We start from the raw sequence: 211,638 nt of genomic DNA, 5'->3' as shown, positions 1-211,638 counted from the left end.
TTTCCACACTCAAGTGACACAGGGCAGCTAAATATGTCAGGGATGTTTTGGCACAAACATTAAACAAAAGTAGTGAAAACGTTTGAAAGTGTTGCAGCCACCCACGTTTGCATTTATGTAATTTTATTATCGATATATTATTTTCAAAGTAATCGATACCAAATGAGAAGCTTGTGAGTATCGAAGCATCGATACCACAGTATCGATCCGCCCATCCCTAATCAACACAGCCAACAAAGATGCCGGAGCTACACCGAGTTGCACTAAATTGCAAGTTTGGTTTTGTGTGTTGGCTTTACAGCGACATGAATTAGTTGCATCATAGCAAAGGAGGTGAAATGATATGTAAAAAAACACATTAACCTAAATTTAATCCACAACTTGTCTAATCCTTAACATAGATTAAAGGCGTCAGTATGCTTCAAACAAACTAGTTGGTACCAAGTGTTGTCCGAACACGTCCGAAGGCCAAAATGTAAAAGGATAACAGTGCACACTTTCGAACAGTCTCCCCTCAAAGGTATTCACGGTGTTGCACCCGGTTGTACACATAAAAAGTGACAGAAGAATTTGTGTAAAGAATGAAAAAAGATGCAAAAAGTGTCATCCATATCCCCCCCAAAGTCAAACGCTTTTTCAGACACGTTTGACAATTTGACAAGCACTTCGTTTGAAGCATATCGACACCTCAATAATGCTGGTTAGGCCTGAAAATCTTCGAAGAGGAGAGTAATACATAATATTTTAAAATCTTACCTGTTTTACAAGGGAGATCAGGGCACACGGTGATAGGATCTAAAGCAGAGACAAAGACAGGATGTCAGAGAAAAACAGACAAAACCAAAACAGCTTCATGATCCACTAGATGAAAGTGCTGTAAATAAGGTGTGTTTCCGTATTGAGCGTACCTGGGCAGAGCACGTGTTCAATCTTGTCGATAAACTCATCTGCCACCAGGTCAGCAAAGCGCTTCATGCCCAGCACCCTTCCGTCCTTCTGGCAGGCGATGCTCTTCAGACTCTCATTCTCCTCGATCTGGTCGAACATGTCTCCGATACCGATGGCGCTCACGTCGACGCTGGGATCGCTGCTCACACAAATACAAGAAATGAGATAGAACAGTTGTCGTCTCCACAAATGCTAATTCTAAATCCTAATGTGCAGCCCCAGCACCCCAGGCACCTGCAGAGGTAGGTGAGCAGCGAGTCGTCGTCTCTAGGGTCGAAGCGTCCGTCTGTGATGACAACCACGGTGACGTTGGCTTTGGCCCTGCGGCTGTCCCTGATCAGGTTGTCGTAGGCGTACTTCAGAGCGGACGGAGTCCACGTTCCTCCAGCGATCCACTCCAAGCGCTTCATCGCATCCTGAATAGTGGAGAAGTCACAATGTGAGAGAAGTGTACGTACATGATGTGAGGTCAGAGTGTGTAGCCATTTTGAAGACTTGGGGCGGGTTCGTTGAAAAAAAAAGATCCCAATATAGAAGAGCATCAGCCTTATTCTTTAACGTGGGTCTACCAAACATCGCATCCCAGATTATATGTGTTAGTAAATGACAGAAATATAGTGAGAGGGACACAAATGTAACTGTGATGACTCCCATCTGCATTGTTTGCATGCAGACGGCACATCCGATCCGACAGCACATCAGCCCTGATTAATTAAGACACATCTGGAAAAAGAAGGCAAAAGAACAGTGTGTGCTACACCCCTACAAATACACTTCAAAGCAGTCTGCACATGTGTTTGTGTTTGAGACCTTGAAAGCAGACAGCGAATCAATCTTTGGGTCGTCGAGCTTGATGGCCTGGAAGGTTCCACTGTGACTGTACTGAACAACTCCCACTCTTGTGCCTGCATGGGAACACAAGCAACCGTTAGTGTGTTTACACCAAGTTGGCAGCCATCTATTTCTTTTATGACATACAGACTAATCCTGAAGTGACATAATGCATGTGTACCTGTGTCTGACTGGGGGTCTTTGGCCATGGATCCAAGTCTGTTGATGGTGTTGATGACAAAGTTCTTCTCCAGGGTGAAGTTAGTCAGACCCACTGACTCTGAGCTGTCAATCACAAACACAATGTCCAGGGGGCCGCAGCGTTTCTCACAGTCTGCAGGACGAAAAAACATAAAACTGAGAATCTGACAGCCCCCGATCAGAGCAACGATCAGATCAGGAATGGAAACACGGCGGTAAACAAACTCACCACAGCAGCCACACGTTTCCCTGATGTAGTTCATGACATCACATTCCTGCAGGGAGAAACATTATGTCATTATCTTCATCATGTTTCTGTTGATGTGCCGGTGATAAAAGAGTGGTTAGATGTTATAAATGTTCTTACAGTGAGGCCGGGGTCTCCCTCAGGGCCGGGATCTCCCTGTAGAGGAAAAGAACACACACAATCACATCCTGCCTTTCGGCTTTTGTCCGGTTTAGGATTGCTAGCAGATAATCGGTAACAAGTAAACATATGAAAGCATCCGCTTAGGTTGGCATTTTCTAGCTGGGGTAACACAATAACCATCATTTATAAATGGTAAATATACTCTATATATATATATAGTTAAATAAACTAATAGTTAATAGCTATTTTACTGCTAACAAACAATGAAATGCTAATTAATAATGTTTACTAATTACTAGTAATGCTATACTTTCTGTTATTTTATCATTAGTTTGTGAAAATATGAAATAAATAGTTTATATACTATATATCGTATAATAGCTTATAAGAGACGATATCAGTTACATTAGTAAAGTATTTAATAACAGTTTATATATTATATTAAGTATTCGTTAATGATTACGAAATGATTTGTAAACCTTTAAGAAATTGTTTGCAAAACATATATAAACATTATATATATATATATATATATATATATATATAAAATGTTAGAATGTGTGCAACAATAAACTGTTAAAATAACATCATTTATAGCATTACTAATGATTTGTAGACGGTATGACTTATAATTTCATGGTTTGTTAACAGTAAAATAACTACATTTTAATGAACTATCATTTTACCATTTATAAATGATGGTTATTATAAAGTGTTACCCTTTTAATGTATTTACCTTTCGGTACTTCTTCTCTAATTTGTCAAAAGACTCCGAGCACCAGAGCTCTCTATATCAGTGAGAAGGAAAAACACTTGATTTAGAGTGCGGTTTTTGTATACTTACATCACGCCCAAGCTCTCCTCTTGGCCCCCTCCGGCCAGGTTCACCAAAAGATCCTGGCTCGCCCTGTTGTAGGCAGAAAAAAACTTAGCATCGTGTACCTTCACTGTACGCCTTTTGCTCCAGTAACATCCAACTACAACGAGTTACTCACTGGCTCTCCCTCAGGTCCTTTTTCTCCTGGTCCTCCCTTTTGACCACAGTCTCCTCTGCCGCCGCGGGGTCCACGACCACCGTTCTCTCCTCTCCCGCCCTGCGGAGGAAAGGTTACGTCAGCCAAGCGTTGCCGCTCTACGGCTAGCAGATGTAAAGAGATGAAGTGTTACGTTACCGTTGATCCTCTTCCTCCGGGATAGCTGAAGCCAGGTCTTCCATGGTCTCCCTGAGTAAAGACAAAAAGAAACAGTCAAGACAAACTACAGCTGAAAACAGTCCAAGGAAGATGCTAACACAGAAACACATACCTTTGGTCCAACCAGTCCAGGTTCTCCTCTGGGTCCAGAATCACCAGGGTCACCGCTGCTACCCTGTAATACAAACAGTGTTAATGTAAACCAGATGAGGTAATGTATCTTTTTTCACACGATGCCCAAATAAGACCCTCAACCTACATTTCTCCCGTTCTCTCCTAGTATCCCCGGTGGTCCCCTGGGGCCTGGCAGGCCGTTGTCTCCCTGTTGAGAGGAGAGGAAGTTGACGACAGGTGCAACAGTAGTAGATTAAAGAGCTGTGTATGGTGTTCATATGAAGTGACGGACTTAGGCTGTCTGAGGGGCAGGGGCAAAAAAATTAAAAAGGGCATCAGCTGCGTGCAGAGGGGCACCAGCTTACACAAGTTTTCTAACGTGTAGGGTAACCTCGATGGAACTGCATGAGGTTTTCTCCATTTTAAGGCCACCCTAGAGGACATTTTAACACGTTTCCTCTATTTAAGGGCACCCATTAGTGCACTGCATCTTGTTTTCTCCACTGGAAGGGCACCCTAGATGGCACTTTATTATGTTTTCTCCACTGGAAGGGCACCCTAAAGGGCTCTTTATAATGTTTTCTCCACTGGAAGGGGCACCCTAGAGGGCACTTTATCATGTTTTCTCCACTGGAAGGGGCAACCTAGAGGGCACTTTATCATGTTTTCTCCACTGGAAGGGCACCCTAGATGCCACTTTATTATGTTTTCTCCACTGGAATGGCACCCTAGAGGGCACTTTATAATGTTTTCCCCACTGGAAGGGCACCCTAAAGGGCACTTTATAACATTTTCTCCACTGGAAGGGCACCCTAGATGGCACTTTATATTGTTTTCCCCACTGGAAGGGCACCCTAAAGGGCACTTTATAACATTTTCTCCACTGGAAGGGGCACCCTAGAGGGCACTTTATCATGTTTTCTCCACTGGAAGGGGCAACCTAGAGGGCACTTTATCATGTTTTCTCCACTGGAAGGGGCACCCTAGATGGCACTTTATCATGTTTTCTCCACTGGAAGGGCATCATAGAGGGCACTTTATCATGTTTTCTCCACTGGAAGGGCACCCATTAGTGCACTGCATCATGTTTTCTCCACTGGAAGGGCACCCTAGATGGCACTTTATCATGTTTTCTCCACTGGAAGGGCACCATAGAGGGCACTTTATCATGTTTTCTCCACTGGAAGGGCACCCATTAGTGCACTGCATCTTGTTTTCTCCACTGGAAGGGCACCCTAGATGCCACTTTATTATGTTTTCTCCACTGGAATGGCACCCTAAAGGGCACTTTATAATGTTTTCCCCACTGGAAGGGCACCCTAAAGGGACCTTTATAATGTTTTCTCCACTGAAAGGGCACCCTAAAGGGCACTTTATAACATTTTCTCCACTGGAAGGGCACCCTAGATGGCACTTTATATTGTTTTCTCCACTGGAAGGGCACCCTAAAGGGCACTTTATAACGTTTTCCCCACTGGAAGGGCACCCTAAAGGGCACTTTATCATGTTTTCTCCAATGGAAGGGCACCCTAAAGGGCACTTTATCATGTTTTCTCCACTGGAAGGGCACCCTAGATGGCACTTTATATTGTTTTCTCCACTGGAAGGGCACCCTAAAGGGCACTTTATAATGTTTTCCCCAGTGGAAGGGCACCCTAAAGGGCACTTTATCATGTTTTCTCCACTGGAAGGGCATCCTAGAGGGCACTTTATATTGTTTTCTCCCCCCCTGAGTCCACCAGTGTATGAACATATACAGATTATCAAGATAATACGGCTCTTTTCACCTTCGTTCCTTTGCTTCCTTCTTCACCTGCAAGTCCTCTCCCGCCCTCTGGTCCCATTTCACCCTGAAACAGAAAATCAGCGTTGATCCCCCTAGTGGTGGAGCGATGTATCTCAATGAAACAAGTCATTTGAGCCGCGGCAAGAAATGTTTCACATAAACTTGTACCTTGTCTCCCTTAACGCCATCTGACCCTTGAGCACCCTTTGGCCCAAAGTCTCCTCTTCTCCCCTGGAACACAAGAACAATTCGAAAATCAACACGAAGCCGATGCAGGCGAACGATGAAGGGGAACGATGAAGGGGAACGATGAAGGGGAACGATGAAGGGGAACGATGAAGGGGAACAATGAAGGGGAACAATGAAGGGGAACAATGGTTATGAGTGAATCAGACGTTCCTACCGGCTCTCCATTGCGTCCTTCTTGTCCAGGGGTTCCCTAAGAAAAATGACACACAGGTGAGCTACATGATGCATGTAATGAGTGTTTGCGTGTATATCTGTCTGTGGCGATGAGTCTCACTGGGTTTCCTTTCAGTCCAGGTTCGCCAGGTGATCCAGAACTTCCACTCTCTCCCTGTGGAAGAAGCACCAGAGGTTAGCCCTTTCACCTCCAACACTCCTCAAACCATTCAACATGACCTCAGACCATATATTTGTCCCAGCAAAGAGCAGCCATCCCCGTCCCCGTGTTCTGGTTTACCTTCGGTCCACCCTCTCCGGCCGGGCCAGAGGGACCAGGTCTTCCGGGGCGACCGGCATCACCCTGAAAACAGGACACAAGCACACAAACACACAGTCAATCAGGTTGAGTTTAACCACAGGTTGGATGGCTGATGGATTTTGTTTTAAGTGAAGACAGTGTACCTTGTCTCCTCCAGTTCCTCCGAAACCACGTTCACCGACGTCTCCGGGATGACCATCGGGACCCTGTACAAAGCATCAAACACACACCATAAATAGGCCATAACACAACCCGATATAGACGTACTGATCATTTTAAATCGTCATACTCTGTCGCCTGGGTCTCCTTTGCAGCCGGGAGCACCGATCCGTCCAAGTTTACCCTGGGAAGAAGAAGAAAAAAATTGCATTGCAAGACAAGAGCTTCACTTCAAATTCAGACATCCACTATTTGAAACTTTCAGCACGGAATCAGTTTCAGTAAGTCAGTAAAGATTTTAGGTGGCATTTTGTTCCCTAAAAGTTGCTCCTCAATTTCAGCCTTATAGAGCTCCTACCTTCTGTCCATCTGTCCCATTGCGTCCAAAGATGCCAAGCACTCCCTGACGACATAGAAAAGAGACAATTAGAAGAGAAAGAACCAATACCTCTACAAAATGAATGATAATTAATAGATTCGTTTAGGAAATAAATGGAAAAAAAATCCTACCTTTTTCCCCTGAGAGCCGTACTCTCCCTGTGGGCAGACAGAAGATCAGCAGTTATTTTACGTACGACCAATATGCGCTTATTCATTGACAGATTATGAACTCATCCATCTACAAACGCAGTAATTTATTCCAAGGCTTAAGTCATGCATTGATGAGCTTGATCTACACAAAAGGAAAGTGATGCCTCACCTTATCGCCTAGAAGACCTGGTTCTCCCTACAGAGAGGAAAAAGGGGAAAGAAAAATAGTTTATAACAATATAGACAAAAGCAAACTTTGTCATACTGTAGTGAATAGTGAACGATGGGTAGGTGGATGTTCAAACTTACTTTGGAACCGGGCTGACCGATGGGACCCTCGATACCAGGGTCTCCGGGTCGACCAAACTCTCCTTTCGGACCTGGGTCGCCGTTGTCTCCTTTAGATCCCTGCAAGTTAAAAGGAGAAAATGTGTGTGAGGATGAAAGTGATTAGTGTGCAAATTTGTGTGTGTATGTGCGTGTGTGAAGCTCACTTTTTGTCCTTTGTGGCCATGTGGACCGTGAACCCCTGGTGTCTCCAGACAGGACACTTTGTAACACTGTGTTATACAGGAAATGAAGACAGTCAGCTTTGATGCAGTCTGAAACATAAATCTTTATGATCGTTAGTTACTGTACGTGTGCATTCTCACCTCTGCGTACGCCATATGTTTCTGTGAAAACAAAAGGAACAAGGAGTGAGCATGGAAGAGGCATTGATGGTGTTTTATGTTGTGTCTCTGCGGGTGTGTTTGTGTGTTACCATGGTCTGGATGATGCGGTCGATGGTGTCCGTGTGTATGACGGCTCTGCCCTGGCTCAGATCCACAGCCATGAACTCCCTCCTGTAGACAGACGCTGGAGAGCTGGCGATCTCCTTCAGCGACGTCTCCTCCACGTTCTTCGACGCGGCCACGACAAACACGCGGATGTTTTCGTGCGCCTTATCCGCTGCTGATTTGACACCCGAGCACTTTTCTGCGGTGGAGTGGCCGTCAGTGATGACCACAGCGAAGCGGAGGCTGGGGGATGTGGTTGAGCTCATCATTTTACTGTTCATCTCGTTGAGGGCGCAGTCGATCCAGGTGCCCTTACCCAGGTATTTGATTCCCTTAACACCCTGGAAACAGATACAAGTGTGACCTGTTAAGGCTGGATTACCAGTCGGGAAAAGTCAGTCCAGGGACCCAAGGCCCTCAGGGGCCCTGAAGGTATCAGGTTCTCTCTGTGGTGATTAGTTATCTGTTGATTAATTGATTGATATACACTGAAATGGTACAAGACTAAAGACTTTTACACACGGGTGACGAATAAACAACACGAAAATGTGAAATACTCGCCTGCGAATGTCTACGGCTCTTATTGCGAAAGGTACGAACGGAAGTGGATCTGGTCTGCGCTGCCTTCGTCAAGGTTGAAAGGAGTAATAAAGTTTGCCGTCTTAGCTCGGACTACAGAGCCTCCGAGTTGTTGTTTCATAAATAAAGGCACAACTCAACCCGTTCCGCAAAACATGATTGGTTGATGCCTTTATTCGTGGTGCGAAAGGTCGGAAAATCGAGCTTGTTCCGGAAAAAAAAATAAGCCGCTTTTAGTGTAAGTGTGTAATGGCCTTGAAGGTGGCTTCTGCATTTTAACATAACCACCAGCTGCCGTGTCTAAATCTAGTTTTAAAGGAACAGTTTGACATTTTGCACCTTTATTTGAACCTTGCAACTGCATAGCACGCATCTCACACCATGAGGCCGCAAGGACGATACGTCTATCTTGCAGTTATCAGCAGGTTTTGCTCCGCAGTGCACACTGTGTGAAAAGCTTCTTTAATTCTTTTTTTTCACTAGTTTTTATACAGTCTAGGTTGTGGTGGCCCAAAGCTGATTTTTGTCCCACTGCCCCAAAACAGGTTTACCCAGACTTGATTGTCATTAATGTTAATAAGTGTGTGGTAGGCTAAAAACAAAAACACACTGAAGATGACAACTCTCTACAGATTTGCACTTTTTTCTCCGTATGAAACTCCCATTGGCAGAGGGTCACGGGTCAGAAATCTCCATCCATAGGAAGGAAGGATGTACGTTTAAACAAGATGCAGAACTCCTACAATTCCCTCCATTTAGCTGCCAACATGTGATGTTGCCTGGCGCAGCTTTAACCAGTATTTTACATCATTTGGAGGCTAAATGCCAATGTTTTCAAATTCCTCTAATTCAGCTTGGTTAGGTACATAAAACAAAATGAAATCTGACCAAACTATTTAATCTTTAACTTGATGTTATCTGGGATGTGTAAGCATATGTGTGTGTGTGTGTGTGTGTGTGTGTGTGTGTCACTCACAGTGATGAAAGCGTCCTTGGGTCCGATGGTACTGAACTCATTCTGTATCTGGGAGAAGTGCAGTCCACCGATGTTCCAGTTGACTCGCACGGCACCCCTGAGTTCAGCATCTTCCAAACGCATTGCAAACTGCTCAACGAATTGCTAAAACAACAAGACACAACACGTCATACAACATGGCTGATGCTGCTCACTTGGTCGACTGCCGTTTAGGGTTGATGACACTATGAAACAGGGATATTTTGCGTTGAGACTTAAGTGATAAAATTGCAGATAAACGACGAACCTTGATGCTCTCCACCAGCGCTCCGGGGGGCGGCTCCTGCAGGGCGATGGTCTCAGATGTGTCTATGGTGAAGTACACGTCGATGGGACACTCATTCTTCTCTGCGGGGGGGGACAAAAAAATAACACACATGTAAAGCCTCCATGGAAAATTGCATTTAAATCAGCAAGATGAAATGTCACAAAAAATGTGTTAACATATTAACGTGACATGTTACTATGGCTGCGAGGCAACAAGGGTTCAGTTTGGTGGCACTCACTGCTGCACTCTGATGGCTGGCCGTGCGTCAGGGCGCCAAAGAGAAGACAGAGCGCGATGACCTCTAACCCCAGCATCTTCCTCTTCTCCTGTCTGACACATAAAAGGCACAAAACACACAACTGAACCAACAACAAATTTGTTTATTTCTTTATCTCTCAAAATCAATAAAGTGAAAATAGAAGACAAAAAAACACACTAAAATGGAAAGCCATACATGTGACTGTTTGAAAGCCTAAATCAAGAAACAACGAGACTATGGGATTATTTTTTAAATAAAAAGCATTTAATTGTGTTGTAGTCTGATCATATTTAATTTTCTTATCATTGCACATGCTGTATGATTTTTGTCATGTAGCGTCAGTTGATTGCCAAATAAATCGTTTCTTCATCTAGATGCTGCATCTGGTTTCAGTTTACGCTGTGAGGAACGATCTGCAGACTGTTACCCAGGGAACAAAATGGCTGCCTCAGCGTTATGTAACAGGAGAAAGCATCACATGAGTTGAACATGGCTTTTCTTTCTCGTGTTTAACGGTGGAAATGGAAACCGGAGGAAGAGGTGGCTGATCTCAAGATCAACTGACATTTGCTCCGTTATAGATTATTCATGCAGAAACCTGGACACGTCTTAACATGCTGCCAAACTTCAGTTATAACCAATAAAGGTGAATCAGATCCACTAAATATACACAGTCAGGCCTGACAGGAAGGACTCGCTTTCACCAAATGAAACCTGTACAAGTCCAAGGCTATAAATGTGAACTAATCTTATCTTAACGTAGCACATCATCCTCTCAAGTCAAGACAAATATAGAAACACTTTGGGTGATGACACAGAATGAACAGACTCTGGGAGCAGTTGGCAGCAGACAGCAGGCCGCTGATTGAATACAGCAAGACGAACATTTTGGTTTTAAACCATCAGATTTCACAAGGCCTCAGTCTGCTGCCCTCCAGAGGCCGCCAACCTCTGTTCACTGGCTGTCATTAACCCGTAAGGGGGCCCTGGCACTTTCACCCTGATTTGGTTAAACACAAATTTATATATGCATCATGTAAATTCTGACAAGACATGTAATCATGCAGGACCTCTCGTAAGGCCCCTCGTTATCTCAAGTGTGCATATTCCAAACAAAATCCACAATTAATCAAATTACCACAAAACCAACTGGTTTACACACACTTGGTATGAGGCCTTCAGGGCAGTGCACACTTTGCCTGATTAATAATCCAGCCCTGCTGGCTGTGAGGGAGGGGAAGGCCTCCTGGTACACTCAGCACATACACTGGTAGCAACATGTCAACACAGCCTACTGGTCATCTGTCACTCTACATCAACTCCTAAGATCTCAACCCAGCACGTGTCCACCACTGACAGGACCATCTGCCAACTGAAAAACAAGAGAAACTTCTCTCTCTTGAGAAAACAACTCATAATATAAATGTCAATGTAAAGACATGATGCCATCCCACAAGCGGAGCTATTTGCCTTAAAACGTTTTGTTTTTAAGGAACAGTGTGCAGTATTTAGAGGAGGATCTATTGGCAGAATATGATATTAATAAGTATATTTTCACTATATAATCACCTGAAAATAAGAATTGTGTTTTTGTTACCTAAAGCTGGGGACACACCTAGCCCACAACGAAGAACTAGCGGCAACGAAAGGCCGACTGTTGAATAGCCTCACGTCGCCTTTGTTTTGGCCGACAAGTTGCACTCGAACACACCACAAAGACTACAGCCGACGGCCAGTTAGCATGTACGTTCCACGCCTGCGTGAGATGAAATAACTCTCCACACCAGCAGGCGGCAGTAGTCTGTATTCGTCATTCAAAAAGGGAAACCGGAAGACCAAAGATGGCGGATATACGAGCCGTTGTTACAATACATTCATGAAACAAAGCGGCGTTTGCCGACCATTTCCACACCACTCTCACTCACCACCTAGCTTCATTCCAGACGGCCATGTCATTGTGATAACAATATCCGTGTATTGGAATGATCAGATGAGATGAAGACGACAAATGAGAAGAGCTTTCTGTGTTTGTCTTGACTTTACTCGTTGGCTTGCTTTCCTCACTTACGTTTCTCTTCTCGAGCACTGATTCGTTTAAGCTGAACAGCCAATCAGAGCGATTCAACGCCGCCGATTCAACCTGCTGAATCGGCCGAAAAAACTCAGACACGGGCAGACTAGAACCGACGGTGCGGGACACACTGAAAAAACTAGGCTGACGGACGCTCACCAACGGCGCCAAACTATCCGACCGTCGGCTTGGTGTGTCGGCCTGTAGAATGAGCTGTTTATATCACGGAGCTGGCAGCCATGTTTCTACGGTAAAGTTATGACTTTATTCTGGTAATATTAAAACTTTTTTTCTTGTAAAGTTGTGACTTTATTCTCGTAATATCAGATTTTTTTCCCCTCTCAACGTGTGGCCCCTACCTCACTGCAAATGTTTTGCGGCTCCAGAAAGATTTTTTTTCTTTCTTTTATGCCTAAAATGGCTCTTTTGATAGTAAAGGTTGCCGGCCCCTGTCCTACACGCTTGGCACACGGGAGAAGTTTGAGTTGGTTGCAATCTGCAACCTCACCGCTAGATGCCACCAAATCCTACACACTGCACCTTTAAAACTATTTATTAAAATTTCATGTAATTTGAAGTAAAATAATCTCACATCTGCTGATTTATCCATTTCCACTAAGAGAAAACTATATTTTCAGACACATCATTTTAGGCCTTCTTTAAAACAAAGTGCAGCCCCGAGCTCTGCTGCTCTGCTGTGGCTCCCTCTGGCGGACTGACAGATGTGAGCTGCGGAGGAGTCGCTCCTGCAGATGTTCCCATTCCTCTCCCACTGCCCAGGCCAGGAGGGGAATGAGTGGGAGTCCCTGTAGCCTTTCACCACTGCACAGGTAAATAGCATGCAAAAAAAAAAGAAACATGCAGAGATACCAGCACGACTGATAGAGCCCATAAAACACACACACACACACACACACACACACACACACACACACACTTGTCTTTTTTTATATATTTACTGTATTGTTATTGTTATTATTATATGTATCTTGTACTAATTGTTTATCACTATTATGTATTCATATTATTTCTTTATATTAATCTTGTCTCTAGGTGGAGGCTTCAGAAAAGCCCAGTGTTTTCTTTTTGCCTCTTCCTGCACTGTAAATTATTCATTTCTTTTTTTTGTTATGTTGTATAGTCTTAATGTGCAAAACAAATAAACAAATAAATAAAAAACATCTTCTACTTATGTTTTTTTTTTTCTTGGGCAATTAGTTTGTGGGTTTTTGAAGGAGTTGCTTACTACAAAGTACTACAAAGTTTGGTTTGGCTGAGAAAAAAAACACTCATTTGTGTTGATGAAAGTAAGTTTGAAGACATGCAAAGAGACAGAGATTGAGGGAGACACACAGAAACACACTAAGGAAGAAAGAAGGAGACAGACAGAAAGAGAGACAGAGAGAGAGAGAAACTGGCACATTGTTGTGCGTAAAAGTGCTGCTTACCCAAACTCTCTCCAACAACTTGAAAACTTCGACTGACCCTCTGTAGGTTAACTCCTCATCTCATCAGGAGGGGAAAGAAAGAAAGAAAAAGGTAGACACTGGAGGTATGAAGCCCTGGGATGCAAGTTTCCTTCCCGCAGAAGAAGCTCCGTCCGTCCGTTCGCTCTCCTGTCCCGGTCCAGCCCCAGCAGCACCAGCTCTGGTCCCTCCTCCTGCAGCCTACAGGACGCACGACGCACCGCACAGTGTCCACCGCTGTCCGCTTGGAGGCGCCATGGCTCCGCGCGTAAACACCTGGGAGCGCGCTCCCGTGCGTGCGTGCATGGTGTGCGTGTGTCTCCCTCCCCAAGTCTCATGCTGGACATGAAACAGACATTTCAGGACTACTATTTGCACTGACACTTCTATTTATCTATTTATCTATTTATCTATTTATTTGGTATTTATAAAAGGAGAACTCCTGGAGAGTCATTGGGTTTTTATATATATAGCACTTTTAAAGACCTGATTGCTTTTATACTGCTTTTACTCTGTTAAAGGGACTATTTGTAACTTTCAGAAATGCTTGTTAACAGCGACACCTGTGGCCGTTAAGTCAACGAAAGTCAGCGTCGGGGTTCGCGCTTGTGCTCGCTCTACATAGACACGAACGAGCATCGCTCAAAACAGTGAGGCGACACACGTCAGCTAAAACCACAATATCACTCTATATTTCAGCTGCTTGGCAGTAATGTTAGCTGACCAGACGAAGGTCTCTCCATGAATCACTGCTGATCCTAGTGTTGGCTTTTCCTGCTTCAGCCCCGGAAGAGAAACGTTATTGTCTCCGACTGCGCCCGCAGGGAGACCCCGGCACCCGGTCGGAGACGATAACGTTTCTTGCTGCGGAGCTCCGTCACTTCACAAGACACGGGAAACCTCTGTTGGTCTGGAGGAGCTGCAGCATTTATATCTGCACAAACGTCCACTGTACATTCACTAGATATTCTCAGAGCTAAACTAACTCGTCTGCAGCGTGGAGTGAGCGCGCATGCACGTGAGGTGGAGCGAGACAGCGAGAACGCACGCTGTGTGAGTGAAGGCAAGCAGGCAGAGGAGCAGACTCCGGCCACACGCGAAGTTACAAACAGTCCCTTTAATATCCTGTCATCCACTTTTTATTGTGCTGCACCATCACACTTTGTTCACTGTGTTATGTTCTATGTTTGTGACTGTTTTTTGTATGTCTGTGTCTCCCCCTTTGGCCAATCACCGGTCATTTCATTGAGAGAGAGAGAGCGTTCCTATTGGCTGTGCTCCGGCTGGTGGGCGGTGCTTGGTATTTCCTCAACTGATCTCAACATGGCTGCCGGGTCACAAACTTTCTCATTTTACAGCTGTGGTGGCAGTTTCTGTTAAAACAAGACACAAACCAACGTAACAACTTGTCTTTCAGTGAATTTAATAAAAAGGCATACATTAATAACTAAAGCATCTGCAGATGGACTGCAGATGGACTCACGAGCACAGCCACCTGTTGTGGACTGTGGCAAGTGAGGCCCGAATACAAAGAGTAGTCAGTATTTATACATTTAAAGCATAACATGAAGATAAGTGCAAAGAAGAAAAGAAGAGAAGGATAGAAAGTGTATCAATGCGTCAGCACACAGCAGACAACAGAGCATCACAAGACATAACAAGTATTTCAGCAATCTGTTGTTTGCAGTTACAGAGATCTAAAATGTCAGGTCACTGTCCTATGGTGACAAAGTTGAACATGTGAGGCCCTGAGATTATCTAAAGGTACAGTGTTAAACTGCAGATATGAAAATTGCCATTACACAGCTAAACAGTACACTACAAGATGTTTCTGAAAACATTTGTCCTGCATGGTGTGCGTGTGCCTCCAGTATCACTGCCATGATGAACCAGTAAAAAAGAGCATGCCAAAGCGCAGCTGGAGTTTGGAACAGATCCCCCCCCCCTCGAAGACTCCTTAAACTGCTCAAACAGACTGTGTGATGTAGTAAGAATCAGAGGATGAACACATGGGGCACCCTGGGGACACTGAGCTTTCATGTCCCTGCAGATATAGAGCATTTAGGAGGTTTCTACAGTTAATCTCATACATGTGGTGAATCTGTTTGAAATAGAACAGGATAAAGAGTAGACTGCCCCCCCCTATTCACAAACACACGCACACAAATGGACCTCGCTTGTGTCTGCTGGTCTGGTTGCAATTAACAGGCCGAGTGAGCAGTGAGTTTATACTCAATATAAACACTAACAGGCTGTCCATGAGTCTGCTCACCATGTTTATACGCGTGTAGGTGCTTCGGCCGCCCGTTTGCCTATTTGTACGCCTATGTGTTGGTGGACATGGTGGGAGGTCTCCCCCTGTTACCGTGTATGTACACATCCATCTACACTGTGAATGTGTTCCCTGTCATTTCATTGTTGCTGATCATAAACACTTGTGCGTTATACCCAAGGGTGTCCAATTTGCTTGAATTCTCTGATGTTTGTCTGCAGAGCTGCCAATGCATTAACCAGTAACACTGCCACTAATGTGTTATCCAGACTGGGAGGCGATGTGGGGAACAGGCTTTAACATCCCAGTTCACATCCGTTACATGGGAGGCTATCAGTTCGGAGAGGAAGAGATGGAAAGGGTCATTCGGGGTCATCTGAGTGTCACAGGTGCTGGTGTGAATCCATATTTTTTAAGAATATCACACCAAATGTGGAGACTTTATTCAGACCGGTAGCATGGTGGGAAAAGTGGGGAGACTACTTGTAATATATTGTTAATGTGGACAGATCTTGAATACTTGCATATACGGCACACATGTACACTCTTTATGTGTCTGAACATAAATTGGCTGCTTGTAAATTAGATTAGAACATGGTGCAGATTAAAGCTTCAGTAGAGAACAAGTTTTTGGCATCACTGGGCAAATAATACATAATAACCTTTCAGCATATTGTAATTCAAGTGTTAATAGACTTCTGCACCTCCTCATGGCTCTGTTTTCAGGCTTAAAGATATAACCCCATAACGGGAGACTTTGACCAATCACAGGTCATTTCATTGAGAGAGAGCGTTCCTATTGGCTGCGCTAGCTGGTGGGCGGTGCTTGGTATTTCCTCAACTGATCTGGTCACAAACTTTCTCCTTTTACAGCTAAACAGTACACTACAAGATGTTTCTGAAAACATTTTACGGGAGAAATAGGCATTACAGTAACAGAACATTGATTCATATTTGGATCAGCGCTGCCTAGTTTGACCGTTTGATCGAAGTTCGTGAGTGATTGCAGCTGCTCATAGACGGCAAGGCTCCAGCACGCAGGCTCCAGATGCCATTAGGAGCACCGGAGGACGCAGAGGCACATGATTTTTAGTGATGATATAGTGACCGTTTTATAATCATATTTGCTCCATTTCTACCCACTGCAGCTCTAATGTAGGAACATGTTTTTGATTTGTGTTTATTTTTGTAATTTATTTGTATTTTATTATGATTTTGTAGATATTTTATTTTTATATTATTATTTTGCATATAGGAGTCATTTGATTTGTTGACCAAAATGTCATGTAAAAAATCAATAAAATACTAATTACAAAAAGAAAGGATATCACACCAAAGAGGCAGCCGTTAGACAATGCTGCTTTTGCACACACACGTAGACGTAGCGTAGTTATGCACACAAGTTTTGATGTTTTAATCCCTTCATTTATCTGAAGGTAGAGTGAGCTGTGATCAGTTGGCTGGGGGTGAGACAGCAGTACGCCAAGTGCAGAGAAAAGGAGAGTATAGTAGGAGTAGAAGGGCAGCTGCTGGCCAGAGTTATATTACTCTCTGAAGCTGTTCTCTCTCGTCTTGGCCCAGGAAGAGTTTTTCCTTAAAAAGAGAAGAAGAGAGGAGCGGTGTGTGTGTGTGTGTGTGTGTGTGTGTGTGTGTGTGTGTGCGTGTGCATGTGATGGAGATGGAGAGGGAGGGGGTTCTGGTCTCTCTTAAAAGTGTGACTCATAGAATAGGAATGGCCTCCCTCCCAAATGAGAGTAAACCAGTCTCTGCCTCTCTCTCTCTCTCTCCCCTCTTTCTCACACACACTCTTTCACTCTTTAATTCTTTTTTTTTTATTTTTTATTTCACATGAACTGAAAGAGCGTTTCAGTCTGGGGGGATTTCTGTAATCAGTTCCAGAATCATAAAAAAAGCTCAACTTTTGCCGCAACTTTTTTCCCTCGCTGTTCCGCGGAAAGCCAACACGAGGAACTGACGTGAACTCAAAAGACAAAGCATATGCATGTAATTGCACAAATCCACACAGTCAAACAGCAGATGCATGTTCGTGATATCTGCAGCCTGCACAGATAGGATGGGATGCAGACTGTTCTTCCAGATGTTTTCCAGTGCAGCTCCTGAATCTGAAATGCCATATTGAAGAACAAACAAACAGGATATTGCATTAAACTTATGATAAGCTAACATTTGCTCCTCTTTTCCCTTTGTTTCTTTTTGGAATCTTCTTCCCCCCCTTCCTTCTCCTCCAGATGTGCTTTCTGCTCAGACAAGGCAGCTGGGAGTCGTTATCCCAGTGCATCATGAACACGTACGGTAAAGTCCATGTGCGAGACTTATGTCAGTACCAGTGAATTTCGGTGGAAAAAGGGTTGCGCCGAGGTCTGGGAGTAAGATGGTAGTGAAAAGTCCGGTCGCCAGGGCTTCAGAAAACAAGGAGAGAGGAAATTTGGTCTCAGAAATACCTCCGGGGAGCCAAGGCAAATTTCCGAGGAACAGTCCCCCCTCGCACACCAACACATGGACACATATGCACAAATCACACGTGCACACGCATGCTGTAAAATCCCGCACATAAATATGCATCGCCATGCAAACGGGCACACCCATGCACATGCACGCAAACAAACAAACAAAAACAAACTCAGGGGCTCTGTGGAATGCTTTGATGAGTGCAGTTTTGGCTCCGGATCTTCAAAAATGACCGGAAGGGATGTATCAAACAGTGCAAACACGTACAGAACAGCGCATGTACATGCACACACAAGAATGCACGCTGCGAATACGAAAACAGTGGCTCATAATCAGGACCACAGGAAAAACAACTCAAACTGAGACAGTTCCACTGAAATTCTGCAGAAGTCTGAGTGTGAACAATAATATGAAACATGTGTTTCATTGAGACATAGTTTGGAAGAAGACATTTGGGACATTTGCGTGTCCACATGCGGTGTATTTTCTGCACAAAAAGATGTTTGTAATGATACACTGTTGACCCCTGAAACAGGAATTCTTTCTTCTCTTGCCCCTCTTCAACAGGGAGGTCAGAGGTCAGGCTCAGCTGCAACACAGCAGCCCTGGAAGTGGTAAAGGTGTGTTGCTCAGGGGCTCTTTAGCAGGTAGATACTTGCTGACACAGTGGGTTCGACTTGGGACTTGTATTTAGGGGAGTCTGCCTACTACTCTGTCACTCTGCTGCATCCAGTAGTACAGAATAAATCAGCTTCTTTTGACAACTTTGTTAGTGGTCATTATTACATTTCACTCTCAAAGTTAATTGCCGAGGTCAGCGGGCGTGACGACATCCCTAAAGAATAACAGAGTACAAGAATGAGCAGTCAGGTGTCGGCGGTGTACGACAGGTTGGAAACATACCCTCACTTTTGACGTATTATTTAAACCACTGAGGCTCTGGGTTACTTGGGCACAGAGGGGCTAGAGCAAAATGCTAGCGTCAGCATACTATGACAATGCTCACATGCTGATGTTTAGGAGTAGAGGCGATGGGTCATTTGAGGCAAGCAGAGTGGGGCTTTGCAACAAAGGTAAGTGTGGTTTTAATGGCACTGAGTCTGGATTAGTACATAACATAAAAAAAACTCAGTTGCTGCTGTTATTTGTCTGTCTGTGGCTGGATATAATAGTTTCAAAATGGTGTTTTGTTTTGGCAGCGAGTGTGGGAAAACAACATTGCACATGTCCAAAGCCTTTGGCAATGAAAGCAGATGTGCTTAGCGAAGGGTCAATTGCAGCGGGGCAACAGGTAATCAGCTGATTGTCCCGCCCCTCGAACGCAGAGTGGCCAATCATAGCGTAGCATCGGCCAGCTCCGACCATCTCTGCTTCATAGACGGGTTTCTGTGCAACGCCGTCATCACAGAGATGCGCGCACAGCGAGGGGGCAGAAAGTACGGCAAGTCTAGCGGAGCCAAGCTGCAAAGCAGAGATGACGAGTAGTTGTTGTGCAGTAAACTGCACCGACCACAGAAAAGAGGGATTGACAATGTTTAATAGTCCGAGGGGATCACATGCTACTTTGCTAAAAATAGAAGGAGATTATGGATCCAGACAAGCAATCTAATCACACAGCGCTAGCAAAGCAGCAGGTGATTATGGCGAGCTGTCATGCTCCACAGATCGATAAAAATGAACTGATCAACAACAGGGTGATCGACCCACACTCTAAGGAACTATTTATATATATTAAAGGGACTGTTTGTAAGAATCAGTGCATTTTAAATAGGTCTTTCAGTGACAGGCTGCTTCACCCGCGGTGTGTAAAAGAGAGATACCACAGGTCCTTCTGCTGCTGGAACACTTTATCAACATATAAAAAAGGATCATCTGACCTAACGTGCACAACCGGTGAAAAATATCACTTCATTACCAAGGTGGTAACTGAATTCAACAAAAGGAATATATGATAAATATCGAGTTAATTGTTCGAGTTATGGAGAAGGTGTAGGACCATATACTTCTTCCAACTTCTTTTCGGACATATATAACGTAATATATTTATTTATGTTGATTATTTTTTAATTGATTGTTTACTGTTCATTTTATTTGTTATTCTTATTTTGTTTTTTTACGTAGGTATTTGTTACATGTTCGAAATAAATAATTAATTAAAAATAAAGTGAAACTTGTCACTGTCCGCTCATATTAAACATGAATCCCAATTAGTGTATGAAAATAATATGCAAAATAAGCATATAGTTTGTTATCATGAACGGCCGAATGGTGCGTTGCTTTAAATGCTGCGGCCGCAAGGAATTGTGGGATGTTATTCTCTCGTTTCCTTTGGTAAAGGATGCTCCAGTGTATCCTATGCTGAAGGAGATAATAAAGGAAGCATTGAAGCTCCTTTCCTTAACTTTTGGTGAATTCGAACAGCTCTTATCACGGCTGCTACTGAGGTACTTCCGCGTCTTTTCACTCCGTTAGGAACCTTCCTAAGCAAAAAGGACTATTCGAACGCAACACAGGTGTAAATCTCCACTCTCCACTGAAACACTTGAACACAACAGAGCCATCGTTAGTGTTATTAGTAACACCTGTGCTTTGTCTACTAGGACAAGTCAAAATGTCTGCTGTGAAAAAGGATTGTTGTTTCAGATTTTCTTCATTTTCAGGGTTGGTTTAGTTAAAGTTAAAGTTGTGTAATAGTGACATTCATTACCAGGAAAGGTTGAGAAGGAGATATACATTTTCTAAAACGTTAAACGCCAAAAATACCCGGATGTTGTACTGATTTGGAAAAAATCTCCAGTAAGCATCGGACCAGTCTATCTCGCCTACTGTATCCCATAATGCAACGCGCTGGACCGCTACAGGCTACGGTTACAACAACAGCAGCAGCTAAATACGGCGCGTTTTTTAGATTTTTTGTAGCCATTTCATCACTAAATTCACTTCTGAAAGTTTTTGAGGCGAGAAATCAACTGTGTAGATTATTAATATCGGCAAATTTACGAAGTTAGATGGCCAATCGAACATTTGTTCCACCGTTGTCGGAGTTTAGAAGCTCCACACACTGCCGTGATGGCTAGCAAGCGCCTGCCGGGGTCGTTACCTCTCCAGCCGGGTAGTCACGCTCACAGACCGCTATGAGCTGCTGGAGCTCTTTCAAGAGACCGGTGTCGTAGACAAGAGGCTTTTATTTCCTTGTTGACAGATAGCTTGTTTACATTATAAATTAACAGGAACCTGGAACCACTGTTTAGTTGCTGAAACTGAAAAACCTTTTATGGATCAATATTTAATATTTCCCGTCTCTCCTCGTTGATGATCCTGTTTTTCTCACTTCATTATGAGCTGTTAGAATAAATAGTTTAAACCTGCCGTATCTTATAAAGTAAACAAGCAGAACATAAACAACTAAATCAAAGTTGTATTGTTCCATAATATTGCAGTAGTGATACGAGTTTGTTTTTTTGTCAAGCACTTTAAGAGCTGGTTTAAAGGCTGAAGCTTCATCTAGCATACTGCAAAATACATCACTTTAACCGTCACATACTGCATACTACTGAGGAACGCAGTATGCAGTATGTACTGTATACTGCATACTGCGTTCCTCAGTAGTATGCAGTATGCGGTTTCGAATACAGCCATGCTGCTTCTGCTTTGTAATGATTGTAACAGTGAATACAGACCTACCCTGCTTTACAGGAACAGTGTAGATCCTTCTGTCTGCTTCTCTCTGAAGTCGCTTTTTTCAAAACCTAGACATTTATTCAGGGAGTGCAGTTGAGGGCTCCATAGTACCTCCATGGTGGTAGCTCCATGTGGTGGCTCCATGGTAGCTCCATCGTGGTAGCTCCATGTGGTGGCATCGTGGTAGCTCCATGTGGTAGCGCCATGCATGGTAGCTCCATGGTGGTAGCTCCTCCGTGGTAGCTCCATGCATGGTAGCTCCATGGTGGTAGCTCCTCCGTGGTAGCTCCATGGTAGCTCCATCGATGGTAGCTCCATGTGGTAGCTCCATCATGGTAGCTCCATCCATGGTAGCTTCATGGTGGTAGCTCATCCGTGGTAGCTCCATGGTGGTAGCTCCATGTGGTAGCTCCATCGTGGTAGCTCCATGTGGTAGCTCCATGGTGGTAGCTCCATCGTGGTAGCTCCATGTGGTAGCTCCATCGTGGTAGCTCCATGTGGTAGCTCCATGCATGGTAGCTCCATCCATGGTAGCTCCATGGTGGTAGCTCATCCGTGGTAGCTCCATGGTGTAGCTCCATGGTAGCTCCCTGGTAGCTCTGACAGCATGACAGAGAAGCAGTGAGGGTCTGGGCTTAGTGAAGGCTGATTTTGATAGTATTTTTTTTAAAGGAGATAGTAACGATGTGGATTATCTGCTACAGCACAAATTTGAAAGCAATTCATCCAATAGTTAGGAAATATTAGGAGATATTTCACTTCATACAAAAGTGAAAAATCAACATTGCCATGGAGTCGCACCGCTAGCATAGCTCAAAACTGAGCCTGCAAAGTCTAGTGACCGTTTACAACTGAAAAACTGAATAGTAGTTTTAAAGTTTGCCACCATTTTTATCTTTTTTACGGCGGAGTATTAGGGCCACATTGAGGGGAAAAAAATAAATCTAAGATTTTGAGAATAAAGTCATAAGTTTACGAGAAAAAAGTCGTAGTATTATGAGAATAAAGTCATATAATTATAAAGTAGTAATTTTACGTGTTATTTTAGAAGGGAAATAGAGCAGCTTGCCGCCTGTGTAAAAATGAGGAACGTGGAGCATCTTGTGAAGTTATACTTTAGTTTAGGTTTCACAAATAATGAAATACTTCATCTTTTGGCACATCAGCACCACATCATCATCAGTATCAGGACCTTGAAAAGATTTTGCAAGAAACTGCGTTTATTCCGAAGAAAGAACCACACGGACCTCGATGGAAAGTCATCAAAGTCTGAGAGAGTAAGCGCCATGTCGCTATTGGGCTAAAATCACATTTGTCTTTTTAGGTAAGAGTTGTGGTTCATCATCCAGTGTTTAGATTTCACTGAGAGTGAATCTATGTCAAAGGAGGATCTTATATTTACGCATGCACATATGAAAATGCATCTTTGGAAGCCGCAGATTTGTGTGTTTGGACAAAAGTGAGCGTAGACACTTTGGTGTAGCAACCTTTATTGAAGGAGCTCTTACAACACTACTGAGGTTTGGTATCCTCAGGTAAAAATATCTTCTTGAACAACATGGGTAGAGGCTGATACACTGAGAATAATAGCACCACAGATAATAACAACAACAGTACAGTGACTCTGGGCCACTGATGACAACGAAACTTGAAGGTGTGGAACTTGAGGGGATCTAAAAAGGTACACACCGTTTCCTGTGTGTACGTGGGCGTGAGGAGCTCATAGTCCCACTAGGTTTCTTTTCCAGCCTTCAACCATGACAGATGTTTTCCTACCTCACTGATGAAGCACAGCGGTGTGTGTATGTGTGTGTGTGTGTTTGACAGAGGCCTCCCTGCTGCACAGACAACATAGAACAGGTTTCTGTCAATCTGTCGTTTGAACCAGTGACCCCAGCACAACTGTTTATAGAACAGTCGCCCAAGGCTACACGTAAAAAAATCACCTCCACACACATATTAGACAAGTAGTTGATGTAACCACAGAGATGCTCTCACACACACACACAGAGATACACACACTCGGGCAGAATCACACATGTTGAGTCCAGCTGTCGTGTCCTCATTAGTACCAGGTGAAGTGCTGATGGGTTTTGTTTGGGAGTCTGCCTGATGTCATGTCCTGTCTTCCCTGTTTTCGGCTTGGCGATCGAATAGAGCTTTCAAGTGATGTCGGGTGTGAGTTTTCACCAACTTACGAATAACTCAAGGCTTTTCCAAGTGACCTTTTCAAAACCTAAAAATAAAGTCGGCTGGACAATCGTGCGCCAGTCCTGGAGAGACAGGAGAGTGTAGCCTCGATGAGCCATTTTCAACCCACACTTAGTTAGTTGAAGTAAGGCAGAGCGTGCGTCCAGACTAGCTAAAAGTGATGCGGAATACCTGAGTAGAAATCAGCGCAATGCATTTTAAAAGCTATAAATTTAGTTTAGGCGTGGCCATTACTGATGGCTCTCCAGGACCGAAGCAACCCCCCCTTTGACTTGGGACATTCTTTACCCTGAAATTTGCCTTACAGGCAGCAATTTCTTCCAGTTGTGTACTGTCACAACAAGCTTGTTTAGGTTAGCACCATCATTTGGGTTATAGTCTAATGACCTCAGCATAGAAGGTGGAAATTGTACACGGCAGATAATCTGCCTTGGAGGCTAAACTCAGGGTAAAAAAGTCACAATTTTGTTTCATGAAGACATTTCCATTTGTCTGCCACACAATCATTTGTCATTTTGAGACATTTATTATTTAACCAACACAGTGTACGGTAAATGAGTGAGACTGAATATTCATATTGGGACTAAAAATCTATTGCATGTTGGAGACGGACACCCTGCGGGAGACGGTTTGGTGGAAGACCCCGCGGAGCAGAGAGGCGTAATCTGAGACGCGGAACAGGTGGCGCTGGGCGTAGGTGATGTCGTCCGGCCGCCCCCTGCTCACCAGCGTGCGCAGGTTGACCTCACTGACTTGGCTGCCAATGGCGATGACAAAGAGCTCAATTCCGGCGTCCGATACCTCGCGGACGCGCTTTTCCAGCTCGGCCTCGGTGATGGCCTGAGACCTGCCGTCAGAGAACATCACCAGCTTCTTCTTGCCTCCCGATGCGTCCCCGCGGCCGCGTAGATTCTTGATGGCGAAGTCCATGGCCCCTAGCACGTCGGTGCCGTCATTTTGGAAGGCCGCCTGTTCAATGTTCAAAGACAGCAAGGTCAAATTGGTAGTTGGCGCCTGCTCCATGCGGGTGCTTCGGCTGTACTGGCCCGCGCCCACTTTGACAGTGACACCCCTCTTCCTCTCGCCAGTCAGGAAACGCTCGGCCAAGCGGCGGACAAAGGTCTTGCTTGTTTCGAAGTTCTTCTGGCCCACACTGGCCGAGCTGTCCATCATCACCAAAATCTCGGCACTGTCAGCGAAAGAGACTGCAACAAACACACACAGACGCACAATACATCTGATCAATAGCTGTTTCCAGTGGTTCTGTAAATGTCAGACGTAGCGAGGCGCAAGACAGCCAAATAACATTTATAGACATTTTCAAACTCGGAACTATAAACATTCTAAATGGGTCCCTTTGTATTTCCTGTTTTCAGTGTTTGTGAATTCAGTAGGGTCGTGTCTAGAAGGTAACCTGTAAATTGCGAAATCTTATCTGAAATCTGAGTTTCCCCAACTCACGGGTTACCTTCTAGACAAGCAGTAGCTGAGAGGGGGTAAACTTGGACCAAAGCTGTTGCCCTAGCAACAGAATGGCAATGAAAAGGTCTGTACAATTCACTACATTTCATGGGTTTAAATTGTTTGTTGTTTTATTGGAGCCTTCAAATGGGGTTGTGTTTACCGTGTTCACGAGATGAGTCCATATGAACGCCCCCCTCATGTCGTATTCACGACCTCGTAAGTGGAAAGTTTCTGAAAGCTCAGAGTTCACGACTTGTGAAATGTTTGTTGACGTTGTCAGAAATGGCGGAGCCAATGCAAGTTCATTTTTCGGTGCATAGTAAGTTAATATATTGTAATTTTAGTCGTATATTGTTTTTCTTGATAATTTTATAATATGTCTGAAGAAAATGTTGATATTCCCAATGACCTCATCTTTTTCCTCTGTCATTACGCCTTTACATTTACTGCATTATGTTACCCACTTGCTAGCTTGCTAAATCGTTAGCCTCTGTGGCTTCTAGATGCCGACAGTAACGTTAATATTGCTGTTGCTTAGCAGCAGTGTTCACACGACTTAACCACTTGAACGCCAAGCATATCGTGTACATGACTTCCCGTGTTGTAAACACGAGCTCACGAGTTTCATTTCAACTCTCATTTACTGTGTGTCTTTGTTTTAACTTATTATTTAAATGTACTTTAAACTAATATAGACAAAATGTGAGAAAAGGAGGAAAATGTTACTAAAGATATAAATGGCAAACTGGGTCAACAGCAGTAAGATAAGACATTAAACATTAAAAACAGTTAACCAACCAGTGGTCAGACCTAAAACTTGTATTGTTGAAAAAGAAAAAGAAACTTACTGGGACATTTGTAGTCTGGGCACCTCTTTTCTGAATGAGAGAACAACAGGAGTTAATAAGTTTGTTTATTTGGAGTTGGTACAAAAGATTGACTTGATGGAAATTACCAATGATGTGTGTGTGTGTGTGTGTGTGTGTGTGTGTGTGTGTGTGTGTTTGCGTGCACTTATGTGTGTATGTTTACCTAGACAGATTTTGGCTGTGAGGTTCTGCAGGAAAGTGTCATCTAGCAACACAGCATAGTTGTCCAGGACAAAGGAAAAGCCTGGTTTGGGGTCAGTCTTACAAACCAATTCCCCAAGCTGCTCGATGTTGGGCTCACGGCCTGAGTAGTCCTTCACTCCTAAACCACCCACCTGCAGTGGAGGAAAGAGGTTTTTAGTTTTGCGGGATCTACGAGTGCGGCAAGGACGCTTATAGTGGAAATGAGTTAGCATCCGGTTCCCTCGTCTGGAAGTCAATGGGGTTTTTTTAAAGTTATTTTTTTGGGGGCATTTTTCCATTTTTATGACAGGACAGTGGATAGAGTCTTGAAAGGGGGGAGAGAGAGAGTGGATGCGGAAAGGGCCACAGGCCGGATTCGAACCCGGGCCGCCGCGGTCAGGACCAAGCCTTAATACATGGACGCCCGCTCTACCAACTGAGCTAACCCAGGCGCCGTCAATGGGGTTTTTGAATGGGTTTTTAGTTAGATGCCTGAATAAGGTCTGTGGTTAACACAAGCTTGAGAGATTTTAACGTTTTGTTCTACGATATAAAATACGTCAGTAAATATTCCACTCGTGAATTTTGAAGCTTTTATATGTCTTAAAAAAGGCGGTTTCTAACAAGTGGCTAAATGAGACTACTAAACGTCATCACGCCAACTCGTCCGCCTTTACAGCCTCGTTGCTTATACTCTCGCTCATGTGACCGTGGTGTAGCTCGTTTATAGCCCAACGTTAGCCTTTTACTTCTGCTGATTGCATTCACACTTCTAACATCATAGAAGTGGTGTTCATTTGTGTCGATTATTTTACGGAACAGAACATATCATAAAGGTTTGTTTGCCACAGAGCTTATTTTCTGCAATAACCCAAAACCCAATGGAGCAATCACATTGGCTTTTTGTCGAGGGAACCCAGGGCGATGCTAACTTCTGGTCGGCCTACAAAAATACGTCATCCCTGCAGCACTCTATACGGGCATTCACGACATTTTAGTATCGACTACTCCCAAAAAGTCGTTATAGTCGATAAATCGTGGGAGATGTATCTTTTTTTTTTCAACCAATAACAATGATTAATTCTCGTCAAAAAGGTCTCAAATACAACCAGTAAAGGGTTAACTAATGTAAGCAGAACCCAGCTAGGCTCTGATAGGCTGTTTACAAAATGAGCCACGATCTGATTGGACTAAACCCGGCAAGCTTTTCTGAGCTGGAGATACCTTTTAACTTGCAGTAACGACGCGACTGCAGAAATACCGTTTTCATTATTTATCAATACAAGTTTATCACATTTAATGTTTCTATAATATAATGAGTTTTAAGACTATTCTGTGTCTATCTAGGTGTATTGTACTCACCCGGAGATTTTTACCACAGAGTACGTTGAGGGGAACCTTGTCCCTGATAATATCAGAACGTCCATCAGTGAGAACGATGACGACTTTGTTCTCTTTCTTCATCTCGGCGATGGTGTTGGTCAGAGCATAATCAAGGGCCTCACCCGTGTACGTAGCCTCAGCCAGCCACTGCAATTCTCTCACTTTCCTGTACAAACACACAGACACACACACAGAAATGTTGTCAGTTCAATCACTGCCATTAAAAAAGTCATTGTAGTGCAGCTAGTTTATTGGGAGCAGGAGGAAACGGTTAGCCTCCGTCAAAATTGAGAAGAAATATGCCTACAGTTCGAAATTGTTTTTAACAGTAGCATGGTGTTAGCCAGCAAGCGAGTGTGAAGCAGTTGTTCAAGAAATAGAAAATACAACATTTCTGCTTGTGTACAGATTAAACAAACAAGACACAACGTGTTAGTTATTAATGTTTTAGAGGTGTAGCAGGCTAGCTAGTACACAACGAGACCAGGCTGCACCCGTCTGTACGCTAAGATATAAGCTAATTGCCCTCTGGCTCCAGATCCGTACTTCACATCACGTAGACATATGGTGACATGATTTTTTGATCTTCACGTCATTCTTGGAGAGACAGCCAATATGCGCATCACCCAAAATGTGAAACTATCTATTTAAACTAGCGCTGTCAAACTTAACGCGATAATAAGCCGTTAACGCAAATTCGCCACTAATTTCTTTAACACATTGACGCAACGTGCAATTTTTAAAGCCAAAGGGAAGTTACAGGCATCATCGACTAGAAAACCTAATGAATCCATTGGTACCAACCATGTCATACTAGGAGGTTAAATAACGCTACAAACTTTCGCTAAATTTTGGCGAGGAAAAACTGGCGTGGCCATTTTCAAAGGGGTCCCTTGACCTCTGACCTCAAGATATGTGAATGTAAATGGGTTCTCTGGGTACCCACGAGTCTTCCCTTTACAGACATGCCCACTTTATGATAATCACATGCAGTTTTGGGTAAAGTCATCGTCAAGTCAGCACACTGACACACTGACAGCTGTTGTTGCCTGTTGGGCTGCAGTTTGCCATGTTATGATTTGAGTATATTTTTGATGCTAAATGCAGTACCTGTGAGGGTTTCTGGACAATATTTGTCATTGTTTTGTGTTGTTAATTGATTTCCAATAATAAATATATACACACATTTGCATAAAGCAGCATATTTGCCCACTCCCATGTTGATAAGAGTATTAAATACTCCCTTTATTTTGAACTGATAAAAAATGTGATTAATTTGCAATTAATCGTGATTAAATATTTTAATCGATTGACAGCCTTAATTTAAACCAGAGGTTCACAAACTTTTTCAAATCAAGGACCCCTAAACTGACACAAATTAAACTGTCATCGTGTTACTTATAGATTTAATTATAGTGAAAATAAAGTATTCCCCTTTTTGCTGGGGGTCCCCTTGGAACCGCCTCAATGACCCCTGGGGGTCCCCGGACTTTGGGAACCACTGATTTAAACAACATTTCATTTTCTATTCACAATAAAGACAGTAAATACACAAATGTGTAAATAAGAGAACCGAGATGTAACAAAGTGCTTTTGATAGAGCTAACTATATTCCCTTGCTTACTGTCATTTGCTAAACTAGGCTGAACAGACAACACAACTGAATTGGGTGCAAAGAGATGATTTTATAATTAACCTCTCACTCTTAATATGACAGCACTGTTGAAAATATAAATAGCCAATCCAGAATTAGTAAATTAGAAACTGCATTGCTCGTTCTTGGAAAGGATTAGGGGCTTATTGCAATACTAAAACGCAAATACTGTCTGACTGATGTAAAGTTGTGGCCTGGAGAGGTAACACTGAACCAAGGAAATCAAACCTCGGCAGCAGCGTCGATGACATTGAATCATTTACCGAACCACCACTACAGTACACAGTCAAAGAGCAAGCCAGCAAGGCAGGCAGTGCTCTGGTCGCATGCATTTGAACTCACTGTTTAAATATGTTGAGGTTCCCGACATCGATCAGTCGGACTTTTTCCTGGGCTTGCGATCCACTGTACTGGACGACGCTCAACCCGGACTCATCAGGTGCAAACTGGAAAGAAAAGCAATGCATGGTGACCATGTGTTTTGGTCCGTGTGTGTTATGTCTACAAGCATGTGTTTTGCTCTGTCAACATTTCTGCGTCCCACCCATCCTGACTAATTATATCCAAACTGGAAGAGGAGAGTCACTGGAGAGACATTAAAGCAAGTTCCAAAACCCCAAGACAATTTCTTTCATTCACACTTTCTATTTTGAGGTCTGTTCTCAGGGCAACATCTCGGAAAACAGTTTTCGCAACGTTTTTTTGGTGTAATTTTGAATAAACAACACAATCCACAAAGGTCAAATGCCGGTTATCCTACAGAGGCTAGGCAAAAGATGGATGAATATGAAATATAGTGGAGTTAAACCGATTGTAGGCAGAATATTTTTGGCAACATTAGGCAGAAATTCCATATTAACCTTTTCAGCATATTATAATTCAAGTGTTCTGAGAGAAAACTAGACTTCTGCACCTCCTCTTGGCTCTGTTTTCAGGCTTTAAAACATCTAGCCCATGACGAGAAACTTTGGCCAATCACAGGTCATTTCAGAGAGAGAGCGTTCCTATTGGCTGTTCATTCAACGGAGGCAGCTGTCAATCACTCGTGAACTCCGATCAAACGGTCAAACTAGGCAGCGCTGATCAAATATGAATCAATATTCTGTTACTGTCTCATGCACTCCTGTCAGGATATAATGACCGTTTTATAAAAATAACTTTTTTAAAATCATATTTGCTCCATTTCTACCCACTGATGCTTTTAAACCAGAGATAAACAGCTCGGACATTACCTTGAGTTGCTGGTCTTTGCTCAGCCTGTCTATGACTGTGATGATAAAGTCTTTGGAGAGTTCAAAGTTTGAGGAGCCGATACTCTCTGAGCTGTCCACGATGAACGCCAGGTCCAAAGGTGCACACTTACACTCTGGAGACACACACATAAGCAAAACCAAAAAAGGATCAGGATAAGCCACGGAGCAAAAGAGAACATTCCAAATTATGACGGTGACTTTGTTTTAGATTGAGCACAAACTTACCACAACAAGCTGCGACGCGATTAGGAGAGGATGGGGGAAAGAAAAACACAAATCAAAGTTAATTAACTGGGCAGTAACAAAAAACATAACCTGCGTTACCCTCACATTCTTCAGGTTTCGATTGCTAATCAGGCCCAAAGTTGAAAAGGGCAAAGTGTTTAACGTGGAGTTCATGTGGCTTCATTTCAGTCGAGCGTTTCGACTTACAGCAGAGCTTCATGATGATGTCCAGAATTTCACATTCCTGAAGAGAGAGAGAGAGGGAGTACAATGTTACAGTACAGCAATGCACTGTTAAATCACATTACATAACTTTATGTAGACTAGACTGTTTCAAGCTGCTCCAGAATGAAAAATAAAACACTACAACGGTGATATTTTACTCAGAGGAGTCGTCGGTGCTCAGGAAATTGAATGTGTGGCTTTTGGACTGAACATACAGTATCAGTTTTAGAGTCAAAGCTAGCACAGCCTCGAGGGGGGACTTAAATCTGTGGTGCTTAGCCGACCTTTCCTGCGGGCGAAAAATGAGGGCGACGGTTCAGATTAAATGGACTGATAAGATTCTTTTTATACTCACATCAGTTCCTGGTGGTCCAGGAGGCCCAGAAGGTCCCTGAAGAGAGAGGAAGAACGAGGGAGAAGAGAAGATAGGGGGGGATTGAGTGATTCATAGATGTGTTTATCTGTTTCAAAAAGAACTGGCCAGACAAAAGTTAAGCTGGTCTGACTTCAAGATGACAGAATAAAAAAAATAAAAAGTGATTCTTTGGAAAAACCATTACTCCTTTGACTGCAAACCAGAATCCCTCAGTCATCGAAACCCACATCCACACCCACACATTTGGTATCTTTCTGCAAACAACATGTGAGAATCTTCCCAAAGTTCATTGCCACAGCGTTTTATTTTTATTTTTTCACTCGGCTGCAGGGAAACCATCTGTTTTGTTTTAACAGACATTGAACTCAGTTTAAGAGCATTCTTTTCGGTGACAAAGACGCCAGTGTAGCTTGCATGTGTGTGTGTGTGAGAGAGAGAGAGAGAGAGAGAGAGAGAGACTACCGTTAATTGCAGACGAGAGAAACTGTCTCGAGAATACATGACGCAAACTGTTCATACAGAAAAATATGCAGCAGAGACACAAGCCAGAGGAGAGGTGGAAAGAAGAGAGGAAAATAGGGAGAAGGAGGAGAGACAGAAAGTAGGGGAAAGTGTGAAAGGGTAGAGTTTAAGGAGAACATGTCTGCATGCACGATGTTATATTTAGATCCGATCTTTGTTCATCTTTTCACATGATCCAATACCACAAGATTTCACTTGCCAGTTGGTGAAAAGGAAAAGGAATTACACCATCTTTCCGACATACTGTAAGCCAAACTAAGGGATGCCATTTTCTTTTATGTCTTTGCATGCGGTTTGATGTTATGTTGAGTGGTGAGATTAGCTAACCTCAGCTCAGTTACTGGGATAAGTGTCAACCTCTGCCCACAGGTAGGGAAACACACAACCCTGGGTTACGAAAGGTCATGTGATATTCTGTATTTCTATATTCAATGTCAATGAATCCCATAAAAAGACCAAAACCAACAATTGATCCTACTAACAAGTAGCACCTGTGTTTTACAGCTTATTCCTCCTTGACACAGAGCTCCATTGTTGTCCAAAAACTATTAAAAACACATCAGTGAGCTATTATCATGAGCACAGGCACTGCAGTTTATTTTATTTACTGTTCTGGTGCTGTCAATACCTATTAGAGCACCAAATGTGTATTAATCCACAGCTGAAAATAGTTCCCAACAAATACAAATTTTCTCCTATTATTATTATTTCCACGAATACTTTTTTAAGTCTTTAGTGGGAGCAAAATGCTTGAGGCTGAGTAAGTCACACACACTAACACATTGTTGGTTTGGCTTTGTAAATATGTAAATTAAAATGTGACTAATCTATGCTAATCTAATATGGAGCTTTTTTCCTATCTTTAATCAAGAGCGTGGTCTTTCAATTTGAGAGCATGACTCATTGATTTCACGTTCAGATTTTGTAATGCTTTCCCTCAAAACCCTGTCCTCGCACTCAAGTAGCCTCTGCTTGCACTTGGATTTGCTCTGCTTCTGCTCAAACTGAATGCTCGTATGCACTCAAGATACGTTGTTGCTTACACAGATTTCCTGCGCTCCAGCATCAGCCCTTCTCCTCGCACTCGGGCTGCTGCTGTGCGCTTGTGAAGCTCTCAGATTTCTCCTCTGCTCTCGGATGTTTTGTGTGCAATAAGCCTGTCAAAATTCTCCAACCAATAGAATGCCAGGCGTAGCGTTGACCAATGAAATGATCCCTGCCTTGTTGCAGGTGTGTCCTCAAGGAAATGTAGCCTCTCTATGGCCTCTATCTACTTGGCATGGAGAGGAGGTTGTGTTGCTCTGGCTCTATCTATTTGGCGTGGAGAGGAGGTTGTGTCGCACTGGCCCTATCTAGCTGGCATGGAGAGGAGGTTGTGTTGCTCTGGCTCTATCTATTTGGTGTGGAGAGGAGGTTGTGTTGCTCTGGATCTATCTAGCTGGCATGGAGAGGAGGTCGTGTTGCTCTGGCTCTATCTACTTGGCATGGAGAGGAGGTCGTGTTGCTCTGGCTCTATCTACTTGGCATGGAGAGGAGGTCGTGTTGCTCTGGCTCTATCTACTTGGCGTGGAGAGGAGGTCGTGTTGCATTGGCTCTCACATATGTTCACATTACATGTATTCATTTTTGGTCATATGGATTTTCTATGTTGTATTTTCACTACGTTGTTACTCTGTGCACACGACATCTATTGCACATTTGTCCATCCTGGAAGGGGGATCCCTCCTCTGTTGCTCTTCCTGAGGTTTCGTACCTGATGGGCGGTTACTCTTTAACTGGGCGCATCCACTTCCGCCCTCCAAAGCTTTATTATATGTACTTCCCCTTGCTTTCTTTTCAACTTTTTGGAATAAGAGGACAGTTAATATATAAACCAGCACCTGTACTTTTGTTTTTTTTACTGCTCTCAAATTGAAAGATCACGTTCTTGAATAAAGATAAAAAAAAAACTCTACAATCTTTAACATAATGTTCTCTTGATGGTATTTACAACAGTAAAACAGTAAAATGACCCCAAAACTATGTTTGAATGTCAGAGTAGGTTAAGGGTTTAGAGGGAGGGGTCTGCTTTATATGTGTGGACAGCAGTCCCTCCAGAGTCTCAACTTGCACACACACACACACAGTCAGCTCATGCTGGGGCTCCATGGTATTCTTACCGGATTGCCCTCGGGTCCTCGGTGACCTTTGGCCCCTTTAGGTCCTCCAGGTCCTGGGTCGGTGTTCTGTGAAAAGAGAAAATTAAAGGAGATTGAGAGAGAGGCCCATACATGCAATGAGTTTCTTTCTCTTTGTTTTTACAAGAGTACAAGGTGCTACAAGGATGGAAACACTTTATAGTTATACTACAATGTTTTTATACGGTCTCTATGTTGAATGTGTACTGCTATAAAAATCAGTCACGGTCTGGGGCGTAATTTAATTCTTTTATGACATGATGACAGCTTTGTGTCCTATAGGTATGTTTTATAAATTAGGAAGTCTTCATATGGCTGCAGGCCAGCTATGTGCATGTGCTGCTTCTCTTCTCGTCTTTAGTAACACTCAAATCTTTTCACGGCATTACTGACAGTGTTAGCCATGATCAGCCTGCAGTACAACTGTACTGTTGTACTGTTCAATCCATTGCATTGAATAAGGCTTGGTGCTTAAAAAATTATATTAAAAAAATGTCTAATACTGGATTGACTATTGCTATAAATACTTAGTTCTGCCAAAAAAAGGTGGTACTAAACAGGCCTTTAGTTTTTTTTCTGACTGGGAAGTCATAGGAAGCCACTCAAGTGAAAACTGACTTGGTGTCTTTGATTTGTCTTTGATAAGAATTCTTGCTGCTGTATTTGGGGCTGCTACTGAATTTGTAATGCTGCAATTTGTAAGGTCTGAGAAGAAAACATCACGGTAGTCTAGTCTGGATAACAGACGCGTGAATGAAATTATGCACCTGACTACAAATGGACATAACAGAGAAGGTTGAAAGCTTGAGGACGTCATTCATGTGTTGAAAAAGAAGTTCTCCAACAGCTAAACGGTGGTTTAACAACACTCAGTTTGGAGAAATAATCTGGACCACCTGGTGGGATAGCAATGTAAATCCGGGTGTCATCAGCATAAAAACGGAAATTTACATGAAATTCATGGCGGATGTGACCAAATAGGGGCATAACACAGTGAGAAAAGTAATGGTCCTTAAATGGAGTCTTGAGATACTGCCACTGGAAAGAATGTGACAATGAGAGAAAGTGTTTTATAGATTACAGTGCGTGTTCAGGGGGTTGGATGATATAGTTAAATTATTCTATCACAGAAAATATAATTTTGTATCACGATAGCAATATATTGTGATATAGTACATGTTTTGGAATAGGGATGCTCATTTTGAAAGATTTTCTTAACCGATAACCGACCCTCATTAACCGATTATTAACCGTTAACTGACAAGATTTGTGCCTCGTACCAGCTGCAAGAGCACAACAGATATTCGTTGATGGTAGTCCCCAGTTCACCCGTCCAGGAACGTTAATTTAGCACTTTTGCATTTATCTGGTGGCTGCAGTTACAAAGTTACTTTGCAGATCAAAATTTTTGCTGAACATGTGAAAACCTTGTGGGTGTGCAGGGCCTTTAACTAAAAAGTTCAGCCAATATTTGACTGTATTTCATTTAGGCTTATCTGAAATGTCAAAAAGGGCTACAGTATATGTCACAAGACGTAGCGCTTTTTAGAAAATGGAATGAACACATCGGAACAGTTTCAAAGAGTAGAGTCAGTCTGAGAAAAGCCTCTGAATCCAGTTCAAATCTTAATTGAGGCCAGGTCTGGTCCTGTCTGGCTCACTTATCTGCCACACCAGCAAGGCTGCAGGGACAGAGAGAGTAGCCGAAGCCCCTGCAGCTGCTGCTCTCTGACCCACAGCTGATCGCTGTGAGATTACACTGATGTGTGGAGAATAAAGAGCTTAAACACTGAAAATCAAGTTCCATCTTCCTACAGACACTGTTACACACTATAAAGGTTCTCTATGCGATATCCAGAGCATTAATATAGTATATATATAATTGTCTATGTAAAGATATAGAGGAGTAATGTCTACCTGAGCAGAGGATGAAGCCGGGCCGACAGCACGTACCTTTTAGTGTATGTTCGTGCATGTGAGCGTGCCCTACTGGCGTCATCACGAAAGCGTAGCACCCACCCTCCAGCCCCCCAGGTTAACACTGTCAGCTCTGTCAGCATTGTTGCGGTTGTTAGCACCGTTAGCTGCGAGCCACTGGCTCAGCCGTCGCCATGTTGAGAGCCGTGCGGAGGCAATAGATATGCTCCAAATCTCGCATTTAGTAGCTTTAGAGAAATGTGGACATCGTGGTTTGAGGAAGTTGGCAGACAGCTGCAGAGAATTTCAAATTGATGCAAAATTGAGAGCGGATACCGCGCATAATGGAGTTATGAAACAGCTTTCAAAATGTCCTGCAAACACATGTGCAGATTCAAGGGTAGCAGATGTTTTAAAGAACGTATTTACTCACGTACAATATTGAACTCTTTAACAAGCTCATTTTTTAGAAAGAGCTGCATGTATTTCTCTTCAGCAAAAAAAAACTGAGAAGGTTTTGAAAAGTTTTGTCTACACAGTTTCTCTCCTCTCTGCTCCAAATACGTTTTGATTGATAGTCACATAAATATGTTATTTGTAACTCAACGTGCCGGACAGAAATGAAATGCAGCGAGAGATAGAGGGTCACAAATCATCACAATTAATTCATTTTACTTTTTGATCGGAGCTGCAAGCCGACTCAAACTAGCAGATATGCACTGCTGCTATACAACCACCGACCTACAGTGGACAGATATGAAAGAGAAAGAGAGACAGAGAGCGAAGGTAATGCCAACCACCTGGCTTTTAACTCACACACACACACACACACACACACACACACACACACACACACACACACACACACACGCATAGTTGCTGTCAGCCTTGAATAAGTACAGACACACACACACATGCACATACCTGTATATACACACACGTTTCCTATTACTACACGCTCTCAACTTCAAACACTCTGATGTAAAGAACATGGGCCATATCATCCACAGTTACACACACGTCCTGACCCCGACTCAGATTTGACGACACACAGCCAGATGTGACCGTTTGTCGTACCTTGACGAATATATCGTGTATATTATCATTCCACAGTGCGTTAGCTAACAAGTTAAAAAGGTGAACAAGTCAAAAGATCCGTCTCCACCTTTATTTTCTCTGACACACTTCTGTGTGTACCCCCCCGAGCCCTCTGACCAGGGAAAGTGCAGGCAACAAAGTACATGCCTGCACAGTGTGAAAATATTTAAACAATTTAAAGTCCTGTCGCTCAAAAATCACAATGAAACCAGCGGCATTAGGCTCTTTGGATATGTTGTTGGCCAGTTTGGTGTCTCATGATTTCAAGTCAAACTGGTAACTGTTTCTTCCATTGTACTGTCCAAAACAGCGAGTGTAAAACTCGTGGAAACAAACGAGTGATTGTTCAGAGAAACGGATATAACCGACTGTTAATAGAGAAAATAAGAGTTGGATGAATGCCTCTAGGGATAAGTGAAGTTTAATGGATTCAGGTTTTTTTTTTTCCAATGAGATGATCTTATTATGTATTTTTATAAAGGACATGGTCATGGACTGAACAATGGAACAGCAGCAGGGGGAAGATTAGAGATATTTTGTTAAAGGCAATAGTTTGACATTTTGGGATATGCGCTCGTTCGCTTTTATGCCAAGAGTTAGATGAGAAGATTGATACCAATCTCATGTATTGCCAAGTTAGCTTAGTTTAGCATAAAGCCTGGAAACAGGGGGAATCAGTTAGCCTGGCTCTAGGGGTCACTGCTTCAGGCAAAAATAAAAAGTCAGGCAGATAACCTCCCGTAAACTCTTCATTTGTTGTATGAATTAAACAAGATTATGTCTCAAAGTTACTACGAGGAACTTTACGAGGACCTACAAAAGTTAACAAGACCATCAGCGAAAAGATAGGCTATTTCTATTTAGTTATTCTTAATGCTGGTCATCGGTGCCACCGGGTCCGATTCTAGAGAATTCAGACAAAATCATGCAGGTTCACCAGAAACTCCTTCAGCTCAGACTCCAGCAACCAGCCCACCGCGGACAGACCCAAATCCGGCTTCTCTGCTGCCTTCGACCTGCAGTCGGATCTCCGGCGGGAGGGACTCTGGTGCTCGGAAACACTACCGCTTTTGTCCACAGGGACCGCCAAAATCAACACAAAATTAAAGTTCCTCGTAGTAACTTTAAAGGTGCAATTCATATCGTTGTATTTACGCAACGTTGTTTTTAAGCAACGTTGTTTTTAAGCAACGTTGTTTTTAAGCAACGTTGTTTTTAAGCAACGTTGTTTTTAAGCAACGTTGTTTTTACGCAATGTTGTTTTTACGCGACGTTGTTTCACGCGACGTTGTTTCACGCGACGTTGTTTCACGCGACGTTGTTTCACGCGACGTTGTTTCACGCGACGTTGTTTCACGCAACGTTGTTTCACGCAACGTTGTTTCACGCAACGTTGTTTTACGCAACGTTGTTTTACGCAATGTTGTTTTACGCAACGTTGTTTTTACGCAACGTTTTTTAACGCAACGTTGTTTTACGCAACGTTGTTTTACGCAACGTTGTTTTACGCAACGTTGTTTTACGCAACGTTGTTTTACGCAACGCTGTAACAACGCTGTAACAACGCTGTAACAACGTTTGTTACATTACGTAAGAAAGTCTGCTATGATCGGTTATTTATTTACAAGAGTTACGTTGTTACGGTTGCTGCAGTTGTTACAATTCGCGGTTACGTTATTACGTTAATTATTTTAACACAAACTATGTTTTTTTTTCTAAACTTAACCAAGTAGTTTTGTTGCCTAAACCTAACCAATCGTTTCACAACGTTAAACATGTGGCATTGTGTGTTTCTGCAAGCGTGATATGAGGCTAAAATGAAACATATTCATGAAATATATTTTTGTTTCAGACACCTCGACATTCAACGTATCCTGTGGTTTGCAGAATCGTACAAGGTCAACATTTTTTCTGACAACTGGGTTGATACAGTACAATAGTTCATAGATTACGTTCTAATCTAACAAATATCTTTATAATGCATTTCTCTTGTGTTGGTCTTTCACATTACTAAGACTGTAGAAGTGTAAAATATAATAGACTACGTCAAATTATACCAAGGGACATACATGAGGGGGTCCCATGTACATTTTCTATCTTGTAAGGGGTCCGTGGCTGAAAAAAGATTGAGAACCTCTGCATAAGAGGACCATATGGGTGATTGTGTATGTTTTTTCCCATCTACTTTACATTCCTGACAACCATTTTCCAAAGCTCACCACGAGTTTATAGACTAATTTGGGCGTGGTGTTGATTATTTATATTTCCGTAAGGGGAGCAGTCTAGATAAAGTCAATGGAGCAAAACAAACTTCAAGTCGCACTAGCAAGTTTGAAATCAAGAAGATTTTGGGAAATGTTTTAAGTTGGTGATATGGCACTTTACAATCAAGCTGAGGTTTACGGTCCTTTAAACATATCTGTAGAATCAGTTAGAGAGGTTATGAGATGTTTCCTGTATGCTGCTGTCACTACTCAAGGACAAGCACAATAAGGAAAAGGTAAACACTGGAAAGACTGGGTGAATTATACTCACATTGAGAGCACACATCTAATCCTGCTCTGTGCTACAGAACCACAAGTTCCTGATGAGTGGTAAACTGAACTGACACTGTAAATCCAAAGTTTACAACGTGTGACTCCTCTCGAAGAAAAGAGGGTCTGGGTGCGCTGATGTTCGGATGAGAGAAATTACAAACGTGTGTTTATGCCGTGAAACATGAACCTTGGAAATGCAATTATTTTAAAGTTAACGTGAACAACTTAAACTCGGGGTTAAAGTGTTAAAACGGGCACACTATATGGAAACGGGTGATCACACACATGTACGGTTGCTATGCACACTCGCTCACACACACACCAACAAAATGATGCTGTCCCTTCATCGTTTCTGCTCATTTCCTGGTATCCTTGACAACGACATATACACAGCTGCATCTGCTCAAAGCCCTCTTCCCCAAAGACACACACACACACACACACACACACACACACACACACACACACACACACACACACACACACACACACACACACACACACACACACACACACACACACACACACACACACAAAAAATGTGTTCAGATCTACTTAAGAAAGCATTTCCAGCTGCAGAACAGAAGGAGAGTGTAAGAGCGAGATGGCTGGACTTAGCAAAATAAGAGTAAAATATGTGAGGGGCTAAAGCAGAAAAACAAAATGAAAGACTTATTATGTATTATTCTAAGCGTTAAAAAAGACCAATAAAAAAGAAATATGTATTATGCGCCAATAAAACGAGACACGTGACTCACATCCTGTCAGCACTCTCTGCCAAGAAGGGATTTAGGAAAGATAGAAAATGAGATCAAGAGCGAGGAGCAACTGCAAAGAGGAGACAAGTCAGAAGCGGACACTCACATCTGTGCCTGGTTCTCCGGCGTCTCCATCGTCTCCTTTGGGTCCAGGGGTTCCCCTGCCACCCTGAAGGTAACGCAGCAAAATGTCAGAGGTCAAGTGAGCATGACAATTTCACACCGTTGGCAGTGAACTTCAAACATGGACGCTCATATTCAGTGTAGACATGTAAATGTAGAGCTTAGCTCATATTCCTAAAGAATATATCTGTTGTGAACACATGTCTGCCCAACAACTGAATTCTAATTAAAGTGAAAGTTAAAATAGAAATTTGAAAGACAACTTACCGGCTCACCAGCGTCTCCGCGGGGCCCGGGATAACCCTAACAAAAAAGACAAATGTTCAGAATCTACAAAATGTCCATGGAGGACAGTGTGTCACACGACATGCAGTAACTATTAACACTCACCTGGAAACCAGGACAACCTGCAGTGCCATTTCCTGGAGCACCATCTCCTCCCTGAAATTAAGAAAGAGATACTCTTACATACACACACACATACAGAAACCTCTTGGCAGCGAATATGATGGATGGCACACATCTGTCTCCCACACATCTGTCTCCCACACTCACCCTCTCCCCCATCTGGCCTCTGTCTCCCGGAGCTCCTTTGATTCCTCTCGGTCCTTTTTTTCCCTTGGTGATGAAAGGATTGATAAGATTAGAAACATGTGAAATGTGACGTGCCGTGTGTTTGTTGAAAACATTTGGATGTTGCCAAGACATTGTGTGTGTGTGAACAAAACAATCGACATGTACTGTAGCAGAATGGCTTGAAGGGTTTACGTAACAATCATTTAATGCAATCTGTTACAGGTTGTCGTTGGCCGATCGCCTGGATCGTGTAATAATGTGTGTAATATACATGATTTATGATAATAACAGGCTATTTTTTATTGCAGTTCATACAGTAAACTGCACATTTTTATGGATTTTGGATTTAAATCAATGGCGTTGGAGCTCCTCCGGTTTAGGATTTCAAATCTTAAAGCCCCTGAAAAAGCAGCTTCAAATCGTCAGTATTTCTCTATAACATTAATGACTTAATAAGCACTGTTTGAAAAACATCTTCTTCTATTACTTCTTATGAGTTAAACACTCAAAATCTCTTAAGCTGAGTTATCTGTAACATAAAAAATTCATTAGGGGCCTTGTTTGATCAGATTTAATTAACAGTGACCTCACAACCCACCAACTGTCATCAGATTCTGATTCAAACGTCGCTAAATCCTGATTGGTGCACAGACGTATGTGACATCACCTTTTTTCCAACTGAGCCACGCCCACTTGAAACGAGGAGAAGAGGTCAGATGACATCACTGTTCTAACATGTGTTCAAGTGGGATCGCGTCACTAACAGTAAGAAGCTGAATGAGTAAATGTGTTTTCAGTGCCTTTAAGCGTAATGTACGCTTATCAGTGATCCATGTGTGTGTGTGTGTGTGTGTGTACGTCCTGTTGGACTCACTTCAGGTCCAGGTGAGCCTTCATCTCCCCTGTAGCCAGGAGACCCGGCCTTGCCAGACTCGCCCTGGAAAACAACAACACCGTTAATGAGACACAGTTAAAACACTTTCTCCAACAAAAACAACCACATAAAGCACACTGAAAAAAACTGGCAACGTGCTTTGACACCATTTTGAACCAACACAACCTACAAACACAAAGTCCCACCGCATGTTCGGGACATCTTTTAAGACTTTTTCATTGATTGTATTCTGTTCATATTCTGAACTAACTTTTTAACACCATGTTTTAAAAAAAATAAAATAAAGATATGACAATGGTTATAGTTATCATTCACAACTACGGCTCCCATGAGTCTTTGGCATTGGCAAAGTATTACAATTTGACGGCAAGTGAAACAGAAGCTAGCCGGAACTGTCTCAAACTTACGAGTTACTTAAAGGGAAATACACCCATTTTCAAAATTCATACATGTTATTCCTATGGTCTAAGACAGCCCAAAAATATTAGTAAACATGAACAATGTTCTCCCAAATCCAAAAACCAGACTAAAATCAGTCTCCCATTCATTGTCTATGGAGCAGCTCCAGACTTTGTACCCGATGACATCACAAGTTTGAGTTTTAGCACTCTAGTTTTTGAGAATGTATGTTGTTGCATGTATGAATTTTGAAAATGGGTGTAGTTCCCCTTAAATACGAGGTTGGAAATCTGTTTTTTACTGCCCTCTCTGGTTGACAGTTGCAAGGCAACAGACCAGTAACCACACCCAGCAGTGATGTCACAGTGTCCTGGAGTACACCTGTACATCACTGCAGCAAGGTGAGGAGTTAAACCACTGGAGGTCAGCAAAAACAAGATTTACAGTCTCTGCTAGGTGATTCATTAAAGACACATTCTTTCAATTAAAATATCATAACTTCTCATTTCCATTTATTTGGCCATCATTTCTATTGATTATAATAGCATTGTACTAAGATCTGGCAACACGGCAGCATCCTTGCAACAGTAAATTGAAGCATTAGTTGCTAGCTGATTTGGTAATCTGTCAACTAGATTAATCTGAAATTCTACAGAAGTGATTATTTTTATGTATGGATTTTTTTTTTTAGCTCAAGTGTCACATCCTAATCAGAATAAGATCACAGCTTGTCAATTTGTGATCAATTCAATGAGTTAATTGTCCACAGATCTGCCGCTAGCATCGTTAGCCTCCCATTAGCCTGTTTTGAAGTTGAAGTTTCACATAGTTTTTAACATGTTGACGCAACATTGCAACATTTTAGGTGAAACACTTGTTTGGAATCAGGTAAGAAGATCGATGCTAAGGTCATCTCTGTGCATTCATGGTTGAGATTGAGACATGGTCAACCTAGCTTAGCACAAAGACAAGACTGGACGCATGGGGAAACAGTTACGTGTTAAAGTGAGCTCTGCCAAAAGTGAAAAAAGTACTCCTTCCAAACGTTCAAAGCTGCCTGATTTACACATTGTATCTTGTGCATTTGACGCATAATTTATAGAAATGCAAAACAAGGCGTTGTAGTTAATAAAAGGATTTAAGCTTTTTTGACTGGAGCTATTTCCTGGCGAACAACAGCTGGGTCCAGCTGCTGCATGCAGCGCCTCAGTCCTGTCCTAACAGTGAAGTCCCACTGTTGAAATGGAACAAATCACTTGAATATGTAAATAGGAAAGTTTTAGAGTTCCTGGAGGCCAATTTTTTAAACTTTTGTTCAAGGCTAACTGTTTGCCCGTTTCCAGTGTCTGCTAAGCTGGGCTGAATCAAAACCGGACCTATCTATGTACTGGATGCACAGAGTTGAATTCTCATCTGACTCATCTGAAATTAAAGAGGACCTATTGTGCTTTTATGCGTTTTCCCTTTCCTTTAGTGTGTTATATAGTGTTTTTGTGCACGTAAAAGGTCTGCAAAGTTACAAAGTCCAAAGTCCCCACAGTAACAATGCTCATGGACTGCCTGAAACGCCTCGCTTTAAGTCCCGCCTTTTCTTCCGTAACGTGGTGATGTCACCAAGTCACACATTTGCATAATACCTGCCTAGCAACTAGTTTGGCACGCCCTCAAACAAAGCTAGTTAGAGCGGAGCCGGAGCAGAGTCCGAAGAGTTTGGTTGGGTTGACCAATCACAACAGTGGGCCAGCTCACCAATAAGTCAGAATAAGCTATTTGCATAAATATCAGAGTGCTTCTTTAATTTCAAGTTTATTTCAATTAAGTGCTGTACACATTTAATACAGTGTACTATGGCTCATTTAATGAGTGCAAATGATGTCCAGCACATTACTGTATGTGAGGATACCGTTTTTTCCTGAGTGTTATGAGGTAGGCCCAACATGTCAGTTATTCCATGTTTTCTGTACTATTCAGTCCTTTGCTATTCATTCAGCTCTGATGAGGAGAGGAGGCCCAGCAGAAAGCACAAAAGAGCCATTGAAAGTTCTGACATCACGGAGGTTACCACAACTAATGCTTGTAACGTATTATTATTATTACACTGCCTGGTGCCTTATAAAGAAAACCATACTGAGGCTTTGGCTCGAGCCGACGGAGAGAAGAACTGAGTCAGAGGGGAAAGACTGAGTGTAGATGTTCCCAGGAGGAGTAGAAACTGAGAACGAGAGAGGGGAGAGGCAGCCAGGTTCGCCTCTGTTTAAGCTTCTGCCCAATCTACTCCCCCCCTCAACATGAAATATGAATGCACATGCACATGCACGCACGCTAGGAAGCATACGCGCACTCAGGCACAAGTTCCCCTCTCCGACTGGAAAAAAAGAGGATGCTGCCAGAGGGAAAAGTGGGTGGTTCGTACTTGGGACTGTGCCGCCTCCTGAACCTCTAAACAACAGGCTAATGAACAGTGGTACTGTAGCTCCTGTGTGTCTATGTAAATGTGTGTGTGATTATATTTGAGTGTGTCTTACAGGGTCTCCGTTGGGGCCAGCTGTGCCCTCCCTCCCCTGATCTCCACGGGGTCCTGGCTCCCCCTGGTAAGGAAAAGAACAAATGTAAAAAGCTATAGGCATTCAAGACAGTAATAATAGACAAGAGAAGCAGACAGAGCCAAGTTTTAAACAAAGTTAGATCAGTAGGAGTACATGGGGAATTACTTTATAAAAACACCATTCCATTAAGACCAGTGCGGTTAAAGTTGACTCAATACATCTGCCAAACAGCATTTCCCATGAATTTCTAAGGAGGAAGGTCTAATCTTCATCCCTACTCATCATCATCATCCTTATCATCACTTACCGCATCTCCTCTGGGACCCCTGTTCCCACGAGATCCTTGCTCTCCCTTCTCTCCAATTAGTCCCTACAAGAGATTTCAAAGATGTCAACTCATATTTTGGCGGCTGTCACGAACACAAACACACTCATTTAAAGTCAATATTAATCTTATATTTACTCCCTCGCCGCGTTTCCCATCCCCTCCAGGTGCGCCCTGAAACACACACACACATAACAGGATGTTAGACGAGCCATCAGAGATCACAAAGTTGATGTTTCTTGGCGTTGTCGGCAGCTTCATCGCTTACATCATCACCGCGCTCTCCTTTGTCCCCGTTGCTTCCGAGAGGGCCCTGATCACCCTGTCATGACACAGATATTCACACATGTATTATCATATTTCTTGCTTCGTACAGATCTGTCTCTTGTATTCATTCTCTTCGCACTGATTTACCGGAGGACCCAGCGGGCCATAGTTTCCAGGCCTTCCTGGTTCGCCGTCTCTTCCAGTATCTCCCTGAAACAAGCATACGATGTCTTATAACAGACCAACGAAAAGGCTTTTTGAAATCTTCAAGAGCACAGGTTTATATTTCTTTCATATATCTTACTTTTCCTCCTTTCAGTCCATAAGGACCAGGGTCTCCCTTTGGTCCAGGCTCTCCCTGCAGGCCCTGGAAGCAGAAAACACAGTCTCTCAGTACATGATCACAAGCAGCTGAAGCCACAACACTCAATCTCGGTGGCCCACCGTGCACGTACGCACACGTATGCGTGTGTGCTTGTTTACAGTATGACTATATGGCTTCATTTAAACAATCTGACAGCAGGGAATGTAAACGCGGCAGTGATTAAGAGCCAACGGCTTCAGTCCGCCTGCAGCAAGGCGCGATGCTGGTCAGGGCTGCACCGAGGGAGGTATTCCTAAACATGCAACTGTGGCTAATGGCTAATCTGTAAACAATGTGTCTGAGCCTCAGGCAGAAAGGGAAATGGCTGAGTGTGTGTGTCTGTTCAAGAGAGACACCAAACTAGAAAGACTCACAGAGTGTGTGTGCCCTAACACCTACACATCTGTGTATTTGCAGTCGTTAAACCTGATGTCAGTGTCTTGATTCAGTGTTTGGTTCCCATCTGGTTGGGATTCAAACGGTCTGCAATGTGTGACATTAGCGCAACTAGGCCGAAATGCAAGACCGTAACAGTGGGATTACGAGATGTACGACTCACGTCTGATCCAGGAGATCCTTTACAGCCGGAAAGACCAGAGAAACCAGCTTCACCCTAATGAGGAAAACCAGAGAAACATATCTTCAAACAACTTTATAAGATCAACAAAAGAAAGACAGCCAGATAACCAGAGCTTATATTGTTTGGATGTTCGGGTCTATAACTCACCTTGCGTCCATCGGTTCCATCATTTCCCCTTAGACCTTTGTCTCCCTGGGATGTAGCGAGAGATAAAGAAGATTTAGTGGAAGAGAATAAAAGTGATAGAAGAATAATTTAACCATTAACTTTCAGAGCAATCACAGACAGGAGAGCAACCCTATGGAGGAAGAGCTCACCTTGAAGCCTTTGTGTCCTCTTTCACCCTGCAGAATACACACACAACGTGAGTCAGCCATGGATTATACAGTACAGCAACCCTCGAACATCTTGTTTAAGTATACTTTTTGTGTTTTTGTGTTCTGATAGTACCTTTCCTCCTCTGCCACCACGGTCTCCCTGGAAACAGAAATACACACGTCAGAATAATCATCATCACACGCAGCAAAAAGAAATACATTATAAATACATTCAGGCTTACGTTTGCGAATGTTTCCTCCAACAAACTTCCTGTTTTTTTTCTGGGTAATAAACATTTCTTTGAAGCTTAAAAGGTGGATAAGGGCCATCACATGGAAATGGCTGCAGACAAAACCTCCAACAAAGGAGGACTGGACTGGCATGGAGAAACTGACCTTTATCTTTAGACTACAATATGAACATATGTAAAACACTGTAAAACAGTGGCCTATAATACGTGCCTATAATGGTGAGTTCACACCAAGAGCGAAGCAAACTTTTTGTGCTGCACGATTACATACAAAGTCAAGGCAAAGAGATGCAAATTTGCGCCGGGCGACTGTGAATGGCGCAACGCGAACACGTGTCATTTGTGTATTCACAGGAGCTGAAATATTTCAACTCGAGCGAGAAATTGACGCAACGCTGTGACGCGAAAGCTTATCAGCATTGAGATTCTCCTCCTGTCGTCGCTGACATCCTGACGTTGCTGAATCAGAAATAGAGGAAAAAAATATTGTATCTGTTTGTGGGCACCCAGAGCTACGATAGTACATCATATCTGTACAGAGACCGGTGACTCTGTGTATAAATGTATGTGTATAAACCACAGATTGACGTATTTATGCCTAAATGACTTAATCTTGAGAGTTTATGGAGCAGCTGCATAGCCTGGCACTGATTGATCTGAACTCCATTCAGAAAACAAGCAATTTAAAAGTTGTTTGCTTGACAAAGCATGAATTCAGACTTTTTACAAATCGGCATCATTATGGCATCATTATATTTCGGCATAGTTTTGATCCGTTTATTGCAATAAATCACAGCACAATCTGTTTATGTTGGCTTCGTACCGCAGTAGCGACGTGTGGCTTGCTAGATACAGTGAAATGGTACTGTATGTGAAACACAGCTCGTCGCCGGGTTATGTTATGAACCCACACGAGATGGCGTTTGGTTTTCTGACATATCTGGGAATTGCACAACATGTGCAAAGCAGCAACAGTGATTATTTCTTCCATGGTTGATGGCGGAAAGAAAAGTTGTTGGTAGCTATGGAGACAAGCTTCTTTTCTCCGGCATGTCGAGCGCTAATGAACACAAAAGTTACCGGCGGTCAAACTCACGCGAGTAAAGCGAGGCGAAAATTCGCTTCGCTCTTGGTCTGAACACAGCATAAGATGTAACCCATTACGTATGTCACTTAAAGACTCTGTTCCTGTTCCCAGCATTGTTTCACTCTACCTTCATTCCAGTGTAACCAACAGGACCAGGATCTCCAACGTTGCCCTGTAACATAGAGATAGAAATATTAGATCATCTGAATGACACGTCCATTAAGCCTGCATGACAAATCCAAATAGATGTGATGATTGTTTTGTCCTTTTGCATGCATGTTGGTATGTTGGGGATGGTGTTGGTGTTGGTGTTGGTGGTGATGGTGGAGGACAACGGTGAAAGACACCTACCACGGCACCAATATTTCCTTTCTCTCCTGGCATCCCTGGTCGTCCCGTTTCTCCCTGTAGAGAGGCAACAAAATAAAAGATGAGACGATGTAAAGTTCTCTACATTTGTGCATTTTCCTGACAACCATCTCTAGTGCAACTGAATGCATTGGGTGCATTGGTTGTTTTCATATTATATCATCACACCTTAAAGCCAGGGTCTCCTTTTGGTCCCTCAGGCCCTCCTGGAGCCTGCAGACAAAACAATAAAACACAAAAAGTGAAACAACCGTTCAAAAAAACACAGCCGGAGAAGAATTTATGTTGGCATTACAATAATAAATGGCATACTTACATTGCAGTCGAAAGAGCAACACTGTGGGGGAAAAAAAGAAAAGAGAGATTATGTGTCTCTATGTCTCCATATATGAAGAAGAGTTTGGGCTATTCTTGATAAATCTAAGAAGGAGACATGGCATGACACTGTGTTTTCTGGTCTGATCACAAGTGATACTTAGTTTAACTGTAAGATGACAGCATGGCTGGACAATATGTCCAATATTTAAGAAATAACTGCAGTGATTTTGTTGGAGATACAAAAGTAGGCAAGATTGTGAATATCACTGCAATCTCAGTTGGCTTTTTATGTACTCATTGCAGCTTCCTGTAGCGGTCCTGAGTGACCCCTCCTTGTTTCCTGAGTATGAGAGAGTTTAGGAGGCCAGCAATAACAAGACTTAATACTGAGAAAGAACAAGAAATCTAAGAAAAAGAAAGAAATCTAAATCTAAACATCCTAACTACATTTATTCCACTAAATTAACAACTCTAGTAGCCACAAAGTCATTTGGTTTGTAAACATTTTTAAGCCACGACGTTTAGCCAGTATACAACAATTTGTCTTAATTCAAGTTGCATGAGCAAAACTTGTCCCAAACAATTCTGCTGTTGGGAGGAAAAATATCACGATACCAACTGCCAAGAAAGTTATTGATGACCTTTTTTAGCCACGTTGCTCAGCCCTAAACGAGAACAAGATCTGCAGTAGAGCAGTGTAATGTGTTACCACATTAATTGTACAAAATTTATTAATATCCTTTCAAAAACGTCTTACCGTATCCTTTGTCTCATTTGTCTGGAAAAAAGGAAAAAAAAATAGACAGTTAGTTCAAAATCCAAATGTTGAATTCTGCTTATACCTAGGAGAGGAGAGGAGAGGAGAGGAGAGGAGAGGAGAGGAGAGGAGAGGAGAGGAGAGGAGATGGAGAGATGAGAGAAGAAGAGAGGAGAGGAGAGGGGAGGGGAGGGGAGGGGAGGGGAGAGGAGAGGAGAGGAGAGGAGAGGAGAGGAGAGGAGAGGAGAGGAGAGGAGATGAGATGAGATGAGATGAGATGAGATGAGATGAGATGAGATGAGATGGAGAGATGAGAGAAGAAGAGAAGAGAAGAGAGGAGAGGAGAGGAGAGGAGAGGAGAGGAGAGGAGAGGAGAGGAGAGGAGAGGAGAGGAGAGGAGATGAGATGAGATGGAGAGATGAGAGAAGAAGAGAAGAGAAGAGAGGAGAGGAGAGGAGAGGAGAGGAGAGGAGAGGAGAGGAGAGGAGAGGAGAGGAGAGAGGAGAGGAGAGGAGAGGAGAGAAGAGATGAGATGAGATGAGATGAGATGAGATGAGATGAGATGGAGGGAGATGAGAAGAGAAGAGAGGAGAGGAGAGGAGAGGAGAGGAGAGGAGAGGAGAGGAGAGGAGAGGAGAGGAGAGGAGAGGAGAGGAGAGGAGAGGAGGGATACATACGATCATGTCAACGATGGTTCGAATGGTTCCCATCTTGGTGCTTCTGGTATCGTCTGCAGCAGTGAAGTTCTGTCTGTAGCGCGGGTCTGTGGCGATGACTGACAACCTGGTGTCCTGATGAGAGACAAGATACAAACATCATCATCACAAGACCTGAAAGTAGCAGCTTACGATATGCGACAGCATGACTGAGCTCTAAAAGATTATTTCTGTGACATTGTTTTTGTTTTGTTTATAGTATCGTAATTAGCTTCTGTCAATGTTGTCGCTAGTCCTCCTGCTGTCTATCTGTCCTGTCTATCTTTGTGAGAACCACTTTTTAGTTTAGACCTTGAGAGAAATGACATTTAGGAAATGTTGGTAAATTTACTCTACCTTCACTTCACTTTACTTTCAACTCATTTTATTTTACTTTTCTTTACCTTTACTGTCAACTAACTTTATTTTACTTTACCTTCAAGTCATTTTAATTTACATTAGTTTGCCTTCAGTCAACTTCACTTTACTTTCAACCTACTTCACTTCACCTTACCTTCAACTCACTTTATTTTACTTTACTTCACTTTCAACCCACTTCAACTTACTTAACTTTCAACTCACTTCAACTTACTTAACTTTCAACTCACTTTACTTTACTTCACTTTCCAACCCACTTCACTTTCAACCCACTTCACTTTAAACTCACTTTACTTTATTTCACTTTCAACCCACTTCACTTTACTTTCAACTAACTTTACTTTACTTTCAACCCACTTCAACTTACTTAACTTTCAACTCACTTTACTTCACTTTCCAACCCACTTCACTTTACAACTTACTTTAATTTACTTCACTTTCAACCCACTTCACTTTCAACTCATTTTACTTTACTTCACTTAACTTTCAACTCACTTTACTTCACTTTCAACCCACTTCAATTTACTTAACTTTCAACTCACTTTACTTCACTTAACTTTTGACTCACTTTACTTCACTTTCAACCCACTTTAATTTACTTAACTTTCAACTCACTTTACTTTACTTCACTTTCAACCCACTTCAACTCACTTTACTTTACTTCACTTTCAACCCACTTCACTTTCAACTCATTTTACTTTACTTCACTTAACTTTCAACTCACTTTACTTCACTTTCAACCCACTTCAATTTACTTAACTTTCAACCCACTTCACTTTACTTAACTTTCAACTCACTTTACTTTACTTCACTTTCAACCCACTTCACTTTACTTAACTTTCAACTCACTTTACTTTACTTCAATTTCAACCCACTTCAACTTACTTAACTTTCAACCCACTTCACTTTCGACCCACTTCACAACTTACTTTAATTTACTTCACCTTCAACCCACTTCACCTTACTTCACTTTCAACTCACTTTACTTTACTTCACTTTCGACCCACTTCACAACTTACTTTAATTTACTTCACCTTCAACCCACTTCACTTTACTTAACTTTCAACTCACTTTACTTTACTTTCAACCCACTTCAACTTACTTAACTTTCAACCCACTTCACTTTACTTCACTTTCAACTCATTTTACTTTACTTCACCTTCAACCCACTTCACTTTACTTAACTTTCAACTCACTTTACTTCACTTCACTTTCAACCCACTTCACTTTCAACCCACTTCACTTTCAACTAATTTTACTTTACTTCACTTTACTTAACTTTCAACCCACTTCACTTTACTTCACTTTCAACTCATTTTACTTTACTTCACTTCACTTTCAACCTACTTCACTTTCAACTAATTTTACTTTACTTCACTTTACTTAACCTTCAACCCACTTAATTTTTTTTAATTTACTTAACTTTCAACTCACTTTACTTTACTTCACTTTCAACCCACTTCAACTCACTTTACTTCACTTTCAACCCACTTCAACTCGCTTTACTTTCAACTCACTTTACTTTACTTCACTTTCAACCCACTTCAATTTACTTAACTTTCAACTCACTTTACTTTACTTAACTTTCAACCCACTTCACTTTACTTAACTTTCAACTCACTTTACTTTACTTCACTTTCAACCCACTTCACTTTACTTAACTTTCAACTCACTTTACTTTACTTCAATTTCAACCCACTTCAACTTACTTAACTTTCAACCCACTTCACTTTCGACCCACTTCACAACTTACTTTAATTTACTTCACCTTCAACCCACTTCACTTTACTTCACTTTCAACTCACTTTACTTTACTTCACTTTCGACCCACTTCACGACTTACTTTAATTTACTTCACCTTCAACCCACTTCACTTTACTTAACTTTCAACTCACTTTACTTTACTTTCAACCCACTTCAACTTACTTAACTTTCAACCCACTTCACTTTATTTCACTTTCAACTCATTTTACTTTACTTCACCTTCAACCCACTTCACTTTACTTAACTTTCAACTCACTTTACTTCACTTCACTTTCAACCCACTTCACTTTCAACTAATTTTACTTTACTTCACTTTACTTAACTTTCAACCCACTTCACTTTACTTCACTTTCAACTCATTTTACTTTACTTCACTTCACTTTCAACCTACTTCACTTTCAACTAATTTTACTTTACTTCACTTTACTTAACCTTCAACCCACTTAATTTCACTTCATTTCCCTTTAACGACAACACGGCCGGTCTGTTTGAAGGTTAAGACTCGGTTTTAGGGTTAAGGTTGGATATAGTTTAAGGTTAAAGGTGTTCTGTGTGAAAGCAGTGTGTTCATGCAGGACACCATTACTCGTGTTAAGAAGCTGACTAGGAAAATGGATTTTCAGGGCTTTTTACCTTTATTTTGATATGTTTGGGGTTAAGGATTGGGGTTACGCATTTAGTTGCGGTGATTAAAGTTTGGGTTAGGGACTGGGGAATTATGCTGATGAGGATCCTCACCCGTATACAAGTACAAATGTGTGTGTGTGTTTACCTCCTGGTCAGGTGAGATGGCGACAGCGAACACTTTGACTCCATGTTGTTTGGCTTCATTAGCAGCCTCCTGCACGCCTCCACACGGCTCTTTGTAACCAGTAATAGGGTGGCCATCAGTCACTACCACGATGTACTTGTTATCATGGTAGTGGGAGCCCCTGCATTCAGGCAGACAAACACACACAATGACATCACTCTTCTTATTACTTAATCTTCTGAATTGCATGCGTGTTTGTGTGTGTGTTGTTATTACCCGATGAGCAGCTCAGCAAGGCCCTTCTTGATGGCACAGTCGGTGTATGTGCCCTTGCCGATGTATTCGATGCCCCTGATGTCATCCTTCAGGGCCTGGCGATCAGTCCTCAGGGCACTCAGCGGTCGTACGAGTTTGATATCGTCACTGTAGTGCAGCGCTCCTGAGTTCCACGTCAGGGTGCGATCACATCGGTGGCGCCTGGATAAAAACAGAGGTGACAACAAATCAAGTCAACTTCTCACTTAGCCACTTGTTAGCAACCAACTTTTTAAAGACACGTAAAGGCTTCAAACTTCACGAGTGGGATATATATTAATGTATTTTATATATAGTAGAACAAAACGTTAAAATCTCTTGAGCTTGTCTCAACCACAGACCTTATTTCAGGCATCCAACTAAAAACCCATTCATCGACTTCCAGATGAAGGAACCGGAAGTGTTAAAATGCTAACTCATCTCCGGATTTTAGGACTCATTCCTGTAGCTCTCTATATTACAGAGCTATCAGACGACTTCAGTTAATAGTCACTTTGCAGATTCCGAATTTACATACAAAACCTGTGATGACCGAATAAAATGTGATGCATCAGTATAGATTAAACTAACCATCAGTATATAAAGTAGTTAAATAATATATATGACACTGACGGGGGCAATTCTGCTGTATAGCAAAAACGATTTTACCTTTGATACTATAACAATTTTGCGCATAGTATTTCTGTGCTTTTACTTAAAGAGTAACGTAACACCAGGCTGAAAAACAGTGTTACACTGCCCTCTGTGGTTGAAGGTTTCAATCAGTGATGGGCGTGGTTGGGTGTGGTGATGTCACGGTGTCCCAGAGTACACCTGTGCATCACTGCAGCAAGGTGAGAAGTTAAACCACTGGGGGATGTTACGTTACTCTTCCAGATTTTGAATGCAGGACTTCTTTCTACCATGCTAATGCTACTTTTATAAGTAAAGGATTTGAATTCTTCTTCCATCGCTGCCGTGAGTGTGAGTGAGTGTGAGTGAGTGTGTGTGTGTGTGTGTGCGTGTGTGTGTGTGTGTGTGGCTTACATTTCCTTGAGTTCATCTATGAAGTTATAGGTGAAGGTTTTGATCTGGTCGATATAAAAGTTGGGAGGTTTCTTTCTGAGGGCGACACTCTCAGATGTATCCAGTACAAAGAAAAGGTCAACTGGACAATCTGCTCACAAAACAAACAAACAAACAAACAAACAAACAAACAAACAAAGATGGCGGTCAGCGAATATCATCCATTGAACAAGGTTGTGTCTGTCTGGATGGTAATGATTGAGGTAAGGATATGTCGTCGGGCAGCGAGTCTCGCGAGAGTTTTCGCCAAGTTTCCCCAAAATCTAGGGTTACCATCCAGACACGAGCATTCAACAACCATAAAACTAACAAAGTGTTTATGAACCGTTAAATCCAAAATGCATTAACGATCAATCAGCAACCCATCAATTCAAGTAATGTCAGCACAGGTATCACTACTGCAGCACTATAGAGGCCTACATTAAGCCATAGCATGATGCTGCTTGGAGGCGTCATGGGGGCCGATCTACCTGATCTGACCTGACCTTTATACAGGTAGACGGGCGCAGGCCTGTACTGACTGCATGCATCCATAACATGGCTGTCAGCATACACACCTGTACTGCAGGGTACACACCTGTACTGCAGGGGGAAGCAGGCCTGAGGTGACATCACCTTTGGTTCTTGTCCATATTTATCACTTTGGCATCCACAGCACTGCTAGATCTCAGTCTGCATTACACCCTAACTCTTACTATTCAAGCCCATTAAAACAACCGTGAGACCAAACAAGGGCCTGCCTATTAATGGTGGTATTAGGCTATACTCTGATCTTGCTTTCAGTCGTTAGTGCATCTGCTGATTTGTAAGGCTTCTCAGACTTGGGGGCAGTGTGTAACCCAAAGCCAATGAACATCTGGATTAGCTCTGGCAGCAAACATCACTTCAGCATATGACATTCAAACCTCTTTGCATACAACATAACGCAATAAACAACAGATACTAAGAGTATTTTTTTGGATAGCACATCATATTTGTCAGCAAAACTTACCCCCAAACTTGTTTTGTTGGTCCTGCGTTTGCGCTCCAGCCAGGAAAACGCACAGCAGTGCGAGGAGACCACGGAGAGTCTCCATGGTTAAACAGCAAAAAAACTACAAAAAACAACACAACACCTCAATCCCCAGAAAAACAAACAAACACCGAACCACTCCGGACCCCAAACCCGGTTCCCTCTAAACAGATTCGGCAAACTTTTGGTGATCCAGCGCTCCGCCGCAGTTTGTCCGAGGAGAAGACACAGAGCGCGCAGAGGAGGACCAGAGCGCACGGAGAGGAGGAGGAGGAGGAGGAGGAGGAGAGGAAGGAGGGGGATAAAAGAGTTCACGCGCTTTCTCTGGTAACGATGAGTGGGGGATAGACCAGAACGCGCACGGGGCCGAAAGTTTACACAAAATCCCAGATATGCCTGCTTCCTTAAAAGGGTCCACAGGGATGTGGATACATACACAGGAATAAACAATACAGACTGCGGACTGTGTAGGGAGGCTCCAATACGCACAGATTGTGATTTTTTTTTTCTTTTGCAGGAAAAGGGCGTGCATGTAGGAACTGATCTTGATAATGTTTTTAATGATTTCAGAACAAGTATAAGGAGGAAATCTTTGCAGCTTTCCTTTTGCACTCATATGAGATCTAATATATGACCATGTGCAAGAAATGCAACCATGAATAGATGCACACTGCAGTGATTTCATCAAAACTTAATGAAAAGCAGCTGACACATCTTAGAAGCATTTTGTATTCTCTTTCTGTAAAAAAAGACTTTTCTGTGGAAGAAGGGGGTGGGTGGGGTTTGACTACATCTGGTTCACTTCGGCGTCCAGACCTGACCTGAACATAAAAGTAAAAGGAGGAGGAGGAGGAGGAGTGGGTGTTTTTTTTTTTTTACTAATTTTTCCTGGGAAGCAGGAAGAGACACAGTGCCATCTAGTGCTCCTTTTGGGCACATCTTGGAGAGGACTCTGGAAAGAGTTTCGGGGCGCAGGGAGGCACTTTGTGGGCGTTGAGTGTCCATTTGGCAAGGTGTTGGTGGGGGTGGATGTTGCATGGTTGCTGTGGATGTACGAGTATGTGTGTGTGTGTGTGTGTGTGTGTATGTGTTCAAACTGTGGGACTGCAGGAAAGGTCTGGCCTGGACTCACTTTTTCCACTGAGATCACTGTTTCAGGGAGAAAAGGTTGTGTGGAGAAGTAGGGAGGGAAGGAAAGGAAAGAAGGAGGGATGAGGAGAGAGGGGGGGGACATCTGGTAATGATCTGTGTTTATTAGCAAGCTCTCATAGTAAATCTGTTGGATTTCTGGCAGCTGTTTGGAGGGGTTGGGGGGGGGTATGAATTGTGATGCATGCATTTAGAGATGTGTCAATACCAGCCTTCATCAGGAATACATTACCCTATAAAAATTCTTGAGGAATTCATTAGTCAAGCATTTATTGCAAAAGTGTTTTCAGTTTTCATTACACTGGAGATATTGTTCAAAGGGAGGCACATTTTTTTGGGGGCCTTTTTTTTTTTACAGTCCTGAAACTGGCAGGTGGGATTGAGATCACTGAACGACCTCATTAGGGAGCTATTATCTCTCACCCTGAGGAAACAAAAATGGAGTATGTCCTCAAAAAAGGTCAAGATAAAGCTCCACTACATGTAGAGAAAAGAACACACATACTTCCTAAAGCTGAGAGGCTCTGCATAATGTCTTCTTGGGTACAGGCCGGTTGGTTGACAGGATGTAGCTCGGAGTTTTCCGCAGGATCTCAATGTTCGGCGTAGAAGATTAGTAGCATTTCTGTTAGTCAAAGAGAAAGAAGGAACTGTGCTGAGTACAACCAGTGTCTCCAGCCTGACAACAATTTGTGGGTTTTTTTAACATCTTGCAACATTTAACATTCATCTTTGTGGTTGATCTCCATTGTGAATGGTGATGATTTTAGTTTGTTTTAGAGAATATGATTCAAAAACTACTATGCATAAGTGACCGCAGATGAGATGAAACATGAGCATGGAACAACGGGGAAATTGAGGATGCAAATTTTTTTTTTAAAAACAGCTTCCGTCTTCCAGCGAAAACATGAAAGTCAGAGCACAGATGGAAGAGATTAAGGTTACAAGGTACTGGGAACAGTGGTGGTCCAGATCAAGCTGTTCTGTTTGCTAAACTGGACTCAAGTGGCACCATGCAGACACAACATAGCGTGAGGAATTCTCTCTGTCATGGTTTAATCCACTTTAGATACTGCGAGGCGCCGGTCAAAACAAGAGGAAATTGCAGACTAATCAAGATTCCGAACCACGCCAAATGATGTTAATGACAGGAAATGGGCCAGACCAGCTTCCGCTGCATTAGTGCTCGTCAATCTCTAGTCTCCTCGGACATCTTTTGAATCGTCTCCAGTTGCACCAGTTGGCAGCAAAACAGATAATACCTGAGTAATTTTATTATTCATTTTAATACCTACAGTATGGTCATCAATGGCCACCACTGCCTGATAATGCATGAAGAGCAAATGGGGGGGAAATGGTTACTGGTCATCTACTGCCATCTAGTGAAACATTATATTATTCTAATAGCAAATGTAACTTCCAATACTGTTTTCTTACAGATGTTTTCCTCTGTTAGATAAATGAAATCAAAATGCACAAGGTATAACCAAGGTAATTTAATTTGAAATTCACAAAATTTGAAAACCATAATGGGGGATATAAAAGGCCTACAGGAATAAAGTTCATGTCATGTGGAAATAAATGGCGTCGTCATTTTAACTTTGCGCTCTCACAATATTTGTCTTTCAGCATATTTACAGAGAGCCAAAATTTCAATTTCTATCACCATTATTGAGGCCTTTCCAAAAATATATTCTCACCAATATCACAGCTTCTGAACATCCAGTATCTCACCCCAATGATATCAGGAATAACATCCAAACATGTTCATGCATAAGAAACTGATGTAAGAAGAGAAAAAAAAAAGCTCAAGGAATGGGATTGTCACGTCACTGACGGCAAGTCGGACATTTTTGGAGGATAACGGTAAGCGTGCTATCCGCTGGCTGTCAAAAGATAACACTAAACACTGCACAGTGAATACGTTTCAAAAGCCGAAATGTAGTATATATAGTATACAGTCAGACACGAAGGTAGGCTAACGTTATGGGTTTTATTTTGTAAGATACCGTTAGATTAAATATACAGTATTAGCCGATGTTTTCTTAGCATTCAGTTGGCATAACAAGCTAGCTTATCTTTGTCTGGATGATTGTGTAGTTGGCATTTGGCTTGTAGATGTTAATGTCATATACCTACTTGTTTGTAAATTAGTTCTCGGCCTCAAAAGATTAGCATATTTTGAACTGCTGGCAGATGTTCACTGACGCCAAAACACATCAGTGACTGTAATGGGTGCAAGCTGTCAAGATCCTCCTAGTTCGTAAGGATCCATATCATAATCTAACTACAATTTTGTAATATATCGCCCCTTTGCCTCTGTCAGCTTCTCTTTATATGGATATTTGTCTTTTGCACGTACTTTATACATTTCTGATGATGAACGATTGACAGATGAATAGACCAGTGTCAGATAAGCTCCGTACGCTACCCTCCAAAAATGGCGCTGCGCCCCAGAACGCTCTGCAATTCCCATTCCTTATAGGCTGGTGGGTAACGAGGGAAGAGAACAAGCTTGTGCTGCTAAAGAAATGGTTTGACAATTTGTAAAATACACTTATTTACATTCTTGCACTTATGAGCAACAAAGCGAATAAGTGCATTTCCCAAAATGTTAAACTTTTCCTTTGAATGTTCAAATAGTCCTTGACGATACATTTTACTTTACATTGGACACTTTTCCTCTCAATCTCAACAGCAACTGTACAGCATCATTCTATACTCCTTCATGTATTGCTTGGTTTAGTTGGTCCGTTGTAATTGTAGTAGCGTAACTGCCAAATGCAGTGTGTGTATGTGTAAAATGTTCTGCTCCAGTTTGCCTTCAAGCCTGACTCAGTTCATATTAGAGTGGCTCTTCAGGTGCCTCCTCAGGTGGTTCAGACAGGTGTAGGTCTTGGGACAGATCTGGCAGTGGTACGGTCTCACCCCCGAGTGGTTCAGCATGTGCTGCTTCAGCACGCTTCCATCTGAGAAGGCTTTCCCACACTGGGTGCACACATATGGCCGCTCTCCCGTGTGCACGCGCATGTGAACGGTCACCTTGTGCGCCATTGTGAAACCTTTGCCGCACACTGTGCACTTGAACGGCCTTTCTCCCGTGTGGGTGAGCCGGTGGGTGCGCATTGCGCCCATCTGGGAGAAAGCCTTGCCGCAATCTGGGCAAACGTGCGGCTTCTCGCCGGTGTGAACCCTGGTGTGGCTCCTCAGTCCTCCCGCCGTAGAGAAACACTGTGAACAGTGAGTGCACTGGTAAGGCCGCTCTCCTGTGTGAGTGCGCATGTGCTGCTTCAGGTCGTAGCGGTTCCTGAAGCCGCGGCCGCAGACGAGGCAGCTCTCTGGCCTGTCGTCGTTGTGGCGCAGCTCGTGGTTGGCCAGGCATTTTTCAGACAGGAAACACTTGCCGCATTCCTGACACTGGTAGGGTTTTTCGTGGTCAACTCTCTGATGGTACTTCAGCTCGCTGATGCCAGGGAAAGTCTCATCACAGTATCTGCACCTGAAGCGGTGGTTGGGGCTGTAGGGGAGCTGGTGTTCACTCATCTGATGATTCCTCAGCAGGTGAGCCATCTTGAAGGTCTTTCCGCAGTGAGAACACTCGTATTTTGTCAGCAGCTGGACGCACTGATGCCTGACCCGCTCGTGCAGAGACCTGAACTGACACCCGCACTTTGTGCAAATGTGGGAAGCGTTTTTACACTTTCTCTTCCTGTGCCTGGAGAGGTGAGCCTCTGTGCGGAAGGCTTTGCCACACTGAGAGCATTTGTATGGCTTCACCGCGGTGTGGAACCTCTGGTGCTCGAGAAACTCAAAACGATACTTGAAGCTCCTTCCACACAGTGGACAATTGTGCGTGACTCGTCCTCGTGGGTAGACGGCTTTGACCGACGTTTTCCTGGAGGACATAGATGAAGAGGAAGTCCGATGTGCAGAACCGCTCTTCCTGTGTTTACCCCTACTCATTAATTTAGCGGTCTCCATTTCACCGACCTCTTCGTGTCGTTGCTGATGTTTGGTCAGACACTTGGAGGAGATAAAGCTCTTGCCGCATTGCTTACACTGATAAGGCTTATCATGATCTACCTGCTGGTGATACTTCAGGTCACCAATTCCTGAAAAACCTACCCCACAATGACTGCACTTGAAAAGGCGGCTTTGGACATGAGTTAGCAGGTGTTCTTTTAAGCTGCTGGACTTTTGAAAACTCTTGCCGCAGTGCCCGCAATTGTAGTTACGGCCCCGTTTTGGGCAGTGGTGCCTGAATTTGTCCAGTGACGTCGGGAAACTGTTCCCACATTTAATGCACAGGTATGCGGCATTTTTGCATTTCCGTAACCTGTGGCCGGCTAGCAGGGTGGCGGTCCTGAAAGCCCTCCCGCACTCGGAGCAGTTGTAAGGCTGCAGCCCACTGTGGACTCTCTGGTGTTCGATGAGGACGGAGTGATGCTTGAAGCATTTGTCACACTCGGGGCATTTATGCAGCCCTGACTGCTGTCTCCTGCGAGGAGATGATGACATATCGGCCCTTTTTGGCGATTCGGGAAAGTCAGTCGAGGTGGAAGGGTTTGTAGACAGCTCTTCGTCGAACATGACAATCTGAGGAACGTCGTTGTTTTCATCGTCGCAAGCACTCGGGTGGGAGGCGATGGCCACTTCCAGAGATGGAGGGAGAGACAGAGAGGGAATGAGAAGATCATCTGACTGAAACGGAGCTGCAGGGAAAGTATGAGGAGAAAAAGTGTTAACACATCGGTCTCCCTCTTCTTCATCTAATATGCTATATAATGCTAGTTTATAGAAAATGTAAATTGTGTACATACCAATGCTACTCTTAGCCAATTTCCCATGGCACTGTTTGCTTTGGAGAAGAAATTTAAGGTCATCTCCATTTGAGACACACTGCATGTACTCCTCTAGAACAGATGGGGCAGCACTGATCCAGGATGCAGTCTATAAACAAGAGAGGCACAAATAAAGACACATTTTGAATTTCAAGTTGAACGGTCTCCTAATTTATTGACTTTATTTTTTCTAATCTTTCAGAAATCCTCTTTGCACCTGTTTGAAATCTGGTATTGGCAGCAGCTCCTCCAGTCTGGTGAAGAATTCACAAACCAGCGTCTCCAGTGCTGTGTCGAAGTCAGGGCCATACTCCACTGGAAACACATTCTGTCAGATGGAAAAAAAACAAAAAACAACCAGACACCTTCAGCACATGGCAACATCCTTTATGATATGACAGGAAATATCTACATTTAATTCCTCACATTTTGTTAAGTAAAATTGTGATAAACAAATGGATTTATTCACAAAATTTGGCAGATTGTGTTATTTACAGCACCATATAAGTGAAATAAATAAATGAGTTAATTAAAATAAATTAAATTGTACCTTGAGGAAGTGTTCTCTGCCATCAGTGTCTTCAATGAGGCCTTGCACCAGCTTCATAAAGTTTGCCTCTGGTGCCTCAATTACAGGATCATTGGTCTGGGTTACAAAACAAAACGCTGCAGTCAGATAGATGATTATAGGCAAATTAAATGTGAAAAAATACGAAACAAACAATTAGGGTGGAAGTTATTTTCATTACTGAGTAATCTTGATTATTTTCTTGTTTAATCAAAAATGTCAGAAAATGGTGAAAAATGCACATAATTTTGTTTTAGGGCATTCCATTAGAAATCAATCACTTTCTGACCTCACCCCTTTCGATTTGAACACATTTTTTCCTATATGTTAACCTACGTGAGAGAGTGTTTGATTAATCAGAATGGCCAACCATTCAGGAGACAGGGGCTCTCAAAGTTGACCCATATATGATGACCATCCCACATAAAGACTCAAATGTTCGGACATTTAGGACTTTTAGTATTACAGAAACACGCTTCCTAACTGCATTTAAGGAAAAAGATCCTATCTTATTTTAGGATAGGAAGTTAGTTATTACAGAACCGTCCTAACTCAGGGATTACCCAAGTTAGGAATCCTAAATTAGGCGGGCATAGACCCTGTCCTAAATTCAAAATAACTGCCAAAAATGGCAGCAGAACTGTTATGTCTGTATGGCAATGACAATGAAGATGGGGAACATCACAACACTGAAATATAATGATTGAAAGGCTACTTGTAAAAGAGGTTTTAATCTTAATGTGACTTCCTAATTATATAAAAGTTAAATATAATAATTTCAGTTCTACAAACCAATCAATAAAAGCACTTACCTCCTCAATGCAAGAAGATCGGATCCGGTTGAGATGGCTCTCAACAGCCTTGAGATCTTCAGGGTGTTCAGAACGCAGCAGCTCAAGAGTTGTCTAGAGGAAATGTAATTCATGATTTTAATGTTTCCTTTATACCCCTTTCTTGAGTCTCTTATTTGATGGTTCTCATTAATATACATGATGGATAAACACTTACCCTTGCCCTCAGGCCCAGCGAGAGCAGTCTCCCTTCTCTTTTACTCATCAGTTCAGGGACTGCATCTGTTACCATGGACACAAACTCCTCCAGTTTCCCATAATGTTTTATGTTCCGCTGGCGTACCACTTCCCACATCACTGCTGACATCAACCGAAGTGGTGGGACCAGCAGTGCCAGCGAGGACAGAGGGACGCTGAATTCTTCAAAAAGAAATTAGATTGGGGTCAAAAACTTAAAAAAGCAAGATGGTACACTGTAGCTGCTGTTCCATATGCCCAGAGGTCACTTCTTGTGTTAAATATGTTTTAACGATGAAGATGATGAAAGATTGGATTTAATGTTATATGCAAATAATCATTCATGAGCCATATTTCTACTGTCTATTTCCACTGACTCAGTGTTTACTAGGGGTGGAAGAAAATATGGAAAATCTCAAGTATTGCAATATTATGTTAAGTGATACTGTATCGATTCTCAAAAACCCTGTATTGATTTCTAATTAATAGTTTACAAGCAAAGATTAACTCAGTCAATACTTTATTTTATTTGCAAAGAGAAATGCAAATCCTACTATTCTGATTGAATACATTTTTTTTTAAACTTTACTCAAATTTTATGCATATGGTGGTGTGTTTTTATACCATGACCGTTTTCCTAAAATTAGATTTTTTTAAAAATCACAATATATTGCCTTGCTTACAGTACCACAATATATTGAATCGTAACCCCTGTATCACGATACGTATCGTATTGCCAGATTATTGCTAATACACAGTCCTAGTGTTTACAATTCTAAAGCTTTCTACATAGATTTTAGAAGTTTTTTACATCCATATGTACCGTGTACTGTGTATACTGCACTATTTTAAGTATTTTATTAGTATTAGTACTATATTAGTATCATTTTTTTTTTTTTTAACTTTCAAGATGTTTCAAATTTCCTGTTTTGTGTTGTTAATTGTACTACTCTACGAGCCTCTACAATATCCCCTCTGGGACAAATAAAGTGATTTGAATTTGAATTTGTTAATAAAAAAAAAGTCCGAAAAAAAAAAAAAAAATCGCAAACAGCTAGCTGTTAGCATTAGGCTGGCTGTTAGCATTAGGCTGGCTGTTAGCATTAAGCTAGCTGTTAGCATTAGGCTAGCTGTTAGCATAACGTTAGCCACTTTATTTCAAATTGAGCCAACTATCAGCCAGAAAAACCCAACTTGTTTGGTTCCGTTTAATACATCAAAACATATTCGACCGCATAAAAACGTATTTAAAACATTTTATACAGTTTGTGCTCAAGCAAAAGGTTAGCTAACGGTCCCATGCTAGCCAGCAGGCCGCTTTAACCCGGTACCAACCGGCGTCTAACGGGGAGAAACAGACCCTGTTCCAGGGATTAGTCGAGGCCTGTCGAGCCGCGGCTAATCCTTCACTTTAACGGCATAAGCGATAAATATACAGTTTTTCCGAGCTTCACAAGCTCATACATACCCGTGTCGTTCATTTTGGGAATTCTTTAACAATACACGGGACTATCTTTCATACTTTGGGTTAGCATTGCTAGCTAACCGCATAGCTAACCGCATAGCTAACCGGGGCTTCAGGCGCCAACTTCTTCCTGAAACAACGTTGTTCATTCTGGGGGAGCGTTGGTCGGTGTCGGTTTGTAACAGCGTGGTGGTTCGTTTTGCCTCACGGGGGCAGCCCGGAGAAGGAGATTCTAATTCACCCCTACTGTTAAAAATGCGAAGCACCGCCCTCTCCGGGCACTCCAATGAATAAATCTCTAAAATTATATTTCAACTTGATAAACTGTGTGTTTTCTTGTACCCCTTCATGTTTTGTGTAATTTTAAAGGTCCCATATTATAAAAAAGTGACACTTTCATGTTTTTTTATTATAAAGCATGATTAAGTCCTATATAAATACTGTGAAAGTATCGAAACACTCAATCCACAGGGCAATACACACAACCTGTATTAAGAAACTGTGCATTTGAAACAAGCTGTCAGGATTTCTGTCCATTTGTGATGTCACAAATATACAATATATAGACCATTACACGGTTTTAAACATAAACATTACAAATGTGTCCCAGTTTATACCTGGTTGCAGTGTATGTGAATAACATCAGCTGACAGGAAGTACATATGGACCGAAGCTGTTGCCTAGCAACGCAATTCCGTTGAATTGCACTAAAACGTAGCGTTTCAGACAGAGGGTAAATACAGGTATATTCAGGCAGACAGTATGAGGAAAATAATGTTTTTTTTAACATTACAGCACGTTAACATATTCTAGCAGAAACACCAAATACAATTTTGAAATTTTTTATTATTTTTGATAATTTTTGAAAATTAGCATGATATGGGTCCTTTAAGGTAACAGGTTTTGTTATATTTTCAGAATTTGCATTGGAGCGACGTATTACTTTCAGTTGTCTAATTTATTATTATTATGTTTAGATATCACAAACATATAATATTGTGTAAGATCACTGCAAGATCTTTCATGTTGGAATCAAGTATAAATTCTGCCTTTTGTCAGGAGCAAACACATAGGGTACTTCCATAGTCTAGTTGCAATTTATTGTTTGTTGTGTGTTTTCTTAGAGACTCTTAATATATGTTTTAGGACTTCAGAGAACAAAAGTAAAACACTTAAATGTAACCTAGAGGGTACAATGAGAACATATCTGACAACGCAGGATAAGGAATTAGTTAGTAAAAACAACAATTTATACAACATAGTCCTTACAAAAGAGGATGAATGCTATGGAACATATACCACTGCTATCAGTACAGGCTAGTTGCATGAATACAACATTCATTTGAAAAAAATGGCATATGGTTACGAATGGAATTAGACAGTCTGCACTACACTGTGAGTTTTCAAGTGTCTCTTTAGGTATCTGAGGCATGTGTAAGTCTTTGCACACAGCTGACAAGCGTGGGGTCGCAACCCTGTATGCTTTGTGGTATGTCTTTTCAATTCGCCGCCACATGAAAAACCTTTCCCACATATACAACAGATGAAAGGGCGCTCTCCGGTGTGAATGCGCATATGAGTCGTCACTGTGCTCGCCGTGGTGAACCCCTTCCCACATACAGTGCACTTGTATGGCCTTTCCCCTGTGTGCGTGCGTCTGTGTATCTGCAGCTCGCCAGCTGAATAAAAACCTTTGCCGCAGTCAGAGCACACATACGGTTTCTCTCCAGTGTGGATCCTTGTGTGTACAATCAGGTTTCCTGACATAGAGAAACGTTTCCCACAGTATGTGCACTGAAACGGCCTCTCGCCTGTGTGACTGCGCATGTGAACATCCAGGTAGCGTTTGTTCTTGAAAGCTTTGCCACAATCAACACAGATCTGTGTTTTCTGTTGCCTGTGATGCCACTCATGGGCTGTCAAACAGGCAACAGAGCGGAAACATTTCCCACACTGCTTGCACTGATTGGACAGATCGGGAGGGTGAATCCTCTGGTGGAATCTCAGCTCAGTCCTACTGGGGAACACTTTTCCACACTGTCTGCATGTGACGATATGGTTCATGGTGTTCTTGGTGTTCTTGGTGTTCTCGGTGTTCTCGGTGTGAGTTAGCTCATGTCTACCCAGCAAGTGCATTGTCTTAAAGCTTTTTCCGCATCGAGAACAGTCAAACTTTTGGACACTATGACCACACTTGTGTCTAAATTTGTCCTGCACTGATTGAAAGCTATTCCCGCATTTGAAGCAAACATAAGCTGCTTTTTTGCACTGTGTCCGCCTGTGAGATGACATGTCAGAGCTCCTCCTAAAGGCCTTTCCGCACTGAGAGCACTTGTAAGGGTTTTCTCCAGTGTGCAGCCTCTGATGCTGCACGAGTAAATAGCGGTAAATGTAGCACTTTCCACACTGAGTGCATTTGTGTGCAACTCTCTGCCGTACAGGGCCAATCATGGAGCTGGACAATACAGGACTCTCAGTAGATGTAGAGGGAGCTCGGCAGGTGTCTGAAGCTCCGTCATCATACTCCTCCACAACGTGAACATCAGGAACGCTGTCACTACATTTCCCTCCTGTTGTTTGTTCTGCATTGCTGCTGTCCAGAATGTTTGATTCCTCCTCAGATGGCCATCTTGCATTCTGTATCCCCATATCTCCTGCGTCCTGGGGAGAAATCCCCTCAGATTCTCTTTGGTTTTGAAATATTTGTGTGTTAGATTCTACATCTTTGGTGTTGGTTTCTCGCATTGAAAGAGGGAGAGATAATGATGATAAGAGCCGCTGCTCTGAGGGAGAGGGCACTGTTTAGAAAGAGAAATTGAAAAAATGAGTTATTCATTTACATTTAGTCCATTTAAGGGTGTTACTTTTCAAAGTAATCAATAAACCATTATGTTGGTATTCCAGGCAGACTGACTTACCATTGGTATCCATCTTAGCCATTTTACCACGGTGGGCCTTGCTTCTGAGCAGTACTTTAAGGTTATCTGCTTTGGATACACACTGCATGTACTCCTCTAACACAGAGGGTGTATCACTGATCCACACTGCAGTCTATCAAACAAACAAAAGTATTATTTCGATGGATTGGAATAAGACTGTATATAAAGATGGACGACAAGTCTCCACTTCCTCCCACCGTACAGGAGTGAAGTCAAAATATCCCAGACATGGGAGCTGTCATCTGGAGATTATGACGTCATTTGGATCAGAAAATGAAAAATCTATTTGACGTGTACTTTGACTTTTTTAGTTTGCCCCCTCAGCTATCATGGAGGGGGCAGGATTTATGACCTATACTGCAGCCAGCCACCAGGGGGCGATCAAGAGGTTTTGGCTTCACTTTTAGGGAGCTTTCATGTCTTCCATCTTTATATACAGTCTATGGACTGGAACCAAACAACCAATCTCTGGAAATGTTTCATCAACAGCAATTTCAATGGCATTCGTTGTTGTCTTTACCTTCTTAAAGTCTGGTATGAGCAGCAACTCTTCCAGTCTGGTGAAGAACTCACAAACCAGTGTCTCCAGAGCCGTATCAAAGTCAGGCCCGTACTCCACAGGAAACACATTCTGTGAAGTGTGAACATTTCAACCCAAAGCATTGTTGTAAAACCTCATGTTACTGTATCATTTGACAAATCAAACAAACTGCTCCTTTTAATGTCAAAACGAACAATGAGGTGAAAGCAGAGACAAACCTTGAGGAAGTGCTCTCTCCCTTTTGGGTCCTCCAGGAGTCTTTGAACAAGCCTGACAAAGTTGGCTTCAAGAGCTTCATTTCCTGGATGAACCTGTGAAGTAAAATATACACACCTATAATAAGAAGAACGCTTCTTAGAAAGACAATATTTAATATCCATGATTGCAAAAAAAAAATCACACACCTGTTTTGAGCTAGATGGCAGGAGGCTGTTCAAACGTGTTTTAACACCTCTGAGATCCTCTGACTCTTCAGAACTTAACATTTGTAACGTCATCTGGAAAAGCCATTAAGCAGGAGTCAATGATAATTAAGAAATCTCAAGAATCCCCGTGTAGCTACAAACAATAAAATCCACCTGCAATCCGATGTACTATTTACAAATCTGAAATTACATGTAGATGCTCCAACATCTTTCCTTTATGTTTGAATATGCAGAAAGTTAAGAATTTCCATGATAATTTTTTATCTGGTAAGATGCTTAACTGCATTGCATTGGTACTTACTGTGTGCAATGACAATAAAGCTGAATCTAATCTAAAGAACAGTTATATTAACAAATATAATCCTCTGGAAAGATGATAATCAGCAATAAAAACCAAGTTTGACATGATACAAACATTACTTTTTAAAGCTAATATCGCTAGAAATAAAACAGTATGTTGATGTATAGTCCATCTGTATCTCTTACCTTTGCTCTTAAGCCCAGAGTGAGCAATCTCATCTGTCTGTCTGTCAAGATGCCAGGGACGGCTTCAGTTACCAAGGACACAAACTCCTCCACTTTCCCATAATGCATGATGTTCCTCAGACGAACCACCTTCCACATCACCGCCGTCATCACCCGCAGAGGTGGAACCAGGAGCCTCAGCGAGGACAGGGGCAGAGGACTCTCTGCAAGAGAGAGGAGGAGACTGTAGCATTATTAATCTTGCTTAAGAATATTACACCTAAAACATGCGGTCAGACCAGAAACATACAGCATCTCTACACTGATGTACAGTCTCCTGATTGCTGGCAGAGAGATGTAGTGGGAGAAGAAGTGATGAAAACTGTCATACAATCACACTTCAATCACACTAACAAAGTGATCTTTTTGAACACATATTTGCTGTATGATCAAGCAGCAGTCATATAAACCACACAGGGTGCGACAATAGCAAAGACATATAGAGTTAGTTTTTATTGTTAATGGATACCTATTGAGTACAGAATGTCACAGTTTTCTTAGCCTGTTGATGTTTAACTCAAGTGTGACTTTTACTTGGTTAGTAAAACTTAAAGAGGAAACAAAGCTCATCTAAATAGCACTTTAGGTGCCCCCAAAAAGTATCGTTTAGATCAGGGGTCGGCAGCCTTTACAATCAAGAGCAACTTTAGGCAAAAAAAATAAAATAAATCTGTCTGGAGCCGCAAAACATTTCAGCATTGTGATGAAGGTAACAGTTTATAATCTAAGTATATAGTATATAAGTGTAATGCAGTGAGGGCCAAATGAGCAAATGTACTACGGAGTATTAGGGCCACATTGAGGGAAAAAACATCTGAGATTTCCAGAATAAAGTCATAATATTATGAGAAAAAAGTCACAACTTTACGAAAAAAAAGTCGTAATATTACGAGAATAAAGTCCTAGCGTAACGAGAAAAAAAGTCGTAGTGTTACGAGGATAAAGTCCTAACTTAACGAGAAAAAAAGTCGTATTACGAGGATAAAGTCCTAACTTAACGAGAAAAAAAGTCGTATTACGAGGATAACGTCCTAACTTAACGAGAAAAAAAGTCGTATTACGAGGATAACGTCCTAACTTAACGAGAAAAAAAGTCGTATTACGAGGATAACGTCCTAACTTAACGAGAAAAAAAGTCGTATTACGAGGATAACGTCCTAACTTAACGAGAAAAAAAGTCGTAGTATTACGAGAATAAAGTCCTAACGTAACGAGAAAAAAAGTCGTAATATTACGAGAATAAAGTCCTAACTTTACAAGAAAAAAAGTCGTAATATTACCAGAATAAAGTCATAACATAACGAGAAAAAAAGTCGTAATATTACGAGAAAAGTCCTAATTTAACGAGAAAAAAAGTCGTAATATTACGAGGATAAAGTCATAACTTAACGAGAAAAAAAGTCGTAATATTACGAGGATAAAGTCCTAACTTTACGGAAAAAAAGAATAACACGTAAAATTACAATTTATAATATGACTTTATTTTCATAATACTACCGTTTTCTCTTAAACTTATGACTTTATTCTCGAAATCTCAGATGTATTTATTGTTCCTCAATGTGGCCCTAATACTACATATATATACTACCGTCCTACCATAGACCTACAACAATAATAAATAAAAATGAAAACGTAAACAATGTTGTTAGCATGCAAGCTAACATCAAAACAAACCGACATGCAGCAAAATGCAAAACATTACCCATTTTATTCCCCCGAGGAGCTACGACAGTCAAACGGACCCTGAGGAATGCTTTAGTTATAAAACAATCTTCTCCTCCTGCAGTAACTCGCTGTGAAAACGAGCTTCTAGCTGATCCAGCACCTCGATGCTGCTTCAGCTGAACACCACCGCCTGACTCTTCTTCTTCGTGTTGTGTATTTCGGTTGACATCCGGTTTCTTTACCGTCAGCTAACAGCTCACTTCCGGTATCCAAACACAGCTGTAATATTTCAGGAATCAGGCTGTCATTTCATAATTTCTTTCAACAAATCTGACTCGAATTAATTCAATTTTACTTAATTACTAATTACCACATATAAGTAACACAATTATACTGTAATGTAGCCACAATATGCACGTGTATAGCCTCTCTGAGAATCATTGAAGTACACTATGCACATGTAAACATAGCAAATCATAGCCCTACTAAAGCCTACATTTACCCTTCTATCTGTGTTTTACTGATATAAAACCTGAGATCAAACTTAACTGCAAAGAATAGAACACAAAAAATCATCAAAACATAGTAAATCAACAAAGATGTATATATGTTTGTGTGATTATTTTTTATTAACTACACAGTGGATCCCTATCTATCCTAAAATGGTAATTAATGGAATTAGACAGTCTGGTTTTGCATTACGCTGTGAGTTTTCAAGTGTCTCTTCAGGTGATTGAGGCATGTGTAAGTCTTTGCACACAGCTGACAAGCGTGGGGTCGCACCCCTGTATGCTTCATGGTATGTTTTTTCAATTCGCTGCCACGTGAAAAACCTTTCCCACATTCAGAACAGATGTAAGGGCGCTCTCCGGTGTGAACGCGCATATGAAGTGTCACTTTGCTCGCCATGGTGAATCCCCTCCCACATACAGTGCACTTGTATGGCCTTTCCCCTGTGTGCGTGCGTCTGTGTATCTGCAGCTCGCCGGCTGAAACAAAACCTTTGCCGCAGTCAGAGCACAGATACGGTTTCTCTCCAGTGTGGATCCTTATGTGTATGTTCAGGTTTCCTGACACAGAGAAACGTTTCCCACAGTATGTGCACTGAAACGGCCTCTCGCCTGTGTGACTGCGCATGTGAAGATTCAGGTCATGTTTGTTCTTGAAAGCTTTGCCACAATGAACACAGATCTGTGTTCTCTGTTGCCTGTGACGCAGCTCGTGGGCTGTCAAACAGGCAGCAGAGCGGAAAAATTTCCCACACTGCTTGCACTGATTGGTCAGCTCGGGAGGATGAATCTTCTGGTGGGATCTCAGCTCAGTCATACTGGGGAACACTTTTCCACACTGTCTGCACGTGAAGATGCGGTTTTGGGTGTGAGTCAGCTCATGCTTACCCAGCAAGTGCATTTTCTTAAAGCTTTTTCCGCACTGAGAACAGTCAAACTTCAAACCAACACTATGAACACACTGGTGTCTTAATTTGTCCTGTACTGATTGAAAGCTATTCCCGCATTTTATGCAAACATAAGCTGCTTTTGTGCACTGTGTCCGCCTGTGAGATGACATGTCAGAGCTCCTCCTAAAGGCCTTTCCGCACTGAGAGCACTTGTAAGGGTTTTCTCCAGTGTGCAGCCTCTGATGCTCCAGCAGTTCATATCGGTAAATGTAGCACTTTCCACACTGAGTGCATTTGTGTGCAACTCTCTGCCGTTGAGGGCCTATTATGGAGCTGGACAATACAGGACTCTCAGTAGATGTAGAGGGAGCTCGGCAGGTGTCTGAAGCTCCGTCATCATACTCCTCCACAACGTGAACATCAGGAACGCTGTCACTGCATTTCCCTCCTGTTGTTTGTTCTGCATTGCTGCTGTCCAAAATGTTTGATTCCTCCTCAGATGGCCATCTTGCATTCTGTATCCCCATATCTCCTGCGTCCTGGGGAGAAATCCCCTCAGATTCTCTTTGGTTTTGAAATGTTTGTGTGTTAGATTCTACATCTTTGGTGTTGGTTTCTCTAAGTGAAGGAGGGAGAGATAATGATGTTAAGAGCCGCTGCTCTGAGGGAGAGGGCACTGTTTAGAAAGAGAAATTGAAAAAAGTGGGAGAATTATTAATTTACATATCGTCCAAGATGTAGGGTGTTACTTTTCAAAGTAATCAATAAACCAGACTTACCATTGGTATCCATCATTGGTATTTTACCACAGTGGGCTTTACTTCTGAGCAGTACTTTAAGGTCATCTGCTTTGGATACACACTGCATGTACTCTTCTAACACAGAGGGTGTATCCCTGATCCACACTGCAGTCTTTATCAAACAAACATAAGTATCATATTGATGGACTGGAACCTGACAACAAATCTGTTTCATCAGATACAATTTCTATGGCATAAATTGTTGTCTTTACCTGCTTAAAGTCTGGTATGAACAGCAACTCTTCCAGTCTGGTGAAGAACTCACAAACCAGTGTCTCCAGAGCCGTATCAAAGTCATGCCCGTACTCCACAGGAAACACATTCTGTGAAGTGGAACATTTCAACCAAAAGCATTGACCTCATGTTCTAACTCACAAAGTCTCTGCCCTCTACTGAACTCTACGGGTAATACTCTACTCCAATCACACCCACACATTAGTCCACTGAGATTTGCATAAACGTAGCCGGTCAATCAGGACGTGCCTATCGAACACTTGCGTTACCACAGTATATAGGGCGGCGTCCAGCGCTGACTGGCATCCCACGCCTTCTTCAGCCAGCGGCGCAGGACCTCAGCCTGCCTACTTGTTTATAATCTAAGTAGGTGAACACATGTGTGTGATTGGAGGAGAGTATTACCCATAGAGTCCAGTAGAGGGCTCCGCCTGTTCTTATAAAACTATGGTTACAATATCGTAACCTTCGTTAATGCATCATTTGACAAATCAAACAATGTCAAAACTAACGAGGTGAAAGCAGAGACACACCTTGAGGAAGTGCTCTCTCCCTTTTGGGTCCTCCAGGAGTCTTTGAACAAGCCTGACAAAGTTGGCTTCAAGAGCTTCATTTCCTGGATGAACCTGCCAGGTAAAATATACACACCTATAATAATAAGAACGCTTCTTAAACAGAAAACATTTAATTTCCATGATTGAAAAAGTCACACACCTGTTTTGAGCTAGATGGCAGGAGGCTGTTCAAACGTGTTTTAACACCTCTGAGATCCTCTGACTGTTCAGAACTTAACATCTGTAACGTCATCTGGAAAAGGCATTAAGCAGGAGTCAATGAAAATTAAGAAATCTCAAGAATCCCCCTGTGTAGCTACAAACAATAAAATCTACCTGCAATCTGATGTACTATTTACCAATCTGAAATTACATTGAGATGTTCCAACACCGTTGCTTTATGTTGGAGTATGCATAAAGTTAAGGCTTTCCATGATAATTTTTTTTATCATGCTAAACTGCATTGCACTGGTACTTACTGTGTCCAATGACAGTAATTCCACAATCAGACAAATATCACCAATAAAAACCAGGTTTGACATGATACAAATATTCCTTTTTAAAGCTAATATCGCAGGAAATGAAACAACAGTATGTTTATGTATATAGTCCATCTGTATCTCTTACCTTTGCTCTTAAGCCCAGAGTGAGCAGTCTCATCTGTCTGTCTGTCAAGATGTCAGGGACAGCTTCAGTTACCAAGGACACAAACTCCTCCACTTTCCCATAATGCATGATGTTCCTGAGACGAACCACCTTCCACATCACCGCCGTCATCACCCGCAGAGGTGGAACCAGGAGCCTCAGCGAGGACAGGGGCAGAGGACCCTCTGCAAGGAGGAGACATTTATTTAAATGATTTTTTGTTGTTTGTTGTTTTTTTTCTTTTCTTTTTCAGTAGCTGCTTGCCAATTTTGTATTGATTAGTACATGGACATTTGTGATTATATTCTTTTACTCTATTGGTGATCTATCAATTTGTAACCCCACCCTAAATAATTATGCTTAAATACCAATACAAAAATGATCACAAAAAAACAATAGCAAAGACATGTGGTGTTAGTTTTAATTGTTGATGGATGCCTATTGAGTACACAATGTCACAGTTTTCTTAGCCTGTTGATGTGTTTTTATATGTTAAGTCTTGGCCTCTCTTGAAAAAAACACTTTAACCTCAGTGTGACTTTTATTTTGTTAGTAAAGAGGAAACGAAGCTCAACTAAATGCAGCCCTTTAGGCAGCCCCCTCATGTATTATCATTAGTTATCATATGTTTGGGCTAAACTGGGGTTAAAGATTCACAACAAAACCTGTTTCTCACCGAGGTAGGAAGACTTGTATACTTATATTCATATGGTATAAACTGCAATGACATCTCCCCTTCACGTTATATGCATCTAAAACACCTCCAGGAATGATTAGATTAGTTTAATAAGTCAAAGCTGGGAGATTGTTGTTAGCATGCAAGCTAACAACAACAACACAAAACTGACATGAGTCCAGCAAAATAAGAAACATTACCCATTTTATTCCCCCGAAGAACTACGACAGTTCAACTCTGAGGAATGTTTCCTATTAAAAAACCTAAAAACACTCTTCCTCCTGCAGTAACTAGCTGTGAAGATGAGCTTCTAGCTGATCCAGCACCTCGATGCTGCTTCAGATGATCACCACTTCCTGACTCTTCTTCTTCGTGTTGACATCCGGTTGCTCTACGTCACCCACCGTCTGCTAACAGCTCACTTCCGGCATCCAAACACAGCTGTAATGTAATATTTATTTCATAATTTCTTTCAACAAATCTGACTCGAATTAATTATAATTACCAGTAACACAATCAGCATGAAAAGACAAAAATATCCTACCATCATGAGAACACAAAATATGTAGGTCTATTGTAATGTAGCCGTAATATGCAAGGTTCAAGGTTCTTTATTTTTTATTTTTGTTTGTCTTTAGTCTCAGGTTCCTTCAATAAAGCTCATAATATATATATATATATATATATAAAAGGGGAAATCACACAGGTAAATGTAAAAGAAAAAAATGAATAAAATAGTGCAGTTAAAACATATATAAACATAAGTAAATATAAAATATTAATGTAAATTTGTAATTTTGTTGACGACAGTATTTCAGATGGGAAAACTGAATGTAAACAGGATGTAGTATGTATATGCATGATGAGAAGTAATATATGTACATAGAGGTGTAAACAGGAATGTAGTATGTATAGAGACGTTTCATATATATATATATATATATATATATATATATATATATATATATGTATATACAGAGAATAGAGAACAGAGCAGGGAAAATCATAAAAATATTGTAAATAAAAAAAGATACATACATGTTTGTGTGATTCTTTATTATTCTTTTTCTTATTCTTATTCTTATTCTTATTAATAATAATAATAATAATAAAATAATAATAATAAAACTAACTATTCAGTGGATCTATATCTGTCCTAATAGTAATTTAAATTAATTAAATAATAATTAAATAATTTAATTTAAATTTACTTTTAATGTCAAAAGCTTATTTTAGCCTCTGAATTCTCTGCCATGCTCTCCAGTTAAATAAAGTATTTCATGTTGTTGGCCTCTCTGTTGTTTCTTACAGTCTTTTGTCTCGCTCCAGATTTACACACCAGCCAGTGTATATCACCTGGAACTATACTGTAGATGCATGAATCCCCTGGTGGTGGCAGTGAAGGCTTTCTAAAAGGGAGGACTCAGTAAGTATATTCATCACAAATAGAGGAAGCATGGGAAAAGTAATTAGATAGTGCCTCATCAGACCATCTGGGCAGCGTCAGCCACCATGACACCAAGTAAATCCCTGCTGTGCATGTTGAATGACAGAAGGGCCCTGTTGTACTTAAAAAGGCTATTTTCTCTACTCTTCTTTTATTGGGGGATTCACAGCCCTTTTAGTGTGGTCAAGCTTGATTTTTACTTTGTCAACATCAACAGCCGACCAGCAGTACAGGGCTAATAAACCTGCAACTATAACAGCAAATACGTAGGCTAAATGTTAACATTATATATAGCGTACCAATCACTGGATTTTTTTAATTGCATTTCCATCACAAGAAGACACATAAGTTAAATGAACTTCAGACCTGGAGAAGGGGAACATACTGTAATGAGTCCTGCTTGCCCGTTAAATATTGCAAACTGGTTTAATGTGGTAATTTTTCTTACTTATAAAGTCTTCAAATAAAAACAATAATAATAACCTAAACTATTAGGACTGACTTTGAGTAGTTTGTACATATTTCACCAGCGATAGACAGATTTAAAGACACAGAATTCATCATGATGAATCACAAAAATGAATCACAATCCCACTGACCTCTTTGACTGATGATGTCTCGACCCGATGTGACCCATGACCTCCGTTTGACTAAATGTTATTTGAATAAATGGCACACACACAACATGCAATTCATCAAATGTCTTTTCTATTAGAGTTAGCATGTCTACATTATATGTATTTGTAATGCATTACGTTGACATTGCTGTGTTTTACTGTGTGCTGGTGCATTTTGTAATTAGACATAGTGCCTTTTTAATCTTTTTAAAAATGTTTGCTCTCTCTGATGAAGCTTTAATCTCCGCCACATGTCCAAACGCTTAAAAAATCAGATCAATTACCAAGTCACATTCAGTCAAGTCACATTTTTCTGGCACTTCACGCACAAACCCAAATTAAATTCAAAGTAAGCATCTGTCTATTATGAGGATGGATGGCAGAAGTATAATGTGTGTGCGTGTGGTAGTTGCATGTATGTCCACATGTGCACTGTATGTAAGTGTGTGTGTGTGTGTGAAAGAGAGAGTGCGTGCATGTGTGTGTCTGTGTGTGTGTAATTAAAACAAGTGATTTTTTTTTTTTTTTTACACACAGATTATCCCTCTATCCCAGCTGGTCAGAGTTGGATTTGACCACCCCGACAACCAGAGAGAGGAAATCTCTTTGGGGCTAAATCCAAATTGGCACACTTGATGATTTTTTTTTCCAAACTGAAAATGTGGGAGTGCTCAACTATTAGCTTGAATTCGGCACTGAAATCTAAACAAAATATTTTTTTGTAATACAACTCAATGTTGTCTTGAAGAATGAAATCCTTGAGATGGAAATCACACAGATAAATAAAAAGTCCAGTTTATTTTTTATGGCCGTGCACTATTTATGTTTGGGTTTTTCCACGACTACAGTAGATTTTTTGGGTTGTTTATCATGCAGCAGCATCACCGTGTCGTGGTATTTCTTTGCGTGTGATTCTCTAACATCAATCAGATCATTTCAGTTATGTTCTTGTACTGCATTTATGCAAGCAATATAAACAAATTCAAGCTTTAAAGGGCAATACACTATTATTTCTTCAAACCATGATTTTTTTGGTTTATTATTTATATACATTTTATTCAATGTTTATTTTTTTAACATGCTTTTATGTTTTTTTCTCTATTCATTTTTCTTTATTTTAATCATTACTTTGAATGTATCTTATATTTTTATATTTTCATTTACTCATTATTTATTATTATTATTATGTAAAGTATATTTGATACAAGGTTAGGTTCATTATCAATAATATCATTACAACATTTTTCTTTCTATAATTATTAATTTATTATGTTAATTTATTTTTCTGGTTTCAATTGTTGTTTTAAAAACTTTGAAATTGAATTGTAAAATAAGCCTTTCGCTAATAAAAATAAATCTTTATAAAGGGCAATACACTCAGAGAGACAGACAGCCATGGAGATGCAGAGGTTTGTGCACATCTGTCCTGTTTTTTATACACATGGACTCAGAGAGAGAGAGAGAGAGAGAGAGAGAGAGAGAGAGAGAGAGAGAGAGATTTAACAGTGCCTGCCTTGTAATGAGGTCAAATCAGCTAACTGGTTCCTCATGTGAATATAGAGAAATACTGCTCAGTTTTGACATCTGCTTTTGTTTTTCTGTACAACAAAGTATATTCACAATCATATCAATAAACGTTATGTTAAAATACGTTAATGGCAATGTGTTAACGATTATAAAGCCATGCCAACATTTTTTCAGAGTAATCCAAAACATGTGTCATCCAACTATGTGAACTGTACTGAGAGTTCCACAAATATGGAAAAGAGTTTTATTACCATTTCATTAAAACAATCCATGAAACGATCGACCTAAATGCAATACAGACAATCAGGCTCTCAAGGAAAGTCTTTTATATAAAAATGAACACAGTATATTATATGATTTGATCTTTGTTATGGCTGTCATGAGAGTCACTGAAATGGTCTTTCGATATAAATACGTTACAAAAAAATAGTTAAAAATTAGCTTTACATATACATTACACAGCCTCGAAGTACTTTACACAGTTAATTACAAAATGAGCTTTCAGTGCATTCATGCTCTTCCAATCCACATCCATCAGATCAAATTAAATGGCCTAAAGAGATTCAGTGTGCGGACGACAATCAAAATCAGGCACATAATTCAGGGATTATTAGAACACACAGCTCGTCTTAGTACATTGATATACGTTAAACTTGTAATGTGCTATGTTTGACAAATTTATCAGAAATTCTAGTTTTTTTCACATAAGAACCATTTCAGTATATTTCATATTAGTAGTAGAACATACTGATTAATTAGATAACAAGAAATTGTGCTTTTCTTAATGTATTTGTGTCATGACCTGAATACACTTGATGCTATTTTAACCAGGGGCCACATATCTCTATCATCACACACAGTTTAAAGCACCTTCATTCAATCAAAGTGCATATCAAAGGAATAATTTCATTGATTCTCACAACTCATAAATAAATAAATAAATCCCAATCATGAGAAATTATTATAATTCTGGTTTACAATTAGTTATATGCTTTTCTTTAAATTTAAAATTGTTAAGATTTAAATTGGAAAATGCTATGAGCAAATGTTAGCTTTGGTTAAAATCATATTAGTAACACCTGAATAATAGCAGCTACAGTCATTAATGCAAAGTCACTCCTCATGTCAACATTAGTTAGCAATATAGCCTGGTAGCTACAGTGTACTGGGAAATGTGTGCTGTTCAATATTCTCAATATCCTCAATCTGCTTTTAACTAGTCTGTCTGTTGGTTTATGAGCTGCATGACTACAGTATGTTGGTGAACCAAAGTGTTTCCAAACCTCTGAGCACTTGTAGGGTGGAATTTAAATCAGTATCAAAACAGCTGAAGGTGTACAAAATAATTTATAGAAAATTTTAAAAAGCTATATATTCTCACAAATTAATTTTTTCATACATAGTTTTTTTTTTCACAAACACAAGTTAGTAATCACAGCTGAATAAATCTGTTACAAACTCAAATGCTGTTTTCTGTAAGAAATGTTGCTAATGTTTAGCTGAATTTGTTTTTCGTTAGCTTCTTTAGTTCATTAGATACTTTAGTTCGTTAGCAACTTTCGTATGTTAGCTACTTTAGTTGTTAGCTGCTTTAGTTCTTAGATACTTTAATGTGTTAGCTATTTTAGTTGTTAACTACTTTAGTTGTTAGCAACTTTAGTTGTTAACTACTTTAGTTGTTAGCTACTTTAGTTGTTAACTACTTTAGTTGTTAGCTACTTTAGTTCTTAGATACTTTAATGTGTTAGCTATTTTAGTTTGTTAGCTATTTTAGTATGTTAACTACTTTAGTTGTTAACTACTTTAGTTGTTAGCAACTTTCGTATGTTAGCTACTTTAGTTGTTAGCTACTTTAGTTGTTAACTACTTTAGTTGTTAACTACTTTAGTTGTTAGCAACTTTCGTATGTTAGCTACTTTAGTTGTTAACTACTTTAGTTGTTAACTACTTTAGTTGTTAGAAACTTTCGTATGTTAGCTACTTTAGTTGTTAGCTACTTTAGTTGTTAACTACTTTAGTTGTTAGCAACTTTCGTATGTTAGCTACTTTAGTTGTTAGCTACTTTAGTTGTTAACTACTTTAGTTGTTAGCAACTTTCGTATGTTAGCTACTTTAGTTGTTAGCTACTTTAGTTGTTAACTACTTTAGTTGTTAGCAACTTTCGTATGTTAGCTACTTTAGTTGTTAGCTACGTTAGTTGTTAACTACTTTAGTTGTTAGCAACTTTCGTATGTTAGCTACTTTAGTTGTTAGCTACTTTAGTTGTTAACTACTTTAGTTGTTAGCAACTTTCGTATGTTAGCTACTTTAGTTGTTAGCTACTTTAGTTGTTAGCAACTTTCGTATGTTAGCTACTTTAGTTGTTAGCTACTTTAGTTGTTAGCTACTTTCGTATGTTAGCTACTTTAGTTTGTTAGCTACTTTAGTTGTTAACTACTTTAGTTGTTAGCAACTTTCGTATGTTAGCTACTTTAGTTTGTTAGCTACTTTAGTTGTTAACTACTTTAGTTGTTAGCAACTTTCGTATGTTAGCTACTTTAGTTGTTAGCTACTTTAGTTGTTAACTACTTTAGTTGTTAGCAACTTTAGTTGTTAGCAACTTTCGTATGTTAGCTACTTTAGTTGTTAACAACTTTAGTTGTTAGCAACTTTCGTATGTTAGCTACTTTAGTTGTTAGCTACTTTCGTATGTTAGCTACTTTAGTTGTTAGCTACTTTAGTTGTTAACTACTTTAGTTGTTAACTACTTTAGTTGTTAGCAACTTTCGTATGTTAGCTACTTTAGTTGTTAACTACTTTAGTTGTTAGCAACTTTCGTATGTTAGCTACTTTAGTTGTTAACTACTTTAGTTGTTAACTACTTTAGTTGTTAGCAACTTTCGTATGTTAGCTACTTTAGTTGTTAACTACTTTAGTTGTTAGCAACTTTCGTATGTTAGCTACTTTAGTTGTTAGCTACTTTAGTTCTTAGATACTTTATTGCGTTAGCTATTTTAGTTTGTTAGCTATTTTAGTATGTTATCTACAGTGTGTTCCAATCCGCGTACATCCGTACTTACACTTACTATTTTGAGTGCATAAGTGCGTTCACACTGAAGTATGGCAAAATGCAGTGCACTCGAAGTACCCAAAACGGTCAAATCGCTGAGTGTGGAACGCTGGACACTTTTCACACTCAATTGTCGCCAACTTGGCTACGTAGCGGACGGTGCGGGACCACGTCCACTATTCAAACATGTGAAAATGGCGGCAGATGATGCAGGAGCTTTTGCGGGGCTGAACAACGTACCTTATAGATGTAAGTTATAGAGTTAACAAACCGGTGCATTTTCAGCCAACAGGAGGACACTCGTAGGCGTAGGCGACGACGTTGGAAATGTAATTTCCACTTTGCTTTCATTTTCTGTGTATTCTTGATCAACAAAACAGACAGATATTTTGGCGGGTAGTGGACGGGTAAAACTTGAAAGAAGCAGCAATGCAACACAAATGATGCCAGCTGCCGTAAAACCTTGAAGAAGAAGATATTTTGGCGGGTAGCGAGCCGCGGTGAAATGTTGTGATAGTCATTTACGGTAAGTGCGCCGCAGAGTATTTGATTTAAGACGACCCGACACCGTTGAAATTCACGCACTACTCAAGTAAGTACAGAGTGCACACAGTGCACTACATTGAAGTGTACTTGCGTAGGTACGTGGATTGGAACACACTCCTACTTTAATTTGTTAGCTAATTTGTTAGCTACTTAATTTGTTAGCTACTTTATTTCGTTAGCTACTTTAGTACGTTAACTTCTTTAGTTTGTTAGCTAATTTTGCCTATGAAAATAATTCTTTTAGAGGCTTCTTTTATAATTTTTTTTTGTTTTGCAGGCTATTGTATTTGTCTGTGTCCCCCTTCTGTTGTCTTGGTCAATTAAGTGAACCAAATTTTATTTGTCTCTCCCATCCTCGACCTTGAGTTGATATTTTGCTCCAGATACAAATTTCACTGTACAAGTGCTCAAAACAAATATATATATATATATATATATATATATATATATATATATAATAAACTAATGTCAACTGTAGTACAATGATTTGAGTGAACGTCTGCCAGCTAGCTTTTGAGCTAATAACATTTCTAGGAGTGGCAAAATTATGAACTTGGACAAATACCAAGAAGTATGCCATTTGACTTTTCAAACGTTTTGCTGCAAGTTTTACTTTTAAAAAATTATATATAAGAATTTAATATTCACAAAGTTTCCTCTGTTGGAGTTGATATTCAGTATTTACTGATATGTAAAAAAACTGCAGATCATGTGGAGTGAATGTAGATAACACGTGTTTTTCATGTTCAATATTAAAAATAGATTTTTTTTCTATCTTGATGTTAAAAATAGTCCAAATGTAAATTTTTAAGATGGCGTGAGGACAAGTTTGCTCTCATGGAGGTCCTGACCTTGTAACAAAATTGACTTCTTTGTTATTCAATATAAACACAGGCTGATTTCCTTAAAAATATTGCATATTTCCTCGGCATGTACTAATCTATAAAAAAAGGTGTCTCTCTTTGACCATGAGTTATTTTGAGCTATATTCTCTGCTGTAAACAAAACAGACAAAATCCACACAAACACTCTCCACACAATCGAGCCTCAAAGGAAAGTTTCCTCATAGTTTTCACCAGGCTCCCCGAGTTCAGAGTCTCTGGATATAGATCTGAAGACCTCCGAGAGGTCGCTGGCTGCCCTGGTCACGCTGTCGTAAGATGGTGGCGAGGACAGTAGAACGTCCTCTGTTGTCTGTACAATATCCAACTTGACAAGTCCGTAGTGCTGCATCATGGAGGCTATCAGCCCCTCCGTTTCTGGAGCGTTCTCCACATCCACTACAGTCTCGTAGTTTATTTGTCTGTAGAGGTAGGACGCCTGCTTCATCTGCCGGCGCACCAGATGCCTCCTGAAAGACCTCTGGATGATGATCGCGGACACGTCCTCCAGTTTGCGGCGCAGTGTGGAAGTGATGGGCTCGTGGGAGATCTTGGAGGGGTTGGTCATCATGAACTTCTCTTCCATCTGCTGCTTGAGGGCGTCCATCTCACCCGACTCTCCCAGGACACGCTTTGTGAAGGCAAACAGGATGTCCAGGCAGTGGATCCTATCCCCGCTGACCATGGGAAGGTCCATGGAGATCAGCTTGATCCTGTTGGGCTTGGCTATGCGCAGCGGCTCCGACAAATTGTCGGCGAAGATCGACAGCATGGAAAACTCAATGAACTGCGTGGCTTCAGAATCAAACTTCTCCCAAACCTCATAAAACATTTCAAAGTCATCCTCGCTCAGTGGCTCTGTACTCTCCTCTGTGGCGACGCTGAAGTTCTCCAGAATGATAGCTATATACATATTCACCACAATGAGGAAAGAAATGATTATGTAACTGACAAAGAAAGCTATGCCCACTGAGGGGTTGCCACAGTTTCCGCGGGTGTTAGTGCCAGTGTTGACAAAGTGAACGTCGCACTCCTCTGGGGGGCTGGACATTATAGGACTCAGGAGGTTGTCCCAACCTGCCGAGGTACTGATCTGAAAAAGGCAGATCATGCTATTCCCAAAGGTCTCAAAGTTAAACATGTCGTCGATCCCATCTTGTTTTTTCACATAGGCAAAGTTCGCCATACCGAAGATAGCATAGATGAACATGACGAGGAAAAGCAGGAGGCCAATGTTGAACAGTGCTGGCATGGACATCATTAAGGCAAACAGTAGAGTCCTTATTCCTTTGGCTGCGCGTATAAGTCGAAGTACACGTCCTATCCTTGCCAGTCTGATGACTCGAAACAGGGTCGGAGATACAAAGTACTTCTCAATGATGTCGGCAAGAACAATCCCTGAAATGAGATAGAAAGACATGGTCAGAGTGGGTTTATCTCATTGCACAATGATGCACTTAAATATACTTAAAGCTGCACTAATCAAAATGTTTATATTAGCAATGGATCAAATAACTATGTGTAATGAGAAAGGGGTCGCTCGTAGTGACAAACCCACAAAATAATAAACCAACTGTATGAAGCCCTGTCTACTGAAAATTACATTCCCGTACAACCAAACTCCATCTCACGAAGGAAACACATTTTGCCACAGATTACGTTTGTCTTTGACGTATCACAAATACGTTAGTAAGTCGGCAGACAGCCGCAGCAAGTGACGCCGTACAACGAGCAACGCGCAGGTGACGTAGTATATCGAGCGACCGTTAATGAAAGTTACGTGGAATAATAACGTTATTTCAAGCCAAAACATGATGTTTTTATTTACTAAACCTAACCCAGTAGTTTTGTTGCCTAAACCTAACTCAATTTGCATTTTTTTGTTTTGTTTCAATTTACGCTAACCATGTATTTAAAACTGTTTAAAACTGTTTAAAACTGCGATCGTAATCCGGAAGAAAATACGTTTCCCTCAAAACGTATTTGACAATGCAGTTTAGTTGTATGGGAACGTCACTTTGTGGGAGACAGGGTTGCTGTATGCTACCTGTCCAGCTAAACTAAATTGCAGACGAAGTTAGCTTCAAGCTGGTGAACATAGTGGAACATTAAAGAGCCAGATATTTTCCTCTGGAGTCGGTGGAGACCAAAACAGAGCTAAAAGGAGAGTGAATACTGGACTTATATTCTTCAGGTGGCCAGAAACACAACAACAAATAACTGCTAATGTTGCTCCATGTCTACTTGATGCGTAAATAAGTGACTGTTTGCTAACATGTTAGCCATAACAACTTTACAAGGCGATAATATGTCTATGTTGTATTTGAAGCTTGTTCCACTGCCTCCATGTGGTAAAAAAAAATAACTTAACATATTATAATTTGTTTAACAGCAGCCAGAAGGGTATCTTTTATGACATAAAGTCACAGTCGAGAATACAGCTGATGAATACAACGAAATAATTATCATCAAAGGAACAAAGGACAAAAATGAAGAATTAACTACAAAGCTGTACACTCCTCTGTATCTGTTATTTGAATAATATAACTTCTTAGAGATTTTATTCTGCACCTGGATGTGGATACATCTGCTTTTCATTGAAGGATGTACAGTAATCCAACAGAAAATAGCAAAAATAAAAAATAGAATGTCACAATGTTAAAAAGATATTCTGCTAGTAAACAACAGATAAACCACTACTGGTACTGAAATATATAACGCCCTTGGCAGAGGCAGTAGTTAATGGTGTACTTCTTTTCTGCGTCTCTACTCACCCACAATAGAGAGAATTATCACCACAAAGTCAAAGATGTTCCATGCAACTGTGAAGAAATAACAACGGAGGGCGATGATCTTGATCAGGCATTCGGTGGTGAAGATCACGATGAACGCCAGGTTGATCTTGTTGAGGATGGTTTCCATGCGCTCGGACTGCTCGTCGGTTTCCACCATCATGGTCACCATGTTGACGATGATGAGCATCATGATCATGATGTCAAAGGCTTGCTTGGACACGAGATCGAAGAAGAAGGCTTGGAGAGCGTTCTAGGATTGGGAAATAGAAATGGCGATTATTAGTACAATATTATCGAGAATGTTAGCAGGCAGGGTTGGGGGTTATTAACACAAAATAAAATGTCTGCAAATGTCTGAAATATGTGTTACATTCGAGAATTATGTTATTTTACCGCAGGCCTTGGTATTGGCTTTTGAGGCTTTTTAGATCCTAACTTCTTCATAGCGTTGTAGTACTTCTTCTGTTCTTCAGTCATGAAGATATCCTGCCCACCTAAGTATAGGCAAAAACACCTAACATTATTTTTACAGAACAAGTTAAAAAATGATTTGTTGATCAACAGAAAGTGGCAAAAACAAGCTATTTCCTTCCAAATCGGGTCAGTTAGTATTTGCACAATAATAACGCGTTAACGCAAATTAGTTCTAATACAACTAATTTCTTTAACGTACCTTGCAATTTTTAGGTTGTAGCAGGCTCAGTTCCATTGGTAGATCCATTGGTACCAACCATGTTATACTAGCTTGTTGGGAAGGAGGTTAAATAACGCTCCAAACTTGTGCTAAATTTTGGCGAGGAAAAACTGGCAAGGCCATTTTCAAAGGGGTCCCTTGACCTCTGACCTCAAGATATGTGAATGAAAATGGGTTTTATGGGTACCCACGAGTCTCCCCTACAGACATGCACACTTTATGATAATCACATCGAGTTTGGGGCAAGTCATAGTCAAGTCAGCACACTGACACACTGACAGCTGTTGTTGCCTGTTGGGCTGCAGTTTGCCATGTTATGATTTGAGCATATTTTTTTATGCTAAATGCAGTACCTGTGAGGGCTTCTGGACAATATTTGTCATTGTTTTGTGTTGTTAATTGATTTCTTATAATAAATGTATACAAACATTTGCATAAAGTAAGCATATTTGCCCACTCCCATGTTGATAAGAGTATTAAATACTGGATAAATCAGATAAAACAGATAAAAAATGTGTGATTAATTTGCGATTAAATATTTTAATCGACTGACAGCCCTAATTTGCACACAATTCTTCATATTTGGTTTTGTGTGTACATGTAAAATATTTATTATCTGTGTAATTCTTTGTTACTGAACTGCTAAATTGCATCTATTTTTTCCAGGTACAGAATTACTTGCAAATACCAAGTGATCCGGGCCTGACGTCAGAGTTGCCAATACTCATCTTTCTTTTCTGCTGATTGAAATTGTCGATAATGACACCGATGAAGAGATTGAGGGTGAAGAAGGAGCCGAATATGATGAAGACGACAAAGTACAGGTACATGTAGATGTTGATTTCTCTGATGGGTTGTTCCTCCACCTGAAACCAAACAGTTTTATAAGTCAGCTGGTTACTGTAACATGTTTATGATGTAGGTCCTGGAAGGACATGGACATACTTACACCTCTTGAATCAACAGCTGCATGCATTATTTCCATCCATCCTTTAAATGTAGCCTATAATACAATAATACAAAGCATTACTGTCTGGGCATTGCATTGCATTGTGAATCATTGTCTTTATCTATAAAAAAACATTAGAAAAAATGTCTGATTCTTAAAAAAAACTCACCACTTGCAGAAGGGAAAGGTAGCCGAGTCCCACGTTGTCGAAGTTGACCTTCACTTTTGTCCAGTAGAACTGTGTGTCGTTCATAGAGAGGCACTCTGACTTGTTGTTGACCACAGAGACGCTGTGGATGAAGCCCGTCTTGTTCACGCACTTCCCGAACTTGCCAGCGAACAGGTTGACCCCCATGATGCTGAAGATGAGCCAGAAGATGAGACACACGAGCAGCACGTTCATAATGGAGGGGATGGCTCCTATGAGAGCGTTCACGACCACCTGATGAGCAACAGGGAAGATGCAGGTTAGTCTCACAGCACCGAGGTTCTCAATTAGTCTGGTTTCACGTCTCTTATTTAGCTCATGATCTGATAGTTGACTGACTAATCAGAATCAGGTTTATTGCCAAGTAGGTTTTCACATACAAGGAATTTGCCTTGGTGTTTAGTGCATACAATAAACATAGTAAGAGAAAATATAAGATAAACCTAAGTACTGCAACAGTCAAGAAACATACGTCAAATAGAAAAAAATTACAATAAAAATATGTGAAAAATATAAAATATGGACAATATATTTGTTTTAAAACTTAGTAATAATAATTTAGGTATGCAATTTGAACTTCTCAGGCAACAGATTAAAGCTGATTTAAATATCAGTGTATGTTTGTGTTCAATGCCTTTAAGGTTAAATGTAACTTGTGTAACTTTTGTCAAACTTCCTAAAGAAATCTCCGATGTTTAAGGGTAAATCTAATTAAGTGGAAATAGGCTACCCCTGTACGATTTGGACTTCAGCCATATCCGTTAGTTTCATAGTTATGACTAAACAAGACAAAGAGTCTACAGCAGGGGTGCCCAATACGTCGATCGCGATCTACCGGTCGATCGCGAAGGTAGTGTGGGTAGATCGCATGGCATTTAAAAAAAAAAAAAAAAAAAAAAAATTTTTTTTTTTTTTTTTTTAAATAGACGTCAGCCAACAAATTGCAACACTGTTTCACCTGAACTCATCTGGAATGGAGGATGAGATTTTGACACTACAAGCTGACATTCAGTCCAGGGCTCATGGACAGTTCTGGAACTTACTCACAGAGGAAAAGTACCTCAACATGAGGAAATGTGCTACCTCCTTGACTGCATTATTCGGCTCCACTTATTTATGCGAGTCAGCCTTTTCCCACATGAAGATTATTAAGTCCAAATACCATTCCACCTTGACTGATGATCATTTGGAAGTGTGCTTGAGGCTGGCTATCAGCAGCTACTGTCCGGACTATGCATCCCTGGCTGATTCCATTCAGTGCAAGTCATCAGAGTAAGGTAATGACAAAATGTACAGAGTTATATTGTACAATATGGGTTCATGCAGTTATGCAAGGTACACCAACATATATTGTACATATAAAGAATACTCAATATATTTATAAATAAATATATGTTTTGCATTTTTATAGTAGGTAGATCATTTTGACTTGGTCATTTTATAAGTAGCTCGCATGCTGAAAAAGTGTGTGCACCCCTGGTCTACAGCCATGCTAGCAGCTCTGTGACGATGTATTTAGGCACGGCGATACTTTGAGCTAAATGCTAACGTCAGCATGCTCACAATGACAACAATTTAGCGTGTTAATATTTGCTGATTAGCACCACAGACTGTAAATACAGATGGACGACGTGTCTCCACTTCCTCCCACTGTACAAAAGTGAAGCCAAAATATCCCGGATACAGGAGCTGCCATCTTGAGATTTTTACGTAATTTGGTGCGCAGTAGTGATCGGGGGGCTGCAGCCGCGGTATCAAAGTCCTGCCCACACACCCGCCCAAGCCAATCACGGCTGCAACTTGCTAGCGTGAGCCAGCTAGCTGTTAGATTAGCACCACGGTAGCTCTTTGGCTAAAAAGACACAACAACTAACCATAATATCTCTATAACTACATTTATGATCAAACTAACACATGTTCTATTACGCAGACTCGTGACGGAAAGTTAAAGTTACGTCTCCTCTCTCGTACAAAACCCGAGCCTCTGAGCTGTCAATCATGACGTCTCAGTCCCTTTTTATAGCATCAAATAACTAATTAAAGCAAAACTTATCAGAAAATTAACACTTGAACATAAATCAGCATGATAAGAACTACCTAAAATGACAGAAACCATATTTGGAAAAAATTATTTGACAAGTACTTTAACTTTTTAGTTTGGCCCGTGTCCCATCCGCTAACATGGAGGGGGCGGGGTTTATGCGCTATACTGCAACCAGCCACCAGGGGGCAATCCAGATGCTTTGGCTTCACTTTTGGGGAGCTGTCATGTTGTCTATCTTTACAAACAGTCTATGGTTAGCACTAGACAACAAAGTACAGCTGAGGCTGATGGCAAGTCATTAGTTTTGCAATACTTTGTTTGTAAACCAAGATTTTTGGTCGAGACATTTCACTCAAACCATAAATGCAAATCTCATGGTGGTGCGAGAGGAAAAGTCAAAGGATCACCAAAGTTATTAGGATTAATACTCTGGGCACCATGAATATCTGTACAAAATATCATGGCAATCCATCGAATAGTTGAGATATTTCAGTCTGAACCAAAGTGGTGGACCGACTAACTGACTGATTAACCGACTAACGTTGCCATCCCTAGAGCCATGCTGCTAGCATGGCTAAAAACTATCATCATCAAACAGTAAAATATACCTTGACCTGAACTTTATGTCACTCGCAAATGCAATGGGAATTTTTGTATAACTTGGAGATTATCCATTTATCAGATAGAATAATGAACAAACTAGAGTGAAAACATAATAATCCTGAGATTCATCAGCAAGGTACTAGTCAAAAGAAACTATATGACTTCAGTGTAGTTCAGAAAACACATTTCTCACCCGCATGCCTTCAAATCTGGACAGAGCTCTGAGAGGTCTCAAAGCCCGCAGCGTCCTCAGGGACTTGATCGCAGCAAAGTCGGAATATCCCAGTGAATTTGCTACCAGGCTGATCAAGGACACCTACATGGAGCGCAGAAAGACGTGTGTACTGTCAGAATCATAAAATGGATTAAAATATGTATGTCAGTTCTTGTTCTCATGTTTTAACCTTTAAACCTGGGGGGAAAGTAGCAATATCTTTTATATAATACAAGCGCAAGAACAAAAAACATTGTGTAAAGCACTGAATAAATAAAGGAACTGCATATATTTTTGTAGTGATTATATAACTTTCGAAGGAACAAATATAATACAATACCATAAAAAACAGGTAGAAACATTTGAAGAGCCATATTTGAGACTTTTTGTGTATTTGGGGACATTCCACAGTTAGGAACACAGTAATTTTTGAAGTTTAGATTTGGTTTGGTTGTAATCTTTTAGCAAATTTAGATCTCCACTCTATTCTACATCCAAAACAAACAAAACTAAATGGTATTCCGCTGTTGAATGACCCGTGGATGGCAGCTATGAATGAAAATGGCGTGATATAAATGAAAGAAATTCATGTCATGGTCGATGATGACAAAACACGGACAAGTATGCACATATGGACAAATAGTGTCTATGAATGCATACTCAGCTATATATGCATATACAATATGTATATATATCAAATAGAGTGAGTTTTATAAAGAATTTACATCTATCTTTGCCAAATTTGTTTCCCAATTTGAATCCAATTGATCCAATAACTTAAACTTAAAAAATAATTTAGGACTAATAACGTCCCAATGGTCTGAATTTCTTTATAAAAGTCTATTGACACGTGTGTTTGTCCAATATATCTAAAGAAGATTCTCAATTTATTCTCGGGACAAGAGAAGTCTTTGGCTCCAAGAAAGTACAGACGGAAAAATAAAATAAAACACTGTAAAAGAAAGTACGGTGGTAGTTTTCATAGAGAGAAACGAAAGGTAGGTAGTTGCAATTTTCAACAGGATTCGTCTTTTCTTCTGAACAGACATAACTAATAACACTCAGCACATGAATTAGACACAGTTTAGACATGAGCTCAACCGGTGCATTTTCTAAATTGACTAAAATGTCTGTTAAGCAACATTTTTGTATAGGTTTTATATGCTGTAGAAAGTACATCTTCTGTAGATAAACCTTAGAGTAAATGACACTGCATTTGTTTGTGATATAAAAGCCAAGGTCCTGAAGTAACAGATTCAAAGAACGACTGTTGAGGAACAGCCAACATTTTTTTTAAGCACATTTCATGAGAAGTGTTTGGAAACAAGACGGTGGCTTTTGATATCACGACAGAAAGCACTTACGAGTGAAGAAACACAGAAGCATTTGTGAGACAGATGCAAGTTTCCAATCCCAGAGCCCATACTCACCTGCGACCTGCTACAGTAACTACAACTTACCCTAACAATAGAGCGGTCTGTTGCAATCTGTGTAACAGCAGGTGAAATCAAAGTTGGATGACCGCTACAGAGCCACATCCATTTTACCCAACAGTTTACATGAAGAGTAACATGACTCCCATCGCTGGAGCACTACTTCTAATTTGTCTGGCAAAATCCTGGCTTAAAAGCAAATGTCAAATTGTTAGGGCTGTCAAAGTTAACGCGATAATAACGCATTAACGCAAATTAGTTTTAATGCCACTAATTTCTTTAACGCATTAACGCAAGTCAATCTTTTGGAGGTTGTAGCGGGCTCAGTTTTAAAGCTAGAGTGAAGATACTGGTATCATATAAAACTAGAAAGCCTAATGAATCCATTGGTACAACAATGTCATAATATCTTGTCGCAAAGGAGGCTAAATAACGCTCCAAACATACACTAAATTGTTGGCGAGGAAAAACTGGCATGGACATTTTCAAAGGGGTCCCTTAACCTCTGACCTCAAGATATGTGAATGAAAATGGGTTCTATGGGTACCCACGAGTCCCCCCTTTACAGACATGCCCACTTTATGATAATCACATGCAGTTTGGGGCAAGTCATAGTCAAGTCAGCACACTGACACACTGACAGCTGTTGTTGCCTGTTGGGCTGCAGTTTGCCATGTTATGATTTGAGCATATTTTTATGCTAAATGCAGTACCTGTGAGGGCTTCTGGACAATAGTTGTCATTGTTTTGTGTTGTTAATTGATTTCTAATAATACATATATACATACATTTGCATAAAGTAAGCTTACTTGCCCACTGCCATGTTGATAAGAGTATTAAATACTTGATGACTCTCCTTTTAAGGTACATTTTGAACAGATACAAATTGTGATTAATTTGCAATTAATCACAATTAAATAATCGATTGACAGCCCTAAAAATTGTACAATGTAACAACTATTTAGTGTGTGATTTATCTGTATGTTTCTAGTAAATCGGGTCGTGAAACAGTTGTGTGGAGTTTGTTTTAAAGAGGAGTAGCTGATTGATTTCAGTCATGAAGGTGGCCAGCATATTATGGATTGTTGAAGTGCTTTCCTGTAAATAATGATGACACTCACCAAGCTGTAAATCCCACAAACATGAAAAGCAACATTCAGAGTTACACTTCAACCTCAAATCTCAACATGTGATTTTTTTTTTCAATTACCAGCATCCTTTCATGTAGTGCAACAAAAACATGCAAAATGTTCGCTTACATCCACGATAAGAAAGTCGAGCCAGCACCAGTAGTTGGTGAAATATTTCTTGAAGCCGTACGCAATCCACTTGAGGAACATCTCCAGCACAAAGATGTAGGAGAAGATCTTGTCGGCGTACTCCAACACCACCTTTACGACTTTCCTCTTCTCGATGTAGATATCTTCAAATGCCTGCAGCAGAAGAGGGACAGCGGTGTGAGAAAACATCACATCACCACACCACACCACACCACATGAAGAAACAAAACTATTTAATTTCAGTTGAACTTAACTATAATACGAAAACAGTTGTTTTAGATACAGGAATTTGCATTACAGTTTTTCAACCATCCTGAGAAAACATGCTGCTGGCAACCAATGTGGGAAGGATGTCATTAAACTTCAGCCTTCAGTACCACAATGGTATTATTATACTGTAATCAGGCACTAAACAGAACTGGGAGCAGACACTGAAGTGAAGAAAGCATTTTCTATTACTTGCAGCCTATTGTTTTGAATTTACATTCAGTAATTACCTCTCTAAATAGCCTAGTAAGTGGCGGAGTCCGCCATTTACGCGCTGAATTTTTTGCAGGAAATGATGCATGTATGTAATCCAGTCTCACTGTTTACTGTTCACTCTCCTACAGTTGTATCAGAGTTGTATTAAAGGAGGACCTATTATGCTTTTGTGTCTTTTCCTTTTCCTTTAATGTGTTATATAGTTTTTTATGCATGTAAAAGGTCTGCAATGTTACAAAGTCCACACCAAGGAGAGTTACTTTCCCCCACAGAAACGCTGCTCCTGAACTGCCTGAAACGCCTTGATTGAAATCCCGCCTTTTCTTCCGTAACGTGGTGATGTCACCATGTAATACATTTACATAATACCTGCCTAGCGGCTAGTGTGGCACGCCCTCACGCAAATCTAGTTAGAGTGGAGCTTGAGCGGAGTCTGATGAGTTTGGTTCGGCTGACCAATCACAACAGAGTGGGCCAGCTGACCAATCAGAGCAGACTGGGCTTTTCTGGAGGGCGGGGATAGGGGCTCAAACAGAGCGTTTCAGACAGATGGTAAAAAGAGGTGATGCAGCACAGCCGATATGAGAAAAATAAAGCATTTTTTGAACATTAAAGCATGTAAACATGTTCTAGTAGAAACCCAAAATACAATGAATGAACCTGGAAATGAGCACAATAGGTCCTCTTTAAGTCACTGCTGGTGCAAACCATTTCTTGCTGCTGCTGCTTCACAATAAAAGAAATGAAATGAAATGCTATGCTCATGACATGATGGAAAAAGGACAATTTTTGACTGATTTCATTAATGAAAACAATAACATTTACACACCATAACAACAAATCAGTGCTTTAAATGTATTTCAAAATAAATTGCCTTATAATAAATACATAATAAATAGCGTCTGCCGTACCAGAGCCCCACTGCTGAGCAGGATCATGAAGATGATGAAAGTCTCAAACCAGCTGTGCTCCACAATCTGGTAGCAGGTCTTCCTCAGCCTCCACCAGGCCTGGCCCAGACCACGGCTGGTATCGATCTCACAGCAATGACAGTGCCTCATGCACACTGAGCGGGAAGGCAAACACAAAACCAGCACAGATTACACCACATAAAGGAACTTATAACATGTGAAATGATTAAAACAATAGCTTTGATTGTACTTTATATTAATGGTTTTACAGGGTTACAACTCTAAATTCTCACATTCTGGGAAGCACTCCTCCGGCTCCATACTCTCTTCAGCCAGCTCTGATAAGTTGTCCATCTCTTCTCCGGGCTTCCTCAGATCCACCGTGCTGCCCTCTGATAGGCTGACCAACTCCTAAATAGTGAGAAGTCTCACCATTACCAACAAATTTCTCACTTATATTTAACAGTGTATGAACCAATACTGAGTTGTTAAACATCTGTACAGCACAGAATACAGACGGATGAATTTTGTGGGTGTTTTCCATCCGCTGTCGAAGGCTAAACACCTGCTGTGACATCACTGGTTGGGGTGTGGCCATATGTGCAACATGCTTATAAGTTTAAAACCAAACAGAGCAGCGCAGCGGCGTTTTCCTGCCTTGTATTCAGTGTGGATTCATCCCATCAAAGCTAGCTCACCTAGATGTACTGCCTTGCTTTTCAATCTCTTCTGAGCCTTAATACAATTTTGATGAGATTTCCGTTTGTTGGAACAGCAACATATTTAACGTGATTTAAAGGACAGAGATGCAGCTTCAATCCAATAAAATGGTACAAAGTGTAATCCAGCATTAAAGAGCATCCGTAGGACCTGGAGACCAGATTACCAGCATTACCAGTGTTTGAAGAAGGAGCGGAATCAATGTGCACTGATGACATTTTAAGACAATTATCGCCACATGTATCCAGTTGCGATACATACACACACAGGCTGATTGCTCTTTTAAGTGATCTACTTTAACGCTTTATAAAACTACTTAATGAGCACAATCTTGCCATTTTTAGTGTGTATTCAAAGCTGTAAAATGTATCCTTCTTTACGGCCGAGCAGCTGCTGATGCCCAGTTAAGCTGATGGAGGACTGTTTTTTTTTTTCATTTCCATTTTCCCTTATGCCTAATTCTGATGTGGTGCGGAGCGGAGCACGGCAGGGAAATAGGAAGAGACAGACTGCAGCCCGCTCAGCTCAGCCTGGCCCTGCCTGGCTCTGCTCTGCTGTGTCACTTTAATCTGCTCTGTGAGGCCTGGCTCCACATCTGGCCTGCTGCTGTCTGCCTGCCAGAGAGGATGTGAGCAACACACCCTCCACCTCAACAAACCCCCCGGGCCCGACCCACAGGACACTGAGAGGTAGAGGAATCCAGGAGAAACAGGAAAGGAGTAAGGCAAGAGGAAGAAACAGGGAGCTTGATAGAGAGAAGCTGAGAGAGAGAGAGGGTGAGGTGGGTCAAAGGAGACAATAGTATCTTAATAAATGAAGGTTTGCGTTCCTCCGGTCTGTGAAATTTTGCAGATGCCATTAGGAGGACACAGAGGCACATGATTTTTTTCAGATTACCTGTCTCATGCATTACTGTCAGGATATAGTGACCATTCTATAAAAATAACTTTTTTTAATCATATTTTCAGCTTCTAAGGTGCTAAATGCGACATTGGGAGCATATCTATTGCCTCCGCACGGCTCTCAACATGGTGACAGCTAAACTGGCGGCTCATAAGTAACGGTCGGGACAACCGCCGTATGGGCGCAATGCAGAGCGGCGGCCGTGAGCTTGCGTGAAAGGGGCATGCTCAAATGCACGAACATGCACTAAAATCACGTGCAGCCGGCCAGGTGATGTAAAAGAAAGCATGGAGAAGCTCTGTTTACAACACACACAGAGGGAGAGTGACTTCATTCTCTGCTCAGGTAGACATTAATCCTCTATATCTTTACATAGACAATAGTTGTTTGCTGCTATATTAATGCTCTGGATGCTCTGGATAACACCGAGCTGGACTGATGAATCCTTAGAAAGAACTTTCGAGAACACTTTCTGGCAACATCTTCGGTACAGAGCCAGTAAACAACCTGCCACTAAAATCATGTCCTCCCGGTTCTAGGATCCTTTTCCATGATCTGTAACCACTTATCCTATTCAGGGTCGCGGGGGGCGGGGGGGCTGGAGCCGATCCCAGCTGACATTGGACAAAGGCGGGGTACACTCTGGACAGGTCGCCAGACTATCACAAGGCTGACACATTTTTACATTTGTCATTTTACAAAGTAAAAAGTACGACAACAATTTTAAAGCTTAACAAGAACAAAAACACTGTAGTTGCAAAAAAGAAAACCTTTCAAAATTTACTGTAGTTACCGTGTCAATAGTTTGTATGTAATGTGTAACTAATTGGGAAAGTAAAGACAGTGTTTAGTTTGTTTAGTACACTTCCAGTTAATTAAGCTTAATCATTTATAGTGTAACCGAGCGAGTCAGTCAACAGCAAGACAGAAGATATGCAAAAATGTGAAAATTGTCTATAAATGAACATTCAATTCAACATGAAGAATAAACTTCATAATAATAAATTAATAATAAATGAATATTTACTTGCAGCTGTTCCTTCAAGGAAAAGCCTATTTCCCCTATGATTACTACCAAATTACTGTACATAAATATTTTCAGGAAACAGCCTAGTACATTTTTAGGAACTTACGGACCCATCAAATAAAGCGTCAGCCATAATGCTTTTGGTATTGTATGTCTAACAAAGTGAAAGATGTAAGGCTGCTAGCTGTATTTACATTTGCTAAAATATATTTGAAATTCGTTGCAGTTTGTTGCCAGCATGGGATGCTGACGTTTCCAGACAGGAAGCATGAAAACAATCTGGATATGGTTCATTTAGATTCTCAAATCCACAGAAACCCATGTCAAACACAAGGGGGATAAGCACAACAGAAGTAGAATTAACTTGCTTCTTGCTTTGACAATAATGATTCTGATGTGAAATTTCTGACTATGTTGCTTCTGGCTTCACCCAAAGCAGTGATGTAACAGCAGTAGTAGCGGTTTCCTACTAGCTGTTCATTTTATCACAAAAACTATTTAGGTAGATAACACCATCCAAAGACCACTACAATAGTAAACCATTCAGTCCAGTGTAAACACACATATCTGGAGGTGAAAAACTCACCGGTTTGTTGTCTTCATCCTCTGACGACTCCGAAATCTCCTCCTCCTCGAGGAACTCCACATCGGACTCTCCGGGCGCGATGGGAACAATGACAGTCAAGTTGGGGTTTGTCATGTAGCTGTCCCCCTCTGGTATGAGGTACTTCTCTCCGTAGCGTCCAAAAATCCCACCATTGCTTTCCACGTGATTTCCAACCAGCTTGATGGCCTGACTGACTTCTTTGGCCTTCTGCCTCCGACGCTTCAAGCCGCGGTTGAAGAGGTTGCCGATGCACGTGGAGAGCCAGCAGAAACCAGAGTGGATGCGGGCGATGGCGATCTGGATGTTGTTTAGATCGCCGTCTTCGTCCGGAGCAGATAGGTTGTCGGAGCTGAAGGAGCTGAGCAGCAGGGCCAGAAAAAGATTCAACACCTGTTGACGAACAAATGTTTATGTTACATTGGGAGAAATATCAGAACATTGTTATAATTTTGTAGCCTTTTAGCCTGAATATGGCAGAAAATGCTGTATTGACATTGTGCTTATGTCAACATTTATCTTTCTTTACTAATCAGAGCGTAGTTTAGCCTGCAAGCTAAAGCTAAGATCACCTAGTGCATGACATGACCTCCAATATTTTGTACACACTGGCAAATCCTGCATTGTAAATTCAGGAGGATATCCTACCCAGATATACTCATGCACATATGGCTTCGGCTGCTTTCAGCCACACTGAACTCAAGGTTCCAAGCATCCACCTCCCAAGTAATCTGTCTACTAGCTTAGAGAGCAGCAGCATCAAGCACATCTCTGTGCAGCAGCAGCAGCAGCAGCAGCGTGTGTGTGTGTGCGTACTGCCTGTGTGCATGTGTGATGTGCACAATTGGTAAGGATCATCTTTAGCCACTGAGCCAGTCAGAGATGGGGAGCATGAGCAGATGATTAGTGATGAATGCCCTCCGGCCTTCTCGCCCCTAAGCATCCTGGATAATCCCTTGGATAAACAGCTTTCCCACGATTCATGTGCAGTGGAGGTTTCTGTCCATTAAACTCTATAAGAAGCGCTGTTGTGATCTTTGCCCTAACAACAGGGTCACTGAAGGTGTTTGTATCCGGTAATTGTCAAACTAGAGAAATTATTATGCGCTCTTTTAGTCTGGTTCCACCCGTTAGCTGCGAGCTGCCGGCTCAAACGTTGCCATGTTGAGAGCCATGCGGAGGCAATCCAATCTCGCATTTAGCACCTTTAACACTAGAAATTCTTAGTAATTTTTTAAACAAGTCTTGTGCACAGAAATTAATAAAAACAAGCTGATAAACGTATAAAAGTAATCAGAGTAATGGTATATTATTTACTGTAGAAGCTGTCTCTTTGTTACCATGACTACAGACCACCGGAGCTTAGTTTACCGTAGTGTACCGGAGCTGAAAGACTTTCTCCTGTACCATGTAAAGACATAACTGCAGGTGGGATGATTAAAAATGCTGTGATTAATTAATATTGTCATCTGTCTACTCAAATAAAGTTTGACTGTGAAACAGAAATGTGTTGTGTTGCTTACAGTCATTTTTACCTGTACTCTTCTACATGCATGACATCAAATATGTATAATATATAAATATCACCTGTTTAAACAGTGTAATTACATGAAGCCTTTGTGAAAGAACATGTTATATTTAGATGATGGGAGTACAGGAGCAGACTTTGCTCATATTTACGAGGTGGACTGAGAGTCAGGCTGTGGGCGGGGTCACCTCTGCAGGTTCTGCTCCTGGTTCTCTACGTTCTACCAGGAAACCCTTACATGGCTTGCAATTCTCTAATGACGTCAGAAGAGAAGGAAAAGCTGCAAAGTGATTTTCAACACCCATTTCCGGACAAACGGAGCAGGAGAAAAAGAGAGAGGATGGTCTTTTATGATACTATGGTGACTTGTAGACACACTGGGGACAGATATTGATGTTTAAAAGACATGGAAAAGTGCATTTTGCACAATAGGTGAACTTTAAGTTTGAGCAGATAAACACACTGTTTAATCTATTCCTTACACATCCGCTCTTAGGTTTTTGACATTTTGTTACTGTATATATTGTCAGGAAATACATAACTATGCTATTATGTGTCCGAAGATATTTTAGTTTAAATAGCCCCATCTATAGAGCTGCATGAAAAACAGTGTCAGTCATCATCCAGGCAAGGAGTTACAAAAATTGTAGAGTTAAAAAAAAAAAAAAGGTTTTAAAACATTTCTGACAGATACATTTCAGAGCATAGGATTAAATGAGGAATAAACTAGCATTTAATGGCAGAGGGAACAGAGGGCATGCTGGGAACAGGTGTTTGAACCATATCCAACACACTCAAAGCCTTGCTCCATTTTTTAAAAAGCCTGTCAGGGTTTGTGTACAAACAGAGCTGTCATACAGATTAACTCCTTTCTACAGAAACAGCTGCATACAATGATGTACACGCTGCGTTTCATCCCATGTGAAACTCGATACCTGCCTCAAAAGGCTTGAGCAACAGCGAGAGCACTACGTGGCCTTGGCTGATCCTTTGTACGGCACTTAGGTCACAATTTCTCCCATAAGGTTTAGTTCATTAGCAGTGGATAAAACATTCAGCCCTGTTGGACATGAGACCGCGGTAAAGCCGCTCCTAGCGTAGAGTGTGTCGGTTGAGGCTACGGTTTGCACGACAGCATGTGCAGATAATACATATCTTACTTAGGAGGGTAAATAGATGGTTTATATGTCGTCCAGACATGATCTGTTTTGCAGCCTGCTAATGCTAATCTGCAAGACAGTTAGCATGACGCCGTGACACAACCACGCTCTCGGTGACAAGCGCATGTTCAAGAGCACTGAAAAAAAAATGCACAAACCACTGTGGCCACACAGATATCTGAATTTGCAAAAATATATCACGCCAAGGCATCAACAACTGTTCCGAGGATGTCCCATCCTCATAATATGGAATCACTAACCCTCATTGGTAATCCCTGATTACTCATGACATCATCATTTGGATTACAGTGGTTGTATTGACGTGCAATTGCATTTCTCTCTAAGCAGACTTCCTGTTATCATATGCTGTGAAAGGCTGGTGATAGTCTGTATTTTTGTTAATGTCAAACAAATCCGATAAAAAGACAAAAATGCGTTTGTTTGTCTGTCATCCCCCGGCCTGTTTTTGGCTCTCAGTCCCACTGGTTCCTCCTAAAGATGTAAATTGGTCACACACATACAATTTCACTTTAAAAAAAAGGCTAAATAATCTCCTTAAACAGCAGGGCACTGTGGATTTTAGCAAATGTTACCGCAGTAAATGGTGCTTTTGTTTGGGGCCAATTTTCAGCTGCAGACTCTGTGTGCTAGCAAGTATTTTTTTTTAAATATTGAGCTCAACAGTGATCGTCCACTTTTTGAACGGCCCGGTTACGTAAGTGAATTTCGCATTCATTCACTCCGTTGATGTTTCAGAAAATCCTTACATAAAGAGTTTTAAGCATAACCAAGCCAACCACATACGAGATGAATTGTGACCGGGCAATTTAGAGTCAACCATTAACCTAACCTGCATGTCTTTGGACTGTGGGAGCAAGCCGGGGAACCACAGTCAATACTGTTGGTGTAAAATGAGATTTGTTTTTGTGAAGATTTGTGTTCATTGAAAAAATGTACATAATAATAATAAGAAATCTTCACATTCAATGTTGGTTTTGGTGATGGGCTTTGTTGAAAGAGATTTTTAAAACATAAATATCCAATAAAATACTCACCACCAAGTTCCCTATGACCATGACCAACATGAACACCAGGATACAGAGGGGCTGCCCGGCCACTTCCATACAATCCCACATGGTCTCGATCCATTCGCCGCACAGCACCCGGAACACGATCAGGAAGGAGTGGAAGAAGTCCTTCATGTGCCAGCGCGGCAGCTGACAGTCGATGGCGATCTTGCACACGCAGTCCTGGTAGTTCTTGCCAAACAGCTGCATGCCCACCACGGCGAAGATGAAGACGATGATGGCCAACACCAGCGTGAGGTTCCCCAGGGCGCCCACAGAGTTGCCGATGATCTTGATGAGAGTGTTGAGGGTGGGCCAGGATTTTGCCAGCTTAAAGACTCGTAACTGATGAAGAGAGCGGAGCGATGAAAACAAATGACGCTGCATCTTTAAAAGAAACTGTGTTTGAATTTGATGTTGGATTATAAAATGTTCTAAACTTCAGAATTTAATCCTTTCCTTTCCTGTCAAAAAATAACAATGAAAAAGCACAATTTATAAAAAAAAATATACAGGTACATGAGTGAGAGTTAAAGTTTTCTGTTACCAGTCTGAAAGATCGCAGGACAGACATCCCCCCTACATTGGAAAGACCCAACTCCATCAGGCTGAGGCAAACAATGATGCTGTCAAAGATGTTCCAGCCCTGTTGAAAGTAGTAGTAGGGGTCCATGGCGATCAGCTTCAGCACCATCTCAGCAGTAAAGATCCCTGTGAAAACCTAGAACACATACAGAGGGACATAAAACCAGTAAGATGCGGCAAAAGTAACACAAAACATCCTATTCAAGTGGAATATTACTTATTGTATTTCTTTACTTAACGCTGCACTTATTCATATTTGTACATTAACAATGGGATTATGTGAAAGGTGTCGCTTGAAGTGACCCACAGATAGTTACCACCCGACTCTGCAGTTCCCCTCAGTGTGCGTTTTAGTGTCTTTTATCTCTTTTTTTTACTTTTTTTGGCCCGCAAATCCACAGTACTGTTTGGTTCAGTATCACTGCTCCTATCGACCATGTTTCCAGCAGCAGGCAAGCTCTGATAAACCCACAATACACTACTGGCCCAGCATCAAACAACAGACAGACAAAGTTAGCAACTAGCTGGTGAACATAGTGGAGCATTTAGCAGCTAAAGAGCCAGATATTTCCCTCAGGAGTTGGTGGAGACCAAAAACAGAGCAAGAAGGAGATTGAATATTGGACTTATATTCATCAAGTTGCCAGAAACATGACTCTAATTGAATGATAATGCTGCTAGATGGTTAAATAAGCAACTGTTTGCTAACACATAGCCATAAGAACTTAATAAAGTGATAATGTGCCAGTGTTGTCTTTATAGGTTGTTCCACTGCCCCCAAGTGGCCTAAAAATCAATGAATGCATATAAAAATGGTTGATTGGAGAGATATGACCCCGGGTTTCAATATAATTTTACAACGTAATGTATAAGGGCGAACAACACAAGCATTGGGACAGGATATGAACAACTCTCAAGCCTAACCATATTACTATAAGTCTAAACAAAGAGCAGTGGTTATTACCCAGACTGTGAACTGTTTCTTTTACAATTAATTCAATTCATCAGGTGAACTCTAACACGACTACAAATGAATGCTAATGTTGCTCTGTATTTGCTGGATCTATAAATAGGCAACTGTTTGCTAACAAGTTCCTCGTAACAACTGTATAAGATGAAATGTCATTGATGGTTGTTCCGCTGCCCCAAATTGGGCAAAAAAGATCAAATACTGCAGTTTTAAGTGTGTTTCAGTTGAGCTTTAGCTCTCTGAGGTACAGGTCTAGTCAAGAGAGGTACAGGTCCAAGTTCAAGAGAATATATCAAGAATATTTCAAAATGTCCTTCACTTGTTCCTTAGCTACCAAATTTCATAGAAATCTTTTAAGAAGAAGAACAAGTAATAAATAAGAAAGTATTACTTCTATTTATCTTCTTTTAAGTAGGTTTTCAAACTTGAAGACACTAGCAGGCTCTATAATTTACCAGTAGGGGGAGATGGCAAAATACAGATTAGGGAATCAGTTCCACCTCCTGCTAAAAATACTCCCTCTTACCAAAGATAATCGCAAATAGTCTAAAGCAGAACGTTTGACAAAGGATCAACATGACTCTATTTGACCTTAAGTCCAGCACAGCACTGGCTATAAAAAACCTGTGCCTGATATAGAAATTCATTATCTGAATGAATGCTTTCCTCTTTACTTCCTTCTCAGTGAAGCTTTCAGTCCTCTCCACTGCTAACCCAACAGCACTTAGGAGAGAGTGTGTCAAATGCTGGAAACCTGCCCACCCCTATCATTAAAAGCCCCTTACCAGATTGCCCACGAAAAGCATTGTGTTGAACTCATCAGTCATGGGGTAGTGCTCCATGGCCATGAAGAGGGTGTTCAGCACAATGCATATGGTGATACCCAGATCCAGGAAAGGGTCCATCACCATGTACTTCACCCACTCTTTCATCTGCAGCCACCAGGGGCAGGAGTCCCATATCAGGTACTTCTTGGCGAATGTGTACCAGCAGGGATGGCACTTTTGCCTCGACACCTCCAGCTCTGCAAAGAGACATCAAGGTGAGCTATTCATTTGCAGCCTTTCGTTCAATAGGTTGTAATCGGTTGTAATCTCGGGGCTCAACGTAGTGAGAGCTAGAAGAGCGATCTTCAAAGGAAGAGTTTGGGTGTTTTGAAGTGGGGTTGTATGAGGTACTTATCTATAGTCAGTGTATTACCTACAGTAGATGGCGGTCGGCACGCCCCCAGCTTGGAGAAGCAGACAGGAGTTACCGCACGGAACCAAATCAATGTACTGCTGTGGATATGTATTTCCTAAAGTTTAAGTGTACGCTATATTTGGAATACTTGCTGTCAGACAGCTCTTTCGATGGGGAACTGAAGCTGTTATATCCATCCATGTTCTCGCCAAAACCACCAGACCCCATTGAAAAAAACCCAGTAATGTTTACCTCACAGAACACTGGAGTTGCTGGTCACACAAAGGCAGTGGTAGACCAGGAATCCCCGTGTTCTGCAAGGTTAAAATTAAGTTTTTTCCAATGGAGTCTGGTGGATTTTCCGAGAACATAGATAACGGCTTCAGTTCTCTGTTGGAAACGCAGACTGTATAGCTGTCTCATGGCAAGGTAAACCTGCAAAAATATTGTAATCATAGTGTACAGTTAAACTGATATGGATTTCTTAAGTGAGCCTTTCTTTTAGGTGGCTAAAATAAGTTTTGCTGCCGGCCTCGACTATAGCAGCACATTGCTTTGGTTCCGTGTGATAACTCTTGTCTGTTTCTCCATCTACTGTAGGTAATATACTGACTATGGATAAGTACCTCATTCAACCCCACCTCAAAACACCCAAACTATCCCTTTAAAGGAATAATTTTTAACATTTTGCTTTGCTTTTACAAGCTTAGCTTAGTAAAAAGACTGGAAACAGAGGCAATCAGCTAGCCTGGCTCTGTCCAAAGGTAATAAAATCACTAATTAACACGTTAAATCTTGTTTGTTTAGTCCATGCAAAAACAGTACAAAAGTGTAAAAATGACAAATTATAGTTTTACGAGCTGTTATAGTGACAGGAATTTAATGCACCCGGCCAAGAAATAGTCTGGCCAATTTTAGACTTTAAATAATTAAACAAGCATGGTCTAACATATTAATTAGTTGGCTTTAGAGGTGGATTTTGATGCTTTAGACAGAGTCAGGCTAGCTGTTTCCCCTTGTTTCCAGTCTTTGTACTAAGCTAAGCTAACCAGCGGCTGGTTAGAGCTTTATAATGGTACAGACATAAAGTGGTATCGTCCTTCTCATCTAACTCTCAGCACAAAAGCAAAAAAGCAAATTTTCCCAAAATCTCTTTAATATTCAAAAGGACTCACCCCCCATGGCATCGCTGAAGAAGCTGACAGAGCTCAGCCCTCTTTTCCGTTGCACTGGAGGAGCCTCAGTCACTGTCGGGGAAGGCTGTAGGAAAAGTCTGTTAGCGGTGTCCTCCAAACTGGTGGGCTTCTGGTAGACAGAAAACACCCTAAAATGAAATACTTTCTTCTCCTTTTGTTAATTAAGATCTTTTCACTCTTGCAGGATTTTCTAATTACACACAGGCTTTTATCACTCACTGTGTCTTCCCTGACCCTCTCCATGCTGTGAGCAGGCATGGAGGTGGGAGTATGTAGGCCCAGAGTGGTGACTCCGTTCTGGTCCAGGGAGATGTTGAGCCGCCCATTGATGTTGAGGCTGGGGGTGAAGATCTGGGAGCAGTGGCTCCGCACGCTGCCCGTCCTCCTCTTCCAGGGCGTTGCTGTTGAACTGGTGCGACTCCTGAAGGCGTCCCCGTGAGTGCTGTACTCGTCGTCCCCGAAGTCGGCCTCCGAGTTGTTGCGCGCCCGGAAAGAGCTGAAAACGCTGACCTGGCTTCCTCTCCTGGTGCTGAGGGGGTGAGAGGAGAGCGTGGCCAGCAGAGGGTGGACCGGGAGAGGAGACAGAGGAGGCTACACAAACACAGAGGATACATTAGCTCCTGTGGCTTTTCGTAAGAACATCAAAGATTGGATTAGAGTGTGAATGTTGGGTGATGTACCATTGGCTCATCCAATGGGTCAATGTTCTCTTCAGCAGCTTCCTCTTCTGTTTCCTCTGACAACGCCCTGTGCGATCTTCTTCTCCTGCTGCTGCTTCGACGTATGCTGCCTGTCTTCAGACAGAATGGAGACAACTCTGGGGACAACGCTGAGTCTGCATCCTGTGTTTGTTGTAGTCTTTTTGCTAACTTCACACAGAAAGGAATTATGTTTAGGAGATTATTTTTTGTTTGTCCTAAATTGAAAAGCACACATGAAAATCCTTGCTGACTGTCCGTGTTGCACCTACTCTTTGCTCTCTGCGAAGGTGCTCCATAGCCAGCTGAAACTCCCTCTCCTTCTGCCAGGCCTCAGCGATGGTTGCCTGATTCTGCTCCTCGTAGGCCATGGCCACTACAGCCAGGATGAGGTTGACCAGGTAGAAGGAGCCCAGGAAGATTACCAGCACGAAGAAAACCATGTATGTCTTCCCTGCTGAGCGCAGCGTCTGAGGGAGCGGACATCAAATCAATACAATCAAATTCACATGTTTAAGGAAATTTCTGATCTTTTTAAAACCTGAGTCATGTTTTTGTAGTTTTGGCATAATGTTTGCTCATGGACAACGTTTTACTATGATTCTGTTACATAAAGACATCCAAGATAGAAAGCAACAGGCAGTCTGATAATAAGAGGTAAACAAATCCTCAGTTTTATCATTTTTATCTTAATCACTCATTCTGTCAAAAATGTCTGTAACTAAAGCCATTATAGGTGTTCATTGAATTGTAACTCTATTTTGGTCTCCACCAACTCCTGAGCTAAATTTCCGGCTCTTTAGCTGCTAAATGCTCCACTATGTTCACCTGCTAGTCGCTAACGTTTTCTGTTTGCTGTTTGGTGCTGGGCAGGTAGTGCTCAGTAAGATAATCAAAACAAAACAAGTGCTTGCATGCTGCAAATAAGATTGATGAATGAAACAATAAAGTTATTGGTCGCAGAATCAAAACAACGAGCTAAAAGATGCTGAAACTCTCCGTAGAGCTGAAGGGAACTGCAGAGTCAGATGATAATTGTCAGTGGGTTTGTCACTATGAGCGACCCCTTTCACATTAAACATATTAAACACTAACCCACTGTTAATATAAAAACATAGATTTTTTATCATCACTGCAGTTTTAATCTTTTGTTTACACTTAAAGTGGTTTAGATGGTAAAAATAGAGTATTATTATTATTACTATTACTATTAACCTCTTAACAATCCGCCAGCCCGCTGGTTGGCACGGCCGCTATTCTGTCATGCAGAGGTTGTAGAAGGTTTAGTCTTAAAATTAGAGTGAAGATGAAACTAAAAAACCTAAGGAATCGATTGGTACCAACCATGTCATGTTAGCTTGTCGGGAAGAACGCTAAATAACGCTCCATGGAAAAGAAAAACTGGCATTGCCATGTTCAAATGAGTCCCTTGACCTCTCACCTCAAGATATGTGAATGAAAACTCTGAGATGAGCAGAGTGAAAACTGTATCTTATTAAATAAACAGTTATTGACAAACTGCATAATTTGCCGTTGAAAAAAGTTAATATATCACAACGTAATAATGTTTAAAATCACAATAAGATCATACCATGACTTAAGTATCGTGATAATATCGTATCGTGGGACCTCTGGTGATTCCCACCCCTAACACAAACTGAATGCTCCTTTAATCTGCATTATTTGACATTCATTGAGTAGAACTATTGTATTCTACTATGTATTTAAAAGATGGATTATTATTCACCGGGCGGAGCAAACCATCACACAATATTGGTATATTCAAAATGAGATTCAAAAACTGCACCTGGTGAAACAGTTTTTCCCAGTAGTCTTGTGTCATGAGTCGGAAGAGGGCCAGAAAAGCCCAGCCGAAGGTATCAAAACTGGTGTAGCCGTAGTTTGGATTCCTCCCTACTTTTAGGCAGTCAAATCCATCTGGACACTTCCTGTAATGCACAAACAGTTGAAAGGCGGAGGACAGATGATTATGGGGCAACACTGATAAACAAAGGATGTGCACAATTAAATCAATGGCAGCTGGGAGCAGATATAGCTGTTGTAGCGTGCGGGCTGCTTTGCCGGAGTTAAAAACATCTCCAGTATCTACATGTATCCCCGTGGCCTTTGAATCCAAAGGGGAGAGGAGCGGATGAGTGAGTAAGTACATGCGCTGCTATCAACACCATTATTTCAACTGAAGAGGGCACTTGAAATTCGCTCCAGGCAGGAGCACTAAAATGCACCGCAGCAAAAGGGATTACGCTGAGCCAGATGGATATCAAATTGCAGTTCAAAAAATGTTTTCATGCCTGCATCTCTGATCTTCATTGTCATGCAGCATAGTGGCATTACAGCAAATATTTAAGTCCAGCAGCTGAGAACAAGCTGGACTGCCATGTCAATCTGAGTGCAGAATAATTTCGTAATGGCTGGGAAACAGCTGGGCGGCATAGCGCTGCTGTGAGAACAGCTGTAGATGTCACCAACCAGCCAGCTAAGCAGGACTGCTCACTAATATCCAACAGCGAGGACAGAGGAGGCTGCGTGAGGCCAGCGACATCTTCCTGTCAGGCAGTTTTCCTTCCCTCTGCTGTACTACACTGCTCAACCTGTCAACGATCTGTTCACTGCTTTTACTCAATACTGAATTGTATATTTTAGCCCTTTAACTATATCTTGTTTTATGAATTACTGTTGACCATTTTTCAAAGCATAACATGTGTATTTTGATGCCCTACACCTCCTAGGAAGCTTTTTTTTAATGAATTCCTAATAATAATAATAAAAATGTATTCCAGGACACTCTGTTGACCTTTTTAATGTAAAAGAATGACTAAATTTACATGATTTCTCAACATAGTTTGTGAGCTTGATCCAGTTATCTTTTCCTGATTTGTTCAATATATTAAATCACCCATCTAAGCAACACCCTGAAACGATGAGTCGATTAATCGAAGAATATTAACAAACAGCTATTTTCATAACCGATTAATCATTTCAGTCATTTTTCAAGCAAAAAGACCAAACATTTTCTTTTCTGTAAATTGGAAATCCTAAGATTTAGGACTGTGTGTTGTTCAACAGCTGGTTGGTTTGTTGTGTGTCAGCATTTTATGACTTTTTATCGATATATTTTAAGCTATTAATCTGGAAAACTAATCTGCAGATTAATTGAAAATGAAAATAACTGCTGCAGCTCCATTTATTTACATACTATAATCTAATTAATGGAAAGAAATGGCTGCATGGAAAGTATGAAATCAGTCAGTAAACAGTGAGGAAGAGAGAGAGCAGTAATTATCGAGCAAACTATAGAGTGAATGAAGAGAGGGAGCGGCGATTCAGTCAAAATACAAGTATGAACCTGGAAATGAGCACGATATGTCCCCTTTAAGTTTGGCTGCCTAACATGCAATGCACAAATGCTGTGGTTGCTAGCCTTATTTACCACACTGCTAGCCGATTCTGTCACTTAAACAACTATATGAATGTGAGACTTCTCTTGCAATTAGATGCTGCTGTAAAAACAAGGCACCTGTCAGGCATACGTCCCTGATGTTTCTATTGTAACTGCCCTGGAGACTCACTCTTGCATGGGTTTATCCGGCGCTAGCACTCCTCAAGGAGAGCTGCTATATGCCACATGCACTCGCTGTGGGATCTGATCTACCTCCACACAGACATGAACAAGGAAGACCAGAGTATCAACCAGTGTTCCTCTTTCTCTGTGTGCATCATATAGTGTGTTAATTTGTACTCATTAATCACACACTTGACATCCTACAGTGCATAACTCCAGAGTGATAAGTATTAATTACATTTCTTGCGGTGTCCTTTGAGGCAACTTTGGAAGATTTCAGATTTGTGGATGTATTTTTCTTACTATTTAAAGGTGCAGTGTGTAGGATTTGGCGGCATATAGTGGTGAGGTTGCAGATTGCAACCAACTGAAACTTGTACCAAGTGTGTAGGAGAACTACAGTGGCCGACATGAAAACGTGAAAACGTGAAAACGTGAAAACGTGAAAACGTGAAAACGTGAAAACGTGAAAACGTGAAAATGTGAATGGCCCTATCTAGAGCCAGTGTTGGTTTGTCCGTTCTGGACTACTGTAGAAACATGGCGGCTGGCTCCGTGAAGAGGACCCGCTCCGTATGTAGATATAAACGGCTAATTTTAACGTAACGAAAACACAACAATTTGTATTTTCAAGAAAGCAAACTTATGAATATTATATTCCATTTCTGACAATAGATCCCTCTAAATGCTACAAACTGTTCCTTTAAGGCAACCAATGCTTTTAATTTGTTTCTGTTTGGTGTAAAAGTCAGTTAGCAGACTCTTAAAACTTGCATTACCTCATAACTATACTGTAACACTGAAGTTTCAAGAGGCTGCTAACAGAAATGAATGGAAATCAATGGCTTCCTGGAATGCAAGCAAAAATATAGAAAAAATACTAAGACTGACAGTATGCATTTATAAATATTCATCATACACGTTAAGGGGGAAAACCATCCAAATTAAGAATTCCAATATGTTATTTCCATGGTCTCGGAAAGTTCAATCAATATTTGTGAACATGTGCTTCTCTCCCTCAAATCCAGAAACCAGAGAAGTAAGTCTGAAACTTGTGATGTCATACAGTAGAGTATAAAGTCTGGATCCGCTCCATAGACAATGAATGGGAGGCTGATTTTATGGACCACAGAATGTTTATTTTCTCTTTTTTTTATACACAAATGAGCTTTATTCTATTGTAGTGTTGTCCTCTGGGTGCTCTCAGTGTCATCTAGAACATCTGAATTTTGAAAATGGGCATAGTTCCCCTTTTAAGTATAAATGATTTGTAGTTAAGGAGTAAATATTGTCAAATACTATCTCATCTCATGTCACCAAAGCAACAGTCTCGGGTGTGTAAGAGCTCTGTGGAAGCTCTTTGCTCACATGTTTACATTATTTATAGGTACTGTCGTACTCTAGAGAGTGTACCACCAGTTCCCTGCACTTCGTGTGACAGAACAGCAGAGGAACATCTGTCAATCGCAGCAAAGTGTTTCCCTCTACGGTGGGCGGGGCTGAGGCGATGGGTCTCCATGCCCACATCAGTCCGGTCAAGGGCAAAAGTCATAATCCTTGATGCACAGTGGCTTTAAGATGTGAGGGGATAAGCGTTTGCCTGAACTCCACAGTGGGCGCGACGAGAAACAGCTTGGACCTTTGAGCAAATCATTTATCGCAAACTTGTTAACCATCTCGACTGAAAATATCATTTGAATATGTGTGTGCGCGCGCATGCCTGTCCGCTTGTGCCTGTGTATGCATGTGTGTGTGTCATCATAACGTATCCAAAGCTTTAATTTGGAAATCTACTCAGGGATTACTTGTTGGAATACACTCAAAAGATTAAGCATCCTCTATGTTTTACGTCCTCCATCCTGACCTGCTTAATATCTTGCCCGTCTCCACAGCCGGCCTCAGAAAGTTCCATCTAAAATGTCAAAGGAGTTTAAAGGGTGGCGATCGTTTTGACAACAGACACATATGGTTACTTTAACCTATAACCTGGCAAGTGCGTCATTCTGTCTTTGATTTAACATCAATCTAACCACAATGGACACAATAAAATACCACATTCGTGCGCTGTTAGAGCTCCGTAAATGGCAGAAACACAAACAATAGACAACAAATCTAAAACAACCCAATGGCGGTGACTTGTAGGTAAAGTCTGGGACAGCTGGATAGGTCATATCGGTGCTATTCTCATCTTACTGACCTACTACTCATGGGAGTTTAGTGACGTCATTTCCCTCTGAATGCCCTCAAATGTATCCTCTTTTCGCTCTGACTTGAACACGAATTACTGAATCAGATTTTACTTCTCGGGAGATTAAGCTCCTGTGTTTTTGGAGGAGAGGTTACAGAGTGAGATTAAAGCTAAAGGGTTGGCTGCGCTCTGATGCCAATAAAAATTTGTAAATACCTACACCGTGTCTATATTTTTTCTATTAACTAATTAAAATAATGTATTAATAATATTATTGGCTTAATCGCATGCATACATACACAATCTCTCATAAAAAGGAGCCCAGGGTCACCTAAATCAAAGAACCCTTTGTCATGAAAAGGCTCAATAATAGAGTTGTACAGAAAAAATAACCTTTTTCTTGCACTTTAACTGTCTCCGTTTCATATATGAGCATTTTAACATGTCAAATCATGCTCTAATGTTTCAGTTATAAGTAAACACTAAATCTGAGAATCTGGAACAAGTGAATGTTTGACATCTTTAGTCATCTTTAGTTGTGCATGCTTAATATGGGCAAAAGAAAATATTGGGGTATTATGTTTTGTGATACTGTATCAATTCTCAAAAACACAATACTTTATTTCATTTGCAAAGAGACGCGCCTTCTCAGTGTATGTGCCCTCTCAAAGTAGTGCTATAATGTTGGATTTTACATAAAAATTGCATACAAAAATAATCTTTTTTTACTCAGATTTTATACATATGGTGGTGTGTTCTTTATACTATAACCTAAAATTTAAAACCGCAATATAATTGCATTGATTACAGTATTGCAATATAGGAAAATATATTGAATCGTAGCCCCTGTATCATGATATGTATCGTATCAAAGTAATTAAAGTACTAGTAATAATTTGCCTGTATCTGTGTGTTTACCAAAATTATTTTGCTCTGTTAGTATTAAAAGTGATTTTGATTACATAAATAGTTTTTCTTGTCAAACAAATAAAGTAAGGCTGTTAAAGTTATAATAAAGTGTTAGTGCAAATTAATTTCAACGCCACTAATTTCTTTAACGCAATCGATCTTCCTAGCTAGAGCTGAAGATATCATATGAAACTAGAAAAACCTAAGGAATCCATTGGTACCAACCAGGTCATACTAGCTTGTCACGAAGGAGGCTAAATAACGCTTCAAACTTGCGTTAGATTTTGGCGAGGAAAAATTGGCATGGGCATTTTCAAAGGAGTACCTTGACCTCTGACCTCAACATATGTGAATGAAAATGGGTTCTATGGGTACCCACGAGTCTCCCCTTTAAAGACATGCCCACTTTATGATAATCACATGCAGTTTGGTGCAAGTCATAGTCAAGTCAGCACACTGACACACTGACAGCTGTTGTTGCCTGTTGGACTGCAGTTTGCCATGTTATGATTTGAGCACATTTTGTAATGCTAAATGCAGTACCTGTGAGGGTTTCTGGACAATATTTGTCATTGTTTTGTGTTGTTAATTGATTTCCAATAATAGATATATACATACATTTGCATAAAGCAGCATATTTGCCCACTCCTATGTTGATAAGAGTATTAAATACTTGACAAATATCCCTTTAAGGAACATTTAGAAAAAGAAAGAAAATGTGCGACAAATTTGCGATTAAATATTTTAGTTGATTGACAGCCCTAAATAAAGTTATTATTATGTAATCAAATGGGGGAAAAAATCTGTGCTTTTAATGAACCCCAAGGGTTCTTTAGGAGGAACTCTGTAAGATGGGTGTATACTGTAATGAATTGTTTAGGGGTGCCATATATGTTCCAAGATATAGAACCTAAAAAGGTTCAATATAGAACCACTTATTATAAGAAAAGAAAAGAATATCTGCACCAAACTTCCCTGTTAAAGTTTAATATCATTTGTTATTTGCTATCATCCATTTCCTTGTATCATTAACAAGAGCACCTAATGGAAGCCATTTGTTGAAGCTGCGGGATTTCAGATTCACACAGATGGGTATTTAGTTCACTATAACCCTTGAACTAGGCCTGGCATGGGCAGAATCTGAGTCATCCTGTTGTGCTTGTTTCAAAAGCATTTTGGATTTATAGGATTATTCAGTGCGTGGGCTGAGTAGCAATATTTGGAAGGTTTCACACTGTGCCTTTGATTGGGAACAAAGTCCACAGATGAAATATTCATCTATGCATGCACGACTACATTCATATTGGTGTTTGAAATTAAATCAAAAGGTGTTTCTGGTCCGTCACAAAGACACAAACTTCAGTACAGTATCTCCTCTCAACAATAACAGAATATCAATCCGAAGTGATCCGGTCCGCTCCGGTCGACCTAATCATGTCATAGAGCTTTTGAGATGATGAAATCTCCAAAGACCCCCCTCTCTCCAGCTGGCAACTCCATGTTTCTCTGTAAAGGGTTCCAGTGGAGCCGGGGTGATTATCCACACCACATGTCGTCTTGTGCACAGCCTCTCTCACGCTACACCCCTCCCTCTGACGGGATCATTCCTCTATACATTACGCCTATAAGTCACAGATTTAAATATGAAGCCTAAAGCACATCCTCTATCGTCCTATCGGTCTTTTTTTGTTCTACTGGCACCGAGTCTGAAGCTCAAGCTACTGTATCTAATTATAGACATGACGTGCATGGGATCAAAAGCCATTAGATGCTAAATATTTTTGATGTTATGTAATAGCCCGCAGATGATTAACAAGCAGTAAGCAGGACAAACAGTCACTTACCCTGCATCACTTCCGTATCCACATATTAAGGCATCCTTTGCTCCCTCAACTTTGTAAAAATTATCTAAGGAAAAGGGGAAAAACAAGTTAAAGAAACAACTTTACTGAATGTTAATGATACTGGACAGTATTCAGAGATGCTTTCTCAACACCAGTGTTTTGTTTGTTTTTTTGGCTGACCTTCGCTGCCCAGGAAGTCCATCCTGGAGCTCCAGGTTCTGTTGTTGCAGATGAAGGATGCGTTGGGGCTGTAGGAGGAGTTGACGCAGTGCGTGAGGCTGCGGATGCACTTTTGCCGCAGCAGCCCCATGAAGAGCTGCAGGCCGATGAGGGCGAACACGCTGAGGCAGAAGACGGTCAGGATCATCACGTCTGCCAGCTTCCTCACGGACTGGATGAGAGCGCCGACGATGGTCTTCAGACCTTGACGGAGGAGAGGAGACAATATATTAGCTGTCCTGTAACACGCAGACACGTGAAGCTTTCTGTTGATGTGTCATCTTACCTGGGATGACTGAGATGGTTTTCAGTGCTCGTAGTACTCTGAAGGTTCTTAATGCTGAGACGTTTCCGAGGTCTACAAATTCTGTCACATATCTGGAAATTGATAAAAGGAGATTTATGAACAGGAAGATTCAATAAGTAATAGTTCTGGTGATCTGTATGATCACCAGGGTTAATAATAAAGTTCAGACATACTTAACAGTTTCTATATGATGTCTTTATAGATACATTTTAATCAAATAACATTATGGGTTTGTCTTTTTATCGACTTAGCAACTTAGTTTAAATAGATAATTCTTACAGAGTGTGTCAGTGACTTTACTTAATCCTGCAATAACTGATTTTATGGCCACCTGGGGGCAACGAAAACAAGCTGTGATCCCAACACTGACATATAGGTTGATGTGGCTGACATGTTAGCAAATAGTTGCCTATTTACACATCCAGCAGAAACGGAGCAACATTAGCATTCATTTGGAGTTTGCTCTGTTTTGGTCTCCACCAACTTTTGAGGGAAATATCTGGCTCTTTAAGCTGCTAAATGCTCCACTATGTTCACCACCTAGTTGCTAACTTTGTCTTTCTAATGCTTGGTGCTAGGGACGTAGCGTACCAATGTTAATTTTGGCAGCTATTTTAGATTTAGTCTTATGGTCTAAAGACGAAAATGCCTTAAGAGCAGCAGTTGGGCGGGTTCATCACTTCAAGCTCCATTCACACACAAGTAGTCATGTGATCCATTGTTCATATAAAAACACTGATTATAGCCCTCTTAAGAGGTAAAACAACAAGAACAGCATGTGTTGAGTACCTGTGAGAGGAACTGACTGAACCATAATTAATCAAAAACAAATTAATCGCCGAAGGTGATGACAGCTTTCAGTGTGTCTACAACATGCATTAAAAGGGATTTTGTCTCGCTGTTTTCAAACAAAGCAAATGTCCTATCAGGATGATTGGTCTCGGACAATGCTGAACCGACGCAGCGAGAGGTCACCTGTATAATCTGCTACCTGCATCATGGGTAGGGAGTCATTGCACACAGATCTATGACCTTAACAATAAGCTTATCATCGTCATGATGCTTCAAATCACCACTCAGGATGACTAACTGACTACGGTCACTTTGACACTTTATCATCTGCACAAAAACTGCCCCACAAGACAGAATGGGGAATTAAGGTGGAACTTTTTAATGAGATGTTTCTGCACAATGTAGCCACTGCTATGAATGAAACATGAATGACATCGTAACTTACGCCATGACAATGACGCTGAAGTCCAGCCAGTTCCATGGATCTCTCAAGAAGGTGAACGGCATTATACAGAACCCTCTCGCTAATATCTTTATCGCCGACTCGAAAGTGTAAATGCCAGTGAAAGTATACCTGAAAAATATTCATGGGGGGGGAAGGAAATGCAGTTAGCTCTGAATCCAGTGTTTTACAACAAGATTTACCGTTCAGAATGGATTTGAGCATTAAAATAAACAACAATCAGTAACAATAAAGACTGAAAGACAAAGCATGAAAAATAAAAGAATGAATCATGTGTAAACGCTCTCAGCCCAAATGTCTTTGAATTCAGCTGTAGTGATGTCACTGACAGATTGTGTGCAAGATATGAAATAGCATGCCTAAGCCGTTTAAAATAACATAATGAGCACATATATTATTGCAGTCTACATTAATACGTGTTTCATGTTTACAAACAAATAGAAACAAATGAAAAGTAAAGTAAATCTATGCAGTACACACAAGACATGGTGAAGACTTTCCAGTGGTTCATTCATATTCAACTTTTGTTTCATACTTGTATGCAGTCTTTTAGTTCAGGTCTGCCACAGTCAAAGAGCAAAAATGAAGCTACGGTCAGCCGCTGGTTAGCTTAGCTTAGCGTAAAGACTGGAAACAGGGGGAAACAGCTAGCCTGGCTCAGTCCGAACAAAAATGCATACTAACACCTCTAAAGCTCACACGCTATATCTCGTACAAAGACCAAAGTGTCAAAACGACCAGACAGGGTTTTAAAGGGACAGTGTGTAGGATTTGGTGGCATCTAGTGGTGTGGTTGCAGATTGCAACCAACTGAGAACCCCTCCGCTCACTCCTCCCTTTCCAAGACTGCAGTAACATGAGCCGCAGAGTGCAAAACCGTGGTAATGCCGGTAGCCTCGCTCAGTGGCCATCCTTACCATAATAACACTACTTTAGGAGCAACGGAAGTCAGACGGCGGCTGGCGGTACCACGGTTTTGCACTCTGCGGCTCACGTTACCGCAGTTTCACAAGCGTGTCGGAGAACTACGGTGGCCTTCAGGTAATGTAAGAACGCGAAAGGCTCTTGCAAGAGCCAGTGTTTGGTTTGCTACTGTAGAAACATGGCGGCGCAACATGGCGGACTCTGTGAAGAGGACCCGCTCCCTATGTAGATATGAAGGGCTCATTCTAAGCTAACGAAAACACAACGATTCTTAGTTTCAGGTTGCTATACACTAATGAAAACATAGTTATGTATATTATATTCCATTTCTGCTAATAGATCCCTGAAACGTTCCACATTGTTCCTTTAATGCTGAACTATTTCTTAACTGGGGAGCAGTAAGTTCCTAAAGTCATTGTTGGTTACCTGGCAACCGCACTGTGACGAGAGGAACTCAGATTTTGTGACGTTCTAACAGAGCCAGGCTATCTGTTCCTGTCTGCTAAGATAAGCTGATCGGCTATTAGCTGTAGCTTCATATTTAAAGTGTTGATATTCTCATCTAACTCTCAGCAACAAAGCGAACTGCTTCTCTTTTCGCATGTCTAAAGTTGCAAAAGTAAATGAACAAATTCAGTCAATACAGACAGCATGCTGCATGCTAAAAATGCCTTTGACCCACTGATAATGACAACAACTCGGACCCATCTTCCACATCATGCACATCACAATATTTCTGTAGACTTTAAAGTTTCATTCGACGCCACATGCTTTCTTTTAACATGCCTAGGGGGCGTTCTGACTGCACTAAATATCACATGCATCATATACTTACATGTCGACTGATTCCTCTATCATCACTGACAAAACAACAAACCCCAGCAAAGCTCCACATTAGAACACATGTAGCACAGTTTCAAATTATGTCCCAAGACTCAGAGTGTTATGTTAAATACTACTTACTCCAGGTACTTGGTCCATGGTGCCGGATCCGACATGGCCATGAAGAAACAGTTGGTCAGTATGGTGAACATTATGAACAAGCTGAACAACGTGGAAAGGAGGTTAAGGAAAAGAATATAGTGAAATAGTAACTTACAGTCATATAAGCTTTTTGTGATAAGCCAACAATGTATCGCACAATGTTTCTTGTAATCCTATGAAATATACCCAGAAGGATAAACCATCACTTTGCGTGCCAACGGCATTAGAACTACAGTAAATGCAGATTAAGGAAAATGCCAGTAAATTTCATTTAACATTAAATCAGGGGAGTCGTATCACTCTCTCTTATGGATGAATGATACAATAATAAAGCTGCTAACTTTAAAATCATTAGAACGTAATCAGAATAATCACCTGAAACTTCAGTTTCTTTAAATAATCTAAATTATTTAATAATTTTTTTTATTATAAAATAAAAAATATAAAAAAATATTTTTCTGCTCTTAAAATGAAGTTCAGAGCATGTTGTCAGTTACACTTATTCGTGATTTATCAGTTGTAGAAAAATCAATAACAGTTGATAGATGTTCTTTAATATATAATTTGATCAATAGATGTTTTGTCATCCAGAGGAAACATTCCCTCCAGCATGTAAAGTACGAATCGGCTGTCTGAGAACTAACAGGCCGCCGTCACATGACGTGAAATCTCCTTGCTCTTATTTCATTTCAGAGATTAAAAGAGGGATATGAGGGGATTTGTTTTGCAATGCCAGAGGGGACCATTACAAAGCTGTTTCAAAAATGGGACTATGGAAAAATCCAATAGAAACATTCGGGGGGAAATCAGTAAATATTAGAAATTGGCTTATCTGCCAGTGTGAGATGGAAGGAGTGGAGTCTAGACGTTTTACAGCATACGATTATTATTTTTGGTGGAAACTTTTCACAGTGGTTTGTTCTCAGCAGTCTGATCTTCATGTTATCACAGAAATCAGGACTCTGACATCAACACTTTTACTTTGAAGTGAAACACTTTTTGGAGCGCAAAAGAAATACCTGAAATCATCTAATCCTGATTACTAACTAGGGCTGTCAAAGTTAACGCGTTAAAGCAAATTAATTTTAATGCCACTAATGTCTTTAACGCATTAACGCAACTTGTGATTTTTAGGTTGTAGCGGGCTCAGTTTAAAAGCTAGAGTGAAGATACTGGTATCATATGAAACTAGAAAACCCTAGGAATCCATTGGTGTCATACTAGCTTGTCTCAAAGGAGGCTAAATAATACACATACACTAAATCTTGGCGAAGTAAAACTGAAGGTCCCTTGACCTCTGACCTCAAGATATGTGAATGAAAATGGGTTCTATGGGTACCCACAAATCTCTCCTTTACATACATGCCCACTTTATGATAATCACATGCAGTTTGGAGCAAGTCATAGTCAAGTCAGCACACTGACACACTGACAGCTGTTGTTGCCTGTTGGGCTGCAGTTTGCCATGTTATGATTCAAGTATATTTTTCATGCTAAATGCAGTACCTGTGAGAGTTTCTGGACAATATCTGTCATTGTTTTGTGTTGTTAATTGATTTCCAATAATAAATATATACATACATTTGCATAAAGCAAGCATATTTGTCCACTACCATGTTGATAAGAGTATTAAATACTTGACAAATCTCCCTTTAAGGTACATTTTGAACAGATACAAAATGTGCGATTAACTACGGACAATCATGTGATTAATCTCGATTAAATATTTTAATCGATTGACAGCCCTATTACTAACTTTTAAATTATACTCATATCACTTCTATTATCGCTATATTTTTTAAGCCAATAAGGGTGTTCACCCACCAGTGCTTTATCACAAATTTCATTGATATCAGCCTTAAACAAACAAATTAAAGTGACAGGTAATATGGTCTGATAGGAATATTTTGCTCGCTCTATGAAACAGTTACATGATTATTTCACATGGCAGGATGAGACACAGGCTCTGTGTAATAAAAAAAAAAGGATATGAATGGACTAAAACTTTCATGGCGATTGATCTGATGAAGTGAAACGGAGTAAATATGTAAACTGCAGATGTGGCACTGAATCTGAAGATGACCTTCCCTTTGTTAAGTACCATGAAAGTCTGCAAAGAAAACAGAGAGAAAACGGAAATCATTAGTGAGAAAAATCACATTTTCCAAATCTTATTGCGTAAATTCTGTAAATAAAACTAATTGTAACAAGTCATAAGAATGTAAATACATTTCCCAAACAAATTTTCCCATCATGCGCAGGCTCCATTTTCTTCAGCTCTGCAGAGAAACACAGTTAAGCTGTTCTTTACCCCACAGCGGATGATAATATAGCTGCTGTGTTGAATCCACCACTCAGTCTACCATCTGTGTTGACTTCCACCGTAAGTACTTCTGCCTCCAAGAAAGTAGCAAGTGCACATACACGCAGCCAGCGAGGCCAGTTTGAGATAATGGAGGCAACTCCAAAGCGGGTTGAACCTTCCCCCAACAGATGTGGCATTTATTTAAATATTTTTTCCGTCTTTGGATAATCCTCCCATCCAGCAGCGCATCACATGCCAAAACAAAGAGACCCTGAGAATGACTGCCACGTCCTTTTTCATCTCTCCATAAGCGGCCCATTAATGGGCAGCGGCCTGATCTACTGACTCTGCAAATCAAAACTTGCTAATCCTATTTCTACGTCCACAAAAGACGCTGCAGCTCTCGTCTCGTCTCGGCTAGCTGCTCTAAAACGCCACTCGGTAAATTCAGTTGGGCTGATCGGGAGGATCACTGACATATCATGTTCACGAGTCCAGATGAGAGTTTTGTGTCAGTGAAATAGTATCATAATTGACACTACATTTTCTGAGATGAAAGTGGCTGAGAGCTACTCAGAGCACCAAGTTGTACATCGCCAATAGCAGACATCACTTCTGTCTTACTTTTATGGTCCTTTAATAATGTTTCAGCCACCGCAGTCATCACCTCTATTACAATCCCGCCACAGGCGAAGGGCTTCTTGTGTTTCTTTAGGATGTGCGCCACTAAACTAAGCCTCTGTTGCTGCACTGGCCTTCTTCATCAGTTTGGTAAACTGTTGTCTTTTAAGCAAAGCTTACAGCTCCTTTACCTTCTCTATTCGTAAACTGCTATCAGTTGGAAAGTCCCATGAAAAGTTGCTGTGGACTTTGTTAAAGTGGCGCTCGACGTTACATCTTTTACCGACAGTGCAAATGAGACACACACATTTGTCATTAACATTCGTGAAAAAGAAGAACTCTGTTACCCATTCCTCATGAACACAGTATATTTTTTGCCTTTTATTGGCCTGGCTGTTTTCTACGGTCATTGTCAAATCCATTGTCAACGCTCCCGAGCTCAGCGAGCTGCGGCCGTTTGATTCTGTGCCAAACCGTGGCCAAACTAAAAGTTGGGAAAAGTTTCACTTTTAGCGGCCAGAGAGGACTCGCAGCCAATCAGTAAGCACATCCTGTGACTCCTGTGATGTGTCTACTGTATGTTACAAAGAATCTCTTCCCGCCTGAAACACGTGAATACGCGGCTGGGCAAACTTCGCCGCTGCCTGGTGTGAATTTGGCGTAACATCAAGTAATGTGTTTGGCAAATAATCATTTTGTGTCAGAAGGGGGCGAGATGTTTGTGAATTTGATTGGATAAAAATTTAAACATGCTTACAAAGTAACTTTGTGTTATTAAATTTATGTACATATTCTTTGAGCCACGCAGAAACCTAGAGAGTAGTTGGAGACATTTTCTAGACTAGTTATAGACTTGTTTGACCACCACTGTTTAACCCATCCAAAAAACTCCCCCACACAAATACACAGCAGCTCTCACCCTCTGGTCCTTGTAGTAAAACGGATCAATGTCTTCCAGTGGCACCCCGATAAGTTCTGTAGGGATGTCACCGAAGATGCGCGGCAGCTGCTTGCCTGCCTCCAGGTCGATCCTGGGCCTGGGTGGCTCTGCGTTCCTGTGAGCCTCGTGGCAATCCTTGCCACGAGTCTTGGCCTGCTCCTCCGCAATCCGCCGCTCCAGCGCAGCCAAGGATTCGCGAGTGAACCGCCGCAAGCCATCAGGACCCGTTGGTAACAGCATGGCTGCCATCTTTTCATCCTGATTCTCCTGTACAAGAATTTACTTACAGCTACAGGCAGAGGAGTGGGGAGTGAAGACACAGGAAAAGCAGAGATGGAGGAAGGTGAGAGAGAATAAGTCGTCTAATTCAATCATACAGGCTTCAGAAACAACAGTTTATGAACAACATGGCTTCTTGAATGTGGCACTTCATTCAATACAGAGATCAGATAGAAGTATACATCTAGCAAATTTATGCTAATAGGGGCTCAAAGGAAAAAAAAAGTGAGAGAACCGATTCTGTGTGATGAGGGGTTGATTCACGTCCAACTACTTTAACCATTAACCACTATGTGTTGTGTATATCCTGCAGGAAGTATAGCATCAGTAATGCGCTTAAGCATGGTGTACATGTTCACTACTAAAAGCTGAGGAGAAGTCAATAAAACCCGGTGTAGGAATGAGAGGAGGTCACAGTATCCAGTAGTGTAAACTGGAGTGTGTCTGCAACCAAGGTGGAGAGGTGATCACACACCACACGCTCCATGCATTTGCATATAGCACATATAACGCTATGGGCCTGTAGCCATTTCCAATCTTGGCCTTTTTTTGTTACGGGTATAATGGTGGACTCCTTCCACATGTGGGGAACAAAGCTGGAGTCAAGGAGCTGCTGAAAGAGTTGGGTTATGACGTTCCTAAGCACTCTGCCTTTGAGCCTGTCTGTTTTGCTTGGATTTACTCTGGACAAGGTGGAAACCACTTTCCTCTCCTCCATGGTGACTGGTATATGTGGGGGACTGGGACTGCTGGGGCTTCAGCCTTCTTGCGGTTGTGAGCAGTTGAACCTGGGGCCAGTTGCATAAACTTAGACGGGACTAGTCTTGGCCTTAGACTGTTCTTAGATTGACAGGTTAGATTAGTCTAGACTAGGTAGTAGCTCTAGAGGTAGGACAGTTAGCCACCACTTCCCCTGACTAAACCTGTTAGAAGGAAGTTAGCAAACTATTTCAACTCTTTCTATATTACTTTTAGCTAACTATTTAATTTGTTACCAATTACATTTATGCTCTTTACCTTTCCTGTTCTCTTCTCTCATACTTGGTGTGGTGCGTGATGTCGCTTTTGCATCCTCCATTTCTTTTCTAATTTCTGATCTAAATCAGTCTTACATTAGTCACTCATATTAGGGAAGCTTTGTGCAACAGGTCAATTTAAGAGTCTGTGGAAAGTCTGACTTATAAAGTTATATTTAAGACAAAGACTAGGTCTATTTTTAAGCTGTAGAAAATGTTTAGCTGTTCAGTAAAAGACGCAGGGTATTTGTTTGGGGCTGGCCTCTGGTCTCTGCCCATCATGGTGTTGATCCCTTTCCTCCACTTTATTGTTATAGTGGATTTTGCTTTCTGTCTAAATGCTCTCTCCAACTCATCGACACTTTTGTCACCATTTAAAAATGCCAGTTTATTTTTTATTAGGCATATTTTCAGGCTTAAAGCTGCTTTAATCAATATTTCCATATGGATCATATTAAGCGTATAATGTCAAAGAGATTGTGACAGAGAATTACCACCCATATCTGCATTTCCCTCAGCTCTACGGAGCACTTTAGCCTCTTTCAGCTCATTGTTTTTCATCAAACCCACTGTACACTACCTGCTCAGCATTAAACAACAGACAGACCACGTTAGCAGCTATCTGGTGAACATGGTGGAGCGTTTAGCAGCTAAGGAGCCAGACGTTTCCCTCAGGAGATGGTGGAGACCAAAAACAGAGCTACAACAAGAGTGAATATTGGACTTCGAAGATTGTCTAATTTCTCTACAAACAGAATCGTATAACATCAGAATGATCAAACAACTACTTTCAATATAAAAGTGGTTCTTTAAAAAAATCTCTGAATGGGATTTTTAATAATCTAAAAGGTCAGATTCACGGAAAATACTATAATTCATTAACACTGCGAATAAAGCAACAGGAAATAGTGACTATTCTCTTTTGCGAGGAAAGCATAACAATTCAAATGGAGTATGTGATATCTAAAGGACACAGGTATGTACGTCTCCAATCACTGACGCCCTTCTCTTCTTCAAACATTGTGTAATTTCTGGATTGCCTCTGATTTTCTGATTGGAAGATGGTACTGAGGGATGTCCAGAGACACGATATAAATGTTTCAACCTTACCACTGACCAGCTCCCTGTTATCCAACTGCCTCCGTCAAACTAGGGCAGCCATAGTTGTGAGTCAAGGGGATTAAGTCCACGGTCAGCAGCTCTGACCAGAGGTTTTCTACAGCCACTGATTTAGGATGGCGGTCACTTGTTGTTTGCCTGCATGGGCCTGGACATCGACCTGAAGCAACCTTAAAGATGTCATTTTTAACATCACACTACAGCACATCCCTAAAAGCCAAAATGTCCTCCTCTCTAGTTTCCTAACTAAACTTTGTACCGTGTCAGGTCGAATGACAGTTGGTGAGAGGACAGTAGACTTTATGAAAAAGCTTTCTAGTAACATTGTTAATAATGTCACACCTTGGCTGTGGCCAATTTTGAGTGTTTGTTTGAATTAATGCAGAAAAATGACAGATTATTCAACCCAATCTCATGGGAAAGCGTATAAATATCACAAGATTACAAGGACATTCCGTGTATCGTGAGAATGCATTTTAGCCTTTTTTCGACTTTCGGCATTTTTACACTACGCAACAAAACGACGGTAACGGCTGCAGTTAGGCTTAGGCAGCAAAAACTTTGAAGGCACCAATAGGTTTAGGAAAAGCATCATGGTTGGGCTTAAACTAAGGACGTAAACTAACTAAAATATGAAAGGAAGCAACGCAACAGAAGTAGGGAATACACAAATGTCACTAACGTAACTTCAGAATAACTCAACAACACTTTGGGATACGAACACCGGTCTCCTGGTTGAAAGTCCTGTTTTTGTTGGACCCATCCACCATGAGCACTCTTTCTCTCTTTTTATTCTACGTCACTAGCTCTGAGCGTAGCATATTTACACGGATGCATTTACAGTGCAGTCAACACAGACTACATGGCGTACAAATGACAAGCCAAAAGCAAGAACGGCGTTCTTAATGCACACAAAATGACTTGCGATTACCGTGTCATTCATACGCCATTTAGTGCGACCGAGCTGGATTATTTGTACCAGAGATGTTACTAAATACAATTTGAATAGCTTGAAATGCTGCCTGTGGATGTTTAAATTCTTAATTTCCTTTTTTCTTATTGGCAAACTTGGTTCCTCTGGACTTAAATAAAGCATACGGATAGTTTGCAGGTAATCTGATCAGAGACCAAAGCCACTGTCTAAATGAAGACAATACTCAAAACATTTCCACTACCAAAGAATTCACTCCCTCATTTTAGCCGGTGACCGAGTCTGATATTTTAATAACTGAAAAAGCTTTCCAAAGAGAGGATTACATTTCTCTGTTCCCCCTTTGACAGAGAAATACCATTGTAACCTTTTCATATTGACTAAGCTCTGTGAGTTCTCCATCTCCGCCTGTCCTGAAATGCATTGATCCATTCACACGTCCAGCCAGACGCTAGTTATCTGCTTTCACTTGATCTGCTTATTTGGCCTAGGTTGATCTCAGATCAGCTCGTCTCATACACTGAATCCAGCGCTCAAAAGAAATAGGTCCATTTGCAACGTCATTAATAAAGCAGATAAACGGGTTCAAAGCATATTTCTGTCAGGATGAGACGACTCATCCTGACAGAAATAGTCACAGCGTGTCCTCTGTGAAAGGTAACAAACACTACAGAACAGTCAGAAGCTATGTGACAATGACCTCTACTCTGTAGCATCAAAGTATATATGAATAATATATAATATATATGAATAATATCAATCTACAGTCAAAGAGAGAGAATATCTGCCTCTGTGCACTGTTTAGATTTAAGCGTAACGCAGATAGAAAAAATAGTATTTTCGTTGAATGAAATTTAATTCCCATAACAGCCAGATGTGATATGGTCATCATCACTGCAAATAATTATGATAATTAGATTGGAATTAGAGCGAAGCCACGGACCGGCACGCACAAACACAAACACAAACACAAACACACAAACACTCAACGTGACATGTGTTCTGCAATACTACTGTTTTAAATTGTCATAACCGAGAGGTGCACAATGAATACGGTGTAAGAAAATATTGAAAAAATTGAATAGAATATTATGTGATACTGCATCGATTCTCAAAAACATTATTGATTTATAATCAATAGTTTACATGCAAATATGAACTCAGTCAATTTATTTAATTTGCAAAGAGATGCACCCTCTCAGTGTATGTGTCCTCTCAAAGTAGTGCTGTGATGTTGGATGTTACAGCAACTCTGATAAATGCAAATGCAGATCCCGCTGTTCTGATTGCATAAAAAAGTAAACTTTACTCAGATTTGATGCATATGGTGGTGTGTTCTTTATATACTATGAAAGTTTTCCTAAAATTAGATTGAAATATCGCAAAATATTGCCTTAGTTACAGTATTGCAATATACTGAATCGTAACCCCTGTATCATCATCGTATCGCCAGATTCTTACCAATACACAGCCCTGATAAACAAACAATCTTAATATTAATCTTAATCTTAATACGGGTGCCTTAAATTTTTTTGTGACCAAGATATACTGTATAGCTACTAAGTGGGATATTTTACAGTGTAAAGGTCAACTTGTCAATGCTCTCTGGTGGACAAACTAATGGTGACACACAATGATCTCAAACCTAGTCTGGCGTGTCCGTTCTATAATTTCCTGTTATCTATCTGCTGACATATACACAATCTGATATATCAGCCTGGCTAGCTCTAGTTTGAACCCTTTAAGCAGCTGGGGAAAAAATGAATGAGTAATACTCTCCTCTTTCTAATCAGCTACCACTCATGAGCAAGGCATTGATCCACCATCACAAGACCATGGTCCCACATCACATTACATCACATTACACCACATTACATCACATTACGTCACTTCACATCACTTCAACTCCTTTCAGCTTTGTGAGACTTTGTTATTTTGGTTTGACCGGGTCAATCTCTCTGGCAAATATCCAGCTTATCTTACTGTAACCATTTGAAATAATCATGATTTAATATCAAATGTACGCTGCCTCTTGAGTGATTACTAGCTCTTAAACAATATCAACTCTCTGCACAAGTATGTTATTATTTTTTCTACATCTGTCACTTTATATTAACTGGACTGCTGGCACTTTGCTCTGTCTCCATTTCTATTTCTATCAACTTATATTCCAACTTTAACAGGAAACACATATTTTCACATGTATACTGAAGACCAGATCACCTGATCTCACTTTGACATTCTGTTGTTACTTTTTATTCTTCCTCATGAGTGTTCTCATTTAAGTAATCCCAATGTGGAACAAGTTGCCTACTAGGATCACTGAAGCACCTAGCAAGGTAAGTTTAAAAAACAAATACAAAAAAATCACATTAAAAATAATCCCGGTGGCTGACCTGAAAAACGGTGAATTTTTTTAATTTATTTTTTTTATCTTAGGCAGTTTTTATTTATTTTTTTTTTTTTCTCTTCTTTTAATTTTTTTATTTTATTTTTCTTGAACATGTTTTTATTGTGATTTTTTAAAATGTGTTATATGTCTTGTTATATGTTATGTTTTTGTTGTGTGTGGACCCCAGGAAGAGTAGCTGCTACCCTGGTGGCATCTAATGGGGATCCCAATAAAGAATAAAGTCACTTTTCAAGAGTAGCTCTTACAAACGACAATACGTTTTCTGTTACTTTGTCACCTGCTTATCATTCAAAGTTATTAAAATACAGCTTAATCTATTTATTAACATTTTTTCAAGGCAAAATCTAAAATTTTCTGATTAGCTCTAACTGTTTTTTCTTATCAAAATTCTCTTTTCTTAATATTTGAAATGCCAGAAAACATATATTCCATGTTTCCTGTGAATTGTCTGCATTCAATATTACAGATTGTTTCTTTGAAATAGAACAAGTGGGATCACCTTGTTGTCGTTATGGTCATTATGTAATATGTACTTCACTGGCTGTACTATAAAACATTTGCCAAATATAATGATAGGATATTTATGAAAACAAACAATTATATAATGGTTTATGTAGTAAAAAGAATGTCGTTGTGATTTTCTGTTATTTTTACTCTTATGTATTTACTAATATTCAGGTTTTATGTTTCTCTGGATTTATGGAGTTGAAAGAAGCTCCTTTCAGAATAGAAGGATAACACAACAAGCATTTCTTTGTTCACTCATGGTGATTGATTATATATAATCTCAAATTAGTGGTTTCATTTAGGACTACTTTGTTTACATTGCAAAGGCCTGTACACTGTGAATGAATCGGTTGTCGCAATATACCGGTATTGATGATAACCGTGATAATTTAAAAATTAAACATTAATATCATGTTAATAATACACATATGATATGATGATGATCACACTTTTGTACAGTTATGATTACAGACTCTCTCTCTCTCTCTTCACCGCTCTACAGTCATATTTTGTGCGTAATTAATTTGCCAAAAAAGAGACTAAACGTACAATAAACAAAGTTAAAGATGAATTTGACCGATGGCATTATTATATTATTTGTTTTCTTTCTTAAAATCTTCTATAGATATCGCAATAATATCGTTAATATCGTGAATTCTTTAGGCCACGATAATCGTGTAGTTAATATCTGATATCGTGATTCCAAGTATTTATATGTTTTTAATTTTTATTTCTGGCTATATTATAGGTCTGTTAAGAGTTTTTTCTTTCTTGCATCTTTTCTTTCTTGATCAAGACTTGTTAACTATCTTATAAAAACAAGCACCACATGTGGAATTGTTGACAGAGGGATTTACCATCAAATGAAACTATCTGATTACAAAGTTCCAGCCCAGACTGGGAGTCAGACTGCACACTTATTCTTTAGTGGGCCATGTTACGTGTCTGTGCCCTCTCAGAGCTTCATACTGTGATCCTAGATGCAGCAGACTGAACTGATGACCTACTTCTTCTTCTGCTGCTGCAAAAAAAAGCCTTTCAATGTAATTGCATCACATAGCTTAAATACGTAGGTTACAGAAGGTATAGATCTACAAAACAAGACATTACCAATAGGGGGGATGAATTGATGACAATTACTTTTACATGAGCTGTATAGACGCTTATATGCTGAACTGAATCCCACTCCAAAAACAGGGACATCTTCAAACTTATCATGAGTTACACATCAGTTATACATTTGACAAGAAGATGAAGGTGTTTGATGTCACCAAAAGAGGAAAATAGATCTCAAATGTGCCTCACATTGAGCATTATGTAATGTGTCACAGAAGCCACAAAATTTTGCACCAGAAATGTATGTCATCCCTGTAAGTAAGTAAGTAAGTGTAAGCCTTTAATGCTCAACATTGCATATTAAAACATTATTTATATTTTGCATTATGCACTTTCTGGTACTGTATAAAATATGCAATGTTGGTATTGTTTTAAATGATAGATTAATCCTAACACCAGACTTTAAAATAATTTTTTGTTTGTTTATTTTTTTTTTATTATTATTTTATGGAGAATTACTCCATTAACCCATCATAGAAAACAAAGAAAATCAGAGGACTAAATTGTTAACAGATTACTCTTTAAGAAGTAATTTACTTTTCTGTCAAGATGAATGCATGCTCAATATTAATTCCAAAAAAATCTGAATACTTACATATGAAACTCTGAGATTTACAGCATAATTTCAAGAATTGAGTTTCTGGTATATCTACTGTATAACATATGCAATGTTGGTATTGTTTGAAATGATAGATTAACCTTAACACCAGACTTTAAAAGAAATAATATCTTTTATTTTTTGTATTATTATTTTATGGAGAATTACTCCTTTAACCCATCATAGAAAAGAAAAGAAAAACAGAGGACTAAATTGTTAACAGACCACTCTTTAAGAAGTAATTTACTTTTCTGTCAAGATGAATGCATGCTCAATATTAATTCCAAAAAAATGAAATACTTACATATGAAACTCTGAGATTTACAGCATCATTTCCAGAGTTGAGTTCTTCGGGTTTTAGAAGAAGAAACAGCCAAACTCTCCGCGCAAAATCCATGTCGTCTTCTCCTCAACATTTTATTCTTCATGATGGACAACAAAACTCCAATCAGAGAAAAGTGCGTCTTATCACCACAATCCAAAAAAAAAAAAAAAAGTCTTCTATACAAAAGCCGGTCGTCTAATCACCTTTTATGTTGGACATCTTGAAACCTGCGACAGGTGCGTCGTCGTGCCAGCTGTCCTCTTTTCTTCCATCCAGAGTGGCTCTTCCGTATTCATCCCACAGAGGAAGAAAAAGGTCCCGAGCCTCAGAGGAGCGTGGAGAGGATGCTGCTCTGCGCTGTCGTCTTCCTCAGACGCGCACCTCGGTTTGCCCTTGAGAGCCAGAAGAGCGTGATGGGAGGGAGGATGCTGGATGCTGCTGGACCTGCAGGGGATTACTGCTCCTACATGGCACATTCAACATGGGACAGAGATATATAGTGAGGCGGTTTAACACATTACCAGATCGCAAAAAACATACAGTAGCCTATAAGGGACATAGTGAACTTTAACTTTGTTTACCCAAAATTCTGTGCGAGAAAAACTCCCAGGCTTACATAAAATAGGCTGCTTTCATTTTCCAAACTTTTTCAGGACCCCTAAACTGACACGAATTAGACCAAGGACCCCCATTTGATTTGTCAAAAATTGCATAATGTAAATGGACTTGCTTTTATAAAGCGCTTGTCTAGTCTTCCGACCACTCAAAGCTCTTTACACTACATGTCAGCATTCACCCATTCACACACACATTCATACACTGATGGCAGAGACTGCTAAGGTGCCAACTTTTCCCATCTGGATCTAATCTAAATACTCATTCACACACCGATGGCTATGCCTTCAGGAGCAATTTGGGGTTAAGTGTCTTGCTCAAGGACAAATCAACATGTGACCTGGAGCAGCCGGGGATCGGACCACCGACCTTCCGATTGGTGGACGACCTGCTCTCTGCGGCCGTAGTGTCCAGTGTTGCATAATGTAATGTTTCATCGGAAATAATATGCATTCGCGTGCTGTTGGTTTCATACTAAGGTTTCAGACATACTAAAATATCTCACATACTGTTTTAGCATACTAGCATGTTAGTATGGTATTTTGGACGCAACCTTTGTCTCAGGGTCCCCCATCTGATAGGATAATAGTCATGAATTCTGTCATTGTATGACTATTTTTCTCACTTATGGATGGAGTTATAGTGAAAATATATTCCCCTTCCTGCTGGGGACCCCATGGAACCCCCTCAAGGACCCCTGGGGGTCCCTGGACCCCACTTTGAAAACCACAGTGGTAGATTTATGGTAAACACTGGGCTAAGTAACCTAATGTCATCATTGAGTTTCTGAGGATATGGACCACATAGGCTGTTGTTTCTTGAACGTAGACTATGATCATAGAATAGGATATTTAATTTTGCAATTGACATAACATTGCATTTCAGAGACAGGCTGCCATGTGTTAACTAAGACCTAGGCCTACAACAACTGAATTCACCTTCAACTACAGAGAGGAATTAATCAATAAAATCATCTGCTGACTTGAATGAACTGTAAAGGGACATGGTTTAACATAAACTGTCAGCATATTGTGTGTTTCCAGTGGGCCGAGCCTGGGGTGGTGGTACGCCTACAGTTTTGGCCTCTTATTGCGCCCTCTAGTGGCCAACAATAGATTTTCTGTGAATATGATAGTCTGGGAAATGCAGTATGTGCTCTGCTAAATGACCAACCTCTCAAAGACAAGAAAGGCTGGGAATTTTTGCAACCTGAAGGAGTGTATGTTCTACTGTACAACTAAAAATGAACAGATGTTTAGGCTGACTCTAGTATTTATAGACCCAGTAGGTCTATTGTTCCACTGAGACTTGAGATTAATTCAACAACATTTTATTCTTGGCAGCGTAGAGGGCCTTAAAGGGGAACACTGCCTAAATTCAGAATTCCAATATGTTATTTCCATGGCCGAGGAAAGTTCAATCAATATTTGTGAACATGAGCTACTCTCTCTCAAAGCCAGAAACCAGAGAAGTAAGTCTCAAACGTGTGATGTCATATAGGGTATAAAGTCTGGAGCTGCTCCATAGACAATGAATGGGAGACTGATTTTATGAACCCACAGAATGTTTTTTTTACTTTTTTATACCCAAACAAGCTTTATTCTATTGTAGTGTTGTCAGTTGTGAAACAGAAAATGTTCCCATATACTCAGAACATTCCCCTGGGTGCTCTCAGTGTCTTCTAGAACAATACATATGTACAGTACACATATATTTCCCATTTGAATTTTGCCATGAATCACACATATGATGTTTGTCAATTTAAAAGATAATTTTGTAAGTCAAGAAAGTCACAGTTTATCGGTTTGTCGTAGTATCATTTAGTTTAGTGTGAAATTGCTCAATGAACTACATCTCTCGTCTCTCACAATATACGTCACTAACACCAGCTAGCTAGCTAAATTATATGATCCTCGCACAAATTAAACATTATCTTACCTGATGTATTTTATCCAGCGACTCCTGGTCTTTTTTCATCAGCCGGGAAGCGAAAGAACGAGTGAGACAGTTGCTCGTGTGAGTAAATCCCAGTACGAAACACACAGACATCGTAGCTTCAGCAAGAGAGACGTCACTTATGCGACTTTTGGGTGTGTAGTCTTTCCTATTATGCATTTTACTTTCTTGACTTGCAAAATTATCTTTTTAATTGAAAAAACATCATAGGTGTGATTCATGGCGTAATTCAACCAGGATCAAAAAAGTATTTGTCTCTCACCGTTGACTACCGTTCATATTTTAGAAATTAGGTCCCATAGTGGTCCACCGGAAGACTTCGGCTCTCTTTAAGTCTTTACCTATTCATTGTATGTGGAGCAGTTCCACACTTTATACCCTATGACATCACAAATTTGAGTTTTAGCACTTTTGTTTTTGGATTTGGGAAAGAGTTGTTCATATTTTCTAATATTTTTTGGACTGTCTTAGACCATAGGAATAACATGTAAGAATATTATGATGGGAAATAAAATGGTAACACTTGATTTTGACTCATGACCTCAATATTTCCTGGATTCGAGCCCAGGTTAATGATGTAATATGTATGTTTTGACAGGGAAAGGCTAAAATGATGCACAAGATTGTATATCGAGGTTGAACACTGGGTCAGCATTCGTATTGCACATCCGTGTTGCGTATTAATCGTGGTAGGCTGTAAAAGGAGACCATATGAGAAATTATCCTCTGATATATTCTAAGCCGTTCTTTAAAGGATTAAAGGCCTGCTTGGTGTTTGCTGCCTGCGTGTGTTTGACTTTGCAGGGGCAGATGTAGCACTGATGGTGATAAAAGAAGCACCTCGATTGCAATTTATAAGTTATCGGAGAGTATAAATACATGTTAGAATGCAATTTATATGGTTTAAAGCAGCAGTGGGTAGAAATGGAGCAAATATGATTAAAAAAAGTTATTTTAATAAAATGTTCACTATACCCGGGCAGTAGTGCATGAGACAGGTAATCTGAAAAAAATCATGTGCCTCTGTGTCCTCCGGTGCTCCTAATGGCATCTGCAAGATTTCACAGACCGGAGGAAAACAACCAATCAGAGCCGAGCTGGAGCCTGCCGTCTCTGAGCAGCTGTCAATCACTCATGAACTCCGATCAAATGGTCAAACTAGGCAGCGCTGATCAAATATGAATCAATATTCTGTTACTGTAATGCCTATTTCTTGCATAAAATGTTTTCAGAAACATCTCGTAGTGTACTGTTTAGCTGTAAAATGAGAAAGTTTGTGACCCAGCATTCATGTTGAGATCAGTTGAGGAAATACCAAGCACCGCCCACCAGCCTGAGCACAGCCAATAGGAACACTCTCTCTCTCTGAAATGACCTGTGATTGGTCAAAGTCTCCCGTCACAGGCTGGATTTTTGAAAGCCTGAAAACAGAGCCATGGGGAGTTGAAAAACGGAAATGAATAACTGTTTTTTGTTTACATTTTCATTTTTATTTATCATTATTGTAGGTCTATGGTACGACGGAGTATTAGGGCCACATTGACGAAAAACAAAAAAAATCTGAGGTTTCGAGAATAAAGTCATAAGTTTACGAGAAAGAAATTGTAATATTATGATAATAAAGTCATATGTTTACGAGAAAAAAAGTCGTAATATTATGAGAATAACGTCATAAGTTTAAGAGAAAAAAGTCGTAGTATTATGTGAATAAAGTCATAATATTAGAAAGCAGTAATTTTACGTGTGATTTTTTTTTCTCGTAAAGTTATGACTTTATTCTCGTAATATTACGACTTTTTTTCTCGTAAAGTTATTTCTTTATTCTCGTAATATTACGACTTTTTTACTCGTTAAGTTATGTCTTTATTCTCGTAATATTACGACTTTGTTTCTCGTTAAATTATGTCTTTATTCTCATAATATTACGACTTTGTTTCTCGTTAAGTTATGTCTTTATTCTCGTAATATTACGACTTTGTTTCTCGTTAAGTTATGTCTTTATTCTCATAATATTACGACTTTCTTTCTCGTTAAGTTATTTCTTTATTCTCGTAATATTACGACTTTGTTTCTCGTTAAGTTATGTCTTTATTCTCGTAATATTACGACTTTGTTTCTCGTTAAGTTATGTCTTTATTCTCGTAATATTACGACTTTTTTTCTCGTAAAGTTCTGACTTTTTTCAGAAAAGTATATATATGTATATATATGAAAAAAGAAAAAAACAAGAAAAGAAAAAAAACAAAAAAAAACTCCTCAACGGGCCGTGATGCTTTCTATGTTAAGATGCCTTCTTCTTAACATTTCTCTGGTCTCCCGGGCTCCTTCCTACAGAGTGAAACGAGAAGACAGTGTCAAAAAAACTACATTACCCATAATGCTCGAGTGCTTAGTGTTTTCTTTTTTTTCCGGAAGCAGCATCACATGAATTGACTGTCAACATGCAAGATGGCCACGCATCACAGGCAAAACGCTGCTGGGCGGAGAAAAGTACAGGTACATTATCACAGTTACGTTACTACTGAGTGTGTGGCAACGGCACAGTTATGATCTTCATCTTTACAAAGAGCCTCACGGATACTAAACGGGCAGTAAAACCCGTCTGTGAACGAGCAGCGTTACTGTTTATGAGTCATGACTCGAGCCGGCTAACAGAGCTAGCTTAGCTTAGCTTAACGTCCGTTAGCCTCTCCTGCTAACGGCTGGCGTCTAAATTATTACACATTTCTGTAAATAATGATCATATAAATACGTGATAAATGTGTTATAACGTAACTGCAGAGCTCTTATAGTAACACAAATGATGAATGAGTTGTCTTTGCTGTGTTTTTATGCTATTAAAGCGTTTAACGGTTAGCTTAGCTTAGCGTAGCTTCACTGTGTCTGGGCTCGGTCTAATTGCTGGTTCGTGTCTTCGCTGGTTCTGTCGTGCACCCTGCTCGTATACACTGCTACTAGCACATCAAAACACCCTATTATAAGTAATGCAGTTGTGCATTTTTAATGTGACTCAATGGGGGGAATTTAATGTTATTAACCAAATATATATGTGTCATTTACTTTTGGCTATGTGGCTCTGCATGTCCTTGCAATGAAGAGCATGAGACTTGCAGGCGTTGCAGCCTCGGCGTGTGCACAAGGAAGTGGGTGTGTTTGTGGGAAAGCTAGATAGATACATAGATAGATACATAGATAGATATATACATACATATACACATAGATAGATAGATGGATGGATAGATAGATGGATAGATACATAGATAGATAGATACACAGATAGATAGATACATAGATACATAGATACACAGATACACAGATAGATAGATGGATGGATAGATACATAGATAGATGGATGGATAGATACATAGATACACAGATAGATAGATGGATAGATACATAGATAGATAGATACACAGATAGATACATAGATACATAGATACACAGATACACAGATAGATAGATGGATAGATACATAGATAGATAGATACACAGATAGATAGATACATAGATACATAGATACATAGATACACAGATAGATAGATGGATAGATACATAGATACATACATACATAGATAGATAGATACATAGATGGATAGATGGATAGATGGTAACTTTATAGATCCCGGGGGAAATTCAAGTTCCCAGCATCACAGTTCAATAGTGCAAAAACATGTTAGTAAAAAGGCAGTAAAAAAAGTTAGTCGTACAAAAAAAATATACCAGATATAAAAATACAAGGAGATGAAGAAAACTGTTAAAACTGAATATAGTGCAGGGTAACAGCTGTGATACATGACTATTAAAAAAGTGAATATAGTGCAGAAGAGACTGTTAAAAATGAGTATAGTGCATTATAATCTGTCCTGCAGACCGTCCTCCTTTGTCCACCCCCCTCCCTAGAGAGGAGTTGTACAGTTTGATGGCTCGGGGGACAGAGGATTTCCTGAGTCTATCTGTGGAGCACTTGGGGAGCAGCAGTCTGCCGCTAAACGAGCTCCTCTGTTTGGTGATGACGGTGTGCAGAGGATGGCTGGCGTTGTCCAGTATGGCCAGCAGTCTGTTGAGTGTTCTTTCCTCTGCCACCGTCACCAGAGAGTCGAGCTCCATGCCGACCACAGAGCAGGCCCGCCTGATCAGCTTGTTCAGCCTTGAGGTGTCCCTCTTAGTTGTGCTGCAGAAGAAGAAGAAGACCTCAGTGCTCACACTCCCCTCTTTGTGTTGCAGGTGTCCTATGTCATTAGAGATGAGGTGGAGAAGTACAACCGAAATGGGGTGAATGCACTCCAGCTAGACCCTGCGCTCAACCGGCTCTTCACTGCTGGAAGAGACTCCATCATCCGGATATGGAGTGTCTACCAGCATAAGGTAGGACTCTTAATTAAAAAAATACACTCTCAATGTTATCAGCTGTCACATGCATAGTTTTTTTCTTATTCTCAATAGTGTAAGTGCCTTAATTTCTGTTCTCGTTCTTTGTAACAGGATCCTTACATTGCCTCAATGGAGCATCATACAGACTGGGTTAATGACATAGTTCTCTGTTGCAACGGCAAAACATGTGAGTGTGATTAAGATTTTATTTAGGGTTGTTTAGCATCTAATACTGCTTTTTTATTCTACTATTCTGACTGACTTACCTGATACACTTTCACTCTCTATTTTCAGTGATATCTGCCTCATCAGACACAACAGTCAAAGTATGGAACGCGCACAAAGGCTTCTGTATGTCGACGTTACGAACACACAAGGACTACGTGAAAGCTCTGGCCTACGCTAAGGACAAGGAGCTTGTGGCATCAGCAGGTCTCGACCGGCAGATCTTTCTTTGGGATGTGAACACACTAACAGCACTCACTGCTTCCAACAACACTGTCACCAGTAAGTATTGTTTCTGTGTGACAGTTGTGCCCATATATTCTGTACCTTCTGTTGACTCTCTGTAATATGTCTCCCAACAGCCTCGTCACTCAGTGGGAACAAGGACTCTATCTACAGTCTGGCTATGAACCAGATGGGCACAGTCATTGTATCTGGATCCACAGAAAAGGTTTGCGTTTTCATCACTGTGACACACACATGCACACTATTAGTTCAGTGAAACTAGACTAAAACAACTGATTATTTCACCTGACATTTAAACATCTTATCTGGGTTTTTTATAACATTTTTAACCTGAAACTAGATTGGGAATGTACTACACTTGCCTTTCTTATGATATATTCATAAGATGTTTCCTGTAGGCTACCACACATCTGTGTGGACATTAATTAGTGTACAAACTGAGTTTACAGGAGGTGTTCAGTTACTTTGAAACCATGTGAATGCTTCAATTGAACTGTTATCTTACTTTGTTTAGTCACAGTAATCTGGTTCTAGCGTGCATGTAAATATAGTAAAGAAGTGCCCGTCTTCACGCCCTCCATTTTTCTTTCTTCCTTCAGGTTCTGAGGGTGTGGGATCCTCGCACATGTGCAAAACTGATGAAGCTAAAAGGTCACACAGACAACGTCAAGTCGTTGCTGCTGAATCGCGATGGCACTCAAGTGAGTTAAAATATACAGCGATAGGCAGCAGCTGTTACACAAGAGGGATTTAAAAATCTAAACCCGCCATCCTTCTCCCCAGTGCCTGTCGGGCAGCTCGGACGGGACCATCCGGCTGTGGTCACTCGGCCAGCAGAGGTGCATCGCCACCTACCGGGTGCACGACGAAGGGGTCTGGGCGCTGCAGGTCAATGAGGCCTTTACACACGTCTACTCTGGAGGCAGAGACAAAAAGATCTACTGCACCGACCTGCGTAACCCGGACATCCGTGTGCTCATCTGTGAGGAGAAGGCCCCGGTGCTCAAAGTAAGAAGCCAGTTAACCTGGAACTAATTTTCTTTTGTGCAGTAATGGTGTAATTCTGTGACGCACTACAGTATTTGTTGGACAATTTAATTCATTTGAAAAGTTTGTTATTGAGCAGTGAAGATCTTGTCTGAATGCTGACCTTTGCTTTCACCTGGTGTCTGCTTGCAGTGTAGATGTAAATACTGGGTGTAGTACTTTGTGTTTAATGGTTCTTTTATTTTACCTGCGTTTGGTGTTTCTATTGCATGTACATTACAGTACAAGTTACGTTGCTAACTGTCTTACAGAGAGAAAAAAACTAAGATTTCTTTAGTCAATTAGTCGTTGTTTATGCTTTTTTCATGCTGAATGACTTATTTCTAAGAAACATATGAGCACATCTCTCAAGATTCAAAGTGGAGCTTTTGTGTGATTCTTTGTGGAGGAACAGATCACAGATCTGTATTAAATCAACTACTCGATTAGTCATCAAAATCGTATGAGTGTTAGTCGACTAAGAATTTCTTTGGTGGAGGACAGCCCTACTGTACAGACATTATTGTCACTTGAATGCTCTATTTATTTATAGGCTTGTCTTTTCTGTTCTTTGTTAGCAGCGGCAGAGCTTATTTTAAGAAACGTTGTACTGTATTGTATTTTCAAATGGTAAAAAGAAGTTTAAAATCCATGAATGAAATGAATAATGGCCCTCAGTCATTCCTGCGCTCATAGCTAACCATTTGGAGCCGTCTTTCTCTTTTGCTCAGATGGAACTGGACAGATCTGCTGACCCACCTCCAGCAATCTGGGTCTCCACCACCAAGTCATCCGTTAATAAATGGGTAAGCATGCGTGACACCTCTGAGATCACTGCTCGACCGTCAGCATAATTAAATACAGTGTAGATAGACTTGTGCATGTGGCCACGCCACGCTTAATGCTATTCAGCAATAATCCTGCTGTAATTTCTGTAAGAATTTAAACCAGCTTTGTGACGATATGGGCGATACACAAAAGATAATTGCATTACATTAATCACCGCTATTGCTGCTGGCGAGAGTTAGGAAGCGATTATTTAAATCCAGGACAAGCTCTAATGATAATTATTGTCTGTATGTATGTGCAGTCTCTAAAGGGAATGCACAACTTCCGATCATCAGGGGAGTATGACAATGACTGCACCACCCCTCTGACACCACTGTGTACTCAGCCAGAACAAGTCATCAAGGGTAAACATGGTTATTTATCTGCAGTATTTTCGACATCCTTCTCCTGGACATTCTATAAAGTAGCATTGTGTTGTGTTTGCAGGAGGTGCCAGTATCATACAGTGCCACATTCTGAATGACAAGAGACACATACTCACCAAAGACACCAACAACAACGTGGCTTTCTGGGATGTCCTGAAGGTAAACTCCACGCTGTAGTATGTTTGAGTGTGATTGAAGTTAACGTTCTTTCGTCCGAGCCTTGAGCCTCATTTCCGCTGCATTGTTCGACTTGATTCGACTCACTTTTGGTACCAGGTCCTTTTCTACATTTCCTTTTTCCACTGGGAATAGTAGTGTAGGCGGGATTCTCAGCTGATCGCCATAGAGACGCCACATGACACTGCCATCATCTTTACCACAGCACTTGCTGGATCCTTTCATCGTCAACCAAACAGAAGAACGTCTGCACTTCGTCAATTGTACGGCGTTGTTTTAATTACAGAAATCTGGGTCAAGTGAATAAAAAAATTGTGGTCGCTATTGACGTTAGCGTGGCTATATAAAAATGGCGGTTTGTGCAGGATGTCGCACAAGTTACGATTCTCTCTGATCAAATCAGTGGTCTGCAGTGTTTTAACTTCACCTTCTTGTATCGAGTTCAGATCGCTTGGAACCTCAACTGAGGTGGTACCAAAAAATTACTATCCACAGTACTATCCTACTAATGGAAAACGAAAAAAGAGTTGAGTAGAGCCGTGCCGTAACATGCAGTGGAAACGTGGCACTAGTGAATCAAGTGGTTCTCTGGGAAGAGGAAGTTATGATTATTTGATACTCACCTGCCCTCATGATCTACGACCCATGACATGAATCCCTCCAATTTAAAGAAGACCAGTGGTTTGAATTGACTTCATGTATATATTTACTTCAGGCTTGCAAGGGTGAGGACTTGGGGAAAGTGGAGTTCGACGAAGAGATCAAAAAGCGCTTCAAGATGGTCTACGTGCCAAACTGGTTCTCTGTCGATCTGAAAACTGGGGTGAGTCACAATCCTGGTAATACGAGAGCATTTCATCTGTGAATTTTTCAAACCCAGAAGTCTCTCCTGAGCCCAGTTAGTGGTCTCATAGTCGTGCGTTCTCTTTTTTAACAGATGCTCACTATCACATTGGACGAGAGCGACTGCTTCGCTGCCTGGGTGTCCGCAAAGGACGCTGGGTTTTCAAGCTCCGATGGATCCGACCCGAAGCGTAAGATACATTTTATATACAAATAACCGTTAAATCACGCAGAACTGAAGCTAACTTTATATTGCACCCCTACTAACATGCTAACTTCATCATCCCCGCAGTGAACCTGGGTGGACTGCTGCTCCAGGCCCTGCTGGAGTTCTGGCCCAGAACTCGCATCAACCCCATGGACGAGGAAGAGAACGAGGTGAACCACGGTAAGGAGGTGGTAAACTGCCAAATCATTATGAAACCAAATCATGGCTGCACACACCACATCATTTCCTGCTGCTGTCAGAGAGCGTTCGGCTTCCAAAGCCTCATTCAGTGTGTCTTACAGTAGGATTGTGTTCTTGTGCCCACAGTGAACGGCGAGCAGGAGACCAGGGTCCAGAAAGGAAATGGATATTTCCAAGTGCCACCACACACGCCAGTCATCTTCGGGGAAGCAGGGGGCAGAACTCTATTTAGGTAATGTTTCACTACCGTCCTTATCAACACAGGTGAAATGTTAAATCTTTGTAATGTCATCAGTTTACAGTTGTCTTAAACAGAAATGTTGACTTATTTATTGCACCTCTGATGTGCTGCGTTATGTGTTGCAGGTTGCTATGTAGAGATTCGGGCGGAGAGACCGAGTCGATGCTGCTGAACGAGACCGTTCCACAGTGGGTTATTGATATAACTGTAGATGTGAGTACTATTATGTTACCATCTTGCGTTCATTTTTGTGTGTAAGCACTGTTTGCATATTGGTATGTGTATATCTAAAGCTCTTTCATTCAGAGAAGCCAACAAAATCCATTTTTGTCAATGTTACACTGGTGGGTCCAAACCCACTCTCACTCGCTTTTGGCAAACCATCAGTTTGGCAGCTTGTTGTAGCCTAACACAGGAAATCATGACTGCTGAGCTGAGCAACACAAAATGCTAACAGGCATTCTTTACTCTTATCTAATGTTAACGACGTCATTAACTATAGAGGACGTTACATTATGTTTTTTTTATTGTGGGAAGGCAACACACGTAGTTCCTGACCTTCCTCACAGCAGACTTGACTTTTCATAGTAGGAAAAGCACAGGTGTTAATGATGGCTCCATTCTATAGAAGTGTCTGAGTAAGCCGTGACATTGACTACATTTACCAATATTCCACTGTAACGAATATGACAATATTGTGAATTTGATACGGGTCATGTAAACAGCATATTCTGTTTGGGTATTCTGAATTAAGCCGTGTTCCGAAAGGAGCATTTTCCGATTAAGACATGTGGGATATGCCGATATTGTTCAGGCTTTAGGAGCGTTCTTTGGAGATGTATACAGCGCATTCGGATTTCGGAATATGCATTTCAAATTGGGGTTTTTACCGCAGTTTGCGGCACACGGCCTCTTGCCTGTTTATGGCGTCAGTCTGATCTCGTGCATAAAAAAATTGCTTGTCTTGATGGTGACAACGACGGCACACCACGGAAGCGACATGAATGCAGTTAGAAAAGGGGGGAAATTAAAGTTATTTAAAGGGCGTAGCCGTAGGACGTACGTCATGGGGGCGTTTTTACGTTAATCGGAGAATGCGCGGCTGCATGTAAACAGGGATATTAGTGGAATATTCATTTTCATTAGCCATGTAAAGTAAGTAATGTCTTTTTTGGAATAAGACCAAAAAACTTAATATTTTGTGCCTGTAAACGTAGTCAGCAGGCACAATATCAGGACCCTAAAACTGGAGCAACTAAATGGGATTCAGTCATCCTTAATGTTATTTACACCTTTTATTTTCTACTGAAAATCTGAATTTAGTCTTGAAAGTCTATGTCACTGTTTTTCCAAGAGGAAATCTTTAGCATCTGTAGAATACAGCATGTGCATTAGCTCCTGTCATTATTTGATGTGTGATTTGTACTATCTTGTTTTATCTCTTCTCTTCCAGAAAAATATGCCCAAGTTCAACAAAATCCCGTTCTACCTCCAGCCCCACTCTTCCTCTGGTGCAAAAACTCTAAAGAAGTACGTCTCTCGTCTACTCTGGGCTTGTGTTTCCTTTAATAACCAGTACGTCTATACAGACACGGATGCTGACTTTTACCCGCTGTGTGTTTCTGCAGGGACCGCCTGTCGGCCAGCGACATGCTCCAGGTGAGAAAGGTGATGGAGCACGTTTACGAGAAGATCATCAACCTGGACAACGAGTCGCAGACCACCAGCTCCTCGGCCAACGATAAGCCGGGGGAGCAGGAGAAGGAGGAGGACATGGCCATGCTAGCCGAGGAGAAGATCGAACTAATGTGTCAAGACCAGGTGGGGCGTCTTTCTTTGCTTGTATTATTTTGACATCTTGTGCATCCTCATTCATTGTACATTTATTAACCTTTTATTTATTTCTTTATCTTTTAACCAGGTCCTAGATCCCAACATGGACCTGAGAACAGTTAAACATTTTATCTGGAAGAGCGGAGGGGACTTGACGCTTCACTATAGGCAGAAGTCCACGTGAAAATCCTAATTTTTAAAAACAAGAACTCTTCGTCATTTGCCAATCACCACCCACCTCCGACATGTAGTACCCTTAACCCCATTGTGTGGTCAAGAGTCGCAGTATCAATGAGAATCCAGTAAAATTTGTGAGGACGAGGCTCACGGTGTATCATAGGGAACTGACCAGAACAGGCCGGATCAGCCAAGAGACACCTGGGAAATATAAGTGGTCCGTAGTTAAATTTTTTTTCAGTTTGAAGAAAGGACTGTTTTCTCCAGCACTCACCAATTTCTTTCTTTTTTACTTTGTTTCTTTCCTTCTGATTGGCGTTTTATTTCAAAGCGACAGAAGTTGCAGTACGTGTTTGTGTTCGAGCGTGTGTGTGTATAACGCACATGGATGTAGTAGACTGTTTGTTTGTTCTAGTACATTCCAGAAACTGTCCTTGTTCCACAAACACTCCACAACCCGTCTCAGCAGCGTCACCAGTTTAGGGGTACACTCTGTCTGCGGGTAGCGTCGCGGGCCCTCAAAGCAATCCTCCTCCGTTCTGCTGTCATCTTAACTTGAACTTAACTTTAGACATCTAATTATTGCAGAGCTTGAACCTCATTGACAGAAGCACTCGTCTTTGTCATTTATTTTTTAGCTGTGCTGTTCTCAATGGACTGAATGTTCTTTGTTTTTGTAAATATATGTACAACATCTTTTTGATTTAAGTGGCTTTTGTTTTTCTTTTTGGTTTTGCAGCAGTTTTATTTTGTCGTTGTACAGTTTAAACCGACAGTTATTTTCTCCAAATCCCTAGAGCACATTCATGGTCATGAAGGTAATTTGACTTGGATGTTATAAAAAGTTGTTGTATTCACTACAACCCCGAAATTGCATTTTACTCTTAAGAATGTTAGTAGTCGTCCAAGTCATTTTAGCAATCGGGAAATTATATATAAGGTATATATCTTTATTAACTCATGCTTCCCCACTCTGTGCTTGGGTCATGAGCAGTGACTTTGATGACAGTGAGGGCTGTTCCTAATGTATATTTCATTTAGATTTAATAGTTCAAATGAATCATGAATATAACGAAGGGGAATCTCATCCAAGAGAATATCTGAATATTCAACCACTGTTGGGAATTCACCAAAGTAAAAAATAAACGGGGAATACCCAGTTCTCTTGGTGTGTCGCCCAAGCAGAACGACAGATCTTTTCATTGTAAATTTTCTGCAGTTCATTTTTGCCAGGAAGAGTGTGTGTGTGTGTGTGTTGCCATAGCGAGGGACGCATCGAGTGAGCTCTAATTGGCCAAAAACATGATGGGTACCATAATTAGGCCACGACACTGCAATATCCCTTGTTGTAATAATTTGTGAAATATGTATATTTTAGGCATTCGAAGAAATAAATTGGAATGGTTTAACAATGACAGATTTATGGGAATTATAAATGGATGTTTCTTGAGTTGTAACGTGTTCAGGTGAAATAAGAAAAAACAAGGGACAATTTCTTTCTTTTTCATTTTTTTTTTAAAGTCAAGTGATATGATTGTTTAACCATGAAAGATTCACCCATTTCACATTCATCAAAAGACTCACGCATTCCTAATAAAACATACAATTAATTGATAAAATATCTGAAAAAATACTTTTCCTTATTTTACACGCTAGCACCTACTCTGACAGTGAAAAACGTTTAAGAAGCCCCCTAGAAAGACAGAAAACAATTACTCAACGGCAGCGTCACTGTTAACCAGACTTCTTAACATACTTGTCTACTGTTGCATAGATCACAAAAAAAAATTACAAAGTAAGAATAGTGTTGAATGAGACATGGGGGCATGATTCCAGTGATACAAATCGTAAAAATAGTTTTCAAACAGATCACAGACTGCGTGGCTGATTAAATCACATTAAAGACACTGTTTAAAACAAACTGACCTCATCAAATGTGGACTAAAAACGTGTACGGACTAGTATACAAATATTTCCCTCATACCAACACTTAAAAATCCAATGGGCCATAAACTACTGTAAAAGTGTCCCTCTTATAAGCAAGCAATTTTTTTAAAAGTTCTATTTTGGGAATCAAAATCTGTGACGACTCAATCTGAGCTGCCAACAGTCTGGTAGCTTCAAAAACTTGGATAGTGTTATGAATATTAAGGTGCAGCTGTGCTTTGCTGTAATAAATGCATGCGTTTGTCTTTGGAAATGTTCAAGTATTCATCACATTAGTGTACTAGAAGCAAAATCTTGTCACCCGTATAATCAGATTTTTGAACCAAGCATGGATAAAAATGTAACCTTGTTGGTGTACAAGTTAGCAGTAACTTAAAATTCCCACAAATATAAAACAAATACGATATTCCTACAGTGCCTCTAAGTATTTTTCTATATATATGCTAACGCTTTAGCTGGTTTCTGTAGTGTAACTAACTTGATGAAGTAGCCAAACGCTTATTGTAAGACAGCTTTTCCCTCCGTCTGTCCTGTATTTCCTATACAGTGTAAAAAGCCCCAGTGATTGTCAACTTCACTTCGTGTTTTTTGTACGTTCTGGTGCAAGCTTACTCAAGAGGCTCCTCTTCTTCTGGTTCTTCTGGTTCTTCTGGTTCTTCCTCGTCACTCTCGTGGCTGCAGTGGTGAGCTGGAGCCACATCTAGAGGCTGTGCAGGCTCCTCCGCTGGCTCATCCTCGACGGCCTGAGCAGGAGAATCGTCAGCCATCGACTCATCAACAGCAGCATCAGAGGATTGGAGGAGATCAATGGGAGACGGGCAGGGAGGGTCTTCGGCTGGGACAGAGGGCTCAGCAGCAGGAGGATCTAGGGACTCTATAGGGGGACTTGGGCTAACGCTAGGTTCACACGGAGAGCCGGGTGGGTCTGTGGACTCTGCGACCAGGTGAGATGGTTCAGCCGGTGGGACGCCTGAATCTGACGAAGTGTCATTGGAAGCGAGAGCAGAGGTGAGGTCGGCGGCGGCCTGGTAGCTCAGCTCTTGTGGGTCCGCCTGGCTGTCAGCCGACGACGAAAGCAGCACGCTGTCCTCCAGCTCCTCTGCGCAACAGGAAATACAAACATTCAGTCTCTGTTCCTTTTGCCAAATCTATAATCATTAAAGCTCTGGAAACATTTGTATAAACTGCTGCTGTCCTAACTCACCAACTCCAGAGACTTCACCGTCCTTCTCCTCGTGCATAGCCAGTGAGGTGTTGGTCATGTCGATGGACGACACGGACAGATCCAGTCTGTCTGCCAAATCTGCAGGTTCGGGGTTCATCGCCGCCACTTCAGAGTCTGTGAAACCTGAACAAAAAAACACAAAACACTTGATAAGTAAATTATTATGAACCCAATTAGATGCCAAGGACACCTAAGGAATCCATTGGTACAAACCATGTCATACTAGCTTGTCTCAAAGGAGGATAAATAACGCTCCAAACTTATGATAGATTTTGGTGAGGAAAAACTGACATGGCCATTTTCAAAGGGGTCCCTTGACCTCCGACCTCAAGATATGTGAAGGAAAATGGGTTCTCTGGGTACCCACGACGACTGTCCCTTTTATAGACATGCCCACTTCATGATAATCACATGCAATTTTGGGCAAGTCATAGTCAAGTCAGTTTGCCATGTTATGATTTGAGCATATTTTTTATGTTAAATGCAGTACCTGTGAGGGTTTCTGGACAATATTTTGTGTTGTTAATTGATTTCCAATAATAAATATATACATATATTTGCATAAAAGAAGCATTTATCCACTCCCATGTTGATGAATATTAAAAACTTGACAAATCTCCCTTTAAGGTACATTTTGAACAAATAAAAAATTTGCGATTAATCGCAATTAACTACGGACAATCATGCAATTAAATATTTTAATCGATTGACAGCCCTATCTAACACCTCTGCGTATCTGAACTGACCAGGGTCCATGACCCTCTGGATGGGTGGAGGTAGAGGATCTTCTTGGAGGGTCACCTGCTCCAGGTCTAACACATCTTCACTTTGACTTGACGGTGCCATCAAAGGTGCCTGGAAAACAGGTAACAGAAATAAGCTCTACCGCTACTACACGACTTATAGTTTGACCTCATGTAACATTATCAGAAAATCAATGTGGTTTGTTCCTCAAATCTAAATGTTTACTTGTGTTGGACAAACAATTTGTGGACTGTGAAAACAATGTTTTTTTCTGATCTTGGTAAGAGTGCGCTCGACTACTCGTAAAATGTTCTCTTACGTAAGAGAAGAGCAAAAATATGAAAACACTGGTGAATTCCAGAAATCAATAACTAATAACAAAATAAGAACAAATCGTGGATACGTACAAAAATAAGAGGACATTTGTTCGTATAACGCTTCCAGCATGAGCCCCAATGTTTGTTATCCATAGTCATTTAAGCAATCTAAACAGCAGACATACTAAACATTTGTTGATTTCAGCTTCTCAAATGTGACTTTTAACCATTTGTTTTACATTTTATAGACTAAACAATTAATCACTTAATTGAAAACATAACCAATCGATTAGTCAACAATGAATAAATGTGCATTTAGATTTACCTCTGTGAACCCATGGGTAGGGGTAGGCAGCTCTGGAGCGGGGTCCTCCTCAGGAACAGGGGTGGGAGGCTTCGCCGGCGATACGTCAGGAAGTGCTGGGATTCGGTGCAAGTAGCCGTAACCAATGCCACAACCCAAACTAAGAGCAAACATTTTAAATGCTTCAAGACACATTTTAAAACATAGAATAATGCTGTATAATCTGAAAAGGCCTAAATGAATGGTAACAACATGACGGCCTGCTCGTAAACTTTCTGTTATTCCATCTAAACAATCAACCAAAATCTACTTCTGAAAACATTTTAAGCGGGAAATAGGCAATACCACTGCTGAATCTTGTATCATTTTAGAACGAGATCACCTAGTTTCACAGCTTGCTCAAAGTTTCGTGAACCGGACACGTTGCGCTGGAAGGGCTGAAGAGTCTGTATTTACATAAAGTTGAAAAATCGCAACATTATGCAAATACAGACCCTCTCTAACTTGCCGCAACACTCCCACCATGCACTGGGCGACTGCTTCTCATCATTAATCATTAATGATGGAAATGTGCCGAAAGAGGAGCATTCGTGCCTGTGAGTGAAACCGTTGACACGCCTCCCTGAAAACGTAAACAAAGGACTGTTCCCGCCTTTTCATTTTAAAAGAGCAACGACCAATGAGGAAACTCAAACACTCGGCCGACCAATCGTGTAACTTCATCACTGCGTTTGTAGGGCTGGCCCTCTGCGGTCCAGCCAAGTAGATCAGCTGATTAAAGGTGAGCTGCAGTGGTATACTCCAGTAAGTCACTCTGAATAACTTGTATCTGTGTGTTGTCACGTACCTGCCCTCTCCGCCCCACGCTCCATTGGGTGTGACCACCACCTCTCTGCAGTTGTCTGTCTCTGTGTTGTACACCAGCAGCTTCAGGGGCTTCCCTTCATGGGCCTCAATCAGCGAGAAGAAGTCTTCTGACTGCAAATCAGCAACTCATGAGTTAACTACGAGTCATCTTTCAAAGATTTGGTTAAAAGATATAATTTTGGAAAAATCTCACAAATGATCAAAACAAAATATATCAGAGCCAAACGTTTGCAATCAAGCATTATATGAAAATGAGTCTTACGTCTTGCAACACTTGATCTGCTCCGACAATGTAGTCACTGTGAGGCTCAAGCTGTGCCAGTGCAGCAGGTGAACTGGCTTCCACGTCCTACGGGAAAGCAATAGGAGTTAGCGAGCTAATGGTGGAGCTGTAAAGGGGGTATAGAAGTTCAAATCAGCGTTAGGTCAGTCGATTTAGTTCTTCTAGTTCCTGATGAAGAGGCTCACCAGTACATGCCAGACATTTTCGTTGGCTCCTTGGTAGCTGCAGAAGCGAACACTGGCACCCAGCAGGCCCTGTCCTCCCCACATGTTATTGGGCATCACCTCCAGCTCACGGACCCTTGTGGTTTTAGTGCTGTACACCTCCATCCTCACCGCTCTCTCCACGTTGGCTTTCAGGAGCTCCTTCAGCATGTCGTTTTCCTCATTCTGGTGAACAGTAAGAGGAGGAGTCAAAACAGTAGGAGTGGGAGGTAACTCTACTTTTATGTTCCTGTATCTGTGCACTCTTTGTTTATGACCTGTTTATGACCAAACTGTAGTCAATGACTAATGACTTAAAGGGATAGTTCAGGTGTTTTGAAGTGGGGTTGTATGAGGTACTTATCCATCGTAGGTGTATTACTTACAGTAGGTAGCGTACACTTAAACGGATATACATTTTTTTTTAGGTGAGCCTTTCTTTTAGGTAGCCAAAATATATTTTTCTACCGGCCCCCTTCCACAACACCGTTTTGTTTTGCTCCGGTGCCTCCTGTCTATTTCTCGATGCTGGGGGCACACCAACCGTCTTCTACTGTAGGTAATATACCTTCTATGTATAAGTACATCATACAACCCCACTTCAAAACACCCAAACTATCCCTTTAACTACTTACAATACTTACAATAGGACAATCAATACACTTACAAGTCTTTTGTTGTCCAGAGACAGAATGAAGTCAAAGAATGGCTGCAGTCCGGCCACATCTGCAGGGGAATTTGGCTGCACCTGTCAAAGCCGACACAAGCATTTGGATAACTTCACCTTCACAAAAATTATTAAAATGAATTAACAGCTTGAGTATGCTTTTTTGGAGCATCTAAATCAGCCTCTTTAAGCAACTAATGATTCTTTTTTATTATGGACCAATTTAGATATATTTTGAATATTCAATTAATCATGTAGTCTTTTTAAATTGCTTTTTTCTCCGACCACCAGTCCAAAACTCAAAAAACATTCATTTAATAATAATATAAAACAGAGAGAAGCAGCGAAGCTTGGACCACTGGCATTTTCACTTGATCTCTCTCAATCGATTCATCAGTTAGCTATTAGCATTAAAGTGGCAGCAGGCAGAATATTTTTGGCATCATTGGGCAAAAATTCCATAATAACCTTTCAGCATATTATAATTCAAGTGTTCTGAGAGAAAACTAGACTTCTGCACCTTCTCTGTTATCAGGCTTTAGAAAATCTAGCCCGTGACGGGAGACTTTGACCAATCACAGGTCATTTCAGAGAGAGAGCGTTCCTATTGGCTGTTCATGCAACGGAGGCAGCTGTCAATCACTCGGGAACTCCGATCAAATGGCCAAACTAGGCAGCGCTGATCAATTATGAATCAATATTTGGTTACTGTAATGCCTATTTCTCTCCTCAGATGTTTTCAGAATCATCTTGTAGTGTACGGTTTAGCTGTAATCAGCTGCTCAGAGCCTGCAGGCTCCAGCTCGGCTCTGATTGGTTGTTTTCCTCCAGTCTGTGAAATCTTGCAGATGCCATTAGGAGCACCGGAGGACACAGAGGCACATGATGTTTTTTCTGATTATCTGTCTCATGCACTACTGTCAGGATATAGAGACCGTTTTATAAAAATAATAATCATTATTTGCTCCATTTCTACCTACTGCTGCTTTAACAGTTAATGAAATGATGTACAATTACTATTTTTTTTTGCAAAGGAATGAAAAAATGAAGATATGCAATTCATTAGAGGCCAATAGATTAATCATCTTCTTCTTTTGCCATGAAGCTGAAAACCATTATCTAACATTAGTCCATAGCAGTAGCTCATATCTAGCTACTATTATGATTAAAATCAATCCTATAAATCACTGGAACAGCTCAGTGGACTGTGAGACACGTTACAAGACTCAATTCAAGCCTATTTCTTAAATAATTACACAAGTAAATACAAGCTTCTGTCGCATTGTGTCAGCTAGGAATAAAGGTAAAGAGGTAAACAGGCAAACATGTAAACTGGTAACCAGGTAACCCGGTAACCCGGTAACCAGGTAACCAGTGCCAGCTCATCGGGTTCTCCCGGCTAGCTGTTAGCTCCCTGTTAGCATCCAGTAGCCGTTGGTGATAAGCTGGACAAGCTGTTCTAACAGTCAAAGACAGCTAAATCATCAGAATAACAGTCTTACTGCGTGGACATGGTATCCATACGTTCCTCCTTCGGACACTTCTGAACTCTGTGTTAACCCCATGTCGTCCAGGAAGCTTTAAATAACAGCTAATGAGCAGAAAGATCATCAGAAAACAACAAGAGAGAGAGAGAGTTATTACGGCTGACAGTCCGAGGCCATGTTGTCTGCACTCCAAATCAATCGAGCATCGCTGGTATCGAACAGAACACACTGCGCATGCGCAAACACTTCTATCAGAGCTGCTTCATGTCCCAGCATTGATGCTCATTATTGAAATTGTGTTACTGAGGCCACTACTGGGCAACTAAAATTTAAGGTAAAATATGTATATTAAATTATATATAATATACATATATAATAATTCATCTTCACCTGCCTTTTTACAAAACAAAACATGGCCAGTACTCCCTCAGATATCGTGGTGTACAAATATGGAACACCAAAATACATGTTATCAAGAGCTCGTTATCCTTAGAACATTTTAAAAGGAAATTATCATTTCCTTTAATTCATGATGTCTAATTACCTTTTGATATGTTTTCATATATTTTCTTTTCTTCTGTACTGTTTTTTGTATGTATTTCATTGTTTTTATTGGATTGTTTTCCACTTTTTGGTTAGGTTTTTCTGCAAATTTTGTGTACTTCTTGTTGTTGTTTAACTTTTGTATTTCTAAAATTATGTTAGTTTAGATCTTTCTTCCTTTTTTGTTATTGTTTTTTTTTCTCCTGGGGTTGGAGGGGAAGTCCTTTGTATAAGCCTGTGGCTTCTTGACCGCTCCTGACACATTTCTCGTTTGTTTGTTTTTTCATTGACTGGATTTTGTGCAGTTTTATATATGTGCAAATAAATAAATAAATAAATTTAAAAATTTAAAAATTATAGTTAGACATATTTAGGAAAGTTTAATTTGAGTATATGTATGGCTCAATAAGGAAACTGGTTAATAATTAACAATTGATTTTTGGAGAAGGGGTGGGATTTAATAAGTTTATACTTCTTCTCACTCCTTTTCGAATATGTAAATCATATTCAATAAATCAATCTATTTTTCTTATGCGTTTCATTGTATGTAAATACTACTTGTTTCTGACTGTCCACTTGTTGGTATGATCATTCTTTTCCTATTTTATTTATTTTATTTTTTTGTATTCTACATGTTCGAAATACATTTTATAGTCAAATTATTATTGAGTATTTAATCATGAAATGGTAATGCAAAGCCCTAGTTCACTAGTGGCAGTAGTAGGCTACATTAAAAACAACCAGGAGAACAGACCCTCAGACACTTTGACCTGTAAGGTCTCTTGCAGCAATTTGCAAACCATTAGACTGAGTTAGATATTTGAGATTGTACTGAATTAATTCATAATTCTAGTGTATGATAACAGAAGTCAAAAGAAAACTTTTAAGAGGTTCTTCTTCTCAGCTTTGCTTTAGAAGAATCATGAACCACAGTCATTACACCAATACATTAAGCCAAACACTGATGTGTCATTATCATTATTACTCCTATAACTTGACGAGTGCCCAGTCTTGGTTTCTTCACATGTACTGGAGATGAATAGACAAACACCACTCATTAAATACATCTGAAATGAAGTGAATAAATTAAAAACAAGTTTATTATATTACTCCAATACAGAAATATTTTAAACATATTGTTTAACAATATATGGGATAATCCACGATCAGCCAGGCAGTAGGAAATAATTCACAACTTTTCATTACTGCATGCTTCAAAGTGGATTATCCTGCTCATACCACGGCCAGCTACCTGCAAGATATGCATACTTTTGTTGATTCCTGGGGCAATACTTTTTTTAAATGGGAACTATTTATTGCTTCAACCTTTGTGATCATTGTAATAATATTACTTAAAACAACAATGATTCTGCAGCATCAGAGCTGAGTCTAAATATTCTTTGTGGCCGTGGTATAAGAAATTAAATAACATGTCAGAGAGATCATTATATAGGTTCAGGAAATAAAAAATAAAAAACAAGTCATATATTAATTACTCAAGTGTCTGTTCTTTGACATAAAGGCAAAATTATTTTTAAGCAATAGAAAAAATATCCAGCTAGGAAAAAATATTTAAAAAATCATTCTTTGTACATTGAAATATTCTTACAAATACATAAAAGCAGTGCTTTATACATTTAATTCTCTTGATACGTCACTAGAATGCCTTGAATGAGCTATAAAAGCTGGGCATCGCTGACTGCACGACCCTGCTCTGGGCTCGGCTCAGCCAGGCCGATCAGAGACTCCAGGAGGTAGGTGCTCGACTCGTACTGTGGCAAACTGACAGAGCTGAACAGCTGGAGGTGGCACAAGCTGTCTGGCTGTCTGTGTACTTTGAAAGAGCTGTGCAGAGGTCCGGAGGAGTAGTCGCTGTCGAAGAACTCGATGTCGGTGTCAGACGACAGGCTCAGGTCCATGTACCTGCCTGAGAAATAGTCCATGGTGGGCGAGGGGGTGCTGGGGAAGCCCTCGAGAGAGTCGCTGTCGAAGAAGTCTCTGGCTTGGTTTGCATTCTCGTCGAGGTAATCCGTCAGCGAGGTCCTGCTTATGTTGTCTGTGAATGCGTTGGCTGGAAGTGGTCCTGTACTGTCAGTAGGTGTGCTGTAAGTGGCAGAGTTGCTGCTGTGCTGCGTCAGTGGTTCTCCTATGTGCCTCGAGTAGTTATCGTTTTCAGAGTCGCAGATGCTGAGGGCACGGGACAACTCTCCGTCGACATCAGGGAGGAGATTCTGACTCCCGTTAAGGCATCCCCCCGCATCAGAGTCAGAGGAGGAGCAAGAGGACTCGGTCATGTCGCTGCTGCAGCTGTTCTCCTCCACCACTATCCGGTCCGGGGTGAAATGAAAGGAAGGCGTGGCGGGCATGGTGAGAGGAAGACCGTCCTCCTCCATGGTGAACCCGAAGGGGCAGCTCTTGTCCTGCACACTCTGCTGCACTGGATCGGCCTCATCCCGGTCCGCGTACTCTTGGAGGTCCTCTGGAAGCCCCGTCTGGTCCTCTTGGCTCAGGGTTTCACCTTGCAGTCGCCTCTCCAGTTCGAGTTTCATGACGGTGTGGATGTAATGAGTCTGCACGCGTGTGGAGTTGAACTCGACGCGGCCCTGAGTGTTTCCACAGCCGTCCTTAGTGCAGCCACATGGGAAGTTGAGGCGGTCCACCTGTTGGCAAAACATAGCAGAAAGAGAGACTCAGTGCTGTGGGTACTCAAAAACAGTTCAGTGTTGACACCAGGATCTGAAGTTAACAACCACTAATGGATGGGTGAAATGATCAAAAGGCTATCTGCACGATTTCAATACAGTTATTGTAATAAAAATTGTTTACATCATAGAGTAAACAAGCTCTACATGATGTCATATTCATCATCATGATGTCATATTCATCATCATGATGTCATATTCATCATCACATATATCAGAAAATATATCACCTACATTTAAAAATATTAAATTAAGTTAGAGTTAAAAGGAAAGAAGAAATCTTAAATACATCTTCAGAAATAGGGTTTACAAAGTTATCTATATCAAATCTTTTCATCCTGTTAGTACATTTGTGTGAAATTGTCATAATTAGCATATGAATTCTTGAGGTATGGCCAAAAAACATGTTTTGTGAGGTCAGTGACCTTTGACCTCGAAAATCTAATCAGTTCATCCTTGAGTCTGAGTGGACGTTTGAGCCAAACTTGAAGAAATTCTCGTCATGACCAAATCGAGCTCATAATCAGCCCTTATGCAGGTTAGAGGTTGAAGTAATGTTTGTTTATGTATATAAGTGTCGTACCTGGCACTTGATTCCTGCCAGACTGCATGCGCAGGTCTCCGGCTCACAGAAGCCTTGGCAGTCACATCCACAGTCCTCTCTGGAGACACGCAGGGCGTGAAGCTGCCTCTTCTCCTCCCTGTCGACACGCTTCACCCCCGCCGCCTGGAGGAGAGCCTGCCGCTGTTTGGAGGAGTACGGTTGAAGGAAACCTCCGTCTTCCAGCTCAGCATCGCTGATGTGGACGTCGGCGTCTTCATCCGGGATGTGATCCACCGTGAGCCTGTCTGCCTCTCTCTGGTCAACGGCCCCGCTGGTGATCAACTGGAACCAGCACAGATAAAGTTAAGGACACCGCCGGCGTAGACGAGCGACGCAGCAATTAATGTAGAAAATGAAGTGCACTCACTTTGTGTTTCAGCGACTCCAACCTCTCTTTCCTCCGTCTCTCTCGGAGCCTCTCTCTGCGTCCGTGCCGCCGCTCCAGTGCGTGCTCTGCCACTGTGTATCTTTGGAGGGCGCTGTGCCTCTGCATCATGCCCAGGGTGGCACCTCCGCGACTGGGCACACTGGTGAAGCCCTGGCAGCGAGGGAAACTGAACACCGTCACTTGGTCAAAGCTCACGCTGCTCTGTGCTCCTGCGAGCCTGGGCCTCTTCAGGATGGACCGAACTGTTAGAAAGAGACAAAAACATGGGAAAAAGTGAGGCACTGTCGGGTCGGGTTTTACAGTGAGCATCTGGTGCTTTAACAAGTAGGACCATAACGATATACTGGGAAACATCGGCACGTCTGTCAGAGCAGTCCAGTTCTAGGCCCATATTCATCAGGACTAGAAAATCAAATCATTCTTCAATCATTTTTTTTAATTAATTCTTTTTTTTCTCCCTTGTTTTTATCTCTATTACTACCTTATTTATTCCTTTATTGTTTTTCTAATTTTCAATCAATTTTACTTTTTCACTATAAAATAAATAAACATTGTAGGAATGATATAAGTTAGAACAACATCAGATGTAAGCAAATGTAAATTTATGTTGTCACTGTCCCCTCATTTATCAATTTAAATCCCAATTTGTATATGACTGTCTGAAGATAATATGCAAGATAAAGATATCGTTTGTTTTTCATGAACGACAGAATGGCGCGTCGCTTTAAATGTTGCGGCCGAAAGGAATTGTGGGATGTTATTATCTCCTTTCCTCTGGGGAAGGATGGTCCAGTGAATCCTTTGCTAATTGAGATAAGAAAGGAAGCATTGGAGCATCTTTCCTTAGCATTTAGAGAATTCAAACAGCTCTCATCATTGCTGCTACTTAGATATTTCCGGGTCATTTCACTCCGTTAGGAACCTTCCTCAGCAGAAAAGACTTTTTGACCTCAGCCCTTGACACTTAATAAATACAGGCCTTGAACTTTGACACAGGCTTTGTCTCCTGCAGGTCCGTAAGTGGCCACTAGGTGTCACTCTGCAGGTGCTTCACTGATGTGGCCTGGGTCACATCAGTTTAACATACATGTGGAGAGGAAATACCAAGCAAAGGGTCTAAGGCAGCAGTGGACACATTAATAGTACAGAGAGAAGAAGAAGAAGTAAACCGGGGTCTGTTCTTTGGAGATTCACCAGAACATAGTCAAACTCTTTCTGTTCAGTTTAGTCTTCAACATCCATCAGGTTACTGTTGTTTACAGTTTGGCTTCAACAAACTGTCTAACCTTCACACATAACTGAGGCTGAACTCCAGCTCTAAAAGTCAGTAAACAACCGAGACCAGCTGACTAAGCTCGTCTCAGCCGCTCTGTCCGTCTGAAAAGCTCCACACTGGGTCACTGTTTACACTGTGACTTTAAATAACAAATCTGAAACTGTTATACATGTGTGTTTCTGCAACTACGGTCACTTTTCACTCATTCTAATTTGAACCATCAGAGTATGTAATACACATAAACAGGTACACAAAATTACATATAGTGGTTAAGATTTTAATATCTTGCATGTTTATTTTTTATAGATTTCGTCACTTGTTCTTACTAAATGTCCTTATCACGACATTACAATAACGTTCATTTTAGATATTTTGCTTTTTTAATTTCTATAATATTTTTTAAGACACTTAAATTCATTTTCATCAAGCTTTCTGCATCACTGTAGATATTGATATAAACAATTTTTGTTTTTCATGTTTCAGTAACTGTAGATGTCAGTGTTCATGCACAAAAAAAAAATAAAACATGTTGTTTTATATGACGGATATTGCAATTTTAATGTCTAACGTCTTTACCGCAACACCTAAAGCGGCTGCGGTGAAGACACGTTGCAGACATTTTTGCTGATATTGTAGATAAATGGCAGCAAGCGAGGTCTGCTACGTTTGCTTTGACTCTTAGCATCTAATATGCATGAATTCAATAGTAATATTAAGTTATTTTCAAAATGTAGTTCAAAATACATAAATACGTTTGTTTTGGTTGACGGACACAACGGATATGACGTCACGTTACTCAGACTACAACAATAAAACTTCCTTCTACTTCCACATACACTCAAATGAAGCAAATATATCGATTCTGGCATTTAAAAAATCGTAAAAAATAAATCGGGATACATGTGTGAATCGATTTTTCTTCCCCTAAATAATGACATATTGTAATTTAATTAGCTCATTATCTAATCATTGAGATTTAGGGACATGAAGAAAAGTGGTCTTTGGACCCATAAAATGCTTCATAAATCATATTATTTAGTAATTGTTTTTATGTCAACATGGGTAATAGCACTGTGTATATGTTTATCAAGCATTGAACTGCAAAATTGAACATAAATTTCATTGCTGGGACTTAGTTGCAGGACATAAGGTTTAATAGACTGCACAACAATAACTGCAGAACATCCCCCCTTGTGCAGCTGTGTGATATCTTAATAAGGCCATTTGATGTGACTCGTTTAAAGGGACCTTGCTATTCAAATTGATTCCACAACATCCTATTGCTCAGGCAAATGATCTTCCACTCCAGCGGACGGCCGGACGGTCCAGAGGCGAGTCATTCACTGTGCATTATCTAAAGGTTGGCGTTTTCATATTGACCGCTGCTGCGGGCTGATAACAGACACTCCTATAAAACGCCAATAGGGGGGTAAAAAAAAAAGAAAAGCCAGATAAGGAGGTGGTTTGCATTATTTGAAAGTGGAGACTTACCGGGTAAACTGGAGGGTGAAGGAGGATCGTGAGGTGTGAAATCCGGGCTGTCGGAGGGGCCGCTCTCCCCGTCCGACTCCCACTCTGAGGAGGCGGGGGAGGAGAGGGAGGACGGAGAAGAGGAGGAGGAGGAGGAGTAGCAGGGGTTGTCATCTATCTCTGCAAACTTTCTCTTAAGGATGCCTCTCATTGTTTGGCCGTGGTGGTTGAATGACATTCTGCATGAACACAAAGAGAAAAAGGGCACATTGGTTTAGTATCAATAAATATACAGATCAGTCATTGTGCTGCTTTATCCACTCGTTTCAGCATTCATAACCCCGCAACACAAAACCAAACGTTATGTAAATCAGTAGTGGAACGACAATGATGCGTTTCCTCCTCTGTTTGAGAGACCCACAGTCAAATGATACGTCTTTTGAACATGACAACCGGAGGAATGAGAGCTCCTTCCTGTCGAGAGCTGCCGGTCGAGCCGGTTTCAGGGCCCCGAGTTTGTTTAGGCTAATTACATCTTGATAGTGATTATCTGACAAACTGGTGTGTACAATTGTGAACCGCAATCCTACTTTTGCTTGCAAACCAGCTGAGTACTTGAGAGGGTTTAAAAAAAAAAGGAAAAAAAAGAGGCTCTTTTCCCTGCAGAGTGATTAACATTCCAATGATTCCTCAAGTTTTTTTGTGAAGAATACGTGGAAACGGACCGTCCAATGGCTGCATGTTGAGGACTGGCAGGGTGGTAGTGGTGGGGTGGGGGGGGTGTAATGGTTCAAGTGGCTGCTATTTTTGGATGTGAACATGGAAAATAAGTCCAAACACGAGTAATTTCAGGGTTACAAACCTTAGCGGGGCTGCTCAAAGCTGCTGAGTGAAAAAGAGAAAATCTAAGCAGAGCGGTGTTAAAGTAAAGAAACGCTGTTATCAGTCTGTTAGACAGTTAGCAGTATGTGTGTGTTTGGACACTAAGGGAGCCTATATGACCTATTGGATGCCAGGTCAACTGCTAGGTTTGGTTTAAGGCTACAACAAACAATTACTTTTATATAGATTCGGAAGCAATTTGGTCCATAAAAATACTGAAAACGTACATTACAATTTCCCTAAAGCCGAATTCAAATTTTGTCTGTGCAACAATCCCAAACTATTTTAAGTTAAATATCATTCAATATCATGAAAGAAAACCAGCAAATATTCACAATTGCACTCTGAATATTCACTTAAACCTGCAGTAGGCAGAATATTTTTGACATCATTGGGCTAAAAAATCCATAATAACCTTTCAGCATATTGTAATTGAAGCGTTCTGAGAGAAAACTAGACTTCTGCACCTCCTCATGGCTCTGTTTTCAGGCTTTAAAACATCTAGCCTGTGATGGGAGACTTTGGCCAATCACAGGTCATTTCAGAGAGAGAGCGTTCCTATTGGCTGTTCATTAAACGGAGGCAGCTGTCAATCACTCGTGAACTCAGATCAAATGGTCAAACGAGGCAGCGCTGATCAAATATGAATCATGTTTTCAGAAACATCTCGTAGTTTTTAGCTGTAAAATGAGAAAGTTTGCTCCGGCTGGTGGGCGGTGCTTGGTATTTCCTCAACCTGATCTCAACATGGCTGCCGGGTCACAAACTGTCTCATTTTACAGCTAAACAGTACACTACAAGATGTTTCTGAAAGCATTTTTAAGGCGAGAAATAGGCATTACAGTAACAGAATATTGATTCATATTTGATCAGCGCTGCCTAGTTTGACCGTTTGATCGGAGTTTGCGAGTGATTGACAGCTGCTCAGAGACGGCAAGGCTCCAGCTCGGCTTTTGCAGATGCCATTAGGAGCACCGGAGGACACAGAGGCACATGATGTTTTTTCAGATTACCTGTCTCATGCACTACTGTCAGGATATAGTGACCGTTGTATAAGAATAATAATCATATTTTCTCCATTTCTACCTACTGCAGCTTTAATATAAAACTTTTATTCTTCTTTATGGCTCCAAACAATCAGAAGTGTTTGACCTCAAAGTGCTTTAAACTCCATCCTAGTCGGATAAGTGACAGTAATACAAGCAGCTGACCAGGATTTAGACCCCCCCACCCCCCTCCTCCTCTCCAAGTCCCAGAGAGAAAGGAAGGGAGCGTTCAACTTAACACGAGCCACTGAAAACAACACGACATCTGTGTTTTCTAAAAGAGAGAGAGAGTTCACCACGGTAAAACAGTAACACTGCTTCTGGTCAGGCAAAAAGCAACGTAAACCTCTCCACTGACTGACAAGTAAAGGAGCTTCTGATTGTCTGTAGTAAGCAAATAGTTAAACCAGTCAGCGTGTGTGTGTGTGTGTGTGTGTGTGTGTGTGTGTGCACTCGGAGTGAGCAACTTCCTGGATCCATCAGCAAATAAGAGGTGAAACAAGAGACGACTTCTTGCGCCATTACACTGTTTACACAGTAGAACGCTGCGCTGCATAAGCAGTTGGGTGTAAAGGGATTTAGCTCTGCTGAAATACATCTGCATGGCTGTTTAATAAAAGAAATTCCAATTAATGCTGCATTGCAGTATTATTATTATTATAGCTGTCTCTTGTCCCAAATGATTTCACATTTATTACATTTAATATCTGACAGAGTGGAGCGACTTTCTACTGTACACGTGGGTATCCACTGAGACCACATCAATAATTTAAAGGTTCAAAGCAGCTGAAGCACATAGTGCATGTGAGCATCAGTGTGAAACAGGAGTTGGGGGGGACTATACTGTATTACTCTAATGTACTAGATGGTTAAGAATAGGCTACAGGGCATACTACCATGATGCAGAATAAGCTCACAATATTTTCATTATTGTTTTCAGACACTTTAAAGCAGCAGTGGGTAGAAAAGGAGCAAATATGATTTATGAAATGGTCACTATATCCTGACAGTAGTGCATGAGACAGGTAATCTGAAAAAAAATCATGTGTCTCTGTGTCCTCCGGTTCTCCTAATGGCATCTGCAAGATTTCACAGACCGGAGGAAAACAACCAATCAGAGCCGAGCTGGAGCCTTTACGTCTCTGAGCGGCTGTCAGTCACTCACAAACTCCGATCAAACGGTCAAACTAGGCAGTGCTGATCAAATATGAATCAATATTATGTCACTGTAATGCCTATTTCTCTCCTCAAATGTCTTCAGAAACATCTTGTAGTGTACTGTTTAGCTGTAAAATGAGAAAGTTTGTGACCCGGCAGCCATGTTGAGATCAGTTGAGGAAAAAACCAAGTCCCCCAGGAAGAGCGCAAGTCATTGATGGCAATTTTCGTAGTGGCCAAGCGGCGGTACTACAACTTCCGTGTCCGTCACGTGATGCCATTGGACCCAAAAATACTTTTTTCCCATCGACTTACATTGGGAAAGAGACGTCTGTAACTCAGCAGATAATTTTTTTTTTAGGTGAATCAACTTCCCAGTATGAAGACTTGAATTTCCCTTCCTCCATTCATGTGAATGAGACCTAGACCACGGCTGGAGCGAGGGCTGGGAGGCGAAGTTAGCAAGCCGAGACGACAGCGATACTGCTGTGACCCCGTGACCGCCATGGGCCCAATGGATGCGGAAGATCGCCGCTGGCTTCATCTGCCACAGAGCAACTTTCATAGGAAATGAACGCAGCCCAGCCTCCAACGCTGTATCCAGTTCTCTTAATACATCCATGGGAAATACCAAGTACCGCCCACCAGCCGGAGCAAACTTTCTCATTTTACAGCTAAACAGTACACTACAAGATGTTTCTGAAAACATGATTCATATTTGATCAGCGCTGCCTAGTTTGATAGGAGTTCACAATTGATTGACAGCTGCCTCCGTTGAATGAACAGCCAATAGGAACGCTCTCTCTCTCTCTCTCTGAAATGACCTGTGATTGGTCAAAGTCTCCCGTCACGGGCTACATTCTTTAAAGCCTGAAAACAGCCATGAAGAGGTGCAGAAGTCTAGAATTACAACATGCTGAAAGGTTATTATGGAATTTTTTAGCCCAATGATGCAAAAAAAATATTCTGTCTACTGCAGGTTTAAACTCCTACAGGAGTGCAGGAGTCGTTTCCTGTTTGGCATAATAACAGTTATTAGACAGCTGACCTCTTCACCCCTCATGTCGGCTACAATGCCAACACTGTCCCCCCTCCTCTGTCTGTCTCTACAGCAGAGACACCACCAGTCCCATTCAAACCAGAGCAAACTTCCTCTGCTGGAGCTGCCTCCGAGCAGCACAGACACACAGAGAGAGAGAGGAGTCCTCTCATAGGAAGTTTCTTTAAACATTTAGTAACATTACTACAACAGTTACTACTTTTAGGCTGTTTGGGTCTTCATAAAACACAGCAATATTCACAATAACAGTGTAGAAACTAACCACATTTCACAGAATTATACTCTAGATAAACAAGTGATAAATAGGATATGGTCACCATATATATAAACCACTATAATTAGTGACAGAAACCCTACAGGAGTAATAAGACAGTGATTTTTTTTCAGTCAGTTACTCACCAGGAAGTAAAATGCAGCATAATAACAAACAAAAAAACAAAAGCTGGAATTGACACGAAGTTATGGGTCCAGCCAGCTGAGCATTGTGAGACTCTCTGTGTTTATGTGAAGCTTCACTGTGTAGTATACCAGTGTGAACATGAGAGGGCTGGCTGGCAGCTACCAAAGAGTACAATTAAAAAACAAGATAGTACATCCCCCTTTGAATTTCCTGCTCAGAGCTTGCACATGCGTACATCTGTCAGGATATGCTAACAACTCCCCTATTTAGCTTGATATGGAATATACTTTCTGTGAATTAGAAGAATAAACATTGTTTTATAAATGTATGTAGAATATTTTGGGTGGATGCTGAACATTATTTAAGAAGGAAAACTGGCCAAACAATTACATTTAAGGACATTTGTATGTGTTTTGAAGGTGAATGAGAACAATAAAAGATATTATATGTTCTTTGTACAGTTTATTCTATTTTTGGGAAAATTCCACATTCACAAGAAGAGATGGTCGGACTCCAAACCTCTTAATTTAGAATTTTTTTTATCAAGAACTGAGACAATATCGCACCACGATTAAAAACATTAGGAATAAGAAGGCAATCAGAACTAACTATGTCTATTTTGATTTTGTATTTTTCTCTATATAGATGTATATCTTTCTATTGTTTATTGTATTTTATTTTTTTATTTTTATTTTTCTACTTTTTTAATGTACCCCTGGAAGTTATGTATGCACATATTATTATTGTACTTATATTTTGTAAGATAAAAAAATAAATAAAAAAACCTCCCTTATTTAGGTAGGAAAAGTCAGACTATTAAGATAAGATAAGATAAGATAAGATAGAACTTTATTAATTCTTGTGCCAGAGATTGCTCAAAAATACAACACAAATTACAACAGGTCCCCAGGACATTACATGCATAAATGAATCTTTATAATACATTATATTATCAAGCAAAGTGTCCTATTTGCTATTTAAAGATACGTCACGTAAAACCTTAATTAAAAACTACCTTGAACACTGGAAAAAAAGAAAGGGATCTTAACCACTAACACTTCATGTCACCATGAAATATAATGATTAGAATCCTTCAGGTATCTTATTTATTTATTTACTTTTGTATTATTGTGTGACTCTTTCCAATTTAGACATAAAATAAATTTTTTCATCAGAAATTTATAAAATGTTGTTAAAAATACACATTATTGTTGCAACTAAATATAATATTATATAATATTAAAATATATATAAATTACAACAAAACGTGATACACGCTAGCTTAAATAAAACGAAGTAATTTTTACATTTAAACCTCAGCTTAAAGTAGCTAAAACTCAATGTTAACCGGCTATGAGTTCTTCTGCCAAACGTAACCGGAAGTGGTCGGGAGCGGTGTATCATCTCGCTTCACATCCATCCTCTTTGAGGCTCCCCGGCTGTCTTGACGCAGACGGTGACACACGCAGAGGCAGGAGACGCTCTCGTCACTGCTGCTGCTGCTGCCCACAGACTCACTCCTCTGTCTGTCTGTCACAGGTCCAACCAGTGATGTGGTAAATAAATAACTGATAAACTTCCAGCATTATCTCTTTCAATATCTTTATTTTCAACATACTAAAATGACACAATACAAAGACCTACAATTGAGACAAGACAAAAACACACCCAGGTACACACACTCACAAGAAGAAATAAACACAACAAATAAATAAATACAAATAAAAATATATATGTATATATATATTTTTTCAGAAAAAATAAAATATACATGGAATATATATATATATATATATATATATATATTTTTTTTTTTTTCTGATTGACAAATTCAACATTATTGTAAATATGTAATGGTTAAAAAAAAAAACGAAACACGCATTGAGTTTCTGATAAGATTAAAATCCTTATGGCCTTTCTTTGCATCATAGACTGTCTGGTCTTTTGAATCATGTGTAAATGTCCCTCTGATTAGACTTCTATTAAAGGTGACACATGCTGCCAGGTATTCATCGTACATTACTGTAACATGACTCACTGGCATTCCTCTGAGATGGTGATTTAAGTCAGACACTCCTAAACTCCAGGAAGCTCCCTGCAGTGAAGAGAAGCTGCAGGATTATGGATTTGGCTGTAAAATCCTCTCCCTGTTATATTCTATTTCTTGTTAACAGATGTTGGCATTAGTTAGAAATTGAAAATTTCCTTTTGCGCAAACATGCACACGCTCATTTTGAACTGTTCAAAACTGTTAATTCAGTGTTTTTTGGGAAGTGAGAAAAACGTAAATGGACTGGATTAACATTCCAGCGTCTCTCTGCTTTTTAAAGATAATCACAGTTTACTCTGCATGTGTCCCCGACTGGGAGGAAAATGAAGCTCAGAGAGGCAGACAAACAGAGCGACAGATTAACAGATGAACGGAAAGAATCCAAACACTCTTGAACTTTGACCCCGTGTTGATACACAACAGTGCTTCAGTTTGAAGAAAAAAAACTGCAGTAATACCTAAATAGCCTGTTGGTCCAAATACTCAGGTCAGAGGACGGGCTGCTCGTCCTCCCCTGTCCTCAGCGCTCGGTAGAAGTGTGTTACGAGTAGTGTGACCCATTTTGGCTGGGATCACTCTAGTGCATGTTTCTTTTCCACTGACCTGCGTGGGGAGTAAACACCGAGCCGACAGTGCTGCAAGAGAGGAAGGAAGTACTGATATAGTTAAACAGCACAGGTTTGTGAATAAGTGTGTAAGTATTTGATGTACGGCACATTTAGATACGTCCAGTCTGTGTATCCTCTCGGTGTGACATCTACTCATAACACATGATCAAAGTGCTACGCCAGGCTACGTGGCTATTTATAGTGCAATCACGCAGCCTGTCCAGAAATACATTTATGCAATACAGTTGGAGTTTCCTGTTCCTTTTGTGATTTTTTCACATGTTTCAATGTGTTATTCTCAGACCACACCAGTGCAGCACTGACAGAGTCATGGAAGAAAATTAAAGAGGACCTATTACACTTTTGTGCTTTCCCCCTTTCCTTTAGTGTGTTAGATAGTTTTTTGTGCATGTCAAAGGTCTGCAAAGTTACAAAGTCCACGCCAAAGAGAGTTACTCTCCCCCACAGAAACACTGCTCCTGAACTGCCTGAAACGCTGTTGAGTTAACGTGGTGATGTCACCAAGTAAGACATTTGCGTAAATACCTGTCTAGCGGCTAGTTTGGCACTAGGCTTGCCGCGGTAGCCAGTGTTACCGGTGTTACACGGTGGTCGGGCACCAGCGATTACATTACCGTCGTTTTTTCCAATGAATAAAACCCATTTAATTCATTTTCGCGTATCAGTGCCGTGTTATCAATACATAGTCGGACAACAGACGCTACAAACGTGAAAGTGAAAGTGTCTGCTCTGTACAGAGTCTCAACACAGTAGCAGGAGTCAGATTTCACACACGGGACGAGAGAGAGTTGACAGTCAAGACGATGGCGGAGGATTTGGTCTCAAAGCGAAAAGCAAAAGCACCTATTTGGCAATATTTCGGATTTAATCCCAATACTATAAGGGAACCATAACGTTAATGAGGCAATCACAGTGTGGAGGACAGAGCGGTCACAGCCGGTGTGCGCGGCGGAGCGGCGCCGGGTGGAAACCTGCGTCCCTGTAGCGAAAGCTCGACCTGAGAACGGCCATCCAACCAAGCCCCCAGGAAGTGCGCCGGTCGACGATCCAGACTTTCGTAGTGGCTAAACGGCGGTACTGCAACTTCTGTGTCAGTCACGTGATGCATTGGGCCCAAAAATATTTTTCCCCGTAGACTACTACCACGCCAATCGTCTTGGACGCTACTCCGCCAAGATCCGGGTACTTTTCCAGACGGAAGTCGAGCCATTTAGGCTTCAAGCGCCAATGAGCAACTCTCATAGGAATGAACGGGGCCCCGCCTCCAACGCAGTATCCAGTTCTTTTAATACCTCCATGCATCCAATGGTAAAGATCAAAGTAAGCGCGCTACAGATAATGAGTGTCATTTCTGCAACGTCACATCCCTATTTGGCATGCAGACAAGCAAAGCTAGTTAGAGTGGAGCTGGAGCAAAGCTGACCAATCAGAGCGCACTGGGCTTTACAGGGGGCAAAAGAGGGTGAGGGTGAAAAGAGGTGCTGCAGCACAGCCGGTATGAGAAAATAAAGTCTTTTTTGAACATTAAAACATGCAAACATGTTCTAGTAGAAACCCAAAATACAAGTATGCACCTGAAAATAAGCACAGTAGGTCCTCTTTAATGTTTCACTCAAGTAGCACTACAATGATTGCTTCTAGATTGGCACGATTTGCTGTATCCATTCACTTCATCAACGCAGCCATTAAAGTCAAACTAACCCAGATTCCTAACCTGTTTTTCCAGATTTGATTCCATTAACACGTCATGTAAATAACAATGAAGTAGTGACATATTGCGGATTACAGATTCATGTCAGAGCTGCTCTGCTCGACGTTGTCACCGACTCATATTCTGTATCTGACAGATGATCCCCCCTCATATATCTGCTCGTGTAAGGACAGTGAGAGTTAAACCCTCTACTGTGCTCTCCGTCCACAGTCCATGTTACATAACGTTATAGTTAACCTACATTTTGGCAGCCTCTCAGGTTGCTGCCACTGGCTCTTGTGGCCCAGTTTTCTCAGTCAAGCTGTGCCAGCGATGGCCCACATAACAGCAATATACTGACGGGGTTTGACAAAGCTTCAGGCATGTGAAACTGTGGCCCAGTTCCTCCTTCCGTCACTGTGGATACGATCTCAGGGATTTACCCCTCTTTTTACAGTAAAGATCACTCTCTGTTGTCCTGGGCATAACAGGAAGTATCAGGTAGCGTTTACTGCCTTCCAGTCAGGTGGTAATGTAAGGTGCCAAAAGGAGCCATATTTCCTTGAAAACAGAACTAGATAGATAGATAGATAGATAGATAGATAGATAGATAGATAGATAGATAGATAGATAGATAGATAGATACTCAATGAAATACAATAAGATACAATAATAAAAGAAACTGAACATGATTCACTCCCTCATGATATTGAGAAATACTCCCACATTCTCTCTCTGAGTCGTCGGTGTCTTACTCCGACTCCTCCTGTGGAAATGTCATGAGCACACATGAGTCGGCTCCTTTATACATAGCCTCTGATGTCATGTTTTGACAGTCGTCACCATGGTCGCAAGGGCAAATATAGTCCAGCCGTTTCTATTTTAGAGGATGGTAAAGCAGTGAATCATTGTGTTTGTGTTTGTCTTCGTCGTCGTGATCAGTAGAGCAGCAGCACTACTATCATCAACATCTTTGCGGTCATTATTGTCATCGTTTTTGACGTCAGCGGTGTTCTTGGCCTTATACGTGATCCTTTTATTCTAACTTCAGTGTTTGCTCATCTTTTTAAATTTTGTTATTCATGTCTGAAGCAGTTGCGTCAGTTTTCTAGGTATAAATGCAGACAATGAGTGTTCAGAACATTAAACCCTGAAAACTTAAAATTGTAAGCATTTCTCTATAACATTAAAGGACCAGTGTGTAGCATTTAGGGGGCAGAAATTGAATATAATATTAATAAGTATGTTTTCTTAATCACTGTTGCCCGATGACCTATCCTAATCTTAACCATCTTGCGAGAGTTTCCATCTTGACACGAGGGTATACAATCTAAACTCAATTAGTGGGCAACCTTCGGGTCTGAAAACTGAAGCCAATGCGGAAGTTCCTTAAACTTGCATTCTTTCTAATATCCAGCAGGGGGCGACTCTTCTGGTTGCAAAACCAATACTGTATATATATGTAGTAGTATAAAGTATATATATGTTTATTACACGGCTTTGTTGAATACTTGATTCTGATTGGTCAATCACAGCATTCTACGGTTATTTCTTTATAACAGACCGTTGGGCGTAGTTCTGATGTCGTACTCTGGAGGACCATTTTTGTGTCAGATTATTGATTTCTTTAGTAAGTAGCCGTGTAATAAGCGGGATAATGTACAGCTAGCGGGTCATTGTTGTGAAACCCCTTCAGGACAATGCATTATTTCACAACAATGACTGGTTTACTGTGCATTATCCCTCACATAGAAGTCTATGAGAAAATGAGCCTACTTCTCTTGATTTATTACCTCTGTAAACATTGTAAACATGAGTTCATGGTCTCAATCGCTAGTTTCAAGTCTTCTTCAATACAGCATGATGTTCATTTAGTAAATTACGGTCACATTTAGAGTCAAATAGATCATAAAGGCTTCGGTACGGCAGTCTACAATCCAATGGGTGACGTCACGGTGACTACTTCCACTTCTAATATACAGTTTATGGCATCAACGTAGCCAAATCTCGGACTCAGTTCGGTTGTATTGGTTAATATTTACACCCCTTCTGTACTCAACAATTGTTATCAAATTCAGATTAAAATGTTACTAAATGCTGGTGCACAAATACTTTGAACTTTGGCAGAATGTTGTGTTCATGTTGGACCTCATTGTTCTCAGTGAGAAGCTGATTGCGAAAATGTGTTTTCGGCCCCTTTAAACGCAACTGTGTGCCAAACTTCTATCAAAGAGACTCCAATCTCACTTTCTCCACTCTGGAAAATGCCATCAGATAAAGACTTTGGGTAAAATTTCACAACAGTGACACCTTAAGTGATGCGTCAACTGCCATCCTTTTGTCTGTGCGGTGGTATCAGTTCAGGGGGGCGACACCAGAGAACTTCCTGTGACACCCTAATGGCAGACGCTGGCCGTGTGCCCAGTGTACGCCGGCCTAATCCTGGGGCCGGTCCAGGGGTGATATCGTATCTCTGTAGCATCGCCACTCGGGCTACAGCAACATCCTGGAGCCCAAGGGTGCTCTCTGTGCAGCATGTAGGGTTGAAAGATTTATATGAGAGAGATCTATGCTGTAATGCATGGACTGAGATGAACCTCAATGTATAATTCAAATGCCTTCACTTAACAGCTTTGCCATTGCTATAAACAGTAAGGCTCAAAGCTGCTATGTTACAACATTTTAAAGCAATGTACAGTAAGTCGTTTCATTAACTAATATGGTTTTAATTAGGGCTGTTAGGGTATTAAACACCACTAATTTCTTAAACGCATTATCGCAACTTGTGATTTTTAGGTTGTAGCGGCCTCAGTTTTAAAGCTAGAGTGAAGATATTGACATCATAGGAAACTAGAAAACTTAAGGAATCCATTGGTACCATGTCATACAAGCAAAGGAGGCTAAATTATGCTCCAAACTTACGCTACATTTTGACGAGGAAAAACTGGCATGGCGCTTTTCAAAAGCGTCCTTTGACCTCTGATCTCAAAATATGTGAATGAAAATGGGTTCTATGGGTACCCGCAAGTCTCCCCTTTACAGACATGCCCACTTTATGATAATCACATGCAGTTTGGGGCAAGTCATAGTCAAGTCAGCACACTGACAGCTGTTGTTGCCTGTTGGGCTGCAGTTTGCCATGTTATGATTTGAGCATATTTTTTATGCTAAATGCAGTACCTGTGAGGGTTTCTGGACAACATTTGTCATTGTTTTGTTAATTGATTTCTAATAATAAATATATACATGCATTTTCATAAAGCAAGCATATTTTCCCACTCTCATGTTGATAATAGCATTAAATACTTGACAAATCTCCCTTTAAGGTACATCTTGAACAGATAAAAAATGTGTGATTAATTTGCGATTAATCATGATTAAATATTTCTATCGATTGACAGCCTTAGTTTATAATAATTTATAATATAATTTATAATATATTTTTTTATTTACAATATTTTCTTATAAGCACATTTTGTATCCCTGTCACTATATATAACATCATCCATGCATTATCACTTTTACAGTATTGTTGCAAAAGCAAGTCAAGCTGCAGCCCAGAGTGCAAAGTAGGTTACACAACTTTCAACAGCAGTGATCTTATCTCGCTGCATGTGAGCAGCGCAAGCTGTAACAGCCAAGCAGCTGTGTGATTGGGTTTGACATTCCCCCCTTCAACAATGAGCCTCTTGTCAACATTAGCCAGAGAGCTGTGGTGACCTTTCTTACAAACTTACAAACTGCTCTGTGTGATGCAATGTGGACCCGAAAGGAGTGTATTTTTCCCCTGAAGGAATGTAGTAAAGACGAATTTCTCTTTGCGTCTCTGCTGTGCGCCCATTATTACAGACTGACAAAAGTTGTGTGTACGGAAGAAGAAGTGTTCCTGTTCTCATCTACAGCCACTTATTTCATCTGGCTGTCAGCCGTGCAGTGGGAGCTCCCGTGCTCCTCCAGCACAGTGTACTCTGCTGTTGGTGTTGGCTGTCACATGTGGCTCCATGTGAGGCGTTTGCAGGAGCACACACAGCAGCAGCAGCAGCAGGAGGAAGGAGACCTGCTCTGTTCTCAGCTGTTGGGGCCAGTACTGAGCTGTGTGGGTGAGTCTGACTCCCTCCCTCCCTCCCCTACATGCTCAATCACCCACTGATTGCCTCTCTTTTCTTCCATTGCAGCTGGCAAAACACATACATTAAAGGCTGACAACACAACTGTTAGATACAGGGTGGGCTTCTCGCTTCTCTTGCTGATGTCTGACTTCCCTGGTCATGTATTCATGCATTCACGTTATATTTTTTCCCTGTTGACTTCTGCACTATTTTATTCCTTAAATTATTATTTTTTTTATTTGTGTGATTTTTTCTTTTTATACATATTTAATGAGCATTGTTGGTGGGAGCCTGAGGAAGATATGTATTACCAACGACTGCTCTCTCTGTAATTGTGCATAAAACAATAAATAACTTGAAACTTGAAAGCATTAAGGTGCGTTGTGATCAGAACAATCCTTTAGTAGGGGAGACCGGAGTCGGTTGACACACAGCTAATTTCTGGTCCCTTTGAAGGTCACAGAAACAAAAAGGGAGAATTAAAATGTTTGCTTTCTTGACCTGCACTCATCTACTATGATAAAACATCAGAAATTTTTATAGTATAGAAAGTAAAAAAAGTGGTTTGTGGACTAAATGTATTATAATACTGAGTTACAGATAGAGATATTGGAAATGTGTTACTAGTTATGTCTAGTTAACAGACAGGAATCAGCAATATTTTGATATAACATTTGAAAATCTATGATGACTGATGGTAGCTGGCTAACATCGTTTATCACAGAGTTGGGCGGGGTTGGTTAGCACACTGATTTTGAGTTGGTTGTGTCCATTAATGTAACTGTTAATATATATTTTGTTGGGGTATTTTGAGAGATTAAAAACATTTTTTTTATATATTGTTAGTTAATTATTATTTTGAATGGTCAATGGCAAAAGTAATTATACATTCCTACTGATGAATTGCTTAAAAATGTTGTTTTTGCTGTTAAAATAGGCAGATATTCTATTGAATTGTTCATGTTTTTTGGTTCTTGTTCTTTGTTTTTGAATTAAATGGTCAAAGTGTTTCTATTGGTTGCTTAATTTTTTGTAAATATAGCATTTTAAAATTGTGCCAACCGACCCTGTGATGGTACAAATGCACAACATGACTTTAATCACCTACAATTTTGAAAAACATTTGCCACAAAAGTGTGCCAACCAACCCCGGTCTCAAATAGCTGCCATGTGCACTCACCTGCCTAACTGTTAAGTATAACAACAATGTTGTGTTCAGCAGTTGCAATGCCCTTTAACCACATTTGATGGAGGCAGGCGTGTTGCTCTGGCTCCATCTCCTGGCTGTTAAATGATATTAAGGCCAAAAAAACAGCAGTGGTGTGTTTTTCTCCATGAGGAAATGAATCAACTATTTTCTCCTCCAAATGCCATGTGAGTGAAGTCATGTGGTCAGATGAAAGCAACATTACTTGTGATGCTGAATGAAAACAATTTAAGCTCTAATGTGAAATGCAACCACAGCAAAGAACAGTCTCAGACTACAGGCCTCGTAAGAATGCATAACATGAAGCGGGCAGCAAAGCACTAACAAAATACAGCCCATATCCGCCTATCCATTTCATGCTCCATGTCAGCAAAATAATGCGAAATGCAAAATTTCGCTGCTTGGGGGCAGCAGAAACAAGGGGCAAACAACCTTTTAGTTTGAAAAGGCAAATGTGCTAGCAAACTGTTTTATATTTACACATCCAGTAGTTACAGAGCAACATTAGCGCATTTGGAGTCGTGTTTCTGTACATGGGGCAACTGTAAGTCTAATATTCACTCTCCTTTAAGCTCTGTTTTGGTCTCTACCAACTCATGAGAAATATCTAGCTCTTTAAAGGTCTTATTGATAATATTTTTATGTAGACTATTACGTTCCCTAAAAAAACTAAAACCTGAATGACACAGGTCGCCACTGGGAAACTAACAAAATAAACGGACGCAGACAGAAATAATAATAAAAGGAGTCCCTTGGCTTCTAAAAGGAAACTGTGGGAATATAACAGCCGCTCACTAAATTTACCAAAAATGATAGACCAACAACAAAGGTATCGGACCAATATGAAATGCAAGTCGGGAGTTACTGAGGGGGGAAACAAAAGAGAAGTAGAGGCTGGCTAAAGATGTGCAGCCTCAAAATCAAAACCCCCAAAAACACAATGCAAACACAGAAAGCCAACTGAAGGTGTTGACCCTCTGCAGACACACAACCAAATGAGCAGGGTGCAGCCAACCTGCATATATAGCCTCCCAGCCAGGCTGATTATCAACAGCTGAGGGTGATCACAGGTGCCACCAATGGCTTCTGATGAGCAAGGCTCAGAGAAACCTGCTGCCCAGATCTGTCATGATCCCTCTGACCATAACAACACGAATATTAAAAAAATAATAATACATCCACAGAGCCGTTAGAAAGGTCCAGAATAAAAGTTTGTCTTTTCTTGAAAATAATTATGACTGTGAATTAATCATTTAAAAAAATGTTGGCGTATTGCTTCTTTAGGTTTAGGCTACAAAACTACAACTACAACTTCTTTAGGTTTAGGCAACAAAACTACAACTTCTTTAGGTTTAGGCAATAAAACTAAAACTTCTTTAGGTTTAGGCAATAAAACTACAACTCCTTTAAGTTTAGGCAACAAAACTACAACTTCTTTAGGTTTAGGCAAAAAAAAAACACACACTTAGTTAAGTTTAGGGAAAAACATTGTGTTTTGGGTTTAAATAACTACGAACATTAACACAATTATACATTGTTGATTTCACACAAGATGTGAACTCAGGTCTCCTGGGTGAAAACCCTATGTTTAGTGTGCCATCCATCAATCTGTCTATACTACAGCACCTGACTTCCACTTCTGCTCCTGTCATGATAACTACAGTCGCTAGAGGTCGCTGTCGTGTTCTTTTATACTTTCTTTCGGTGATCTACCATGTGAATAGATGATAAAACCTAATAGTGGGTGTAGTAGGCCCCTATTGACCCACATCTATGGGACTTATAGCGACTGATAACACCTATTAAGCCTATTAAAAAGCCTGACAACAGTCTAATCGACTGATAGTAAAATGTTGTACACAGTTAATGATTACTTCATGTTGCCTGTGTCGAAGAAAATGAATATATAAAGTTCTCTTTGACTTATTGATGTATATAATTCATGTGCCAACTAACAGCTATGCTGAATTGTACATCCATTGATGATTACCACCAGACTGTAATCATCATGCAGTGTCAGCATTTCCTGTGCATTGGATATGTCGTGTATTGGCAGAATAGCAACTGAATAGCAGTGTGTGTGTGAGGTGAATGAGTGTGACCCCTGCTGCAATAATGAAGTGGACAACATGTGAGGTGCAGATAAAATGCCGCTGCTCTGAGTTTTGGCATGAAATACAGTAACAGAGCGGGTATGCCAGGCATTTCAACACTGGCATCTGACTGGAGCAGCTGTCACAGAACAGGCAGGTCTGCTCTCTGGTTTCTCAGTGTTTTTTAATGCATCACACTGTCATCACGGTCATTAGCACTTAAATACCAAACAAAAAAAACAAAAAAACTGAGCGATGAATTTTATTTTTATGATCTGCTTTGCATAAAAAACTTCCATCAGAGAAATGTATCAGGTGAATTTATGGTGGCAGATCACGTATCCGGAAGCTTTGAATCACAAGGTGTTAAAGGACTTTGGCCACTAGAAATTGCTGTGTCTTGTGAGAGATGCTCCTAAACCACAAGTGACAGAGATGCCTAGGTGACTCCTGCTCCTTCTCTTCAGGTATGGGGCTGAATATTCTTTTGATTTTGCAGACAGAGCAGCAGCGCAACGTTATTTGCATTGATTATATTGTAACTGTATTCTAGTTTGTAGCTTGTTTATTTACCATGATGCATGAAATTATGAAATATGAATTTTAATGTAGATTTCCCTGTTAAAAATGTAGATCTTCGAACTGTTTCTTCTTTTAATTGAGAGTATGGCAGGTCTTTTAGCAACAGAATAATCATATATTGATTGTACAATACAACATTCGTACTGAGGAGCAAATTTGGGTTTGCTGTCTGAGTGCCGGAGTTCATAAACATTAACAGAGTCACATGACTGTCAGTGTGACAATCTGTTATATAATGACTCAGATGAAGTTGAACTTCAGCAGTATGCTTGAATCCTAGTCAGGATGTAGAAAGAATGAATTTATGGATTTCATCTTTTCTGCTTATTAGCATTTACACGTCATGTACTTTCTGTTACGAATCTTTTGTATTTTGCATTAAAGGAACAGTGTGTAACAATTACGGGGATTTATTGGCAGAAATGGAATATAATATTAATAAGTATGTTTTCTTTAGTGTATAATCACCTGAAAATAAGAGTTGTTGTGTTTTCGTTATCTTAGAATGAGCCGTTTATATACAGAGTAGGGAGCAGACAAACCAAACGCTAATTTTTCCTGTTTGGGCCGGAGTTGATAACGTTAGACCGCTCCCGTTGCTCGCTCCTGTTACTCGCTCCCGTTACTCGCTCCCGTTGCCGCCGCTCTCTCTCTCTTGCTTCACCACTCACTTCCCACGTACACACACACTCTATGCACTCTACTCTTAAAACAACTGGCTCTAGAGAGGGTCATTCGCGTTTCCGCGTCGGCCACCGTAGCAATCCTACACGCTTGGCACACGGGAGAGGTTGTAACCTGCACCCTCACCGCTAGATACCCGCCAGATCCTACACACTGTTCCTTTAACACACAATAATAAGGCGATTCAAGGTTGTTGCCACAAATTGTTACTGTACGATTTCCTTATTTTAGCTGCTGTCAGAGGGACTGCTATGGAGACATTTGGCCTGAGGAGGACCCAGTCTCTGAAGAGTCTTTCTGGGGTTCAGGAGAGGTCATGGGTCATGCCCGCTCCCACCCGCTGGGACAAGAAGTCTGTGTCTCAGCTGGTGCAACAGTAAGTCCTGTACAATATGTGCACATTCACATTCACATACACACATATTGCATTTTATTACACTGCTTTGTTGAACACTCGATTCTGATTTAATTACGGTGTTTTACGGTCTGTTATTTCTTTATAACAGACCGTTGTTATGGACGCAGTTCTGATCTCGGACTCTGGAAACACTATTTTTGTGTCAAATTATTGATTTCTTAATGTGTTCAAACAGATACCAAAGCTGTGCTGACCTGAGGAGTATTGAAAAAGAGGAGCATAAACTCCAGGTAGTGCATCTTTTTATTTTTATTATTTTCATCTTGAGTAATAAATGTGAACAACAACACTGCCTGAAAACACACATAAAAATCAGCCGTTGCTTCCAGGTGTCAGACAGCTGTGTGGACAGTCGATGGAGGAGGCTGGACAATGCGGCCCTCTGGGGCTCTGGAAGAAGCTCTAATCTATCCAGGAGTCGCTCCATGGACTTCCTCCCTCAGAAGGAGTCTTCTGGCACCAAAGCTTTGTGTGCCATGTTTGAGTCCAAGGCCACCCTGCAGCAAAGCTTCAACAGCAGCCCTCGGCTCAACTTGGCTTCTGCTACTGGCAGTAACACGGGGAGAGACTGCCCTCTGCAGGACTGGACAAGTCACAACACCGCTTTAAAGGATACAACCATTCAGGTGTGTGAGGTTAATACGTGTTATTGTTTTATACCAGATTTTACAACATTGATTGTGCTCTGTGATGCAATCCATGAGTCTTTATGCAAGTTTAAGGCACTTCCACGTCTGCTTCACTTTTCAGACCCGGAGGTTGCCCGCTGGCCGGGACACTGGAAACACCAAAAAAACAATGTGTTGTAACTGTCTTCACCAAACTATATGTTTATCCACAGAGAGCCGCCCAAGTGGAAGGAGTAAAGGCCATGAATGGACTCCCAGAGTCTTCTGCCAGAGCTTCCAGATACTCACACGGTGAGGAGTGGTGCTGGGTTTCATGGTTATCGTCACTGAGATCTGATGGGGCAGATGGGGTCGTGCCAGGGTTCCCTCAAAGGCATGAGATCACTGTTGTATTTTGGTTCCACAGGTCACAATCAGTTGTCCTCACTTCATAGGAACATTGAAAACTTTTGGAAAATTAAGATTGCCGTCACTGATCTTTGAGAAAGTCAATGTTTGTGTTTATGCTGGTTCTTTGAAATATGTGGCGGAGATATTTATCCGTCTGTCAAAAAAAGTGCTTGATCATCCCCACACATCGAGTATATCAATCTAGATTGAGTTAAAATGCCAGGATCAAGGCCTCAGATACTTAAAGTGTACATCCTGTGTCACAGCCCGGCTCTAGATCTGTGACAAAAACAGGAGACACACGGGTATACTGAACAAATAAAGTGATTTATTAACCAAAAAGTACTTAAAAAGTAAGTCAAAACAATGTATGGGAGAAATCTGTAGAGTCAGTAGTGTAGGGCATGGATGTTGTGCTGAAAAAAAAAAGGAAAAGAAACCAAAAACCAAGACACAGAGGTATGACGTGAGAGGAAATCTGCCGACCACAGAATGCTGCATGTTCAGGTTTTTAAGCACGGAGCACACTGCGACCAGGTGTGTCCCATGTTGCTGATTAAACTCATCAGGTGTGCAGCCCTTGAGAGAGAAAGCTCTGACACAGCAGAGGATCCAAACATAGTAGGTGTCGTCACACCTGACAGAATTGGGTAAACACTGACCTCTGTGTCCTTTGGCCCTGGGAGTTGCAGGGAAAACAGCTAAATAAAGACGAGGATGTAGCAGTCTAAATGCATAACTATGCGTTTGGCTTACGCGCTCAAGATAGGAGTGAGGGCTGTTGCTGACCGTCTCTGACTGTGACGCAGACCTTGGCCCTCTGAGCCATGCCACACTGTGTCCTGGAACTGATACCGAGGCAGCTTATCGTACTTGACACTGTGACCCAGAGATGTGTCGGGTGTGAATAAGACACAGAGAGGAATGCGAGTGGACATTTACGATATTTCTAGTAGAATGTCTGAGGATGACAAAAATGATGTACTTTTCTAAACACATGAAAATATTTTAAAACTTCAACAACAAATTATAAACATTAGATAATCATTTTATAGTCTACTAGCTCAAGATATGTGACAGTACTAATATGAAATAGTCACCTTAGCAGCCTTATCAGTGCACCACTTTACCAAAATAGGACCTTCAGTATGTCTTTGTTAACACTTCATTTTAAAGGTCCGCAAATTTCATGGTAATTAGGTGATAATTAGCAAGTAACCTATTTGAAATGTCTTTTGAATTACTGCCAAATTACCCCAATATTTACCTCAAAATTCATCGAAAATTACTTTGTTTGGTCTTGACTTGGAACTCCTATCTGGACTTTTATTATTATTATTTTATATCTAATATAAATTTTATTAATAATTATATTCTGCCATTTTCCAATAAGCGGTAATAAATAGCTGTGAATTAATTTAATAAATTTCCAGAAAAAGAATACAAAATTAATTGATATGCTTTATTTCTGGTAAATAAATGATAACTATCAAATAACTTATTTGAAATCTCTTAAAAAAACTCCCTGAATCATTACATTAGCTATACCAGGTTACATTTGTGTAAACAATAAGTCACACTATGGGGAGATTTGAAGAGGTGTCTTCTATTAGTGTTTCTATTTATACTATTTTAGCATATAATTATTAAATAATGTTTATAATAAAGTCATTTTTAATATTTTTGTAGGTAAATATTAGGGTAATTTGGCAGTAATTCCAGAGTATTTTCAAATAGGTTACTTGCTAATTATCGCCTATGAAATGTGTGGACCTGTAAAATGAAGTGTTACCATGTCTTTTTTTGATGTTGTCCACCAAACAACCGCTGACACACATACTGCAGGTCCCACCCTGTGCCCGTTATAGTGGGTGACAATGTAGCTATGGGAATGGGAGGTGGAGGGGTGCCCCAGTCCCTCAGTGACTAACAGAGGTGATTGACTCAGCCGAGTAGCAGCAGCCGCCGGCCCACCCTCCCAAAATAGCCAAAGTGTTCCACTGGGACAGCGGGCTCTGATAAAAATCAGCTGTCACAGAGGCCACAGGAGTAGAGAGAGTCCAGTCACAGTGAGGAGCAGAGAGGAGACAGGCTGTATCACACATCACAGGGGCTTTGAGAGTATCCAGCACAGCGGAGATACACAGGGAAGAGACAGAGATCAACGCTGGATGGTATTTTAGTGAGTATCATGAGTATGAACTTTATTGAAATGGAGGAAACTCAGGCAAATGTACAAGATACTGTATAATAATGACTGAGGAAGCTATTTAAATCAGTATTTTTATTCTGTCTGATCTGTATAAGATATGTGAATGAACGTGGAGTGGAGTGGATGCTCTTTGCTTTTATTTCAGTGTCACAATATTCAAAATTTGAAGTTAGGGTTTAATATTGTCCAGTGTGTCGATGATGTCACTGAGAAACAAAATACTTTTCCAAAATTAATTAAGCTTAGAATAAATTATTAAATCACCGACTTTGATCAAAAAGAAAAAAAAGAAACTGTGATGATCTTTCCATTTTGCTCTTATTTATGTCTATTTCTTTATGAGTGATATCAGAGCCAAACAAAGTCCCAAATTGAAGTGTTGTGACTACATTGCTGGCATCCTCATTACGTCTTAAGTGGCTATCAATTTTCAGCCCTTTATCCTTAGAAATGTCTGGAATGGGAGGTCAGACAACAGGATCACTCAGTCATTAGCTTTCCGTCTTTCCATCATCACAGGAGTCCTGATGAACTATAATATAATATATGCATATCTGCCGTAAAAGCAACAAGGAAGATACAGATACATCTATTATTGACTGGTGTAACACATTCAGTGGTGTGATGTGCTGCTTGGAGCCCTCCTGTGTGAGCAGCCTTTTGGCATGCTGGCTTTCATTGCAGTCTGTGAATGTGGCTACGATCGCCAACAGCTGACGGTGGTGAAGGTGGTGGAGGTGGTGGTGGTGGTGAGGAACAAATACCAACTGCATTTCACCATCATTTGTACAGCTGCCCGCGGCCCAAAACGCCCCCGCATTACTGCGCCGCTAATAGCTCCTCTTCATTCCTGGAGAATGAACCAAATGATCAAAGAGATGTCAGTAGAAATTGCTTTGAACGTGTGGGAATCACAGAGAGAGGTGTCAAATGTCAATGACGCTTTGAGTCACTTTTGATTTGGCAACTGCTGGATTTTACAAGTCAATATTTCACCAGCTATTGATACAAGTGTGTGTGTGCGAGTGTACCGTGTGGTGATGATAAGTGATGAAGTTGACCTCTCAGTTTAGTGGGTGAGGACTTCAACGGGACACGCACGGCGCTCGGTTGCCTCATTCTGTCTGCTCACCCATCTATGAAAATAGTTTAAGTCCGGACTCGTGAGAGGCGCCAGCTTGCTGGTCCATCCTTTGTCCTGCGAGGGCTTATGGTGTGAAAAGGGGAGGCGTGTGTTCAAATCTGGCCATTAGTTACAGCCGGATGGCCTGTGCAGCACTCTGGGCTGTTGACCTCTGGTCATCGCAGTGCTGTTGTTGTTGAAATACGTTCTGAATTTAACCTAGCTGTTCTCATACACCGTCCGTAGCTAAACCTACGAATAGTAATGCACTGTGATTTGTATATATCCCACTAAATAATTTTGCATGTAATTCAACAACGGACTGTTCACATCCCGTGTGAAACTAGAAGTCAACGTTGATTTATTTGTCACAGACTTTCCATATTTAAGTTATTTTAACCCAAACCACGATCTTTTCCTAAACCTAACTAAATAGTTTTTGTCATGCAACTTCCAAACTTAAGTTACGCCACTTCCGGTGTTATTTTAACCTAAACCACGATCTTTTCCTAAACTAAGTCGTTCTGTTGCCTAAACTTGTGAAGACAGAGGTTTATTTTGAAAAGACTGGGGCGGGAATTGACATGTGTGTCACATGTTGCTGGACACTTGTATGAAAACACACGAAAAATGAGGAATAAGTTTTTGTAAGATATCATACAAACTGTTGTATGAGGATATGCTGATTTAACACACCTACCACATTCTTTACTGAAACTGATCACCTGTTTTCAGCTGATACCTACTGAGGACATTTGTTTTTTTCAATCAATCAAAGAACTGTATTATTGCAGAGTAAAACAACCAGGTGAACTAACTCACACCAAGCTGAGATCATTTCCATGTTTTTCATGGGGTCAGGCAGGCACATTCCTTTAGTCAGGTGTTGACTGTTTGATGGCAGAGAGCTCACACGGAACAATGTGCAAACAATCTGTGTCACTCCAGCTGAGCTAGCAGTTGCTGTTTTTTTTTTTCTGCTTGGGCGTCATGGTCAGTCCATGGCATGCAGTTTGGTGATGGTCACAGGCAGCAGGCAGGCAGGCAGGCTGTGTGGGTCTATTTGTCCCGTCAGCTACTTGGATCAAAGCCTTCATAAACTCACTATCATAAATAGGTTCATTTAAATAATGAAGTCCCCCAAGCTACTCAGTATCCCTGTTAGGACGCCATAGGTCTCGTTGCAGATGGAATAGTTTCCACAAGTTAACAGGGAGCTGCAACAGTGATAAGAAAGATTCCTACATCACTATAAATATACACACACAATGTTATCACTTGTTGCTGGCACCTGACACACACTTATTTCGGGACACATCTGAGTCCTACTTTTACAAGTGTGTGTCAACAAATCTAAACTATAGAAAATAAGATACCATCCAAAAGTTATTTTACGTCAGTTATTGTTATGTTACTGATATAAAAATATAAATATTTTAGGTAGATATATTGGATTTATTTAGTCTTTTCTGTTGCAGATGACAAATATAGTCCATCGCTGACTAAGGGGGGCACTCCGACAAGACAAGGCAGAGACAGGATATCTACTTCCTCCTCAGTGAGAGACAGATCGGCTCTCTATCTGTCAAGAGCAGCAGCTATCGACTCCACAGGAGACTCAGCACAGCCAGTGAGTTCCTGAAATGCCTCTCATTCCTCCCCACACACTCAGGTCAAGGGCTCCACTAGGGAATGACCGCAATGCTCCGTCTCAATGGGAGCGACTCGACATTTTCCGATAAATCTATTGCATGCTTTATGTGATAATATATACTTTTACATAAAATAATGTAACTTACCCATGATCCAAACTGATCTAAATGATTATTTTTCTGTTGTTCAACAGGAATCCGTCAGTACTCCAGGAACGAGGGCTAAAAACAGTAAGGTACTGTATAGTTCACTTAGCATCCTTTACTACAGTGTGTGGGTGCTGTTAGTGTGTGTGCTGTGTGAATAACTGTCTCTTAATTGGTTTGTATGACCAAAGACACAGTTAACCTTTGACCTACATTCAAGAACTCATGACACAACATAATAGTACCATATCATTATTCTTTTCCCATGGCCTCGGCATTACAATCAACACACATTACTAGTAATGTAAATCTCAATGGGCTCCACCACGTGAACATTGGTCCTCATGCAAGAACAGTACGGACAGATTCATTCTTAAGAGGCTTGTTTGAGTGATTCAGGAGAACTTCAATTCAATTTATTTTTATTTCAAATCATAACAGAAGTTATCTCAAGACACTTTTCATATAGAGCAGGTCAAGACCACACTGTTTAATTTAGAGACCCAACAAGAGATCCCCCATGAGCATGCATTGTACTTGTTGCATTCACCAATTTTCTCGTATTTTTGAATTTTCTCTTCGGTACAAACACAATTTACGAGTGGTCCAGACCTGTCGTAGGAGTCATGTACAATTAGTCTGCTGTTATCTTTTAACTATTTTGGTTCAGTCGCATTGCTCTCATCAGTGACGATTCCAGCAAAAAATCTCTACAGAATCAGATATTCAGAACCAGATATTCAGGAGTTGGTGGAGACCAAAAATAGAGATAAAAGGAGAATGAATATTGGACTTAGAGTTGCCAGGCCACCAAACTTCAAATTAGCGATAATGTTGCTCCGCCTCCGCTGGATGTGCTTCTGTTTCCTAACAAGGTTGCCATTAAAAAGGTGATAATATATCAGTGTTGTGTTTGCAGTTTGATTACGCTGCCCTCAAGTGGCCAAAAAAATTAAGTTAATGAGATTTATATTTCCAAAGGCAGACATTTAGTTATTAACTTAGTGCACCTGCAGTATAGACTAGGTGTCTGTGTGATGTCTGCTTACTAACAGCTATGAAGTGTTTTGTTAACCCTGGTGTGACAGAGGATGGTTTGCTGTGAAAAACATCGTGCGAGCATAGACAAAGGTAAAGTATGGCTTCACTTGCTAAAATGCATGTTGTTCTAATATTTGCACGTACCTTAACTAATACAGTTTTTGATTACTGAAACCTGACAATATTACTTCCATCTGTCTTTCATTTAAAGATGGCCGAAGCAGCCAAGAAAATAACAGTTTCACAATCATCTCACGATGAAGAGGACCTGCCTCCCCCCCCACCTCCTCCTGTACCACCGAGACCCCTCGACTATGAAGGGCCTTCAGCATTAAGTAGCCTGCCTCTGCCTCCACCCAAAGAAACCTTTTCCACGATCTACCAACAACGGCAGAAGAGTGAGCTAAAGAGGCTCTTTAAACACATCCACCCGGACCTAAGGGCAAGTCTCGATGACATCGCTGACGATGAGATAATGAAGGCAGTGCAGTCACAAAACATTCAGGCAGCGGACGCAGCTTATCAGGGTGAAGTGCAGTCCATGAGGTGGATCTTTGAGAATTGGACTATGGACAACATTGGGGATCCTCATGAAACCAAGAAGCTGCTGGATGATGAGGAGTTAAAAGGTGGAAACGTCAGAGGCACCTCCTCAATGTTTGAGCACGTTGACAGCACCCAACAAATGTCTGTCAAAAGACAGACTTCTGTCAGAGGGGATGTGAGAACATCAACGTGGCTGTTTGAGTCCCAGCCCTTAGATTCTCTAAATAAATCAATAAGCGAAGAGGGTGAACTGGTCGAAGCAGTGCTGAAAGAACCCATCCAGCCAGGAGATGTGAAAGGGGCTCGGGTGCTTTTTGAGTCCAAACCATTGAGTGACTTGGGACGCTGCGACTCCATAGAAGACCATAGCTTCCTCAAACTGAGATCTGAGCTTCAGGAGCAGAAAGGAGACGTCCAAAAGACTTTAAAACTCTTTCAGGCAGAACCTTGCTGTGCCATCAGAGACAACAGTGGCAATATCCATGAGATTAAATCCATCTGCAGGGAGGAGATCAACAGCAGCAACATCAGCACTGCCCGTTGGCTTTTTGAAACCCAGCCTTTGGACCTGATTAATAAGGGAACTGATGGGGTGAAAATTATTCGGGGTATATCTCTGGAAGAGGGGCACGGAGGAGGAGTTGACCAAAAGAGGTGGATGTTTGAAACTCAGCGATTTGACACAATACAAGAGGTCGTGGGAGAAGACAAGTTTGAAGGAACGGCGACTGAATGCGCCGGAGAGGCCGATGTCCTGAACAAGAGGAAGCTCTTTGAGATGCAGCCCTTGGCCGCACTGAAAGGAGACTCCGCAGAAAAGTCTTTGGAAAAGGAAGAAATTATTGCAGGAGATGTCAAGACTTCTCTGTGGTTGTTTGAAACTCAACCCATGGAGACCCTTAGTGATAGCTATGAAGTTGGGCGTTTGAAGAAAGTTACCCTTTCAGCTGACGAACAAGGAGAAGTAAAAGGCAAAAAACAAATATTTGAGAGCTGCAGTATTCAAAAGAACACCTCCTTCAAGGAACAAGAGATTGAAAAAGGCGATGTTAAGGGATTCAAAAATCTTTTTGAAACAATTCCTCTGAGCAAAATTGCTCATTCTGATGAAGAGATTACTGAGGAGGAAAAAGCTATTGCAGCAGGAAACGTAAAAGGTAACAAAGCGCTGTTCGAGACAACTCCTTTATACGCAATAAAGGACAGCTCTGGAAACCTCCATACGGTCACAACAGTCAGCCGAGAAGAATCCATCAAAGGGAAGGTCCAAAACTATAAGTGGATGTTTGAGACCAAGCCTTTAGACGAGCTTGCAGAAGGAAAAGGAAATGTTGAGGTAATCAAAGGCATCACCAGACAGGAGGATACGATGGGCGACGTCAAGACGGCAAAGTGGCTTTTTGAAACCCAGACAATAGATGGGATCCATTCCAAGTTCAACCAGACCGAGCAGGATGCTTCTGTAGAACTGGAACATCGTAAAGGTGATGTCAAGAACTGCAAATGGTTATTTGAGACAAAACCAATGGACATCTTGTATGACAAATCAGAAAAAGTAAATGATAAAGAAACCATTGACAATACCGATGTCAAGTCCATTACTTGGCTTTTTGAATCACAGCCTCTAGACAGCATCAAAGATGGCGAAGAGTACAATCTGAAGCTGTGCAACACCATACAGGATTCTGTCAAATCGGAGGTTGGTGTTCAAACAGTCAAACATGTTTTTGAAACAGAAACCTTGGATAGAATAAGAAAGGATGCAAAGTCTGAACAAGACGTGAGATGTGTCAGCCAGGTCAACTTTCAGTCTGGAGATGTCTCACGAGTCAAAGAACTTTTTGAATCCCAGTCCCTCGACGAAATTGGATTAGAAATGGCAATAACATCTGATGAACAGAAACAAGACGAACACTTCGAGAAAGGTTCCGTACATAAATTTACCTGGATGTTTGAAAACTGTCCCATGAACCAGATGAATCAGGACAATGAAGATACAAACATTCAGAGAGTCAGTGGCGAAGAGGGTGTTGATGTACAGAACAAAAAGTTTATATTTGAAACCTCCTCACTGGACAAAATCCACGAGCAACCCCTTGAACAGAAGCCAGATTCTGTGGAACAGCCTGTGAGCAGTGTTGACGTAAAGTCGAGCACCATGATGTTTGAATCCCTGCCACTGTATGCCATCAGAGACAAAGAGGGCCAGTTTCATGAAGTCACAACTGTGAAAAAGGAGGAGGTAATGAGTGCTGATGTAAGAGGAGCAAGGTGGATGTTTGAGACAAAACCCCTTGACGCCATCAAGGCAGAGAAGGAAGTTTACGTGATCCGAGCTGTTACCCAAGAAGATGTCAAGAAAGGAGATGTCAAATCAGCCAGATGGAAGTTTGAGACACAACCTTTGGACTCCCTTACCAGCCGCGATGAGCCCACTGTCAGGGTCATTGAAGACTTGGGAAGCAGTAATGTGCAACTCAATAAACAGATATTTGAATCTGAGCAGTCATGCGAGAAGTTCATGCGAATGGTTAGCGTCACTGATGTCCAGCAAGGTGATGTCAGGACCTCCACCTGGCTCTTTGAGAATCAAAGCATTGACAGTCTGAAAGGGGAACCTCAGGAGCAAGGTCCGGTAAAAACGGTCCACAGAGAAGACAGCCAAAAAGGAGATGTGAAACGCTGCACTTGGCTGTTTGAATCACAGCCACTGGACAAGATCAAGGAGCCTGAGGACACCTCAGTGCAAGGTACTGAGGAGGAGATACCAAAATCTGATGTGAAGTGCACTACCTGGCTCTTTGAGACCACTCCACTGGACAAAATCACTGCCAACACTGTTGCTGACACCCTGTCCTATCTGTACCAAATGGCTTTTGTTCACTCAAGCGGCATCATAATAGAAGCAAGTGAGAGCAGAAATGTTAACATGGCAAAATATCTGCTTGAAAGCAATGAAGGTGTGCAAATCCAGAATGAAGAGGCTGTTGGGGGTAACATCAGGAACATCATGTTACAACTCTTACTCAAACCAACGCTAAAGCCACAAGTTAGTCTTCTTAGAGAAGTGGAGAAGGGTAAAGTAAATACCACAGTTGTAGAACTTCCAGTCTACCAGTCAGACACAACTATCAACATCGAGAGGGATCAACGAGTACAACACATTGTCCAGATGATCGATGAATTGCTTGTCGGAGATAAGGATTTGAAAAAGGGAATCATAATGCAAGAGACTGTGGACGGGCAAGCAGAGATGTCAGTTTATTCACTCATCTGCAATTCTGAAGCCAAAACCGAGAGTCACGTTATAGAGAAGGGAGACGTAAAGTCTACGATTGGAAATCTATTAGCTACTGCCAATAGTCAGAGGACTGCAGCGTCGTGTAGAGTGGATGAAAATGAAAAGGGAAATGTGAATCTGTACAAAAGTTGCATTGAGAAAGGAGACCTGCGCTATCTGCAAAGTCTTCATGTCGAAGCAACAGGAGATGAAGTTGATCACAGCCTTCTGGCTGAGGAGCACGTTGAAATAGTTCAAGGGGATGTGAAGGAAGCAAAGAGAAGTCTCTGTCAGCAAAAAGAGCAGGTAGAGCGAACCATTTCTGATGTTTTGCCAGGGGATGTAAAGAACACCAAAAAAGTTTTTTCGTCAGAGTGCTCTCTCAGTGTTGAAAGCTGTGCTCCAAAAGAAGAAATAATCCCTGGGGATATCTTATCAGCAAAGCAACAACTTGCAGTAAAGCAACCTGTCATGGTGGAAAAAGAGGAAATTGTGTCTGGAGACATCAAGGCAACAATGCAGTCATTAGAACGTGCAAAGCAACAGAGCATGTGTGTGGAGCGGGAGATCATTAAACCTGGAACTATCTATGACATGGACTTGTCAGGTCCTGAAATAGAAGGAAGCCAAGCACAAAAAGAAGTCATTATATCCGGAGATGTGAAAGCAGCTAAAAAGTCCCTTCAAATGGCTAAGCAGCAAAGCATGAATATGGAGCGCGAAGCCGTTGTCCCAGGAAAGATATACAACCTAAATGTCACGGCACAAGAGGAAACCTCCTCCACAGTGACGCAATCTACGTGTTCATCTTCCTCCAGATGCCAGCAAATCAAGACTTATCCAAAGGTCAGTGATGCAGAGAAAGATCAGGAAAGCCATGTTTCCTTTGAGGCTTGTCAACAAAGTGCAGTTATAGTCAATCATTGTGCACCAGAATCACTGCCATCTTTTGTAAGCTGTGAGTGTAATGGTCAGACAACAGAAGATGAGACAGAAGAAGTTATCAGAGGAGATGTGAAGGCATCTATTAGGTCTCTGCAGAGCGCAGCTACAGAGCAGAAGCTCCTAGATAAAGAAGATATTGTAAGAGGTAATGTCCAATTGGCTCTGCAATCTCTTGAGAAGTCTAGTGTAAACATATCCAAAGGAGACTATAAAGCTGCAATGATATACAGGAATTCAGGGAAGGCTTGTTCAGTGAGGAGCAAGAAGCAGTGTGTTGTGGTGTCTATGCCTCCATCTGACACAAAATTGTCTCCTTCAATTTCAGTAACCTGTGAAGGACAACCATCCCTTACAACACAGAATTCAGCACCCAACCCTGTAGCAAATGGGAACTCTAAATCATCCAACTCTGTGAGTGTAACTCCACCTCCACTCCCTCAAAAGACAAGTGAGAAACCAAAGGAGCAGAAGCCAGCTTTACCGCCAAAGCCCCAATGGACAAAGTCAGTAGTTGTAGAAGAACCAAATATTTTAGCTGCTCCCGAAGTCGCTTGCCACATTAAAGACAACATAAAAAGCGCAGTGATTCCTCCAAAACAAAGCACACAGTCTCCTACGCCCTCTCCTGATAAACTACAAGGAACCACAACATATGGCAAAATCAGTAAAGAGACCTTACATGAAACATCCCAAAACTCTACTAAAGCGTCGCAAGACTCAAGTCAAACAAGTGAACGTCTACCAACGGACTCAAAAGATCAGGAAATTAAGAAGAAAAAGAAAACCCTTCCAGTGAGCAAATCAGACTGCCAAGTCATGAAGTCGAACAGCACTGACGTGGAAATGGAGAGAAATGTGATACAGAAAATCAATGCAGCTGAGGAGATAGAAATGTGCATGAAGAGTTATGCAGAAGATGGTAAACGTGAAATGAACATGAGCTTGCAGGCTGCTCTACAGAACTTTGAAAGAAAGGAAAGTGACGCTCTAGACAAAAGAGCCCCTTTGTTGTCCAAGAAGGTAAAAGTGATAAATGACAATGTAAGTGACCATAAACAAACCAACAAAACCACTGCTCAACAACACAAATCCCCTCCCAAGATAGAACATGACGCACAGCAAAGGTCAAAGACCAATGACATCAATGAAAAGCAACCCAAACTCGAGGATAAAGTTGTTTTAAGAGAGAAGAAAGTAAAGGAGACAGATGATGAAAGACTACAAAGGCTTTCTGTCCACAAGGATGAGATCATGAAGGGAAATGTGAAAGAAGCCATGGAAATCTTTGAAAATCTGAGGAAACGAGAGGAGCTCAAAGAAATCCTGTCTCAAGTGCAAGATATAGAGGGAGAGACCAGCAGCGTAGACGTTAGCTCCTTTAAGACGTTATATGAGACTGTCCCTGCTTGGATGGCTACACAAGGTGGAAATGCAAAGGAAAGTAAAACGGAGGAAAAGAAAGTTGAAGTAGAGACACAGGACGATGATCTGGAAAGCATCTCGTCAGTTGAGACTGCATATGAAGATCTGGAAAAGGCAAGCAAGGAAATAATGAATCTGAAGGAACAAACGTTAGCAAAACTTCTTGACATCGAAGAGGCCATTAAAAAGGCTTTGTACTCTGTCTCCAATCTGAAATCTGAGGCTGACATCGCAGGGTTGTCAGGACTATTTGATGAGTCTTTGAAATCTGAGCAAAACTTTCAACCCACCAACAACATCAGGAAAATAAGTATTGTGTCAAGCAAGGCCAAATCAGTTGAGACCAAAGAGGCATCTGGCGTGAATACACATTTGGATTCAAGTCCTCAAGTGTGCAGACAAGTGCAAAACAAGCCACTCATCAGACAGTCCTCTTCCCAGTCTTCCCCGTCATTCATCTCCATTCACTCAGCTGCCAGAAAGTCTGCCGAACAACCAAAGTCACCCATGTCAACATTTAAACCAAAACCAGAGGGTAAATCTCAAAGTTGCTATGATTCAAACAGTGGTCTCGGACAGGAGTCTGCTGCTGCCGAACCCTCAAAGAACGGTCACAGTCCTCCACAACGCAAGGTTAGTGTGATCGAAGTGAAAACGGTTCCAGAGCAACCTGCAGGAATAGTTGGCAAGAAGACTGTCAGTGAAACATACGAAGAGACCGACGGCTTTGGCAACGTATTTTCTTCTTCTGTGACTTCAACATTTGTCACCAAACAGTCTGACAGTAAATCATCAACACTGTTCGAAGTAGTCGGGAGTCCAGCCAGATACGAAGTCATGACGTCCCCAATAATTCGAAGATCTGGTCGCCCTTTTGAAGATAAAGTGCTGAGCAACGCCAACGAGGAAGGGACGGTGTTTGTAACATTTAGCCAACCAAAGGAAAAGCATTAATTAAGACAAGCAGTGAGTTCTTTAGGAAAGCAGTTATTCCATTTGTGTATTTATGACAATATGTTTTCATGAAAAGTTTTTGTTAGTCATGAAATTGATCTTATGAAATCATGAAAATGTTGACTTTTAGTTTAAAAAAAGTATTTGTCTTATAGATTTTATACTGTAACCACATATTAAAGTTCTTGTATTAAAGATAAGCAGTTGATACTGTATGTTCTATTGTGTAAATTGTCAAATAAATAACAGTTAAAAAGATGTGATTGTAAAGATCTTGTTTTTTATCATTATTTAGCCATGGTAAAGTTGTCTTCTTTTGTTTGCATTTCATGTTTTTGGTATATTTTGCTATTAATTTCACTAGAACAGTAGTCATGGAGTTACAACACACATCCAAGTCGTCACTCACCTTTCCTGGAAATGTATTAAATAAATAACTAGCTATTTATTACTGCTTATTGGGAAATAGCAGAATATAATTATTAAATGATGTTTAAAATAGATATAAAATTATAATAATAAAAGTCCATAGTCAAGTCCCAAGTCAGGACAGCCAAACAAAGTATTTTTTGATACATTTTGAGGTAAATATTGGGGTAATTTGGCAGTAATTCCAAAGAAATTTCAAATACTTGCTAATTATCACCTAATTACCATGAAATTTGCGGACCTGTAAAATGAAGTGTTATCCAGGACTCCAGTGAGCAGTCACCAGCCTCGTTCTGTTTTTTTTTCTGTTTTTTGGAAATCAAAAGAACAACAATAATTTCCATTTTTTTTAAACCATAATAAATCATTCCAATACAGACTTAATGTGTGAGAAATAAAAAGGATGTCAGAAAGGCCAAATTAAATGAAATGTTTAACATACAACACCTTGAAATGAATTTGTTTTATCATCATAGTTCGGGTCACCTGCCAAGGATATGTGTTCCGCCTGTTTGACTCCTGTCTATCCAATGGAAAAAATGGTGGCCAATAAACTTATCCTGCACAACAACTGTTTCTGCTGTAAACATTGTAAGAAGAAGCTCAGGTGAGATATTTTTTCACAGTATGATAAAATGACTCAAATCAACAGTTGTAAAAAAAGATATTCACCCTAATTAACACTATTACTGGAATGAAAATTCCAATATTAATGGTAAAACATTGTTGGAGGGGATTTTAGAAATTATTTTATGATTATTGCAAATCTCCAATGCACTGAAATCATTCACAGCTGATCAACACATATAACAAATATGACAAATTAAACAATATCTGATTTTTAATTTAATTTTATATTACAAAAGACTTTGTTTTACTTTATTGCAGCATCCACAACTATTCATCTCTGTATGGAGAGTTCTACTGCATTTCTCACTACCAACAGCTTTTTAAAAGAACAGGAAATTATGATGAAGGATTTGGGCACAAGCAACATAAAGACCGCTGGCTTCAGAAGATTAAAGACATAGATGAGCCAGAAACCGCATCCACTCCCAAAATGACAAAAAGCTATTTAAACATGTCTGATGGCTCCAGAGAGTCCTCTGCTAGTGTGTTTGTTAAAAAGTTGTCTCCAAGAGAGGTGGAAAATAACAGTGGTGCTGATGTTAAGGGCAAACTAAAAATGAGCTGGCCACCAGAGAAAAAGAGTCCTGCAGGGGTTAATCCAGCACAGGGAACGTATGTGAAAAATAAGATATCTGACAAAGCATCTTCTTCAGAGCATCACAAAAGTGACAACAACCAAAAAAAGATAAATCATGGTGGAGAAATGAAAGATAAAGCGAAGACATCGTCCAGCTCCTTCACTTCAGGGGTCAATGAACGATACAAAACAACGGGTTATACCTCAGCTGAGAAGTTGCCCTCAGAGGAAACAAAACACAGGAGTTATCCAACCAAAGACAGCATCTCCGTACGAAAGGATAATACTGTCACAAACTGGAAAACCGGACAGAAAAATGTGGCACCCACTTCAAAAACAAACTGCAATCCAGCATTCAACAGGCTGGACGCTTATCAGAATAAAGCTAGGAAGTCTGTACGGTTTGCTCCAAATGTTGATGTTGCTCAGTATGACCTGTCCTCCCAACTGACCAAAGAGGGAGCCAAAGGCGATGAGCACGGTATGCTGCTTTCACACCAAACTGAACCCAAGGATACAAAAGATGTCACTGACAAAAATAACTCTGATCATTTGTCATTTGAGTTCGGCAAAGAGCAGCGCCAAAGTGAGGTGTACCTTGAAATCCCTGAATATAAATGCCATGGAGAAACAAGCAGTATGTCGAACAAAGAGCCTGACGTTGAAGTTGAGAGTAGTCAAGAGGTCCCACAGACTGATAAAACAGTTTTGAATGAAGTTCTAGACAAGGTTGAGGAATCAGTTGATACTCAAGAAGTTGTGGAACACCAAAAGCCATCTGAGGTATCGCATGTCATTCCAAGAAACTCCGTCGACCCGTGTGAATCAGAAAGTGCAAGTACTCCACGCAGTCCCGCAGAACATATGACCGGAGAGGTGGCCAGTCTCGAGAGGAATGAAAATCAGTTTGAAAAGACTAATTCAGCCGACAACCAAGAAAATGGCAGTAGACAGAAGAAGCCCGTTGCAAGATCAAATTCCCTGCAGGGTTCTGCAAAACAGTCTGAAAAGACAAAAGTAAAACTGGGATCCTGGTCCAAAAGAAAGAGTCCTTTGTCAAAGCTCTTCACATCAGGTGGAAATGACAAAACAAACAAGGTTGAACCAAAAGACGCCAAGAAAGCAGATGTCAAACCTGGCGGTGGACTCTTAGGAAGACTGTTTCAGTCATCCTCGGAGAAGGCTGAGGACACCGCAAAATCGGCTGCGCAAGATAAAAGAGATGACAAAACACACGACGATGACAAAAAGACAGAGGAGGTAAAGGATGCCGCTACAAAAGAGATGCAAAAAGAGAGTGACGTGTCTCACGTACCAGTTCAGGAACAAGAGGCTGGAGAACCTATAAAGGAAAAGTCACATTCTGCTGAGCCAATGATGGGTAACATAAGTGAGGCTGTCAGCAAATCCACAGAGCCATCCAACCTGCTCAAGACTTCAACAAGTGAAACTGGAGATGACCAAACAGCTCCAGAACAAACGAATGATCAAGAATCAGATTTACAAAGCAGTAGCCTGTCTGTAACTGATCCGGGAAAAGCTGAGTCCAAAGATCTCCCCAATACTGAGGAATCAGTGAGCCAAGCATCTGAGGAGTCAATCAATCAGTTAATAGCTGAGAAAAGTAGTGATGAAGGTTTGAGTGCTCCATTTAATGGTGATATTTTTGGGGACAGTGTCAGTCCTGATGACCCATTGGCTATTCAGATAGATACTGATGAATCTGCTCAAAAGCCAAATGAACTGCCTGATGCAACAGACGTAGGAGGAGGAGGAGACCTGTGCGGTGGAGCGCTTCTTGATCTCAACCCTGAACTTCCTCAAGATCTCTTTGGTCCGGAGCTTTTTGTGAACACCCCCGGTGATGCATTTTTATCTTCTTTCGGTGACACAGCTTTGCCCGAAGCTGCTCCCACTGATACTTTAAGCCTGCTTGACTCTCGCCCAATATCGGCTGTGAATGACGTTATGCTTGGCCTGACAGATCAGCTTATTCCCCCCCTTGCGTCTGCACCCGTAAACCGAGATGAGGATCCAACCTCAAGTCCTTTCGGTACAAACAGCCAGACAAGAGAGCAGGTCGCAGACTTTGACATATTCGGCTCAAACGACGTTCTGTTCACTCAGCCGCCTGCTGTTGATGCGCCTCATCAAGGAGGAGCCGACGCTTCCTCAAACCAGTCTGCCTTTCCCGATGACTTCTTCGGAGTTGGCGATGTGTTTACGGTGCTGCCATCCACCCCAGCCGCTTCTAACTCGCTGAGTGATTTACTTGGTTCTGATACATCTTCTGCTGCCGCTCCTTCAGCTCAGACAGATCTTTTTGCCGATGACATCTTTGCATCAGAACCACAGTTGCTGCCCGTGTCTGAGCCGAGTGATGTAAATTTATTTGGGGGCAGTCTTTTAGTGTCTGATAACAACAGCGCTGAGCAAAAAGCAGAAAGCACTGTCACAGATAGTAGCTGGATGGATGATTTGCTTGGGTAACTGTGTTTACATGATGTAATACACAAAGATTACAAATGATATGTTAAAATGTTTTTAAAAAAGCACTTTTTAAAGTGCATGGATATGATAACCATTTCACATTTGATGAGTTAAAAAACACAATGCTTTCATTTACCCCAGCATTTTATTTAGCAATCTGCATGAAACACAATCTGTAACATAAATGTAATTTCAAGTTCAAGTGGTAAACACAGCACAGTATGTGTCTCTACATTACAGCTGCAAAATCAATGCATTTTATGACATGGATATGATTTTTTTTTGTCAAAGTTAACACAAAGAGAAGCAAAGGATGTAACGTTTGTGACTTTCTATTTTAAACTGATTTCATATGAATAAAATAGTTGATAAAAGGAAAGATTCAAGAGTAATAACTAGGTTTAATTTGACTTTGAAATGTTTGTATACATTCTAGAAAATGAAACTGTAAATAATCTGATATGAAAATGCTGCGATTAATGTTTAATCTGTAATAAAATTACAACTTTGAGCTCTGAGGCAGTTTTGTTTGATGACACCTTGAAGTTTAACTACATTTTAGATGGCAGACAGTATCTCATATAGTTCATACTAAAAGATCTAAAAGCGATAGTTTGACATTTTGGACAATGCCCTTGCTTTCTTGCCAAGAGTCAAGGTGCCTTCACATCTTATGCCGGGTACACTACATGAGAATCAAGCCGATTTTGAGGCCGATTCTGCCCTCCCGACAATCGTAAGCAATGCCCGATTTTTTTGATGGTTCTAAAGGTTATCTTTCCAGATATTCCTGTGGTGTGAGGTAAAGTATGTTAAGAGTGTTTTTTTACATCCCCCAATCGGCTCGGAAGTCCATCCTGGCTGCACCGATCTCAAATCGCAAATATTAAACATGTTCAATATTTACGATCCGATATCCTGTTGGGTGTGGGGAACCCCGAGGACAGCCGATGACGGCAGTTGTGAACCAAGCTGACTGAAGCGGAAGGACAACCACTGGCGTCATTATATATTCGGCGTCATTATATATTAATTATATATTAAATATATTAATTAATTATATATTATTATTAAAGGGCCCATATTGTAAAAAGTGAGATTTTCAGGTCTTTTATATTATAAAGCAGGTTTAAGTGCTAAATAAATGTTGCTAAACTAGCAAATACATACAGCCCGTATTCAGAAATTGTGCGTTTGAAACAAGCCGTTAGGATTTTTGTCCATTTGTGATGTCACAAATATACAATATTTAGACCATTACAGGGTTTGAAATGTAAACATTCTAACTGTGTCCCAGTTTGTTTCCTATTGCAGTGTCTGTGAATAACATCAGTTATTCATTTAGACAGGAAGTAAACATGGACCCAAACTGTTGCCTAGCAAATAAATTCCATTGCAATTCCTTTGCAATTCCTTTGAAACGCACTAAAACGGAGCGTTTCAGACAGAGGGTAAATACAGGTATATTCAGGCCGACAGTATGAGGAAAAGTATGTGTTTTTTTTACGTAACAGGATGTAAACATCTTCTATTAGAAACACAAAATACAAGTATGAACCTGAAAATGAGCACGATATGGGACCTTTAAGATATTGTTCAGTTGATATGTACCCACTGATTATATAATACTTTTTACCCCCTTTATGCTATCAAATATAGAAGTAAATAGCCAGTCTGTAATTTTGATGATTCGTCTTGTCACGTTTAATAGAAGACAGTGGTGTTTAGTCTTATGATGGGATATTCATATATATTGTGTTAATTATCTTGGAAAGGCATGTGGTTCGGTATCATTTAAAAGACAGTTTGACTTTTTCTTTTGCAAACACAAAATTTATGAACAATATTTTATTTTTATCATGTTTATATGTAAAGTGTACACTCAGAATAATAATAAAACAAAATCACACTGTCTAAAAACAATATAGTTCATTAATAACAGCTTCATTTCAACTATGTTAATGACAAAAGAAGCCGAATAACAAACCAAAGCAAATGTTAAGAGACCTTTAAGCGTACACCACATTATACTCTCAACTTCTACAGCAGCTGTTTATATGATGTAAAGTGATGACTTGGGTGCAATTAGAAGTAAACACGTCTACAGCTTGGTTTCATTTGGAGTTGAACAACTTGCTATTTTTGTGGAGGTCTCGTCTCTGAAAGACAAAAGGACAGATGAGAGATATCAGGGAACAAACGATGAAATGAAACAGACGTCAACATATATAGTAGGGCTGTCAAAGTTAACGTGATAATGCAAATTCGTTTTAGATATGTATCTTTACAATGATTAACATAGCAGTTTTCCACCACAGTACCAAACATGTCATACTAGCTACTTGGGGGCAAGTCATCGTCAAGTCAGCACACTGACACACTGACAGCTGTTGTTGCCTGCTGGGCTGCAGTTTGCCATGTTATGATTTGAGCATTCATTGATTGAGAGTTACTCATTAATTAATAGTTCACTAGCATTTAGATCCTCATTCGTTTTTTAATGTCATCATTAACTAATCATTGACTTATCATTACCTACTGTATAAAATTTGATTGGGAGTTACTCATTAATTAATGGTTCACTAGCAGTTAGTTCCTCATTCGTTTTCCAGTAACTACTCATATTTTTGTGAACCTTATTGTAAAGTATTACAGACAAATCTCCTTTTAAGGTACATTTTGAGCAGATAAAAAATGTGATTAATTTGCGATGAATCTTGATTAAATATTTTAATCGATTGACAGCCCTAATATATAATGATGGAACATATTTGCGACAGTCACCTGTTGTTCTCGGCCTCATCGGCTGACTCAGGAAGCTCTTTTCTTCTGGTCTCAGGAAGCAGGAAACTGAGACCTCCACTGATCAGTGTGAGGCCGCTGAAGACTGTGGTGGGTATGACCCAGTGGTACACGGCCAAGATGTTGAGCAGTGGAGCCAATAATCCACCTATTCTTCCTGATATGGCTCCTAAAGCTGTCGCTGTTTGTCTGAAAGCAGAGGAGTGGAAAATTAAAAAACATTTACACATTTGGGTCGAATAGCACATTTTTTAAGAAACGCTTGGTTTAAACATAAAGGGGTGGAGCCTATTACTCTTTAACAAAATATAATAATGATAATAATAATAATATAGCACTTTTAAACACACAGTTTACACAGTGCAAATACCCAGAAGGCAACATAACAACATAAAGACAAACACAAGCAAGACAAAATTAAGGTAAAGTTAAAACAAAAGACGCAAAGACATAGTAGAGAGAAGACAAATGATGATGAAATAAAAAAGCAATAAAAACATGTCAATAAAAAGAATTACAAATAAAAAAGAATAAAAAGACGACATCACGTACAAGCAAGTCTATAAAAATGTGTTTTAGGAGATGATTTAAAAGAGGTCACAGAGGACAAAAGCACGGCCACCTTTAGATTTAAGCCTCGACTTTGGAACGGCCAGAAGGGCCCCACCTGAGGATCTAAGGCTGCGAAGTGGCTTATATTGGGTCAACATTTCCGCTATGTACTATTAATCCAAGCAGGTTAATATGAACCATTTAATACATCTTAAAGTGCTGTTTCTCCAAGGTTTGTAAAGTTTGCAAATAAAGCCTGTGAACACCTACCTAATAGATGTTGGAAACAACTCTTGAACAAAAACATTACATATAGTGATACCCCAGACCAAGAAAAAACGTCCTGTAACGACCAAGGACGTAACAGCAATGGCATATCCTGAAAAAAAACCAAAAAAAACATACAAAAACAAAAGTTGACAAATTAACAAACATGACAAAAACATTAAATTATCATTTTGATAAAATGTGCCAAGGGGTTTACCTCGAGGAACTGCAAGGACGAGTAAACAAGAGAGTCCGCCGGCCAGTAGTGTTGCTACGAATAATATTTTTCTACCAAAAACCTCCAGCAGCCAAAAACACAGTAAATTAGCTGGTATTTCAACAGCACCAAATAAGAACTGTGTCACAAAGATGCTCAAGCCGAAATTTCCCAAATTGAAGTACAGGCAGAAGATGGAAAGGCTCAGTGCAAACCTGAGTATAAAGACAGGAAGAAAACACATTAGTCATGCAGAGGATGAGACCCTGAATATACTACATTATATAGCATCATCAACATCTGCACAACAGCTTTTGAACTTTTGCATCGTTGCAAACACGGGATGAACATGCACGGACGTCTGTGAAGCAGAAGTGCTATCCATGTTGCCATGTTGTGTCCAATAATATGTTTAAATTAAAGCTCTATAAAACAATATGTTTGATGTTTAAATTAATCAAATGACTTCTTTAAGGCTAAAATAAAACTAGTTTGTCTAATCTCGTTGAGAATCAGCATACATATTTTGTGGCAAAACAATGATTTCAGCGTTTAATAAATAAACTGCACTATTCTACTCGTATACTATGAAATGACCTTGAAACCTAATGAAAATGTGCAATGAGAGCAGTTGTGTTCATGAGTGTATCTGGTGGCTGTTATGTTCTTTTTAGTAAAAAAAAAAAAGGCCTAGTACTTTTGTACTAAAAACACATTGGATGCACATAAGGAAGGGATTTATTGGTGGCTAGTATCAACAGGAAGAATACAGTGATGAAAAAAAAAGTCAATGTTTATATATGGACATTTAAATGTCCCATATCATGCTCATTTTCAGGTCCATACTTGTATTTTGTTTTTTTACAACATGTTTACATGCTGTAATGTTAAAAAAATAAATAAATAACTTTATATTTATAAATAAAACTGTCTGTCTGAATATAACTGTATTCACCCTCTGTTTGAAACGGGCCGTTTTAGTGCATTTCAATGGAATTTCAATAGAACTGCAACGGAATTTAGTTGCTAGGCAACAGTTTGGGTGCATGTTTACTTCCTGTCAGCTGATGTTATTTACTGCAACAGGAAATAAACTGGGACACATTTAGAATATTTATGTTTCAAACTGTGTAATGGTCTAAATATTGTATATTTGTGACATCACAAATGGACAGAAATCCTAACGGCTTGTTTCAAACGCGCAATTTCTGAATACGGGCTGTGTGTATTTCTCCGTATATTGAGTGTTTTTATAGTTTAACAGTATTTATATAGCCCTTAAACCTGCTTTAAAATGTAAAAGACCTGAAAATCTCACTTTTTAAAATATGGGACCTTTAAAAGAAACTTGAAAAATTGTGAACCTATCCTTAAATCATGTTGTTCTACTTATTCACCCATTACTTAAAGCTGTATTCATTTGTTATTTTGGGCCACTTGGGAGCAGAACTCCACAACAAGCTTAAAAACGACACACCTTTGAAATATTATGGACTTAAACACGTTAGCTCACAATTTACATTTTTATTTTCTGGCTATAAAACCAAAACAACGAGCTAAAGGGTGCTAAAATGCTCCGTAGAGCTGAGAGGAACTGCAGGGTTGGGAGTAAATCTCTGTTGGTTTGTCACACAGTCATTTCAGCCAATATTTGAAAATATTAGTGCAGCTTTAAGAAGTTAATGGAGCTCTTGTAAATTTCAACTCACCATGCCAGTGTCATGATGACGAAATATTTAGTCAGTGCAGGTGATCTGAAAATAACTTTAATGCCTCCTTTGTTCCCAACATCCCTCACAGCAATCTGTAACAGAAATATACTTTAGTGAAACTAGTCATCGTTAATAGTTTACTGGGATTGGTAAAAGTAGAAACAAATCATTTTAGGCAGCATAACTTCTAAACCAACATTATGAATAATTGAAAGAAAAGAAAAGGTGAGGGATCCGTACATTGTCCAACAGAGAGTCTGGAACAGTGCGTTTGTTGATGGCTGCAGCCTTCACAATCAGCTGTTTAGCCTCTTCTGTCCTTCCTCTGCTTAACAACCATCTGGCTGACTCTGGAATAAACCTGATAGAAACAAGGAAAATGACTATAGTCTATAATTTACAAAGGAAAATGATAAAAAATCAATTAAAAATCGTTAATGCACACCATATGTAGATAACAACCACTGCAAGTGGAGCTGCTGAGATCAGTTGAGCCACTCTCCATTGTCGGATGACGTAGATCACACCAGCGACGGCGCACTGTCCAACAGCACCAAATAGCCGAGTCACACATGCTCCCAATGATCTTTTGGACGGTCCGATCCATTCAGTGGCTGCAATAAGGAAAATATTCAATTTCATATTTTTTAAGTTACAAGTTTTTACTGGGATTGTTTTATTTTTCAACAAAAAAAACAAACATATGCCATAAGAATAATTGGAAAGATGATATAATGACATACACATTTTATAGTAACATTGAAACAGCTATTCAAGCCAATTGGTGGTCTATTATCATATATTTTGTTATACATATATTTTACCAGTGGATAACTTTGTATCATCAATATCTGCAAAAACTGCATACAATAATATCAAGAGATTCAAGATGTTTATCATTGCTATCAATTTGCTATTATGCCAGTGTCTTTAATATGTGTATTGTCTGTAGTCCCATGTTAGTTTGATTTGGATTTTAATGTCCTGATGAAGGTCCTTGTTGACCGTAACGTTGACTAATAAAGCAGAGAAAAGTGTGTGCGGGAGCAAGTCATTTTTTTGAAAAAGTTTTATTTGGATAACCTGAAGTTTCTGATAGAAATTTAAGCCACACATGATAAATATTTATACCTGTATACAGTACATACCCAGTATGACAGAGTTGATTCGATAGCCTCCGTACCCAACTCCCACCATGAACTGGGATGCTAAGTATAAGTAGACATTGGGGCATAGTGCTGTTGTTACAGTAAATACGAACAGTATAACTGCTGTAATTTGAGTTGCTCGTTTGCGACCAAACCTGCAACAGAAAGAGATGAACAAAATGATACAGTATAGAAAAAAAGACCAGCTTCTGTTATGGTCAACACACAGAATTGAAAGCGCCAATGGTGCTAATGAAGAAAAAGACAGAAATAGCTACAACCATATGCTTATGGACACAGGGAATATGAATGAACACTAGAAATGAGCAGCAGCTTTATGTTGCACACTCTCTTCTTTATCGTACGGAAATGGAAAGCAGCCGATACTGGAGGTTTGCGGGCCTCTAACAGGTCCGAACGACGGGAGTGCACACTTTCACAGGTCCCCACAAGGATAACCACTTATTTTATTTTTACCAGGGTTGGTAACAAACTAGCAAGAGTCCGAGTCCATTATTTAAGACATGCAGATACCCTGCTAGTATTTAATTTAGTGTTGCAACTAATTGCATATCATTGGAGCCGTGTGTGAGGTTATATATTATTTCTTTATCTTCACAGCATAGATCAAAAAACGTTTTTTTTTACTACATGAAATACACTTACGATTCAGCAAATAGTCCAAATATGACAGAACCAACAAGAACACCGGCCATTAACACTGCTTGAATCACTGCCACCAAGTTAGCTTTGTCACAAACGAGATCAAACTGTAAAGAAACAAAAAGGAAGAAAAAAACAAAACAAATATTTACTGAAGGAAGGATTTCATGAAGGTTAATTTCTCCAGTTTTTACACTCATTACTTACATCAGTGATTATGGAGGCCTCGTACATCAGGTTGTAGTACTCCCATCCATTCTGGCACCTTGTGGTCTCATTGAGTCCGTACTCCCTGATGGCACCAATGTCCCAGTCCACAGGGACAAACATCCGACACCTGCTGAAGGTCCCGTCCTCCTCCCGGGGCAGAGTCAGGTTCAGCTGCTCCTCTGTGGTCAGGTTAGAGTCGGCCTGAAGGATCCAGTCTGTTTTACAGTGCCGCTCTGGATCGGACTGGACAAATAGAAAGCTTGCAAAGACAAAAGGCTGTGCGAAATTTGGAAAGCAAACTGCAATCAGAGTGAGCTTCTGGAATAATCCAAATTCTCCAATGTTCCTCAAGATCTCTCCAAAATCAACCATGTTGATGTCAGTTATCTCACTTTGTGTTGGCTGTAAAGGGCTGCAGCAACAGTATAGTCTGTAATCAGTATAGCCTACATTTCATTGGTGCTTGAAGAGATTGACCTTTGTAGGTTATTACAGTTATAGTCTAATAAAGTCTGCGGCGTAAAACACATGCTCGTAAAGTTCAGTTCAGTTCAGACAACTGTAGTTGACAATAGTAGCCTCTGTATTGTGCAAATAATCATAAAATAATGTTTGCACAGTCATGGATGGAAGTAAGGAATTACATTTTGTGTACTTGTACATTTTGAATACGTTTAAAAATCAGTAATTTTACTTTAAGGTACTACTTGGAAAAAAAAGTAATGTGACAAAACTGTGCAAGAGTGGGCAGGATGCGCTGAGCGGACAGATTGACAATCAATCAAAGAAGCTGCTTGAAGGAATCCTGACACTCGACTGCTTTTCCCCAAATAATGGAGGAGACCTGTTCTGCGGTGCCAGTGGACCCCCCCACCCACCCATCAAATTTAACTGAAGCGAGACAGAAGAAAACCCATGGCCACAATTTGAAGGAACTGGCCTTCTACCTCCAAGAGGTCAAGGCCCAGTTACGTGCTGGTTAATCTTGTATGACAAAGAGATTTTCCAAACAGACGGGTTAAAGCATAATAATACAATTTATTCCGAACAATCAATGTTGCATAAGTAAAATAAAAGAGTATACAGATATCTGGATCCAGTCTACGTGTCCCTGACAACATACAGTGCATGGGTCAGTTTGTGAAGTCTGAACCCCGAGCTATCCCTGATCCAGCGTTTTATGGTTTACACAATATTAATATTCATGAGTTATGGCACGTGATGTTTTTGCTGCATATCTTCTCTCCTTGACCTTGCAAAAGAACAGAACGTACATCCTCCCTGTCCTCGCAAACACTTCATGCACAACAAATCCAACAATCAGGTTATTGCAGGTCATTGTACACACTTTTGTACATAATAAATCCAACAGACCCTCTTTTGAACTTAACTAAGTTCACCTACAGATATATTTATTATAAGCATAGATAATGTTACGAACAGATGTATTAATTATAAGCATCATCACACAACCTCTTCAGGGTCAACATCTTCACTATCCCCCACCATTTCCAGGAGACCCTGTCTCTCAGCTTGGAACATGGCCATCTGATAAGAAGGAGGTGCATCCGGATGCTTTCGTTGCACAGCAGAAATAATCACACGCTCAATGAGGTGGCGAATACATGGAATACAGCAACAACCACATAATACTAAGCATGCACACACAGCAAGGATTGAGGAGAATAGAGATACCACCATGGACTTCCATTTCCCAAAGGTACGGTCTAACCAGTCGTTAATGGGGCTGTTGATACCTGAGTCATCGTGCATCGATTTAGACAGCGTCCGGAGACCCTCTAGCGCCTTAGTTACAGTCCCGTCCGGCGCTGTATTGTTAGGGATGAAAATACAACATGAGTCTTGGAACATTGAGCATACACCGCCTTTCTCTGCCAGCAGCATATCTAATGCCATTCTATTTTGGATCACCATCAGTGACGTAGGAGCCATTTGTTCAGCTAGTCCGGCAATTGCATCACGGGTTAGATTAGTCAAACGGAGAACATTATAGTGGATGTAGTTAATGCGGTCAACATTTTTGTTAGGAGTGATAGGGATCAGAGCACTTATTATAGGTATGTTTTCAAAACCTGCAGCTATTTGGTCAGCTAGTTTATATTCATTAGGGACTCCTCTAGGTACTCCAATGGCATCGATGTATGTAGGATTGTTAATCTGGAGATCAAAACTTCTCCTCTTTCGGGTGTGCACTTCTGAGCCAATTATGGTCATCGGGACAGCTAGTCTAACTAGGGAACACACACCTGACCAATTGGCCGGCAGGCTTACTATCAGGGTACCCTTCCCACAGTACCAGAAAAGGTCTCCTCTAGCTAAAGTCCAGTTGGCGGAGTTGGTCCAATTGGTTACATCTACCATACTGTCACACCATGAACCACTCCCAAGTGACATATTTATTTTCCCTGTTCTGTTAAAACATACGTAATGTCCTTTTTTGGGTACAAACAGGGGAGGAATGGTGGTGTTGGGAATCAGGGGATACACTTCAAGCAGAGCAGTACAGTTAGTGAGATTTGTACCAGGTGTGAACATAGCAGTTAAACAATCTAAGCCATCGGTATCATTCAGATGTACAGGTCCTGGCACCATGAACAGGGAAGGACGGGCTGTAGAACAGGCAATACAATTACCCTGGTTCTGTTTTCTGGCTGTGTATATCATCCAGTCTAGCCAGATGTTTTTATCCCCGTATCCTGTGGCTATTCTTACTATATCATTCGTGGTCAACAGGTTAAAGTCTAGTTCAACTATTTTCTGTAACGGAGTAGGTGGTGTTGTCAGGGATGGTGATGCTATTGAGATTGCCTTGGTTTTCAAATTAATTTTAACCGAACCCATGGGGTCTGTGCTTGAATGGTCCTCCCCCATAATCATGTTAGCGGTTTCATTATTCCCACAAGGGGAATTTGGTAGGGGGTTAATATGCAGGTTGCTTATGGTGATTATAAGAGGGTTTTGCCCCTGGCTTAGTCCTCTCTTTATCCTTTTTAGTGAGCCTTGCATAACGGTTATGTGTTCCTTCAGGGGAACCGAGCCTTGAGTACTAGTGGCCGCGGAACCATCTGGATCCCAATGAGAACCAGTATATGACCATACATATGACCATGAAGGACACCACTGGTGTCCTCTGAAACCACATAGATAGACCTCATACCCCCGCCATTTACCCTGCCCCCCCACCGAACAGTCAATGATATCACATAAGTCTACCTGATAACTGGTATTACTTCCCAACGTATACTTTAATTGAACCCTGGCTTCAGGACACGTGGACCTTTTTGATCTAAGGTGTGCATTTGTATTTACGGTTTCAGTGCGATTTTGATGTGCCCCGGTGTCGTTTGGTGCTAGTTTAATCGTTACATTCTTCCCTGTTCCCTCTGGCTTCCCCTTTTTTGGTCGAGGATTGTCCAGAAAAAAGAGGACAAGAGAGATAAACACAGATACTACAACAAACGCTATTAGCAGTTTGCCGTACTGCATGGTGCTTCTAGTTTGTTTTCCTGCGCGCAACTGAAAAACTTTTATCTGGGTGGTCCTATTTTATACTGGTTTGGGAAAGGAAGTGAAATTTCTCTCTGGTGGATTCTCCCCACCCTTGGTTTCTCTTTTTGTCTATTTTAGCATTTATTCTAAGCAACAATTTTTAATACAATGTGATATATAATGTTTTTCAAAAACCACCTAGATGAGTCCACCTAAACAACCATGTTAGCCTGATTTAACTGTAAATACAGGCAAGACCTTGTAACCTTCTTTCCCTTATGTGTATCTCATCACAGTCACAGTTTATACAGTATATGAAAAATAAAAAATATACGTGACCCTCTTTTCACGTAGCCTGGGCTCCTTGTGGGGCTGCCTCCTCTGCTTCAGGTCCTGTCCTGCTGCTGGAGCACTGTGTTAGGTGCCACCAGTTGAGTCCTTTTCCTGCAAGCTGCACAGCTGTTGCAGTTCTGGCCAGAACCTTGTGTGGGCCTGTCCAACGTGGCTCCGACCACTTCCTCTTTAACACCTTCAACCAAAGGTGTTCCGGGGGTCCAGGGTCAGGTCCTGGAACGTCCTCTGTGACAGGGGTGACAGGTTTGTCACCTGTATAGGAGAGAGCTGACACAAGAGCATTAACCTTCAAATAGTATGGTCTGTAACCGAGGTCAGGAAGGGGAGAGGGGTTTTGGGACGGCCCTGGGAAAGGTCGGCCACACGTAAGCTCAAATGGTGTGAGTCCTGTTATTGTGGATGATACACAGTGCCAAATTTGTGTTGTAGTCCCAGAGCCTTTTCAACAGATTGCAGGTCTTTATTTTTGAAATGTGAACCATTATCTGACCTGATCAATTTAGGAAACCCATGTTTCGGAATGTACTCATTCACCAGACATTTAATGACTGATTTTGCGTCCTCTTTTCCCGTAGGGTAGGCCTCAACCCAACGTGAAAATGCGTCCACAATTACTAGGAGGAATCTTTTCCCCCCAGCCCTTACTCCCATATCTGTGAAATCCATAAAGATTTCCTGTCCCGGGGCAGTGGGAGAAGGATGTTTTCCTGCCCTAGGAGTGATGGTAGGTCTGATGTTACATGTACTACATACGTCACACTTAGTCAAGAAGTCAGTTATAGTAGCATGTTTCCGGGGAATCCACCAGTGGCGGAGATCTCGTAACATCTGTTTGTGGCTTTTATGGTCAAGTCCATGAGTCTGAGTCAGTATTGAGGACATCCAACAGGGGGGCATAACTATTTGATCTCTGTTATACCATATACCATCAAACTGTTCTATAGCTCCCTTATCTTCCCAGATGGTTCGTTCTGCTGCTGTGGCAGATTCTTGAGCTTGTATAATGGAGAAATCAGTTATCTCAGAACCGAGATCTGCTGTGGTCATGACCATCATAGTAGGTAAATACCCTGCCGCCTTTTTAGCGGCTGCATCAGCTGCTTCGTTTCCTATACTCTCTAAGTCAGTGCCCTGACTGTGTCCTTTCACTTTGATCACAGCTACCCTCTGTGGTAACTGGATTGCTTCCAACAACTCTTTCATCAACTCCTCATGAGCCATAGGTTTATTCTGACTAGTCTTAAAACCCGCTTGCACCCAGCCAGACATATCTCTGTGAATTGCATTGCACACATACGCAGAGTCTGTGAAAATATTCACTGCCTTCCCTTCCGCTAACCGCAGAGCACAAACTACAGCCGTAAGTTCTGCTGCCTGAGCAGATTGTTTCCCATCAAGAGGACCGTGATCGAGAGTACATGGTTCATCTTTTGCTGTATTCATAGACACCACAGCATAACCTGCTTTTAACCCTTCGGTGGGATGACGGAAACAGCAACCATCTGTAAATAAGCTAAGGTCAGTTTCCGTTAAAGGGGAGTTTTCTAAGTCCAGCCTTAGTTTTACAAAGGGCAGCGATTTTTCTGCACAGAAGTGCTTCTCGCCATCAGTCATATTGTCAGCCATATTACAGCCCTCATGTACAAAGGAGATGTGTGGTTTTGAGAGTACCTGTAAGATCTTGGTCTGTCTGAGGGGGGTGAGAGTGAAACAGGAGGATGTGACATATGTTACAGTGCTGTGAGAGGTCAGAATCTGTAGAGGATGGTGCATGACTATATGACCTACTTTGTCTACAATTTTTGCCAGAGCAGCTGCATATCTGACACAGGGGCTGGCTCTCTGTTCTTGTGTGTCTAGCAAAATGCTACAATAGTACAATACGTTCCTAGCTCCTCTGTGTTTCTGATATAAGACACCATGGGCTGTACTAAGCTGCTCTGAGACATCCAGATGGAATGGTTTAGAGTAATCTGGGAGAGCGAGTGCTGTGGCCTCTGCCATTTCCTGCTTGAGGTGGATAAACACCTCCTACTCCTATCCCCCAGGTTGTATCTAACAGATTTTGTTGGAACTCATCTTGATACGTAAGATCATTATTTCTGTCATAATTCAGAGTGCAGTGGAGAGGATCGGGAACAGGGAGGTAAGGGTGTAGAGCCCTAATCCATGGTTGCCACATGTTGTAAAAGTCAATCAGAGGGTTTCTGTCGGCTAGCAGGGCCCAATATATGTCCGCACAGGGTGGTGGGGCATCAGGTGAGGTATCAGGACTCAACATGCACATGCGAACAGCACTGGAGGGCGAGGAGCACACCATTTCTTCTCCTCCGGGGAAACTCACTATCACAGCTTCTGGTGAACAATGTACAGAAGCCCCCAGTGCTGCCAAAACATCTCTTCCCAGGAGATCACGTGGACAATCAGGTGCATACAAAAAGGGGTGCTCCATCACCTGTCTCCCAAGCCGGACAGGAAGGGGAACAGTAAAAGGCAGTCTTTGTTCAGTGCCGGAAAATCCCAAAACGGAAACATAGTGAGAGGAAAGGGAACACAGAGGTTCAGCTAAGGTGGAGTAACGTGCTCCCGTATCCACCATGAACCATCTTCGTTTTCCGTTCACTGTCAACTGGAGACAGGGCTCTGCCAGCCCCTGTCCCTCCATCTCCGTCGGGCACCCCTATGGGAACATTCCTGGTGTATATGGACCAGGTGGAGGTCCCTGCGCAGAGTACCCGCTGTATGCCTGCATTGGAGCTAGCTGTTGGTTTGGTGGAGTCTGTATTGTTGGCTGATATGACTGCTGTGGAGGCCCTCTCATCTGCTGTTGTTGTTTCTGAGGACAGTCACGTGCCCAGTGATCCGGGCTTCCGCAGATGAAACAACTGCCTCCTCTTGGTTGGGCATACCTCCTCCCCCTGCCTCCTCCTCCTCCCCCTCTGCCTCTATTCCGGCCTTCATGATAAGGGGACTGCTGATATGGGGCAGCTTGGTAAGGAACATGATACTGGGGTTGATACATAGCCTGTGGCGGGCCCTGCAGTGGATAAGGATTCTGTGGCGGGGCTGGAGCTGGTGTTACAATTTGAGCCATCTGGGTATCTTTCTCTTTCCCTCCCTTTTTCTTATCTGTTGCACGAGTCCGTGCATCTGCCAACTGTAATTTAGTCAACTGAGCTACCATCTCTTTTAATGACTCATTTTCCTCTTCCTCCTCCATGGTTTCTGCATCCTGATGATGGCAGAAATGTGTTTCCCATCTTGATGATTTTGCCCCTGCCATATCTGGATTCTCTTGCATCTTTCTCTTAACTCCTTCCGAAGCATGTTTTAACAGAGCTATTCTGAACAGAGACTGCTGTGATTCTTTATCTGGGTTCACCCCCGTAGCCCCCGCCCACTCTGTCTTTGCTCTTTCTATGAACGTGCGTCCACTCTCCCCGTTCTTAATCTTAAACACCAAGCTGTGGAGCTTACCCGCTGGTATGGGATACTTTTGTCTAATAGCATTACCGAAGGAGGTAGCGTAGGGGTTAAAGTTCCAAAGTACCACCTAACACTTGAAACAATGGTGCCATAACTTCGTTTGTATAATCACTGTCCTGTGGGGTTGGTACCGGACTAGGGGTAGGAGGATAAGGAGGGGGGTTGGGATGTGGGCCAGGTGGGTACTGCTGATGGAGGGACATGTCATGTGGCGGCTGGCTAGTATGTGGGTTTGGTGGTGGGGGTGCGCTAGGACTGGGTGAGGGTTTCACTAGTGGTTTTGCTTCAGCGGTTTTTGCGTGGGTGGCTTTCGTCTGGCTGCCTAAGGCTGATAGTGCAGCCATCTTTATCACATTATATTTTACCAATTTACTTCTTTCTTCCTCAATTTCCTCCTTACAAACATATGTCCCTTTTCTTTGTCTTGTCACTGGCATGAATTTGGCTTCACTTCCCGTGGCTGGAAAATGCCCTTCCTTCACTGTCATGTTATACCACTCATCTAGGTCTTGAGTCTCTTTATTTCTAGTCTTAGGATCAAATGTACAGATTACATTGGTCCTGACTTTAACCCATTGCTGTCCAAATGATAAACGGGGAGGCCCACAGCCACCCCGTTCCTCACAGTCTTTGTCAAATTCTCCGTCCATTCTGTCCAGTACTATTTCACACAGGTTTATTCAGTTTATGACAGTAACTAGATTCAGAGTAAATGGGTCGCTATGCCCCTCGCTGTGATCCTACCAACATAAGCTTCTACTGGACACTTTGATGTTCCAGCGATGTTGGCCCAGTATCAACAGTAAGTTTTAATTTTCCTCTGAATACTAGTTATTAATGTACACTCATACAGGCGTTATTTTTACACGCTACTAAAAAGGGCAGCTTTCCTCCTCCCAGTTTTCACTAAAAGGGCAGCTTTAATCCTTCCAGTTTTCGTTACTAAAAGGGCAGCTTTCCTCCTCCCAGTTTTCACTAAAAGGGCAGCTTTAATCCTTATAG

The 211,638-nt window shown here is 40.8% G+C and overlaps 11 protein-coding genes across 20 annotated transcripts in view; 2 read left to right on the top strand and 9 right to left on the bottom strand.

Annotated features, from left to right (window-relative positions):
• Positions 1-13,477, bottom strand: part of col6a2 (collagen, type VI, alpha 2) — a 17,287-nt gene extending 3,810 nt beyond the window's left edge. For 2 of the 3 annotated variants that reach the window (XM_074650416.1, XM_074650418.1), the window contains exons 1-30: positions 13,277-13,477; positions 9,737-9,828; positions 9,478-9,578; positions 9,192-9,335; positions 7,621-7,977; positions 7,511-7,531; positions 7,352-7,417; positions 7,167-7,265; positions 7,027-7,053; positions 6,837-6,863; positions 6,685-6,729; positions 6,457-6,510; positions 6,311-6,373; positions 6,147-6,209; positions 5,967-6,020; positions 5,847-5,882; positions 5,612-5,674; positions 5,445-5,507; positions 3,803-3,865; positions 3,656-3,718; positions 3,523-3,573; positions 3,346-3,444; positions 3,195-3,257; positions 2,348-2,383; positions 2,210-2,255; positions 1,961-2,113; positions 1,759-1,853; positions 1,183-1,364; positions 909-1,087; positions 757-795 (exon numbers count right to left, since the gene is read on the bottom strand). In XM_074650416.1, coding sequence (XP_074506517.1) covers positions 757-795; positions 909-1,087; positions 1,183-1,364; positions 1,759-1,853; positions 1,961-2,113; positions 2,210-2,255; positions 2,348-2,383; positions 3,195-3,257; positions 3,346-3,444; positions 3,523-3,573; positions 3,656-3,718; positions 3,803-3,865; positions 5,445-5,507; positions 5,612-5,674; positions 5,847-5,882; positions 5,967-6,020; positions 6,147-6,209; positions 6,311-6,373; positions 6,457-6,510; positions 6,685-6,729; positions 6,837-6,863; positions 7,027-7,053; positions 7,167-7,265; positions 7,352-7,417; positions 7,511-7,531; positions 7,621-7,977; positions 9,192-9,335; positions 9,478-9,578; positions 9,737-9,812 — 2,428 coding nt within the window. In that variant the 5' untranslated portion in view covers positions 9,813-9,828; positions 13,277-13,477. Of the gene's footprint in view, positions 1-756; positions 796-908; positions 1,088-1,182; positions 1,365-1,758; positions 1,854-1,960; positions 2,114-2,209; positions 2,256-2,347; positions 2,384-3,194; positions 3,258-3,345; positions 3,445-3,522; positions 3,574-3,655; positions 3,719-3,802; positions 3,866-5,444; positions 5,508-5,611; positions 5,675-5,846; positions 5,883-5,966; positions 6,021-6,146; positions 6,210-6,310; positions 6,374-6,456; positions 6,511-6,684; positions 6,730-6,836; positions 6,864-7,026; positions 7,054-7,139; positions 7,266-7,351; positions 7,418-7,510; positions 7,532-7,620; positions 7,978-9,191; positions 9,336-9,477; positions 9,579-9,736; positions 9,829-13,276 lie in introns of all 3 variants that reach the window. The other variant, XM_074650417.1, reaches the window with a different exon arrangement.
• Positions 13,478-23,189: 9,712 nt separating this feature from the next.
• Positions 23,190-56,018, bottom strand: col6a1 (collagen, type VI, alpha 1). The gene is made up of 35 exons (XM_074650414.1): positions 55,702-56,018; positions 54,672-54,801; positions 53,607-53,807; positions 53,352-53,511; positions 50,420-50,533; positions 49,743-49,763; positions 48,984-49,004; positions 48,836-48,880; positions 48,650-48,703; positions 48,426-48,470; positions 47,094-47,120; positions 46,961-46,987; positions 46,791-46,835; positions 46,623-46,676; positions 46,004-46,066; positions 45,847-45,909; positions 45,701-45,754; positions 45,571-45,606; positions 45,415-45,477; positions 45,087-45,149; positions 42,142-42,204; positions 41,247-41,309; positions 41,082-41,132; positions 40,959-40,994; positions 40,675-40,737; positions 34,241-34,306; positions 31,539-31,574; positions 31,166-31,202; positions 30,959-30,967; positions 30,713-30,846; positions 29,823-29,926; positions 27,806-27,992; positions 26,424-26,595; positions 26,240-26,269; positions 23,190-25,132 (listed from the first exon to the last, which is right to left on the bottom strand). The coding sequence occupies exons 1-35, from the start codon at positions 55,784-55,786 to the stop codon at positions 24,519-24,521; spliced, it is 3,036 nt and encodes a 1,011-aa protein (XP_074506515.1). The 5' UTR covers positions 55,787-56,018; the 3' UTR covers positions 23,190-24,518.
• Positions 56,019-58,352: 2,334 nt separating this feature from the next.
• LOC141776668 (uncharacterized) lies at positions 58,353-64,948 on the bottom strand. The gene is made up of 7 exons (XM_074650410.1): positions 64,777-64,948; positions 63,289-63,491; positions 63,093-63,185; positions 62,263-62,358; positions 61,930-62,040; positions 61,692-61,821; positions 58,353-61,583 (listed from the first exon to the last, which is right to left on the bottom strand). Exons 1-7 carry the CDS (start codon positions 64,787-64,789, stop codon positions 59,707-59,709), a joined length of 2,523 nt encoding a protein of 840 aa, XP_074506511.1. The 5' UTR covers positions 64,790-64,948; the 3' UTR covers positions 58,353-59,706.
• A 215-nt stretch (positions 64,949-65,163) lies between these two features.
• On the bottom strand, positions 65,164-71,108 carry LOC141776670 (uncharacterized). The gene is made up of 7 exons (XM_074650413.1): positions 70,906-71,108; positions 69,165-69,367; positions 68,658-68,750; positions 68,472-68,564; positions 68,233-68,343; positions 67,692-67,824; positions 65,164-67,571 (listed from the first exon to the last, which is right to left on the bottom strand). The coding sequence occupies exons 1-7, from the start codon at positions 70,907-70,909 to the stop codon at positions 66,148-66,150; spliced, it is 2,061 nt and encodes a 686-aa protein (XP_074506514.1). The 5' UTR covers positions 70,910-71,108; the 3' UTR covers positions 65,164-66,147.
• Positions 71,109-71,474: 366 nt separating this feature from the next.
• Positions 71,475-75,554, bottom strand: LOC141776669 (uncharacterized). Of its 2 annotated transcripts, none has more exons than XM_074650412.1 (7): positions 75,177-75,554; positions 74,483-74,685; positions 74,016-74,108; positions 73,835-73,927; positions 73,280-73,390; positions 73,047-73,179; positions 71,475-72,943 (listed from the first exon to the last, which is right to left on the bottom strand). In XM_074650412.1, the coding sequence occupies exons 2-7, from the start codon at positions 74,630-74,632 to the stop codon at positions 71,547-71,549; spliced, it is 1,977 nt and encodes a 658-aa protein (XP_074506513.1). In that variant the 5' UTR covers positions 74,633-74,685; positions 75,177-75,554; the 3' UTR covers positions 71,475-71,546. The 2 variants fall into 2 exon arrangements, with proteins under 2 accessions (XP_074506513.1, XP_074506512.1); XM_074650411.1 differs by having other exon boundaries at positions 75,377-75,538.
• A 6,152-nt stretch (positions 75,555-81,706) lies between these two features.
• On the bottom strand, positions 81,707-131,236 carry LOC141776667 (sodium channel protein type 5 subunit alpha-like). The gene is made up of 27 exons (XM_074650409.1): positions 130,860-131,236; positions 122,556-122,865; positions 120,702-120,820; positions 118,690-118,779; positions 116,785-116,913; positions 115,527-115,618; positions 115,202-115,444; positions 115,022-115,085; positions 108,305-108,446; positions 106,770-106,967; positions 106,480-106,668; positions 106,000-106,390; positions 105,779-105,850; positions 104,207-104,445; positions 102,414-102,587; positions 101,855-102,211; positions 98,094-98,504; positions 95,151-95,268; positions 94,858-95,012; positions 93,443-93,616; positions 90,730-90,852; positions 87,851-88,123; positions 87,682-87,735; positions 87,457-87,598; positions 86,432-86,532; positions 86,018-86,288; positions 81,707-84,641 (listed from the first exon to the last, which is right to left on the bottom strand). Exons 2-27 carry the CDS (start codon positions 122,823-122,825, stop codon positions 83,410-83,412), a joined length of 5,823 nt encoding a protein of 1,940 aa, XP_074506510.1. The 5' UTR covers positions 122,826-122,865; positions 130,860-131,236; the 3' UTR covers positions 81,707-83,409.
• A 4,582-nt stretch (positions 131,237-135,818) lies between these two features.
• Positions 135,819-145,628, top strand: LOC141776649 (WD repeat-containing protein 48). Of its 2 annotated transcripts, none has more exons than XM_074650375.1 (18): positions 135,819-135,947; positions 137,676-137,816; positions 137,934-138,009; positions 138,117-138,329; positions 138,410-138,498; positions 138,893-138,994; positions 139,077-139,301; positions 140,051-140,125; positions 140,410-140,512; positions 140,595-140,692; positions 141,426-141,533; positions 141,648-141,744; positions 141,846-141,941; positions 142,089-142,194; positions 142,329-142,416; positions 143,657-143,733; positions 143,832-144,024; positions 144,125-145,628. In XM_074650375.1, the coding sequence occupies exons 1-18, from the start codon at positions 135,900-135,902 to the stop codon at positions 144,218-144,220; spliced, it is 2,031 nt and encodes a 676-aa protein (XP_074506476.1). In that variant the 5' UTR covers positions 135,819-135,899; the 3' UTR covers positions 144,221-145,628. The 2 variants fall into 2 exon arrangements, with proteins under 2 accessions (XP_074506476.1, XP_074506475.1); XM_074650374.1 differs by having other exon boundaries at positions 137,931-138,009.
• Positions 145,629-145,705: 77 nt separating this feature from the next.
• On the bottom strand, positions 145,706-152,463 carry gorasp1a (golgi reassembly stacking protein 1a). The gene is made up of 9 exons (XM_074650376.1): positions 152,273-152,463; positions 150,771-150,851; positions 150,086-150,289; positions 149,880-149,966; positions 149,598-149,728; positions 148,772-148,910; positions 148,132-148,240; positions 147,365-147,508; positions 145,706-147,259 (listed from the first exon to the last, which is right to left on the bottom strand). Exons 1-9 carry the CDS (start codon positions 152,333-152,335, stop codon positions 146,769-146,771), a joined length of 1,449 nt encoding a protein of 482 aa, XP_074506477.1. The 5' UTR covers positions 152,336-152,463; the 3' UTR covers positions 145,706-146,768.
• A 1,419-nt stretch (positions 152,464-153,882) lies between these two features.
• Positions 153,883-164,149, bottom strand: LOC141776663 (cysteine/serine-rich nuclear protein 1-like). Its single transcript, XM_074650404.1, has 5 exons — positions 163,786-164,149; positions 159,262-159,479; positions 156,474-156,736; positions 156,086-156,388; positions 153,883-155,460 (listed from the first exon to the last, which is right to left on the bottom strand). The coding sequence occupies exons 2-5, from the start codon at positions 159,476-159,478 to the stop codon at positions 154,477-154,479; spliced, it is 1,767 nt and encodes a 588-aa protein (XP_074506505.1). The 5' UTR covers position 159,479; positions 163,786-164,149; the 3' UTR covers positions 153,883-154,476.
• An 11,736-nt stretch (positions 164,150-175,885) lies between these two features.
• On the top strand, positions 175,886-191,844 carry xirp1 (xin actin binding repeat containing 1). Of its 6 annotated transcripts, XM_074650403.1 has the most exons (9): positions 175,886-176,031; positions 177,062-177,206; positions 177,424-177,478; positions 177,578-177,874; positions 178,090-178,168; positions 183,081-183,232; positions 183,449-183,490; positions 184,654-189,114; positions 189,539-189,973. In XM_074650403.1, exons 2-9 carry the CDS (start codon positions 177,082-177,084, stop codon positions 189,539-189,541), a joined length of 5,214 nt encoding a protein of 1,737 aa, XP_074506504.1. In that variant the 5' UTR covers positions 175,886-176,031; positions 177,062-177,081; the 3' UTR covers positions 189,542-189,973. The 6 variants fall into 6 exon arrangements, with proteins under 6 accessions (XP_074506504.1, XP_074506499.1, XP_074506501.1 ...); XM_074650398.1 differs by having other exon boundaries at positions 175,887-176,031; positions 184,654-191,844; XM_074650400.1 differs by lacking the exons at positions 175,886-176,031; positions 177,062-177,206; positions 177,424-177,478; positions 177,578-177,874; positions 178,090-178,168 and adding exons at positions 180,061-180,449; positions 184,490-184,531 and having other exon boundaries at positions 184,652-191,844.
• Positions 180,474-203,690, bottom strand: LOC141776666 (solute carrier family 22 member 13-like). The gene is made up of 10 exons (XM_074650408.1): positions 203,284-203,690; positions 203,080-203,183; positions 202,414-202,568; positions 201,711-201,879; positions 201,506-201,626; positions 201,263-201,357; positions 199,554-199,768; positions 199,340-199,448; positions 198,500-198,706; positions 180,474-181,329 (listed from the first exon to the last, which is right to left on the bottom strand). The coding sequence occupies exons 1-10, from the start codon at positions 203,656-203,658 to the stop codon at positions 181,299-181,301; spliced, it is 1,581 nt and encodes a 526-aa protein (XP_074506509.1). The 5' UTR covers positions 203,659-203,690; the 3' UTR covers positions 180,474-181,298.
• Between the last annotated feature and the right edge of the window lie 7,948 nt (positions 203,691-211,638).

Source organism: Sebastes fasciatus, chromosome 11 (assembly GCF_043250625.1).
Source record: "Sebastes fasciatus isolate fSebFas1 chromosome 11, fSebFas1.pri, whole genome shotgun sequence".
In the NCBI taxonomy this organism is placed as follows: domain Eukaryota; kingdom Metazoa; phylum Chordata; class Actinopteri; order Perciformes; family Sebastidae; genus Sebastes; species Sebastes fasciatus.
The sequence above is the reverse complement of the archived record's forward strand: the minus strand, read 5'-3'. Positions and strand labels throughout refer to the sequence as shown.

Bases quoted from the DNA above. Each gene is read 5' to 3' on its own strand.
- LOC141776666 (XM_074650408.1), bottom strand. From the start codon at position 203,658: ATGGTTGATTTTGGAGAGATCTTGAGGAACATTGGAGAATTTGGATTA. The intron at 201,627-201,710 runs GTGTGCATTAAC...TGTTTCTATCAG, and splicing joins GTGGTTGTTATCTACATATG to GTTTATTCCAGAGTCAGCCA. The intron at 198,707-199,339 runs GTAGGTGTTCAC...CTCTGCTTTCAG, and splicing joins TTGTTTCCAACATCTATTAG to ACAAACAGCGACAGCTTTAG.
- LOC141776649 (XM_074650374.1), top strand. From the start codon at position 135,900: ATGGCCACGCATCACAGGCAAAACGCTGCTGGGCGGAGAAAAGTACAG. The intron at 137,817-137,930 runs GTAGGACTCTTA...CGTTCTTTGTAA, and splicing joins GGAGTGTCTACCAGCATAAG to CAGGATCCTTACATTGCCTC. The intron at 139,302-140,050 runs GTAAGAAGCCAG...TCTTTTGCTCAG, and splicing joins AGAAGGCCCCGGTGCTCAAA to ATGGAACTGGACAGATCTGC.
- xirp1 (XM_074650398.1), top strand. From the start codon at position 177,082: ATGGAGACATTTGGCCTGAGGAGGACCCAGTCTCTGAAGAGTCTTTCT. The intron at 177,479-177,577 runs GTAGTGCATCTT...CGTTGCTTCCAG, and splicing joins AAGAGGAGCATAAACTCCAG to GTGTCAGACAGCTGTGTGGA. The intron at 178,169-183,080 runs GTGAGGAGTGGT...TTTCTGTTGCAG, and splicing joins AGCTTCCAGATACTCACACG to ATGACAAATATAGTCCATCG.
- col6a1 (XM_074650414.1), bottom strand. From the start codon at position 55,786: ATGGAGACTCTCCGTGGTCTCCTCGCACTGCTGTGCGTTTTCCTGGCT. The intron at 49,005-49,742 runs GTAAGACGTTTT...TTTCCCCCACAG, and splicing joins CAAATGAGACAAAGGATACG to TGTTGCTCTTTCGACTGCAA. The intron at 26,596-27,805 runs GTGAGTACAATA...CCTCCACTGCAG, and splicing joins TCTGTGGTAAAAATCTCCGG to GTGGGTGGTTTAGGAGTGAA.
- LOC141776670 (XM_074650413.1), bottom strand. The intron at 68,751-69,164 runs GTAAGAGATACA...TGGCTTTTCCAG, and splicing joins CTCTGGGCTTAAGAGCAAAG to ATGACGTTACAAATGTTAAG. The intron at 68,565-68,657 runs GTGTGTGATTTT...TTTACTTCACAG, and splicing joins TGCCATCTAGCTCAAAACAG to GTTCATCCAGGAAATGAAGC.
- LOC141776668 (XM_074650410.1), bottom strand. The intron at 63,186-63,288 runs GTAAGTGTTTAT...CATTTCCTCTAG, and splicing joins CGCTGGGCCTGAGGGCAAGG to ACAACTCTTGAGCTGCTGCG. The intron at 62,041-62,262 runs GTACAATTTAAT...TCCATCTGACAG, and splicing joins GCAGAGAACACTTCCTCAAG to AATGTGTTTCCAGTGGAGTA.
- LOC141776667 (XM_074650409.1), bottom strand. From the start codon at position 122,825: ATGGCAGCCATGCTGTTACCAACGGGTCCTGATGGCTTGCGGCGGTTC. The intron at 106,669-106,769 runs GTAGGTGCAACA...TTCTGTGTGAAG, and splicing joins ACCTTCGCAGAGAGCAAAGA to TTAGCAAAAAGACTACAACA. The intron at 84,642-86,017 runs GTGAGTAGAGAC...ATCTCATTTCAG, and splicing joins GATAATTCTCTCTATTGTGG to GGATTGTTCTTGCCGACATC.
- LOC141776663 (XM_074650404.1), bottom strand. From the start codon at position 159,478: ATGTCATTCAACCACCACGGCCAAACAATGAGAGGCATCCTTAAGAGA. The intron at 156,737-159,261 runs GTAAGTCTCCAC...TCTTTCTAACAG, and splicing joins TTCACCCTCCAGTTTACCCG to TTCGGTCCATCCTGAAGAGG. The intron at 155,461-156,085 runs GTACGACACTTA...TTTTGCCAACAG, and splicing joins TGGCAGGAATCAAGTGCCAG to GTGGACCGCCTCAACTTCCC.
- gorasp1a (XM_074650376.1), bottom strand. From the start codon at position 152,335: ATGGGGTTAACACAGAGTTCAGAAGTGTCCGAAGGAGGAACGTATGGA. The intron at 149,967-150,085 runs GTGAGCCTCTTC...GCTTTCCCGTAG, and splicing joins AAAATGTCTGGCATGTACTG to GACGTGGAAGCCAGTTCACC. The intron at 147,509-148,131 runs GTCAGTTCAGAT...TTTTTTGTTCAG, and splicing joins CCAGAGGGTCATGGACCCTG to GTTTCACAGACTCTGAAGTG.
- LOC141776669 (XM_074650411.1), bottom strand. The intron at 73,180-73,279 runs GTAAAGACAACA...TGTTTGATAAAG, and splicing joins TCATACCAGACTTTAAGCAG to ACTGCAGTGTGGATCAGGGA. The intron at 72,944-73,046 runs GTAAGTCTGGTT...CTTTCTAAACAG, and splicing joins ACCAATGATGGATACCAATG to TGCCCTCTCCCTCAGAGCAG.